The sequence below is a fragment of the Dromiciops gliroides genome, chromosome 1 (assembly GCF_019393635.1).
Source record: "Dromiciops gliroides isolate mDroGli1 chromosome 1, mDroGli1.pri, whole genome shotgun sequence".
NCBI classification, from domain to species: domain Eukaryota; kingdom Metazoa; phylum Chordata; class Mammalia; order Microbiotheria; family Microbiotheriidae; genus Dromiciops; species Dromiciops gliroides.
In genome coordinates this window covers 439,212,571-439,467,242 of record NC_057861.1, presented here as the reverse complement: position 1 = coordinate 439,467,242, position 254,672 = coordinate 439,212,571, and the positions used below count along the sequence as shown (strand labels likewise).

At 38.5% G+C, this 254,672-nt stretch overlaps 3 protein-coding genes across 3 annotated transcripts; 1 reads left to right on the top strand and 2 right to left on the bottom strand.

Annotated features, from left to right (window-relative positions):
- Positions 1-66,294: 66,294 nt before the first annotated feature.
- ANKRD34B (ankyrin repeat domain 34B) lies at positions 66,295-110,909 on the top strand. The gene is given in 12 exon segments (XM_043979770.1): positions 66,295-66,432; positions 69,825-69,906; positions 79,769-79,932; positions 100,652-100,693; positions 106,959-108,070; positions 108,073-108,102; positions 108,105-108,145; positions 108,147-108,281; positions 108,283-108,312; positions 108,314-108,382; positions 108,384-108,477; positions 108,480-110,909. Coding segments are annotated over 8 exon segments (1,551 nt in total). The 5' UTR covers positions 66,295-66,432; positions 69,825-69,906; positions 79,769-79,932; positions 100,652-100,693; positions 106,959-106,998; the 3' UTR covers positions 108,560-110,909.
- A 7,202-nt stretch (positions 110,910-118,111) lies between these two features.
- FAM151B (family with sequence similarity 151 member B) lies at positions 118,112-159,415 on the bottom strand. The gene is given in 9 exon segments (XM_043996860.1): positions 118,112-118,348; positions 125,790-125,925; positions 130,776-130,993; positions 152,892-153,057; positions 156,567-156,614; positions 156,617-156,640; positions 156,643-156,675; positions 157,703-157,713; positions 159,372-159,415. Coding segments are annotated over 9 exon segments (840 nt in total). The 3' UTR covers positions 118,112-118,188.
- Positions 159,416-162,834: 3,419 nt separating this feature from the next.
- ZFYVE16 (zinc finger FYVE-type containing 16) lies at positions 162,835-228,316 on the bottom strand. Its single transcript, XM_043975719.1, is given in 19 exon segments — positions 162,835-164,956; positions 164,958-165,098; positions 166,268-166,435; positions 167,856-167,961; positions 171,283-171,445; positions 172,503-172,583; positions 174,123-174,270; positions 175,252-175,356; positions 176,477-176,559; positions 180,821-181,045; positions 182,171-182,326; positions 183,255-183,377; positions 185,290-185,680; positions 189,582-189,724; positions 190,401-190,571; positions 192,897-192,993; positions 194,375-196,638; positions 196,998-197,106; positions 228,092-228,316. Coding segments are annotated over 18 exon segments (4,656 nt in total). The 5' UTR covers positions 197,068-197,106; positions 228,092-228,316; the 3' UTR covers positions 162,835-164,935.
- Between the last annotated feature and the right edge of the window lie 26,356 nt (positions 228,317-254,672).

Sequence of the window (254,672 nt, the reverse complement as noted above, 5' to 3'; positions counted from 1 at the left end):
GGTGGTCTTTTTTTTTCTTTTTTGCAGGGCAATGAGGGTTAAGTGATTTGCTCAAGGTCACACAGCTAGTAAGTGTGAAGTGTCTGAAGCTGGATTTGAACTCAGGTCCTCCTGAATCCAGGGCCAGTGCTTTATCCACTGCGCCACCTAGCTGCCCTCTTAATGGTAGTCTTTTTGCAAATATTTATCACTAGCATTGCAATATGAGACTAAGTGTCCCCATGAAATATCTCTTTGTAGATTTGGGGTGTACAATAAAACCCATCCTGCCAATTCCTTTATTTGCTTCTTCAAGTTGTACTGTGAGCCATCCTGCAACTTAACTACAACTTCTTTCTTGCAGTTTTGTTTATGGTGAACATGTCAAGAATAATAGAACTTGTCTCTTAGCAATATGTCCACTTGGTCATTGGATAAGTATCTCTTAAGTACCAACAGCTCAATTAAAGATTGTTGGCCATCTAAAAATTACATGATTCTTAGAACCCTCTGTCCCCTGTCCCCTCCTTTTTTAATACCTTGTCCCTATAACTACGGAAACAAAAGCGGGCCACACAAAATTAATGGACTTCCCCTCAGCCCCTTTCATAGGTTGCTATAGTGAAAAAAATTTCATCACCACATGGCTAGCCTACAGCCTACAACCTTCATCTTCTTTCCAGAACTGTATAAGAAGCCTTTACAACATGATAGAACCTCCAAGAGCTTGTGCCCAAGTCATGCTGCCTTTGAGAACCCAAGGTCACCTCCATGCAAGTCAGAGTAGGATTTTTCTGAAAGACCAAATAAGAACCAGGTAGTGAGGCATAGTTACAGGGAACACATGTAGCCAATTACCTTCAACTCAAACTATGGACCTTAAACCCCTTTCTATCTCAGGGACTGCCACTTTGAAGTTTGTTGGACATGGCATCTGTTGGCTGTATTGTGAGGCCAGACTGTTCCTAGGCTGATCTGGGCTAGCTAGTCCTCTTTGCTGCTAAAAGAATACTTCATTCTTTTAGAGAGGGAAGAGACACTCTTATCCTGTGATTTGCATAAGTTTCTCCAATTCTGTTTCAGTTAGGATCTAAAATTAATCCAGAAATGACTTAAGCAGCATGCTACAATGATTCAAATCGTAGCCCTGGATTCAGGAGGACCTGAGTTCAAATCTAGCCTCAGACACTTCACACTAGCTGTGTGACCCTGGGCAAGTCACTTAAACCTCATTGCCCCTCCCCCCCAAAATCAAAAGAACTATACCCTGAAGATAACTAGTAAACTGTTGAATTTGCATAAAATTTCTATTTGGGAGGAAATAGTGACCTCTAAGCTGGTAAATTTTGGCATACTCCCCCCCCCCCAATACTGTATTCTGAAAAACAGTGCTAAAGGAACTACTTGGGACTTTTTGTGTGGCATTTGGGGAAGCCAGTGGTAGCTGTGTCATACTGGACTTTGTTGGGACCCTGGTGAAGTATAATGGGAGAAGCACTGGGAGATAATATGCTTGATCCTCACCAGGATCTATGAAACCTTTTCAGCCTTGAAGATAGACAAATTCCCATAGTTACATGGGGTTCTGCATCAGTTTAAAAAGGTTCAAAATACACCTTCTCCTTCCTCTCTCTCTCTTTCTCTCTCTGTCTTCCTCCCTATCTCCTTCCCTGTCTCCCTTTCTCTCTGCATATGGACAGTGATGTGGGATGGAATTAGGGTCAAATTGATCACGAGTTGTCCCAAAAGAATTACAAGACTCAGTGACTCAGTTTCCCAAGTTTTATTGCAATACTGTGAGTGAACACAGGGAGAGAACCAGAAAAGTGGAAAGGTATCTCTCAAGTAGGGAAAGAAAGGATAGTTATATTTATAGCATGGATAAATTGATTATCAGTCTCATTATAATAATCTTCCCCTTAGGGAGGTACAAGGGAGGGCTTCTCCTAATTTGGAGTTCCTGGGGTCCTAAGCCAACCCCCGAGGTGGATACCTTTTTCTGTGGAGGTGTGTTTTGGGGGTTTCTACATCATAAGGTGAATCTGGGGACAAATTTGGCCTTTTCCGCACATGTCTCTTTTTGATTCCCATACTTAGTTTCAAAATATCTTCATTTATCATTTATTTCCAGTTTGAATTTCTATACTTTGTCAGTGTATCATTGTTACTGTTAAAGTCTCTATGACCTGCCTCTTTATGTTCTTGTTATGGGTGCTGATTATTGTGGGTACACGAAAACCTAGGCCTTAACTTATATTAATGAAGACTCAAGTCTTAAGTTATCCATTAACTGGGGTCTGAATCCCTATTTGAACTCATATCTGTCATGGGGAAAACAGGGTAGGGGGTTTGGGGTCCTTAGGAATTCCTCTTTAAAGAATTACACACTCTTGCACACAAATCCAATAGAATAAGATAGTAGTTTATTTAGGGGCTGGGGAAGGGAAACCAAGAGACTTCTTCCCATGGGGAGAAAGGCATGGCACAGAGCGTGGCTCTGAGATAGCAATCTTTTCGAGCAGGAGACAGGCGGATACTTTTATAGAGGTCCGATGGTGATCCGATGAGGTGATCATCTGACTGTGGAAAGTTCCCCTATTGAGGGAGGACCATCCCCCACTGGTGGTGGCTGGGGGAGTTGGGTGAGGGGTGGCTGCAGATCTCTCAAGCCATCTCTGCTCCTCAGGCCACAAAGGCAGCAGCCACTTGGGTCTTAGGTTTTTCTGTTAACCCCTTTCTTGCCTCCTGCATCAGACAGGAAGAAACATCATTCCTGACCAAGGATTTGCATGTATGTAGATTTTAAATTGCCAGCTTAGAAACCTTTTCTTCAAACTTAACCCAGGAACCTGAATGGAAACAGCTAACTTTCTTAATCATCAATAACCCCAAAAGTGCATGGAATTTTAATAAAGACTTCCCTAGGGAGGTGAGTCCAGTTTTCTCTCAGGGAAGATATGGTTTTTCCCAAAGAAGTTTTGATCCCAGTCAGAAAGGCAACCACCATGTTTTGCTTTTTAATTTATGATTGTGTCCTTGCCATTTCCTTCATAACAGTTTAATGATATTTCAATCCTAGATAAACATGGAAAGTAGACACCAAAGTTTAAGGGTTTCCATGTGCTTTTTCAGGAACCACAATTATGATAGCTACTTAATGTTAGCAAACACTTTCCTGTCCTTTTTCTGCTTTTAGTCAGAACCCACAGATGTTTCTAGCTTGGAAAATGCTACTCTGGAAACTGAAATCTTAAAAAAAAAAAATCAGATGGCTGACTTTCAGCACTGGAACTTTTGACAAGAAATTGGATAATGGTTTGCCAAAAAAAGAAAAAAAAGGTTCATTTCTTTTTATCGCCTATGCTTGTTAGTGATTTCAGGGAATTGTTGATTATATGATAAACTCTTTTCACTCAGTTTCAAAAAAAGTGACCCCCCCCCTCAGCAAGGTAATCATAGAGCAGAAGCATCTTTTCAGAGAAATGTGGGGGTGAATGAGCCTTTCTGTTCCCTGACACTATGTTCCTGGGCCTTTCAAGCACATGTCCATTCATCCTATGAAAAGCTCTAAGTACCTGCTATTAGTATTTATAGAAGTAGCTTTCTCCCACAGCAAGGTAAGGGGGTGGGGTGGGGAGCCTTCAGCAGTCTGGTATTTTAAATTTTCAATGTAAAATCTGAATCAAGGAAGAAGGGCAAAAAGAAGAAAGGAAGACACCAATCAAGTAAACAAGCCCCTAGAACTGTCCTTGAGCAGCACTATGAAGTGTGGCTGGGTACTGATGTTCTCATCAGAAGCCCACGTAAGCAGCTAGGGCAAGAGAACAATTTGTACCTGGAATGTGTTTCAATAGACAAGTGGAGAGAAAGCTCTTTATTCTCCAGGTCAGCCTTCAAATATGACATTTTTAAAAAACTTTGCTTGCCCACATGGCTTGGTCCAAATGCATGCCTGTAGGATGAACAGGGAACTCTGCCTGTGAGCAGAGGCGGCATCACCTCCTGAGCCTGTTGGGTAAAAAAGAAAAGGTGGAATTAACTGGCCTCTAAGGGCTTGCCATGGGAAGTCCTCATATACAAAAGCACGATTTCTTCATTACCATCAAAATACATTTATTAAGAAACTTTGTGCAAGATTCAATGCTAGACATTACAGAGAGTCAAGGTCCCTGACCCAAAGGAGTTTTTGCTAAGACTAACAACCCAGATGTACACAGGGGCATAGAGGACATGCAGGAAAGAGGCTAAAAGGCCACAATAGAATATGTATAAATAATTAAATCCACAAATATTTATGAATCACTGTAAGGAATACAGTAGTGTGCCCAACCTGCTAAATAATGAAGCCCCCAAGGAAGAGCAAAACCCTGAGGCACCCAATCAGAATGAGACCTGCAGTGATGGCCGAAGTCCCCCACTACCCCGGGCATAGTAGGCTCCTAATAAATATTTATTCACTGACTGACACCAACATGAATTGTCAGCTGCAGTTCCCTAGTCCTCCTTTCCCCCCAAACCTAGTCCTGCTGAACCCAGATAAAAATGTTACAAAACCCCACCAGACATTACTGATCAAGGTGCCCCATTCCCTCCAGGTTCCAAGCACAGTGCACCCAGTCTCACCATAGACCTTGACTGCCCTTCACATTGTAAGAGTGTCCCCTCAGTAAAGCAGGTTTGTTTGCTTTGTGTGCACCATGTTTCCTTGTATTAGAGTGCTGGTATCCTGAACCTTTCTACATCTCCATAATGCATTTAGATATGATGTGCCAAGCAAGGTGCTAGGTGCTAGGTAGGCAGGCCTCCAAAAAAGCTTACATTTTATTAATGAAACCAGCATATGAATATATAGGTATACAAAATAGGGCAGCTAGATGGTACAGTGGATAGTGCAACAGGTCTAGAGTCAGGAAGACTCACCTTCCTGAGTTCAAATCTTATTAGCTGTGTGACCCTGGATAAGTCACTTAATCCTGTTTGCTTCAGCTATCAAATGAGCTGGAGAAGGAAATGGCAAACTACCCCAGCACTTCTGCCAAGAAAACCCCAAATGGGGTCACAAAGAGTTGGACATGACTGAAAACAACTGAACAACAAAATAGAGAAGTGATTGGGGTAGGGTGAAATACTAGGAACTGTGGGAGTCAGGAAAGGCCTTACAAAGAAGGTGAGGCTTCGATTGAGTCTGAAGGAGACTAGGGATTCCAAGAGGTGAAGGTGAGGAGAGAGCCCATTCCAGACATGGGGGATGGAAAATGGGAGGACCAAGTATGAGAAGTTATAAGTTCAGGGGCAGCTATGTGGTACAGTGGATAAAGCACCAGTCCTGGATGCAGGAGGACCTGAGTTCAAATCTGGCCTCAGACACTTGTTACTAGCTGTGTGACCTGGGGCAAGTCACTTTAACCCTCATTGCCCCACCAATATATGTGTGTGTGTGTGTGTGTGTGTGTGTGTGTGTGTGTGTGTGTGATAGGAGTGGGGGTAGGGGAGAGGGCAGTGATAGTGAATAATAGGATTCCTAAATGCCAATGCAAAGGTAATGGGCCTAGGAAAGTAATCACTTCTCTTTTGATCCATGATGGAAGTATTCACAGAAGCAGCAGAATTTCAAAAATCACATAATTTGGTTGAGAGTCAATCAAAACTGATTAATCAGGAAGTGTCCCATAGCTTAGGAGGAAGGTTCAAAGGATCATACAAGGGAAAGATTCACTAGCCTGCCTTGCCTTCTAGGAGTGAATCTGGGGTTTTGTTTAAAATAAAATTGCAACCTTCTTAGAAGATGCAGCTCCAATGATGAAGCCTTTCTTTCATAGTTTAGGGTGTGTATGTATAAGATCTAGTAGTTTATGCACTAATTGTTGGAGAAGGAACTCACATTTAGATCCCCAACAGCCAAGCAGAAACTTATAGGTGGTCTATAAACTGATTTGTAGCATCCTCTGCCCCCTTATCTACTACTCCCTGTCACTGCAGATGCAGAAGGAAGCAATTTTGTCCTTTCTTTGTTTTATATATGGTGTCTCTACAAGTGGGGGGGAAAGAATGGCTTAGATCTGGGGCAGCTAGGTGGCACAGTGGATAGAGCACAGGCCCTAGATTCAGGAGGACCTGAGTTCAAATCTGACCCCAGACACTTAACACTTACTAGCTGTGTGACCCTGGGCAAGTCACTTAACCCTAATTGCCTCATCAAAAAAAAAAAAAAAAGATCAAGAAGAATGGCTTAGATCTGAAGATGCTTCTGGGATTTGAAGATTTTGCCCATCTCATGAGGCAAGGAAATATCACATGGTTTGGGACTGGGGCAGGATTAAAAAGAAAGCCTAGGTAAAAGAAGAGAGAGAACAGATGGAGAGGACCCCCAGCCACATGGAGCAGCCAAATGGCTGTGGTAGCAGTAGCAACATTAGCAGTTCTCTCTCTCAAACCCACACTTCCTCCTGGGAAAATGAAGAAGTTAAAGCCAAAAAAAAAAAAGTGGTAAGGTATACAACTTTTATCTCGAGTGCTCACTCGGATTCAGAATTGAGGGGAAAGGGGCAGCTAGGTGGCGCAGTGGATAGAGCACTGGCCCTGGATTCAGGAGGACCTGAGTTCAAATCCAGCCTCAGACACTTTACACTTACTAGCTGTGTGACCCTGGGCAAGTCACTTAACCCCAATTGCCTCACCAAAAATAATAATAATAATAATAATAATTTAAATTTTAAAAAGAGAATTGAGGTGGGGAAACAGAAACAGAGGAACTTGTGGACCTCATTCCCTTCCCCTGCCTAATTTCAGGTGGATGCAATTGGTACCTGATTTGAAGTATGTTCTTATATTCTGTTAAAGACTGCAACTGACTGATTCCTCATGCACCCCTGTGGTTGACCCTGTCTTTTTCATTTCCTTGTATCTCCTTGTTTATGGCATGAGGGCATAGACCAGCTCTAGAACCTACAAAGGGGAAAGAGACCTTTCCTAGCATCGTGCTGGGATCCCAACCCCTACCCCATTGTTACAGAGTTTTCTCTGTCTAAGAGCATAATCATGAATCATCTATATGTTTCATAACTATACTAATAACTCCAGAGTTACTATGAATTTGTGCCTCATATCTGTCTCATCAGACTGCAAACCTAATGTAGCAGTTACACGTGGATTACCACTGCCAAAAAACTCATCACTCAATGTCAAAAAAAAAAATCAATAAACATTTTTTTATGTATAAGGTATTTTATTTTTTCCCTTACATGTAAAGATAGTTCTCAACTTTTGTTTATACAAGCTTTACAATTTCAGATTTTTCTCCCTCCCTCCCCTCCCTCCCCCCTTCCCTAGACAGCAGGTAATCTGATATAGGTTATATCTATATATCTCTATACATATACATATAGATATATATACACACATATATATACACATAATAACATTAATCCTATTTCTGCATTAATCCTGTTACAAGAGAAAAAATCAGAGCAGTGATGCAAAACCTCAAAATAGAAAAAAAAAAAACAACAGCACCCAAAACAAAAGAAATAATATGGTTCAATCAGCATCTATACTCCACAGTTCTTTCTTTCTTTTTTTTTTTCTTGGATTTGGAGATCCTCTTCTATCATGAGTTCCCTGGAACTCTTCTGTACCATTGCATTGGTGAGAAGAATATAGTCCATCACAGTAGGTCAACACTCAATGTTGATGATACTGTATACAATGTTCTTCTGGTTCTGCTCATCTCACTCATCATCAGCTCACTCAAGACCCTCCAAGTTTCTCTGAACTCTTCCTGCTCATCATTTCTTACAGCACAATAGTATTCCATTGTATTCATATACCACAACTTGTCCAGCCATTCCCCAATTGATGGGCACCCCCTCAGCTTCCAATTCCTTGCTACCACGTAAAGAGCAGCTATAAATATTTTTGTACACGTGGGTCCCTTTCCCCCTTCCATGATTTCTTTGGGCAAAAGACCTAAAAGTGGAATTGCTGGGTCAAAGGGTATGCCCAGCTTTATCGCCCTTTGGGCATAATTCCAAATTGCTCTCCAGAATGGTTGGATCAGCTCACAGCTCCACCAACAATGCATTAGTGTTCCAATTTTCCCACAGCCTCTCCAACATTTATTATCTTCCTTTTTTGTCATTTTAGCCAATCTGATAGGTGTCAGGTGGTACCTCAGAGTTGTTTTAATTTGCATCTCTCTAATCATTAGAGATTTAGAGCATTTTTTCATATGAGAATAGATAGCTTTGGTTTCTTCATCAGAAAACTGCCTGTTCATATCCTTTGACCATTTCTCAATTGGGGAATGACTTGGATTCTTATAAATTTGATTTAATTCCCTATATATTTTAGAGATGAGGCCTTTATCAGAAGCACTGGCCTCAAAAATTGTTTCCCAGCTTTCTGCCTCCCTTCCAATTTTGGATGCATTGCTTCTGTTTGTACAATTTTTTTTTTAATTTAATATAATCAAAATCATCCATTTTGCATTTTATAATATACTCTATCTCATGTTTGGTCAAAAACTGTTTTCCTTTCCAAAGATCTGATAGGTACACTATTCTTTTCTCTCCTAATTTACCTATGGTATCACCTCATGTCTAAATCATGTATCCATTTTGACCTTATTTTAGTATAAGGTGTAAGATGTTGGTCTATACCTAATTTCTGCCATACTATCTTCCAGTTTTCCCAGAAGTTTTTGTCAAATACTGAGTTCCTATCCCAGAAGCTGGAGTCTTTGGGTTTATCAAACACTACATTACTAGTGTCATTTACTACTGCATTTCCTGAGCCTAGCCTATTCCATTGATCTACCACTCTATTTTTTAGCCAGTACCAGATAGTTTTGATGACTGCCGCTTTATAGTAAAGCTCCAGGTTTGGTACCGCTAACCCCCCTTCCTGTGAATTTTTTTTCATTATTTCCCTGGATATTCTTGATTTTTTGTTTTTCCAGATGAATTTTGTTATTATTTTTTCTAGCTGTATAAAATAATTTTTAGGTAGTCTGATTGGTATGGCACTGAATAAGTAAATTAATTTAGGCAGTATTGTCATTTTTACTATATTAGCTCTGCCTATCCATGAGCAATTGCTATCTTTCCAATTATTTAGATCTGATTTGATTTGTGTGAAGAGTGTTTGGTAGTTGTGTTCATAGAGTTCCTGGGTTTGTCTTGGCAAGTAGACTCCCAAGTATTTTATATTATCTACCGTTACTTTAAATGGAATTTCTCTTTCTATCTCTTCTGCTGGACTTTGTTGGTCATGTATAGAAATGCTGATGATTTATGTGGATTTATTTTATATCCTGCTACTTTGCTAAAGTTGTTAATTGTTTCAAGTAATTTTTGAGTTGATTCTCTAGGATTCTTTAAGTATACCATCATATCATCTGCAAAGAGTGATAGTTTTGTTTCCTCCTTGCCTATTCTGAATCCTTTAATTCCTTTCTCTTCTCTGATTGCTAAAGCTAACATTTCTAGGACAATATTAAATAATAGGGGTGATAATGGACATCCCTGTTTCACCCCTGATCTTATTGGGAAGGCCTCTAATTTATCTCCATTGCATATAATACTTGCCGATGGCTTTAGGTAGATACTGTTTATTATTCTAAGGAAAGCTCCACCTATTCCTAAACTCTCTAGTGTTTTTATTAGGAATGGGTGTTGTACTTTGTCAAAAGCTTTCTCTGCATCTATTGAGATAATCATATGATTTTGGTTGGTTTTCTTATTGATGTGGTTGATTATGTTAATAGTTTTTCTAATGTTGAACCAGCCCTGCATTCCTGGTATAAATCCCACCTGGTCATAGTGTATTATCCTGGTGATCACTTGCTGTAATCTCCTTGCTAATATCTTATTTAAGATTTTAGCATCAATATTCATTAGGGAAATTGGTCTATAATTTTCTTTCTCTGTTTTTGCTTTGCCTGGTTTTGGTATCACCACCATATTTGTGTCATAAAACGAATTTGGTAGAACTCCTTCTTCACCTATTTTTCCAAATAATTTGTATAATATTGGAATTAATTGTTCTTTAAATATTTGGTAAAATTCACCCGTAAACCCATCTGGCCCTGGGGATTTTTTCTTAGGGAGTTCATTAATGGCTTGTTCAATTTCTTTTTCTAATATGGGTTTATTTAAGGATTTTATTTCTTCTTCCGTTAACCTGGGCAGTTTGTATTTTTGTAAATATTCATCCATTTCATTTAGATTGTCAAATTTATTGGCATACAGTTGGGCAAAATAAATCCTAATTATTGACTTAATTTCCACTTCATTGGTGGTAACATCACCCTTTTCATTTTTGATACTGGTAATTTGGTTTTCTTCTTTCTTTTTTTTTAATCAAATTAACCAATATTTTATCTATTTATTGGTTTTTTCATAAAACCAGCTCTTAGTTTTATTGATTAATTCTATAGTTTTTTTGCTTTCAATCTTATTAATTTCTCCTTTAATTTTCAGGATCTCTAATTTAGTGTCTAATTGGGGATTTCTAATTTGTTCTTTTTCTAGCTTTTTAAGTTGCATGCCCAATTCATTAATCTCCTCTTTCTCTTTCTTATTCATGTAAGCATTTAGAGCTATAAATTTTCCCCTAAGCACTGCTTTAGCTGCATCCCATAGATTTTGGTATGTTGTCTCATTATTGTCATTCTCTTGGATAAAGTTATCGATTGTTTCTATGATTTCTTGTTTGGCCCATTCATTCTTTAGAATGAAATTATTTAGTTTCCAATTGATTTTCATTCTACTTTTCCCTGGCTCTTTCTTACATGTAATTTTTATTGCATCATGATCTGAGAAGGATGCATTTACTATTTCTGCCTTTCTACATTTGACTATGATGTTTTTGTGCCCTAATACATGGTCAATTTTTGAAAATGTGCCATGTACTGCTGAGAAAAAGGTATATTCCTTTCTATCCCCATTCAATTTTCTCCAGACATCTATCATGTCTAACTTTTCTAGTAATCTATTCACCTCATTCACTTCTTTCTTATTTATTTTTTGGCTAGATTTATCTAATTCTGAGAGGGGGAGATTCAGATCCCCCACTAGTATAGTATTACTGTCTAATTCCTCTTGTAACTCATTTAACTTCTCCTCTAAGAACTTGGATGCTATACCACTTGGCGCATACATATTTAATATTGATATTACTTCATTATCTATAGTACCTTTAAGTAAGATGTAATTTCCTTCCTTATCTCTTTTAATGAGATCTATTTTTGCCTGCACTTTGTCTGATATAAGGATTGCTACCCCTGCCTTTTTTACTTTAGCTGAGGCATAATATATTCTGCTCCAGCCTTTTACCTTTACTCTGTGTGTATCTCTCTGCTTCAAATGTGTTTCTTGTAAACAGCATATTGTAGGATTCTGGTTTTTAATCCACTCTGCAATTCATTTCCGTTTTATAGCAGAGTTCATACCATTCACATTCACAGTTATTATTACTGACTGTCTATTCCCCTTCATTCTATTTACCCCCTTCTTTCACCCTATTCCTCCTCACCGACATTTTACTTCTTACCCCTGCCTCCCCTGATCTGCCCTCCCTTTTTATCACCCCCCTCTCTTTTCTTTACCCTTTTCTCCCTTGCTTTTGTCCTCCCTTTTATCAGTCCCCCCCTTTCCCTTCCCCTTTTGCTTCCCTAAAGAATGAGTTAAGTTTCTTTATCCCAATGAACATATATGTTATTCCCTCTTTGAGTCAAATCTAATGAGAATAGGGTTGAAACAATGTTCCCCCCTCCTTTCTTTCCCTCTATTGTAATAGGTTTTTTTTCCACCTCTTCATATGATATAATTCATCCCATTCCACCTCCCCTTTCCTCTCCTCCCCATAGACTCCCTTTTTAACCCCTTAATTCTTTTGTATCATCACATCAAAGACAATTTATATTTATACCCTCTATGTAAAGTCCTTCTCTCTGCCCAAATACATTTACAGTTCTTAAGAGTTATGAGTATTATTTTCCTGTGTAGGGATATAAACACTTTAACCTAATAGGGTAACCTTTTTTTTTTCCCCCCTCTGTTTACCTTTTTAAACTTCTCTTGAGTCTTGTATGTTGAGATCGAATTTTCTATTCAGTTCTGGTCTTTTCACCAGGAAAGATTGAAAGTCCCCAATGTCATTAAATGTCCATCTTTTCCCCTGAAAGAAAATGCACATTTTTGCTGGGTAATAGATTCTTGGCTGCAATCCAAGCTCCTTTGCCTTCCGGAATATCATATTCCAAGCCTTGCGGTCCTTTAGTGTTGAAGCTGCCAGGTCCTGAGCAATCCTGACTGTGGCTCCATGATATTTAAATTGCTTCTTTCTGGCTGCTTGGAGTATTTTCTCCTTCACCTGATAATTCTGGAATTTGGCTACAATATTCCTTGGAGTTTTCCTTTTGGGGTCTCTTTCAGGAGGTGATCGGTGGATTCTTTCAATGATGATTTTATCCTCTGATTCTATGATATCAGGGCAGTTCTCCTTAATAATTTCCTGGAATATGGTGTCTAGATTCTTTTTCTGGTCATGGCTTTCAGGCAGTCCAATGATTCTCAAATTGTCTCTCCTCAATCTGTTTTCCAGATCAGTTGTCTTTGCAATGAGGTATTTCACATTTTCTTCTATTTTTTCATTTTTTTTATTCTGCTTGACTGATTCCTGGTGTCTCATGGATTCCTTATCTTCCAACTGTCCCACTTTAATTTTTAAGGCATTGTTTTCTTCAGTGAGATTATGTACCTTTTTTTTCCATTTGGCCAAGTGAATTTTTTAAGGCAGTGTTTTCTTCAATGAGATTATGCACTTTTTTTTCCATTTGGCCAGATGAATTTTTTAAGGTATTGTTTTCTTCAGTGAGATTATGTACCTTTTTTTTCCATTTGGCCAAATGAATTTTTTAAGGCTTTGTTTTCTTCAGTGAAATTATGTGCTTCCTTTTCCAAGCTGCTGATTCTTTTTTCATAGTTTTCTTGTTTAGCATTCATTTCTCTCCCCATTTTTTCTTCAACCTCTCGCAATTGATTTTTAAAATCCTTTTTGAGCTCTTCCAGGAAGGCTTTTTGTTCTTGAGACCAATTCACCTTCCCTCATGAGGCTTCAGATGTAGGCAATTTGAGGCTATTGTCCTCATCTGAGTTTGTATTGGCTTCTTCCCTGTTGATACAGAAGCTCTCAATGGAGAGGGCTCTTTTTTGCTTCTTACTCATTATTGCAGCTTATTTATTTATTTTTTAAGTTGAGGTCTGCTCTGGGGGCACCAGGGTCCCTGTTTTGGGCTTCTTGTGAAGGGGTATAGGTGCTGTGTGACCGGGTTTTTACTCTGAGGCCTTTATGGTATGTGGAGATCCACTGCCCTGCGCTTCCTGTCTGATTGTGCTCGGCCAGCCTGGCGCCGGACCCTGGCGTCTGCTCCCACCTGACCCATTCGTGGCCTTCTTGGCCGGTGCAGGTAGCTTTTTCCACTGTCCTTCTTGGCCACCAGATTTTTGAACCAGGTTCCAGGGGCCTCAGTTGTTCGGCTGTGGCCCGCAGTTCCTGCTGACTTGCCCCGACCCCCTCGGCACTGGGTTGCTGCCCTGCGCTGGGCCTCCCTTTTGCCCGAATCAGACCGACCTTTTCCTGAAGTCTTCTAAATTATCTCTGGTTGGAGGACTGTGTCTCTCTGTCTCTTTGCAGGTTCTGTAGTTTCAGAATCCGTCCAGAGGCTTGATTTAATGTTTGTTTTGAGGGAACAGAAGGAGAGCTCAGGCAGCTTGCTGCTTCCTCTCCGCCATCAATAAACATTTTTAAGCGTCTACTATGCCAAGCACTATGTCCTCAGTGCTAAGCACTGGGGATACAAAAAGAGGCAAAAGACAATCCCTGCCCTTAAGGAGTTCACAATCTAATGGAGGTGATACACTTAGCTAGGATGGTGCTCAGAAAGAATATTTGGTCTGCTGCAGGACTGTTATCAGAGCCTTTCCAGCATTACAGAACCTGCCAAAGCTTTTACTCCAGTAGCATAGACTTTGAGAACCTGGGATGTCTCCTACGCTTATACTGTGAAATAAGTAAGGTTCCATTGGGCGGACCACTTGTGGCAAACTTAATCAGAGGACATGAGCAAGAGGCCCGATGGGCGGGTGGGCTTGGGCTGTAGTCTGCATCATCTCACTGGACCAAGTCAATGAACCACAGATCCATTTGAGTAAGCATGCACAAAGAAAACAACCTATGCCTTCTGCATGTATGCTTCGACCCTTTTTCTACATTGTACTTTTGGTGTAACATAATGATATAAATCACCTGGCAACAATCTTAACACTGGGTTTTCTGCAAAAGCTTAGACACCTAAAAGCTTTTCACACTCTTCTAATTATCAGCTACAAGAACTGAAGCTACAATTATTAGCCACAAGAATCATTTCCATCGGTCACTGAAATGATTATGAAAAAGTAGCTGTAAGCTCCCACATGCACACGATGCTATTCTGAAGGCTGTAAAGGACCAGTTAACCAGCTAAAGCCCCTATCCCTTAGCAACAGTGTCCTGGTGCTGGCTCACCAGCTCTCAAGAATCGATTGTTAGAACTTCGGTATGTGCATTTACACCTCAGAAATTAGCAAATGCTACCCATCAGGGTTTGATTTATTGTTTTAATTATATTAAACTTAAAAGTGTGTAATAGGGTTGTTGTTTTTCCTGGACAATCAGTTGTTGAACATTTACCAGCACACTCCTGCCTGGGAGTTATCATTAAAGTTGGCAACACTGGACAAAAGCTCCAATATTTTACTTACAAGCGATGGCTTACTCACGCTGTGCCTACCCATCTTGATAACTGATGTAGGGATACTATTTGGTTAAAAAAAAATTTAACCTTTCGCTGAAATCTCAACAGATTATTTTCCTTAGAAATGACTACAAGATAATTCTATGTGGAAAGACCATAGGACTAACCAGGAGAAAAGGACATGGTTCCACTAGAAATTTAGGTTTCTGATACCACTACTAGGTCTGTATCTTAAAAAAAGATTTTAAAAAGAACAGAAAGGAAAAGGACCTATATTGCAAAAATATGGCAGCTCTTTTAATGGTGGCAAAGAATTGGAAATGGAAGGGATGCCCATGAATTGGGGAATGGCTGAACAAGTTGGGGTATGTGGTTCTGATAGAACACTATTGAAAAACCTGGAAAGACTTACATGAACTGATGCAATATGAAATGAGCAGAGGCAGGAGAACACTATACAATGATCAACTGTGAATGACAGCTATTCTCAGCAATACAATGATCCAAGATAATTCTGAAGGACTTATGATGAAAAATGTTATCCATCCCCAGAGAAAGAACTGATAGAGTATGAAGCATACCTTTTTTTTTTTACTTTATTTCCATTGAGATTTTTTTTTATCAGTTTTCTTTTACAACATGAGTGAAAATGGGTACCTTGATTTGCTTGAGCCCTCCAGGCAACCAGAACAACTGTATAAGGACTGGCTTCACTGACTAGCACACCAACAATCCTTTGTGTGACCTAGAGTTCAATCTAGCTGGAAATGCAGGGAATCGGTAATTCTGAAGTCAATCAAAGACTTACCTGGAATCACACATACACACACACACACACACACACACACACACACACACACACACACACACACACTCCACTACCTCTCTTTGGGAGTGGACCTTTCTAAGCCCAATTTTCTTCAAAATTCCTAATATGCCTATGTTTAAACTGTATAAATCCTTGCAATCTATTACATGGTGCCCTATTCAGCAACAGGCTGGATAGCACCCATGATCATATTAGACTTTCTTTCCAGCTTAATAAAACGTTTCTTTTAGTTTTTATAAGCATTGTCTAGCTGGTTTCCTTCCCTTTTAGGAAGAAAGGAATTTAAATCTCAAGAACTGACCTTTGCATTCTCCAGAGACCTGGCCTTTGTGTTCTCTGGTCTTTCCCTTTGAGGAAACATCTAAATTCTATTAAGAGAGTATTAAGGGGGCGCAGCTAGGTGGCGCAGTGGATAGAGCACCGGCCCTGGAGTCAGGAGGACCTGAGTTCAAATCCGGCCTCAGACACTTAACACTTACTAGCTGTGTGACCCTGGGCAAGTCACTTAACCCCAATTGCCTCACTAAAAAAAAAAATAGTATTAACCTTGATTTACAATGACTAATATGGAAATATGTTTCTCATGACCATATGTATAACCTACATCAAATTGCTTGCCTTCTCAATGGAGGGGGGAGGGAGAGAGGGGGAAAAGAATTTGGAATTCAACTTTTTCTCTCTCTCTCTCTCTCTTTTTTTTGGGGGGTGGGACAATGAGGGTTAAGTGGCTTGCCCAGGGTCACACAGCCACTAAGTGTCAAATGTGTGCGGCTGTATTTGAACTAAGGTCCTCCTGAATCCAGGGCTGGTGCTTTATCCACTGTGCCACCTAGCTGCCCCCTGGAATTCAACTTTTAAAAAAAAGTTTAAATTGTTTTTACGTGTACTTGGGAAAAATAAAATACTAAATTATTTTTAAAATAAAATACATACATAATATAACAAAAGAAGACAATTATAATGAAACATAATTAACAAGATATTTTTTAAAATAGATTTGTGACAGAAAAGAAACTTATATTTCTGGAACTACACCTTGATGGGGAAAATACATAATGTGTAAAACTTTAAGGCATCTGAGCAGAAAATAAGGATGACATAATTAGTCTTAATACTAATGAGCAACTCAGCTGTCGATTTTTATACTTCTATCAGAATTCAAGCCTAGTAACAGCCTAACTTGACTCTGAGAAGCATCAAATGATATAATTCTGTGCAACTGTGAAGGTTCATGGGCTTAGAGAAATGTCAGTGTGGATACGTTCTAGGATCCCAATGTTATAGCAAATTGCATAAACCTTTCATGGAAATTATATATTATTCACGTAAATACCTCCTCACTGTTCTCTTTGAACATAGTAATATCTATTTACTTTCTCCACACAAAAGAAATGCCTTAAACACATAAGGCTAATGTCCCCAGGGGAGCAGCATGAGGATACCCCAAAAAGGGAGAAAGAACTTAATCCCTGAAGGACTTGAGGTATAAGTTGCTTTGGCCACATGTCTGCAAAGTGCATATTACTGTATTCTAAATGTTCCCATGGTTACTGTGTATGGTTGTGGGAGATTGTTGTATGGTTGTGGGTATTCACCTCAGATTTACTGGGGGAGAGGAGGGTTGGTTACTATCATTATTTGAATGCTGTCTCAGTAAATGCTTTTACTTTGAGCTAATTGTGTCTACTGGTTACTTATTAAGGATTGGGAGTCAAGAATTAACAAAAGTACAGACTCACAGATTGCCTTGAACCCATGGTATCCAGCCTTCAGGGTACCCAACTTTCCAATAAAAGTTGGGGAAAAGGGTAGCTCAGAAGGAGTGTTACATGTCAGAGAGAACTAAAGTGAAAGATTCAAGTTGTTTGATTCCATAAGCATTTACTAAGTGCTTGCTATGTGCCAGAAGACAAGAGAACAGAACCACATTAGGCACCAACTGAACTATAATAGATAAGTGAATCCTTGTTATCATAGGACGCAGCTGAAACTAAGGAAGGAAGGAAGGATGGACAGTGAAAAGAAAAAACAGGTGTGCATTGCTTTAAAAGTACAGGAAGTTCTAACAATGGTTGTCAAATAGTATTTGAGGAAACGTAAAGAGCTCATACCTATTTATCTCAGAACAGAAAGATTTGTTCCCTTTTGGAATACCCTGTGTGATGAAGGTTGGGTAGAAGTTGATGGCACTGGTTTTCTGACTCCTCCTAGCAAAGTGCCTCCCACATAGCAGGTGCTTAATAAAGGTTTATTGACCAACCAGTTACAGAACTCTCACCTTTGCTATACCCCCAGAGGTTCTGGTTATTCACTATTCCCTCAGTAAGCCATATCATCCACCTGGATATCCACCTGCCACCCTCTCCTCATAGTGAATAGAAGAGGGGCAGCTAGGTGGTGCAGTGGATAAAGCACCGGCCCTGGATTCAGGAGTACCTGAGTTCAAATCCAGCCTCAGACACTTGACACTTACTAGCTGTGTGACCCTGGGCAAGTCACTTAACCCCCATTGCCCCCCACAAACAAACAAACGAACAAACAAAAAAACAGAGGTAGGCTTCTAGCTAAATGGAAGAATGAGTAGTCGTGAATAAGCCCAGTTCACTTAGATCACCTCAGAAATAGTAATGTGCCAAATGAGCCAAAACAAAGAAAAAGAACAAACAAAACAAAATTAAAACTCTCATGAGGAAATGAACTTTAAAAAATTTTCTAACAATGAATACATGAAGTGTTGGAGATGAGGAGGAAATGTACAAAATCTATGTGCTGTGAATTTGGGGAAGACGTATCTCCTGAAATGATAACCTTAGAGGTAAAAAAAAAAAATGGAGCCTGCTGAGTTGTGCTGATTCTATTTCAAAATGGAAGTCTCTACTCTGTTCCCATCAATATATTCTGATGAGATTAACTAGAGTCCTAGTATTCATACCAGAATAGACCTGATCTTGGGCAACACCAAAGTTACTCAAAGGTTAAGACATTATCCCCAGCCCCCAAATCACCAGACAACTTGTCCCTAATGACCACAATAAAAAAAGGTGACTAAGCCCTCTCTCCTGATGAGCTCCTTTTGCTATTTCCTCTAAAGCTGTGTAAAACTCTAAATACACGGGTATCTCCCTCTGTTCTAGGGATTTGCTAGCCACCTAGCAACTGTCCATCAGGTGATGCCAGTTAAATTTTTTATCTTGATTTATTGACCTCCAGTCAAGGACACCTAGGAGAGAAGAATAATTCTCTTAAAGGATCTTAGGGTACTTGGCTGAGGAACTCCCCAAATAAGGCATAGAAAAAGGCCAACCTAGTGAACTGGTAGGTGGGAGGGAGAGGGTGGAGTGGGTAATCCCTAAATCACACTCCTATCTGAAGTTGGAGCTAAATTTGAGACTTTGAAAATCTTAGGACCTGTGTTGGTGGGGGAAGGGGCAAGAATACCACCAAAATAAGGCAAATTGTCCCAGATCTGATAAGATAATTAGCAAAAGGGGGCAGTTGGGTAGCACAGTGGATAAAGCACTGACCCAGGATTCAGGAGTACCTGAATTCAAATCTGGCCTCAGATACTTGACACTTACTAGCTGTGTGACTCTGGGTAAGTCACTTAACCCTCCTTGCCCTGCAAAAAACAAAACAAAGATAATTAGCAAAACAAGATATAATGGAGGGAAAAATAAAAGTAAATTACAACTTTTAATGTAAACAGTGACTTGCTTTAGTTCACATAGCAATAACAGGAAAGGCATAGGGACCAGACCTGTAATTTCTTTTTTTGGGGGGGGGGGCAATGAGGGTTAAGTGACTTGCCCAGAGTCACATAGTAAGTCTCAAGTGTCTGAGGACAGAATTGAACCCAGGTCCTCCTGAATCAAGGGCCAGTGCTTTATCCACTGCGCCACTTAGCTGCCCCCTGTAATTTTATTGATTTAAGAAACTCCCAAATAAGTAATATCTCTGCCAATGCAAGTCATACCTGCTTTGTCTTAGAGAGTTGCCCAAAACACTGAATGGTTAAGGGATTTGCCCAGATTTAATGACTAATATGTGTAGTGCTCTAATAAAGGCCTTCCTGGCTTTGAGGCCAGCTCCCTCACTACTTTAGAGGGTTGCAAAATGAATTTTAAAATTTGCCATCCAATATTATGTTGACTGAAGGAATCCTTCTAGTCATTGTACTATAGCATATACAAGCTATGATAGTCAGCAGGTAACTGAAGAAATTAAATCTAGCAGCAGTTGACATTAAGAAGTATGGGAACCATAAGACCAATGGAACAATGGGTCTAGTGGAGAGCAGAGATGCAGTAGAGATAACATTTACATAGCACTTACTATGTGCCAGGCACCATGTTTTACAGTCATCTGAACCTCTCAACAATCCTGGGAGATAGATGCTATTATTAATCCCATTTTACAAATAAGGAAATAGAAGCAGAGGCTAAGTGACTTTACTAAGATTGTTGTTCAGTTGTTCTTCAGTCATGACTGACTCTTCGTGACCCCATTTGAGATTTTTTTGGCAAAGATACTGGAGTGCCTTGCCATTTCTTTCTCCAGCTCCTTTTATAGATGAGGAAACTGAAGCAAATAGGGTTAAGTGACTTGCCCAGGGTCATACAGCTAGGAAGTGTCTTGAGGCTAGATCTGAACTCAGAAAGATGAGTCATCCTGATTCCCAGTACAGCATTCTATCCTCTGTATTACCTAGCTGCCCCTATGATGGATATAATGATGTGACCAGAAAATATCAACATCCCAGCAACTTCAGAGAAAGGAGTTTACCTGGCCATGTGTGTCCCCTAAATTGTGCCCTTCATAAATCTTCTCAAGTCACATGGGCTCCTGGAATGTGTTTCTTCCTGTATGTTTCCTGGCCACATGTACCCTTTATTCATGCCCTCCATACATGTTCCATGGTCATACATATTCTATGCACATGTGCCCCCTACCCCATTAGTAATGTAATAATATCTTGTGTGTACACAGATGGCAGAGAATCTTTTTTAATTGGGTTTACTATGTTACTTAATTAAATGTCTTTTGTGCTAATATGTCTTCTGGATGTCTGAGAAAAATAAACACACCAGTAGGGGCTCATGAGCCATAGTTTTGAGTGAGTGATTGTCTCAGATCTGAGATAGTGAGGATGTGAAAGTGGACACCATAATGCTAACATAAACAACATGGTATCATAGAGTACAATTGTAGCAGACCACCAACATAGCACAGGCATGCTCCTCAGAGAAGGTACAATAAATCACCTTAAAATTCTTCTCAAAAATTTTTTTCTCTTTAATTTCTTCCTAATGGAATTACATTTTTAGCATATTTCATTTATTTATTTATTCTTGGACACTTTCCTAAGACTGCTTCAAGTGCCCTAAGTATTACATTTAGTTTGAATAAAAAATAAAATGGTAATGTATGTTTAAATGCTATAAAGTTGCATAGAATAGTAAGGTGAGTGACAGCATATAATTACAAATCACCAAGAATATAGTGCAAATGGAATCCAATCCCACCTATTCATGCTTTGCTAGGAACAAAGTGTTCCAAACAGGCATAACATTAATGATGTCAAAAGGAAGAAAGAACCAAAGAAGAACTATTGCTTCCTAGTTAGGATTATCAGAGTTGGAAGAACAATTATTTTTAAAATTTCATACTGGTAAATGAAAACCTTTCATTAAGAAAGATACAATAGAATCTGTACCACTCATTTTGACATTTAATGATATGCTATCTTGTATTGTTACTTAACTTTCACATGTGTGTAGGTTTTCTCTTCCCAATTAGATTGTAAGGTCCTTGAGGGTAAGGACCTTGCCTTGTACTTTTTTGGTGTCTCCCCTTTTATATACTTTTCCCTGACAAGTGCCTAAACAAGACTGGGCACATAATAAGTTGTTCAGTAAATCCTTGTTAACTCACCTGGTATGTCCTTTGACCTTAGGTAGTGTTGCACATAAATTTTTGCTTTCAATAAGATGTCTTTCAATTCTGAAGGACTTATGAGTGAAGTGATTGACTCAGTGTAGACTGAAACATACTTTTTGTTTTGAATATGGGCAATATGGGGATTTGTTTGATGTGACTATAAAGTTTTTAACAAGGGTTTTTTTATTCTTTCTCAATGGAGGCAAGAGAAAGAGAAGGTGGCTTTTCATTGACTGAAAAAAAAATATTATCTAACTTTTTAAAAGAGAAGTATGGAGAAATGAAAGGAGCTTTTCAGCATCCTGAATGCAATCTAGGTCACTCTCTTCTTCCCATTCCTTTAAATCTGGGCTCAACTCTTGGTCAATAGGTATTGTCTGTCCCAGATACATATGCATCAGATCTAGAAAGCTCTATAAACTACATGCCATAATGTGAGCAATAAACAGTCTTCATCCACTTGCTTTTTTCTTTTGTGAATTGTTATAGAACTCTTCCAGGAGGATGATATATAATGCAATTAGCACAATGTAATACACACAGTCACATATTGAAGTCCTCACGACAGGGATTCTTTAATTTGAACTCTTTACTGGATCTCTGCCATCAGAGTGGTAAACACCTTTGGTGAGCATACATCTCCCTGATTTATGCCTTTCCTGATATTTATTTTCATAGTCATCAAACAAGCTCTTTTTCTATTACTATAACTTTCAAGGAATCTTGAATAATTTTGATGTATGGTTGGAGAATTTAAGAAGAAATATCTACCAAGTCAAACACTTTACTATCTGACAAAAAATAAGTGGAATCTTATTTTCTCAGAAGTCCTGGGTGGTTTTAAAATATTATTTCTTGCATTGTGGAGTACAACTTTTTTGACTTGTCATGTTCTTTAATGAGTCCTGTGATCCATAATTTGTCTCTATCCAGGGGCAGCTAGGTGGCACACTGGATGGAGCACCTGTCCTGAAGTCAGGAGGACCTGAGTTCAAATCCAGCCTCAGATGCTTAATACTTACTAGCTGTGTGACTCTGGGCAAGTCACTTAACCCCAATTGCCTCCCCCCCAAAAATTGTCTCTATCCTGTCTTGGAAATCAATGTATTTTGTTTATTTAGATATCGTGTGTTATTGCTGTTGTTTTAACATTAATAATTTTTTCCTTTTCATCTTTCAGATTGTTAATACAAAAATACTGAAGGGGAGGACAATATTATTCTCTCTTTTGCTTCTTTAGAAAGATTAGCCATTACGGATCAAGTTTTTACATTATGCTAATTAGTTCTGCTATACAAACCATCAACCCTGACATTTATTCCCTACTTTATTACATGTATTTATTACATTTATTCCCTATTTATTCTTTTCTTAAAATTCTGATTTCTCTCTTGAACTCTCTTGAGTTGTCATGCCATGTTTTGGGGGGGAATCCACAAGGTTCTGTGTTTCATCAGATATTGGTCAATTTCTTTAATCTTATAATATTTATTTAGAGAGGTTTGTAATCTCCTAGATGTTTTAGTAATCATTTTCCCTTCTGATTTTAGTATCATCTCTGTGGATTTATCTTCTTATGTTCTAGGTATTTAATTGAATTTTCATCCTCTTGAAATCTTGGTAGTTTTAGCCTTTTCCCCCCTATATTCTCCAGTTTCTCCGTCTCTGACTCCTCCCCCTTTGATGATGAATTTACCCTCAAGATTGGTTCTCAAAGCTGTCTCAACCCCTTTCCACATTGAGGAATTTACTTCTCAGCAGCCTCAGTCTCTGCCCCAAATAGCTTTTTGGGGGACAAAACTGACCCCAGCTGCATTACATTCTTCCTTTAGGTCTGGTACTACTGTATACCGTAAACCTCTGCCCTACTTCCCTCCAATCTTTGGTTCTCTGCCTGGGCTGAATCAAAATCTAACATTTTTCACTGATGGGAGAAGGGTGAAGTATATGTTTCAGGCAGAGTTTCTGTAACCTAGGGGTTCCCCAATTGAAGGAGTGCCCCAAGGCAAAAGAAACTCACTTCTCCTCCTTCACCATACCTTCTCCTCCACTCTTCATGTCTGCAAGAGTCACAACTTATTGCAAAAGAATACTAGGGAAAGGACATGGGTAGAATGTGCTGGCAGAGACTGAAGAATCTGGGAAATCCCTGAGTGGGTTCCAAAGCACAAGCCTATAGGTTGATTTGTGAACCTTATTGGGAACATGAAAGCCAAAAATGGAGAGGTGATGAGTGAGAACAGTAAGGTTTAGCATTCCCCATTGTTAATTCATAAAGCTATTAGCTTATTGAAAGTTTGTTCTTGTTAAATAAATCCTGCTCTGTTTTGAGGGAGGCTGCCGGTCTCCTTCCTTGCCCCAATATTGCGGCGAGCTGCTTAGCTAACACTCCCCAATTAAAAATTGGTCCCCACAGTTTGTTGTTTGTCCTCCATTCTCAAAGAAGACCAAGAAAGACAATAATGAATAGTAGAATGTCTAGTTTGTTGTTCATTCTGGAAGAGGACCACGACATCAGTTTGACATCATGACTTGCAGTGAATTGGATTTAAGGGAGGGAGGGCTATGCAAAGTCACCAACCTCACTCTCTCCTCCAGAGCCATCTGGTCCAGTGGCAAGATCAGGACAACTGGAGATAACCCCAAATGTTTTAAGATAATTGGGGTTAAGTGGTTTGTCCAGAGTCACACAGCTAGTAAGTATCTGAGGCAAGATTTGAACTCAGGTCCTCCCAACTTTAAGGATAGTGTTCTATCCATTCTGCCACCTAGCTGCCCTGCATTAAATGCTAAAGAAATTCAGAAGGAAGAGATTATGGACTGAGGTAGTTAAGGAGGGTTTCATGGAGAAGCATGGGCTAAGATGGGCTTTGGGAAAGGAATAACATTTTGAAAAGCAGAACGGAGGGAGGTATCTGTAGAGCCATGTGGGCCTAGAGCTTCATGATGACTTTGGTGGACAATGAATAGATCAACATGGAGACAGTAGCTTATACTTATGCTGATAACCTTACTCATAAAATGCATTTAGTCAAGAAATTAAAACTGTAGTAGGAGGGGCAGCTGAGTGGTGTAGTGGATAGAGTACCAGCCCTGGATTCAGGAGGACCTGAGTTCAAATCTGGCCTCAGACACTTAACAGTCACAAGCTGTGTGACCCTGGGCAAGTCACTTAACCCCAATTGCCTCACCAAAAAAAAAAAAAAGCCTGTATTAGGAAACTGAAAACAAGTCTGTCTTCTTTTAAAACGCAAACATTTAGCTATCACTTAATCTTCGCATATTAATTGGAACACTATCCTCATAGAATATGGTCATCTCATGGCTAAGTTCTGATGGGCTTCTGCAGGAAGGCAGCAAAACAAGATCGAGGGGCAGCCCAACAATCAGTCACCATGGAGTGTTTACGATCACAATGACCTCAAATGCTTGTCAAGGACATATACCTCTTTCTGTATTTTTCTAAAGGACTGGGAGACAAGGATTTGTCTACATTATGCCAAAAATTCTCATGCATTCATTTTAAAATGTCAATATTCACAATGCTTTTCCTTTGAGTTGGAAGCAAATCTAAAAAGTGAGGTTGGATCTGAGAGTTAACACAAATGAATCACCCTGAACTGTCATGAGGTTTGCTAGGGAAAACTGTTTCAGTGCTCCCAGAGAAACGAACATATGATCATTAGAAATTAAGAGGATCGTCAACTGGAGACGAAAGGGACCCAAGAAGCCATCTTTACACGTGAGGAAGTGGAGACCCATAGAGGTGAGGTAACTTGTTCAAGGTCATAGAGGTAGTAAACGTTAAGAGGCAGCATTTGAACCCAGATCTTCTGTTTCCAGAGCCAGTATTCTTACCTCTATACTTGAATAATTTAGCAACAAAGGACTGAATATGGAGAGTTTAATAGGGACATAAATAGAGTCAAATAAGAGACATAGGAACAAACCACCTCTCATCTGGACTACTGCCATGGGCCACTGCCTCAAGTATCCCCTCATACCAATTCATCCATAACACAGCTATCCAGGTGATTTTCCCAAAGTACAAGTCTAACCTTATCACCCCAGAGAGGAAGGGAATAAGAATTTACTAAGCACCTACTATGTGCTGGACACTGTGCTAAACATTGTACAGATATTATCTCAATTGATCCTCCACTCAAACTACAATAGCTCCATCTGGGATCAAATGTAAACTCTTTAGGGTATTCAAAAGTTCTTGACAACCTGGTCCCATCCTACCTTTCTAGCCTTCTTACATATTACTACTCCCTGCTCCTCATACTCTATAATTCAGCCATACTGGCTTCTTTGCTGTTCCTTACATATAAGAGTCCATCTTCCATCTCCATGACTTTGGTTTGTTTGTTTTTGGTTTTGGTTTGGTTTTGCAGGGCAGTGAGGGTTAAGTGACTTACCCAGGGTCACACAGCTAGTAAGTGTCAAGTGTCTGAGGCCAGATTTGAACTCAGGTCCTCCTGAATCCAGGGCCAGTGTTTTATCCACTGCACCACCTAGCTGCCCCCCATCTCCATGACTTTGTACTGACTGTCAACCATGCCTAGAGTGCTCTCCTTCCTCCCTCCCCCCAGTCTCCTAAAATCCCAGCTTCCTTTGAAATCCAGCTCAAACACCATCTCCTACAGGAGGCCTTTTCAAGTCCCTCTAGCTTCTAGTAGTCATCACAATAATTTGATACTGATTAAAAAATAAATAGTGGAACAAATTAGGTACACAACAAATAGAAACAAATGAACCTAATATAATAGGTTAGTGTTTAGTTAACCCAAAGACCCCAGTTACTGGAGTAAGGACTCACTATTTGACAAAAATGCGAGAGTGGCAATCTGTCAGAAACTAGGTCTAAATCGATATTTCACAATGTACATCAAGATAAGCTCCAAATAAGTACATGACTTAGAAATAATGAGTCTAAGTTTGTAAACAAATTAGAAGAACAAAGAAGAAACTGCCTTTCATATCTATGAATATGAGAAGAGTTTTCTTGTTTGTTTTTTTAGAATTTCCTCTTTTAATGTTAACCTAATAATAACCCAGAATGAAATAAATCATAACCTAAAAACCACAAGCATTTCAATATTCCACAAAGCATGAGGTTTATATATAAGACCATGAACTTTTGTTATGTAAATAATTGTTAACATATGCTAAATTTACCAAAGTATTAATACAATTGCCCTGTTTGTATCTTTTTTAACTTCTTTTGATTTCTTTGGTATAATTGTAAATGTTTTACTGGTGCTATTTTTGGTATCTCTATCACAAATAAGTATAGGTAAGCAAAAACAATCAGAATAGTTAGCAATGACAACCTAAAAGAGCTATAACACTCTTGTTGAGAGGAGCTGGAGCTACAAAGCCAAACTGAAAAATATGTCAAAAAAGAACCATGGTAGTAAGCAGTACCAAGGAGGAACTAAAAGTCAGAATTACAGCAATGTTTGTGTGATAGTCATATAAGTAGTGAAGAAATGGAGAAACAAAGTACCAATGGGAAAGTGAAGGCCTGGGAATATAGGAGGTCAGCTACAGTGAAGTGATGGAATATCAGTAAGAGAAGGACCAGGAAGAACAAATCCCAATCTGGCTCCTTCCTAGGGTCTAATTCAGTATAGCACTATAAAATAGACTATGCAGGTCTCTAGGGAATGTGGCTCACTGGATTAAATAAGGTCTCTTGCCTCTATATTGGTTCTTGTTTGCTTGTTTGTTTTGTTTTGGTTTGGTTTTTTGTGAGGCAATTGGGGTTAAGTGACTTGCCCAGAGTCACACAGCTAGTAAGTGTCAAGTGTCTGAGGCCAGATTTGAACACAGATCCTCCTGAATCCAGGATTGGTGCTCTATCCACTGTGCCACCTAGCTGCCCCCCTACCCACAGACTTTAAAAAAATGTTAAATGTATTAGTTATTCTTAACATTCTTTTCTTTTTAAAATTTGAGATCCAAATTCTCTTCCTCCCTCCCAAATTCTCTGCCACCCACTGTTAAGGCAGGCAATATGCTATCAATTATACAGGTAAAATCATGCAAAACATTTCCATGTTAGCATATTTTTTAAAAGCAAGAAAAATAAAGTAAAAAAATTGCTTCAATTTGCACTCAGAATTGCATCTTTCTGTTTCAAGTGTATCTCTTGTAAATAACATATTGTTGGATTCTGGTTTTTAATCCATGCTGCTATCTGCTTCTGTTTTATGGGTGAGCTCATCTCATTTGTATTCACAGTTAGGATCACTATTTCCCTCCTTCCCATTTTCTTCTGTTTCTTCTCTCTCTTTATATCCTGTCCCTCCACCAAAAAATAAATAAATAACTTTGCTCCTAATCACTGCCTCCCTTTTATCATTCTCACACTCCTCCTTTCACTTATCTCCTTCCCCTCCTATTTCCCTATTGGGTAAGTTATATTTCTGCCCACAATTTCTATTTTATCTTCTGGGTCCAAGATATCAGGGCAGTTTTCCTTGATAATTTCTTGAAATATAATGTGTTGGCCCTCTCTTTGGTCATGGCTTTCAGGTAATCCAATAATTTTTAAATTATCTCTCCTTGATCTGTTTTCCAAATCAGTTGTTTTTCTAATGAGATATTTCACACTTTTTATTCTTTTGACTGTTTTATTATTTCTTGATTTCTCTTTGAAACAATTTTGATGAGAGTAAGGCATTACCCACCCCACACACACACACCCTGATGTTCCCTCTCACAATAAATGCTCTTCCTTGTGCACCTCTTTTATGTGAGAAAATACTTCTTCCTTCCCCTTCTCCCAGTGCATCCCTCTTTTCACCCTTTCATTTTTTTTTAAACCATCGCAACACAATTGACTCATATGCACACTTCTTCTAGCTTCTCTAATAATGAAAAAGTTCTTTGGAGTTACATGTATCATCTTCCCATATAGGAATATAAAATATGATTTTATTGGGTCCCTTCTGAATATTCTTTCATTTTTACCTTTTTGTGTTTCTCTTGAGTCTTCTGTTTGAATGTCAACTTTTCTATTCAGCACTGATCTTTTTATCAGGAATATGTGAAAGTCCTCTATTTCATTAAATACCTATTTTCCTCCCGAATGATTATACACAGTTTTGCTGGGTAGGTTATTCTTGGTTGTAATCCTAGCTCCTTTGCCTTCTGGAACATCATATTCCAAACCCTCTGCTGATCTCCCTAAGACTCACTGCTGCTCTGGCCCAGCAGCCTTTCTTTTTTTGTTGGTTTTTGGCCAGGCAATGAGGGTTAAGTGACTTGCCCAGGGTCACACAGCTAGTATGTGTCAAGTGTCTGAGGTTAGATTTGAACTCAGGTCCTCCTGAATCCAGGGCCAGTGTTTTATCCACTGTGCCACCTAGCTGCCCTTCTAACAGCCTTTCTTTAAGCATTTACTTTTCCCAACAAAGATAGGACATCAAGGACAGATAAATGTTTAAGTCATGGAGGCAGATGGTATGAATTAAACCACAGCTTGATTGAAAAAGAACCTTTAATTCACTGGTGGGTGAGGAAGAAGCAGATAGACCCCACTGAGAACAAAAGATTTCCAAGGTACTGCTGAAAGCTGAGACATGTGTGATCAGGCACTATCCCTATATTTTGTCCTGCAGCTGAGAGATGGGATGGAAATGGTCAGATACTAAAGAGGATTTTTCCTCCTTGAAGGATTGGGACCTGGGATTGGATAGAACACATGGTGTATATATGCTACATGCAAGCAATATTTTCGATTCTAATATACTTGCCTTGATTAAACACTTTTTAAAAATAATGACCTTGACAAAGGTGATTCATTGGGACCTAAGAAAGGGAGGAGGTAGAATGAAGATGTTAAGTAGGTTGGGGGCTGAACTAAGTGAATTGATTGGTGGAGATACCCCTATACAAAAACTGGGGCAACCCTTACAGAGGATTCCAAAGAGTGGGAATAGGGATGGCCAAGGAGGGACAACTGACAAATGCCCTATGAGAAAGAGCCAAATTGTGCTGCTACTTGCATGGGTCTCTAATGGTGGGTGATCTTTACTCTTAAACCAATAAACACTGTATATTTTTCTAATATAATGCTTGGTTTTGCTTATCACATTTCTGTCTAAAGTACAGTGAATCAACATTAATAAATCTTTTTGATATATCTTAAACCAAGTAATCCCTCCTCCTTCACTCATTTCTCTTAATCTCCTATTTTACTAAGTATAAAATTGTGTGCCTGCCTTTGTGGGCTCTCTAATGGGCTACTTATACCAGACTTTCCCCCTAATACTTTAATCCACTTCTGTGTTGTTTTAATATTTTCCCTGTAATACTCAGAATCCCATCTCCAGCCACCAGGTTTTCTAGGGAACCATTGCTCACCCAACAATGTACCATTAAGTAAAAATAGTAAGAACATCTATATCAGGCACAGATCAAATGATAAATGGGGAAAAATCAATCCTAAATGGCAACTGCCCAGAGGAAAAATGCGTTATCCTTTAAATGTATCAGTGCTTACAACATTTCCCCATCTGTCAATATTGAAGCATAACAGTGAGCAGCATCATTTTACGGAAGCCCACTAAGCTCTCCCCTTCCCTCTTTTAGAAATGTTTTTCTTGTTCCATCATGTACAACTCTTCATGGCCCTATGTGGGGTTTTCTTGGCAAAGATACTGAAGTGGTTTGTCATTTCTTTCTCCAGCTCATTTTACAGATGAGGAAACTGAGGCAAAGAGTGTTAAGTGACTTGACCAGGGTCACACAGCTAGTAAGTGTCTGACCAGATTTGAACTTGGGAAAATGAGTTCTTCTAACTCTAGGTGTGGCACTCTTAAGCTCTGTGTCACCTAGCAGCCCCAGCTTTTAGAAATAGGAAGAAATAAATATTTTTCCAGCTTGAAGTCCTTTTTGGAGTTACTTGAATGAATACAACATTATCAATACTTAAACTCTGAAGAAAATCATGCTCTGAAAGTAAATTCTTTTCCACTCTTACCAAAAGCTTAATCAATTTCTAAAGGGAAATTAAGTTAAAATTTGGAGAGGAATTCTGAAGCTAGAATTAGTGTGAATGTACAAGGAGAGGTGAGGGAAAGAACAAGTTAATCCACATAAGAGCAGTGTCCTCTTCCCCTACCCCTTATCCAGATTTAAGATAACAATCAAACTAAGGGAAGGACAAGTCTTTGACTAGTTCAATTAATAGAAATATCCCTTGAGTTCATCTTTGACAAGGTAGAAATGCGAATAACTTTTTTTTTTTTTGGTTTTGTTTTTGCCAGGCAATGAGGGTTAGGTGACTTGTCCAGAGTCACACAGCTAGTAAGTGTCTGAGGCCGCATTTGAACTCAGGTCCTCCTGAATCCAGGGCCTGTGCTTTATCCACTGCACCACCTAGCTGCCCCGAAACGTGAATAAATTTACCAGGAAATATCTTGTCCTTAAAACCCTGTGTATAAAATAACCCATGACTCAGATAAGCCTGCCAACTTTGGGAGCCTGGTTTCAGAGCAATCAGATTTGATCAGTAGGTAAGTGGATGGATAGAAGGGCCTGGAGATAGAAAAATCCAAGCTTAAATATGGCCTCAGACACTAACTGTGTGACCTTGGGCAAGTCACTTTACCTCTGTCTGCCTCCGTTTCTTCATCCATAAAATGAGGATAATAGTGGCACCTACTTCTCAGGGTTGCTATGATGAGCAAATGATATAATTGTAAAGCACTTAACAAACAGCATCTAGCATGTAGTAAGCTATATAAATATTAGCTAGCTATCTTGTGGACTAACCCCAGAGGGTCAATTTGCTTTGGCTTATTCTCAGACCCAGAAATTCTGGGCAAATATTGAAGTGAGAACCAAGAAAATGTTATATGCCGTAACACCAACATTATTTTAAGAACAGCTTTGAGTGAATAAGTCATTTTGACTATTATAAATACTCAAATTAACTACAAAGGGCATATGAAGAAAGGTACTATCTGCATCCATTGAAAGAACTGATAAATAGAAGTATATATAGAATGGTTTTGCACATATATACATATTTTGTGTCTAATGGTAGACATCTCTGGTGGGGGTGGGAGGGGAGAGGGAGAAGAAAAAGAGGAAAAAAGACATTTACATGATGATTTTGATATATATTTAAAAGGAAGAAGTTGTACACAATAGATTTGAAGCGTCATCTGCAATCATTTTTTACGATGTAACAAAAATGCTTGTTTTATTCCACAAATTAAAAATAAAATACATTTTTATACTTTTTAAATACACAAAGGATTCAAAATAGCCCATGAAGAAATAGGGAGACAAATAACCTCCTCACAAACAATTAGACTTTGACCTTATCTTGCTAGAACCAGGTCTCTTCCTGGCCATCTCTACATCTTGCCTCAGTACACTTTCTACTTCCCAATACACCTAGCTTTTCAGCTCCTCCTTATTTATAGTGTTTCCCCATTAGAATATAAACTCTTTGAAGGCAGGGACCACCTTGCTTGCATTTGTGTCTCCAGCACTTAGCACAATAACTGACACATAGTAAGCGTTTAATAAATGCCCTATCTATTTATTTATATCTAAAGGGTTCCTCAAAAGTCTTAGACTTAAGACTTTCGTGGTACCCTGTGTCTATATAGCCAGCTCTCTCTCTCTCTCTCTCTCTCTCTCTCTCTCTCTCTCTCTCTCTCTCTCTCTCTCTCTCTTTTGCGGGGCAATGAGGGTTAAGTGACTTGTCCAGGGTCACACAGCTAGTAAGTGTCAAGTGTCTGAGGTCAGATTTGAATTCAGATCCTCCTGAATCCAGGACCAGTGCTTTATCCACTGCACCACCTAGCTGCCCCTATATGGCCAGCTCTCTATCCACTAAGTGAACCTGCCTAAATATTATTAGATTAGCTAGAAGAGAGAGAAGGAGGAGGGGGGAGGAAGGAAGGAAGGAAAGAATGTTTGAATATAAATACAAAATATATACAATGTAATTGAAAGAAGTACTAAGAAACTGGGAGATTAGGAAAGACCTTGAATAGAAGACGCTTGAGCTGAACTTTAAAGGAAGTTGAGAACTTAAAAAGACAAAAGTAAGGGAGAAAGCATTCTCATAATTAGGAGATGGAATATCATGTATAAAGAATGGCACAAGTAGACCAATTTGGTTGGAATGTAGAATGTGTGAGGAGGAGTAATAGGCAATAAGTCTGGAAATACAGGTTGTAGCTCAATTATGAAAAGCTTTAAATGTTAAATTGAGAAGTTTGTGTTTTAGTTGAGCACTGGAGAAGGAAATAGCAAACCACTCCAGTGTCTTTGCCAAGAAAAGCCCAAACGAGGTCACAATCAGACATAACTGAAAATGACTGAACAACAACAAATAGAAAACTAAAGTCAGCTTTCCTTTAACTCCTACTCATTTATCCTTCTTGCACCCTTAGAAAGACGCAGTCTTTATCTCTTCTAGATGAAAGCCCTACAAATATTTAAAGTCAGATATTGGATTCCTCTGCTCCAATCGCAGAATTTTAGAGTTGAAAGAAATCTCAAACCAGTTAGTGCAACCCATGCTCCGAAATGGATAAGCCCTATGATGTGCCTGACTGGCCTCTGCTTGGAATCCTCCAATGTGAGAGAGCCCACCTTCCCCTGATGGACCCCATTCCACTTTTGGATAGCCTTAATTGTTTGAACGTTTTCCCTTATATCATTTCTAAATTTGCTTCTTTACACATCTACCTGTTGCTCATAGTTCTGCCCACTCTGGTCAAGCAGAGCAAATTTAATCTGTCTTCCCCATGAAAGACTTTTGAATACTTGCTGCTATCATGTCCTACCTGGAGACTTTTCTCCTCCAGGCTAAATATTCTCATTTTTTGCTACTTATCTATATAAGGCATGAATTTAAGGCCTTTTACCATCCTGGTTGACCTCTTCTAAATGCTCTCCAGTTTATTAATTTCCTATTTCAACACTGGTGCCTACAACTGAACGTAATACTCCAATGAAGTCTTTCTTTTCTTTTTTTTTAAAGTGAGGCAATTGGGGTTAAGTGACTTTCCCAGGGTCACACAGCTAGTAAGTGTCAAGTGTCTGAGGCCGGATTTGAACTCAGGTCCTCCTGAATCCAGGGCCGGTGCTCTATCTACTGCGCCACCTAGCTGCCCCTCCAATGAAGTCTTAACAAAGACAGAACACGAAGGGACTATCTAACTTCCTTATTCCTAGTAGGTAAGTATGTCTTGCTGTGCTCCAAAATCACATTATCTTTTTTGGTTGCCACATAATATTACTAATTCATACTCAGAGTCCAGTTCACTAAAAACCTCCAGATCTTGTTCTGATAAACTGTTTTCTAACCATATTCTTCCATCTTGTACTTAAAATTTTCCCCCCAAGGTATAAGACTATTTATCCCAATTCAATTTCTTCTTATTATATTCAGTCCAAAACTCTAACCTATCAAGATATTTTGGGATCCTGATTCTGCCATTCAGTATGTTAGCTACTCCTTTTTTGTGTCATCTGCAAATTTGATAAATGTCATCTATACCTCTATTAAAGACACTGATCAACATGCTCCTGGGGTCCATTTTCCACAAGGAGTATATGGTGCAGTAGAAAAGAATATTGGATTGGAGATCAGAAGACCTGTCTTCAGACCTCAGCCTGTCACTTTTTTCTTTTTTTTTTCTTTTTTTCTTTTTTGGCAGGACAATGAGGGTTAAATGACTTGCCCAAGGTTACACAGCTAGTAGGTGTCAATTGTCTGAGGCCAGATTTGAACTCAGGTTCTCCTGAATCCAGGGCTGGTGCTTTATCTGCTGCATCACCTAGCTGCCCCTTCCCACCCCACTGTGACTTATTTCTTGTGTAATATTGGACAAGTCACTTAAGATCTCTGAGTTTCAGTCAAAAAGTCATGGTTTCTCAAATGCAGCTGCAAACCTTCTACACTGATGCATACAGGGCCAGGCTATGCATCCAGAGCAGAATCCGGTTCTCTTCTCACTCGGTAGGCTATGTCTTATTCTGCCATACTGCTCCCTCATCTATTAGAAACCCAGAACCTACATAGGGCCCAAGTGTTCTGCCAGAGAGATGTGTACGTTTAAGCAATTATTTCCACATTACTTCATCTTTCATCTTCCCTCCAACAAGATGAATCAGGAGTCGTTGCCTTCAATAACAATGTATTCATCAGCATACTAATTTATTGAGCAGGCTTTTCATTTTTATTAAGCTCCTCCACATGACATTGAGTACTTGGACTGAATAATGACTCACTTGCAAGGAAAAACACATCTTCAGCCTGAGCACAGGCTGTCAATGGATTTTAAAAAACAAGAATACCTGGTGTTTTTCTTCAGTGCTCCAAGCACCTCACAAACTGGATTTTATTATCACCTGCATTCCCAGGGGGACTACCTCCCATAAGAGCTTCAAACTCTGGACTTGCATGGGCCAGGCTCACTCCTAGGGGTCACCTGACCCCAAAGAGGGAAGATCAGGCTTTCCTCCTACTCTCTGGTTCCTTATGCCCAAATCCCAAAATAGAACTCCACAGACAATCTCTAAAATGGTGTATGTTTAGGGTTGCAAGCAGCTTGGTGGGTAAAGTAGCAGGCCTGGAATCAGGAAAATAAATTTTTCTGAGTTCAAATCTGGCCTCAGACACTTACTGGCTATATAACCCTGGACAAGTCACATAACCCTGTTTTCCTCAGTTTCTTCATCTGTCAAATGAGCTGGAGAAGGAAATGACAAAGCACTACAGTATCTTTACCAAGAAAACCCCAAAAGGGGTCATAAAGAGTCAGATATGACTGAAAAAAAAAAAGACCAAATGATTGTGGTTATGGTCTCCCCAGGGTCTCTTCTAGAAAAAGGTGGTGGTGGTCCTTCATTCTCAAAGAGGACCGTGACATCCAGAGGTGATGTCATGACTTGCAGTGAATTGGATTTAAGTGAGTGAGGGCTGTGCAAAGTCACCACACTCACTCTGTCCTCCAGAACCATCTAGGTCTAATGGCAAGATATACATCAGGACAACTGGAAATGGTGGTGGATGTTTAAGGTAATTGGAATTGAGTGACTTGCCCAGGGTCACACAGCTTGTAAGTGTCACGCATCTGAGACTAGATTTGAACTCAGGACCTCCAGACTCCAGGATCAATGCTCCATCCACCGTGCCACCTAGCTGCCCCTCTAGAAAAGGTATCCCACATACAAAGAAAAGATCAGGTTTAGATCTGCAATTAATTTCTTCTACCATAAAAGGAATGCTTAAACCACAAAAGTCTCATAGGCATGCCTTAGCAATACTTTGTGTTTTGTTTTTTTTAGTGAGGCAATTGGGGTTAAGTGACTTGCCCAGGGTCACACAGCTAGTAAGTGTGTGTTAAGTGTCTGAGGCCGGATTTGAACTCAGGTACTCCTGACTTCAGGGCCGGTGCTCTATCCACTGCGCCACCTAGCTGCCCCCTTAGCAATACTTTGGATGGGGGCAGCTAGGTGGCCCCTGGAGTCAGGAAGACCTGAGTTCAAATCCAGCCTCAGGCACTTGACACTTACTAGCTGTGTGACCCTGGAAAAGTCACTTAACTCTCATTGCCCCACAAAAAAAAAAAAGAAAGAAAAAACCCAATACTTGGATAATGAAAGTATAATGCATTGTTTTCTTCCCAGAGGTAAAAACAACTTTGTAGGACTTCTGAACATATATCTCACATTCCCCTTGTGTTTTTACTTTCTGAGTAACTCACAACACCCAGATCTAACCAACCAGACATGGCCCTTGAGTCCATTTGATTTAAGATTACCCTATGGGGCAGCTAGGTGGCACAGTGGATAGAGCACCTGCCCTGGATTCAGGAGGACCTGAGTTCAAATCCAGCCTCAGACACTTGACACTTACTAGCTGTGTGACCCTGGGCAAGTCACTTAACCCCAATTGCCTCACCAAAAAAAAAAAAAAAAAGATTACCCTATTGATGGTCATCTCTTCCTCCAAGAAGTGGTGTTGTAGCAAGCAGCATCCTGCTCCAACTTGGGACTTTCGATTTCTTGAACTCAAAAAGACACCACCGGGGCAAGAAATGTTCATCTCTCAGAATCACTGCTTGGAGACCAGGGCTCAGAAAAAGGAGAAAAAAAGGTAATCAGGGATTTGTGACTCATTATGTGGCTCACCTAGGCAAGCATATCTTCTTTCTGCCCTGATACAGAATTGTAGCCATCATTACTCTAGGAGTTGAGGAGAAGAGAAATTCCCTCCTCAGTTTTCAGAGAGCCGAAAGTGGGGGTTGGTAATGTATCTTTCCCAAGAGAGTGTAGCCTGAAAGAGAGAAAACTGGAGCCTTTCCCCAATTCTTTGTTGTTGTTGTTGGGACAATGAGGGTTAAAGTGACTTGTCCAGGGTTACACAGCTAGTGTCAAGTGTCTGAGGCTGAATTTGAACTCAGGTCCTCCTGAATCCAGGGTTGGTGCTTTATCCACTGCACCACCTAGCTGTCCCAGCCTTTCCCCAATTCTTACAGCCTATTAATGGGGCAATTCGGTACCAGGGGACCAGCCAGGAGATCAGCTGCTCAGCAACTGAGAATTTTAAAGAGTTTAATGGTTTCATTAAGAATTTAAGAAACTTACAATAATTACACAGCCAGTATGTGCCAGAGGCAGGCTTTCGAGTCCAGGTATTCCTGACTCTGAAGCTGGCCTTTATCCTATACATCTTGCACAGAGTAGGTATTTAACACAAAACACATACAAAGTAAGTATAAAACAATTGTGAAAATAGGAGAGCACCTAATAACTAGCCCTAATAAGTGATATTCAATTAAAGGCCAAAACACCAATGAAATCTTCAAGTTTTCCTGTGCCCATATATAAGATGACAATTTGAAGCAAGAGATACAGAAGCAAATCAAGGGCCATTCGATGTGCTTTTCTGACTGTGAACTATGTGCAAAAGAAAAAGCCTAAGAAAGCAATAAGAAGACAGTAAACAGACAGGAACTCAATAAACAACTTAAGATTGAATAATAAATACTCTGCAAATCCTAAAGTACTCTATAAATGTACATGTATCTCACCCTGCCCCCTGTGCTTCCCCAACTTCCATTCCCAATGGCAGGGTAGATCCTCAGAGGTCAGCTGACTGCTTCTCTCCTCAAGGTTCTATCATAATATAACTCTGAAGGGCTGAAATTTAATAGTCTTGTACATGAGCCCCCCTCTGGTGTGCTCCCCAATATTTAGCAACTAATTGACATCGATTAGTTTTTACAAAGAGATTGTTATTAAGAAAGAATATTAAGGACAGAAGTTACAAAAACATCCCCTAAGGAAGGAGTATACTCTCCCTTTTTTACATATTTGATCCCTGAAGAGAGGAAGTTTCCTCACTATGTCTTTCTGATACTAAGGAACTCACAGGACTGGTCCAATTTTTTATAAAATTTATTTCTCTGTATACATGTTATTTCTTTTAAAAAATCAAATACAATGTAAACTCCTTGAGGGCAGGAATTGTTTCATTTTTATATTCCTTTCCCTAGCACCAAGCATAGTGCCTACCACATAAAGGGCACTAATTAAATTCCCCTGAAATAAAAAAAAAAGACCATTCCTTGCATAGAAGAACTTTAGGGTTAACCATCCTCATTTGTAGCCTAATGGGATGGTTACTCCTCGGCCTCAAACTTAGCTTGTTATATATTCATTATGAGAGAGAAAGAGAGACACCATTTGAACCTTTTGTATGCACACTCCACACTCAGTTCCATCCCAGCCTCTAATGAGTCATCAGTCTTTCTGGTCCCTTAGCCAACCAGAAGACTTTTCATTATAACATAGTTCAATTGCTGAGTTATCACAGCCAAAATCAGCTTCTGATGTTCCATATATTGGACTGGCAAGAGGCAACTGATATTGCACATGTTCTCTATAACCCTCAATGAAGAGTAATCCTGCTCAGGTTCCAAAGACTGAACCTTCATTGGCTAGTTCTTCCACTACATACATATGCATACATATTATATGTAAATATATATGTATATATACACATATATGTTCACACAAATACATACACACCTATATGTGAATTTATTAAGTGCTTGCTTTGTGCCAAGCACTGTGCTAAGCTCTGGGGATACTGAAGGAAGGCCAAATATAGCATCCCTGACCTCAAGAAGAACACATTCTGATGGGGGAGACAACATGAAAATAACTGTACATACAAGATACACATAAATACATGCATATTATAAGAACAAATGTTGGAAGAGATGTGGGGAAATTGAGACACTATTGAATTAGCAGTGGAGTTGTGAACTAATTCAACCATTCCGGAGAGCACACCCAAAGGGCTATAAAACCATGCATATCCTTTGAGTCAGTAATACCACCCCTAGGTCTGTGCCCCAGAAATAAAAAAATAAAAAAGGGAAAAGCATCTATATGTACAAAAAATGTTTATAGCAGCTTTTAGAGGTGGTTAATAATTGGAAATTGAAGGGATGTCCATCAATTAGGAAATGGTTGAACAAGCTTGTGGTATATGATTATGATGGAATATTGTTGTACTATAAGAAATGACAAGCAGGATGCTCTCATAAAAACCTGGAAAGACTCAAATGAACTGATACAAAGTGAAACAAGCAGAACCAGAAGACCATTGTACACAGTAACAACAATATTATAAAATGATCAACTGGGAATGACTTAGTGTTCTCAGCAATACAATGATCCAAGACAATTCTGAAGGACATATGATGAAAAATGCTATCCACCTCCAGAGAAAGAACTGATGGAGTCTGAACGCAGATCAAACCAAACTTTTTTTTAACTTTCTTTGTTTTTCTTGTTCTGTATTAGTTTGGTTTCTTTGGTCTGTTTTTTTCCCCATTACATGACTAATATGGAAATATGTCTTGCATGTCTGCACATGGATAACCTACATCAAAATTGCTTGCCTTCTCATTGAGGGGAAAGTTGAGAGAGGGAAAGAGAATTTGGAATCCCAATTATTTAAAAGAATGTGAAAAAGTGTTTTTACATGTAACTGGGGGAAAATAAAATATTAAATAGAATATAATTATGAACTGGCATCATACCAAAACCCACTAGAGGTATCCCATTGTTATGGAATCGATGTTAATTGAAAGATTACTGGAAATGTAGCTAGAGAAACTGAATATTCATGAATAAACTATATTGCTAGCTAGAAATCATGTTTTAATTTAGGTAGAACACAGTAAATATGAGATGTTCCAGTTTTTCTTGCATTACTCTAAATAGCTTTAAAGATTTCCTTCTAGCTAATGAAGCATTATTGCCAGAATGAAGATACTTGAGTAAAATGCAGTTTTAATTGAAAGGGAACTAATTCCCATTAGATATTTCCTATTAATTTAAGATGAATGGAAATGGCTAGAATACTCAAAATGTCATAATAGAAGCCCTATATCATTGTTGTAAAACTGGACAGGTAACTAAAAATTGTGTATAGAATTTAAGTAGGACACATAGTGAATAGTCTATATAGGATGTCCCAATTTGCTTTGCATTAGTCTAAATAGCCTTAAGGATAAGATAAAGATAAGGGGGTATAATATCATTATTATTAGACATCAAGAACCTTTCAACAGAATGTGGCTATACCTTAACATTACTTGAGGATTCCTATTCATTAGATTAAAACAAATAGCTAGAATATCAGAAACTTCCCAGTAGAAACCCAGTGTAATTATCGGAAAGGTAGCTAACTAGGTAGAGATCATGCAGTTAGCTTAAGTAGAACATTTTTTCCTACTTAAGTTAGCGAAGTGGCATAGTGGAAAGAGTGTGGGCCTGGAGTTAGGAAGACTCATCTTCCTAAATCTGGCCTCAGACACTTATTAACTTGTGACCCTGGGCAAGTCATTTAATCCTCTTTTCCTCAGTTTCCTCATCTGTAAAATGACCTGGAGAAGGAAAGGACAAACCACTCTTATCACAATATCTGTGACAAGAAAACCCCAAATAGGGTCACAAAGAGTTGGACATGACTGAAAAATGACTAATCAACAAGAAGAACATACAGTGTACATATTCTTTTAACTTACATAGTTCCTTTAACATACAGTGTTCATAGTTCTAATTTGCTGTAGTGGTGAGAACAGCTTTAAGATTTTGTTTCTAGCTAATGTCATATAGTATTTCTGCCAGGAATAGAGATGTGTAGGTAGACTATAGTTATGCATTGACATTGGACCAATTCTGTCTGGAAATTTCCTACTGATATCAAATCAATGGAAGTAGCTAGAATTCTGAAGCTTCATTGTAGAAAACAACATATAATCATTAGAAAGCTATATTGTTAGCACAAAATCACACACACACACACACACACACACACACACACACACACACACACACACACACACACACACATATATATATAACTTGTGGCAAACACAAAGTCAGTCGTTCTCTGCAAATGTAACCAGAAGAAATGAGGGAGCTACTAATAAACAGAAATAGGATGCCATCACAAGTTCTCCTCAGAGAAGTAAATAAAGGAATCCAAAAAGTCAATTTTATTAGAGACCAAAGGCAACAACAAGCATGATCATATGGTATACTTGGTCATCTTGCCTCAAAACACTTATGATGGACAATAGCAAAAAAGACCACCATGAAGATACTTATAATTTGTGCTCTATTATTTCTTACAGAGAATGAAAAGGCAAGTGACAATAGGCCAACTGCATCAGAACCTAAAATACATGTACTTAATAAAGACCGACAACCACAGAAGGATTAAACCCAATAATCTACACATGCAAAACCAGATGGATTGAGAGTCTATTGTCCAGACTATAAGATGCATTTAGATAGACAAAATAGTGAGGTGGTCACATATCCTGGACAGACACTGTAGATGGAAAAGATACTGCACCCAGAACTGAAGAGGAAAAAGAGAACAGGCAGGATTGTGTTTAGAAAATTGGGCATGATTTTCTTTTTTTTTTTTCGGGGCAATGGGGGTTAAGTGACTTGCCCAGGGTCACAGAGCTAGTAAGTGTCAAGTGTCTGAGGTTGGATTTGAACTCAGGTACTCCTGAATCCAGGGCCAGTGTTTTATCCACTGTGCCACCTAGCTGCCCTTGGGCATGATTTTCAACCATCCCAAGCTGCTCCCAGATGCAAAAAACCCATGTTTTTAACACAAATATTCTTCCAGTGATGATATATGACTGTCACTCATAGAACACCACAATCTTCAAAGATGTAAAATAGTGCTTTACCCAAGAAGCAATGGAGACATGTATAGTGTCCATAAGTAAGTTTTAGCATAAGAAATAAAAAATAGTATAATTTATATCACCCCCAAAAGGATACTTGTAAAAGGAAGTAGTCCAATCATATGGGGAGAACAAGAACTATTTCCATTTTCAATACTTTCATAATTTAAAAAATTCCTACAGTGAGACGAAGTCAAGATGGCAACATGAGTGGAAGCATTAGTCTAGCTCTCCCCCCACATCTCCTCTACAGAGATCTAGAGAATGCACCAGACTCAATTCTGATTGAAAAAGACAAGAAGTCACAGAGTCATTTTTTCAACCCAAGGCAGCTTAGGGAGTTGGACAGAAAGTTCTGCAGACTCTGAGAGAGGGGTGTGGGCAAGAGCACATCTCTGAAGTAGCAGTGGCAGGTGGTGAGGTGGGGAGAGTATTGTAGTACCAATGAACTATGAGAAGCCCAAGATAGCCCCCCAGAAAGAGATCCCAAGGGATCCCGTGAATAAACACTGGGTGCTGGAGTGAAGGCTATCAGGTGCCAGTTCATGGATGCAGGGGAGAGAAGTAAAGTTGCAAGTATTGACTGAACATGGAACAAGTTCTGGGAAACTTGAAGTAGCTGTGTGGCTCCAATCTCCAGAACAGAGCACAGTGTCCCAGACCAAAGGGGAGCCAGCAGTTCAGTCCCTCTAAACATACAGAGCCTCTCAGCAGGCCAGTAGCGGCTGAGTCAAGCAGTAGTCTACTAAAACTCCCAACTAGGAACTAGTCAATAGACCCAAATTAGGGTCAGGAACTTGCAGAAGTCAGACCAAGAGAGCAGTAAACAAACCTTCCCCCAAGATCATACTACTTTGAGAGTACTGAAAACTTGCAAACCTCCAGTCAAAACTAGCAGAAAAACAAAGAGGGAAAAAGCTTTTGCACAAATAAACTAATGTAACCAAGATTATAAAGGAAGCAGAAAACTGGAAAAGCATTTTTGAAATGAGGATCTCTGATAAAGTCCTCATTTCTCAAATATATGGAGAAATGAGTCAAATTGATAAAAATATAAGTCATTCCCCAAATGATAAATGGTCAAAGGATATGAACAGGTAGTTTTCAGACAAAGAAGTCAAAGCTATCTGTAGTCATATGAAAAAATGCTCTAAATCACTATTTATCAGAGAAATTCAAATTAATACAACTCTGAGGTATCATCTCACACCTATCAGAGTGGCAAATATAACAAAAAAGGAAAATACTAGATGTTGGAAGGGATGTGGGAAAACTGGGATTCTAATCCACTGCTATTGGAGTTGTGAACTGATCCAATCATTCTGGAGAGCAATTTGGAACTATGTCCAAAGAACTATAAAACTGTGCATACCCTTTGATCCAGCAATACCACTGCTAGTTTTATATCCCAAAGACATCCCAAAAAAGAAGAAAAGACCTATTTGTACAAAAATATTTATAGCAACTCTTTTTGAAGCTGCTAAGAACTGGAAATTAAAGGAATGCCAATCAATTGAGGAATGGCTAAACAAGCTGTGGTATGTGATTGTGATGGAATCTTATTGTGCTATAAGAAATGACAAGCAGGATGGTCTCAGAAAGGTCCGGAAAGACTTGTATGAACTGATATATAGTGAAGTGAGCAGAACCAAGAGAATGTTATGCATAGTGACAGCAATATTGTTTGATGAGGAACTATGAATGACAACTATTCTCAGCAATACAATGATCTAAGACAATCCAAAAAGACTAATGATGAAGCATATTATCCACCTCCAGTGAAAGAACTGATATTGATTAAACACAGACTGAAACATGCTATTTTTACTTTCTTTCATTTTTCTTTTATTCAAGTTTTCTTATACAAAATTAATAATATGGTAGTGTTTTACAAAATTGCACATGTATAACATTCCTTACTGCCTCAGGGAGGGGTAGAGAAGGGAGGGAAGGAGGGACAGAATTTGGAACTCAAAACTTTAAATAAAAATGTTTATTATACCTTTTTTATAAAAGAAAAAAGTATATCTATTTCTTAGCTATGCCTGTCACCCTTACAAAAACTGATCATGTATTAGGGTATACAAACCTCACAAACAAGTGCAGAAAAGCAGAACTATTAAATGCATCTTGTGCCAACCATAATATAATAAAATTACATTCAATAAAGGACTTTTGAAGTAAAGCTCAAAAATTAATTGTAAACTAAATAATTTATTCCAAAATGAATGGGTGCATTGGAGAACAAATTATGGAAACATAAAATAAATTCATTAAAGATAACAACAATGAAAAAACATACCAATATTTATGAGATACAGTCAAAGCAGTAATTAGGGGAAATTTTTTTATCTATAAACTCTTTCATAAATGAATGAAAAAACAGATCAAAGAACTGAGTAAGCAACTAAGAAAACTTTTAAAAATCTACAAATTTAAAATCTCCATTTAAACACCAAAATAAAAATCCTGAACATCAAACATAAACAAAATGGAAAGCAAAAACAACAACAATGAATTTATAAATAAAATTAAGATCTGACTTTTAAAAAAAATAGATAAGCAATTGGCTAATTTTTTAAGTAAAAGAAAGATGAAAAATCAGTAGTATAAAAATTGAAAAAAGTTGAATTCAGAACCAATGAAGAAGAAATAAAAGCAAAAGTTAGAAAAAAAGGAATATTGAATTAATAAGTAAAAGTAGGAGCCAGCTTTAAAAAACAATAAATAAACAATTAGCAAATTTAATTTTTTTAAAAAGGAAGATAAAAAATAATATCATAAACGTCAAAAAATGTGAATTCACAACCAATGAAGAAGAAATAAAAGCAATTATTGGGAGCTATTTTGCCCAGTTGTAAATAGGAGTAATCAAGGGGCACAGTGGATAGAGCACTGGGCTTGGAATCAGGAAGACTCCTCTTCCTGAATTTAAATCTAGCCTCAGACATTTACCAGCTGTGTGGCCCTAGGCAAGTCACTTAATTATTTGCCTCAGTTACTCTTTTGTAAAATGAGCTGGAGAAGGAAATGGCAAAACCACTCCAGTATCTTTGCCAAGTCACGAAGAGTTGGGCACAACTGAAAAAATGAGTCAACAACAACAAAATATGCCAATAAAACTGACCATCAGAAAATGAAATGGATGAATATTTACAAAAATATAAATTAACCAGATTAACCAAACAGGAAATAGAATATTCAAGTAACCTTATTTTAGAAAAAAGAAATTGAACAAGCCATAAATTATCTACCAAAGGAAAAAACCCAAGACTTAGATGGATTTGCAAGTAAATTCTACCAAACATTTAAGAAACAATTCCAGTATTACATAAACTATTTGAAAAAATAGGTAAAGAAAGGGTCCTATCAAATTTTTTTCTATGAACTTGATACCTAAACCAGAAAGGGTCAAAACAGAGGAAAAAACTATAAACCAATTTCCCTAATGAATATTGATACAAAAATTTTAATAATATATTAGCAAGAAGACTACAGCAATATATCACAAAAATTATACACTGTGACCAGGTTGGATTTATACTTGGAATGCAAGGCTGGTTCAATATTAGGGAAATAATAAATATAATTAATCATATTAATAACAAAACCAACAAAAATCATATTATTATTTCAATAGATGCGGAAAAAGGTTTTTTCCCAAAATGAAAAACCCACTGTTGTTAAAAATACCAGAAAGTGGGGCAGCTAGGTGGCATAGTGGATAAAGCACCAGCCCTGGATTCAGGAGGACCTGAGTTCAAATCTGGCCTCAGACACTTGACACTAGCTGCGTGACCCTGGGCAAGTCATTTAACCCTCATTGCCCCGCAAAAATCAACAATAACAACAACAAAAATACCAGAAAGCATGGAAATAAAGAGCTTTCCTTAAAATAAGTAGTATCTGTCTAAAGCCAAGAGCAAGCATTCACAGCAAATGGGAATGTAACCTAGGCTTTGAGCAGGTTCAGTTTGCCTATCATGGAGCACACTGAATTCCTGACCACATGGGTGGGGGTAGCTTTTTTGTTGGCTTGCTGGCATCTTTCAAAATAGTATGATCAAACTGTTTACTGTCTCTTTTTACCATCTTTTCAGTTGTGCTCTTTGCTATTCCACCTAGCATGAATGCCATGAACTGAACCACTGAGAATGGGAAGGGACACATTCTTTCCCTGCTCTCCTTCTTTTATCCTGCCTCCAAGAAATAGGCCCAGGGTGGGGGAGGGGGTTGTTTCTGTTCGATGTTATTTGTCCTCCTTATTTTCAGGTGATCCTCATGGACCGGGAATTCAAGCCACAGTGACCCTATAGCCAGTATTGCAGGTAAGGTGGTACAGTAACTATCCATCTAAGCATAAAACTCTGAGAAGCCATTGTAACTGGAACTCAAGCCTCAGCAGCAAGCTCCACATTAAGCGAATTGAGCATACTCAAAAGTCAGATTGCAAGGATAAACTAAAAGTCTTTTCAATAAGATGAGAAGTGAAGGATATTCGTTGTTAACATTACTATTTAATATTGTACTAGAGGAGCAGCTAGGTGGCACAGTGGATAAAACACTGGCCCTGGATTCAGGAGGACCTGAATTCAAATCTGACCTCAGGGGCAGCTAGGTGGCGCAGTGGATAGAGCACCTTGTCCTGGAGTCAGGAGTACCTGAGTTCAAAATCCGGCCTCAGACACTTAACACTTACTAGCTGTGTGACCCTGGGCAAGTCACTTAACCCCAATTGCCTCACTAAAAACAACAACAACAAAAACGAATCTGACCTCAGACACTTGACATTACTAGCTGTGTGACCCTTGTGATGTTTAAAATCTAAATTGTGGTCGCCTTAAATTAGAAGCTTTAGCACCAGTCCTTGGGCATTAAACATTTATTAAAGCATACAGATATTCCCATGGAGTTCAGAAAGTTCAGAAAAAATCCTATTTAGCCCGGTCTGGTTCTTCCTCAAGTCCTCTGCCACAAGCCTGCTTCAATCAGGAGCTCTCTCTCAGCAAACTGATTGTGGAAGCTTTTTATAGGTCTGGAACAGAGGCGGGCCTTACCACACTGCTTCAAGCTGATTGGTTGGCGTCATCCAAATCCATTGGTTCTGAAGGTGTTCTCAAGGTGTGATTACAATCCAGTTAACTTGAAGTAGGCTAATCAGCAGTTAATCACTCTCACTTGATTCATCAGTCTAGATTAATCTCCAGGTGGGTCTTTGATGTATCTGCTAAATCTCATTATTTCATCACACCCTTGGACAAGTCACTTAACCCTCATTGTCCCATATATATATATATATATATAGTATATATATATATATATAGTACTAGAAATACTACCTATAGAAGTAAGACTAGAAAAAATAATTGAAGAAATAGCATAGGCAAAAAGGAAATAAAACTATCACTCTTTTCAGATGATATGATGATTTATTTAGAGAACCCTAAGGGATCAACTAAAAAGCTAACCAAATAATTAAAAACTTCAGCAAATTTGAAGGATATAAAATAAAACCACAAATCATTAGCATTTCTGTATGTTATCAACAAAATGCAGCAGGATGAGATAGAAAGAAAAGTACCAGTTAAAATAACTACCAGGCAGCTAGGTGGCTCAGTGGATAAAGCCCCAGCCTGGATTCAGGGAGGACCTGAGTTCAAATCTGACCTCAGACACTGACACTTATTAGCTGTATGACCCTGGGCAAGTCACTTAACCCCCATTGCCACATCAAAAAAAAAAATTAAAATAACTACCAACAGAATAAAATATTGGGAGCCTACCAGTCAAAACATACAATGGAAAGTATATGAACATGATTACAAAACCCTCCACACAAATAAAGACTGATCTAAACAACTAGAGAAATATTCATTGTCATGGGCAGGCTAAGCAAAAATGACAATACTACCTAAATTAACTTATTTACGCAGTTGCCATTCTAATCAAAACTACCAAATAATTACTTTGTAGAGTTAAAAAAAATTCATCTAGAAGAGCAAAAGGTCAAGAATAACAAGGGAATCAATGAAAAAAAAATGAAAGGAAGGAGACCTAGCAGTACTAGATCTCAGGTATAATACAAAGCAGCAATCATCAAAACAATTTGTTACCAGGTAAGAAATAGAGTTCTTGATCCATAGAACAGATTAGGTACATTATATATAGAAATAAATGAGCACAGCAACCTAGTTGTTGTTGGACTTTGTTTTTGTTTTTTGTTTTTTGGGGGTTTTTTTGGTGAGGCAATTGGGGTTAAGTGACTTGCCCAGGGTCACACAGCTAGTAAGTGTTAAGTGTCTAAGGCCGCATTTGAACTCAGGTCCTCCCGAATCCAGGGCCGGTGCTCCATCCACTGTGCTACTTAGCTGCCCCGAAACCTAGTTTTTAATCCAAGTTTTGGAGGTGAGAATTCACTATTTGACAAAAACTACTGGGAAAACTACAAAGTCATCTGGCAGAAGATAGACATAGATCAACATTTCACCCCATTTACCATGATAAGCTCAAAATGGGTACATAATTTAGACAAAAAAAATGGTGATATCATAAGCAAATTAGTGGCTCATGGAAGAAATTACCTCTGAGATCAGTGGATAAGGGAAAAATTCATGCAAACAAGATATTGAGAGGTTCAGAGGAGGTAAAATAGTTTTGATAAAGTTTTTTACACAAACAAAAGCAAGGTAACTAAAATTAGAAAGCTAAGGAAACTGGGGGAAAATCTTTGTAGCAAGATTCTTTCATAAAGATTTCATTTTTTCAAATATAGGAACCATTCCTCACTTGATAAGTGGTCAAAGATATGAATAGGCAGTTTTCAGAGGAAGAAATCAAAGCTATCAATAGTTGTGTGAAAAAATGCTCTGTCACTAATAATTAGAAAAATGCAAGTTAAAACAACTCTGAGGTGTCATTTCACACAGATCAAATTGACCATTACAAAAAAAGGAAAATGACAAATGCTGGAGGGGCTGTGGGAAAACAGGTATTCTAATACACTGTTGGTGGAACTGTGAACCAGTCCAACAATTTTGGAAAGCAATTTGAACTATGCTCAAAAATCTATTAAACTGTGTATACCCTTTGACCTAGCAAACTGCTACTAAGAAACCATACCCGAAAGAGATTCAAGATAGATGAAAAGGACCTATATGTGGGAAAATATTTATAGAAGGTTTTTTATGGTGAAAAAGAATTGGAAACTGAGGAGATGCTTATCAATTGGAGAATGGCTGGGGAAAATATGGTTTATGAAAGTAATAGAATGCTATTATGCTTGCCACATCCAGAAAAAGAACTGTGGAATCTCAATGCAGATTGAACCATACTGTTTCTTCTACTTTTTTTGAGGTTTTCCCCTTTTGTTCTGATTCTTCTTTCACAACATGAGTAATGCAGAAATGTGTTTAATGTGATTGTACATATATAACCTATATCAAATTGCTTTCTGTCTTGGGGAGGGGGGAGGGAAGGGAAAGAGGGAGAAAAATTTGGAGCTCAAAATCTTATAAAAACAAATGTTGAAAACTATCTTTTTGGGGGGGGGGCAGTGAGGGTTAAGTGACTTGCCCAAGGTCACACACTTAGTGAGTGTCAAGTGTCTGAGGCCAGATTGAATTTAGGTCCCCTTGAAGCCAGGGTCGGTGCTTTAACCACTGCGCCACCTAGCTGCCCCCGAAACTATCTTTACATGTAACTGGAAAATAATAAATTATTTTAAGATTAAAAAAAAGAAATGATGGAGAGGATGGTTTCAGAAAACCTGGGAAGACCTGTATGAACTGATGCAAAGTGATGTAAACAGAATCAAGAGAACAGTCTACACATTAATAGCAATATTACAAGGATAATCAACTTTGAAAGATTTAGAACTCTGATCTATATAATGACCCACCACAATTCAAAGAACTCATGATAAAACATGCTATACATCACCAGATAGAGAACTGATGAACAGATGAGTGCAGACTGAAGCATATTTTTCTCTTTCTTTTCTTGTTTTGGGGAGAGGTGGTGCTGGGGACATTGTTAATGCAGAAATTTGTTTAAAATGACTATATGTTTTTCTTTTTTTTTTTTTTTTTTGCAGGGCAATGGGGTTTAGGTGACTTGCCCAGGGTCACACAGCTAGTAAGTGTATGAGGCTGGTTTGAACACAGGTCCTCCTGAATCCAAGGCTAGTGCCTTATCCATTGTGCACCTAGCTGTCCCCCCTAAAATGACTATATGTTTTTCTATTGGGTCTTTGTTTTTCTTGCCTTCTCAATAGGAGAGAGAGGAGTTTGGGGGGAAATGAGAATTTGGAACTGAAAATAAAAAGTAACCCATTGTATTTGGGCATGCCCAGTTTGCCTAACATGGAGGGGCCCTTGAAAGGTCTTTGGAGTGTGGTCAAAATTGCCTACATGGAAGCCTCTTTGTGTCCTGATGGATAGGTATGGGTAGCCTCCTTGACCAGCTTCATTCATCTTTTCTTTTTTTTTTTTTTTGTGAGGCAATTGGGGTTAAGTGACTTGCCCAGGGTCACACAGCTAATAAGTGTCAATTGTCTGAGGTCGGATTTGAACTCAGGTAATCCTGTGACCAGGGCCAGTGCTCTATCCACTGCGCCACCTAGCTGCCCCTCGCTTCATTCATCTTAAACTAGAAACTGAGCTGTTTGCTTTCTCTCTGCTGCTTTCTTATTGGCTGCATTCAGAGGGTGAAGATCACAGTTCATCCTTAGCACAGATGTCATGATCTGAACTAGTGAGAGGGGAAGGACCTCTTTCCCCTGTTCCCTCTTTTATTCTGGCTCCAGTAGAATGATCCTTGGGGGTATTTGTTTCTGTTTTGTGTAGCTTGTCCTTCTCACTTCAGGTTGCAGAAGATGGAACCTCCATAGAACCAGACATTCAAGCCATGATGAACTTGGAGCCAGTATTTTCCAGCCAGCCCAGCAGGGAAGCTCTGCAAGGTCAAGATGCCTGGGAAGAGTTGGGACATGAAACTTGGATGGAACTCTATAGGAACTGGAGATAAGCTATGAACTGAAAACTCACCCAGAGACTGAGGTGGGAATAAGCAGATTATACCTCCCCAAATTTGGGGGAGTTTTTTCATATTGTGATTATCTATGAAGTAAACATTTCTTTAATAAAAGCTAATAAGTAGTAAGTGGCTAAATGGAACTGGGGAGAGCCCTACAATGGAGATTACCATCAGGAGTGACTGGAGTCATCTGCAGAGAGGAATGTCCCAAATCTCTACAGGTGTCAGAGAACCCTAGGAGTGAGGTGGAAATCTAACCTATTTGGCCTTCCCTGTAGTGAAGATCACAGGAGTCAGTGTTATAAAAATAAAATTGAATTTAAAAAATTACCTAGAGGAAAACTGACTCATAGAGTCCCTATGTAAAAGGAAGGAACCAAGTATTTATTGCCTACTACATGCCAAGCCTTGTGCTGAGCAATTAACAAATATTATCTCATCTAATAATTCTCCAAAACGCTGGTAGGTGATGCTATTATTTTATTATTGTCCCTATTTTTATTATTTATTATTATCCATTATACTATTTATTTATTATTATATTATCTATCCCTATTTTATAATTTGAGGACACTGAGACAGACAGAGCTTATGTAACTTGCCCTGGGGTCCAACAGTTAGTAAACTGTCTAAGTCTGGATTTGAATTCAGGCTCTTTCTCACTCCAGACCTGGTACCCTCTCCACTGTGCCACTAGCTGCCATAGATGGAGGCTTCATGAGAGGGTATAGACAAGAATTATGCAAGATGAAGTAGCATGGATGGGGTATGTAGATGTGGTTTTTGGCAGTAGTGCCTACATCAGGTGAGTATAACAAAAAATTAAAGTATATGTGTAAGGAGGCAGTATTTTTCTGTACTAATCTTTGTTATTAAGAACAGATTGTCTATAGTCCTAGAATTTCTTAAAACCCACTCAACTTAGCACAATGAGGAACTATTGGTCCAAAAGATCTCAAAGCACCATATAGTATAAATATCAGCCATTTGGTGCTGACAGCATATCTGTAAAGCTATAAGGTAGCAAGTGAGAATATATCTCTATTTGAAAGCTTTAAGCATAGAACAAATGGTGGGGCAGAAGAAAGAATCCTGGGGCTAAACATGAGTAGCTAAAGCTTTCTATCTCTTACTTTCTTAAATAATAATATCCATATTGTTTGTTTCAATTTTTTAATTTAATAAGTTTCTAAAGTCATTTGAAAACCACTTGCTTTTACTTCATTTCTCAAAAGATATACTGGAGTATACATAGAGGGCATGGGTGTGAGTTGAATATAATGGAATGAGTACCTGAAAAAATAAAATTGAGGAGTGAAAGAAGAGGAATGCACTGGGAAGGAGAGGAGAGGAGAAGTAGAATGGGGGTAAAAGTATCTGATGCAAAAAGAGGCATGAAAGGGCTTTTAACAATGGAGGAGGAAATGGTGAAGGTGGAGGGAGTGTGTGAATCTTACTCTCACTGGAATTTGGCTCAAAGAAGGAATAAACAAACACATCAGTTGAATATAGAGATCTATCTTTCCTTACAGAAAAGTAGGGGGGAAGGGGGATAGAAGTGGGGAGCTGATAGAAAGGAGGGTGGATTGGGGGGCGGGGGTTAAAGTCAGAAATAAAACACTTGAGAATGGGACAGGGTAAAAGGAGAGTAAGATACATGGAGGAAATAGAATGGAGGGAAATACATAGTAATCATAACTGTGAAAAAATGTTACAGCAAGTTTTTCTGATAAAAACCTAATTTATCAAATATATAGAGAACTGAGTCAAATGTATATAAATAAGAGCCATTTCTTAGTTGATAAAAGGTCAGAGGATATGAATGGGTAGTTTTCAAACAAAATAAATAAAACTATCTATAGTCATATGAAAAAAATGTTCTAAATCACAATTGAGTAGAGAAATGAAAATCAAAACAACTCGGAACTACCACCCCACATCTATCAGATTGGTTAATATGACAGAAAAGGAAAATGATAAATATTGGAGGGGATGTAGTGAAATTGAGACACTAATGGACTGTTTATTGCTGAAGTGATATACTGATTCATCCATTCTGTAGAGCAATTTGGAACTATGCCCAAAGGGCTATAAAACTGTGCATACCCTTTGACCAAGCAATAACACTATTAGGTCTGCATCCCAAAGAGGTAAAAAACAAAAAGGAAAAAGACCAATATGTACAAAAATATTTATAGCAGTTTTTTTAGTGGTGGCAAAAAATTGGAAATTGAGAGGATATCCATCAGTTGGGGAATGGCTGAACAAGTTGATGTATATAATTATGATGGAATACTATTGTGCTGTAAGAAATGGTAAGCAAAATGCTCTCAGAAAAACCTGGAAAGACGTACATGAACTGATACAAAGTGAAATGAGTAGAACCAAGAGAACATAGTACGAAGAAATAGCAATATTTTATGATGATCAACTGTAAATGACTTAGCTATTCTCAGCAATACAGTGATCCAAGATAATTCTGAAGGACTTATTATGAAAAATGCTATCAATCCCCAGAGAAAGAACTGATGGAGTCAGAATGCATATAGAAACATGCCTTTTCTTTGCTTTCTTTATTTTTCTTGGGTCTTTGTGTTTTCTTTCATAATATGACAAATATGGAAATATGTTTTGCATGACTATACATGCATAACCTATATTGATTGGCTTCCCTTCCCAATGGGAGGGAGGGAGAGAGTTTGGAACTCAAACTTTTTAAAAAGAATTTTAAAAATTGTTTTTACATGTGATTGGAGAAAAAAGAAAATACTAAATTTAAAAGAAAAAGTGTACTGGGCAACCATTCCTGTTGCTCAAGAATGAATAAGAAATTCAATCAAATATGCCTAGAAATGCTGATACTAGGGTATAATGACCAAGGAACCAAAAACTGTTTTTCAAGGACCATGCTTCACAGCCAAAGGCTTTACAATGTTGTGAGAATGGTAAAAACACAAGGAGATACTTGTTTTAACATTATTTTTTAAAAATAATAATAAACATTTTTATTTAAAGTTTTTATTTCCAAATTCTATTCCTCTTTCCCTCCCTGAGTGAGGCAGTAGGCAAAGCAGATATACGTTATACATGTATATAAAACATTACCATATTAGTCATTTCGTATAAAAAAACCTTGACTTTAAAAAATGAAAAATGAAAGAAAGTGAAAAATAGCATGCTTCAGTCTGTTCTATTCATATCAATTCTTTCTTTGGAGGTGGATAGTATGCTTCATCATTAGTCCTTTGGGATTGTCTTGGATCACTGTATTGCTGAGAATAGTTAAGTCACTCAGTTCTTCATCAAACAGTATTGCTGTCTCTGTGCACAATGTTCTCCTGGTTCTGCTCACTTCACTATACATCAGTTCATACAAGTCTTTCCAGGCCTTTCTGAAATCATCCTACTAGTCATTTCTTATCACACAATAATATTCCATTACCACCACATACCATAGCTTGTTTAGCTATTTCCCTAATTGATGGGCATTCCTTTGATTTACAATTGTTTCAATATTCTAAAGTCCATGATATCAGTAGTATAAGTACTCCCTCTACCAAATCAGATGGCGTTTCCTCTGTGCCTTGGTAAATGGTCATAGATTTATAGAAACAGCTGAAAAATTCATCACCCTGGGGGGTAGCTAGGTGGCACAGTGGATAAAGCACTGGCCCTGGATTCAGGAGTACCTGAGTTCAAATCCGGCCCCAGACATTTGACACTTACTAGCTGTGTGACCCTGGGCAAGTCACTTAACCCTCATTGCCCTGCAAAAACAAAACAAAACAAAAATTTCGTTAAACTGGTCTTTGGACAAGACACATAAAGTGAACTCCATCAGTGTTATACTCAAAGCTTTTCCACTTCAGTCATTCTTGTTGCTGTGAAGTCATGTATGACTCTTTGTGACCCCATTTGGGGTTTTCTTGGCAAAGATCACTGGAGTGATTTGCCATGTCCTTTTCCAGCTCATTTTATAGATAAGGAAACTGAGGAAAACAGGGTTATGGGACTTGCCCAGGGTCATATAGCTACTAAGTATCTGAGACCAGATTTGAACTCAGGTCCTCCTGACTCCAGGTCTATTGCTCTATCCACTAGACCACCTACTGCCCCTCTTCCACCTCAGTAGACCCTACCAAAATTTGCATTTCTCTGGTAAAGCCTTCAAGAACCCAGTGTCAGCTCCACACCAAGATGGAGCATCACTAGAGAACTTCAGCAGAGACAAAGCAAGGCAGGCTATGAAGCTAAAATAACTGAATGTCACAAAGCCTTGGAGCCAATTCAGAATGAATCTTTCCTCGGGCAGAGTCAAGATAGTCATGAATGTTGCAGAAGGGATTTGTGCATCTGGTAAAAGGTTGGACTAAGTGGACTCAAAGGTCCCTTCCAACTCTGAGATACTATAATTATATGGCCTTCAGACATATAAAAATAATGGCTAATATTTATATGACACTAAGATTTGCAAAATGCTGTACTAATCTATTACCTCATTCTAACTTCCTCTATTGAGGTAGATACTACATTTTATTATTTCCATTTCACAGATGAGGAAAATGAGACTTAGAGAGAATAAGTAATTTGCACGTGGTAAAGCAGTTAAAATGTATCACTCCTGACTCCAGGTCCAATGTTCTTATTTCTATACCATATATAAGAAATATCCATTTCTACCTGTAAGAAAAAGAGATGTGTTACAAGCTACTGACTAGAATGTTAGACCTTTAGGGCTTAAGAATGGAAATATTGTTGGGAATCATGAATAGGAAAAATAATAAAATATCTAATTTTTATTCTAAAATAAAATTGAGTTGGTGTACAAAGGAAACATCTGAGGGTATACTCTATTCAGGAAACTGTTGATGAAATGAATCTTTTTTTTAATGAAATGAATCTTTAGGAAGGAATGACCTTGCCAATGTTGTTGAATTCACTGTATGTGGGGGATCCGCAGCCTAACTGTTGATCGAGTTAAATAGTCTTGGGAGAAGACTTACACTGGGCAATATAGTTCTAGCTTTCATCCAAGAATGAATAGAGTTCTCTCCTTTGTTTTCATGTGCTGATTTTTCCTCCCTACTCCCTCTCCCCCCCCCACTTTAATTCTCATCTCTCCTTCATGACTACAGGATAGTGTGGGGACCAATTTTTAATTGGGGAGTGCTAGCTAAGCGGCTCGCTGCAATATTGAGGCAAGAAAGGAAACCGGCAGCCTCCCTCAAAACAGAACAAAATTTATTTTAAAAAGAACGAACTTAAAAAAAAAACACACAAACAGGATCAGTAGGATCAAGGGAAAGGAAATAAAAATGGGGAAAGGGAAATTATAATACCTGAAAAATACCACCGCCCAGGAATCAGCTGAAAATATGCAACAGAACGCCTGTCGCTCTCCAGCTTCCACCTAGAATGCCCAATTCTCCTCCCCCAAACCTAGAAACACCCCACACAGTCCCAGCCAATGGGATGGCCGCTCTGACAGTCACATGACTGCCCTCACTAGGCTTCCAATCATTATAATTTTGCCAGGCCCATGTAGGCGTTGGCGAGTGGTGATGATGTGAGGTGCCAGAGCCCTGGCAACGGCTACAACCAGTGGATGGAGCACTGTGCGGTTTGTGGAGCCCCAGGCTAGTGCAAACCAAGGCATAAAAACCTCAAATAACGATTAATTCTTTACAATAGACAGGTTAAGAACCTAGAAGCTATGAAGTAAATTCATACATATTTCATGGCAAGGAGTTATAGTTTATTCATTTACTGTGAACAAAACAACACTGTATAATTGTAAAGACCAAATTTGGTCCAGGAAAAGAGATGAAGATAATGCTTGCCCCTTACATTCAACAATTTCAAGTGGGCTTGGAGGGAACTCAGTTAATCATCCCCACACATGTACTACATATTTATTTGTATGAATTTGGGATGAAGATAGAAAGGAGAAATTAATGTTATGAAATTAGGATCTTAATTGACACTAAGATAAGAAAGAAAGCACTGCTTGGTCAATGAAGTCAACTATTGCTAAAAGTTAAATGTTTCCCACCTTTTTTTTCTAGTTTTGTCTATTCTAAAACCAAAAATAAGCATGTACTAAATTCCATGTACTAAATGCTCAGAAAAGAGGGGAAGGAGAGAGGGAGGAAAGAAGGAAGGAAAAGGAAAAGAAGGAAGAAAGAATGGAGGAAAGAAAGAAGAAAAGAAGGAAGAAAAAGAAAAAGGAGGGAGGGAGGAAGGAAGGAAGGAAGGAAGGAAGGAAGGAAGGAAGGAAGGAAGGAAGGAAGGAAGGAAGGAAGGAAGGAAGGAAGGAAGGAAGGAAGGAAGGAAGGAAAAGAAAGCACCCTTGAAAATATGTTTTGTTTTTTGATTTTGTGTGGCAATGAGCGTTAAGTAACTTGCCCAGGGTCACAGAGCTAGTAAGTGTCAAGTGTCTGAGGCTGGATTTGAACTCAGGTCCTCCTGAATCCAGGGCCAGTGCTTAACCCACTGTGCCACCTAGCTGCCCGAAAATATGGTTTATGAAATACTAAATCCAACTCTTTCTCCTCCACTTTGTAAGAGACATAGATCAAGGGCAACAGACAGCTAAGGAAAAGCAGAACAAAATTACCTTGTGACAAAAATCTAGCAGCAGCAGAGGTGAAGGACAGAGAGACAATGCTTTTAGGCAGCTGAAGGAGAAGTAGCCACTGCCCAGATGAGCCACACACGTGTACCTCCACCCCCGTGCCTGGTATCCTTCACAAAGAATAGCTCTGATCAAGCCTGTGACTTTCAAGAGTGGGAAGGTAGTATGTATTGAGAGCACTTCCCAAAGGTTCTGAACACATGGAAACCAATTAAAAAACCAGAAGGCTGCAGGATGTCTCCCATCACATCCAAGAGAGAGCATAATATTCCCCATGACAGAATTCAGAACTCAAGGTTTTCAGAAGGCAGTATTATCATATGCCCATCTGAGAAACACTGGGTTTTACCACCTCCTCAACTCCCACCCAATCCTTCCTCCCCAGTAAACAATATTTCCATAGAACCCTTACTATAAAGAGCCCAAATCCACATGTAGCATGTGATGTACATCTAACAATGTTAAATATTTAGTAAAAACAAAGGGGATATTTTAGCAGAAGAGAAATAGGAGTTAGGAAATGAAGAGGTTAAAAATGCTTCTACTCTCCCTTGCTCTATAAACACATTTATAGAAACTCTAGAAGGCACTTTCCACACAATCCTGTAGGATAGGGCAACTATTGCTATATTATTGTTATCCTATTATATTCCCTCTATAAAATATGAACTCATTGAGGACATTTTGTCTTTGCATCCCTAATACTCAGCTCAGTGCCTGGCATAGGATAGGCACCTAACAAATGCTTAATGATAGATCAGTTGATCAGCCTCCCAACAACTGCTATGAGGTCAGTAGGGTGAGTGTTGTTTCCCTCTATTCTCCAGATGAGAAACTAAGATCGAGAGAGGTTGTGTAACCAGAATGAAGTCCCCAGCTAAGGTCTCAGAGATAGGACTTGGATCCAATCCAGGTTCCTGGGTCAGAACAATTTCCACTACATATCACTGCTTCTCTTAACAATAATAGAGGGGCAGCTAGGTGGCACAGTGGATAGAGCACCGGCCCTGGAGTCAGGAGTACCTGAGTTCAAATTCGGCCTCAGACACTTAACACACACTTACTAGCTATGTGACCCTGGGCAAGTCACTTAACCCCAATTGCCTCACTAAAAAACAAACAAACAAAAACAATAATAGAAGCTCTGGGGGCAGCTAGGTGGCACAGTGGATAAAGCACCAGACCTGGATTCAGGAGGAACTGAGTTCAAATCTGACCTCAGACACTTGACACTTACTAGCTGTGTGGCCCTGGGCAAGTCACTTAACCCTCATTGCCCCACAAAAATAAAATAAAATAACAATAATAGAAGCTCACATTCCATATTCTCTCATTTGATTCTCACAAGGTCCCTACCAGTGACTTCCTCCTATAGTCTTAGTTATTTCTTTTTCTTTCTTTCTTTCTTTCTTTTTTGCAGGGCAATGAGGGTTAAGTGGCCTTAGTTATTTCTTTGTTTTTGTTTTGTTTTTTTGTTTTTTGCAGGGCAATAGGGGTTAAGTGACTTGCCCAGGGTCACACAGCTAGTAAGTGTCAAGTGTCTGAGGCCAGATTTGAACTCAGGTACTCCTGAATCCAGGGCCGGTGCTTTATCCACTGCGCCACCTAGCCACCCCGCCTTAGTTATTTCTTGACAGGAATATTCCTCTTTTTGAGAATAGATTCTTCAAGTTTAAATTTTGTGTCCAGATGAAGAAATGCAACCGTGGCATGCAAATCTTCATACAGAATCCCCAAATCTCAGAATTGGACTTCTGAAATTTTTTTAAGCCAACCCAGACCCTAGCCACAAGAATCCCTTCTATAATAGACCCAACAAGAGAGTGGTCATGCACTTGCTTGAAGGCAACCATCTTGCTTGAAGACCTCCAGAAATAGAGAGCCCACTGCCAACCAAGTTAGTCTATTCCACTTTGGGGTCACTCTATTTGCTAAGGAAGAGTATTTTTTCTTAATTATTGGATACTAATTAATGCAATACAATTACTAATTAATTTGGGTGCTAATTGGATTGTCATGAGAGTTCTTGAAATTTCTAACATTGAGAAATAGGCCCACATCCTCAACAGAGTTGGAGGCCACTGGTGTAGTGGAAAGAACACTGGATTTAGAATCAAGAGGCCAGAGTTTAAATCCTGACGTGTTTTATGATATGAAATAAATCATTTAAACTCTCTAAGCCTGATTTTCCTTGGGATAATAATGTTTATATCAGTATCCTTGCAGGGTTATTGTGATGATAGAATGAGATACTGTATCTAAAACACTTTGTAAACATGAATGTGCTTCTGTAAGAGTCTGCGAAATTTCTTACCTTAAAAAGGGGTTCAAAAAAGAAGGGTGGTTCAAATGCTTCCTTCTTCTGGATTCTGTGTCCTCTAGGGCAGCTTAAGAACAGAAGAGATTTTTTTTACTTCCATATCACACCATTGATTCATATGAAGCTTTCAAGTCATTACATTGCATTACAATCCGTTAAACTATAAACTCCTTGAGCAAGAGACTGTCTTCCTTTTGTATTCCTAGCACAGCATCTGCCACATAGTAGGCACTTAATAAGTATTTATTGACCGACTGACTAAAACTCCCAGATTTCAGATTGTTATTTAACCATCCCCCATTTTGTCTATTATTCCTAACTTGGACCAGGCCTGTGATTTTCTTAATATAAGGAACTCCCTGGATGAGGAAGCTTCAGCACCTTCTCTGTCACATACAGTCTTGGAGTTGCCTGAAACATAGAGAAGTTAAATGACTTGCGCAGTTGTTGTATATATAAGGGGTAGGTCTTGAATGTAATTCTTCAAGGCTATCTACTAGTCTCTGATAATCCCTAGAAGTTTAGTTATTCATAGGAAGGTAAAAGCTCCAATAGTCCTTGTGTAATCCGCAGCATCCAGCACAGGGTTGAACACATAATGGGCACTTTGTAAATATTTGTTGCTCAGCTCTAGTTGTAAGACCATGGAAAAGACATCACCTTGGCTAAAATGACAAAAAAAGGAAAATAATAAATGTTGGAGAAGTTGTGGAAAAATTGGAACACTAATGCATTGTTGGTGGAGCTGTGAACTAATCCAACCATTCTGGAGAGCAATTTGGAATTATGCCCAAAGGGCTATAAAGTTGTGCATATACCCTTTGACCCAGCAACACCTCTTTTGGGTCTTTTCCCCAAAGAGATCATGGAAAAGGTAAAAGGACCCACATGTACAAAAAATATTTATAGCTGCTCTTTTTGTGGTGGCAAGGAATTGGAAGTTGAGGGGATGCCCATCAATTGGGGAATGGCTGGACAAGTTGTGGTATATGAATGTAATGGAATACTATTGTGCTGTAAAAAACGATGAGCAGGAGGAGTTCAGAGAAACCTGGAGAGTCTTGCGTAGGCTGATTATGAGTGAGATGAGCAGAACCAGGAGAACGTTGTGCACAGTATCATCAACATTGTGTGTTGATCAACTGTAATAGACTAGATTCTTCTCACCAATCCAATGATACAAGAAAGTTCCAAAGGACTCATGATGAAAAAGGCTCTCCAAATCCAGAAAAAAAAAAAGAAAAGAAAAGAAACCGTGGAATATGGACACTGATTGGACCATACTATCTCTTTGGTTTTGGTGCTGTTGTTTTTCTTTTTTGAGGTTTTTCCTTCTTGCTCTGATTCTTCTTGTATAACATGACTAATGCAGAAATATGTTTAATGTTATATATCAGATTACCTGCTATCTAGGGGAGGGAGGCAGGGAGGGGAGGGAGGGAGAAAAATTTGAAATTTGAAATCTTATTTAAACAAAGGTTGAAAACTTAAATAAATAAATAAATTTTAAAAAAGAAAAGACATCACCTCTGTGGCCTTCACTTTCTCATCTAAAAAATAAGGGGGTTGAACTAGATGACCTCTAAAGTCTCTTCTGGGTTTAAAAATCTATAATTAGATGAAGCTCTATGACTAATCATCTCTTATGTCAGTTAACATTATTTAGGACCCAGAGGGAAAAGCTAAAAACTATGCAGCTAACTCTTCAGTATTGGGGAAAATGAGTATCTATTGCTTCAAGTCTGTTAATATAATTAACACAAATATTTCCCTCCTATAACAATAATGGGGGCCGCTACATGGTGCAGTGGATAGAGTGACAGGCCTGGAATCAGGAAGACTCATCATCTTGAGTTCAAATCCAGCCTCAGACACTTACTATCTGTGTGACCCTGGGCAAGTCACTTTACCTTGTTGCCTCAGTTTCTTCATTTATAAAATGAGCTGTGAGCCGCTAAGGGGCACAATGGATAAAGCACCCACCCCGGATTCAGGAAGACCCGAGTTCAATCTGGCCTCAGACAATTGACACTTACTAGCTGTGTGACCCTGGGCAAGTCACTTAACCCTCATTGCTCCTCCACCCCCCCCCAAAATTAGCTGGAGAAGGAAATGGCAAGCCACTCAAGTATTTTTGCCAAGAAAACCCCAAATGGAGTCATAAAGAGTCAGACACGACTGAAATGACCAAACAACAACAAAAAATGAGGGGATTAAATTAGATACGTCCCTTTCTATTCCAAATTCTATGATCCTTTAGGCTGGGGTGAGAGGAAGAGATAGGTTTGTTCCGGATAATTCCCTTTCTCTTTGCCATAAAACCAAATATCTGCTTTTCTCTATCCTTCTTGTTCCCTAGCACCTTCCTTTAGAAAATTGATTGTCACAAAAAAAAAAAGAAGAAAAGAAAAGAAAATTGATTGTCTTCTGCTCTCCTCCAAGAACACACATACAGACCCTATGTTCCTTTAGGACACTCCTAGTATTCCAGACTATGTTGACCTTCACCTTATCTACAGGATACACACAACTGCTTTGTGTACTTTCAGTTAGTTCTACCTGTCTCCTGGTCCCTTCCCCAGACACACCATTACTTGTTTGTCCCTAGGCTATGCATTTTATGTGGACTAAGTGTCTAATTCATGTTGGAAAGAACAGAGCTAGGAGGCAGGTTCTAGGTCAAGTTCTGCCGTTAGCTGAATGACCTTGGATAATTCAGTCAACTCTTTTTATGCCAGTAACATCTGTTGTCTCCCTCTATAAATTAAGCCAATAAACTCTGAACAATGAAGACTTAGGTAATGTGGTACTGAGGAAAGAATACTAGACTTGGAGCCTGAAGATCTGCAACAAATCAACCATATAACAAGTCACTTCACCTTTCTACAACTTTGATTTCTCATTATCAGTGGTGGTGGTGGTGGTAACTGATACATAGAGAACTTTCAGGTTTGCAAAGCACTTTACATACATCATCTCATTGGATTGTCACAACAACCTTGTAAGTTAAGTATTAGTTATTATTCTTTTTTTGGTGGAGCAATGAGGGTTAAGTGACTTGCCCAGGGTCACACAGCTAGCAAGTGTCAAGTGTCTGAGGCCAGATTTGAACTCAGGTCCTCCTGAATCCAGGGCCACTGCTTTATCCACTGCACCACCTAGCTGCCCCTAGTATTAGTTGTTATCATTCCCATTTTACAGATGAAAAAATGAAGCTCATGTTAACGGCTAAAATTCTAGCTAAACTGTCTAAAATATCTAATGAGTGGTCGCCAATAAATTATAAGCTTTAGCAAGAGTTAGACTTTTAAGCATTTATTAAGGAGAATAAGAATTTGGTAAAGAGAGAGAAAGGCCTAGATTCCTATCTATTAAAGGGAGAGCACATTTCTAGCTCCGCTCTCCACCAGAGTCCAAAGGAAAGAGAGCGAGACCGAGCACCAGTCTCTTCCTTCCTCTTCCCACTAGCCTGCATCACTTCCTGACGCCAAAGAAAAGACTCCTGGTCTTGCCCTCAAAGACCTTCGCTTCATGGGCAGAACTCTTCTACAGTAAGTCTCCAGCAGGTGGCGTCATTCCAATCGTTACACTCAGAAGTTAAGCAATTTGCCCAGGGACACACAGCTAAGTGTCTAGTGGAAGTGGGGATTCTCCTCCTTCCAGTTCCAGCAAATTATCCACTTTACCAAACTGCTTCTCATCTGTAAAATGGTTGGTAGGGGAGGTAGTGAAAGGAAGGGGGGAGGTGGGGATTGGACCTATTGATTGCTGGACAAAGGTGTGAGAACTTTGAAGAGACAGGTTTAATCTTGATGTAATGGAACAGTTCCCAATAATTAGAGTTGTCCAAAAGCATAATGAGATATCTTGGGAGGACCCTCTCATTGGAGGCCTTCAATCAGAGATTGTATGACAGAGTGCATTGTAAAAGGAACTTTTGGCAAGGTAGGAGATGGACTAGATAACCTCTGAGATTGTGGACACTGAAGATGTTAAGCCTAGAGTAGAGGAGACTTTAAGGCAGCTAGGTGGCTCAGTGGATAGAGCTCCAGGCTTGGAGTCAGGAAGTCTCATCTTCCTAGGTTAAAATCTGGCCTCAAACACTTACTAGCTGTGTGGCCCTAGGAAAGTCACATAACCCTGTTTGCCTCAGTCTCCTCATCTGTAAAAAGAGCTGGAGAAGGAAATGGCAAACTACTCCAGTATCTTTGCCAAGAAAACCCCAAATGAGGTCACAAAGAGTCGGACACTGACTGAACAACAACAAAAAGAGACTTACCAAGTGTTCCTTTTTCCAGACTAAATGTAACAGCTGTCTTCAGTTCTAGGGATTTGACTTGTTCTACGTAGCCCAAGGGCAAACTAGGAGTAAAGGAAAGTGGCAGTGTCAGACTTTAAGGGAAATATTTCTAATTAGAACTGTCCAATGGCAATGTCCAGTGGAAAATGTCTTAATCTAGGAGGTAATGAATTCCCCCATCAATGGAAATCCTCATGCTGAGGCTGAACGAAGTTAGTTATCAAGAATGTTTTAGCAGGATTCTAAGTCAAGCAGGGGTTTGGGCTTGATGACCTCAGGTCCCTATCAGCTCTGAGATCCCAGCACTGTGATATCTTTTTCAGATCATGTTGTCTCAAGGTCCTTCCAACTCTGACATCCTATGGATATTATTGTCCCAGCTAGGAGCGGGGAGGGTCCTGGGGTCCCTAATACTGCCATAAGTGTCATTATCTGGGAATAGAAGAGAGAGGTACTCCTACAGGAGTTAGTATTCTCTAGTGCCCTGGGATGTGGCAGCCCTGAAATCTATGGGAAAAGTCAAGTTTCCAAGGTGTTTAGCACAGGAAGCCTTTGTGAAGGTACAAGACCAAGGTCCTAGGGAAGAGAAGGTGGAACTTCACAACCCTGACACTAAGCAAGGACCTACGAATAGGGGGCTATCTCCCATCCTCCACCAGAGTGGTTCAGAGACACCAACAGCCACATCCCCACAGAAGATTTTGACCACGGTGTCCAGCTAGCACTTCTCTCTGTCTCACTGTCTTTCTGTCTCTCTCTTTCTCTTCCCCTCTCTCCTCTCTCTGCTCTTCTCTCTGTCTCTCTGTGTTTCTGTCTCTCTGTGTCTGTGTTTCTGTCTCTCTGTCTCAATCTCTCCCTCTCCATTTTCCTTTCCTTTCCTTTTCCCGTTTCCCCTCTCTCCTCTCTCCTCTTCTCTCTCTCTCTACCTCTGTCTCTGTCTGTCTCTGTCTCTGTCTGTCTCTGCCTCTCTGTCTCTGTCTGTCTCTGTCTCTGTCTGTCTGTCTCTATCTGTCTCTGTCTCTCTCTCTCCCTCTCTCTCTCCCTCCCTCCCTCCTCCCTCCCTCCTCCTCCCTAACCCCTACTTTCTGCCCTGCCTCTGAGTTCTCTTCTACAAGGAGGTGGAGAGCCGAGGTCCTGGAGAAGAATCGGAAACGGAGGAGGCGAGGCGAGGGAGAACCAAAGAGTAGCACACTGATCCTGGCCAGGGTCCCAGCTCCTGCGGTGGGAAAAAAAGAGCACTGGCTGGTGCGGGAGCCGGTGGCACCAGAGGTAGGCACAACTGCCAAGCTCAGACTTTAGGGCACGGTCAGTGGAGAACGGGTGCATGGGAGAGCTGGAGGGAAGCACCTAGGGGAGAGAGTCTGAGCTCGGGGCGCATGACTACCACACTGACAATTGAGCCGGCGTTGGGGGACAGAGGCGCTGGAAGTGACGGGTCCCAAGTAAATAGATGGGCTCTTTCTCTATGGCTGGCACTTGGGGAAATGGGTTCTTTTTAGAATTGGAGATCCCTCCAATCTGCGCGAATTTCTTGGGGAGACGCTAGAGGGAAAGGATGAGGGGCGGCTTAGGGGGCACCTCTCTGCTCAGCTGCCCTGCGCTTCCCCTCTCTTCGCCAGTTCGAAGAGGGGGCCCCTCCCCGCGCCCTGGCGCCCTCTAACACTGCAGTGCTCCACAAGGAGGTAGCTGAGGCCCCCTTGCAAATCCCGCGCAGCCCTGCTGCGCGAAGGGAAAACTTCAACTGAAAGGGGCTGGCAGGGTGACCGGCTGCTCGCGGAAGGTTTGCTTCTCATTGGGCCAGGGTAGGAGAAATCGCCTTTGGGGGAGTCTACGGGTGCACCCCTAGCTCCTGGGGGCGGGGTGGGAAAGCTCTCTCTCTCTCTCTCTCTCTCTCTCTCTCTCTCTCTCTCTCTCTCTCTCTCTCTCTCTCTCTCTTTTCTGCCCTAGCGGCTCGGGAGAGCGCTCCTGTTGGGGTCCCTCTGCCTCGCCCCCCCTTGACACGCACCACCCCCCTTTCCCTGGCTCTGCGGCGGCGCGCCGGCATCGGGTGCCTAATTTCGCCTGGATTTTGACGGCGCCGCGGCGGGTTGCAGTTGAACGTGCCCGGTGGGGGGTAAGGCGGCGGGGTCCCCAGTGTCGCGCGGGCCGACCCAAATCCCGGACTCTTAAAGGGCGGTCGTGGGGGAGAGAGGGGCAGGGAAGGCAAGTAGGGGGACCTCGAGCAGCGCGTGCTTGCATCTCCTGTTGTTTTTCAGCCGCTACGGGAGGAACAGGGGAACTACGGACGAGTCGGCATTTTGGAGCTAATTGACTCCGAACATTCTCCGCCGGTAAGCGCAGAGCCGAGGTGGGCGCTAGGGTCAGGGGAGGATCGGCTGTGGTGTCCCTGGAGACCTGAGGAGTCCTTGGCAGGCACTGGACTTGCAGATTTGGTCAGTGGAGTACTGAGCAGCCCCGGGAGGTCACCCCGACCCCTTCCGCCTGTCTTGCTCTCACCTCCTCCATTAGTATTCTCGAGGCTGGGCTGGGCTGGGAGGCAGACCATTTAGCCAGAGAAGCCGGACTGACACATTGATTTGCATTCGGGAGAAGGGGAGTGAGGGAGAGACTGTGTCTGAAGGGCTTAAGGGCTAAGAACGCCCTGCTTCCTTGGTTTCTGCCTGTGGGTACGAGAGGGGTCCTAAGGATGCTGTCTCACCTCTGAGAGAAGCCCCGCCTCGGCCAAGCCAGTGAGAAAACCTCCGGGCCCTTCTAGCACCTGGGAGGGATGGCGAGGGGGAGGGGCGCGAAGAGGTGAGGCGTGGAGCTGAACCTCTAGTCCAGTGTTTCTCCCATCTGGGTGTCATCACTCCTAGAAAAAGAAGTCCCGGAGAAACCAGGGACAGACTGAGGGGGTGGGGGGACGAGTGTATGCTGAAGGTCTCAAGGCAGAGCTGTGGTCCTGCGGTGACTGTCTCCAAACCGCGGGTTCTAAGGGGGCCTCTGGGCTTGGCAAAACCTCATTTCCTAGATAGAGATCGCTTCTGTTCTTAGAGCTGCTTTCTGTCTCCTGTTCTGTTCATCTACAAAACGGGTTGTGCTCCTTCTCCTCACTCCTTCCCTAGAGCAGAGCTAGCACCCCCACCCCCAGTCACCTTCCTCTCCTGACCTTTCCTGGAAGCCAGTCTCCCCTCGGGGACAGGAAAAACGTTCCCCTGCTCCCTGGCTTGAAATCCTGCCTCTCCTTTTGTCCCAAAAGCCACGAAGTGGTGTGGCCGTTGGCATGGGAGGGGAGGTGGAAATTGGGGGGGGGGAGAGATAGTTTTTCCTAAACACAGCTTGAGAGAAGTGCAGAGGCGGACGGAGAGGAAGTCTAACCTGGGAGAGAACTCTGAAGATCCAGCTTGCTTTCAAGGATCTGACAGCAGAGAAGCTGGGAGGGGAAGAGGGGAAAGGGTTTAATTTTGCAAAGAGCAGAAGCGCTTCCCTTCCCCTCAAAGATGAATAGTTAAGGGGCAGCTAGGTGGCACAGTGGATAAAGCACCGGCCCCGGATTCAGGAGCACCTGAGTTCAACTCCGGCCTCAGACACACTTACTAGCTGTGTGACCCTGGGCAAGTCACTTAACCCTCATTGCATCACACACACACAAAAAAAAGATGAATAGTTATACCTTCTAATGGGTTAGTTTCTCACAGGAGCTGCAGCAAGTGACAGGTATAGATAAAGCGTTTATTAAGTGCTCCCCCTGTGCCAGGCACTGTGCTAAGTGTTAGGGATACAAATGCAAGCTTTTAAAAAAAAGGCATCCCTACCTTCATGGAGCTTACATTCTAATAGTGGAAGACAGCATATGACATGGAGACGCAAAGGGAAGGAGGATATCAGAGAGTGGGGTGTGTGGAGAAGACTAGTAAGAAGGAGATGAAGGAGAGTGTGGAGCCAGGACGTTTGAAGATTTCTCAGTGTTAAGGAAGAAGACTTGGGAGGTAACTTTGTAATCCTTTTTGTAGGAAATTCTTTGCTGATCTTCCCTTCTTTGGCTGAAGGAAGATATATTTATATATTTGCAAATTATGAAGTTTTCTGTCTTATTCCACATTCATCAGAACTTTTCCAAGTGTCTCCTATCCAGCCTTTGCCCCTTTGAGTCAGGATCAGAAAGGCTATACTCCTTAGCATCAGTTGCCTCATAGGATCAAAGGAGGTCCTGGAGCCTTTACCCCAAAGCCTACTTATTGACCTTGGGCTCTGTGCTGTTCCTGCATAGATCTCCCCTCTCCCATGAAACCTTTGCTGGTCTCCTTAGTCAGAGATTCTGGGGTTTTGTTCCCCCCCCCCTCGCTTCTCTAATGGTTTTGTTGTTGTAGGAATGCTGCTATGCACTTAGCATGCTTTATTTTTCATTATAGTTATGTGTGCCCTTATCTATTAGTACTGCCCTACTAGACTGTAAACTACATGAAAGAAGAGGGACTTATCATTTAATTTTTCTACCTCCCCCAACACTCTAATAAATGTTGGCTGAATCTCAATTTTGACCCCACAATCACCATGGGTGCCATTGACCTGCTGCCTTATTGACTATCAGTTGTGCTGCTGGTAGGTAGTAAGTTACAGAAACCCGTGAAAAGATTTATGGTGCTGGGAGCCCTGATCGGGGTGTACTGATAAAAGAGCATGCTGGGGAGCATCATTGGGACCAGGATGAAGAAAGTGGAGTTGGGCCCTGGGGCAAATATTCTGGGAAAGCATTCAGGTCAGATCTGACCTGGTCAAAGCCATCCCAGCTTATAGGGATCCAAATAGGGAAGGTTCTAAAATATTAGGAGTCAATGGAGACATTAATGGCTTGTTCACCAGACTATATATTTAGAGCTACAAGGGGTTTTAGAAGCTGCCTGGTCCAGCCTCACCCCCCACCCACCTTCATTTTAGAGATAAAGAAACTGAGGTCTAGAGAGGTCACATCAGTGGAAGAGTCAGGAGTCAAACATAGGTCTTCTGACTGTAAATCTAGGGCTCTTTCCAGTGCACTGTGGCTCAGGAGTGTTGCTTCAAGCAAACACTTATCACACTGAGGGGAAAACAGGGGTAGGACAAGATTGGACAAGGTCAGAGCAAGAAACAGAGAAATGAATTTGGAGCCTGAAGCCCATTTTCAGCTTCAGTTTTTAACACCCATAAGATTTGCTGCTCCATGGAGCACCAGCGTCATTTGGAGGTAGTATATAATAAGCATTTTACTTCCCAAATAAAAATAAACTGGGGAAGAATGGGAAGCCATTAGAAAACAATGAAGGGGTTGGACCAAATGACCTCTAAAGTCCCTTTCAGCTCTAAATCTATGATCTTGTTGTACAGTATATCAGACCTTTAGCAAGATATTAAGGACCTATGTGGCACTTTGCTAGGGTCTATAAAAACCAAGCTAGTCAGGTGAGTCCTTAATCCAAGTTACACAACCCTCATAGAGATGCATGCAGAAAAGACAGAGGGATAGCAGAGCCAGCACAGGGCAAACACATGATTGAAGAGCACATGATGTAGCAGTCCTGTATAGGCCCTCACTGGAGACATGGGAGATTGTCAGCAGCAACATTCAGGTCTACTTGTCTTTTCTTCTGATTTCTTAACAAGAAATATAAAAATGAGGCTCCAAGCAGAAAGTAATGGGTAAGGAAATAATAAATGCAAGCTTATGGGCCCTATAACACTAAACAGTCTTGATTTTCCTCTACAGGAGCTGACAATTGGTCAGCAGAGGAAATTCACCAAAAGAAAAAACCATGAGGAAAGCATGGGAATTTGAATAATCCTTTCAGGTAACTTTTAATTTCTATTTCAAATGGATGTTTGAAGGGGTGAATATATTTACAATTTAATTTGCTTCCTTAATGTATAGTTGTTGTTGGTTTTTAAAGAACGTTTATCTCAGCAACCAGCTATTTACCTTCCCTCCTCCCCCTATCTTTCTGTAGGGTAATAGAATAGCTGTCCATGGTTCTAACCAAATCACCTATGTGTCACTTGTCTTGTCTAGGATATTCACCTGAATTTTATATTAACCCTCCATTTCCAGACTTCCTCCCCTTCTCTTTGATATCCAAGTTTGGTTTATCTTTTAACCCATTCCATCCATCTTGCTCTCATACTTGCCACCCTGATTTTTTCCCAACTATTTCTTCCTTTCAAAGGTCTGATGTTCTCTCAAACTTGTTCCCTTTCACATAAACTGACCTCTTCCCAACTCAGCACTGAGTACCTTACTTACAATATTCTCTAGCTTTCCCTACCTTCTTTCTGCCTGACCTACTCAGCCTCCTTAGAACTGGCAACTTGAGTTCTGGAAGGAAATCAATAGAAAAAGAGGAATCATGCTGCTTCAAGAGGCAATAAATGCCCCCTCACTGGGGGCCTTCAGTTGGTGTCTGGATGACCACTGATCAGGGAATTCCCACTCAGGCTGAATGAGGTGCCCTCTAACTCCTGCTGTTAATGGAGGGAGGAGGATGGAAGCAAGCATTTAAGTACTTTCTATGTGCCAGGTGCTGTGCTAAGCACTTTAGAAATATTATCTTATTTGATCCTCACAACAACCCTGTGAAGTGAGTACTATTATTAGCCCCATTTTACAGATAGAGAAAGTGAGGCAGACAGAGGCTAAGTAACTTTCCCAAAGTCACACAGCTAGTAAGCATCCAAGGTTGGATTTTAATCAAGGCTTCCTGATTCCAGGCCCAGGGTTTTACCCACTTCCCTACCTAGCTCCCTTAAGAGCACGACAGTCCTTTCAGTCACTCATGTTCATAACCTCATATTCATGCTTGATGTTTTCCTCTTCCTCAAAGCCCATTTTCAATCAGTTGTTAAGTCTGGTCGATTCTATCCCCATATCATCTCCCAAATCTCCTCTCCTACCCACATTCCCATCACATAGCCACCATCCTTGTTCAGGCCTTATAACTTCTCACCTGGACTACTGTAAAGAACCTTACTGATCTCACTGTTGCCCCTCTGTTCCCTCTACAAATCCATCCTCCACTCAGCAGTCAACATAACCCCCCCAAAGCACAAATACCATCCTGCAACCTCCCTACTCAAAAGCCCTCCCCATTTCCTTCAGGATAAAACACAAACTCTTTAGCTTGACCCCCCACAATCCAACTCCTTTCCAAACTTCATTACATACTACTTCCCTCCATCAACTCAACATTCCAACCATCCTTAACTACTTGTCATTCCTCAGAGTTAGTTCTCCATCTTTTGACTTCATACAAGCCATTTCCTTATACCTGGACTATTCTCCTCATTCTTGTGTCTCAGAAGTCTTGTCTCGTTTCAAGGCTCATCTCAAGGGTCACTTGTTCTGTGAAGGTTTTTTTTCTGTGAAGATTTCCCTGGGGGCAGCTAGGTGGTGCAGTGGATAGAGCACCAGCCCTGGAGTCAGGAGGACCTGAGTTCAAATCTGACCTCAGACACTTAACACTTACTAGCTGTGTGACCCTGGGCAAGTCACTTAACCCTAATTGCCTCACTAAAAAAAAAAATTTCCCTGATCTCTTTACTTCTTGTTTTAAATCTCAATCTCAATCTCAATCTCAATCTCAATCTCAATCTCAATCTCTCTCTCCCTCCTTCCCCCTTATTTTCTTTGTACTCTAGTTTTTTGTAAATATCATGTCCAAGAGAATGTAAACCCCTTGAGGCCAGAGGTCCTTTCATGTTTGTCTTTGTAGATCCAGATTAGTTCCTGGTACATAATGTGCTTAAAAACATTTGCTTATTGAATTGAGATTCTGGGGTTCAATGAAAGAATGACTATAATCAGAGGAAGACTAGATCTCAGGGAAATTTTTCTTTCTACTTTCAGGTCTGAGTATTTATTTATCTGCCAAGTAAATAAGGGCAAGTTATTTAAATTGCATTCTTAAAGGTTTTCCCAGCTGGGTGCCAATTTGGCAACTGCCCCCGCTTGGGATGTTGGACTATGACCAACTGGATAGCAATCAGTCACAAAGACATTCTCTGACATTCTTGTTCCTCTTGTTGTAAGAACCAGATTTTTCTCCTTGTCTCATTCTCTGAATTACTAACCTGAAAGAATGCTTTTTAAAGATATAACTGAATTCTCAGTTTTTAAAATAAAAGGTAGTTTATCTGGATATCTCATAATTACTATCTCATGATGATCAAGAAGGTATAGTATTTTTAAATCATAAGAAAAACGGTAGCTAAGGGATATACTTTTTTCTTACATATGTGGCAGTCACTTAACATGAGAAATATTAATATCGTGCATTATTTGTATATGAATTTTCAAATACCAACAGATTAAATACCATAATTCCACATAGGTTAATTTTATAAGGTAAAAATTTCAAGAGAAGCAGGTTTGGGGTACAAGTAATGGATGTGGAAGGTAGCTGAAATGTTTAATGCTTAGACCTGATAGTGTAGGGCCACAGAGTAGAGTGGAAAGAACCCTTGCTTGAGAGTCAGAAGGTCCAGATTAAACTCTTGCCTCTTATGCTTACCACCTGTGTAACCTTGAGAAAATCCCTTCACATCTCTGGGCCTGAGTTTTTTCATCTGTAAAATGAGGGGGTTAGCCTAGATGGCCTGTGAAGTCCCTTCCAGCTATAGATATGTAGTTCCAAGTCGCTCAATAAGCACTTATTAGACTCCTACTATATGCCAGTTGTTGTTGCTCAGTCATTTTTAAATCATGTCCCACTCTTTGTGACCTCATTGTTCTTGTCAAAGATACTGGGGTGGTTTGCCACTTCCTTCTCCAGCTTATTTTACAGATGAAGAAGCTGAGGCAAACAGGGTTAAATGACTTTCTCAGGGTCACACAGCTAGTAAGTATCTAAAGTTAGCTTTGAACTCAGTCTTCCTAACTCCAGGCCTGGTACTTTATGCACTATGGCACCACCTAGCTGTCCTACAATAAACCAGGCACTGTGCTAAATGCTAAGGGTACACAGAAAAGCAAAAGACAATCCCTGCTCTCAAGGAGCTCACAGTCTAATGGGGGAGAGAGAGATAGCAGAAATATATAATCTTAGACTTTGGGGGGGAAAGGACCTGTAAGATCCTCTAGTTCAGCCCTCATATTTTACTATAAAATTTAAAATTAGTTTTATTGATATCTTCCATTTTTATATTAGTCATTTCAAAATATGTCCCCCATTCCCTACTTAATCAGTACTACACCCTTTCCTCTCCACCACCCTCTCCATAAGGGGAACGTGATGGGCATTTATTGAGCACCTACTATGTGTTCAGCATTGTGCTAAGCACTTGAGGAATATTACCTCACTTGAACTTCACAGCTCTGGGAGGTAGGTGCTTATTATCCCCATTTTATAGTCGAGAAAACTGAGGCAGAGACTTCCGCAGGTCTTTCAACTGATATCTGAACCTAGGACTCATCATGTCATCATGTGGGTACTCCTTGCTCTGATCTATATCACAGTCATAACATGCTATGCCTGGTGGCAGTCCTTCTCATGGTGAGACTCCACGCTGGTCTTTAGACACTTGTGCCATCCATCAGCTCGCCTGTCTTGAAAGCCCTTCCAGCTTGTGCTAAACCAGCAGAGTTTTGAAAGTCCAGCATCACCTCCAGGGCAAGATTACCTATAGGAACAGAACTGTAGGGGGTCTAATGAGTGCATTGGCTGCTAAATAGACTTTGAAGGGCAGGCCTGGGAACCTACCACCAAGTCTAAAATCAGTGTGTGTGTGTGTGTGTGTGTGTGTGTGTGTGTGTGTGTGTGTGAGAGAGAGAGAGAATTTCAGACCACAGACTAAGAAATGAACTTTTGGAAACCAAGCCTGATTCTGCAATTAGTTTGCCTCAAAGCTAGCTATGATACTAGTTGTACATGACACTACAAAATTTTGAGCCAAGTTCCACTTTTTTCTTTTCTTCTTTCTTATGTAAGGCAACCAGGGTTAAGTGACTTACCCTGGAGTCATGCAGGGTCCTCTTGACTTCAGGGGTGGTGCTATATCCACTATGCCACCTAGATGTCCCAAGTCCTACTTTTTTTCCATACTTATGGCACAAGAACATTTACTACCTTATAAAGGTTCCAAGCATATTGGTAGGCAAAATATTTGGTATCACCCCTTTTTTTTTGCAGGGCAATGAGGGTTAAGTGACTTGCCCAGGATCACACAGCTAGTAATTGTTAAGTGCCTGATACTGGATTTGAACGCAGGTCCTCCTGAATCCAGGGCCAGTGCTTTATCTACTGAGCCACCTAGCTGCCCCTGGTATCACCCTTCTTAGTATGGCATTCTATCAGAATAGTGTGTGAGCCCAGAGTCCTAGAAAATTGACTACAAGAAAGTTATAAAATATAAAGATATAGATACAGATCTTTTTTTTCTGTTAAAAGCATCATTTTGCTTTTAATAGATACAAACATCTAGGTCTGGAGCTCTTCATCTTTTTATATCATTAACCCATTTGGTTTTCTGGTTAAACCTACAGTCCCTTTCTCAGGATTCATTTTTCAAATGCATAAAATAAAATACATAGAATATGTATTTATTCTCTAATGTTATAAGATAAAACACAAATTCTTTAGCTTGGCCTTCCACAATCCAGCTCCTTCCCAAGCCTCATTTTATGCTACTCCCATTCAAAGACAAACTGTTTTGAATAGAGTTTGGTTTTTTTGAAGTTTTTTTTGGGGGGGGGGTGAGGCAATTGGGGTTAAGTAACTTGCCCAAGGTCACACAGCTAGTAAGTGTTAAGTGTCTGAGGCAGGCTTTGAACTCAGGTCGTCCTGATTTTAGGGCTGGTACTCTATCCACTGTGCACCTAGCTGCCCTGAATATAGTTTTTGAAGTAGCAGCCAATGTGGATGAATGCCTAGCCTTTAGTAAGGAAGACCTGGGTTCAAATATGGCCCCAAATACTTGGTTAGTTGTGCAATCCTAGGCAAGTTACTTAACCCTGTTTGCCTCAGTTTCTTTATCTGTAAGATGAGCTGAAGAAGAAAATGGCAAGCTCTGATACCCTTGACAAGAAGACTCCAAATGGGATCATGAAGAGTCAGACATGACTGAAAAACAACAACAACAAAGTCATCAAATATATTTTTTTTAAAAGTTCACTGAACCCAGGTTAAGAACTCTTTACCTAAACAAAATGTTGCCACTTTTCAACATAACATATATTATTAATATATTATATTATATAATATATAACATATTTTACGTTATTAGTATATTTTTTGTTTTCCTTTTTTGTGAGGCAATTGGGGTTAAGTGACTTGCCCAGGGTCACACAGCTAGTAAGTGTTAAGTGTCTGAGGCTGGATTTGAACTCAGGTCCTCCTAAATCCAGGGCCAGTGCTCTATCCACTGCACCACCTAGCTGCCCCTTATTTTTTCCATTCTTTCAGGCAAACGATTGATTTATTAATCAATCAATCAACATTTATTAAGTGCTTACTACATGCCAGGCACTATGCTAAGTGCTGGGGGATACAAAAGAGGCAAAAACCAGTCCCTGTCCTCAAGGAGCTTACAATCTAATTGGGGAGACCACACACAAACAAATATATGCAAAGCAAGCTATGTACAGGATAAATGGGAAATAATTAAGAAGGAAAGCACTGGGATTGAGAGTTTGAGGAAGGCTTCATGTAGGAGGTGGAGTTTTAATTAATACTTGGATGAAGCCAAGGAGGTCAGGAGGGTAGAAGTGGATAGAGCACCGGCCCTAGAGTCAGGAGGACCTGAGTTCAAATCTGACCTCCGACACTTTACACTTACTAGCTGTGTGACCCTGGCAAGTCACTTAACCCTCATTGCCTGGGGGGGGGGGAAGAGGTTAAGAAGAGAGTGAGAGGAGAGAGAATGGAGGTACCTATTGTAGATTATCTTTTTGAGGAGTATAGCTACAAAAGGCAGAAAGGACATAGGAGGATAGTTAGCAGGGGATAGAAGGATCAAGTGAGGCTTTTTTTCAGGATAGGGAAGATGGGGCATGTTTGTAGTAGTAGGAAATGAACCAATAGACAGGGAAAGATTGGAAATAAGTGAAAGAGTAGGAATGACAAAGGGGACAATCTGCTGGAGGAGTTGGGATGGAATCATCACTTGAACAGATGAAGGGGTTAGTCTTGGTAAGGCATAAGTCTACTTCATCATGTGAAACGGGTAAGGGAAGAGATAGTGGCAGAAGGCACTTGAGTGATGGAAGATAAGGAAGAAGGGAAAAGAAGGAGTTCATGACAAATATCCTCAATTTTTTCTCTAAAATATGAAACAAAGCTCTTATCTGAGAGGGTAGGGGGACGAGGCACAATGGGAAGTTTGAGGAAGGATGAAAAGATTTGGGAGAGCCTCAATGGAAAGTGGGATAGTGAATTGATAAGAGAGGTATAGTAAGATTGCTTAGCAGCAGTGAGGGAGACTAGTTGAGAATATGTGATATAAATTTATAGTGGACCCTGTCATAATGGTTACGTGATTTTCTCCAGCTTTTACAAAGTTCAATTAATTTCAATATTTATTAAGTACCTACCATGCACCGGGCACTGTGCTAAGTGCTGTGGATACAAATAAGTAAAAAATCAGTTCTCACTCTCAAGGAACTTACAATCTAATGTAGGAAGATAATGCAAGAAAAGGAAGCTGGAAAGGGAAGCAGGGCACCTCCAGGGGATATCAGTGCCAGGGCATCGTGTTGCCTGGAGTACAAACTAAGCCGAGCCACAGATGGAAAATGAATAGTTCGAAATTCTAGATCCCATGCCTCTATAAAGGAAAGCTTTTTTGGTGGGGAGGTGGGGGGGAGGGTTAGTGCTCCACTATCCAGTTCTCCAATCAGAAGGGACAGGAGCCTGAGGAAGATGGGAAGGTGTTTGATTATCCAAACCTCAGTCAACAGTATGATGATAAGATTTCAGGTGATCAGTTTTATCCCAAGTAGGGGCATCATGTTCAAACCAAGCAGAGATGCAAATGGAAAGTGTTTATAAAGGATTATTTAATATGCAAGTAACACTATAGAGTCCTGCAATAATTCCCTCTCTCTTGATTTTAGGATAAGATCCTTCTTAAAAAAATATATAGCAGTTATAAATCCCACTTTAATTCTGCAAAGTAAGCAATAAGTTTCAAGGTATATACAAATAGTAATTGTGCTTTGTCATCCTAAAAAAAACTTTCAGGGAGCATCACACTTTTGCTCCCTGAAAATGGTACTATAGTTTAAAAATATAATATTTTGTTATATAGTATGTATAATATTATATGTATATCTATATGTGTGTGTGTATACACACACACACACACACACACACACACACATATAGGGGAGGGCAGGCAGCTAGGTGTTGATGGGGATAGAGTGCTTGGCCTGGAGTCAGGAAGGTTTCTCTTCCTGAGTTCAAATCTGGCCTTAGACACTTACAAGCTATGTGACCCTGGGCAACTCACTTCACCTCGTTTGCATCAGTTTGTTTCCTCATCTGTAAAATGAGCTAGAGAAAGAAATGGCAAACCACTCCAGTATCTCTGCCAAGAAAACCCCAAAATGGGGTCACAAAAAAGTTGGGCAAGACAGAAATGATTAAACAACAACAAATGTTTTATATGTGTGTGGTGGTTTTTGTTTATGTGTATGTGTGTATGTATTTATATATATAAACAAAATATATATAACAACAAAATATACATATCTTTTGTTGTTTTGTTGTTATATACATGTATTATGTGTATATCTGTACCCATACATGCATACAGTATGTATATTCCCCTCATATTTTCTCATATATTGCAATTTTGTGGCAAGAAGGACAAAGCAATTCTCTCCAGAGTAATTTTCCTTTTGCTTTTTTTTCCTACTCAGGAATAACTACCATAATAAAATTGGAGTTTCTCACTTAATTTCAATTCAACAAATAGTTAAGTACCCAATATGTGTATGGACCACTGTGGTGATAAAAAGATGCTTTGGGTATAAAAAGATAATAAGACATAATCTCTGCCCTCAAGAAAATTACAATCTAATAGGAGAAACATGATGACCACAATATACTATATTACAAATAATACCATTCAGCCCTTTTTCATATCAATAGAGTGATTAATAACCTGAACCCATAGGTGAGGCATATCCCAGAGACAGTGACATAGGCCAGGAGGATGCTGGACCTGAAACATTAAGAGGTTCCAGCCAGCCAGACCCTGACATCATTCCACAAGTATGAGACCTTGTCTGCCCATAACAGTCCACTTAGTCTGTCTGTACTTAATCAGGTGACAAAAAAATGCATTAAATTAACAAAAATGAATTTTAAAAAGGGAAGAGTTAAGAGAATATCATTTGAATTTATAAAACCCAAAGTGCTCATTAACTGTCGCATCCTTAAAGTCCTGAATTAATGTTTTTCTTTGTTCTTAGGCCATGGGATCTAAGCCTAAGGTGTACAGATTTTTAAGATGGATAGATAGATAGATAGATAGATAGATAGATAGATAGATAGATAGATAGATAGATAGATGACTGTATTTCAATATAATTGGTTTCGTTTGTAATTCTACTTAATTGTTTTGCATGTATTTAAAAAGATCATTCTGAGAAGGGGTCCATAGGCTTCACAAGGCTGCCCAAAGGGGTTCACGGTACACTGAGTTTAAGAGTCTCTGTTGCTGACAAACTGATCAACTGTGTGTCAAGCTCTGATTCTGGGTGTTGGGGACAAAAAGACAAAAGTAAGCTATTTCCTGCCCTCACAGAGCTTATTATGTTGTATTAAGGGGAGACATGTTCCCATAGAAATAATATAGACTTTTTCACTTGAATTTCTTTGTGGTTAACAACTCAGGGCAGGTCCCCATCTGCCAAATTACAGGCAACTTGGTGTGGTATTGCAGTAAGGCAGCTGTTTTCACTTGTACTGTAACATATAGAGTTGGCACATTAAACTAAATTGTAAAGACTTGTTATAGGAGATATTCATAAGGTCTGGTATCACAAATGGTTTTGAAAAATGGCACTGTCAGACCAGCCCTAGATGCCCCTATACAATACCACAGGAAAGGATATTTCTGAATTGATTCTAGCAAGAACAAGTAAATTACAGGCTGCTTTTAGAGAAGTCTTTTAAAAGACTGAGTTACCTCTTTGAAAAGTAAATAAGCCTTAAACTGAAAAGCGGCATTTAAATGAGCAGATGGATGGAGCAGAACAAAAGACCCCATCAGGAGGAGAAAGAGGCTGAGGTGTAGAGCCTCAGTCCTGGAGGCTCTGGGAGATTATTTCAGGAGGAAAGTGCAGATTAAAACACATTTTACTTTAGGAGAAAAGAGGCAATGAGACCCCAGAGACCCAAAGCCTTGTTCATGAGTGCAGGTGTTAGACAACCTCAATCAAAGAAAGAAGAGACACAACTGTTCTCATGCATCTTTAATGTGTTGAGAATTTCCTTTTCAAATGGCTTTTCTTTAAGTGGGCAATTTAACAGGTGTTGGAAATCACACCTGGACAATAGAGCAAACTGTCTCAATGCTGGTTGCTTCTGTTGTCTGAGTTTCAGGAGAGCTCCTTGGACAGGTGGTCTTCTTCTATAGGATTGACTTTTATTTGTGCTCAGATTTTAATTCTCTCCTTTGAAAGATCCCAGATTGTACTGATCTGCATTCTCTCTCTAGGAACACAGATCACCTCTGACTTGTGGCCCAAAATATCCACCAGCCTCCAAGTATTGAACCTTCTGGCGTTGTACTAAGCTGCCACTCAGATTACATTCCCACCACAGACCAGAAAGTGGTCAGCAGGCCTGCACTGGTGCTATGTTCTGAGATCTACGGTAAAAGTAAGTCATGTGCTACTAAAAGAATGTGAGTGTGAACTGATAAGCTTAAATGGCAGCAAGTGAGCTGAAAGACATGCATAGGCAAAAAACAAAATACAACCTTATCAGATGGTAGGTGGACTTCTTTGGGGATGCTTCACCTAAAAAAAAATCTCTAAATATTTTGCTATTATCCCTTCAGCAAAGGAAAATAGACACTCCAAGAGAAAAAGAGATCCCATGTGAGATAAGGCAACAAAGACAAAGAAACAGGGAGAGGAATGGGGAGACAGAGAGAGACAGAGACAGAGAAACCGACAAAAGAGAGACAGAGAGAGAGAGAGACACAGAGACAGAAAGAAACACAGAGACAGAGACATAGAGAGAGACAGAGAGAGACAAAGAGACACACAGAAAGAGAAATAGAGAAAGATAGAGACAGAGCGAGAGAGCGAGAGCGAGAAGAGGGAAAAGAGGGTAGACAGAAACAGATGGACAGAACAGAGAGGGAGAGAGTGGAGGGGGCAGTGGGGCAGTGGATCAGTGGTTGTGTGTCTGACAGAGCTGGCCTCAAGCTGCTAAGACAAGTCCACATCCTCCCCTCTGGAGGAGGACAGCCAGCTGGTTCTGGATTCTGGCCATCCACGTAACCTCTGTGCTCTAAGGCAATCCTATGAAACTTTAACTTGCTGAAAGGATATTGACCAATGTAGGTGGAGGCAGTTGCTACATTTGGGACTTCCCTATACAATGAAAATCACAGGTTCAGGGCCCATCCCTCTCCCTTCAACTTAAAAGCAAATATTCTGATAGGCTAAAGTTGACCGGTTGGAGTTTCACAGCCCTACATTTCCGGGAGAAGTGCTGGCAGGAAAGGCACTGAACTGGAGTCCGAGCTTCAGATTCTTTATATTCCTTATATTAAAACAAAGGGGCAGGTGACCTCTCTAAGGCAGCTAAGGCAAGCTTTCAGCTCTAAATCCTATGCTCTTTGCTCTACACAGTTGAACTCTGAATCATAGGACCTAAGTGTGAATCTAGAGCCATTATTTACCATATTTTGTGACCCTGGGCAGATCAAATTTAACCTCTCTCATTTTCCTAATTCGAGGGAAGGAAGAGATTTGGGGAATAACATCTAAGGTCCTGGGGGCAGCTAGGTGGCACAGTGGATAAAGCATCCAGCCCTGGATTCAGGAGGACCTGAATTCAAATCTTGGCCTCAGACACTTGACATTACTAGCTGTGTGACCTGGACAAGTCACTTAACCCTCATTGCCCCACCAAAAAACACAACCAAACAAAAAAATCTAAGGTCCCTTCAGGATCTAAATCTGTGATTCTATCATCACTTTAGCTTTTATGACCATGATATCACACTGCTTTTTTTTTTAAATAATAGAAACTGATTTTTTTTTTTGCTGTCTCTTCCCCCATCCTGCCATTTGAACCTAAGTGCTAGACATTCATATAGTGGTTTAAAGCTTGGTTATAAAGTGTTGACATACATTATCTCATTTGACCCTCTGCATTGCCCACTGTACTCTGTCCTGGTTAGATCCCACTTAGAGTATTGTGTTAGTCTATTTGCAACATTTTTAAAGGATATGAACAGCTCACTCACCTGAATTCAAATCTGGCCTCAGATACTAGCTGCTCTGTGACTCAAGGCAGGTCACTTGTCATCTATCTGTAGAGTGCTTAGCACAGAGCTTCTAGGTGCTCAATAAAAGCTATTATAAATTTAAATTGTAAAAGAAGATAAGCAGGAGGTGATCAGGATGGCAAAGTGACTTAAACCATACTACACAAAACAGGTTAAAAACATATGGATGTTGGAACTAGAGATGAAAAAACATCATGGGCATGCTGTCTTTGTATACTGGAAAAGTTACATCAGAGAAGTTGGTCATGTTCCACTTGGCCCTGAAGGACAGAGCTAGGATCCATGGGTAGACATTACAAAACAGATTTTTAGCTGAACCTTGTGGAAAATTTCTCATCCAGAATTTGAATGAGCTGTCCCAAGATATAAAGAGTTCTCTATAACTGGAGGTATTATTCAAGAGGAGGTTGGATGTCCACTTGTCAGGGATGCTTCATGCAGGATCTGCGATGTGTGTGGAGATGGACTAGGGAAGGGAAAGGTAATAGTTTTCTATAGCACCCACTTTGTGCCAGACACTGAGCTAATCGCTTTAGGCATATTATCTCATTTAATCCGTTGAAACAATCCTATGGGGTCTGTGCTCTTATTATCATCCATTTTTATTGCTGAGGAAACTGAGGCAAACCTATAAATGATTTGTCCAGAGTCACACAGCCAGCAAGTATATGAGGCTGGATTTGAACTCAGGTCTTCCTGACTTCAAGTCCAGCAGTCCATCCATTGTGCCATCATCTGCCTTTAAACTAGATGAGTCCTGAAATTCTTCAACCATTTGGAATCCAATATCTTCAATAGAGGCAACTTTAGAGTGAGCACAACACAAGTGACGCAGAAAACTTTTGCAAATGATGTAACAGCTTTCCCATCAGGTGAAGGGACCATGAACAGCAACTTAGACTCAGACAGAGATAAGATCACCCTGCTTTATACAAATGAGGGGGAAAGGACCAAGAAAAATCTACACTAAAGTCTTATAGATTTTTGAACCCCAATTTAATTCCTTCCCACCACTCCATTGTGCTTCCCACATGTAAATGTAGGATTAGAACATTAGTGAAATTAGTGACTAGAAAGCAGAGGCTGTGCTGGTAAATATTTAAACAACTGGCTCCCTGAAAAACAATATACATATAACCTATATCTGATTTTTGCCCCCTCAGGGAGGGAAGTAGAGAAAAAGAAAGAGCAATAGAATTTGAAACTCAAAACTTTAAATAAAAATGTTTATTAAAATTAAAAACAATATACATGGGAAACAAGTTTAATTTGCATGATTAAAACTTCCCCATCACTTTCTTAAGTCTAGATAACCAGCAAACAATAATACAAATCCTAATTTGTAGTGTTTCCTGATTTTCAAGGACAAAAGTTTCTACTCTAGTTGTTTTTATTTCAACAATTAAATACTGGGGGCAGCTAGGTGGTGCAGTGGATAAAGCACTGGCCTTGGATTCAGGAGGACCTGAGTTCAAAGCCAGCCTCAGACACTTGACACTTAACTAGCTGTGTGACCCTGGGCAAGTTACTTAACCCTCATCGCCCTGCAAAAACAAAACAAAAAAAAAAACAATTAAATACCAACTATGTGCCAAATGATGGATGATGCACTGGTGATAATTTTTTTTAAAGAAGTAAGCTTTTATTAAGAACCTACCATGTGCCAGTCACTCAACTAAGTATTGGGATATAAAAGAGAGGTGGTCCCTGCCCCATTCTCCTAAAGCAGTTCTCATCCTGGGAGGTCCATGAACTTAATTTTTTTGTAATTATATTTCAATATAGTTTCCTTTGTAATTTTATGAATTTCACTTTATTCTTTTAAAAACACGCTCATTATAAGGGATCCATAGGTTTCCCCAGACTGTCAAAGAGGTCCATGGCACAAAGTGAAGACCCCCTACCCTAGAAGTAATACAGCACATATCAGGGAGTGGTGGCCAGAGGAGATTTTATCTGAGCAGTCCCAGGGTGTTTGAATGGAGCTGTAAGGCAATAGATTGTCAGTCCTTTATAATAGCAAAATGAATGTTAATTTGATTATTGTTCCCCCAATAAGAGCAAAAAGTAGATAGGAAAGAGGGGGGAATGCATATCGACATCGGGAAAGACAAAATACTTTAGCTGGACTAAGTTCTAGTAGGCTAGATAGAATGAACCATGGTCTAGAAACCAGTACATTATATTGCTTCGTGATATTATTGCCTTTAGTATATAAATGCTGATTCAGATTCAGATCTGCATGACAGGATTTGAGAGCACTAGTCTTGGCATCAGGAAGACCTAGATTCAAATTCTACCCCCCCAACACACACATACCTCCTGTATGACCCCTGGGAAAGTCACAATGCTGAGCAGTGTGGAACACACTTATGCTCCCTGCTACTGATGGGGTTGAGGCTGATGGATCACTCAAGTTTGGGGGCTCTGAGCTGTAGTAGTGCTAAAGCAGATTGGATGTTCACAAGAATTCCAGCAGGAATATGTGACCTCCTGAGAGTATGGTGTCACCACAATGCCTAAGGAGTAGTAAACCAATCCAGATTAGAAATGAAGCATGTCAAACTTCTGTATCAATCAGTAAGTAGTGGGGTTGGTCGCATGAGTGGTCACTAATTTTACACTGTAGGAGAGATAGGAAAAACCAATCTCCATAGATAGATGATAGAAAGATAGATAGAGGATACATACATACATGGAAGAATGGATGGATGGATGGATGGATGAGATAGGTCACAAATTCTCAGTGATTTGGACAATTCTTAACATGATAAACTGCAAAGCAAGTACCCATTTATATCGGTAAAAGATAGATTGATAAAACTCCTACTCCTCAGTGAGATTTCTCTGTTCCAAATGTGATAACAAAAATATCTATATTTCTATCTATCATCTATCTTTATCAATCATATATATATGCACACACTTAAAACATGGATTGCATATGGTCTCGAAATACCCAACAAACTTTTATCCAGAGATTGCCCATCCTCTTGAATCCAATCCAAACAGGCAATTTGCACATCAAACATTTCTATCACCTCCTCTTTGTATCATAGGCATTCTCCTGTGGCAGGCTTCAGGATACAGTTATAAACGCTCTTAAATTGAATCTCGTTTTGAGTCAGTTACATATCACTATATGTAACCATAATAGCCAAATAAATTAATCAACCAACAAGATTTATTAAGTGGTTACTTTGTGTCAGACCCTGTGCTAGACACTGGGATACAAGATAAGCAATCCATGCCCTAAAGGTAGCTCCCAATCTAGCCCAGGGGAGGACAACATGTGCTTGTACAAAATCTACAGGTGGTTGGATGAGCAGAGGAGGAAGATCAAGAAAGGTCTTCAAGTAGAAGATTGCCATTTGAGCTGAACCTTGAAGACAACTAGGATTCTGAAAGAGGTTAGGTTGAAGTCCAGTGCAAAGACAGGAAGGTGAGAAATATAGTACTGGATATTATGGAGGATGGTTTTGTTTTGGTTTCCAGAGTGCTTTTATTTTCATTTGCTCTACATTTGATACTCACAAGAATAGTGTAAAGCAGGCAGATGGTAGATTGACATGCTAGGTATAGCAGTGGATAGCAGGAGTGTCTGGCTGGAATCAGGAAGAATCCTCTTCCTTAAATTCAAATCTGCTCTCAAATACTTACCAGCTGTGTGACCCTGGGAATCACTTCACCCCATTTGCCCAGTTTCTTCTCTGGTAAAATTAGCCATCATCTACCTTCCTACATACGTATACATCTTGTTGTTGTTTGTCCTTGGTTCTTGAAGAGGACTGTGAGGTTGAGGTGAAGTCATGACTTGCAGTGAATAGGATTTAAGGAGGAAAGGCTGTGCAGGAGGTCATCAACCTCACTCTCTCCTCAGAGCCATCTGCTGTCCAGTGGCAAGATAGCCATCCTGGGCATCAAAACATTACTCTAGATAGAAGGAAATGACAACCCCTCCAGTATCTCTGCCAAGAAACCTCCAATGGGGCCACAAGAATCAGACACACTCAAATGACTGAACAACACAACAGGCAGGGTAGATACCATTATCCCATTTTACAGCTGAAGGATAGGAGAATCTAAGCAGTTAAATGACTTAACCAAGGACCCATGACTAGTAAAAAATAGAGCAAAACATTTTAACTCTGATCTTTAGACTCAAGCCACTATCTCTTGTAATCATTTTAATATGTATCATAATACAATAGATAGATATATAGATATCAATAATACAATACATACAAATCTGGCCTCAGACACTTACTAGCTGTGTGACCTTTGGGCAAGTCACTTAACCCTCATTGCCCCATAATAATAATAATAATAATAATACATAAACAATTTGTTCCAGAATTATCTCTATTTCTGGTGGATCCTATTGGAAGAGTTAGAGCTCCTCCAGGGTGAAGACATTGAGAAAGGCTTGTTAACTTTCAAGAATAATGCTGAAAACATTTGAAAAAATATTACCATGCTGGCCTGAAAGAGTTAGTAAGCCTCCCTAGGAAGGAAAACTTATTACGAGAGACTGACTCAGGTATGAGCTACACCATTTGAAATAGGACAGCATAAAGTGAGTGCCAAGTATGCCAGCAGATTGCCAACACACCCTGGCATGAACATGGCACTCAATTCTTGGGGGAAAGGGAGGCAGGGTAGTTCTCCAAAGGTTACTGGCCGTGCTACTCACTGGGCATGTTGCTGCACACCCAGTCCATGCTCTATGCTCCCCTGAGATAATAACAAGATAAATAACTTTCCTTCTTTACCCAACTAAAGCTATTTAAAGTTTTAAGATCTCAAGTTGCTGTAGCAGTGCTAGAAATGAATATACAATCATTTCTCATTTTCTTGGTCACTATTTTGTGAATTTCCATAAAGGTTAAATTTCCATAACGAGGGAAAATTTCTATTTGTCATGTTTGATTGTTTTAGAGAGGTTATGAATAGTGAACTGATATAATGGGGTGCAGGCTGCCTAGGGAAGCTGTGTGCAAAGTTCAGAGATTGACTAGGGCTCAGGTGGGTAAACGAATCACAGAAATGTCTCCAAGTGGCATTTACTTTAGTCATTTGTCATTTGCCTTTTGAATTTGGTGTCTGGTGTAGAGTGTGTTATTGTTTCTATTCCATCTAATCAGGACCATAACCCCACTGTGGCTCTTCAGGAATCACCCCACCATCCCCAAAGACCTCCCCACCCCAATACATCTAATTATTTCTATTTTTTATGTTTCCCACAACTATTTTTATTGTTGTTGTTCAGTCTTGTCCCATTCCTCATGCCCTATTTGGGGTTTTCTTGGCAAAGATACTAGAGTGGTTTGCCATTTCCTTCTCCAGCTCACTTTACAGATGAGGAACTGGGGCAAACAGGGTGAAGTGACTTGACCAGAGTCACAGAGCTAGTGTCTGAGTCCAGATCTAAACTCAGATCTTCTTTACTCCAGGTTCTGCACTGTATCCACTGCTGCTATTCAGTTGCCCTATTAACTATTCCTGGGGCCCTTTAATATAAAATTCTTGCATATGACCCTGAATGTAAACTGTCTTTTTTTTGGAAGTCAAAGGGCTTTCTGAGTTTGTAAATAATTGCCTCAAAATTGTCCTGCAAATATATTATATATACACACACACATATATATGTATATATATGTATGTATGTATGTGTGTATATATATATATATATATATATATATATTTCATCTGTTTCTTCCAGTCTAAATTGTTTGTTCATTTTCTTATTATCACATTAGGCCATACCAGACACTTTGGTTTTTTGGGGGGGTGGGGGGGTGGGTTTGGTTTTTTTTAGTGAGGCAATTGGGGTTAAGTGACTTGCCCAGGGTCACACAGCTAGTAAGTGTTAAGTGTCTGAGGGCCGAATTTGAACTCAGGTCCTCCTGACTCCAGGGCCCGGTGCTTTATCCACTGCGCCACCTAGCCGCCCCCAATGCTTCTCTTTTTAAAACCCAAAGTGGGGGCAGCTAGATGGGCAAGTCACTTAACCCCCATTGCCTCACCAAAAAACAAACAAAAAAAATCCCAAAAAACTGGTCCCACCATGGTTGACCATTATGGAGCAGGTTGAGTTTGGATGCAGTTCAGTTCTTAAGTCCCAGAAAGAGCACGGCTTTTCCACCTGCAAGCAAAACTGGGAAAGGCGGGTCATTGGCAAGCTGTCAAGAGTCCACATTTCATAACAACATGTTTGTCAGAGAAAATTTAAGTTAAGGTCACTCAGTGCCACAATGTGCTTCTGTCCAAAGCATGTGGAGGATGAGCTGTTAAAGGAGCAATGTTCCAAAGCAATTCATTTAAAAAAATAATAGACAAGAGGGGCAACTAGGTGGCACAGTGGATAGAGCACCGGCCCTGGAATCAGGAGTACCTGAGTTCAAATCTGGCCTCAGAACATTGACACTTACTAGCTGTGTGACCCTGGGCAAGTCACTTAACCCCAATTGCCTCACCAAAAAAAAAAAAAATCGACAAGGATGGAGATATCAACAAAAGCAATGTAAGAAATAGGATAGATGAGACACAGCTGGCCATCCAATTTCCATGTATTTTCTAATCTTATTTTCATTTGAACAATTTCATTCTCGATTTGATAGCTTGGTCACTGTCACTGAAGATGAATTGTTTTCTACTCAAAAAAGGGGGGGAAATGTGTTTGCTCTGTTTTCAGAAAACCCAGAAGAATAAAGGAAAACCCATGATTACAGAATAGTTGTTAGAAGGTGACATTTCATATTACTGAATGGCTTTAGGAAAAATAGTGAGTCTTCCACAGGGTTAATGTAAGGATCAAAGGAGATCATATTTGTAAAGTGCTTAGTAGTGTGTGACATGTAGTAAGTGGTATATAAGTGCTTATTCCTTCCTCCGACTCTCCTTGCATTTTAATTTATTTATAGGTCATTAAAATTCTCCAGTTTAGGGGGCATCTAGTGGCGCAGTGGAAAGAGCACCGGCCCTGGATTTCAGAGGACCTGAGTTCAAATTCAGTCTCAGACACTTGACACTTACTAGCTGTGTGACCCTGGGCAGTCACTTAACCCAATTTCCTCACCCCCCCCCAAAAACAATTTCCAGTTCTAACACAATAAAATAATAATAAATTATTATTATTATTATTATTATTATATTATAAAATAAATTAAGTATATACTGTGTGCAAGGCACTGTACTGAGGATTTAAAACAAAACCAAAACCAAAACCACAGTCCTCTGCCTTTAAGGAACTTTCATGCTACTACTAATACATTACTTGAATCAACAACCAACCAGTTTAGCAATTATTCACTTCCTGTGGGGCCGGAAGTAGACTAGGCCCTGGGGATAAAAATACTAAGAATGAAACAATCTCTTTTCAAAAAGGATCTAACAATATAAAAAATATAACAGATAAACAAGTAGATATTTAAGTATAACAGGATAAATATAAAGTGTATAACACATGTTAGTTAAATCTAAGGTATTTAGGAAAAAGAGGGCAATGGGTAGCCGATGGGCAGAGAAACTTAAAGCTTCAAGAGGAACCATTGTCATGAATTGGAGATTGCTCAGAAATGAGGCTAAAGATGTTCATGGGAAAGTGAGTTGATTCACAAACATCCTATTTACATTGAATCTTTAGGAAAGCAGTTCTGTGAAACAAAAGACTAGTAAATATTTAGAAGTCGATTCAAAATGAGAACTACAGATTTTTTTTCCCCATGAAACCAAGGGGATCTACCAAACTAGATGCTTGTTCCAAACAATTTTCAAAAGAGATTTGGCTTTGCAAGTGGTGCTGTTGGTTTGAAAAGTCATTATATTCTGTTGAAATGTTATGACGTAGATAAGAAAAAGGGACTAGCGCTTCTGGAATAAATTTTCCAAAATCTTAAATGCAGTATGAATTCAGCATCAACCCTGGATTCAGGAGGACCTGAGTTCAATTCTGAACTCAGATACTTGACATTTACTAACTGTGTGTGACCTGAGCAAGCCACTTAACCCTCATTGCCCTGAGAAAATAACCTTCTTGTCTGTGTACGGGACATTTAATGTGAATTACCAGCTTGGAAGGCCCTCTGGAATGGGTATAAATTCCAAGATATGAAAGCATCCAAAGGAGACACACTGAGATCTGGAGATCAGCCCTCAGGTAGTTAGATCTAATTAGATAATGAGGTTTCTGCTTATGGCTTGGCTTCTGTTTGCTTCTATGTACATTAAGGTATGAGAAGCAATTATTTAGTCATTTTTCAGTCACATTAGACTCTTCTTGGCCCTTTTTGTGGTTTTCTTGGCAAGGATAATGGTTTGCCATTTCTTTCTCCAGCTCATTTTACAGATGAGGAAACAGAAGCAAAAAGGGTTAAGTGACTTGCCCAGGGTCACACAGCTAGGAAGTATGAGAGGCTAGATTTGAACTCAAGAAGATGAGTCTTCCTGACTCCAGGCCCGATGTACCACCTAGCTTCCCTGACAGGCAATTACTAACTGCTATTGAAAACAGCTGGACAGATCATGGCTTCCCATCACTAGAAAAAAGGAAGCACACCCTAAATATATTAATACTCAGTCAGAGGCTCCCCATTAACTGCAACTTTTGACCAACAAACAGAACACCACATTAGGTTGCTGCAGCAATTAGTCTTAAGCATTAGTTAAGAGAGCTATGAGAAAAGAAGACAAAGGCTGAGGACCTTGATTTGAGCAGGCATAGAAGGCAAGGGAAGATTTCACAGTGACTCGAAAGGAGTATGACATGCTTGTATTTTTGTTAGTAGCAATGTTTGCCCAAAATACAAATCAGTGTCCTCTCTAGAGGAATCAGAGAAAGGGCTGGAGAAGCAATCTTTCCAAGTGAGCAGGTGTATTGTTCCTTGGAGAAACATGTTGGATGAAATGCTCCAAAGAAGAAAGAGGATGTGAAGAGGGAAATCCCAACCAGTGACAAGAGGTTGAAGGGTAGGAGAATATGGCTCAGAGAAAGTGAGAGGGCAACCAGAAATGTGGAATGATCTAATGAGTATGAGATACTTCCTATCAAGAGGAGATTGGCGGGGCAGCTAGGTGGTGCAGTGGATAAAGCACTGGCCCTGCATTCAGGAGGACCTGAGTTCAAGTCCAGCCTCAGACACTTGACACTTACTAGCTGTGTGACCCAGGGCAAGTCACTTAACTCCAATTGCCTGACCCAATAAATAAATAAACAAATAATTTTTTAAGTAAAAAATTAAAAAATGAAATGAAAAGGGAGAGGAAAGGGCCCAGCCTGACACCAAAGAGAATAACCAGTATAAGACAGGAAACACAATTGCCCCAAAGACCAGTAATTCATAGGAGACAACATATAGAAAAAAGACAACAATAAAACCCAAGTCCTCAGTTGTCCATATATCAGTGAACAAAGTAGGGGTAGTAGACATGGCAAACTAGCAATCCAATGCAAGTTGGCAAATTTGAGCATTTAAGTATCACTGGAACCTGATGTATGGAACTTTTGTCTCTGGAATATGGCTCTGGAAGCATATTTTGTATCTAGAAAGGATACAATAGAAAGAAGAAGGTGTGAAATAACTTTGTATTGTAAGAAGATATGCTAGGGGCAGCTAGGTGGCACAGTGTATAAAGCATCAGCCCTGTATTCAGGAGGACCTGAGTTCAAATCTGAACTCAGATACTTGACATTTACTATCTGTGTGACCCTGGACAAGTCACTTAACCCTCATTGCCCCGGAAAAAAAAAAAAAGATATGCTCTTGTGGGTTGTTTCATCTAGTGAAGTACACTTATGTGAGGAAATCTAGGAATCAGTAGGGGGAAACAAGGTGAATAGCATTTATGTGATGATAGAAAACAGTAAGTCCCTGTTGAATGGATGAATTGTATAACCCCTAGATTTTGGATTCCTACTTATGGGAGATAAAAGATGGATTATGCAGGAATAAATTCCAGGAAAATCAGCCTGTGAGATAAAAAATGGAGTATATGCCTTGGACAGGAATGTCTCTGAGAATGAAACTTGGAAATAGAAATCAGTCAGGAAAGGGATTATGAAAGACTGAAAAAGATTGAGACCCTGTCCCCTATATTTGCATGTGTGGCCAAGATTAACTTTTTTTAAAGGTTAATTTTTTTAAATCTGATAATAATTAACATATATTCAATAGACATTTATTAAGTGCCTACTATATGCAAGGAAATGATATATATGATTTCATTTTTTCCACAATTCCACAAAGTAGGTGATACCAATACTATTACCCTATTTCCCCCTTTTTTTATTTTATGTTTTTAGTTACATTTGAGTTCCAAGCTGTTTCCCTCCCTCTCAACCCCACAACTAGAGAAAGCCAACATTTGACACGGATATATTTGTGAAGCAATACAATACATAGTTATATATATATATATCAGTTCTTTCTCTGTAGGTGGAGAGCATCTTTCTCCATAGATGCTTTGAAGTTGATTTGACTATTGATATAACTTAGAATAGCTTAGTCATTCATATTTACTCTTCAAACAATATATTGCTATTACTGTATACAACATTCTCTTGGTTCTGCACATTTCACTCTTCATTATTTCATGAAAGTCTTTGAATGTTTTCTTAAAATCAACCTGCCGGGAGCAGCTAGGTGGCGCAGTGGATAAAGCCAGTGCCCTGGATTCAGGAGGACATGAGTTCAAATTTGGCATCAGGACACTTGACACACTTACTAGCTGTGTGACCCTGGGCAAGTCACTTAACCCTCATTGCCCTACAAAAAACCACCAACCAAACAAAAAATCAACCTGCCCATCATTTCTTTACAGGACAGTAGTATTTCATCACAATTCATTTAGCCTTTCCCCAACTGATGGCCATCCCCTCAATTTTCAGTTTCTTGCCACCACAAAGAGACTTGCTAAAAAATATTTCAGAACATATAGGTTCTTTTCCTTTTTTCCCTGGTCACCTTGAGAAACAGATCTAATAATGGTATTGCTGGTGTGATGTTTAAAATCTATATTGTGTGATCGCCTTAAATTAAAAAGCTTCAGTACCAGTCTTTGGGCATTAAACATTTATTAAAGCATACAGATATTTACAAGGAGTTCAGAAAGTTAAGAAAAAGAAGTCCTACCTAGTCTAGAGTTCCAGCCTGGTTGGGTTCTTCCTCAAGTCCTCCTCCAGGAACCTGCTTAATCAGGAACTCTCTCCAGCAAACTGTGGAAGCCTTTTTATAGGTCTGGAACAGAGGAGGTCCTTACACACTGCGTCAAGCTGATTGGTTGGCATCATCCAAATCCATTGGTTCTGAAAGTGTTCTCAAGGTGTGATTACAATCCAGTTAACTTGAAGTAGGCTAATCAGCAGTTAATCACTCTCACTTGATTCAATCAGTCTAGATTAATCTCCAGGTGGGTCTTTGAGTATCTGCTAAATCTCATTATTTCATGGCATTGGGTATACACAGTTTTATAACATGTTAAGTATCATTCCAGATTGCTCTCCAAAATGGTTGGAGCAGTTCACAGTTTCCACCAACAGTATATTAAATATCTCAATTTTTCTATATCCATCCAACAGTTGTCATTTTCCCCCTCCTATCATTTTAGCCAATCTAATAGGTATGAGATAGTAAGTATCTCAGGATTGTTTTAATTTGCATTTCTATAATCAATAATGATTTAGAGCATTTTTATATAACTATATATAGCCTGGATTTCTTCCTCCAAAAACTGTCTGTTCATATGCTTTGACCATTTGTCAATTGGTGAATAACTCATGTTCTTATAAATTTGACAAAGTTCTCTATATATTTGAGATGTGCATCCTTTATTTGAGAAATTGCCCATAAAATTTTTTTCCCCTTAATTTTCTGCCTTGGCTACATTGGTTTTATTTGTACAAAAATGTTCGTTGAATGTAAGCAAAATTATTCATCTTATATTTCACAATGCTTTCTCTTATTTATTCATAAATTCTACTCCTATCCATAAGTATAATAGGCAATATGTTTCATGTTCTTCTAATTTATTATATCTTCCTTTATGTCTAGGTCATGTATCCCTTTTGACCTTATCTTGGTAAATGGTGTAAGATATTAGTTTATATCTAGTTTCTGCCAGACCGCTTTCCAGTTTTCCCAACAATTTTAACCAAACAATGAATTCTTATCCCCAAAGCTTAAATCTATATATTTACCAAACACAAGATTGCTATAATAATTTACTACTGTGTATTGTCTATTTACTCTATTCAACTGATCTACCATTCTGTTCCTTAGCCAGTATCAGATAGTTTTGATAATTACCACCTTATAATACAGTTTAAGATCTGACACAGCTAAGCCTCCTTCCTTTACATTTTTTTCATTAATTCCTTTAATATTCTTGACCTTTCGTTCTCCCAAATGAATTTTGTTGTTTTTTTTTCCAGCTCAATAAATTTTTTTTTATTTAATTGAGATGTCACTAAATAAGTAGATTAATTTAGGTAGAATTGCCATTTTTATTATATTGCCTTGGTCTACCCATAAATAATTAATATTTCTCCATTTATTTGTCCTGACTTTATTTGTATAAAAAGTGTTTATAATTATATTCATATAGTTCCTTGGTTTGTCTTGGCAGGTATGTTCCCAGGTATCTTATATTAGTCTAATTTAAATTAATTATCTCTTACTATTCTCTTCTTGCAGGGTTTTGTTGGTGATATATAGAAATGCTAATGATTTGTGTGGGTTTGTTTCATATCCTGCTATTTGCTAAAATTATTGTTTCACACTAGCTTTTTAGTGTAATCTCTAAGATTTTTCAAGTATATCATCATACCCATCTGTAAAAAGAGATAGTTTTTATTATCTTCTCACCCATTCTGATCCCTTCTATTTCTTTTCTTCTCATTTATATTGCTAGCATTTTAGTACAATATTGAATAATATTGGCGATGATGGACATTCTTGTTTCACTTTTGATCTTATTGGGAAGGCTTCTAACTTATCCCCATTACAGATACTGCTTGCTGCTGGTGGTTTTAGGTAGATATTCTTGTCATTTTAAGGGAAAAATCCATTAATACCTATGCTTTTAACAGTTTTTAATAGGAATGAATGCTGTATTTTGTCAAGTTTTTTTCTGCATCTATTGATATAATCACATGATTTTTGTTACTTTTTTATTGATGTAATTAATTATGGTAATAGTTTTCCTTATATTGAACCAGTACTGCATTCTTGGTATAAATCCCACTTAGTCATAATGTATAATCTTTGTGATATATTTTTGTAGTCTCCTGGCTAGTGTCTTATTTAGGATTTTTGCATCAATATTCATTAGTGAAATTGGTCTATTTTCTTTTTCTGTTTTTGCCCTTGTAAGGGGCTAAAATTCTAGCTATAGTGTCTAAAATATCTAATGAGTGGTCGCCAATAAATTATAAGCTTTAGCAAGAGTTTAGACTTTTAAGCATTTATTAAGGAGAATAAGAATTTGGTGAAGAGAGAGAAAGAGGCCTAGTTGTCTACATCTATCTCAGAGAGCCTGCTTTTTTGCTTCACTCTCCACGAGAATCCTGACGAAAAAGACTGAGAGAGCCAGCCTCACCCCTTCTTCATTCCACAGGCTTCCTGTGGAACCAGGAACATCCCATCCACATGCACACATAGCTATAAGCTAATTGGCTGGTAGCTTTGATTGACAGTACCCATGAGTAAACGTCACTTGCTGATGCCAAGGAAGTGACCTTGCAAACCACATGGCTTGCCCTCAGACACCTTCTCCTCATAGTGGAGCTTTCCTATGGTAACTCTCCAGCAGGTGGTGTCACTCCAATTGTTACACCCCTTCCTGGTTTAGGTATTAGCATCATATTAGTTATCATAAAAGGAGTGTGATAGGACTCCTTTGCCAATTATTCCAAATAATTTATTTAATATTGAAATGAGTTGATCTGTAAATGCTTATTTTTCCTTAGGAAACTCATTTATGGGGCAGCTAGGTGGCGAAGTGGATAGAGCACTGGCCCTGGAGTCAGGAGTACCTGAGTTCAAATGCGGCTTCAGACACTTAACACTTACTAGCTGTATGACCCTGGGCAAGTCACTTAACCCCAATTGCCTCACTAAAAAAAAAAAAAGGAAGCTCATTTATGGCCTGTTAAATTTCCTTTTTCTAAAATAGATTTATTTAGATATTCTATTTCTTCTTCTGTTAATCTGGACAATTTCTGAAAACATTCTTCATTTCACTTAAATTGTTAAATTTTTTTGGAGAAAATACTTCCCAAAATTGCTTTAATTTCATCTTCATTAGTGGTGTAATTTGCCCTTTTCATTTTTAATACTAGTGATTTGGTTTTCTTTTCTTTCTTTTTCTAATCAGTTCACAACTCCACCAACAATGCATTAGTGTCCCAGTTTTCCCATATCTCCTCCAATATCCAACATTTTTCTTTTTTTATCATATTAGCCAAATGAATATTTTCTCCTTGACCTGGGAGCTTTGAAACTTGCTTGTAATGTTCCTGTGAGTTTTCATTTTAGGATCTCTTTCAGGCAGTTTCTACATTAAAAGACTAAAGGATGTGGAATAAAATATTTAATCAAGTTCTGATAAGAATAAGATTCCCACACTACCCACCTTCCACCACTCTTTTATTTGAGATAGTTTGCTCCATCTTACCTCTACCTATACAATTTAATTTTGTAGAATCATCTCATTATATTCAACTCAACCTCAAGCCTTCTATTTATATATACTCTTTCTAACTACTCTAGTAATAACATTCTTTTTTTTTTTTTTAGTGAGGCAATTGGGGTTAAGTGACTTGCCCAGGGTCACACAGCTAGAAATGTTAAGTGTCTGAGGCCGGATTTGAATTCAGGTACTCCTGACTCCAGGGCCAGTGCTCTATCCACTGCGCCACCTAGCTGCCCCAATGATAACATTCTTAAGAGTTAAAAATATCTTTTTCCCATATAAGAAATAAAGAGTTTAATTTTATTAAAGTCCTTATAAATAATCTTTCATGTTTACCTTCTTATGTTTCTCTTGATTCTTGTAAGTCATTTTTCCATTCAGTTCTGGTCTTTTCCTCAAGAATACCTGAAAGTTCTTTAGTTCATCAAATATCTATTTTTTTCTTGCAGGATTACACTCAATTTTGCTGGGTAGGTTTCTGTTGGTTGCAAACTCAGTTCTTTTGCTCTTTGAAATACTTTATTCTACATCCTTTAGTCTTTTAATGTAGAAGCTGCCAAATCTTGTGTTATCCTGAAAGTAATTGTTTCTCCCTAATTGCTTATAATATTTTCTCCTTGACCTGGGAGCTTTGAAACTTACCTATAATGTTCCTGTGAGTTTTCATTTTAGGATCTCTTTTAGGCAGTGATCACTCGATTTTTTTTTCAATTTCTATTTTACCTTCTACTTCTAGAACTTTAGGACAATTTTTTAAAATAATTTCATGAAGTATAGCATGTAGACTCTTTTTTATCATAACTTTCTGGTAGTCCAACAATTCTTGTATTATTTCTACTCAATCTATTTTCCATGTCACTTGTTTTTCTAATGAGATGTTTCATATTCTCTTCCATTTGTTCCATCCTTTTGATTTTTAAAAAATTTCTTGGGGCAGTTAGATGGTGCAGTGGATAGAGCACTGGCCCTGGATTCAGTAGTACCTGAGTTCAAATCCAGCCTCAGACACTTAACACTAGCTGTGTGACCCTGAGCAAGTCACTTAACCCCAATTGCCTCACTAAAAAAATTTTTAAAAAATAAAAAATTTCTTGATGTTTTATGAAGTCATTAGCTTCCCCTTGCTCCAAGTTTCAAGGAGTAATTTTCTTTGTTAAGTTTTTGGATTTTTTTCCCCTCAATTGGTTGATTTTCTTTTCATAATTTTTTTGTATTACTAATTTTTTCTCAATTTTTCTTCACCTCTTTTATTTTATTTTTAAAGTCCTTCTTAAGTTCTTCCAAGAACTCTTTTTGGTCTTGTGGTCATTTTACATTTTCTTTGAAGTTTTATAGGAAGATGTTTTGTCTTCTTCTGGGTTTGGACCCTGATCTTCTCTATCACCATAGTAACTATCCACAGCCATATTCTTTCTCTGTTTTTCACTCATCTTTAATGATCTTTTTCTTGTCTGTTAATTTTATGTTAGAATTGAGCTCTGATCCTGGGGTTAGGGAGATAATGTCTCAGGCTTCAGGTTTGTTTTGGTTTTGGTTTTTTTGCTGTTGTTTTCAGAGTCCTATCTGCAGCCCTTTGACCTCTAGGTTCTTCCAATGTTCTATAATTCAAGGTCAGATGTGATTACTGCTCCTTTGGCTCATGACCTTGTCTATAAGTGACTTCAGGTACTCCTCTCCCAGTACCACTGCCACCACAAATGCTCCCATTCCCTGCAGTCCCTCAGGTGGCTGCAAGCATCAGCTAGTCCCTGTCCCCAGAACTGAAACAAGGGACTCTGCTCTCCTGTGAGTGTCCACAGCCAACAAGGCCCCACCCCTCTGCACCACACTCACCAGCTTGTACTTGCCCCTTCTCACCCACAGCACACCCTGGGATGCTGTGTGGTCAGCATGCTTGGGCCTCACATCTAGCACCAGCAGAGGGCCCCTACAAGCTTCCTCTGATCAGTCATCCAGCCCCCACATAGAACCTGAGCTTCAGAACCTGAGGCTGCCACCAATACAGCTGACCCAAGGTTTACTGTTTATTGACTGTACTTCAATAAGGCCAGACCACCACCCTGAGAAGTCAGATCTTTCCTAAACTCATCCCAACTTGTCTTTAACTTTACTCCAACTTAACTTTTTCTACCTCTCTAAAATATACTTTTAAGTTATTTGGGGGGGAATTGGGAAGAGCCAGGTAGTTTCCTTCCTTATTCCATCTCCTTCCCACAATTACCTGTCTGGTTCCTTTTGCACTTTGGCTATACCCAGGTGTGATCAGTCACCTCTTATTACTGAAATTATAGCAAGACTTCTTTTAAAATGTTTATTCCTTTTAGTACATTACAAGGTGTTTGTGGCTCATTAATTTTTTTGTGTGTGTGAGGCAATTGGGGTTAAGTGACTTGCCCAGGGTCACACAGCTCGTAAGTGTCAAGTGTCTGAGGACGGATTTGAACTCAGGTCCTACTGAATCCAGGGCCGGTGCTCTATCCACTATGCCATGTAGCCGCCCTGGCTCATTAAATTTTAATGGTACTACCACTTCATCCTGCCAAAGAATCTCTGCTACAGTGACAAAGAGCACACACAGCCTATTCTGAAGCCACTGGGGAAAACATTGAGATGGTATATTCCCAACCTATTGCACCTTTCCAAGGGCCTTTTGGGCCAGGGTCTGTGGTTGAAGATAGGCAGTTGTGTTTTGACATGAGTACTGACTGCCTAGGTGTTTAGATCAACTGGGAGGATGAATAATATCTTGCAATGTAAGGATTGAGATTAGCTGCCCTTCCGTGGATTTTAAAAGCTTCACAGAGGGCAGCTAGATGGTGCAGTGGATAGAGCACTGGCCTTGGATTCAGGAGGACCTGAGTTCAAATCCGGACTCAGACACTTGATACTTGCTAGCTGTGTGACCCTGGGCAAGTCACTTAACCCTCATTGCCCTGCAAAACAACAAAAACCAAAAACAAACAAACAAAAAAAGCTTCACAGAACTGAAATTAGAAAACAATGGAGAGTTGATAATTTGATGGAGACATGATCATTTTCCTTTTTTTTTCTTTTTGGTACCTGTTATTCTATAATGCTACATTCCCTAAAGCTTTTATTTGCTGACACTTCACCTCCCTTTAAATGGATGTATGTGTATATATGTACATGCAGATGTATATGTGCATATGTATATATGTATATGTGTATATGTTTGTAGATATATTTGTAATAGTGTCCTCATTAAGGCAATGGGAGGGATGTAGCAGGGGGTACGTTGGAGGGAGCTCTTACCTCCTCATGAGAGGTAAATGTTAAATTTTCAGTTTGAGCATTTATACCTCAGAAATAAGCAAATGCTACAAGTCAAGACTTGAGCTCTTGTTTTGTTGATTGTCTGGTCTTAAGAAGGTCATTGGCAAAATGTGAATAATGCATATTAAACATAACAGTGTGTCAAGCATATAGCGCCTCTCACCCCCAAAGAGCCTATTGCTTGTTGTTTTTTTGCGGAGCAATGAGGGTTAAGTGACTTGCCCAGGGTCACACAGCTAGTAAGTGTCAAGTGTCTGAGGCTGGATTTTAACTCAGATCCTCCTGAATCCAAGGCCACAGCTTTGTCCACCATGCCACCTAGCTGCCCCTCTCAAGAGCCAATGTTAAACATTCATGTTTCCCCATTCTCTAGAAAATGTAACAATTTAGCATTAGCAGTCATAAAAACCGCAGCTCATCTCAATCCTTACACTGCAAGGTAAAGCAGCACTCACTGTTTCCTCCCTTGTAGTTGTTGAGCTATAGAATAAATAAAAGTTTTGACCTCCTAGGTGGCATAATGGATACTATGCTAGACTTGGGCTTAGGAAGACCTGGGTTTGAATTCTGCCTCAGAGACTTTCTAACTTGTATTCTACTGGAAATGTACTGCTGAGAAGTTACTAACAAGGGAAGACTTCAGAGAGGAGGTGTTTCTTGAGTTGGGCTTTAAAGAATCCCAGGCAAATCATTTAACCCCACCCCACCCCACCCCCAGCCTTGATTTTTCTCATGTGTACAAAGGGGATGCACTTCACATGGTTGTTGTGAATATCAAATGAAGTAATATATGTAAAATACCACATAAATATTAGCTATTATAATTATTACCAAAATACATGTCCCATCTCTCACTATGGAACTTGTATTCTACTGAAAAAGTACTATCAGAAAGTTACTAACTGCTGAGGACAAGGAAAGGTCTTATGGATGAAGTAGCTTTTGAGTTGGGTTTTAAAGGACAGGTTCAATAAATACTTAATTCACAAGATTATTGAGAGACCCAAATGAGTCGATATATGTATAATAATTCACAAATTTAAAAGACTAATTCCAGTTGTTACCATTTTTGCTATTTTTTATTACAATCAGGCAAAGAAGACAAGGGAGGGAGGACTTTCCAGGCATCTGTAGGTAAGATCACATAATTCATTTACCTTGATAGTAAATTGATTTATATAGAAAACTCTCCTGCTCACAAGATGGTAGTCTTGCTTTGTCTTCCTATAGTTTCAGCTACACAGCACTTTTCAGATGCAGTGCATTCAGAGCCTACATCTGCCATAATTTAATCAACACAGTTCAACAAACATCCTAGTAGAGGCCATTTTGTATATCACTTTGTGGCAACTGAGAATGGCTCTTCAGAACATTGTGCACATGTGCACACACACACACACACACACAGAACAGATTAGGTTATTTCATTGAGAATTAAATAAGTGGGTATTTTACTGAATGCTTGTTTTGTGCATAGATAGGGTAGTGTTGGTGTTGTGAAGGATGCAGAAGAAATAGATGATACCAATTACTGCCTTCAAGTAGTTTATGATCTAGAAACAATAGGAATAAGCACTTTGGAAAATATTGTGAAAATAAATAACATATGTATTGCTTTCTATTAAAGTTGTGAATTAATTTTGTTATATTATCACATTCTCAGGCTAATTTGGTAGTAAATTGATTTATTTTTCTGGCTCATTTAATGCTTTTCTAAAGCAAAATGTGTATGTGTATCTGTGTGTGTGTATGTTGCTGTACTAGAAAATATTTTCATATTCCATGAAATCCTATTGTGCTACTGGAATGAACACTGGCCTGAGAATCAGGAAACTTGGATTCTAGTCCTAGCCTAGGCAATGAATAGGTATGGTCAAGTATAGGCCCTCAATTCTCTCTGCTACAAAATAAGATTGAACTAGATGGGCCTTAAGGTTCCTTCTAGCACTAAAATTTTGTTTTCATTGTTTAGTTTATCATTTGCTTTAAACCTGCTGAATACAGAAGATAATTTTGGTCTGAAAAAGAAAATAAAAAAGGGGGGCAGCTAGCTGGCACAGTGGATAAAGCACCAATCCTGGATTCAGGAGGACCTGTGTTCAAATCCAGCCTCAGACATTTGACACTTACTAGCTGTGTGACCCTGGGCAAGTCATTTAACCCTCACTGCCCCACAAAAAAAAAGAAAAGAAAAAGATAAATTTGGCCTCAACATTCCTTGCTTACTATACAGGTCAAACTACTTTCTGATATCTCAAGAAAAAAAAATACTCTTTCACTGTTACTATTTCTAAAACTTTTGGGCTTACCCAATCATTACAAAAATGAAACGAAAGCACTACTCTCTTAGCTAATTAGAAACCCATTGATACAGCATTAACTTAAGATACTAAAGGATTGAAAGCTTTTATGAATGTATTATTCAGTGCCTTAGAATGTTGGTGTTGAAAGGGACTTGGGAGGCCAGCTAGTCCAGCTTGAGCATGAGTCCCCCTGAAAACATCCCTAATAAGTAGTCATCCATACTTTTCTTGGAGAGACCTTCAAAGAGGACAAACCTACTACCACCTAAGGCAGCCCATTCCAGTTTTGGATGGTTCTAGTTGTTAGAAAGTTATCTGCTGGGGGCAGCTAGGTGGTGTAGTGAATAATGCACCAGCCCTGGATTCAGGAGAATCTGAGTTCAAATCCCGCCTCAGAAACTTGACACTAGCCGTGTGACCCTGGGCCAGTCAGTTAACCCTCATTGCCCCACCCCAAAAAAAGTTATCTGCTTTTCTTCATCTTCCAGCAATTGCTTCTTCTCTCTTGGGCCAAGTAAAAAAAGCACAATTTTTCTTATAAAAATCTTTCTAAATAAAAATAAAAATAAATAAATAAATATATATATATAAATATAAATCCTTATAAAAATACTTGAAGACAACTATCAAGCACTACCAAGTGTTCTTTTCTCCCAACTGAACATCCTCAATTCCTTCCATTGATCTTCCTTTGGTATTGTTCTGAATTCTTTCATAGTCTTAGTTGCCTTCCTTTGTACATCTGCCCCCTTGTCAATGTCTTTTCTGAAATCTGGGGCTTTCCCCAGATACAGTCTGACCAGGGCATGAAAATAAGTAAACTAAAAGTATTTATTGACCACTTGCTATGTGTCAGGCACTGTGCCAAGCCTTAGGAATACAAAGATAAGAATTAAACGGCCCTTGTCCTCAAGGGGCTTACATTAGACTGGAAGAAAATAACATGTATATACAGAATTCACACAAAACATAAACCAAAGAAAAATTGGGTGGGGGTTATCTAGCTTACTTAAAGACTTAGATCAAACACCAATTCCAATAGGAAGTCTTTCTTAGATATCCCTACTGTTGGTGCTTTCCCTTCTAAAGCTACTTTCTATCTACTATATGTATCTCAAACATGTGTGTATATGTATGAATATATAGTATACATATATATGTGTATATATACATGCATATGTGTGTATGTGTGTGTGTGTGTTGTCTCCCTGATTAGAATATAAGGTCCTTGAAGGCAGGAACTGTTTTTGCCTTTTCTTTATATCAGTAGGGTTTAGCACAGTGCCTGGAACATAGCAAAAGCTTAATGCTTGTTGATCAATTGCTTCATGAATAGGTAGAATGTATAAAATGAGTCGCATCTGATAGGTTTCTAACATACTTCTAAAATTTCCACAGTAGTTATATTTGCATCAGACAAAGTTTAAATTCATTGGAGGCCATAGGAATGAGAATCCAACCTTATTCTGCTTGAACATGTAGATATTTTCTACAAGAGTGTAGGAACCAAGCCAGCAAGAGTGAATTATTTGACAAACATTGACTTGTTGAGAAGTCAGCATTCATTGCTTTGAAAACTCCACGGGATTATTCAATTTTTCATGGTCTGCTGATTATTTTTCCACTGGAAACATTAGCCTTTCAAATTCCAAAATAACCCTTCAGAAATTACCCATGCTTCAGACCTTCACCTTCTTGATCATGAGCCCAGAGACAGCTCTTGTGACTGTTTCACTGACAAGCAATCAGAGAAAGCCTGGGTCGAATGCTATCACTTAGCACTCTGGACCGTTCTCAAGGACAAGCTCAGGGACTCCTTCCAGGATGCCTCCAGCCATAAGTGATGGGGTTTTAAAACTACATTTTATTGATACTTTGGGGTTTTACATGTTGATCCTTTCCCAAAAAACAACCCCTATCAGTATTGCCCTGTAAAAAGCTAAGCAGGGGCAGCTAGGTGGCGCAGTGGATAAAGTGCCAGCCCTGGATTCAGGAGGACCTGCATTCAAATCGGCCTCAGACCCTTGGCACTTACTAGCTGTGTGACCCTGGGCAAGTCATTTAACCCCCATTGCCCCGCAAAAAAAAAAATGCTAAGCAAAACTAACCACTTGGGGTTTGTTTTTGTTTTGTGGGGCAATGAAGGTTAAGTGACTTGCCCAGAGTCACACAACTAGTAAGTGTCAAGTGTCTGAGACCGGATTTGAACTCAAGTCCTCCTAAATCCAGGGCCAGTGCTTTATCCACTGTGCCACCTAGCTTCCCCAAAATTAACTACTTGTAACTAAAACAAATTGTGATTTTTATTGACAATTCAATTTTCTATTTTTTATATTTAACCATTTGTTAACACAGTACCTGGCACACAATAAATATTAATGCTAGTTGATTGAATGATTGATTGAACAAAGAAACAAAGTGTGTCTTAATCTCATTTTTCTGGTATCAGCATTGGCCATTGCGTTTCACCTCAGTTTTGTGTAGTATACATTTTATTTTATTTTAGTGAAGCCTTTTTAGGTATCACATTCATTTGTAAATATGCTGCTCTTCTTCTGTCCCTCACCCCAACTCCCAGAGGCCTTTCTTGTAAGGAAGATTACAAAAAAAGAAAAAGAAAGTTAAAAAGAGAAAAGAATTCAGCAAAACTGACCAACATACTGACTGCTTCCAACAGGTTATATATTTCATAACCACAATTTCCTACACACACACACACACACACACACACACACACACACTTGCCACAGCCTCTTGAATGAAAGAATAGACATTCATTTTTTCCCTCTGTGAAGCCAAGTTTTGTCGTTATAAATTACATAGGATTTGGCTTTATTTGTTCTTTCTGTTTATAATATTGCAGTCATTGTGTACATTATTTCCCTGGTTTTGCTTACTTCATTCTGCAGTTCATAAAAGTTTTTACCAGATTTTCCTGAATTCTTCATTTTCATCATTTCTTATAGTTCAGTAATACTCAAACTAAAACAACATTTATCCAATAAAAACAAAACCAGTTACATTTGCTCTGTGTCCCCTTTTGGAAACCATCTGTACTTAAAGCCATTGCTTTGTTTCTTTATTTTAAAAAAACAATATGTAGTTATAATCAATGTATATTCTATACTTATTTGTTCAGTCTTATGTTACATCACTTCAAATATGTTTTTCCAAATTTCCTTGTATTATTCAGGTTTGCCTCTTATATCATAATTACTTCATTATTTACTCATCCATTCTCCAATGGTTGGACATTTGTTGTTTTAGGTTTCTCACTATTACAAATACAGCAGCTCTTCATATTTTTGAAAAGACATCTTTTTTTCCTTTACAGTAACAACTTTGGGGGGGGGGGCAATGAGGGTTAAGTGACTCGCCCAGGGTCGAACAGCTAATAAGTGTCAAGTGTCTGAGGCAGAATTTGAACTCAGATCCTCCTGAATCTAGGGCCAGTACTTTATCCCCTGTACCACCTAGTTGCCCTCTACAGTAACATCTTTAAGTCCTAGCCCCAACTATAGAATTGCTGGGTCAAAGGGTATGACCAGTTTGGTAGTTTATGCTCCAAAAAATTTATTCTAATTCAAAGTTCCAGCAGCAATATGATAGTGTTCTTATCCATCCTGCCAACATTGATATTTTTTTTTGCTATTTTATGTCAATTTGATTACTGTAATATGGCTTCCAGTTGTCTTGATATGTTTCTCTCTGGTGGTTAGAAAATCTGAATAGCTGTTCAGGTGGCTATAGTATTATCCTAATAGTGATATTGTTGTTTAGTGGTTAGAGGATCAACTTTAGAATCTGGAAGACATGGGCTCACATCCTCCTTTTGATACATACTTACTAAGGTGTCTAGGTGGTATGCTAGATAAAGGACTGGGCTTCGAGCAACAATTCAAATCCTGCCTCAAACATTTATTAGTTATATAACCCTGGACAAGTCACTTAGCCTCTCTTTCCTTCAGTTTCCTGTTCTGTAAAATGGTGGGTTTGCAAAAAACATCCCCCCAAAGGGAAAAAGACCTATTTGTACAAAAATATTTCTAGCAGCTTTTTGTGTGTGTGGTGGCTAAGAATTGGAAATCAAGGGAATATGCCCATCAATTGGGGAATGGCTGAATAAACTGTGATATATGGTGAAGGTGGGATATTATTGTGCTATGAGAAATGACAAGCAGGATGATCTCAGAAAGGCCTGGAAAGGCATGTATGAACTGATGTATAGTGAAGTGGACAGAACCAAGAGAGAACATTGTGCACAGAGACAGCAATACTGTTTGATGAAGAACTGTGAGTGACTTAACTATTCTCAGCAATACAATGATCCAAGACAATCCCAAAGGACCAATGATAAAGCTACTAACCACCTCCAAAGAAAGAACTGATGTTGATGGAACACAGAATGAAGCAGGCTATGTTTCACTTTCATTTTTTTCCTTTTATTCAAGTTTTCTTACACAAAAATGACTAATGTGGTAATGTTTTACATAATTGCACATGTATAACCCACGTTGAATAGGTTACCACCCCAGGGAGAGCTAGGGGAGGGAGGGAAGGAGGGATAAAATTTGGAACTCAAAACTATAAATAAAAATGTTTATTATTTAAATTAAAAAAAAAAAAGACAAAATGGTGGATTTGGACATTATGGCCTTTGAAGGACCCTTCCAGGTATAGTGATTCTATGAACCTTTGAACTATTTTGTCAGTGGAGACACAACTCTAAGAGTCAGGTAATTTATTACAACTCGAAGTTATAGGCAAGGGGCTGATCTGAATCCATAGTGATAGTTTCCCCACTAGGAGTTGCCCATATTAATTATCTCAAGTCCGAATTTCCCCCAGAATTTCTCCTTCAAAAATTGTTCAGGGGGCAGCTAGATGGCACAGTGGATAAAGCACCGGCCCTAGATTCAGGAGGACCTGAGTTCAAACCCGACCTCAAACACTTGACATTTACTAGCTGTGTGACCCTGGGCAAGTCACTTAACCCTCATTGCCCCGCAATAAACACACACACACACACACACACACACACACACACACACACACCTTGAATCTGACTAATATTTTTCATGTTCTTCTCGAACTAGGTCGTTGTCACCTCTGCAGTCTGGTTTGGGGAGTTTCAGGATGGATGAAGCTATAGAGCTTTCGAATGATGGGAACTCTCTAATAAAAGCAGTTTATCAAAGCCGGCTGCGTCTGACCAGGCTCTTGTTGGAAGGTGGCGCTTACATCAACGAGAGTAACGATCGTGGGGAAACCCCTTTAATGATAGCTTGTAAAACTAAGCATATCGACCACCAGAGCGTCAGCAAAGTCAAAATGGTCAAGTATCTGTTGGAAAATAATGCTGATCCTAACATACAAGACAAAACTGGCAAAACAGCCTTGATGCACGCCTGCTTAGAAAAGGCTGGCCCTGAAATAGTTTCTTTGCTGATCAAAAGTGGTGCCGACTTGAGTCTGCAAGACCACTCTAGTTACTCAGCCCTCGTTTATGCCATCAATTCAGAGGACAGAGATACCTTGAAGGTTCTCCTCAATGCTTGCAAGGCAAAAGGAAAAGAAGTCATTATTATCACCACAGCTAAATCTCCCTCCGGGAGGCACACTACCAAGCAGTACTTGAATATGCCCCCTGGGGATATGGAGGAATTTCATTCTCCAGCCACGTGTACCACCCCTTCGGAAATAGAGATTAAAACCGCTTCTTCTCCCCGGTCAAACTCCTCTGAATTGGATAAAGGTCTTTTTGGCTTTAAAGATCTGGATCTTTCAGGTAGCAGTGACGAGGCTTCAGAACCAGGTTCCCCTACTAGAAGACCTGCTGCAGTTCATAGTGGGCCTAAGTTGGGCCAAGCGCAACACCTGCATTTAGATCCTTGGATAAAAAGCTCTCCTTCACTCTTGCACCAGGGTAAAGTGGCCTCTTTACAAGAAGAACTTCAGGATATTACACCGGAAGAAGAATTCTCTCTGAAAATAAACGGGCTAGCCTTATCCAAGCGGTTTTTCACACGACACCAAAGTATTGACGTGAAAGATGCCACACATTTGTTAAAGGCCATTGAACAGGCTGGTTCCAGGAAGCTGTCTTACGATGAGATCCTTCCACCTCCTTTCTTTTCAGAAGGAAGCAATCCCTGCAGTGACATCCCTGTGGATCAGGACCCGGACTCAGCAGCCCAGGCAATGTTTGTTTCACCCTGAGAAATATCGTCCAAAAGAGAAGTTCGGGGCGAATCACTATAGTTCGGATTCTCAGCTTACTACCCTGTCTGGCTCCGCCAACTTCGGAAGAGGGAAAAACATTTGTAGGAAAGAAAAAAATCTTCTCCCCATCTCCACCGGGGCTGGCGGGGTCCAAGGAATTGCCAGAGAATGTGCCTCCCGGACCCCTGAGCAGGAGAAAATCACGCGATGCTGGAAAGACGGGGTTCGGGGGGCCTTCTCACTAGATCACACTGCACAAACCCGCCCAGGGTTTCTTCCCCCCTTACATGTGAATTCCCCATCCTCCTATCCAGGATGTTGGTGTTAGCAACAAGATTTCCAGTCTCTTTTCTTGTGGACAAAAAATATTCATGCCAACGGTCCCTACTTTTCCAAAGAGTTCAAAAGCAAGAAAATGTTGTTAAGGAGACAATCATTACAAACGGAACAAATTAAGCAATTAGTAAATTTTTAAGAGAGAGTCAATAAACACATTTACATAACGTGTCAGTGTCTGAAAGACAGAAGGAGCCTTGAATGGTCAAAGCCCATGCTCTTTCCTCCACGGAAACAGTCAGTAACTCAGTGGGTATCCATTAGGAGCTGAGCATTATTTTAGGCACTGTGGTGATACATCCTTAGATAAAAGAGATAGATAGTCACTGCCATTGAGCAGTTCGAAACACCTAAACTATCGTGTGTGTGAGTTTATGTGTGTGTGTGTGTCTGTGTGTGTGTGAATCTACTGGTGAGGAAACTTTCCACCAATACAGATGTACAACTTACCTGTAACTTGCTTAGCATAGTGCCTGGTACATAGTAGGTGCTAAATAAATGCTTGTTGACTGACTGACTTTATAGAACACTAAGAAATGAAGTGATTTTCCCAGGGTCACACAGCTAGAATGTTTCCGAGGTAGGATTTGAACCACCCCTTTCCTGACTCAGGCCAGTTCTCCATCCACTACACCACATGGCCTCTCACTATAAGTACAGATATGAAGGTCCTATTTCTAATAGAACCTTTCATCTTCCTCATAATAACACATAATAACCATGTTTAATAACCTTCATGTGGTCCAAGTTTTTAAATACAAATCAGTAAAGAAAAAAAGATCACATGGTTTTGTTGCAGTTCCGTAGACTTTCCATATTTACCCAAATATTTTATAAAATAACTCTATTCAAGTCAATGAATATTAAAGAAGCCCATGCTGACCAAAGGTAGAAAAGTAAAACACTATGACCGCTATAAAATTTTCCAGCTACCCTCCTCCCGCAGAAAAAAAAAAAGTAAAATCAATTATCTTAGGGGTAAGTATGAATTTAATTAAAATTTTTAAAGAAAACACATTGTGCAGTGATACTAATAAATTTATTTGGGATCTAACATTCCTATATTAAGCTGCTGCATCACTATGAGAACACTAATCAATGTGGCAAGTATTGATAAAAAGATTATAGGCTATTTCAGTACATACCTTTGTGTGTGTGTGTGTGTGTGTGGTTATGCTCTGACCCGCTTTCTTCTCCATACTTATTAACTTCTATGATCATCAATGGAAATTACCCATAGATTGTCAGTAGCAAGCTATGCATATAGTTATAGGTCAAAAGTAAAGGAACACTCATTTTGAATTATATAAAATAACTTAAGGGGTTATTTCCAAAGAAGCACCCATTTAATTGAGAACAAATTATCTTTAGTTTCTGGTAAGCACTGACTACAATGTTCATGTAGTTTAAATACTGAATATAAGGTTACATTTAATTAAGAAACCCAATAGAAACATAATTAAAAAGTATACTAACGGGCTAGAGATTTCATTCTAAATATTTTATTTCTTATTTTCAATGATTAGGCTTATTTGTATAGAATTGTATCTGTATAGCCCCAAATTTTATTCTAGCATAGTATTTCCATTCATCTAGTTTTTAGTACCTGGGAATGATTTCCAAACAATATAAAATGAAAACCATTGTCCTCTTATGATTTGGAAATATGATGTTATAAAAACATAATTCCTTATCTTGGACATCATAGTTATATAACAACTGTGAACAAAATTACATAGCACCTGAAAATATGAATTTAATATCTGTGGTTCACAGCTTTAGATCTTTCTCCACATCATTCTAGCATTAACCTAATAAGTAATTGTGTAGGAAAACAATTCTGTATTTCCTGACTTCCAGTTTATGCTGCTTTTCTTGGTAATTTGATAGAAGCAAGTGGCAATGTACATGGTAGTGGTTTAGTTGTGTGTAGTTGAATATTTTATTTTATTATTTATTTGTTTGTTTGTTTTGGGTGAGGCAATTGGGGTTGACTTGCCCAGGGTCATACAGCTAGTAAGTGTTATGTGTCTGAGGCCAGATTTGACCTCAGGACCTCCTGACTCCAGGGCCAGTGCTCTATCCACTGTGCCACCTAGCTGCCCCATAGTTGAATATTTAAAGAAAATCAATATTTAATTGCAGGGTTTTGTTACTTGATGTTTCTGTGGATGAATCATATGATCAAAAATATCTTTTATTATTTTTTTATCTATAGCATTGTTCTAAGGAAATATACCTGGTGTTTCTAGATGTTGCTGTTGTTGTTCAGTCATTTCAGGCGTTTGACTCTCCATGACCCCATTTTTGGGGTTTTCTTGACAAAGATACTGGAGAGGTTTACCATTTCCTTCTCCAGGTGTTTATGGATAGCTAAGTCCATTGTTACATTTTTTAATACTTGCAGAATTGTTTGCTTTTAGTTTAAAGATGTACATTGGAAAGAACATGTATATGGTTCTATTCATAAAACAATATACTCTATGAATAAAGACTATAAAATGTAATTTTGAAAGTTGTCTGCTTCTGACTTCTTGCTTATTAAATGAAAAAAATTTCCTTTGATTTCACAAGAATTATTTCATTTGGTTACATCTGAGGTTATCTTGAGATAAAGAGAACCTTTACTGCTCTTTATTGCTCTTGCTCCCCACCCCCCTTTTTTTTTGTGTGGCAATGAGTGCTAAGTGACTTGCCCAGGGTCACACAGCTAGCAAGTGTCAAGTGCGTGAGGCCAGATTTGAACTCAGGTCCTCCTGAATTCAGGACGGGTGCTTTATCCATTGCACCACCTAGCTGCCCTTGCTCTTACTCTTTCCTATAAGAAATGAAGTGTTGTGAGCTTTGTTTAAAACATTTTTGGATATGCTAGCAATCATCACTTAAAATAGTTTATGGATCAAGTTGGGTTTTTTAAAATTTTATTTGTAAGGGCTTCAAAGGGATTCTTTCTCCATATCTAATTCCCTGGGGTCAATAATGCAAAAGCTACAAATAAATTTTTGTGAGACATAGCTTTGGCAATAAAAAACCAAATATTTGTGCACATTTCCTATATTCTTAGCTAATGCTTAATGAATGTGATGAACATTCATCCCCTGTTCTCCATCCCATTCTTTTTTTTTTTTTTTTGGTAGGGCAATGGGGGTTAAGTGACTTGCCCAGGGTCACACAGCTAGTAAGTGTCAAGTATCTGAGGCCAGATTTGAACTCAGGTACTCCTGAATCCAGGGCTGGTGTTTTATCCACTGCACCACCTAGCCGCCCCATCCCATTCTTACTACATGAAAAAAGGCTCACCTCCTTTTTTCTGGTTTTCTGTGCCTTTAACAATGTCCTTAAACAAAAAGGTTCAAAATAGGAAAACAAAGTAAAACACTCAGTGTGAAACTATTGAAAAATAGCAGCAATTTCTATGGTCTGTCACTGTGTCAAGGTGTGATGGCAGCGGCTTTTGATACTTTTTTTTGTGGGGGGGGGCAATGAGGGTTAAGGGACTTGCCCAGGGTCACACAGATAGTAAGTGTTAAGTGTCTGAGGTCGAATTTGAACTCAGGTCCTCCTGAATCCAGGGCTAGTGCTTTATCCACTGTGCTACCTAGCTGCCCCCATTTTTGATACTTTTGCAATGCAACTTCCTCATACCACGTTTAATATAGTGTATTTATTTTTTACTTCCTTAAAACCACCTTAGAAACCCAATGTCACAGTTTTTTTAAAAAAAATGTCAATGGACTCTTTATAAAACATCTTCAACCTAAATGTAATGAAATTCACATGGAATTATTCATGTTTATAGGCTTTTGTTTAAAAGTAAAAAGAAATCAATTAAAAGAAATGCAAAAGTATAAGAAAGGTGCTTTCTGAGTCACAAAGTACCAGATCACCAGGATGAAAAATAAGGTCTGTACAAGATGTTTAGACAGAAATGAAAACCATAATGCATTTCATGAACACCGGTTGAGGACTCTCAACTCCCACTATTCAGAAGCCCTGAAGCTTCACTTTAACTTGTGGTTGGTGATTGAGTTCTGATGGTCCTTCAATTTTGTACAGTGATAAGTGCTTTCTTTTGCCAATATCTGAATGCATGGGGTGGTAGATGGGGGGTGGGGTGGTGGGTGAGTGTGGGGTAGAAAAGTAGCCCTGTTCTATTTCTGGGGGGACTTGACCATTTAGGCTGTAGGGCTAGTGTGCCAGTGGAGAAAGAACCAAAATCTAAGGCAGAAATCAAATTGAGAGTAGCCAATGCCTTTATTTGAGAGGAAGAAAAGGGGGGGAGAGGGGGAAAAGCAGTCCTGTTATCACCACTCAAGTCCTCAAGGACTAGAAAATGAAATAAAACCTTGGTGAGTTCATCATGTGTGTTGTTTTTATTAACCAACAATGCTCTGGCCTCCAGGGAACTCCCTGGTATAAGGTTTCTACCCCCTTTCAGCATTTCCCCTCTATACAGTGAAGGAAGCACTTATCTCCCAGATAATTGGTAGGTTATTCCAAACAGTAAATCAATACTTAAACACAGGAGTTTATGCACAGTTAGGGGAGACTTCCGGGGCAGAGCCAAGATGTCAGAGAAAAAGCAGGGAGCTCTCAAACTCATGACACAATCGCTCAAAAAAACCTCCAAATAATGCCATAGGACAATTCCTAGAGTAGCAAAACCCACAGAAAAATGTGCTGAAATCATCTTCTAACCAAGGACAGCTTGGAAGGTCAGAAGGAGGGAGCTGCTGTGCTGAGACAGGAGTGGAGCTCAAACCCCACAGTCACCCTGACAGATCCAGTCCCAGGAAGGCCTCTCCGAAGAAAGGAGACCACCCAGAGCCTCTGAATCAGCTGTAGCACCAGTGTCATCTGGAAATAAGCTCACAGTATGTTGAGAGGGCTGAGCCCTGGGAAGGGGGGAGATTACAGGGGTCTATGTTGGTGCTGAGGCAGAACTTAAGTTTTTCACCTCTGCTGGGAACTCCTGGTAGGCTTGAGTTAGCAGTGGCACAGGTAGGGGAGGGGCACAGGCTCGTCGGAGCTAACAACCACAACACACAAAGCTGGTTGATTAGCAAGTTGGTCTGGGGTCATCTATGGACCAGGGAACAGGCCAGGCAAGTGAAGAACCTGATCCTCCTTAAATCATACCACCTGGGACTTCTGAAGCTTGTGATACTGCAGCCTGGAAACAGAGCACAGATAGGATTTGTTCCTCAGTTGTCGCAAGAAATACAGTAAACATCTAACCAAATATAAGTACCAGTGTCTGTGTGGACCTATGGTTTGCAAAACTGTTTTTTGTAAGGGAGGTACTATATGTATTTAAAATGTATAGATCATAGGATCAGAGAGCTAGAAATGACCCAAGAGCCATCTAGTCTCACCCCCTTATTTTACACATGTGGAAACTGAGGCCCAGAAAAATGAAGTGCCTTGTTCAAGTGACATAGGTAGTAATCATTAGAGGTAGGATTTAAACCCAGATCCTGACTCTAGAGTCAGTGCCACAAACCTTAAATGACTTCCCAGGGTCAAATGACACATACCAGAGAAAGGATTCAAATCTTGGTCTCATTTTTACTCCAAGTCTAGTGCTCCATCATACCCCGACCCCCCTCTCATGTACTTAGAAGCAATAGCATTCACTACCACACTTGTGTGGGCATTGCTTTGCCCATAGCCAGACATCTCCATGGGTTTTCCCTGCCTCAATTGGCTATGCTCTCCTTTCCCCACTACTCTTGCTGCCTCTTAAAGCCCTTGGAAGATATCACAAAACCTCAGTTCACTGGGTTTCCAGAGGTTCTATACACAGTTCCATGTATAGCTTGCCCTTTAGAAAGAGTTCTGTAATAGGAAAGAGTAAATCTGAGGGGAAAAAAACAACAGAAAGAAAACAATGTTACTTTTGTGCTACTTCCCCTAATAGTTCCAAGAATTTGACCGCTGTATTTAGGAAAATGTGACCTGCACCTGCATTTCCTTAACAACTGTCTACTGGAAAATTGAAATCAGATAACAGTTCATCACTTTTCAATGCCCTCAAGTACCCCCTCCTAAAACCTACCCATCCCACCCATCCCACCCATCCAATGGTTCCTATCACTTGGCTGATATGAAGAGAAGTTGACCAGGCTGCAGCTACATCCACCTCTCATCAAAACACCAGCTGCAGCCCTTTCCCTGCAGCTTGACTTGGCTACACTGGCTTTCTGAACCTCCCTGTAAGGGGAAGTTTCCCTGAAGCATGTCCTGCCTGAATTTCCTGGTACTCACAGAATTTTGAAGAGACTTGATTCTTTTTAACAGGACACCTCGCATTAACCTCACTGGCTATGTAACTGGTAATTGTTGATGTCAGTGGGATGTGGTTTAATGAAAAAAGAAGCATTATTGTATAATAGAGAGAACATTCAACTTGAATCTGAATTTCATCACCACAGACAGCCCACAGGGACATCAGCAGCTGGCCATCTCTGCAAATGAGATGCCAGGAGAAAACACCCAACAAGTCACAAAATACCATCCTGATTCCACTGTGTCATTCATTTGGCCTCTGCTCCCAGAAGTCCATCCTAACCTAGCTCTAGGTCTGCAATCTATCCCAAATTGGCCAGTTTAAAGAATACACCAGCGTTGTCTAAAGTAGAGCGGCCCCGCTTAAATTCTCTCTCTTGGTGTGGTCTGAAGCTGCAAGAGTCATTTCTTGCATATTAGTATTATCCCATGATGAAAACCGTTTGGTCCAGACATAGAGGAAACTGTTCAGTCCAACAGAGAAAATTCTTACCAATTGTATTCTGTATCCCAGCCAGGTAAAACACTAAGCAATATAACGGAAGTCATTTTAAATTCCTCACTCTCCCGCATCCCAGATATCCAATCAGTTGCCAAATCACATTGTTTCTACCTCAGCTTTCCCCTTTTCTCTTCTCCCACAACCACTGACATGGTTCACGATCTTATCACTTCTTCCCTGGACTATGATAATACTCTCTTAATTAACACCCTCCCTGCCTTGAATGTCTCCTTCTCCACTCCACTCCCCACACAGATGCCACAGTACCTGTCCTCAAAGACAGAAAGAAAAAACACTTATCAAGCTCCTACAATATGTCAGGCACCGTGCTATAAGCACTTAACAGACATGATCTCATTTAATCCTCACAACAACCCTGCAAGTTAGGGGCTATTATAATCCCCATTTTATAGTTGAGGAAACTGAGGCAGATAGTTAAGTAACTAGCCCAGGTCACACAGCAAGTGTCTGAAGTCACATTTGAACTTGGGTCTTCTTGACTTCAGGCCCAGAGCTCTATCCACTGAGCAACCTAGTTGCCAAATCATGGGCCTGTCACTCCCCTACCCTAAAACTCCAGTGTTTTCCTATTGCCTCCAGGATCATAGTAAGAGATGAGATCTGAACTCAGGTCTTCAGACTCCAAGCCATTGTAAGTCCTTCACAGCCCTGCTTTGATCTCTCTCCAGCCATTATTGTACATAACTCTCCATAGTCTGTCCAGTCTAGCTCAGCTAGGTTTCTTACTGATCCCTATGTAGTAGAGAGGAGATAAGGCCCTATTTGTATGTAGAGGGAGGGCTGGAAAGAAGGCAGAATAGACACCTCTAGCCTCTTCTCCCCTGACTCTTCTCCAACAGAGCATTTCACTCCTGCCAGGAGGAGAAGCAAGAAGTTGGGGCCAAGGCCACACTGCTCTCCCTCAGAGAGAGGCTAGAAGTACATCTATTTGCTCCCTAAAAATTGCTTGTCTAGGGGAAGTGATAGGGCTCAATCTAATTTCTGACTGCTTTGACATTTGGAGGGAAAAAGAATTCTAAGCTTGATAGTCAAGGCTTGACCCCTTTCCCACCTAATACCAACTCCATAATGAACATACATAGCAAATAGCAAAGAAATCCATTTATCCAAATCACAGCAAAACAAAAATAAAAGTAGACAGAGGAGAATATATACCAGACAAGAGAACGTATTCCAGACAATACAGAACTGAAGGCACTTTCCTACTGGGAATGAGAACTCAATTCAACCAAGAGAAAGGATCCTGGGTCTCAGCCAAGAGGAAACTCCCTATAGTCTCTAATGTAGTAAGCTGGGAATAGGCTTGGCCTCTTCTATCTCCTCTCTTGAAGTTGGAAGCCAAGAGTGGCAGAAGTGACTGAATGCTCAAAGAAGACTTGAAATTTGACCAGTCACAAAGGGAACTGGACCTCTTAAAGAATCCTGAAGGAGTACTCTCTCTTGAAGAGTTCCCAAAGGGGACTGGCCCTTAAGACCCTCAAAGGGGGATTCAGAGCTATATGAGTTCCCCAAAGCTTAAAGGGGATCAGTACAGGCTGGAACTCTCACCTCTCACCAACCCTGCCCTGCCCTTCAAGCGGAACAAGGCCTTCACCTCCACCAGTAGAGTCTCATACCAATGGGCTTTGGCACAGAGGTCACACTTATGTATGACACTCCATTTTCTCCCTCCATGCCTTGGTACTGATGGTCCTGCATTCATGGAATGCCTTCCCTCCTGACCTTGGCTTCAGAGAATCCTCAGGTTCCTTCGAAGCTCACATCAAGTTCTACAGTCTACACAAAGCTTTTCCTGTTCCTCCCAGCTGCTAGTGCCTCCCCCACCCAATCATGACCTAGTATTTATTTATTTATTTATTCATTTTTGTGGGGGCAATGGGGGTTAAGTGACTTGCCCAGGGTCACACAGCTAGTAAGTGTCAAGTGTCTGAGACTGGATTTGAATTCGGGTCCTCCTGAATCCAGGGCCAGTGCTCTATCCACTGTGCCACCTAGCTTGCCCCCCTAGTACTTATTTGGTATATGCTTTTGTATGCACATGCCTCTTCCAGCAAAATGTAAGCTCTTTGAGGGAAGAAATGATTTAACTTTTGCTTATGTATCCCCAGAGCTTGGTGCCTGGCACATTGATAGTACTTAATAAGTGCTTGCTGATTAACTGCAGTCCTAAGGGAGTATATTTTGGCAATGGATAAAGGGTGAACTAGGAGAGAGGAAACAAGAGTTGAAAAAGATCTATTATAAAACGATTAAAATAATACCAGTAGATGTAAATGAAGGGCTAAACAGGGATAGTGATAGTGAAATGGACAGAAGTAGATATATTTAAGAGATATTTCTTTTTTTTTTCTTTTTGGAGGCAACTGGGATTAATTAACTTGCCCAGAGTCACACAGCTAGTAAGTGTTTGAGGCCGCATTTGAACTCTGGTCTTCCTGACACCAGGGCTCTCTTGAGAGACATTTCAGAGGTAGAACCTGAAAGTTTATTAGATGGGAGAGGGGAAAGAGAAAGAATCTATAGCACTAAAGGTTTTGAATTTGGGTGATTAGGCAGATAGTGGAGCTATCAATGGGAAGCCAGGTGGTACAGTGGATAGATCACCAGGCCTGGAGTCAGGAAGACTCATCTTCCTGAGTTCAAATCCAGCCTCAGACACTTAATAGCTATATGACTCTGGGCAAGTCACTTCACCCTATTTGTAAAATCATCTGTAAAATGAGCTAGAGAAAGAAATGGCAAACCACTCATACATCTTTTCCAAGAAAACCCAAAATGGGGTCATGAAGAGTCAGACATGACCGAAAGAACTCAATAACAACAATGGAGCCATCAACAGACAAATCTGTAAAGCATAACAATCTATAATTGTAGCATACAAAGTAATTCTGGGGTTTTTTAAGTTCAAAGCAAATCAAGCATGTGAAATAAGAATGTATGAAAGTTTGTAAAATCTTTTATTTTTCAGTTTCTATTCCAATAGCTTGTTTGAATTCTTGGTTCTGTGGTTCTAAGATATCATAGAAAACTTGCTTTTTCCCAAAGTGTTCTCTGATATAGAGCAAATCTTCAGTGGAATATTTATCATCTTTTCCTGTCCAAATAGTCAGACTGTACCTGCATTTTAAAAAATGACATGGTTAAACATTAAATCAGAGATGGTGACAAAAAATTCCAAGAAGAGTTAAAATAATGACTTAAATTTTTTTCAATTAAAAATATATATGTGTATGTATGTATGTATGTGTATATATATATATATATCTCTCAGATGGAAGAATTTATATGGGTGAACCACTTAGAAAGTGAAAATAAATCTTATTTAGGTGAATTAATGAGTTTTCTGCTTCCTATTTCCATGATCACATTTCTTTTTCATAAATAAAGGTAAATCAAATTGTATCTAAATTAGATATTTGTTGTATATTAGGTACCTTATATGTTATTATATTAGATGTATTACATATTACTATATTAGATATATATGTTGTACCTACAGAAGCATCATACAAATGTTCAGTAGTCATAAGAAGCCTGGCATAATACACTAATTTTTAGGTTGTGCTACTACTAATTAAGAAGCCTGGTCCTCACACTCACACAACACGTGAGAGTGGGATTTCTTGATAACAAGAAAGATATCATAGCACCTTAAGTTTGTGTTGTGCTGTATAGTTGAAGGAACACTTTACGGATATTTCATTTGATCTTCACAACAACTCTGGGAGGCAGGATCAGAATTAATGGTGGAAAGAGTAACAACATCTAGTTGAAATAATATACTTCTGCTCTTAAGGAATAGAGAAGGGTTATACTAGCTTGCTAGTGATAAAAGAGATAAAAGTATGGCAGATGCTGTTATCTAGTAACCTTTCAGTAGAATAGCAAATGAATGAGAATTTGTGAACTACCACAGTAATTCCGCATGAGAATGCAGAACACAAATATGAAATTCTGTCTATAGCCTTTTTTGCGGTGCTTTTGTCAAAATGGCATTTCCATTCAATTGCCTCGCTACTTTGTTGACAAACTCTAAAAAAAAGAAGTTGGGGGGCAGCTAGGTGGCACAGTATATAAAACACCAGCCCTGGATTCAGGAAGACCTGAGTTCAAATCTGATCTCTAACACTTACTAGCTGTGTGACCCTGGACAAGTCACTTAACCCCCATTGCCCGAAAAAAAAAAAAACAGTTGTTATAAACATTTAGGGGATCATGTTCTGGTATTATTTTACCTTATTTTTAATATGACATTGTTATTTAAATTAGAGGGGAAAAAATCAAACTACTCAGGAGTATTCAATATATGAATTTAAATCAAATCAATTAAGAGACTCAATTATAAACTTACAATGATATTTACATCAATAAATCATGAAAACAACCTAACTTAATTTTTATCATCAGTACAAAAGTAATTGGAAATTATTATTTTGGAACAAGAGGTAGCATTGATTAATGGAAAGGTTTCTTGTGAGGAAAGCACTTTATTATACACATGTGATATAGTATATTTATGTATACTTATAGCATGAATCCCAAAATAATACCTCCTTTTTGCTGTCTTCAGGTACATTAAAAAACCCAATTCTTAAGGGTACAATGATACCATATCAAAATAGCCATCAGAGGATACTGGAATACACACTGAAAGTAGGCCAACAGAAAGGCACAGAACTGAATGAACAGAGGCTGAAATATCTTCTGTCCCATGATGCCAGGTCAGAGTTCAAGATGGAGTAGGTTAAGAAACGTTACTATAAAAACAATACTATATGCTACTAAAGATAATACCAAATAAAGATAACTACCTTTTAAATTATCCATTTAAAATTTTAATTGATTTTTAAATTAGTAATTGATTAAATTGATGAAATTTTAAATATCAATTTTAAATAAATAAAACTATTATAATTATATAGCCTTTTATTTTTGAAGATGACTATGAAGTTAATGATCATCTGTGGGTTCAGGTGTGACTGAAAAGCCTAACCTAAAATTAATAATCCTTTCCATATTGCTCAGACATGAACTGCCATGCATTTAGGAAGGCATCAAAAATAATGACTAGTGAGCAGTTGTAGAAGGTACCTGAAAAACCCATGGTTGATTGTAACTTTGATTCTTAAACTAGAGGCTGACTCAAAACATTGACTCAGTCAATAATCAAACAATCCACAAGTATTTATTAAGCACCTCCTAAGTGTTAGGTGGGGGGGAGGGAGGGAGGGAGGAAGGAAGGAAGGAAGAAAGGAAGGAAGGAAGGAAGGAAGGAAGGAAGGAAGGAAGGAAGGAAGGAAGGAAGGAAGGAAGGAAGGAAGGAAGGAAGGAAGGAAGGAAGGAAGGAAGGAAGGAAGGAAGGAAGAGAGGGAGGGAGGGAAGGAAGGAGAGGGGGGGAGGAAATGAAGGAATCCTTAATCTCAAGGAGCTTTCATTACTCAAGAAGAATAATCAGTCTTTCTACCTACATGACAGGCTCATTTATGTCACTGCTCTTTCCCCGAGAGTTCTCAGTTTATTACACTGATTAAAGACATACTTCAGTGCACATTTAAAATCGTTTCTTCTTCATCCCCTGGCTTGTAAATATCCCACATTATCTTGTTATATAATAACCACTTGGATATTTTTACATATATTCAGTCCACCAGAATTATATTGCAATGAACATTCTTCAATGTTGGGATGTCCTGGGTTCTAGGAACATCTTCTTTCCTCTCCATGATGCACTCCTGACCCTCTTAGACTTTCTCTACAATGCCCTGATAACCTCAGCTACCCTGGAAGCTCACACTATTCAGAACTTCACACTGGAAGTATTCTCCACCCTTTCACTTCTTCCTTTGATTGCCTGGTTTCTCCGTTTTAAGGAGGAGGCTCAAGCCAAGAATGTCTTCATTCCTCCCCAGGCTGAATTCCTGATGCCTGCCCCTTTTAGCTCTTTCTAATGGGTTGCCTTCCTCCATTAAAATGTAAACTCCTGGGGGGGCAGCTAGGTGGCACAGTGGATAAAGCACAAGCCCTGGATTCAGGAGTACCTGAATTCAAATCCGCCCTCAGACACTTGACACTTATAGCTGTGTGATCTTGGGCAAGTCACTTAACCCTCATTGCCCCACCCCAACCCCCCCAAAAAATGTAAGCTCCTGGAGGGTAAGGGCTTTCTTATTGCTAGTATTTATATTCACAGTGCTGGCACACAGTAATTGTTCAATAAATACTGCTTGCTGTTGTTGTTAGTTATTGAAATGTTTAGCAGGGCTTCTAAGTGGCATCAATACAAATGCAGCTTGTATTCATACAAATGTAAAGCCTCATGTAATAGGTGACACGAGCTAACCCTGGAAGGAAATTTTGGATTCTGAGAACAGGAGATATAGAGGGTGAGTGCATTTCAGACATGAGGGACAGTCAATGCAGAGGTAAAGGGACAGGAGACAGAGAGCCATGTAAGAGGTACAGCAAGAAAGGTAACTGCGTTGAACTGCACATGGAGTGGAGTAATGGGTAACAAGGCTGGAAAGGTAAGTGAGGGCCAGATTTAAGTTATACAGAGGAGTTTAGATTTGATCTTTAAGGTAACTAGGAGCCACTGAAGCTTATTCTTTAGGAATAAAGGTGGTATCAAGTATCAAGGTTCTCAAGTTATCTGAGAGGAGGTGAAGGAGCTAAAGGAAGATAAAACTCCCAAAGCCTTTTGAGACCATCTGTGCCAGTACAGAGGCTCTGACACATGGGTTACAATAACATGAGAAGTTTTACCAAATGCTTTTTTTGGGGGGTGGGGCAATGAAGGTTAAGTGACTTGCCCAGGGTCACACAGCTAGTGTCAAGTGTTTGAGGCTGGATTTGAACTCAGGTCCTCCTAAATCCAGAGCCGGTGCTTAATCCACTATGCCACCTAGCTGCACCCCCAAATACTTTAATGAAATCTAGTTATGTTATATGTCCACGGCATTCCTCTGTTCAGGCCAATAAACCCATCAAAAAAGGAAAATGAGGTTAATCTGACAAAACTTATTCTTTTGTTTTGTTTGGCAGGGCAATGAGGATTGTGACTTTCCCAGGGTCACACAGCTAGGAAGTGTCAAGTGTCAGAGGCTGGATTTGAACTCAGGTCCTCCTGAATCCAGGGCTGGTGCTTTATAACAAAATTTATTCTTGAAGCAATATTAATGTGTTTTCTTACCCCATTATCACTTCCCTTTCTAAACACTTCAAAATATCCTTTTAATAAAACACTGTAGAATTTTCCTAATAATTTAAGTAAAGCTCACTGTCACATAATTTGCTAATTATACCTTTTTGCCATTTAAAAAAAAAAGTCAAGATATTTGCTCCTCTCCAGTCCTTTGGCACCTCTCTCATTCTCCACAATCTTTCAAAGATCACTGACAGTGGCTCACCAATTATACAGACCAGTCCTTTCAGTGTTTGGGGATGTAGTTAATCCAGGTAGAATGGTTTAAACTAACTGAAGTCAGTTGAGTGCTCTTTTTCTATCTCTTTACTTATCCTGCTTTTCAACTCTTTGTGAGCCATTTTTGTTCTATCCTTCCCTGTCCAAAGATCATTCTCTCTGACGAAAAAAAAAAAAAGAGAGAGAGAGAGAGAGAAGCAAAATTATTTGAGCCAGTAAAACTCCATATCAAATTGGCTTCTTTGAGCAGTAAAAGACATGTTAATACTGTGCTTAGTTTTCATGTTGGCTACAACAGTCAAACCATCAATTTTACAAAATATCCTTAATTACTAAAACCAACCTGTATGAAATTATGAAGTTAAACAAAATGCAATAATTTATGCTAACTAAACTATATTTTCTTATCTAGTATCGCATGTATTTGACAGTTAGAAATTTAGCTTGTTGCAGTGTAACAGTATTGTTTTCAACCAAAAAAGCTATTTGATTTTTGCCAATATCTACATTCACTATGCAATTAAATTTATTTACAAAGACTAGACAAAGCTTTATTTGTTGATCAGCATTATGTAGCATTTTAACAATAAAGGAAAGAAATTGTCACATTGGCCTCAATACAGAGGTTGTGCTTCCCCCTCCCCCAAATATGACTTTTATAAAACCAGAGTGTGGCCTATAATCGCATTCTTAAGAAAAGAACAACAAAGTGATCAAGATGAAGAGAATGATAAAAAACTAATAAAATACCTTTCTTTTAAATTAAGTATAAAAACATTCACTAAATATGTGTTTGCATAATTATTTTTCAGTGTATATATATATCTTTTTCTTTCAAAGAGGTTTTAAGAATGAAGCCTATGTTCAAGGGTGGTGGCCTTTAGTCAGTATATTATAATGTGTTTAAAGAGTTCGTGATAGAATAGCAATAGGAAATTGTGGCTCAAAAAAGATATTTAAAAGTATTAAAATACATTAAATTCTAAGCTACAAACCAGTACTCTGCAGGCAGAGAGTATAAAAATAACTGCTGTTCAAAATGATTGACCTCAAATAGCTGGGAGATCATTAAAAAGGCTTCCTGGGGCAGCTAGGTGGCACAGTGAATAGAGCACCAGCCCTGGAGTCAGGAGGACCTGAGTTCAAATCCGGCCTCAGACACTTAACACATACTAGCTGTGTGACCCTGGGCAAGTCACTTAACCCCAATTGCCTCACCCAAAAAAAAAAGAAATACAAAAGGGCTTCCTGAATCATCAAAGAGACTAATATGGAAGAATGGTGGTGTTCAAGAGGAGGTCATTTGCAGCAGGATCAGCCTGGGACCACTGAAAGAGCAGTGGTATTTCTCAAATGCTGTCCAGCCTGATATTCTATTCAATTCTGAGTTCATAGGCAGTGCCTGTGTAAGACAGATGTAGTGACAGGCTAACTTAAGGCACTACTTCATCTAACTGCATGTCATAATCTGAATAATATGACATTTTTATCCCCTTGGTTGTTCCAGAAAGTACTATTTGGCTATTCTTTTCTGAATAACTATGGAGATCAGTGAGGAGGCCCATTAGAATTCTAGGACTCTATGCAATCAGTGCAAGTCATCTACAAACTGCAGCACCTGAAGACTTGGATTTTGTACAAGTGAGTCTATATACAAGGGAAAAGCACTTTAGTGAGTAAGTCTCCCTGTTTTATGCCTTAGAGAAACGTTGAATAAAATTATTTTTGTGATTGCAGCTATCATGAAATTCTCTGTGCTCTTTATATGCACAGGAGACACCTTGTTACAGGACAGTCTTTAAAGCTGCTTTGTATTCAACCAAGTGAATGGTTTTTTAAATCTACAAATAAACACACTAGGATATTGGATTCTCTAGACTCCTCAGTCAGTTGCATGGCCATGGTAGATCATTTGGAAGAGAGAAGCCTTTTCCTATTATTTTATTTTATTTTTTACAGGGCAATGAGGGTTAAGTGACTTGCCCAAGATCACACAGCTAGTAAATGTCAAGTGTCTGAGGCTGGATTTGAACTCAGGTCCTACTGAATCTAGGGCCAGTGCTTTATCCACTGCACCACCTAGCTGCCCCCCTTATTCCCATTATTAAATGAGACAAATTTTATAAAACACCTTGCACAGTTCTTGGCACATAGTGGGCACAGAATAAATGCTTATTCCCTTCCCTTCCCACCTTGTGCTTTGTAAGAAAATAATGGGTTTTGGGGGGGGGCACTCGAGGGAACCTTGCTTGACCTCTTTTTTTTTTTTTTTAGTGAGGCAATTGGGGTTAAGTGACTTGCCCAGGGTCACACAGCTAGTAAGTGTTAAGTGTCTGAGGCCGGATTTTAACTCAGGTACTCCTGAATCCAGGGCCAGTGCTGTAGCCACTGCACCACCTAGCTGCCCCTCCCCATAATTTTTTTTTTTTTTGGTGAGGCAATTGGGGTTAAGTGACTTGCCCAGGGTCACAAAGCTAGCAAGTGGTAAGTGTCTGGGGCTGGATTTGAACTCAGGTACTCCTGAATCCAGGGCCGGTGCTTTATCCACTGCGCCATCTAGCTGCCCCCCCCATATATTTTTAAATGACACAGCTTTTATAGACAACACTTTTGAAAATTTTATAGAGATCAGAAAGTAGGAATATAGTTTGAATGTCCTTTCAGTCACCTGCTTTGGAGTCCTAGTATTATCTGCACTTTCTTCCATTCTTTTGGGGGCTCTCTCTCCTTGAACTGAATGCCTTCAAATCTGTGTTAACTTCACCAGAGATTTTTCCTGCATGCATTTGGTTGTGTCTGGCTAACTTTATTTTCTTGAATGACATTTCTACCCTACCATATTGTACACTGGAAATGGAGATGCTAGAGAACATGCAGAAATCATGTAGGAAAATTCAACTTGTATAAAGCGCTCATTGACAAAGATAGGATAGTGACCATAGTAAGAGTTAGTCATTTCAAATGGATTTTTAATACATATCGGAAACGATATTTTTCTTAAAAAAGCAAATGTCTGAAAGTGTAATAGAAATAGAAGGGGGAGATGATTTTCTATTCAAATGCTCATATTATTTTTGAGGGCTATATATGGCATTTATCTCAGTGCATTAAAAAAATAAACACTATGTATCTACTTACCTATTTGATTGTTGTACCAGCCAAAGCAACTGATGATAAGATTGCCTAACTAATGCTGCTCTGACAGGAAATGTTACAGGCTGACTTAGTTTATTACATATATATTCCATATCTTTCACCATTGTCCAACTGTAGCCTGAAGGCAAAAGAAAGATAAAACTGTAAATGTTTTTTTTACTAGAATTCTAATCATTATTTTACATCACCGATGGAGAGACATATATATATATATATATATAAATATAAATAAGCTTTTGGTATCTTCTGCTGTTTGTTGGGAAAGGGAGATAGACATGTAATGGCAACAAAGGAAATGGCAACATTGTGCCTTTAACTAACAGGATAATTAACCACTGAAAAATTAGGTATTGACCAGCATCTCAAACCATATGCTAAAATAAACTCTACACTGGATTACATGACTTAGATATAAAAAGTGACATCATAAATTATAAGACCAAGGAAGTTGCCTTTCAGATCCATGGATAGGGAAAGAATTCATGACCAAAGGATAGAGAGGATCACAGAAGATAAAATAGACAATATTGATTATATTTTTTTTAAGTTTGCACAAACAAAACTGATAAAATTAAAATTAAGAGGGAAAACAGTAACTGGGGAAAATTTTGCAGCAAGTTCCACTGATAAAGGTTTAATATCTAAGAGATATAAAGAACTGATTCAAATATATAAGAACAAGAGCCATTTCCTAATAAACGGTCAAAGGATAGGAGCAGGCAGTTTTCTTTTTTTTTTTCTTTTTTGGCAGGACAATAGGGGTTAAGTGACTTGCCCAGGGTCACACAGCTAGTGTCAAGTGTCTGAGGCCAAATTTGAACTCAGGTACTCCTGACTCCAGGGCTGGTGCTTTATCCACTGCGCCACCTAGCTGCCCCAGAGCAGGCAGTTTTCAAAGGAAGAAATCATGTTATCCACAAACATATAAAAAACCCTCTAAATCACTAGTAATTAAAGAAAGTAAATTAAAGTAACTCTGAGGTTCTACCTTATCCCCATCAGATTAGCAAAGATGACAAAAGAGGAAAATGACAAATGTTAGAGGAGCTATGGAAAACAGACACATTAATGAACTTTCAGTAGAACTTTAAATTGGTCCTACCATTATGGAGTGCAATTTAGAACTCTTGGCCCAGAAGTCACTAAACTATGCATAACCTTTCACGATGACTAGGCCTATACTCCAAAGAGATCAAAGAGAAAGGAAAAGAAGCCATGTGTACAACATTTCTCTATTGGGGAATACTGGGAAATGACTAAATATGGTTTGTGAATATAATAGAATTATTATTCTTATGATGTCATATGACACAACAAGAAACACAATTTCAGAGAATCCTGGGATTTTGGGACCCCACATACTCAAACAGTTGCCCAATCTAGCTGTTTCAATGTACATACCATCTGTCTAACCCCTCCTCTCCCTTCACAGAGAAACCATTCTAGTTCAGCCCCTAATCATCTCTCCCATGGACTATTGCAATGCTCAAGCCTCTCCCTGCTTCAATCCACCCTCCACTGAGCTGCTAAAGTGATTTTTCTAAAGCACAAGTCTGACTATGTCAACTTCAGTGGTTCCCTATCACTTCTAGGACCAAATATAAACACCTCTGTTTGATCCCTTCATAATTGGGCCCCAAATCTAACTTTCTAGCCTTCCTACTCTTCCTTCTCCTTCCTCTACTTTATGGTTCAGCTGACTCATCTTTATTACTGTTTCTCACACTCATACAAAAATACAATTAAAATATATAAACATGAATAGGAAAGTAAAATATGATCCCATTCAGTAAGCAGAACCACCTAAATAAAAAAGTAATGGATTTTTATGGAAAGCTTAGTGCTGAGTGGAAATCAAAGACAATTTACTTTTGCTTGTTTTTGCATTGCATATACTAAATGTTTACACAGAGAAATGATTCCTGCTGAAATCAATTATGTTCACTATTATGATCTATTATTTTGTTATTTGTGTATTGTGTATCTTTCAATGAAAAAGCCTCTAAAAAAGAAATTCTCATGTGAATTCTGTATATTCAATCACATTGCTCTCAAGAGCAAAAAGTATTTTGTACTGTTAATAAAATTTTAAAATATTGCTTTTCATCTTTAATCCTTTTAAAATGTCTATTTTGTCTGTTTTATAATACACATATGTTAGCACAGCAGTATATTTATTTTTTTGATCATTTGAAATTTTTATTCAGTTTATCAGAAAGCTAAAATACAAGACAATGTGGAGTGAAAAAAAAATCACAACACTAGCATCTTAAGACCTAGTTTCTAGTTCTGGCTCTAGGTCATCTTGGGGGAGTGAGTATCCATAGAGCCTTTTCCTTCATATTAAAAAGGAAAGTTGGACTAGATAAATTCTAAAGTTCTTTTAAGCTCTAGAATGTTTATTTAAACCCTGTGAACTCTAAGAGTAAAACTAAAACAGAAAAGGTAAAGTTTTTAACTACTCAGAGGGTATCAAATGTTCTTATTCAGATATTGAGAACACATAGAGAAAAAAGAATATCCACATATATGAAGTTTAACTTAGGAAAAGTACATTAATAAAAATATAGGTGGTGCAGTGGATAGGTCCTGGAGTCAGGAGGACCTGAGTTCAAATACGGCCTCAGACACTGTGACCCTGGTCAAGTCACTTAACACAGATTGCCTCCCCTCCCCCAAAAAATATATGGATATAAGAGCCTCGGTAAAGAAGTATGGAGCTCATTGGTAGTATGTCAGTGATACATTCTTTTTTTTGAGAACAATTTTTTTTAATTTTATTTTCCAAATAAATACACATATATCAGAAAGGAGTATACTCACAAATTTCTTACTGATAGGTTGGACAAATCAAAAAAAGTCTAAAAATCAATGGTCTCCAGACCAACCTCATCAAGTTCAGAGAGGCTCATCACTAGCTTTGTCATGGTATGATAAATTTTTTGATCACTACCCACTGAATACAAGTGGCCCTATTACATATTCTGTTTTACACAGCTATACTTAAGGATATACTCTAAAACATACATATGCTTAAACTAAACTTAAATTTTGGTCATTCAAATTCAAAGTCAGGACTAAAATTTCATTCTGGACTATGTTATACTATTTTTAGCTATTTAAATAGTTTATTAATAAGAACAAGGACAACTTCGAAACCTGTTTTGTTTGTCCTTTGTTCTCAATGTCATAACTTACAATGAATTGGATGTGAGGGAGGACTATGAAAAGTTACCAACCGGGGCGGCTAGGTGGCGCAGTGGATAGAGCACCAGCCCTGGATTCAGGAGTTCCTGAGTTCAAATCCGGCCTCAGACACTTGACACTTAACTGGCTGTGTGACCCTGGGCAAGTCACTTAACCCCATTGCCCCATAAAAAAAAAAAAGAAAAAAAAAAAGTTACCAACCTCACTCTTTCTTCCAGAGCCACCTGGGTCCAGTGACAAATATAACAGGATAACTGGAGATGCCCCTGGATGTTTAAGGCAATTGGTGTTAAGTAACTTGCCCGGGGTCACACAGCTAGTAAGTGTCTGAGGTGAGATTTGTACTCTGATCCTCCCAACTTCAGGGACAGTGGTCTGTCCACTTTGCCACCTAGCTGCCCCCTCAAAACCCATGAAATAGAACACATTTTTCATAAAGTACAAAAGTCAATATTCATATCTTTCAATGTAAAATGAATCAGGACTGAGAATTACAAAATAGATCTCAGGTCTACTCATAATAGATTTATGACCATGGGTAATTAAATGTGGCCTTCTGTTCCTCAGTTTCACTATCTCTGAAATAAGGAAAAGAGAAAGCTATCCAATTTAAAGCAGTTTAAAATAACTTTAAGCAAATTAAGAAGAACTGACTTCTAGACTCCATTCCCCTACACTATAGTCCCAGGCAGAAATGTGATGGTAAGTGTTTAACAGCTGGCTTAGGGGATGAAGGCAAGGGAGGGCAACTATTACCAGGACACTTTTTTTTTTTTGCTGGGCAATGGGGGTTAAGTGACTTGCCCAGGGTCACACAGCTAGTAAGTGTCAAGTGTCTGAGGCTGGATTTGAACTCAGGTACTCCTGAATCCTGGGCCAGTGCTTTATCCACTGCTCCACCTAGCTGCCCCGACACTTTTAAATTTAATGTGTTTTATTAACATTTTCCCCATCTCTTTCTTAAGTCTAGATCAAGCTCTGATTTGTAGCATTTGCCATTTTCCAAATGCTACATATATAAATGCTCAAGCTGAAAATTTAACAATCACAGCTGTTGAGACAGAAGGAGCCAGTTCCAGCACCACTGGACTCCAGGTGAGCAGGTAGCCCTCACTACTCAAACCTGGGCTCTCTCCTCTTCATCCCTCTACATGAGGTCTCTTGAGTGACCCATCCCCAGCCCGGGACTCTCAGAATAGTGGTCAGCGGGTTGGGCAGTGGATGCAGGAGCAGGCACATCTGGACTTCTCGTTAAAAATCCTAATAAGCTAAGAGTTGAGATAAGTAAGACATTGAAATAGGAAGATACCGAGGTTCTTACATATGAGCTAAAGAAAATAAGTGGGAATAAAAGTGCCAGACTACAGAACCCCTCCTTCTGTGGACCCAGCGCAGCTGTAGTTTCACAGGACCAGAACCAAAGCCCCAGAACTGTGACCTTCTGTCTAGCCCTCCCTCAAGCTGTGGTAGAGAGAGGAACCCAACCTTCATGCTCTTGGTGAGCTCAACTCCTTTATGGCTTAGAAACCTAGATACTCTTTAGCTGTACCTCAAATCAAAAACAACAAAACCTGACTCTTTAATTCAGTAAGTAGCCAACCCTCAGCCGAGGGTTCTTTTAACTAGTTTTTTCCCTATTTTTTAATTGTAATGCCTTATTATACATGTTTCAACTTTGTTGATGCAAATCCTTTAAGGGGAACAGATAGGTATAAATCAGAAATAAGTAAATATAACTAAATGTTTATTCAGTTTTATTACCTTCATTAAGTTGATTAGGGTACCACCCAGTTGTCCAGCCCAAGGACAAAGTCACATCTGGGAAAAAGGATGTCACAGTATCTAGAAATTTCTTTGCATCCAACTCATTGTTTTTTCCATTGGGACCAGGAAGAATATCAGCATTAATCCACACAGGACGATTCAATTGCATCTTAACATTTTCCAGAAGTATCATGGATGGCTTCACTGCTGCCAGACTAAAGGTATAATACATCATGTTATTACTGAAAGAAATTCCTGTTGCTAAAAGTGGAATATAAAAATAAAATATATGACTTAATGTTTGAGTACATTTCATCAAATAAATTAGGGTGTTGTAAAAAAATTTTTTAAAAAAGAGACTTTAAAAGTACCAGACATTTCAACATATACTGCATTCTGATATTCCAACAAGTGAAAAAAGAAAAATTTATCCTGACAGTTAAAAATGATTATTCTATATTTTTATTATGAATCTTTCCCCTTATTCTCTAGAAATAGAGAGAAGTGATATGGAAATATCTTAGGGACCATCACTTTCCCATCTGGATTATATGTAGGTACTGCACATGGATACTTGGGATTCCATAATGGTGAATGGTTAAGCAAGTCCCCTGGGCAAACTGAAAATCCATGTTCTCCCATACCTATGTAAACCCATGAAGAATTTTCATAAGCCTAATCTCTTCAACCTGGGGTATATTATATCAGGATCAATATTTTTTAATTCCCTCTAAAAATTCATTGATTAATACTGAATTTTACAACCTTATATTTTATTCCCTCCACTAAAGACCTACTTTGATGTTTCATCCTTTTAATATCCTAACCTCTGCCGCTGGGCAGATTAGGCTAGTTTTTTCTTAAAAGTTTTGGAGATACTCCTTGAGACATGGTTGGCTCACGAGACTAAGGGCTCAGCTGAATCAAATGAAGGGATTTTCAGTGCCTATCCTTGTTAAATGTCACCATTGGGTCTAGTGATCAGACATATTAAAAACAATATTAATTATAGCAAGCAGTTGCTTGGACAATGGTTGTCTGATACAGAGCTCTCTCGGTTAAACAAGTATGCCACTGTAGCACAACTCTAAGGCTTAAATATCCTTTGAAGGGCTTTGAGACAGTTCTAAGCAATTCTCTCTCACAACAAAGCTTCAAGTTATAAATCAAAAACAGAGTGTATTGGGTCAGCTAGATGGATAGAGCACAGGCCCTGGAGTCAGGAGGACCTGAGTTCAAATCCAACCTCAGACACTTGACACTTACTATCTGTAACCCTAGGCAAGTCACTTAACCCCCCACTGCCCCACCAAAAAAAAAAAAGGCATGGTGCTTTTGTAACTTTCTAAAAAATAAAAACCCAGAAAAATCATATATAACTTTTAAAAGAAAAATACATTCATTTCCTAAACTTTTTAGCAACCAAAATTTATAACTGTTTCTCCTATACTGAAAAGAAAGGGAAATACAGTAAAACCTACACAATTCATAGAAAACAAAATTATAGCAAAGAAGACAAGGAGGTTTTTATGGTGGATACTTCCTGTTGGTACCTCAAACCCAAGATGTCCAAAACTGAACTCTTCTTCCCCATAATCCTGCCTCCCCTCCAAACTTTACAATTTCTGTTGATGGCACCACCATATATATCCCAGTTACCAAGCCTCTAGTTTGAAGTCATCGTTGACTCTTCCTTCATCAGCTGCCAAATTTTGTTGATTATACTTCTACAAAATCTCTCACATTTATCACCTTCTTTCTATTCATATGGTCACCACTTTAGTCAGGGTCTACATTGCTTCTCACCTGGACTTGGACAAACTAAGACCTGGGAAAAACCTTAGCTTAAAAGGGATAAGGTCTTCCACTGCATCTGGGGCCATCTCCAGCTGTCCTGACCTATGTCTTACCACTGGACTCAGATGACTCTGGAGGACAGAGTGAGGCTGGTGACTTTGCACAGCCCTGCCTCACTTAAATCCAATCCACCTGCAGGTTAAGACATCAGCCCACTGATGTCATTGGTCTACTTTGAGAATGAAGGATGAATAACAATAACAGCTTCCTGTCCCCCAGTTCCCTGTTCTCCAATCCATCTTTCACAGCTGCTTAAAAAAAAAAAAAATCTCCCTGAGGAACTGATCTGTGTGTGTCTTCTCCCTTTTTAAAAACTCACGGGTTGGGCAGCTAGGTGGCGCAGTGGATAAAGTACTGGCCCTGGATTCAGGAGGACCTGAGTTCAAATGTGACCTCAGACACATAACACTTACTAGCTGTGTGACCCTGGGCAAATCACTTAACCCTCACTACCCCACAAAAAACAAACAACAACAACAACAAAACCCAAAACACCTCACTGGTTCTCTATTTCCTTAAAATAAAATAGAAAAAAATTTTACTCTAGAAATTAAGACTCTCCACAATCTGACCAGTATTTTCCAGCCTCAATTTATACTATTTCCTTCATGCAAACTACAGTACTAGTGATTTCGGGAGTTTAAAGTGCTATCTTCCGACTCCAGACATTTGCAAATATATATCACAAATATATTCCTTTTTTATTTCTATCTTTTTTATTATTTTCTTCCTTTAAATCTTTTTTTTTTTTGAGGGGGCAGGGGGGGGAGGGCAATGAGGATTTTAGGGACTTGCCCAGGGTCACACAGTTAGTAAGTGTCAAGTGTCTGAGGCTGGATTTGAACTCAGGTTCTCCTGAATCCAGGGCCAGTGCTTTTTCCACTGTGCCACCTAGCTGCCCCCTTTAAGTCTTAATTCAGGTGCCATCTCCTTGAAAAGATCTTCTCTATCTACACTGGCTAAAATGTTCTCTTTTTCCTCAAAATTTCCTAGAGCACTTTGAATATTTCCTTTATTTCCCTACCTTGTAAAATTCAATTCACCAAACGTTAAGTGCCTAAATATGCAAGGTTCTATGCTAGATACTAGGAATAAAAACAAAACCAATACAGTGCCTGCCCTATACTTATCTGTCTACAAGGATTGTGTCCTATTTCCAATCTTTTTTTGCCTTGTGTCTAACACAGTGCCTTTACAAGTAATGTGACTAGTATTTGCTGGATGAATGTCCTATTCATTCACACAACCTAAAATTAACCACATTACTCAAGGCCTAAGCTGAGTGGAATTTAAAAGTACTATATGGAGATCCTTCGATATAAATGAAAACAGTTTACAGAAATTCACCATTAGATAATTTATATATAAGGGACAAAATCAAGGATATGCAACCTCACATTTATGAAATATCATTCACATTTATGAAACATGCCACCAAACTCCATGTCATTTTGGCCAAGGATTAGGCTTTGATAAATAACATAAAAAAGATCAGAGGAAAGAGCTTCTCCTTCACATTTTCTTTGCCATCCCACATATATGATAAAACTTCCAAAATGCATTTCAAAGCTTTTATAAAGCTCTATTTTCTTTTGGCAAGCTCCTTTTCATAAAAATAGAGGAAACTGTAATTTTAATAATAATTCAAAAAACAGCTTTGGTTTTTTTGCCCTTCCTTCTATTCTAGCTCACACCTACATATTTTTGTTATAAAAGTTTTAGTCAGCCCACATAACTCTGATTTTTTTCCAAATAAACATCTATATGAAAAATTCACAAAGTATTATATTAATATTCTTCTAGGATTAAAAGTACAAATTGACAATTATTTTTAAAGTTCTGAGTCCCTTCTGAATCTTTATGGCTTATATGTATATATTAGAAAATGAGTTCATTGAGTGATTCTGAAATTCTGGAATACAAATTCTGCATAAATCACAACTTACTACTTGCTCTTCACTCATACTCTTTTGAACCCCAATAACTAGGCCTTTGTCCCCACCATTCTACTGACATTGCTCTCTCAAGGTTACCAATAACCTCTTAGTTGGCAGATCTAATGGTCTTAATACTCATTCTCCTTGACCTCTCTGCAAGAAGAAAAAAAATCTACTCATTTAAAAAATTTCTCTCCTTTCTTGATTTCTGTAATGCTATATTATCCCAGTTTTCCTCATCTCTCAGATCAGCCATCTTCTGTCTTCTTTTTTGGCTCCCTTTCCTCCTGTAATTTCTTAAATTAGGTGGTGGTACTCCAAGGTCCAGTCCTTGATCTGCTCTTCTCTAAATTCTCTCCCTCCTAGATGCTATGTACTAAAACATTGCAACTTCCAAGTTAGAGATCTGCATTGCTAAATGTCTCTTAGACACTTTCACTTCAATATCTATCAATCCCTAAACCTCAACCCAAAACCATTCTCATCATCTTAACAAAATTTGTTCCTGACTGTTCTCCTTTCTGTGAATGGTAATGTCATTCTTCCAGTAACATCAGCTAAAAATCTTACATATATGAAAATTAAATATTGATACTGTTTTCTGTAATGTTTTATCATTGTATTGTTGAGTATAGTCAAGTCTTTCACAGTTCTTGATCAAACAATATTGCTGTCTCTGTGCACAAGTAAAATATATCATCTGCAAAGAGTAATAGTTTTGTTTCCTCATTCCCCATTCTAATTTCTTTAATTTCTTTTTCTTCTCTTATTGCTATAGCTAACATTTCTAGTACAATATTAAATAATAAAGGTGATAATGGGCATCCTCGCTTCACCCCTGATTGTATTGGGAAGGCTTCTAGTTTATTCCCAATACAGATAATGCTCGCTGATGGTGAACACTTTTAATTAAAGAAAAACTCTGAGCTAAGTTTAGAGGTTCAATACTCTTACCAAACACTTTAATTCTAAGGGAATTGCAGCACCATCTGCAAATCACTTTGTACCAAGAAAGCTTGTTATCCCTCATAACTTCAGCTCTTGAGAAGCTCCATGTTTGCTAGAAAACAGTTTGCTATCCTTGAGAGCAGACAAGGTGACCTTGTCCCATCTTTGCCTCATCCTTGACAATTAAAAGAGGGTCTTATCTCATTCCCAGTGAGTCTACTACCCTTTGTCCACTATCAATAGCCTTGGGATGTAGCTGGGTCCCAAAAATCCATAAAGCATTCCTCTAAGACAGAGAGGGATGGTCTTGGTCCCACAAGTGCATGTAAACCTGCTTTCCTTAATGTAACCAATCATGATCCCTCATCCCCATGATCCTGTCAACCCTATAACCAACTGTATTATTTCCTCACCTATCCTGATCTAGTCTTTGTTCTATGCTTATAAAAAGAAGTTGCATCTTCATTTTGGGGTCTTTGGCTCAAAAATGAGGCAGCCATTGATTGGCCCATATTATTTTCATATCCGTGCCCTATTGATATTAATATTGATTAAATATTAATATTGCTTGAAAAGAATGTGCCTCAGTATATGTTGCATTTTACTTGTGCCTCATAAATTTTTGACTCTTCCCTCTCCCATATCCAATTAGTCAATAAATTTTTTAATCTTTTCAGTAATATTTCATTTTCTCCCAGTTACAAGTAAAGATAATTTTTAACATTTGTTTTTTTTTTAATTTTGAGTTCCAAATTTTTTCTCTCCCTTCCTTACCTCTCCCCTCTCTAAGACAATAAGGAATTTGATATAAATTATACATGTTCAATCATGCAAAACATATTATAATATTGGTCATGTTGTGAAAGAAGACACAGACCCAAAGGGGAAAAAAACATGAAAAAATACAGTAAGTAAAAATATTAAGCTTCAATCTGTATTCAAGACTCTATCAGTTCTTTCCCTGGAGTTAGATAACATTTTTCATCACGAGTCCTTTGGAATTTTCTTGAATCACAGTATTGCCGAAAATAAGTCATTCACCTTGTGAGAAAATAATGGGTTTTCAGGCTCCCAGAGGCCCCCCATTCGAGGGCCTAACTCTAGAGCCTTGCCTTTTTTAAGGCTAGCCCAGAGTCAGTCTAGTTGGACCTAAGACTCTGAATACAGACAAGAGAGATTAAAACCATACCTACCTGAAAGCCTTTCCCTCCAAAGGGTCTGTCCTCTGGACTCTGACCTCAGCACGTACTGCTCATGGACCACCCTCAAGTCCAATAAACCAAAAGATTTGAATGATGCAAAAAAAATTAAATTAAATTAAAAATAAATAAATAAAATTTTTAAATTAAAAAAAATATTTGAATGATGCTAGCCAATTAACTTTGAGCAGTGTGGATGGGCTGCCTCTCCTACAACCTGCAGGGAGCTTACATGCACTCTCTCTCTTTCTTGGCCTGGGACTCTGAAGGGAGCAGATGCGCTTCGACTCTCCCTCCCCTTCTGAACTTTCTGAGCCACATGCTCCCTCTTTAATAATATTTAATATGCTTTAATAAATGCTTAATGCCCCAAACTGGTGCTATAGCCTCTAATTTCTAAGTAACAATATATTAGAAACCCCAGCTAAATTCCCCAAAACTTGGGAAAGAAATAGGCACCCCCATTAATTTTCAAACAACACAGCAACAATGTTTCTGTTACTATGTACAATGGTCTGGTTCTGCTCACTTCACTCTGCATCACTTCATGTAAGTCTTTCCTGGTTCTTCTCAAATAAGCCTGCTCATCATTTCTTATAGCACAGTAATATTCCGTTACAATCATATACCAGAACTTGTTCAGCCACTCCCCAATTGATGGGCATCCCCTTCATTTCCAATTCTTTGCCACTACAAAAAGGCCTGCTATGAATATTTTTGTACAAATAGGTCCTTTACCCCCTTTTTTTCATCTCTTTTGGAGATAGACCTAATAGTGGTACTGTTGGATCAAAGGGATCAGTTTTATAGCCCTTTGGGCATAGAGTCAACAAATCTTTTTGATCCTTCTCATGTCTTTCTCTTCTTTTCCATGTCTACACCAGACCCACCTGTTCTAATCCCTATTATAGAAACTCTTTAATGCTAGAGTTATAAGGGGAAGCTAGGTGGTGCAGTGGATAAAGCACTGGCCCTGGATTCAGGAGGACCTGAGTTCAAATGTGACCTCAGACACTTGACACTTACTAGCTGTGTGACCTTGGGAAAGTCACTTAACCCTCATTGCCCAGCAAAAACAAACAAACAAAAAAAATGAGTTATCATCCTACAGCACTGTTTGGACTTTGCTACTCCCTTGTTTAAAAATCTTTAGTGTTTTTCACAATGCCTACCGAATGCAATACAAAATCCTTAGGCTGGTATTCAAGGCTTTCCATGGCTTTATCTCAATCCTCCTTTCCATATTCTTCTGCCACTTCCTACAGAAACCCTAAACAAACTGGATTACTCAGTCTCTAACAAACTTCTTATGATTTCCTTATTCTTGACTTTATTTATGCTATTTCTTCTATAAATGGGGGAGGGATTGGCCAATAGGGGTCCATTCCTTAGAGCATGCAAAATATGCTGTCCCTGGTATCAAGTCATGTGGAGGTTTGAATAAACCTGCTACCAAAGATATATGATATAAGGGCTTTTTCTCTCTCAGCTTCATAGAATGCACAGATATGTTCTGTTTCCTATCAACTTAAGAAAAAGCCTTTTAATTGATTGTTAAGCTGGAATTGAGTGTACCTACAAAAAGCTCAAATTAATGAGCAGCTTTCAAATGAGAGGCGGCCAGCACTGTCATGAGCTGCCAGAGGGGATGCCCTCTCCCAATTCATCACCACTGGGCATTGTTACTTTTCTGTCTCTATTGTGTTTCTTCCTCCCACATCTTAGGTAAATGAGTATTGGGGATAGAAATGACTAGTTTAGCCCTTCTCAGCTCCAAAAAGTTGAAAGAGTCATCAGAGGCTCAGTAACTACTTAGCAGAGCCAGCACTTAACACCAGCAGCCCCAACAGGTAAAGAGCCAGTCTTGAGGAGTGACCTGCCTGACAGACCAACAGTGGATCAACCAGGCAGCCAACACATGAAACCCTGTGGCAAAAGTGTGACTTGCCTAATAGTTGTAGCAAAGTTAAACCAGGGAGGGGGATGGAAAATGGGGGAGAGGGGAAAGTTGGTTCTGATAATCAGTATCTTAAGTCTGAAACCAGTGTTCCCAGGGACTAAGGTAATAGAGCTGAGTGGGACCCCATTTTTAGAGATTTTGCATATTAGTTCTTTCCGCATCTCCTTAGAGTATATATTTTTGTAAAAACTAACTGATGTTAACTGATCAATTGATAGCAAAGATAATAGAGATTGTTACCCCTCCCCCAGAACTCTGAAGGAAGAAGTAGTACCTATCCTCTGGGGATCCACTTTCTAGTTCAAGTGGGATTAGGAGAGTGAGCTGAGAATCTATACCCCTCTATATCCCTGGAAATCCTCTTTTCCTCACTCTACATTTAATTCTCAGCTCTCAGAACCACCACAACACAAATGGAACCAACTATTGTGAAATTATAAAGAATAAGCTTGGTCCCAAAGAAGAGAATGAAGATACCTCCTCTAGCTCCTTTGCAGTTGTCAGGATTCACCCTGTACATAATGACATATTCTTTTTAATATGTTGATTGGTTTTGCTAATTTTTTGTTTTTCCTTTTTTAAAAAAATTCTTTGCTACCTTTATGTACAAAAAATATTTATAGTAGCCCTTTCTGTGGTGGCTAAGAACTGGAAATCAAAGGAATGCCCATCAATTGGAGAATGGAAACAAGCTGTGGTATATGATGGTAATGGAATAATGTTATTGTGCTATAAGAAATGACAAGCAGGATGATTTCAGAAAGGCCTGGAAAGACTCGTATGAACTGATGTATAGTGAAGTGAGCAGAACCAAGAAACATTATGCACAGAGATAGCAATATTGTTTGATGAAGAGCTGTAAAAGACTTGACTATTTTCAGCAATACAATGATCCAAGAAATCCCAAAGGTCTATTGATGAAACATACTATCCACCTCCAAAGAAAAAATTGATATTGATGGAACACAGACTGAAGCATGTTATTTTTTACTTTCTTTCATTTTTCTTTTATTCAAGTTTTCTTTTCTTTTTTTTTTTTAATGGGGCAATGGGGTTAAGTGACTTGCCCAGGGTCACACAGCTAGTAAGTGTTAAGTATCTGAGGCCGGATTTGAACTCAGGAACTCCTGAATCCAGGGCCGGTGCTCTATCCACTGTGCCACCTAGCCGCCCTATTCAAGTTTTCTTACACAAAATACTAACATGATAATGTTTTATATAACTGTACATGTAAAACCTATATCTTATTGCTTACCAGCTCAGGGAATGGGGAGGAGAGGGAGGTAATGAGGGATAAAAATTGGAACCCAAAACCATAAAAATGCTTATTACTTTAAAAAAATTCTTTGCTGTAAGGGATGGCTTATAAGGGAGGGAAGGAAAGAAGGCAGGAAGGAAGAAAGGAGGGAGGGAAGGAGGGAGGGAGGGAAAGAAAAAGGAAGGATACTGTGCTCAGAACTTTACAATTATCCCATTTGTACCTCACAGCAATCCTGGGAGGGAGGTGCTATTATTATCCCTATTTTACAGTTGAAAAAACTGAGGCAGACAAAGCTAAAGTGACTTGCCCAGAGTTGCATAGCTACAAAGTGTTTGAGGCTGGATTTGAACTCAGGTCTTCCTCACTCCAGGCCCAGTGCTCTAACTATTGTGCCACCTAGCTATCTCTGGAAAAATGAAAGCTAGGCAATGTAAAAACAAAAGACATCAATAAATATATTATATATCTGTGTATATATGCATATATATGTATGTATGTATGTATGTGTGCATGTGTGTGTATAAACAAACAACTTCTCATACCTTCATGAAGAATTCTTGAGTTACTGGAGTACAAAGTGACCTATACTTTCTTTGAAGTCACAACAATGAAATACCCAAACCCACACGCCTTGAGCTATATCAGCCTGACTGCAGTTTCTTAAGATTTGTTACACAGCCCCTTTTCCTTTGTTCAGCTTATTAAATAATCTGACCTACAAAGCTTTGTGGAAAAGAACTAAAATTTAAATAGTAGTTAGTGGGGCAGCTAGATGGCGCAGTGGATAGAGCACTGGCCCTGGATTCAGGAGTACCCGAGTTCAAATCCACCCTCAGACACTTAACACTTACTAGCTGTGTGACCCTGGGCAAGTCACTTAACCCCAATTGCCCCTCAAAAAAACAAAAACAAAAACTAGTAGTTAGTTAACCCTATAAACAACAACAAAAAACAACAGGCTATTTGAATTTGAGACCATTGCTTATTAGTTTGACCACCACCATCCTCCCATCCCTACCCCCACTTCCAGAGTTTTCAGTTCTTCAACCTAAATGTTCCAATTATTTTATTTTATGGTTTTCCCTCTCTAGATGGGTAAACCTTACAGAAGAAGAGGAATGCATATGAAAACATGAAGCTCCACTACATATGCTTAGGGTTTTGGCATATATTGCAAATTTAACAAGGGAGTTCCCACACTTCCCTACTTGTTGGTGTCCCCTTCTGAACATCTTTCTGCTCTCTGAATGTCTTTAAAAGATCACTGATGTGATTTTCTTTCTTCTCTTTTTTTTTTTAGTATCACAAAGTACCTCTCACTACTCCACCAAAAAAAAGAAAAACCACACACACAAAAAACTGAACTAAAAAAAAAATCCTCCCTTTTAACACAATATTTAAGAATGTGACTAATCTTTATTGTAAGTCTTAGACTAGAACACTCCTGAACCAGTGAAGAGTGGCAGACACACTAGAGAGATCAAAGGGCATACTCAGTTATTGAAAGGCATCATTTCAAGATCAATCTGAATTTACAATTCAGAAAGCACAAGAATATTCAACCCTAAAGCCTCCCTAAAAGATAACTGGAACCCCAGAATGAACCTCTCAAAGGGATTCTTCTTTGGTCAAAAATGATAACATTGCCCCTGTGAATACCTATCTAGATGGAAAATCACAAATCTGACCTTTCCAGTCTGGTGATAAAATCAAAAATCTTGGCAAGTTGGCTAGAAAATGTATTTGACAGGCTCATTAAATTGGCAGAGAGCTCTGAAGAGGGGTTCTAGCTACTGTTATCGTTTGGTATTGATGTAGGGATGGATTTAACTGATCAAATTGATCATGAAGCATCCCAAAGAATTACAAGACTCAGTGACTCAGTTCCTAAGTTTTATTAAAAGACTGTGATGGCCACAGGGAAAACACCCAGAGGAGAAAGGTGTCTCAAATAGGGAGATGAAAATGGTTATATTTCTAGTGAAAAATGTAGGTTATTTCCTCATTATTTTAATCTCTTTGTGGAAGGTTCATGTCCTGTTTTGGAATTCTTAGAATGCTAAGTCCTCCAAGGTGGGTATCTTTCTCACTAGGGGTATGTTTTTGGGGTTTAAACATCATAAGGTGAACTTAAGGACACATATGGTCCTTCTGCACGTACTCCTAAAAGATGTTTAAACTTGTCAGACCCCAAGGGTCTCTCTGTTTAGGCTATCTCTTTACTTTAAGATCTGGTTTCTAGGTACAGTTTCTGTTTCCTGTCATCTCTGGCAACTGTTTCCTCAGGCTTCTGCTGACAGTGTTTGTTGATAAAGAGACTCAGGTCTTAGTTTCTCTATTAACTCTTCTGGCCTCCTCCTTCAGTATTTTGGGCATTTTCTACTTGGAACTGCTCCAACAATGTCCAGAGGGCAGTACCTTGTGCCCTTAAAGCTGCTATTTCAGTCTATTAACACCATGAGGGGAGGCATAGAGTTAACCACAATAAGGTAGTTTAGGGCATGGAGTTGTAGGTAAAGAAATGAACAAGATATTATGTAACGACTAGTTAGGATGGCAAAATAGCCACAAACAACAGTCTTGAATGTAGCTGACAGTAAACACTGGGGCTGGGGCAAATGCAAAGGTGGGTTGCTACACAAAGGAGATCAGATGGTAGGATTGTAGACAGGAAAAATCTAGTAATCATCAGCATAATTAAAGACAGGGATTAAGGCATGGGAGGAGTCAAATACTTAATGAATAGCCAGAGGAATCTATGGCCCCACTCTCCAAGGCCTGGCTCCTCTTACATACCATGCTAGTATGCTTAAAGCTCAACTACCTTATGTTCTTGTTAGAACTGGTAGCTAAAATTCTCCCACAAACTTCCTGATGCAGCAAGACTGATTTTGCCTTTATCATCTTGAAGACTTCCATGCCAAGTCATATGGCAACAGTTATAACAGACCTCCATGTTTAATCTCTAGAAAACTCCATTTTGCTGGTTCCATGTTCCTCAACCTCAATGCCCCATGGCAACATGGTGACAGGCACTTTGTATGAAAACCCAATGTCAATAAACCCCAAACCCCAGAAGCATCAAGCCTTCAATCATAGTACAATTTCCACATTCCACTGTTTATCAAGGCTACCGCCCTGCATGCGACTCTGTGGGACAAGGGAGCAGGGGCAAGGGAGACCTCCTTAGAAGCTTCTCCCTAAATGAACCACTATCCACCTGAACCCACCCTCCTGGGCTATGGTGACACTCAACTCTGCTAAAAGAGTATACAAATAGCACAATGAAGTGGGAAGAGTATTAGCTCTGGAGTCCAGGGACCTGGGTTCAAATCCTGCCTCTTCCATTTACTATCTGTGTGACATTTAGCTTCCTTGGATCTCAGTTTCCTTATCTGTAAAATGAAAGGGTTGGACTAGCTGGCCTCTGAAATCCCTTCTGGTCCTAAATCTATGACCCCATAAATAAATGTAAATGACTAACAATCTTTTGCTTAAAAAAACCAAACAAATGGAACTTCATAGACTGAAGTCAAAACAACAGCCCACCAAATTACTGCCAGAACTTCAGCCTTTACTAATTTATCCAACAACAAATGTTTATAGATTTATGCCACCAACCAAATGGCATTTATTCAATAATCATTTATTAAATGCCAACTTTGTGCAAGGCATTATACTAGTGAAAGGAACCCATAAAGAAAATAGGAAACACTACCTTCCCTCAAAAAATTTATATTTTACTGATGAAGGAAAGGGAGAGTTGTTTTCCTCTTTGTATTACTATTTTCTCTTTTTATATTTTTTCTTTTCTCATTTGTATTCTAGAAAGGAGACAAGAAAAAGCAATGAAGAAAAAAGGATTCAGAAAAAATATATGGGATTTCTAGAAAGAAATGGACCAGTCAAGAGTGAAATAGGTATAGTGTTATTTAAAAAGTATGTTGCGGTGCATAGGGCTGGTAAACTTATTTTGGCTATTGGTGCCATGACAACAAAGTCAACCCCTTGAGTTTTTATAGCAACACTTTAGGCCCAGTGAGCTCTTCAAAATTATACAAGACACTGGAAACCAAGGGGGTGCCAAACAACTGAGGAACAGCTGAACAAATTATGGCATATGTATGAATGCAATGGAAGAGAGGCAGCTGTTGTAGGGTGGATAGAGAGAGCACAACTCAAATACTGGCGATGTAATCCTGGGTAAATTCCTTACCCTTTCAACATTTAAGTAAATCTCTAAGAATTTAAGTTGCCAAGAAGGTGCCTGCACTGGTAGAGTGAGTTTCCTCATCAAGAAGTTTCCTAATATCAAGTAAATCACAGGCCCAGTCTCTATCACAAACACATCCCAGAGGTAACATAAAACTATTACACCATAAGAAATAATTTAGTGAAAAAAAATATTTAAGTGGTTCATTTCAGCCCAACCTGGAAAGACTGACTAGTAGAGACTGATAAAGAGTGAAATAAGCAGATCTCAGGGAACAATTTGTGCAATATCAAAAACAATGTAAATAAAAACAACGAAGAAAGACTTAAGAACTCTAATCAATGCAATGACCAACCATGATCCCAGAGGATTAATAATGAAACATGCTACTCACCTCCTGAGAGAGAGCTGATGAGCTTAAGGTACAGAATATCATATATATATTTGACATGGACAATGTGTGGATTTGATTTTGCTTGACTGTGATATTTGATATAAAGGTTTTATTTTTTTTTCAATATGTAAAGAATAATTAGGACTGGGTTAGAAATGGGTAACAATGAAAAAAAGTTACAAAAAGAGAGTCATTGAAGCATTTTTTAATGCACAAAAGAGAACAGAAGGCATGTCAGTAGGAAACAGATAAGAAAGATACATGTCTTAAATATGTAACATCTTAAAAAATGACATGTTGAATTTATTATATATACTTTTTGTTTGTTTTAGTTTTTTTGGCGGGGCAATAAGGGTTAAGTGACTTGCCCAGGGTCACACAGCTAGTAAGTGTCAAGTGTCTGAGACCGGATTTGAACTCAGGTCCTCCTGAATCCAAAGCCAGTGCTTTATCCAGTGTGCCACCTAGCTGCCCCCTATATATACTCTTTCTAGGCACACAGACACACGTGCACACCCACACGTGCATATACACACACTTAGTTATATATACTTAAAAGGAAAAGCAAGTTGAATGTAATACAAACACCTTCAGCTACAAAACTAATTTTCTATTCTGTATGTGGAGATGCTTCTCTTTTTGGGTATTTGTTAAGTTCAGAATTTTTTAAATACACAAAAAATTTAGTTTATTACTGTACCCAAATTCAAGTATGCATTTTGGGTGCTCTTTGTTTCTTTTCTTTTCTAAAGCAATTTCATTTTTTTTTATTCTAAATTTAAACACCCCCAAAATGAGCATTTCCATAGACACAAAAGAACACAAGATTATATATGAAACCAGAAATAGTTTTCATACCACTTGCCTTTTTTTAAAGTTTGCAATAAATTCTACACATTACTTTCAAAACTGTCCTGTTCATCTTTGCTTCCTTCTGAATTTCTGTTCTCTCCCGTGCCTTTTTAAAAATGTTTCAACGGTCCTCTTTTTATTGCTATCATTATTACTAACTTCCCCTCTCCTTCCAATTCCTTCTCCTCAATTAAAAACCAAGTAGGTCGGGGGCAGCTAGATGGTGCAGTGGTTAAAGCACCAGCCCTGGACTCAGGAGTACCTGAGTTCAAATCTGGTCTCAGACACTTGACACTTACTAGCTGTGTGACCCTGGGCAAGTCACTTAACCCCAATTGCCTCACTAAAAAAAAAAAAAAAAAAAAAAACCAAGCAGGTCAGGTGGGGAATCTTGTAACAAATAAGCATAGTCAGGGAAAACAAATGCATGAAATAGTCATGTCCATACATGTCTCTCTATCTTGAGTCCATCTCTTCTTTGTCAGGAAGTTGATAATGTATTTTGTCATAGGGCCTAATTAGACATGATTGGGTTGATCATTGCATTAACCAGAATTCTTAAGTCCTTCCAAGTGTTACTGTCTATATATAAACTGTTCTGGTTCTACTCAATTAATTCTACACTGGCTTTGTTGGTTGGCAGCCGCCTTTCCTTTGCCTGCAGGCTTCTCACTGACTTTTTGTGCAGTTCTGGCACAAATGAAGTTACTTACCAAAGATTCTCATTGAATTTCTTGATCATCATTTGATCTGGTACAGATTTCAGTTTTTTTCATTAGTAGATAAGTGGGAGCTGATCAGGCAGCTATCTTGTCCAAAAGTATAAAGCATACAACTTTGCTTTTTGTTTCTTGACCATTTCATTCTAGCCTTGTGAAGTTGATCACTTTTATTGGATCATAAATCTAGAGCTGCAAGGCATCTCTGAAGCCATTTAGTCCAGAACCTCGATGAGGCCCAGGAAGGTTAGGTAATTTGCACAAGGTCAGATGGGTAGTAATCACCAGAAGTAGAATTTGAACTCCACAGTCAAGTGTTCTTTCACTGCACAGCACTCTCTGGCAGGGAAAACCCTTAGGTCCTCAGCAAAAGAGGGAAAATAACAATTCAGAGTTGAAACAACAAACACCTAGCAATTATACTTAGAAGTATTTTCTGATAAAATACAGAACTCATTTTACCAAATTGCTGAAAGTGCAACTTTACAAATTTCAGTATCAGACTGCAATCTGTACAAAAGTTTGAATGTATTTTAATCTAGTCTTAGAAAACATTAAGTGATGCAATTAATTCAAAATAGCTACTTTTCATGCCTCAGATATTTATGAGCTGTGTGATCCTGGGCAAGTCACTTAAACCTCTGTTTGCCTCCTAAGTTTCCTCAACTGTAAAATGGGGATTATAATAACATCTACCTCCCAGGGTTGTTGTGAAAAACAAATGAGATAATAATTGTAAAGCACTTGGCACAGTGCCCAGAGCAGAGTAAGTGATTAGATAGATAGATAGATGGATAGATAGACATATGGATGGATGGATGGATAGATGGATGGATGGATAGATGATAGATGGATAGATAGATAGGTGATAGATGGATAGGTGGTAGATAGATGGATAGATGGATAGACAGACACACACACATATATATGTTAACTATTATTATATTACTAGTAGCTGTACTTAGATGACAGAGGAACAACTTAGAATACACAAGTACTTCTGGATGACAGGCAGGTGATGCTCAGCATTATATTTTGATTAACAATATGATACAACTAATTCTCCCTAGAGAAAAAATCCTATAGATAAATGAAATGTAGCCAGTTTTCAAAAGTGAAAGTATTCTTCATATGTTCTGAAAGATAACTGGATTTGGAGTCAGAGGACCTGGATTCAAATCACAGGTCTGTTAAACTCCCTTGTATGACTTTAGACAAAACACTTATTTTTTCTGGGCCTCAATTTCCTCATTTGTAAAACAAAGGTGTTAGATTAGATGGCCTTTATAGTCCTTTTCAGCTCTAAATCCTTGGTATTATAAATAATCTCCCTCCTCTTCTATAATTACTTTTTACAATAAAAATTTTCTAATCAGAACAATGTATATATCTACCCATTCTTTTGACCTATCCAACTGTATTGTTATGTAATGTTAGGTAGGCTGTCAGAACTAATTTGTCATCAAAACTAGTAAATAATAGTAATAATAAATAGCAAATGATAAGCAGCATTAAAAGCCGCCTTTCTAAAAAGCAAATCTCAACTAAAATGATTCTTTAAAAAATAATTTTGATTTTGTAAAAGAAAAAAATTCATTCTGATAGTATTTATTCTGTCTTGTTGCTTGATAAAAAATCTGTTCTCACAAGTTGCTGGCTGGTTGGACTAGCCTACACATTGATTTTTTTTAAATAAAAAATTCATTTCCTTTTTAAACTCCTTTGCTTTGATACTCATTACCAGCAGGTGGTGGCAGAGTATCACTTTTGTGTTTCTAAGCTTTAATCAGCTAAAATCAAAAGTATTCAAATATGATATCAAGAAGGGGATAAATCTGCTGAATTGATAATCCAATATAAAACAGGATTCCTTTACACACACAGTTCTTCATTTTAAAAAATATCATTTTGTTTAACAACTTGCTGGGAAGCAAATAAGTAAAACAATTGTTAACCAACTAGATTTGGCTCTTCAAATATATATATTATATATATATGTGTGTGTACACATACACACACAGACATTCCCTACTTTCTCTATTTTGCTCATTCAAAACAACTTTATTAATACCTACATTTCATTTTTCTATTTCTTTCACACTCACTTGATTGTTTAGACAGCAACAGACTTGTTTTGGGAAGCCACTGAGACAAAAAAGAAGCTAGGAATATAGAATTTAGAGTTGAAAGGGAACTTAAATATCATCTAGTCCCTCCTCGAAATTTTACAAATGAGGAAATTGTAACCCAAAGTTTTAAAGTGACATGCCCCAAGTCACAAAGGTTCTAAGTAACAAAGTATGAATTTGAACCTACCATTTACCTACAAATCCCACTTCTGTTATAACAAGATTTGGCATAGTGGAGAAAGGACTAAATTTGGAGTCAGAAAGAGCTGTTAAATTATTTTGACACTTACTAGATGTGTGACCCTACAGAAGTCATTTCACCTGTCTGTACCTTAGTCTATTTAAAACTATAAAATGGGAATAAGGGTAACGTAGGATGTAATCTTATGGATTGTTGTGAGCCTCAAATGATATAATTTAAGTTCCTTGAGAGCATGCCAGGACCTAAAATAGCTCTTGGCACAGAAGGTATCTGATAAATGCTTGTTGGACGACTTTTGTACATCTATCATTCATACGACATGGTTTTATTATATCTTGAAAGACCATTTCACTGAACTCAAACACCTACTTTTGAAACATTAAGCTGCCAAGTTAAATATCTCAAATGCTTGATCAGTAATGTATGTCAAATGTTTTATAAACTTTGTGCCTTTCTAAAATGTCAGTTATTATTTCATGACACCATCCTTGAGTAGACAGTGTTTTTTAAAAAGTCCTGAGGCTCATCTATATACACCAAATTCATAAAGGACATTCCATTATCAATAGGCAAAGAAGTTTCTGTCTGTTGTCTATCTGTATCTCTCTTTCTCTTTCTCTTTGCCTCCTCCTCACCCCCAGACCAGGAAGCAGAAGACTAAAGCCAGAATTCTATCTCAAACACTTAATAGTTGTGTGATCTAAGGAAAATTTCCCTTACTTCTCAGAGTCTCAAATTATTATCTATAAAATGGAGATAACAAATATACCCCCTACTTCACAGAGTTGTTGTCAGAAAAATGCCTCAGGGAGGGAGGGGAGGGCGGAAAAGAGGGATAAAAATTAGAACCCACAACTATAAATAAAAATGTTTATTATTTTTTAAATGCCTTGCAAACCTTAAAGGACTATATAAATGTGAGTTATTAATTATTATCATTAGGTTTAGTCCTTGATCATAGATACAACACACAATTATTACATTGTTTCTGTGGGAAGATATTATCAAGCAACAAGGATTTATTAAGTGCTAACAGAGTTTTCAAGAATGTATTATAACATAACATGAGAACTGGCCACACATCTCTAATAAAAGATCATAGGATTGTAAATCTGGAGCTGAAAAGGACCTTAGTGGCCAACTAGCACAAAACTGGATATGTTTTTAATCTGCCTTTTTTTCTACTGTTTATCTGTTTATATTAGAATAAGTTCTTTGGCATTTTTTTCTCCTTGTATTTCTATCTTAGCTATACTCATCTATGAACTAGTCATGAGGTTTAACTCATACAAACATTATTTTCAGTTTTGTTTTCTTTAGACTTCTTTTCCCCTTATGCTAGTTAAAAGGCTTTGCCGGGGCAGCTAGATGGAGCAGTGGTTAAAGCATTGGCCCTGGATTCAGGAGTACCTGAGTTCAAAGCCGGCCTCAGACACTTGACACTTACTAGCTGTGTGACCCTGGGCAAGTCACTTAACTCCCATTGCCCCGCAAAAAAAAAAAAAAAGGCTTTGCCATTTTAATATTCTTACACTATGTGATTCTGTCTTTTTAGGCATACTTGTTTTCAGAAATACATCTAAGTTATTGCTTAATAGAAACTTATTTGTAAGGGCCCTCAGAGGTCATTTAGCTCAATGTATACCTGAACAAGTATTTCCTCTGCAATTTTTCCAACAAGTCTGACTAGTCAACCTCCATCTGAGGACCTTCAGTGATTGTGAAATCACTGCTTCCTGAAGCACATGGTTCTCCTTTTAAGCAGCTCTATTTTTTCTAGGAAGCCAAAAGTTTCTCACTTCCTCCCTCCTCCTTCTGTCTGATGAGGTCAAGCAAATCTCTGCATGTATCCCAAGGCTTCATCCTGGACTCTCCTTTCTTCTCTGGCTTTAATTATCATCTGTATGAAGATGACTTCCTAAATTTGGCGGGGGGGGGGGGGGGGGGGGGGGGGGCCTCGGGAATGAGGATGAAGTGACTTGCCCAGGGTCACTCAGCTAGTAAGTGTCAAGTGTCTGAGGCCAGATTTGAATTCAGGTCCTCCTGAATCCAGGGCTGGTGCTTTATCCAATGCACCACCTAGCTCCTAAATCTATACTAGTCTCTCTCCCAAGCTTCAGTCTTGCTTTACCAATTGTCAATTAGACTGAAAAGATAGTGATAGTTTCAACAGAAAGAGGGAAGTTAGAAAAGAGTGGATTTTGAGGGAAATATAGAGTTCTGTATCAGAGAGATTGAGTTTGAGATGCCTGCATTTTCCCACTCATAATCTGTGATTGAGCCAAACTGGCCTTCTCTGTTCTTTACACAAAGCACTGGTCATCCCCAACATGAAGAATGCACTCTCTCCTCATCTCCTCACTGAACCCTGTCTTCCTTCAAGATGCTGTTCAAGCACCACTTTCTGCACGGTCTTTCCTGATTCTGCAAACTACAAGTACTTTTCCCTCTCGAATTACTTTGTATTCTTTCTCTTTATGCTTATTCTGCAAATATGTATATCTATATTTATTTCCCTTGTTAGAATGTAAGCTTCTTGAAAGCAGGGAATATATAATCTTTTTGTACTTGTATCCACAGTGTCCAGCACAGTGCCTGGCACATAGTAGGCATTTAATAATGCTTATTGACTGCTTACGAATCATATTTCTGTACATCAAATCCTATTTTCCAAATTTAAAATTGTGAATTCCTTTCACTAAAAAAAGATGCCTCGAGGCAGCTAGATGGCGCAGTGGATAGAGCACTGGTCCTGGAGTCAGGAGGATCCAAGTTCAAATCCAGCCTCAGACACTTAACTCTTACTAGCTGTGTGACCCTGGCAAGTCACTTAACCCCAATTACCTCACCAAAAAACAAAAAACAAACAAAAATAGTGAAAAAAGATGCCTCCATATGTAAGAAGAAACTTTAAAATCAATACAAAGTACTTGTAAATGCCAGCAGTTAAACTGAGTAGATTATAGTTTTCTAACATTCCTTCAGTGTCTACAAATCCCCTACATATGTATAACAAAGTAAAATAGAAATCTTTTTGGTTATGAAGAACCTACTTCAGCATTTGTTTAAATTTTTTTTGCTTTTATAACTAAATGTTTTGTATCTGATTTGTCAGAAAATTGTAAGATAGCCAACCCATATTGTAGGACTAAAAAAAGAGTCTTACAACTAATAATGGAAAAAAGTATCATCCAAATATCAAAAGATACTTTTCTGTTTCATTAACCTGAAAATAAAAGACATTCTGAAGTCAGAATAGATGCTGATGACAAAGTGATTCATGAATGGGGATAGGACCTTGATGAAATTCCATTTAGCAACTCAGACCAATTGTTTATGGGTCTTTGAGACACAAATGAAATTCTTTACTTCAAAAAAAAAATTCTTTACTTCTAGAATGAAATTTATCCTGGTGGCAAATGGAGCAATAAAGGAATGTATGCTGCTTGTTGTAAAGAGAATTAATGTATTTAATGACAGTGCAACCAATTACCACTACTTAAAAAGTAAATGTTCTACTGACTTAATAGTATAATATTCATATGAAGACGGCAACTGTTAGCTCCTCAATGGGGGTATATTCCTTTGACCTTTTTTTGTGGTGCTCTGTTAGAGTCATAACAATGAAGATATTTTTAATGGATAATGATAATGCTGTGTATCTTTGAGCAAGTGACAGATAGTTCCCTCCTATGATAGTAGGAAGCAAGAGCAGAAGCATTTCCATTCCTATTGATATGTTCCTTGTAGTTTTTGTGACACTCTGGCAGCTGAAAAAATTAATTTTGGTCACTGGAAGAATTAATGTAGTCTTTGCTTAGAGAGCTTTAATTGCGGCCTAGGGACGGGATGCTGAAGTTGAACAAAGGATTTTCTGATCTGGTGGAATGGTTAGAGAATGACATGACTTTCCAATACAAAAAAATGTTATACTAATATTATTACTTCTGGAGTAACTATCATGACCCTGACATACTATAATAGAAAGAGCACCTAATTTGGAGTCAGAAGATCCGAGTTAAGTTCAAGTGCTATCACTTACCAGACCTCAGTTTTCTCATCTGTACAATCGGGCTAAGTTTTTTCTTCCTCACAGTATTGTTGTGAGGACTTTTGTAAATGTGAATGGTTGCATGATTTCTTATTCCTTCCACATTTTCCAGTAGATTTTTTGTGATTCCATCCCATTTCTAACTTTTTATAACTTTATAAAATAATTTTTCAGTTATGATATATCAAATCAGTATTGCTTGATTTGGAATATTTTCACAAGTTTTATAGAACTTCTTTCATCCTTTACATTAGATATTGATAATACACTTTGATTATCTTCATCTTAGGTGGTTTGTATCATTCTAATGAGTGTAATAAACAGGTTTCCTATTTAATATTTCTTGTTGCCTCTGGGCACATTGCTTCTCCAAAGAGAACCCATCACATACCTTTTAAAATCAAGTTTGATGCCTTTATTGGTTTTTAAAACTTCACTTAGCCACTCCTGGAGAGTGTTATCACTGTTTACTTCAGGAGGATGAGCCATTATTGGCTGTCCGTGTTCTGATTCATCACAGGAAAGAAGAACATCTGCCTCTATCATGTGAGCACTACCTATTTAAAGAAATATACACACAAAAATTTTTAAATGAATGCTAAATAAATCTTGGGATCTCAAAGAATTCTATATTCAAAACTCTTTTTCTGGTATATAAAACATGCTTATTTTGTACTTCCCATCAGTGTCTTTAACAAACCCACAACTGCTAACTACCTAGGTGGCTAGGTAGAGCACTGAGCCTTGAGTTGGGAAGGCCTGAATTCAAATCCAGATTCAGAAACTTCCTTAATTGACCCTGGACAAGTCGATTAACCTCTGTTTGTCTCAGTTTCTTCAACTGTAAAATGGGAAAAATAAAAGCACCTATTTCCCAGAGTTGCAAGGATGAAATGAGGTAATATTCCTAAAGCACATAACAGATGCTAATATGTAAATGCTTATTCCCTTCCCTATTTTTTCCTCTTCCATGATTCCTAAAATAAGAACAAGGTATCTCTGAAGAACCTTGGAATCAACTGTGTGACACACAAACACTGGCAAAGAATCACCCAGCTTGGAGTGCCCACATCCACAGAATTGCAGTAGTTCAAAAGCAACACAAGATGTGTAAATTTAGAGCTATCTCCATTCCTAACGTTCACATGGATCATCTGTGCCCAACCTGTGGGGGAGCCTTCTGAGCTCAGATTGGTCTGATCAGCCACAGTTGGACAACTTGTGACTTGACTCTAACACAATGATGCCATTTTGGTCCTCTTCAAGAACAAAGGACAACAAACAACCAACTAGTAGTGAAGGAGACAAGGAAAACCTTCCTGCAGAAGATGGAACTTGAGTTCAGTTCTGAAGGAAACTAGGGTAGCTAGGAAGGGGAAGTGAGGAAGGAGGAAGGGCATTCTAGGGCATGGGGAATTGCCGGTGAAAAGGCAGAATCATGAGATGGATAAACCTGCGTGATGAACAAGTAGGATAAGCTAGATCAGAGAGTGCACAGAAGGGAGTAAGGTATAAAGGACTCAAGAAGGGGGGGGAGAGTGGGTGGGCAGAGATATAGGATGATAGTAGGGACTGTAGAATCAAGTAAGGGTGTTAAAAGATGGGACACACATGAGTATATTAGTGGGCACTGGACAAGATGCCAGTATTCAGATGTGAGAATTGGAATGACACCCCCAGCTGGGAGGGACATTGTGAGCTCTGGTCTGAAAAGAAACCATGTGACTTTATCATTAGGAAGTGACCTTTCTGGGGTTTCAATCAGAGCTACCAACCAATTAGCTTGGAGGTGTGTGTGTGTGTGTGTGTGTGTGTGTGTGTGTGTGTGTGTGTGTATGGCCCTTTTCCCATTTCACAGGAGGCTTCTGGGAGGAGTGAGGCTTTTTGTGGCCGGACCGGGCTTGTCAGCAGAGACAGGCAGGATAGGGAGAGCAGGCAAATCTCATACTTTATCCACGTGTTTCTCTTTACTAATCCCTAATATACTTTAATAAATACTTAATGCCCAAAGATTGGTGCTATACGTTTTGTAATTTAAGGTGACCACTCATTAGATTTTAGACATCATAGCTAGAATTTTAGGCCCTTACACAGAGAGAGATGAAAGATTAGAGAAAGAATAGAGATGACAGAAGACATAATCTCCTGAAAAAGACAGAATGGGATAGGATCAATGTTGCACATCAAGGGATTTGCCTTAGTAAAGCAAAGGGCCACCTCTTCATGAGAGCTAGAGGTGACATGACATGGGAGGAGTTAGAGGAAGAAGATGTCTGAGTGATGCAAAATGAGTAAGATCCAAAACTGATACTGCTACTGATCTGAGAGTAATACTATTTCCAAAGTTTCTGATTAAGGAGTCGATCTCCACAATGATAGACATTATGATTTAGAAAAAAATAAAAGATATCATCCAGGTGTTTCTGAAAGTTGACAAAATGGAAGTTCAAAGACAAAGTGACCTGGCATAGTTACCTTCTAATTCTTGGGAAAGATTATATAACACTAAAGGACATTACAAAGGGAAGCTGTGGAATTGTTCTGAATATCTTCAAGGAATTTAAATTATCATGGCAGATGAAAGAATGCACAAGACCTTCTAATGACTTTATAGCCCTACAATCTATTATTTCAGTGCAACAGAAAATTTAATTTTATATTTTTCACATAGTTAAAGTTAATCTCCCACATTTTAAAAGCTACGTTATCTGAGGAATTAAAATAATATGGAGGGGAAAAGAAACAGTAATAAGAAGAGCTGAATTATTGAATGAATTTATATTAATTTTAAAATAATTTCGACATGATGGAAGACTAAAGTCTAACACATTTGATTTCAAACTGCTTTGTACTATTAAAAAAGGTGCTACAGGGGCAGTTAGGTGGTGCACTGGATAGAGCACCGGCCCTGGAGTCAGGAGTACCTGAGTTCAAATCCGACCTCGGACACTTAACACTTACTAGCTGTGTGACCCTGGGCAAGTCACTTAACCCCAATTGCCTCACTAAAAAAAAAAAAAAGGTGCTACTACCCAACCAATGGAGATCATTAAGAGTAACTGGGGGCAGCTAGATAGCACAGTGATAAAGCACCATCGCCTGGATTCAGGAGTACCTGAGTTCAAATCCGGCCTTCCCTCTTACTAGCTGTATGACTTTGGGCAAGTCACTTAACCCCCATTGCCCCACAAAAAAAAAAAAAGGAACTGAATAATTCTTTGAAGTACTATTATCTTGTAACTGAATCAGAGATAGAAGTATTTCTAATTTATACACCAATAAATTAGCATAATGAATGAAAAAGTATGAAATATTAAATGTATATTGTATATAATGTAGGGTAGAGAATAAAGAAGAAAGGAATAGGGACCACTAGTTACCCTATAGACTTAAGGTGAGAGTGCAGTCACAGTTGCAGGGCACTTTAAATTATTGCAAAGGAATAAATATTGCCAAGCAATCTCTGTTTTTAGAGTTGGTGCTGATCAAAGGATTCCTTCATTTATTCAACAATTTTTTAAAGTACCTATCATATGCAAAGGCATGGGGACAGGTACTATAAGGAGTATAAAAAGGCTGTGCCTGAACTCAAAAATTTACAATCTAATAGGGGATTAGAAGAAATGAAATAACAACAAGGTAATACAAGGTAAATGTCATAAATACTACAAAGTGCTATTGGGGATTTTTTTTTTTTGGTGAGGCATTGGGGTTAAGTGACTTGCCCAGGTCACACAGCTAGTAAATGTTAAGTGTCTGGAGACCAGATTTGAATGCAGGTCCTCCTGACTCCAGGGCTGTTGCTCTATCCACTGCGCCACCTATCTGCTCTGCTACTGGGAATAAAGAGGGATATTACTTTCCACTGGGGCCATCAGAAATGGAGAAAACCCTTCTGTGATAGATGTTTATTTTACAAACAAAAATGAATTCAGAGAGTCCTTTCTGAAATTTCTGTTTGTTACCTAGAATGTATGTAATCTTATGCCATTGTTCCTTGGATCATACAATACCTAAAAACATAAATTCACTTAGTAGCTAGACTCTAGCTCAAATACATACTTACTTTTTAATGCCTCTTTCATTTGTGACTTATGGTTAGCTGCATGATACAGATGATTTCAGCTCCATCTTCTGATTAATCTGTTTATTTTTAAGGAAATATTCAAACACATCTCACGCCAAAATCCTGGAATAAAAATATTCAAATTAAAGATAATTGAAGATAAATGGTGTACGACTAAGCACAGCATTCAGAATCAGAGGAACTGGGTTTGGGTCCAGTTCTGGCACTTAATTACTAGCTGGATGACTCTGAGTGATGATCATTTACCTTCTCTGACCTCAAATAGCTCACATGTAAAATGGGAATACCATCACTTACACCATTCATCTTTACAGGCTGGATCTGAGGGGATGGCCTCTGTAAAACATAATGGGCTAAAAAAAATGCAAGCTATTTTTTCCTCACCATAATTACCCTTGCTTTTTGGTCATAAAGAAAAGGATAGGTTGAGGAAAATAATTGGCAATTATGTGAAGGAAAGATCAAACAAGTAAAAGAAGAAAAATAAGGTGGAGAACAGAAAGTTACAATGAGGTTAGAAAGTACATTCAAAATAAAAATGATATCCAAAAATTATCAATAGAAACAGAAGAATTTTAAAGGAAATATACCTAATACCATAGGAAAAAATAAAGCTGAAAAGAGAATATATTGAAGGGATATAATAGTAAGACTCTGGTGGGAAGAACTAGTAATTACTCTGTACAAAGTACAACATATAAATCTGAATTCTAAGAAGACTACTCTGGAGTGGCTAAGATATCTGAGGATGTCATTTTTGAACAGAGGAAAGTGAGAAAATCTTATAAACTTGGAGATATCTTAAAGATTTCAATAAAGAAAGCATTGTACAGAAGAAACTGAGCCTAGAGTGGTTAAGTAACTTCCCCAAGTTCACAACCGGAAAACAGGTTGCAAAGTATAATTTGCACTGTGGTCCTCTTACTACAAATCCAGGGCTTTTTGTAAAGCTTTGCATCTTGGATTTGCAAATCATGACATCACCTTCCCACAAAATGAAGAACAAATAACAATCTGTGAGTAGCAGTAGCTACCCTACTGGAGAACCAACTGGCCAGTGTCACTCAAGCAATGCTCCCTCCCTCCTCTGTCCACATAGAAAATCATACCCTTACCTGCAGGTGCTCTACCCAAAGGAATATAAATTTTGATGGCTGAAACCTCATAGCTTGGATGCACGGCTAGATTTCTTTTTTTAAGACCACATCTAAAGCCAAATCGCTCTGGCTCTCACAGGACTGGCCAATAATAGGTCTCAGCTCAACTTGGTCATTGTTTGGTTTGATGCTTCTGTTTTGGCCAGAAAACTCCAAGGGTCCTCCCCTCCCAGATTGATTTATATTTAATACTAGGTAAAAGAGGCCATTCTTTGCCTCATTTCTTACCTAGCCTTAATCACTAAATGGGCACTGCCTCAGACAAACTGAGAACCTGGAAAAGCCCTTAGCTTTAAAAGGCCAAGGTTTCCCACTGCATCCATGTTGTCTTGTCTGATCTGTATCTTGCCCCTGGACCCAGATGGCTCAGAGGAGAGAGTGAGGATGGCACTTTGCACATCCCTGCCTCACTAAAATCCAATTCACTTGCAAGTCATGACAGTCACCTTTCTGATGTCACTGGTTCTCTTCCAAAAATGAAAGACAAACAAGACCCACCCCACCATTTGGAATATTTATTTTGATAGCTGCGCAAAAGACAAATAGAATGGTGAAGTTTGGAGGTAGAAGAACCAATTGGAAGTTATTATAGGTATCATCCACGTAAAAAGGGCCTAAAATAGTCACTTATCTAAGACCTCCTGGTCTCGTCTGTAAAATTGCCCTAGATGACCTCTTAACATCTCTAAAAACTCTATATCTAAGATACTATTTGTTGTTGAGTCTTTTCCAATTATGTTCGACTCTCACATGTCCCCATTTGGGGGTTTTCTTGGCAAAGATACTGACGGGGCGCTTTGCCGTTTCCTTCTGCAACTCATTTTATTATCGCTGAGGAAACTGAGTAAGCAGGTGAAGTGACTCGACCCGGGTCACGCGCTGGTTCACACAACTAGTTAAGTGTCTGAGGCTGAATTTGAACTCAAGTCATACTGACTCCTGGCGGGTGCTCTATCCACCAATCCACCTAGCTTCCCCAAAATAGATATACTTAACCATATATATAGTACTTAGCTACATACTTATACAGATAACTAAACATATATACCTAACTATAAATATGCTGTATTTGTGTACATACATGTATGTGTACTTAACTCCTCCCTTACAATATAAATTCCTAGAGAGTAGAAATTGTTTCATTCATTCAGTTGTGTGTTTGTTTGTTTGTTTTTTTAGTGAGGCAATTGGGGTTAAGTGACTTGCCCAGGGTCACACAGCTAGTAAGTGTTAAGTGTCTGAGGCCGGATTTGAACCCAGGTACTCCTGACTCCAGGGCCGGTGCTCTATCCACTACGCCACCTAGCTGTCCCTCATTCATTAAGTTTTAGCAGGAGCCAAAGATTGATCTGAGGGGAAGAGGCTTTGGGGATAATGCAGTCCCACCTCCTCAGTTTACAGATGCAAAAACCGAGGCTCAGTGAAAGGCATCATGAAACTTTCTGACCACACCAGTTCTGACTCCGTCTAGGATTTTGCCCCCAGTACCCTGCACTACCCAGGGTAGGTTTCTTCCTGACATTCTTCAGCCCTTCCCCCACCTTCCCTCCCGCCAACATCTACTCAGCTTCTTAAAGTCCCCCCTTCCCCTCCCCCCTTCCCAGCAGGGAAGAATGCAACGCCGTACTCAAGGTTGGAGGCAAAGAATCTCGCGAGACTTCCTCGGGCCATTCAACCAAGGCTTCAAAGCAGTGGGGAGGGGCTGATGGCTCCTTTCGAAGCACGTCCTCAACTTAGGGAAACGTGAGAGGACCTGGCTGAGATCAGAAGGCCTCAACCCGTGCACCAATCTCGCCAGCTCCTAAGAAGCTCCAGTTCCGGAGTGCTGATACCTATGGCCCGAGCAAGGACCACGGAAAGCCTAGATCAAGCAACGCTTACCCGAACAGCCGACTGTCGTTGCCATGGGGACTTAGTACGGCTCGGTAGCGCAGGCGCAGAATGATACTGTCCCCTTCCGCGGTTGGCCAGGGAGGCGGAAGCGCAATTCTCAACGCACGAAAAGTAGGCCTGGCGGGATTATTTTGTTACTAGTCCTGCCTGCTTTGGCTCCGAGAACCCTTCCGTAACCGAACCGTGAAGCGGCCTGGCCGTTTGTGTTTGCTTTTGAGGGGTGGGGATGTTGTCGAAGGAAAAGACTGCAAGGTAGGAAAATTAGGACAGGATAAGATAAAAACAAGGCTGTTCCAGACAGCCCCGGCAGGGAGGTAATGCGAACATTACTGGTCTGTAGCGAGAAAGTTGAAGCTCGGGAGCGGGGGTTAAATTGAGCCGCCCTTGCCCACGCGCCAAGCACCCTTACCAAGGCCTGACCACAATCGCATAAACCTTATTTCTCGTAGCCCTTAAAAGTTGTCACCAAGCATTTATTAAGCACTTGCCGTATGCTAAGCGCTGAGGTTGGAAAGAGACAAAAACTTCGCGCCTGCCTCGAGGAGCTTTCGTCTGATAGAGATGGCTACGGGTTAAATAAGCTGTACGCGGGACAAACTGAAGATAACCAAGGGAGAGTGTGGGGAGTGCTGGGAAAGGGTTCTCGCTGAAGATGGGACTTTAGCTGGGACTTGAAGGAAGCAGGAGGTGGAGGTGAGGAAGAACCCCAGACAGTGAAAATGGGCAACAGTCTGCACATGGGAGTGGCCAAGAACATGTTTCAGGAATCGTCTGGAGGCCAGTGTCATGGATTGGAGAATACGTGGAGGGGGAATAACGGGAAGACGACTGGAACGATAGGAAGGGGCCAAGTCATGAGTGACTGTAAAAGCCAAACAGGATTTTATTTTTGATCCTTGAGGTATTTAGAACCACTGGAGTGTTTATTCAGTAGGGTGTTGATATGGTCAGACTTAGGCTTTAAGACATTAGTTTTGGCAGCTGGGGAGAGATGAGATAGAGAAACCAACCAGCTGATTGTTAGAATAATTAAGAGGTGGGTAGCCAGGGTTGCATAGAGTGTTGGTACCTGGATCAGGATTGAGTTCAAATCTCATCTCAGATACTTACCCCAGCCTACCACCAGAGGACTTCCAACCCACCGCCCAATAAAGGCATTTACCCACTCCTTCTTGGCCCTATAAAAGAGTACTCCCCAAGCTAGTCCGGGAGGAAAGCTTTTTCGTCCTAAAACCTTCCTCCCAGCCAGTTTTCTCTTGTACCCCCAATAAACCTGTTCTTTTATTCCTAAATAGGACTTGCTCGAGAGTGTTACTTCCTTACAGAGGAATCCTAAGGACCCCACTCTCCCATATCACTATCATCTGTCTCTTGAGACACAGCATACATTCACTGAGACTCATGGACAAGTTAGCCACCAGCTGATACTTTTTTTTAACCATCACAACTCATGAAGATGGAAGGTATAGAGATAAAAAGACCACATTGAAGTATTCACTTTTTATAGTATTAAAATACAACCTAAATACGGTTTTATACTTTTAAAAATTCTTTGCCAGACTTTCAAATTTGATCTTTACACTGAGATCTCCATTTTAGCCAGGAAAAACAAAAATACTCTCAACCTTAAAGGTATATACTGAGTGTTTTCATTAGCTCTCATAGATCAGCTGTCATCTCTAAAGCAGATGATTCTGCAGATCTACTTCTCCAGTCCTAACCTCTCTGCTGACCTCAACTATTGCATCTCCAGTTGCCTACTGAACAGCTTTAACTGATTGTCATGTAGACAACAAACTCAACATGTTCAAAACTAAACTCCCCTCTTCCAACTTCTCTATTACTTTTGAGAAAACCACTTTCTGCCAAGTGACCCAGGCTCACAAGTACTTTAAAAAAAGTACACTTAACGTTGCTTTCCAGTTTTTTGTTCAAGGCTTAATTCTACTTTCACCTATTCCCTGAAGTCATACAAAAAGGCTTAGGCCCTCAATAGTCACATCTAAACTTCTGTAAGAAAATTATAATACCTTTTGTTTGTAAGGGTATTTAATAGTTTTCAAATCACCTCCATAAGTGTTATACCTCAGTTGACTCCCTATAACCCAGTTGAGCCCATAGGGCTTTCCCTATCTAGCCTAATGAAAGCCTGAATCTCAGAGAAGTAACTTGCCCAAGGTCACATGTAATACAAGGGCCAAAATGAAATTAAAATCTTAAGACATTGTTCATGGTTTACTGTTATGGGCCTGAGGTACCTCAGAAGTTTTCTGGGAATTACAGTAATACCTTTACTTTTGACTGAACCAGCAAATTTTTAAATAATACCCTACTTTATCAAAAGCAAAGATTCTTTCCTCATCTGTGACATATGTATGAAAATACTATATAACCATAAAGAGGTGAGTGCAAAGCACATTATAAAAAATAAGTATTAGATAGTAGAAGTCAAAGCCCAGAGCAAAGGATAAAAGGGGGAAAAACTAAACACTGGTATCAAGCGAATTACAAACTACAAATCTGGCAACTTTTTTTCCCATTAATAGTGACTAGTATAATACAAGAAAGTTGTAGATATGGCTTTTAAAAAAAATAACCTTGGAACTAACAACATATTTTATTCTAATTACCTTAGGAGTGGGAAAAACATTTCTTCCACTTAAATTTTAACTGCTGGAAATGAATTTATTTACCTACTCTGCAACACAATTCTGTGGTACTATTCAGGCAGTTAAAATTATAGTTTCCATAAGTTGCTACCCACAATTATTAAATTTAGTTTAGTAATTTAGTATTACTTAAATTCAGTTACAAAATTTTAATTAAAAAAAAGATTTTTATATAATTAAAAATACATATTTTGTTCAAACTATATTGATTAACTTAAATTAAATTAAATATAACAACCTTTATTAGTTCAGCTTTCAAATTTGATTCATGGTATAGAATTTCCAGCCTGTTCACCTATAGAAACTGCTTTCTTTAAAAAAACAAAGCAAAGGGGCAGCTAGGTGGTGCAGTGTATAGAGCACTGGCCCTGGATTCAGAAGGCTCTGAATTCAAATCTGGCCTTAGACACTTGACACTAGCTGTGTGACCCTGTACAAGTCACTTAACCCCAACTGCCTCAGCCCCCCACCCCCCCCCCAAAAAAAGCAGAAACTGTTCAGTTTCTTGCTTTTCCACATACACACAGTTCTAGTCTTCTGGCCTTTTCCTTTATCAGCTGCTTTTATTTTATTCAGCCAGTGCATGTTCAGGAAATGTAAACCGTGTGAGAAGTAGCTCTCACCTCAAAATTCAGAGACCCCAAACTACTTTTGTAATAGTAGGGAGGTAAGAAACAATTATAAAGATGTTTTGACAAAATAGGTCTTTTTCTTCACTTGAAAATATAAACTCAATCTTGAAGAATTACAAGTAACATGCCGAAGAACATTACCAGAAAATTATTCAGAAAAATAAATGTATGAAGATGTACAAGATACTTCAAATATGGTCTGAAATGCAAATGAGGAATATGAATGCATCAACTTGATGGGAAAGGCACCTACAAACCGTTTCTTTGGTTACTTAACCATAAAGTATATTCTAATTATACTTTAGAATGTGCAATCATTTTGATGTCTATAAATACGAACTAAAGAAAAGAAACAAATCCAATTTGATAATACACTGCTTTATCTAATAACAATTACAGTATACTTCACAAGTTATTACATTGCCATTTCACTAAATATTGCAAATTTAACAATGTTTACACCTGCTAATTAGCTACTTCAGAAGAGTGGTTATTCCCCTACCACTGCTATCTTAGGCTAATTATTATAGGTGTGATTCAACAGAAACTGGATACTTTGTTCAAGATATCCCCAATCTCTTCAATCCTGAGACTTCAGATCCTGAGTATAACTCTGACCTGTGTATATTCAAGTTGTTAGGTTATATATTTCTTTTTCTTAAAACAGGGTTAATTAGTGTGGTGTTTCTTGGGCTATATATAAGGAGTGTTTTTGATACAAAAACATATAAATATTCCACATGAGAATCAAAAAAGGCTAGATGATTAGGTTCCTATATAACCAGTTGATAGCACAATTGAAATGCACCCTTTTGCTTCTTTACTACTATTTTTTTGTTCTATTTGTAGCAAAGAGGGAAGCTAAGTAACAGTTAATTATTAAACCTGATGGAGGGTTCACTGAACCTTTGTATTCAGGCACAAATTTTGTTTGTAATGCAAATACATAAATAGAGTTTAACTTCTGTTAATACCCCATTATCAAAAATAAGTACTATACAAAGAATTTCAAATATGTTAAAGTAGTTCATGAAAATTGATATTAACAGTTTTCCCCTGAAAGTAAACAGGGCTCCTGCCAAATGGGATTTCAAGGATTAATGAGAAAGGAAAAGAAACTTGCTTTATGCTTCATATATTGCTACATAATGACTACTTCAAGGGTCATCTGTCTGGCCTATCGTCAATCACTCGAGGAAATTGTAAATACACTGGCATATTATAAAGGAATATAGAGGGAGGAGTAATCATCATAATATAAAAATATCACCCATTTATAATTATTAAAGATACAGTTATAAAACACATACTTGAGTAATTTTCTCTCTATAAAAACAATACACTTAAATATAGAAGCACAAGTTCCTAAAGCACCTACAATCATTTGATTTATGTATATTAATCAGGAAAAATCCAAATACTAAATCTGGAGAAGAAAAAAGGCCAAATCCATATCTTCAGCCAATACTCAAGAGTTTAAGTACAGAGACAACTGATGCTCATAATACAAATCAGCATCATGTGGTACTTATACACTCTGGGTGTGAAAACAGTTCTATGCCACTGAAATAGAGATTTGTAAATGGAGACATCTTATTTGCATATATGCAAAAGAGATTGTTCCTGATTTACATGACCTTTATTAAGAATCTTCATTAAAACCGTTGTGGACTTAAAGAGGTATAACTAACTGTAGATACTTTGGCTTAGCATTAAAACCAGCACAGTAAATGTTGCAGATTTTCCCAAAGACAAAAGAAGACTTTGCCTTTTTTGAGTACCTATAATAAGTGTAAAGTTTTAGAAATGGTGGAAACCTGAAACTTTTAGGTTATCTATACTGTGCTAGGATTTTTAAAAATTTAATCTCATCATAAAAGCTAAGCTCAAACGTGTTCATATCCAACATCCTTTTAGCGTCAATATCATTACAGCTTTGGTGCTGAAGTCAATTCTAACAAATCAGTTCCTAATGCATAGTAGCACACTTATTTTTGCTAAAATAGATTTTCTATAAGGGAAAAACATTAACTCTATCTCCAGTGGTAAAACAGTAGAGTTGGAGGTTCCACCATGAATCACTGGGATGAGAGCACTATCAAGATCATTTAAGTAATGTTGAGGAAGAAGCTGGCCTCCAGATCCTGCTTGAAATTCAACCTGAAAGAAAAAATATAAAAATTCCAACTGAGTCATGGGCTTATGAGATTATGAAAATTAATAGCAAGCATTCCTAAATGTTATTGAGTTTAAATATGCTGACATGATAGCAGTAGCTATTTTATTCACATTGGATGCCTACCACTTTTTCTTATATTTAAGTATTTTAAGGTTTATTGAACCACTAGAGATCGTTAACAAAGTTAAGGGCCAGTTGGTTGTTTTGCCCCTGTTCCTCAGGATTAAATATACTGTACTTAATATTCTGAAATACAAACAAGAAGAGAAGGCCTGTCTCAAGCCATAAAAATGAAGTATCTGCCACCTATCTCATACCATAGTAGATACCATGTGACACAGATAAATGCCAATAACTTCCCAGCAGAACAATGGAGAGATATACTCTGAAGGCTCAAGCAAACTGAGTCTTATTATTTCAATGCTCTAAAATTTTTATTGTTTCATTTTCAATTGAGGTTCTTAGCAAAAAAACATTTTATATGGTTTTCCAAGGAAATAAATATAACTTTAAAACAGCTACTATTTTTTTTATCAAGTAGGTTCTTTAAGCAAAAGCATCATGATGGTGAAAATATAAATTCAAGCATTCCTGCTATATCTTGCTTGGAGAAAAGGCAACTTATAATATTTAAAGCTCTCTCTCATTTTAAACCTCTATGTAATGAGTAATATTTTTAAAGCATTTACTATATTGAAGTGACATAGGAAAAATACAAAAAAAAAAAGAAAAATATTTCTTGACCTTAAGAAACTATAATCAAATTGAAGAGACAGAATATTACATACATGATATCAGTATGCTAAGTACAGGGAGTTGGCAAAAGCCATACAAAATAAGTATGAGATAAGAGACTCTAACCTCAAATAGGAAATTAAAGAAAATAGGTAAAGCAGGGCAGCTAGGTGGCTCAGTGGATAAAGCACAGGACCTGGATTCAGGAGGACCTGAGTTCAAATCCAGCCTCAGACACTTGACACTAGCTGTGTGACCTTGAGCAAGTCACTTAACCCTCACTGCCCCACAAAAAAAAAAGGTAAAGGAAAATTATATGCTGAATTGACTTCCTTTTAAGTGAGATAGTCAAGTAAACTTTTAGATCCTGCCATAATACATTTATTTTAAGAAGAAAAAATGAAATCTACATTACCATGTCTGTACCAACAGAAACTCGGAGTCCTATCTTATTCATCCCATTACTTTTTAGAGTTTTCAGATGTGAACAAAGTGCAGCACTGCAAGCTATTGCTATCTCTTTAGCAAACTGGTAACGACTTCCTGACATTGTAAAGTCCTGGTCCTTTAGAAAATAGAAAACCTGAATACAGTAATTAGAAAATAAGTCATGATTTGTATTTCTGACTATATGGCCAAGATCAACAACCTTAAAAGTGACCAATGCAACTTGAAATATACCTCTAACACTTCACTTTTATTAACAAGGTTTTAACATTAACATTTTACACCTCACTTAGCAGAAAATTAAAACTAACAGTGACCTAATATTGGAATGACTTAGGTTAAATCTTGATTCACTTAGCTTTAAAAATGATGCTAATCAGGGCAAACAGGTAGAGTAAGACACTTACTAGCTTTCTGACCCTGGGCAAGTCACTTAACCCCAATTGCCCCCAAAAAAGAGAAAAGAAAAATGATGCTAATCTTTTTTACAGTAGCAAATGAGTGATACCAAAGTTGAGACCCATCAGCTAGAGAATGGCTAAATAAATTATGTACATGAAAGTAATGGAGTATTAACACATTATAAGAAGTGGTAATAGTGATATAGACAAATATGGAAAAATACGTGAAAATAAGCAAAACCAAGAAAAAATGAGATACACAATGACTTCAACAAAGTAAATGGAAAAGAAAACCACAAGCTATGCTGCTGCAAATTATAATTAACCTTATCATTATGTAGGTGAAGTAAAAAGGAAAAATAATTTTTAAAAATTATGTTAATATGCCCAAAGTCTCTCTGTAAGAACTTCTGTATAAAAATAGAAATAACACAGAAATTCAAGATGTTCTCTACCCATACAATACACTTTAATTTCAATTATCAAGATTCTGGTCTTAGGTGATGTGTTTATTGGTTTCAGGGGAAACAGATCAGAGTATGGATGGATCAGCACAGTCCATCATTACTGATAAAAAATAATTCAAGTGTATGTTGCACTAAATGAAAGACATGTTATGAAAAATAAGCTAGAACTCAAAGGAAAATGATCATTTACATATTTGAAAGTGAAATAAATACCATTCACTATACACATAATTTTCAATGAAATTTAAAATAGCAATAATTGAGATAGCAATAATTCAACTAATATCCCCAAAACTATCAAAACTTGTTGAATATGAAGGAAAATTTTCTCTAAATGATACTCAATCCCCAGTCCTCTAGGCACTGACTTGAGTCTAAGGAATTTGGTATAATACCAGATTTGAGAGATTAAAAACAGCAGAAAAATCCTAAAATGTAAAGGAAAATATATGTATGTATCCATGTACTGTGAGAAAATAATAGGGTTTGGGGCATTCCCCAAACCCTTTTGTTTTCTAACATTCCTCTCTCTGCTTCGTTAAGAAACAGGGTTTCCTTAAAACAATAATATTATACAAAGGGCTCTCAACCACAGGACTCATGATGATTAACAATATAAAGGAGAATGAAGAGACAGTACATATATATAATCAACAAAATACAGAAAAAAGAAAACTCAGTGTATTACCTCAGTACATTTTACAAGTTTCTCATCAGTTTCAAAATCTGCTTCCTGTTTTATTTTTTCACTTGGAATTCCTTCCAATGATTTTCCATCTATTGCACTAATAACACTATAGAATAAAACAAAGTAAATGTTACTTCAAGAATTTCTCTGCTTATATAACTTTTAAAAAATACAGAACAAGAACTAGAATACAAGTTATTGATTTTTAAGCAGCATAAGGTTATCTCCAAAACAAAGTGACAGCCAAAATATAGTGCCATCTCTCTACTAAGTCCCTCAATCATGAGACTAATTAATCTTTTAAACCATCAATACTTAAGAGTCCCAGCAAACTGATGTAGTAAGTAGTCAGGAATAAAGCAAATTCCCTTACATTAATCTCAAAATAAAGTTTAAAAAAATAAAATGAAGAAATAAGAAAACCAGCAAAAATTATAATAAAAGAAACATAAACGAAACAAGCAAAAAGGTAAATATTATTATCCCCATTTTACAGATGAAGAAACAGAGGCTGTGATTTTTCCCAGGGACACACAGTAAGTGGGAGTGACTGGATTTGAACTTAGGTTTTCCTAACTTCAGGTCGAGTACTTTCCACTTCAGTATATTCTGAGGAGGAGAAAGGTTTAAACACCATGAAAAAACATAGTAATGGAAGAACAAAAACAGCAAAAGAAAAAACTAGAAGATGACTTCAGATCTTTACAAAGCAAAGCAGCAAAACCAGAGGAAAGAACTCAGCAAAACGGAAAAGGTAGTTGAAGACAATATAAGAATTATTCATCTCCCTCCAAAAATATTTTTTAGAATATGAATACCATCTTCCAGGAAACAATGGAACAAAGTTGTCCAGAAGTACTGGAAAGAGATGACATAGTAAAAACAAGCAAAATTCAGGCAAAAAGAAACCCTAAATTCAATTCATCCAGATATGCAGTCACCAAGTGACAAAGTTTCACTGTTAGAAAGAATATTGCCAATATTGCATCAGAAGAAAGCAATTTATAAAAGCTATTGATTACAGCCACTATTCCAGAAAAAAGGTAAAAAGAAAGGAAAACCTGTTTTCAAAGCCTGATTTAAAGACTTGGAAAATAGTAATTAGCAATAATATAACCAAGACAAGCCATAAAGATTTTAATAGAAAAGAACACTAGGTTTAGAATTCAAATTTTAGCTCTGCCACTTATAACTTTCATGACCTTATTTAAACCTCTCTAGATATAGTTTCCTCTACTGTAGAATAAGGAGGTTGAATTATGTGACATGGGAAGTCCTTCTAGGCTCTAAATCTATAAAGCAAGGAAATCTATTCAAATTGTTCAGGACCACTAAACAGGATTAAAAAACAAAGATGAGGATGAAACTCAGTATCTCAGCAATCAAAACTGGCCTGCATCCCTAAATTGCCTGTCCTGAACATTCTCCATCATTAAAAAGTTGATTCTTTAATAAGGTGAGAAAATATAATAACTTTTCATGGTGAGAAATGACAAACTTAGGACCTTTGACAGGCAAATTTTACAAAGCAGCCAAAACTAAAAAGCAATAAAGATTTGAAATTCAAGTATAGTCAGTTTTGCTGTAATGCCTGTTTTGAAAACACAAATTTGTTCCAATTTAGCTGATATTTTAGGTAACAAATTGAGCAAAGCTTGGATTACAAGTTTGCTCAGTGCTCCATTTTCTCTGAAAGAGTGAACAAGAAACAATGTGAGTGCAGCATCACTTCTGAATAACTCACAAGCAGCAACTCTTCTGATGACCTCTTCCACAAGCAAACAAGGTCTTTTTCAAGGTAAAGTGCCATATAATAAGATATCGTCTGATGTAGCAGAAGCTATGGGTGGAAAAGAGCTCACAAACCACCCCTTCCAACCATGGTCCCAGGCCTGAAGTTGCAGCCTACCAAATTTCTTAAAATTCTGCCAGCCCTGGTGGTTGGATCCAAGGCCCAGGCGTAGCAGCTGCCAAAGGTCTAGACTTTACCACTGCTGGGCAGCTAGGTGGTGCAGTGGATAGAACACCAGCCCTGGATTCAGGAGTACATGAGTTCAAATCTGGCCTCAGACACTTAATATGACTAAAAAGGAAAATAATAAATGTTGGAGAAGCTATGGAAAAATTGGAACACTAATGCATTGTTGGTGGAGCTGTGAACTGATCCAACCATTCTGGAGAGCAATTTGGAATTATGCCCAAAGGGCTATAAAGCTGGGCATACCCTTTGACCCAGCAATACCGCTTTTGGGTCTTTTTTCCAAAGAGATCATAAAAAAGGGAAAAGGACCCACATGTACAAAAATATTTATAGCTGCTCTTTTTGTGGTGGCAAGGAATTGGAAATTGAGGGGCTGCCCATCAATTGGGGAATGGCTGAACAAATTGTGGTATATGAATGTAATGGAATTCTATTGTGCTATAAGAAATGATGAGTAGAAGGAGTTCAGAGAAACCTGGAAGGACTTGCATGAACTGATGATGAGTGAGATGAGCAGAACCAGAAGAACACTGTATACAGTATCATCAACATTGTGTGTTGATCAACTGTGATGGACTAGATTCTTCTCACCACTGCAATGGTACAGGAGAGTTCTAGGGGACTCATGATGGAAGGGGATCTCCAAATCCAGAAAAACAAAAAACAAAAAACTGTGGAGTATGGATGCTGATTGAACTATACTATTTCTTTTGTTTTTGGTGCTGTTGTTTTTATTTTTTGAGGTTTTTCCTTTTTGCTCTGATTCTTCTCTTATAACATGACTAATGCAGAAGTATGTTTGATGTTATTTTAAATATATAACCTATATGAGATTACCTGCTGTCTAGGGGAGGGGGGAGGGAGGGAGAAATATTTGAAATTGGAAATCTTATAAAAACAAATGTTGAAAAACTATCTCTACATGTAACTGGAAAATAATAAAATAGTTTTATTTTAAAAAATTAAAAATAAAATCTTTCGCAGAAATAATACAGCTAATAAGACAAGATGGAATATAAAAACAAAAAAATTTATTTTTAATTAATTTTTAAAAAACTATTAAAAACCTACATCTCCTAACTTCATCTCTAATACTCTTTGCACTATCCTATACACTGCTTCACACAACTACAGTTTGTCTTCTTACCAGACATGCATCAGAATATCACTAAGTAATTTTAGCTCTTCTTAGTCAAACCTGAAATCCTTTTTTTGTCATTCTCCACATTATCAGATTCACCTTTGGCCAACTTAACAGCAGTCTAGTGAAGGGGGGTATACCTGGGACTTAGTGGTATACAAACTTTTAAAATAAGATGACATAAGCATTCATCTAAATGCTTAATTATATTACTTCAATATAAAATTTTGGCCAAAAGTTAAATGTTTCCTTTTGTATTTTATTTTAATTTCAACTATTAACTATTACATTAAAAAAAATCCTACCCTTTGTTTCCTTTTTCTTCAGTATCTACCCAGCAGATATCCACATATTCTCTTGAGTCTACCGCATCTACTTTCCCACATGTAATTTTAAAGTCTTTTTGATCTCTTAGAGCTAGCCGTAAGCCTTCCATTGTCTCTGGAGTTATTTGTACCATCAAACCATCTAGAAATAAAAGAATTTAAGTTAGAGATTTCTTAAACTAAGTAATAAGATTATTGTAAAACACTTTTCTATGTGCAATAAAGTCATCTTGTGATTGAAGAAATGTCCACAGGTCACTTAATTCTAATTCTTTGATATACAAAGGACATATGAAAAATATTTTATAAAGTAAAAGTTTAATATCAGTGAGGACTCTGCTACATCAAGCTATAAAAATGTTTTTATTTGAAAAAAAGTCCTCTATCATAAGTTCTTTTTAGTTTAATAACAAAAATAAGCATTATTTTTTTGCCAGCTAATTGCATCTAAGTAACAGAGGCATTTATTTGTTAAAAGCTTTCTAAAACAGAGTACATATAACAACTATATACCAAAATGCTTATAATTATAAAATTATAGTTTATGAAGTCATGGTGTACAATTTTTAAAATACTAAACTTATTCTCAATGCTAATAATGCTATCTTTTCCCTAACACTTTAAAATAATTTCACTGTAAATATCATCTCAGGATAAAACACTTAGACTATTTTCTAAAGAAACCTTTAGCTTTTTTTCCATCAACAAATGTTCTCTTCCTAATTGTCCATTATGCAGTAAACAAGCTCAACTTACACTTGCAAATCATATTTCACTTTCCATATGGAAGGTATTCACTTTTCTAGTCTGATAAAACTCCTACTTTAATGAAAATCATCATTTGTTAAATATTAAACAAAGAAGCAGTACTGTTTTCCTTTGCAAAAGGAGAATTATATTAACTGCAAATGATCTAACACTGCAAAGTGTTAAGCTGGTAGAGATGAATTATTTCATGTTATCATTTCCTCAAAAATTCTAGAAATTCTGGAATCAATTTTTACATCAAAACAATCTTTAAGAAATTCATACCTTTGGGGTAGCTAGGTGGCACAGTGGATAGAGCACCAGCTCTGGAGTCAGGAGGACCTGAGTTCAAATCCAGCCTCAGACACTTAACACTTACTAGCTGTGTGACCCTGGGCATGTCACTTAACCCCAATTGCCTCACCCCCCAAAAAAGAAATAAAAATTCATACCTTCAACTATGCTGGATTTTGCAAGAAATCCTGAAGATGTTTTTAGGGCTCCATTGAATACCACAAAACTTGCACCAGTCACTGATAAAGAAAAACGAAGTCAGTAAACTCATGGATTTGTTTTGTATGGTACATTAATTCAAATTTACTAAGTTATCAAAAAGTAACACCTACAAGTTGTATTTTCTTAAGTTACAAGACCAATATGTCATTTTATTATTGCTGAACTATGCATATGTGTTATGAGAGAGGGCTTGTATTCAGAATGGAGGATGCTAAGTTAGTGCATAGGTGACAGATAACACAATAAAAAGAGAATAATACATTATATTTTTATAGCACAGAAGAAAAAAATGTAAAGGGAATACAGAAATTTTCTTGCTATTTTGTTAATTATATGTACATACATATGCATCAATGTGTGTATGCACACATGTTCTAGGCAATGAAAAGAAAGATGGCCTCAAAGCTAGGGAAGATCTTGGTTCAAGCCCTGCCTGACACATATGTCAGCAGTCACTTGATTTCCAAGTGCTATAAGCTCTAGCTTAAACTGTGGGTTGCGAATGTAATATGGAGTTGCATAACTGAATGTGGGGGTTGAGAAAAATTTGGCAACAGTAAAAGGGCATGTGTACCTATTTTATGTTCCTATATACCTGGGGTCACATAAAAATTTATCAGACAAAAAGGCGTCACAAATGGAAAACGTTTAAGAAGCCCTGTTCTAATCAACTTTCTTAAAACTATAAACAAAAAAAACAAAAACAAAAAACCCCTATAAACTCCAGAAAAGGTGCCAACCTGCACTGTTAGAAGTTTCCACACCCAACAGTTTACTATAACAAAGGAATCATATACCTAGTCCCTATTCCTTAGTGTAAAAGCACTGTACTTGTTGACTTCAAGACTAAGTTCAAATCCTGCTATGTGACCTGGATAAGTCACTAACTCTCAGCCTTAGTTTCCTCATCAGTAGGATGGAGAAAATGATAGCACCTACCTCACAGGGTTACTGTTTGGATCAACACTGCTTTTTGTCCCGAAAAGGGAACCACATTATAAGATAATGAAATAATGAGCAATTTACCTAAGTCAGTTAATTCACCTCTACTAGGCAAAAATATACCAAAACTATCTTGGACCAAATAGATTTCTGTTCTATTATGTTTGTTAGAAGAAGAATTCACCACTGTCTTCAAGATATCATGAGAAGATGGGGGCAGCTAGGTGGCATAGTGGATAGAGCACCGGCCCTGGATTCAGGAGTACCTGAGTTCAAATTCGGCCTCAGACACTTAACACTTACTAGCTGTGTGACCCTAGGCAACTCACTTAACCCCCATTGCCCCGCAAAAAAAAAAAAAATGTTATGAGAAGAGTAGGAGACAACTGGGGGCATTGGAAGGTGGGAGGGGGCAAAAGAGAGCAGCAAAGAGGAGAACTTGTTTTTGATGAACAATGATCTAGTTAATATTTATCATTTAAAAGTCACAGATCTTATTTGGAATCCTATGCAACAGTGCTTCTGTTAAGACTTAGTGAAAAAAAGGTATGTTATCATTTAAAATAATAATTAAACAAAAATTAAGTTTTTTTAAATGTTATTTAAAATCTTACCTTTTCTGGGATGGCCAGTTGCACTGTTGGCTTGTGTTTGATAAATTCCATCATTCTGAACACAGACTAGATGAGAATCAGCTTCTACACTAAAACTAGCTCCAATGCTTATGACATGCTCATTAGAAGAATTTATGACTTTCATTACCTATTAATATAAACATAAAGAGTATTCTGTATTTATTATAATAATTCGAGAAATCACATCCCTGGTGGGGTTCATCCCTGGCAAGCTTTGGTCTAAATAACTCCCTTTAATGTGGCAGAAAAATATGTTCTAAAACAAAAGATACAAATTAATTTGTAGGAAAAGAGGAAAAACAAAATCCTACATTAAAACAGTAATGCGCACCTTACTCATTTCCCAAAATTATGAGATGTTGAATACACATGTCACTCAGATGTTACATTGTTGTTCAAAAGATATAGGTGTTTTTTTAATTAAAGTATTTTATTTTTTTCCCGTTACATGTAAAGATAGTTCTTGACTTTTGTTTATACAAGCTTTCCAATTTCAGATTTTTCTCCCTCCCTCCCCCCTCCCCTAGACAGCAGGTAAGCTGACATAGGTTATATATATGTATATATACACATAATAACATTAAACATATTTCTGCATTAGTCATGTTGTAAGATAAAAATCAGAGCAATGACGAAAAACCTCAAAATAGAAAAACATCAGCACCAAAAACAAAAGAAATAGTATGGTTCATTCAGCATCTATACTCCACAGTTCTTTTTTTTTTTCCCCCCTGGATTTGGAGATCCTCTTCTATCATGAGTTCCCTGGAACTCTTCTGTACCATTGCATTGGTGAGAAGAATATAGTAGATATGGGTTTTTTTAAACCTAGAAGACCTCTTGCTTATTGTGTTAAATCCTCCATGTAGGATTTATGGAAGAATGTGAACAAGAATTTCTGAGAATAAGGAAGCCTGGATGGGGTGTGATCAGCACTAGCAAGAAGGAGTTACAAGTACTGAGCAGATCATAGATCCAATGAAGTATAAATATGTAGGTATAGTCCGAATGAAAATAAAATCTGACATGCAATATTCTCCTAAGTAAATATAAAATGTATATAACTAATAACCGACCCCACAATTTAAAAAAATTCAATTGTACTTACATCACTGTATCTTTTTCGAGGTATTTTTATGCAGCTTTTACCCATTTCCATGTGAATCAACAGATGTTCTATATTATGCAAAGTATATTGATAATTTCGGAGGTCCTATAATAAAAATAAGCTGATAGTTTCATACTTTCCTATATTTTAAACTGCCAATCACCATTATCTTGCCCTTACAAATATATTCCTAATTTAAAGCACACAAACACAGGGAAAGCACAAAGCAATGTGAAATAATCCATCTAAAAATACAATTACAAATTTTTTATTGGCTACATTAATGTAGTAAATAACCTGTTTACTTCAAATGTTATATGCTGGTGCTTAAGGCAAGTTGGGAAAAGACAAAAGAGCTGTCATCCCTGCCTGCTTCTACCTGTCACCAGCATGAAGGAGATAGCCAAGTGAAGAAAGGTATATCTGGAATGGATACAGGGGGCATGGGACATATATAAATACATGATAATTGGAAGAAGCATGCACAGTATTAACCTGTCACTAGATCAAGGTAAAAAGAAAATAAGTGAGTTGCTAAATATTTTCATAAGCAAATTTTTAAAAAATCTTATAAGCTCACTAGTCACTGTACTTTAAAGGAAAGCTAGGGGGCACAGTAGATGGAGCTTGAATTCAGGAAGACCTGAATTTGAATTTTGCTGCAGAAACTAGTATTAGCTGTGTAACACTGGGCAAATCATTTAACCTTTCTGAGCTTCAGTTTCCTCATTTATGAACTGAAGGTACTAACAGTACCTACCTCAGGGTAATTGTGAAGACCAAATGATATCATATCAATGAAGCATTCTACAGACCTTAAAAAGCTACATAAATAATACCTGCTGTTGTGTAAATAGGAACTGTGTTCTCAAGTAGCATTCTCAGTTTTCTCCTCTAGTAGGAGGAACTTCAAAGCACACACAAAATGAACAATGAGTCTGCTAGACAATTGTTAAATTTTTTGACAAGAGACCCCTCTATTGAATTCTTTTCAAAAAGGTGGTTCATTTTAAAAACTGACATCATTGAAACTGAACAAACTATCCATTAAATGAATTTTTAATCAATGAAGCCAATTCGCATATTTGAAAAAAAATTAGTATATTCCATTTTCAGAATCTCAAAAGATCCAAGCTATACTAATCACAAATTAAATGCATGATACTTCCTAAGTAAAAAATTTCAAATTAGAAGTAAAATTAAGCAAAATATTAATTTTACTCACAACAAGTAAGTTCATGATAGTGTGTCCTATTTCTCCAAAAAGAGGTTTTCGACATCTGATACTTGTTAAAGGTGTGGGATATACTGTACATGAGTGAGGAAAAGTGATTATAATAATGATTACAATAAACCTTTTTTTAAAACTATATATCATTTCCATTTTACAAATAGAACTATTGAGTTACCAATCTAAACTCCAATCCTATAAACCAGGTACTCTTAACCTGGGTTCCACAAATGATCAGATTTCAGGGGTCCATAAACTGGAATGGGAAAAAGAAAACATATCTTTATTTTCACTATCCTTCAAGTGAAATTTAGAGGTTAGTGAAAATAAAATTTTTAATTTTTTTCAATTATTTTAAAACATTATTCCTATAAATTATCTATATTATTCCTATAAATTGTCAAACTGGCATAGGGATGTACAAAAAACCCTCTGCTACAAAGGCTGGGTCAGATCTTGGGACTGTCACCAAATTAGTTGTATCTGAAGGCTTAGAAGGTTGAAAAATTACAATCTGGATGGAAGAGTCATCTCACATTAAATTTCTATTAAATTAAGGATATTTGCATCAAGTTATCAGAAATCTTTAAGGCATTCAACATCTAAGTAACCTCTTATGGATGGCACTGAACCTTTGGAGACTTGTTTTTTCAGCATGAGCAGGAGAAAAAAGTGAGCAAAGTCAGAACACACAATAGGGAAAGGCCCGCAATTGCTGCCAACTTCTTCAAATACAAGGACAACTATTTCTATAGCATAAACATTACCCAATGAAAAGAGAGTCCTACTCCCCTGATTTTATGTTACTAATCCTGTAGGAGAACCACTAAACAAGGAGAAATTAAGAAAAAGGAAAGAAGTATTTCCATAGTAGTAAATTTTTAAAATGTCTTTTTTTCCTTTGGTTCTCAGAATATACCCTCTAGGCTACAAAGGAGAACGAAGATAACCCTTAAAAATAGAAGTAAATCTACATGTAACCAAAGAAGAAAAGGTATCTGAAGAAGAAAAGGATAATCTTTACCTGTATCAAAAAAATTGGAGGGTAAAAGAATGTGAAACACAAGAGAAATGAAAGAAGGCCCCCTGAACACCAGGAGTAAAGAACCCAATATGGGGCTCCTCATGAAGACACTTGAAAAGGATGCACACTGTGAAGAGAAGGTGGCCACCTCCTCCCAAGTAATGATAATGTGGAGCCATAGGTGCCATCAGCTAAGAGACCACCTAGCAAAGGTCAAAGGAAGAAGAGTTAAGTTGTAGGGGTAACTTCCTGCTGACAGTGAATAAGGCCACTATAACAATGGAGAGAGAGGATGGCAGTCATCGTCAAGGACTTGTCAAACTATACAGCCAATAATACCAAGTTCTGGGAATTGACTTGAACACAATGATAAGTAACTTCAAAAGATTATGAAAAGGGGCAGCTAGGTGGCGCAGTGGATAGAGCACCGGCCCTGGAGTCAGGAGGATCTGAGTTCAAATCTGGCCTCAGACACTTGACACTTACTAGCTGTGTGACCCTGGGCAAGTCACTTAACCCCAACTGCCTCACTAAAAAACAAACAAACAAACAAAAAACAAAAACAAAAACAAACAAACAAAAAAAAGATTATGAAAAGTTTTAGACAAGATCAGAAGACCACAGAACCACAGGTAATGCTTTTAGAATTGCAGCCCACTAAAGGCAAAGGAGCATAAAATCATAGAGGTCAAACAAGAAGGGTTTCAGAGAGATTTAGTCCAACCCAGTCATTTTAGAAATGAGCAAATCTGGACCCAGAGAGGATGAATGACTTGACCAAGGCCATATAGAAAGTAATCCTCTGGTTCCAAATCTGCCATATATTCCACTGCAACACACTGCCTCCAGTGTGAAGAGCTTCAGAAAAGCAAATCTGGAAATTGTTAAGAAGATGGATTCTGAGAATGGGATTTGGATTTGTAAACCAGGATTTAAAATACAGAAGTGATCATCCCATAAAACAACACAATGAGAAATTAGGGAATTAAAATACTAATGTTGAGTGACATTTTTCTTATATTAACCACAATGATTTTATTTCTTTGAAGGAGAAATAGGTGAAAATTAACCTAATATATCACCTAAACTCTAAGGTAGGAAAGAATCGTGTGTGTGTGTGTGTGTGTGTGTATTATTATGTATTGAAGAATGGCTCTCAGTCATATATTTATATTAACTCCCTATATATCTCAGATATCAGGATTTATTAGAGATATTTAGTGTAAAGAGATTTTTTCAACACCAATTTTCAAAGATATACATGCAGAAATTGGAAATGAATAACACAAGATAAATACAAAAGCATAACATGGTCCTGTAATAATAATGTCAGGAGTTGAGACTAGGAAGGAAAGCTAAAGATAATATTAACACTTAAAAATACATCCGTATTTTATTTATAAAATATTTACATATAAAGGTAACTAAATACATATATTAGCATTAATCCTGAAACTGCCAGAGGTCATTTTATGACACAGTCCTACTTTACATAATGGTTTGTAAACATATTATTAGCCCCAAAGATGGCAGAGACTAAAAATATAAATTGGTTAAGAAAGAAAGACAGCATGGTACAATGGATAAAGAGCTGTCAAGAAAACCTGAGCTTGAGTCTCTCCTCTGATACAGACTGGGTAACCCTAGGCAAGTAAGTCAGTTGATGGCTCAGGCAACACTTTTGGACTCTTAAGTTGTGGAACATTTGCAGATTTGCATTAGTATAGGGAGTTTCCCCACAAGAACTTCTGTAAATAGATGAAGTCACAGATCCAGACACCCATCTACTCTCTTCCTCTCTTTTTCCAACCCCCACCCAAATCTCAAAAATGATTAAGATACATCCCAAGATGACAGAGCTACAAGTTAAAGGGAACCAATGTAAATTTGTAATCTTTTGTGGTTACTGAAGAAATATGCCTTAACCAAAAATATCTCTTGGTGGCAATGTTTAAGATAACACTGAAAGGACCACAATTAATGTGGCATTTCTTATATGCCCTCGTTCACAGAGGAAAGAACTTGAGCTGAAAGTTTAATGGTTTTTGTGTGTGCACTTTAATTGGTAAACCCTTTTCTAAAGCTTCTACAATAAATTATATTTTCATGGACATGAGTTTAAATAAACATCTCATTCACTGTATTGATCTATCTTTAAATAATGGTTAATTATTTGACATATTAGAACTAAATTTCAAATATTTCATAATTAGTCATACATTTCACATACATTAAACAATTACTGTGAGAAAGTAGTTGAGGCTAAGGCAATGGTAAATCGAATAAATACTAGAATAGATTCTATGATTGAAAATGACTACAGCAAACATAGTTTCATGACACCAAGTATCTCAAGAGAATCTACAAAATTCTCAGAAAATTTAAAAAAACTTAATGTTAATTCCTTATATTTTAAAAATTAAGTATATGAAATATATCACTTTGGGATGAGCATTGGGAAGCAGACATATTCAAAGGAAAAGGAATTTCCACTGGAATGAAAATGATTCCATTCTAAGGCTATAAATTAGTATTCACCATTCTAAATGAAGTTTTTTCTTCCTATATAGAGTCAACTATATTGATTCAACATACCTCAGTAAATAAGGTCTCAATCCAATAGATTGCCCCCCCCAAAAGTGAGTACACACACACACACACACAAATACAAATTTGATGGAGAAAAATACAGTTATCCCTTCTACATCATGACTTTCCCCATCGCAGTTTTGATATATCGCAGGTTGGCATAAGAAATTAAGTGAGAATTTTGGGGGAGTTTTGCAGAAGCCACAGACAACACACAAAGGCCAGGAAACAACAAACACGGAAAAAGTTTAGAAATTCAGAAATGCATAAAATATATGCATAGTATTGTATAATATCAACCCAAATTTAGTGATAAGGTACTAAACACCCCATAAAAGAAAAAGAAAAAATTCAGATTTCTTCTCTGGTATGAAAAGAGAGCCAAAAAAAATGTATGCAGATTTTCCAGAACACAGGGTCACTATGCTCCTAATCCCTGTGATGTGAAGGGGATTTCTGTATCTTATAATTTTGTTAAATAATATTAAAATACTTTACATTCTTTGAGCATCTATCACCTTCATAGCATGGCAAAGACTGAGTAAACCAGCAAAAAGTGGCCTAAGGTTTACGGTTTGCACTGACAATTGGAAAGCGGTTAATTTACACAGAACTATTAACTGCTGGTTATATCCCTTTTTTCAGTTCATTAAACTTTTCATACTTCACTTTTAATCCTCTGCACTCAGATAGTTTTTCGTCATTATAGTATTAACAAAATTTACCTCCATATTCTGCTCCTAATCGCAACATTAAGCGAATTGGAAAAACTTTCGCCCAAGGAATCTCCAGCTTCTGGATGAGAATTCCACAAAGGAAAGGACTAGCTGGTAATGGGAGATCATCAAGTTTCTGAAAAGTAGGTGTAATAAATAGGAATCCTCCATGATCCTTGCTATTAAGAAAACTTTCAGCAAAGGTAATGCTATCCAAGTTTTCTATGTATTTTCCTGGTCAAAAAAAAAAAAGATATACAAGTTAATAAAAGAATTTTTAAATTCCTATTTGGGTATAAGGAAACACAACTCTCTTAAATGTACACTGTAGGGGCAGCTAGGTGGCGCAGTGGATAAAGCACCGGCCCTGGATTCAGGAGTACCTGAGTTCAAATCCGGCCTCAGACACTTGGCACTTACTAGCTGTGTGACCCTGGGCAAGTCACTTAACCCCCATTACCCCACCCCATCCCCCAAATTGTACACTGCATCAGGGCAGCTAGGTGGCGTAGCGGATAAAGCACCAGCCCTAGATTCAGGAGGACCTGAGTTCAAATGCTGTGTGACCTTCGTCAAGTCACTTAATTCTCATTGCCCCACCCAAAAACAAAAACAAAAACAAAAAAATGTACACTGCATGTAATGAACAATAATTTTCAACTCCTATAACATCTTCTTGTAATCAAAACTCTTTTATAAGCATTTAAATTAATGAGATATAGATCTATATATACTAAAATGCAATGCATCACATTTTATAGATGAAAAAGAGGAATATACAGGTGATATGACTTGCTTAAAGACACAAAAGAATGAAATAAGATATGCTAGTCAAACCCAGGTTCTCTGAATCCAAAGTCTGTTTTCTTTACAGTGCAATAAGCTCCTTTTATGTTGAGCAACTAATGCATGCATAATTCAGTTATTCCTCTTCATTTGGTCAATTTATGGATAAACTACTAGAAATGCAAGGTTTAAGATAACTGAAATGAAAACAATAATATGCAAGTGAAAGACTTCACATAAAATAAAGGCAGGGGGCAGCTAGATGGCGCAGTGGATAGAGAACCAGCCCTGGAGTCAGGAGTACCTGAGTTCAAATCCAGCCTCAGACACTTAACACTTACTAGCTGTGTGACCCTGGGCAAGTCACTTAACCCCAACTGCCTCACTGAAAAATAAATAAATGAATGAATGAATGAATGAATGAATAAATAAAGGCAGGGGCCTTTGAAGAACAAGTTCCTTTGTCTTCAAGATAGCTCTGAGGACACACATCTATAAGGAACCTCTTTATTAATGAATACATCAACACATTTTAACACTCTTGACCCAAAAGCTCAAGATAAAATTCTATACCTTTTACTGCATCTTTATAAATGTTGATAAATAGAGTGAAGATATCCTTGGGAATTGTATTGTCATTTGGCAAATAGAACAAAAGAACAAAAATTTCTGCCTGACCCAAACCATGTAGTCCATTGGTTGAGAAGTACCAATATTTTTCTGAAGAATCTTAAATGACAAAAGCAGGATTATAAACATTAACATTTTTGCTAATCATAAAACCAAGGTTATGTCATCAATTTCAATAATTTTCAAAATTAATTTTTCATCCAAAGCTTTGAATATACTTTTTTTTCTATTAGACAAAAATTCAAGCCAAACTATATGCAAGTTAACATCAAAAAGAATAAATTTTGTAAGACAAAAAAGATGGTCATAAGGTGTCAACTGAAGGGGATGAGATAAGGATTTTTCCAATAGCACTTGGAGTACCACTGCTGATACTCTGAAATGGCAGGGAGGTTTTAATGGGAAGATAAAGATGAGGGAAGAGGGAGGTGTTTGTGGAGGGCAGCAGCAGGGAGGGAAGGGCAGTACTGAAGGCAAGCCCCACGACTGGCTGTCAAGAAGCAAAGCAACACATCTTCCCATCCTCTGACAGGTTTATTACATACCCCTTGAGGTCATGTCACAACACCCTTGGGATCTGGCACTGGCCCTCACAATGGGGACTAATGAACTAAGAAATAACAGTGAGGCTAAAAGTACAACAAAAAGGAGGTAAGATTCATGCTGAAAACCCAAATGGGTTACTAAAATTAACTATTTACTTCCTCTTACTGATGCCAACTCCTTAGAACCAGGATGGAAGCCATCAGCCATAAATAATGTTGCAATACAACTAAGGGCCAGTTAGACTCGATACTCATTCCAGTCAATCAACCAATAAACATTCATTGTGCCAGGCACTGTGCTAAGCATAGTCACCATATTTAACTGATGGCTCAAGTGCCATCTTGCATAAATTTACAAATGGTACTTATGTTGATAACTAATCAAAATGTCAAAATTTAACCGAGATTTTATTAAATAAGATATAAATTCTCAGAAAATGTGTCCATCATAGATGGGTAAAGAAACATCTATCATTACTTACAAATTACTAACTTGACATTCACAAGAAGATTGGCATTTAGGATAAATGTAACTGGACTAGATCCTCCATGTTCAAGGCGTGAAATGACTTCCTCCTGAGATGGACATTCATCTACTACAGGATCTAGAAAGCAAATATACATTCACTTCAGCCAGTATAATTTCTTGTTCATCTATTTAAAATACTTCCATATTATGATAAAATATGACCTTGGTCAAGTCACTCAACCTCTCCAAACCTCAGTTTCCTCATCTGTAAAATGAGCATGTTGAGATGTCCTCTAAGTTCCAGCTTTATTTCCAGCTCTATTTCCATGATCAAAGACCAAAAGGACAACCAAATTTTAAAACAAAAGGCAAAAGTGTATAGCATATGCAATATCCTAGAACAATCTATGGATCACAGATATAGAATTAGAAGGAACCCCAGAGGTCCATTTAGTTAGTCCACCCCATTATTTCAGATAAGGCCAACTGAGGCCCAGAATGGTTAAGAGTCTTGAACAAGATCACACAAAAAATATTAGAAACAGGATTCAAACCCAAGTCATCCTCTTCAATTACCAATAGTCGTACAATATTAAGCCTTGATCTAGCCATACAGAAAATACTGGATTAGCTTCACACTCAGGTCTTGACTCCAAATCTGTTGGCCCACATTGTAACAAAGCCCAATGCTTTTTCCACCATACCACAATGACTCTCAAAAATAAATTGGTAGTGATTCAGTTAAAGTGTATTATAAGACCTTGCACATAATGTGTATAACAGATATTGGTACTCTACTGCTAAAGTATACCTATTAATCAAAGAAAGGTAGTTCTGAAAAGTGTGTAAAACATCGCCTTTTGTAATTAGCTCATAATTTAAACTTAGGAAAGATGATAGAATGTCCTATTATACAACTGAAAGGGACATCTAAAATCACCTAATCCAAACCCCTCATTTCACAAGTAAGGAAACTAAGAATAGGAGAGAGAATGACTTTCCCAACAAAGATTATTTGCTTCAAAAGTATTGGATGGGGGCAGCTAGGTGGCGCAGTGGATAGAGCACCAGCCCTGGAGTCAGGAGTACCTGAATTCAAATCCGACCTCAGACACTTAACACTTACTAGCTGTGTGACCCTGGGCAAGTCACTTAACCCCAATTGCCTCACTAAAAAAAAAAAAGTATTGGATGAACAGAAAATTCTGTGCTACAGTAGTCACTGGGGCAAAGCTTGACATCTTAGACACCATCAGCTGGGTCTCCTGAAAATAAACTGATCCTGAGGTACATTAAATCTCTTTCCCTGGTTGTTTTTTTGTTTGTTTTGTGGTGGGACAATGAGGGTTAAGTGACTTGCCCAGGGTCACACAGCTAATAAGTGTCAAGTGTCTGAGGCTAGATTTGAACTCAGGTCCTCCTGAATCCAGGGCCGGTGCTTTATCCTCTGTGCCACCTAGCTGCCCCCCATTAGATCTCTTAAGTCTCATTATCTTCATCAAGCTACAGACACAAAAGGAAAGGAAAGGACAGATCTAATGCTATAAAGAAGAACGTCTGGGGATTCATAAAAAGTATGTCATGGATTTGCTCTGAGATATGCATGTATCTTCCAAATGCCTGCTACCACACCTAACAAAAAGCTGAGCCATCAAAAAAAAAACCCTGATGTGCACCTTAAACCTAAGAGCACCCCCAAAAGTAATGTGCTGTTTTTTATAGAGAATGTATTCTCAAATGCCAGATGGAAATATTACATAGGGCTAAGAAATCCCCTAGTCCAAAATTCCAGAATTTTCAGGGTTTGGTTTTGTTGACATAATCAAAATACTCAAACACACTAACTGAATCACAGACTCATTTGATCCAATTCATCAGTTCAGAGATTTTTAAACTGAGTCATTATGTCACCAGGCTTATACAAATTGGACTTAACCACAAATAGAATAGACTATAAGAAAAGATTTTTTTTAAATGTTTCAAACAATGTAATCAAAAGATAAAATGCAAAGCAATTTTGTATTGGTGTAATATTAATAAAGCTTTACCTTCTCCTTTTTTTCCAGCAGCAACTAGGAGAGGGGGCAAACCATCCTCATCATTAGGTATAAGGTTGATATCTTTCCTAACACATTTATCAATACCACACAGCAACCTATAATCTGAGGAACTACCAGCAGATAAATCATTGTGTGCTGGAGCGACTGAAATAGAATTCGATTTCTCAACTGTTGTAGAAATGGGTGTTTCACTGTCAGGTACAAAAGAAGAAAGAGAACTCTGTAACATCTCAGTTACAGCATTAATGGGCAATTCTTCCACAGATGGGACTACAGAACCCTGAGGACTTTGTAATTTCTCTTGTCTTGCAGTATCTGCTATCTCATCTTTGGACTTTTCTGCTTCTAAAGAAGGCCTAAGATCCGATGCATTTACAATCTGTGAAAAACAAAAAACTGTTTTAGATGATTAGTTCATATTTTCTGAGCAACAGAAAAGCACTCCGTTAAGTGTTGATTAAATTTAGTAACAGTAAAAGGTAAAGTCTAGCCTACATACTCACAGATGCAACATACTAGGTTTCTACTTAGCTTCCTTAAATCCCAGTTAAGAGGGACAAAACAGGGAAATAGATAATATAATTAAGAAAATTCAAAGAATAGCAGTGTTGGGGGATTCTCCCAAACAAGGTATGAATTACATGTTCAATAAATAGTAGCACTTTGATTATATCCCATTTTTTCTTTAAAAAAATTCATGTAAAGTATCCCCTATTGCTTTTTACACTTGTGGTAATTACCACCCCATTTCTGAGCTTGGGAAAATGATATGGGAAAAATGTAAATATTTCCAAGTCTGGTTCAATGGGAGACACCCTCCCCCAAACAGCCCTAGAATCAACCTGTCCCTCCAAAAATCTTACAAAGAAGGATCTGAAACTAAGGTAGATATTCCAGATGGGTTTCCATCTGTACCTCTATTTTGAAGCTTGTGAGATTTGAACCAGCTTATTTTAAAGGCTAACATTTACAAGCTTAAATAGCAGTTTTCTGTCTTTCCCCAGAACTCATTTTTTTTTAATTTTGACACAGTGATATTCAGTTACAAAACATAAGCCTATAATTCATGCACACTTGAAAAATTTGAGCATACTGACAAGTAGCATAAACATCAAGCTCACTGATTCAATTAAACTTTTATTAGGCACTTCCTATGTGCTACTATACTAAGTGCCAGGGATACAAAAATATGACAATCTCTTATACTCAAGTAATTTACAATCAAATACAGGAGATATGACATATATACAAAGATGTAGGACTCAAGGAAGAAAAAAGGAAAAAGTGGCATAAGAAATATGAGAGAGAAATTACTTTGAGCTGGGAAAAGCAGGGAAAGTTTCAGTGAGGAAAGAAAAGATTTTAGCCAGCAGAGATGTGGAATGGGTACAAAGTGTAACCAAAAAAAAAAAAAAAAAAGGTAGCAGTGGGGAGTTCATTTGGCTGGAGCACTGGGAAAGCAGTAAGAAAGGTGAACCAGATTGTAAATGGCCTTAAAAGCCATGAAGTATTCATCCTTCAGGTATTCCATCAAAGCATTTACTGTTAACATACAACAAGCGCAAGTGCTAATATTTGAGAACTTCATCAAGAATTTTCATTTCTGAAATCTATGTACAGAGAAATATATCAAATTTCCTTATTAACATTTTTCTGTTTATATGATTTAATTTGACCCTTTTATTTCCACTATGAAAATATTGTGGGGCGGGGGCAGCTAGGTGGCACAGTAGATAGAGTCAGGAGGACCTGAGTTCAAATCTGACCTCAGACACTTTACACTTACTAGCTGTGTGACCCTGGGCAAGTCACTTAACCCCAATTGCCTCACCAAAAAAAAAGAAAGAAAGAAAGAAAGAAAGAAAATATTGTAACTTGATTTATTGGATTTATTTAACCTGGTTTATTTTTCCTTCTAGTCATAATATCAGACCATTTTAAATCCAAAAAGCTCCATTTTCTAGAAATTTCACAATTAGAAGAATAAAATTTTAGAGATAGCAAGGGGTGTGTGTGTGTGTGTTTTAGAATAGGGGAAACGAACATGTTTAGAGAGAAAGAGTAAGGAACCACTGAAAATGGAAGGAATGAAAATGAGAGAGAAGGAATTAACAGATGGAACATGGTCTAGGACAGTGGTATCAAACTCAAATAGAAACAAGGACCACTAAACCATAAGAATCCCTGCAGGCCTTCTATTGTATTTTTTTTTTTTTTTTTTTTTACGGGGCAATGGGGTTAAGTGACTTGCCCAGGGTCACACAGCTAGTAAGTGTCAAGTGTCTGAGGCCGGATTTGAACTCAGGAACTCCTGAATCCAGGGCCGGTGCTCTATCCACTGCGCCACCCAGCCGCCCCTTCTATTGTATTTTTAAAAAATATTTCCCAATTACATTTTTTTTTAAGTGAGGCAATTGGGGTTAAGTGACTTGCCCAGGGTCACACAGCTAGTAAGTGTTAAGTGTCCGAGGCCGGATTTGAACTCAGGTACTCCTGACTCCAGGGCCGGTGCTCTATCCACTGTGCCACCTAGCTGCCCCCCAATTACATTTTAATCCAGTTCAGCCTGCAACTGAAAGTGTTTGATAATTCTGGTCTAAGAGATGTAAAGAGATTGAGTCATAGGCATAAGAATGAGGTTAGCCATGCAATGAGGACAACTATTTCATCCTCTCACACTAAGGAAAAAGAGTAAAGGAAAGATGAAGACAAAATAAGGTTTTAAAGTATGGAGGAGGGGAGATAAGTTCAAAATGGATAGTTTGGGACTTCTCAGTAAAATAGGATGTTAGGCCATTTGCTTTGTGTGGCAAGGCTCAAGAAAGGGCTTAAGCAGAGAAGAGGTTTTTAACATTTGCTGTAGGGAATCTGACTGGAAGTCAGAGAAAAAAGATACCTATGCAGTGAGGATGGCTCAGTTCAGATTATAAAGCATGAATTTGTACTGAACCTGGTCAGCATGATTGGGTCTGCAGTATTCAGAAGCTCTGAGAAAATGGATGATAGGGGTTAAGTACCGTCAGCTATTTGCAAGGTAGGAACAACATAAGAACAAGGGTACAAAAGATTTCAGGGGAGAAAAGAGTACCTTGTTGAACGGGCTAAATAATGATAGCTGACATTTATATAGTGCTTAATATGTACCTGACACTGTGAACTTTATGATTATTATTCTGATCCTCACAATCACCCTAGAATATAGGTGTTATCATCATACCCTTTTATACATGAGGAAACACAGAGGTGAAGTGACTTGCTTAGAGTCACACCACTAGGAAGTGTCTGAGGCTAGATTTGAACTCAGGTGGTCTTGACCCCAGGTCCAGCTCTATGTACTGCATCACCTATCTGCCATATAGTCATATTATGAAAGGAAGGGACTAAAGATCAAAATACAAGTTCACAAACACAAAATAAGCTAGAAGTAGAATGACAAGAGATTGTGAACAGAGAAGACTTTTCAGAATTCAGTTACTGAGGGGTTCAAAAGGTTAACTCTAAGGTCTAAAGCACCTTGCACAGTGACTGAACTGTAATAGGTACTTAATAAATGTATGCTGGTTGACCATACCAATGCGTAGCTAAGGTGAAGTGGGAGTTGTTGATGAATTGAGAGGCTACAATGCTAGGAAGAGGATCAAAATGAACAGTGAAGTCACCAAGAACCTTAGCAGCAGAGGAGTTGGAAAGGAAGACTCATAAGGAAAGCACTGAGTACCCTAAGGAAGGTGAGAAATTTCCCTGAAATTCGTGGGTGGCAATGACAAGGATCCCTTGGTAATCAGATCATATGGCATGAATTTCAAAGGAGGAAATAAATGGTGACTAATAATTATCAAGAAAGGATCTGAAAGCAGTAGTGAGGGTTGAGCAAGGAACATGACAACTCCTCCTGGACCTGAGTCTGGCTGCATGAGAAAAGGAGCTAGATCTTGTTGCATTTATAAGTGACATGTCAGTTTTGGCTCCTTTTGGAAGAATTTTCTGAGCTATAGTCTAACAAAGCACACTCAAAACACAGTATTAGGGAAAGAACAGAACAAAATAAAATCATCAAACATTCTCTTTAACTTGTTTTAAGACATCTAAATTCAATTCTAATTCCCATTCCTTAAATTTACCTAATCACACAAAATCTGAAATATCCACACACACAACTAATTTCTCAATTTTAAGGAAAGCCCTACAAAATCAAGAGTATTCTTTATTAAATAACACGAATTTATTTACAACATGAAAATATTTTCTCAACAAGCAGTTGCATACTTTTATTTTCGTACCATGTGCACATCAGGTAAGACAGGACTCGTGTCCTGAGAACACTTTTTGCCTCCAGAAGATAATTTTGTTGTATCTGCAACTTCACCATTAGGCAAAATACCATCTGCAAACCATACTCTCCTCTGTTCTCTGGAACACAGACCTAGTGCCAAATAAAAAGGGGGGGAAGAGCTTAAATTAGATAAAGTGATCATTATTAGCAAAGCAAAGTCATGGTAATATTTTTAGAAGCTTTTCGACTATTCCCAAAGGAGTGCCTACAGTCTTCCATAAATTGCAGTGATCTATTATATATATTCTTTTTTTTTTTCAGGCAATAGGGGGTTAAGTGACTTGCCCAGGGTCACACAGCTAGTAAGTGTCAAGTGTCTGAGGCCGGATTTGAACTCAGGTACTCCTGAATCCAGGGCCGGTGCTTTAACCATTGCACCATCTAGCTGCCCCTATTATATACATTCTTAAAGACCGGCACAATAAACACGGAACCTGGAACTCAGAGGAACTATATAAAAGATTCTCTGTAAGGAACTTGGGGGAGAGAGCTGGGGAGTCAAATTTATAGGCTAGAACAGAGAGTGTCTGAGGAAGAAGAGACTAGGAAATTGGAAAAAAAGAGGGATAAGAGGGCACATGGCAAAGGGTGTAAATCAAAGTACACATAAACAAACCCAAACCTATAAACTTCAAAAATAGATGATATATGCCTATTTATAAAACAAAAGCACGAAAATCACAAGTCGCATGTACTCCAGAACTTTTTTAATGATTCTCAAGACTTTAAAATCCAGTATAAAGCAGTGACAGTCTCATAAAATTACCTTCAATACTTGGTTGTTTAAGTGCTGAGGTAGGTAAAGCTGAAGGTGAAGGGGTGTTAGGTGCACTGGACATCAGGTTATCCTGAGAAGTCTGGGCTGTGCCACATTCAGAGGAAATACTGGATTTAGTATTGGAACCAGTTGGACTCATCATTCTTTCAAATGCCTGTGCTAAATAAGTGAGAAAAAGTATTAAAATCTCAAACTTCTTAAAATGTCAAGACCCAAGTTATTTTTCAAGTTTTGTGGGGAAGGAGAGAAACCAGGCTCTAAAAACAGTAGTTCTTGATAAAGGTTGATCATTCCAAGTATTGGTATTTGTAGATATTTAGTTTTTTCCCATGACTGGAGTAAAACTAATCAATAACTTCTAATCTTATTCTTTATGAGTTTAACATGTTAAGAGGTAATTTTCATTTATTATTTTCCCCTGTACTAGTGCTGATTGCCTTACCCCAGAGCCTCTCAAAACTCATCTGCCTTATTTTTCTCAAATGTCAATCACAGAATACTGTCATCACTGATGACATGTAAATGCCAAACTCTTTGTAAGCTGCCTCCACTTTACTTAAAAAGTACTTACTGCCTGCTTCTTCCAATTCTATATTCCTTGCCCCCCAGCCTCCACCAAGCTCAACATGTCTCCTCCAACCTTCTAGTCCCTTGTAAAAGCTACTGCATGGTCCTGAAACAGTCATTACCAATCTCCAGAAAGCTTTTTCAAGTACCATTATCTGAGTCTGCCACTCAAGGATCTGAGAATCATAGATCCAGAAGCAAAAGATACCTCAGAGGTTGTGTGTCCAATCCAGTCATTTTATAGATAAGGAAAATGAGGTTAAGTGAATTGTCCAAGGTGAGCTGAACTGAACATTCATGGGGGGATTTGAATATCGGTCCTCTTGACTATCAAGCCAGACTTCTTTCCATTGTACAACATCTTCCCTGACTTCTGGGAATCACATCATTTCTTTATAACTATAATCACTGATGCATGCACACAACATGTGAACATAATTTCCTCTTCTCCATAAATATTTTATCAGTAAACATGGAGAAGGGAATTTTGTGGTGAAAATACTGCAAAATACTAGGCCAACAGCAGTTGTTTCCTTTCTCCTCTACTAAAACAGCATGACTGAATTATTTTAAACTGCTTAAGAAGTAAGGGTTGGGGGGGGGGCAGCTAGGTGGCGCAGTGGATGGAGCACTGGCCCTGGATTCAGGAGAACCTGAGTTCAGATCCAGCCTTAGACACTTGACACTTGCTGGCTGTGTGACCCTGGGCAAATCACTTAACCCTCATTGCCCTGCAAAAAAAATAAGAAGTAAGAGTTGGGGCAGCTAGGTGGCATAGTGGATAAAGCACCAGCCCTGGATTCAGGAGGACCTGAGTTCAAATCCAGCTTCAGACACTTGACACTTAATAGCTGTGTGATCCTGGGAAAGTCAGTTAACCCTCACTGCCCCACAAAAAAAATTTTTAAAAAGGGAAAAAAAAAGAAGTAAGGGTAACACTTCCAGATCCTTCATCAGGTTTGGAGGGGACTGAACAGGGTCATGGTAGAACTAACTTTAAAATTTTCCATTTTTAATCAAAAGAGAACAATTACATTCATCACTTTAGCAAGGCAATAATCTATTCAAACTCGGCACTGAATGACAACAATTGTTGAAAATGCCAATGAGAGCCAAGAAGAAACAGCTTGGTTTTTTAAGTCATGCTATTTTCTTTTTCTTTTTTCTTTTTTTGGGGCAGGGTAATGAGGGTTAAGTGACTTGCCCAGGGTCACACAGCTAGTAAGTATCAAATGTCTGAGGCCAGATTCGAACTCAGGTCCTCCTGAATCCAGGGCTCATGCTCTATCCACTGAGCCACCTAGCTGCCCCCATGTCATGCTATTTCTGTAAAAGTTTTAAAATAAGACAACATTCAGTAAGTACTGCTGAAGACAATGGTAAATATCTAAGTACATTAACAGAGGGCAAAAAATGTTAAATTTGGGAGAAATGGGTAGAAATGTATAGATGCAATGGGAAATGTAAAACTCAATATGTCTTCACGTCTAAGCTAATGTGATTTTATAAGATCTTATACCTCCATATGGATTTAAGAGTTCTTATATGACATAGTCTTTTCCTTACTCTGGAACTTAAAACTATGATATATATACATATGTGTTGAGTAAATGTTTTTAGAAGATGATAATAAAAGCAATGTGGTAAATTAAATATTTATTAACTTTGATGTCTGGTTAATGAACTTTGATACCTAATATTAATGAACTATCATACCAGAAAGTGAATGCTTCCTTTCCAGAGCAAAAATATTAATTGTGAAAGTGGAATAAAAAGGATGTAAATCAAGCCTTGGAAAGTCCCAAATACAACAACACTAGGCAACTGCCTTAAGGAGATATAGTAGTAATGCAACTTGTTTTTAAGTTAGACAGTTATTTGAGAAAAAGAAAATGTGTTAGTTCTGTTTACACTTACCCCTACTAATAGACTCATAGCAGACAATACAGACTCTTGCTTCTTTTTCCATATATTGGAGTTTGCACTTCCTGCTACAACAGACACCACAAAATACCTAAATAGGAATAAAATACTGATTTTAAATATTTGTTCCACAACATACTCTCAGCTTTTTTTTTTGCGGGGCAATTGGGGCTAAGTGACTTGCCCAGGGTCACACAGCTAGTAAGTGTTAAGTGTCTGAGGCCAAATTTGAACTCAGGTAGTCCTGAATCCAGGGCCGGTACTCTACCCACTGCACTACCAACTGCCCCTCTCAGCTTTTTTAAAAGCCAGAAATTACGCCTAGACATACAAACTGTTTTTCTGATTGTTACAACAAAAAGTTCCTTTGCAATTTTAATTTCTTAGATTAAAAAAAGTTTCTACAATCTAAAAGTATTTCTCTAATACAAAAAAATTCCTTAGTGACCATCGTGATTCTTTGTCAAATAAAAAGAACTTTCCTTTAAATGTATGAAACTTTAATACTTAAAATATTTTCCCTGGTTCTTTTCGACTTTCAAGTATAGCATTTTACCATTTTCTTCTACAAAAAATACCAACCAGTCTAAAACGTTACAGAAAAATAATTAACAAAAAAGCAACATTACTTTCTGCTACCAGCAGGCCTTCTACAATTTGTAACTGATTAACTCAGTTAGAACACTGTGTCAATCCTCCAATCATTATAATTCCATCCCTGTGGGAAGCAGTTAATTTTTTCTTTTTTCTAAGACCACATACTGCCAGCCAGTCCTCCTTAAAAAGGTGCCTAATAATCACGTGATTAGATTCTGTGGGTGATACGCCTAACAAAATACAAGGCCTAATTCTGGAATTGAATTTATCACTGACAATGCTTAAGTAACCTTGACCAAGTCACTTGACCTCCCTCTGGGTCTCATTTTTCTCAGTCTATAAAATGAGATGGAGGAAGTATGGACAAAATTGTGAAATAGACAAAATGCCCTTATGTTCCTTCCAATTCTAAATCTATGCCTCTAGAAAAATGGACTTAGCTTTCATGAATTTCATACATACTATTTCTATTCCTCAGTCAAGAGTGCCCTGGTACTTCCTTACCATAATACACATGTAAAGACATTATCAATCAGACCATAAAAAGACTACAAGGTTTTTGATATTTCCATAATCACTAGAGAGAAATGGTGCAAAGTAATGGCATATAAGTCCACCATAGTTATATTTTAGTGAGCAACAAGTCACCCATTTCCCTTACATGAGAATGCTCAAAAACATGCTTCTAAAAAGAAAAAAAAATTAACTTTTTTTTTTTGCAGGGCAATGAGGGTTGAGTGACTTGCCCACGGTCACACAGCTAGTAAGTGTCAAGTGTCCGAGGCCAGATCTGAACTCAGGTACTCCTGAATCCAAGGCCAGTGCTTTATCCACTGTGCCACCTAGCTGCCCCAAAATTAACTTTTATAACTTACTTTTCCACATGCTCGGCAGTGATGGCGCCTCTTTGTAAAAGTAAATTTGCCTTGGCAGTTCATACAGTTTGGAGCTTCTGAATCAGGAATCCAGGAAGGCTGTTTTTGCCCTAAAACCATACCTTCTCTACAAGCCTTTTCAGGCAAAGGAACGCGGTCTTTGTTTGTTGGTGTGAAATTGTCTCCAGCTTCTGAGCTATTTTCAACATCAACATTGTGGCTAATGTTAAGTTCAGCTGCAGTGTCCAGAGAACAAGTTTTGGAGGCGACAGAGTTTGCTACACTGGGTTCCATTTCTGCTACATTTTGTGTTTTAGGCTTGCTCAGATCCTTTGGACTCAATGTTCTTGATTGAAAATTAGGTAATTGCTTAGGTCTGGCTCCTCCAACATGTGCCATCTGACTATTAATATCAGAGTCAGACAATTCATTAACCACTTCAGGCTTCTTGTTAGCCATCCCTTGCTGAACAGGAAATATACCTTTTTCTCCTAAAGACTGACCACCATCCTCTGATGTATACTGCTTATCAACAGTTCCACAAATACTAGTAATATGAGAAACCCCACTCTTTACTACCTCTTTATTATTTAAATATATATTGATGGTCTTTTCACTATCTAGATCTTTCACATTCATTTCATTCAAGCGAGAACCCACATTATCTGCATCTTCTTCCAAAGACTTTACAATAATGGTTTGAAGATACTGTTCAGTTAGAAAGGCATCAAGTTCAGCATCACTAATCAGAGTGTCGCTTGTTAAGTCTTCATCAATATTAAAGTAATCTAATTCCTGCCTAACTCCACCACTATTTGGAAAAGTATTACCTTCAGGATGGTCATTACATGACAGAATATCATCATCAGAATGCTCTTTTTTGGAGTCTGCTGCGATAGAAAAATCAGTGTAATGGTGTTCAGAAGGCTCAGTTCTGCTAATTATCTGGCCAGGATCCACCTTTCCACCTGGCAGGTTTTCAACAAACATTTGGTCAATTATATTTGTACATTCATCTTGTTTAGAGGGTTCAGTGTCTTTAAATGGTTCCTCATCTAAAACAATACTCTTGGGTATGTCTTCATGTACAGTTACGACATCTTGTCCTATGCTATCAACTTGTTCCTTCTTAGGCAAAATATCACTCTGATCTTCATTTTCAATTAGGGAGCCACACATAGACACAGATATTGGAAGGCAAGACAATGAGGATTCTACTTCTTTACTAGAAACATATAAAGTAGAAGAGGCATCTTGGAGCATATTGCTGTTGCTTTTAAGGTCTAAATTACATGAATTTTCTTCTGTAAGTTGTTTTCTAAATAAAGGAATCCTATCCTCCTGAGAGGAAGAGTCAGGTAAGCTACACTTTTCATCTCTTGAATTTGAGTCATTTATGCATAAGCCTTCACTTTTTGGAAGATCACAAGCTATAACACTCATGCTGTCTATTTCCTTGGACTCTGATGTTTGATTTCTGCTTGCCACATTTACCTCCTGTCTTACCAAAGATTTATCATCTTGAAACAACTCACAAGGCAAGTTGTGTTTTTTGTCTTTGGAATCAAATGTTTTGGGATTCTGTTGTGTCAAGGCATATGCAGAGTTAAGGCCATGAGTTTGTTCTAGTTGATCATTTATCTTTCTATCTTCTAAGGTGGCTGTTCTATTGTGATCACATGACTCTAAAAATGCTGTATCTATTTTTAAACTCAATTCTTTGGTTGCAACATTTTCTGGTTTTTGTAATATAGAGTTGCTTTCATCATTTTGTTCATCTGAAACATCATCATATCCACCAACTTCAGATGAAGCACAAACAGTAGCTGGTAAAACAGACAAGTCCAACCCAATCAATGAATCTGTATTGGCTTGGAAATTATCAGGCAGTAATGTTTGAATATCTTCATGACTACTTGTTACATGAACCAAATTACCCATGTCACTGATAAGGTCACAGACTGGTATACCACATCGTCCCAGGCTTGAAGGCTGGATTTCATCTGAAGAACCGCCATCCACCGTTGAAAGAAGATCAAGACCTGTTACGTTTTTTTCATTTTGAATTGAAGATGTTAATTCTCCAAGTTTTTTTCCATTTTTTGCAGCCTGATTTGTTCCATAGAATATTTCTGAGGTGGTGCCACTACTAAAACATTGTTGATCTTTGGGTGCTGGAAGGACTAGTTGTGAAGAAGGCAATTCTGAAGAAATTGAACAGTAGTTGGAATTGTATTCTGCTGAGTGGTAATGATCATGTTCATCTATTTAAAAGGAAGACACAAAATTAAGTACATAATTTTTCTTTCACTAAGTAACTTTACCCACAGCCCACAAACCAAATGAAAAATGAATGTCCTTTCAAAGATTAACATGTTACATTTGCTAAGCTATTTAAATGAAGTAAATTTCTGTTTAGTTTTCACAACTTTTTCTTTAAGTTTTACTGTGTGACGAGGTGTATTTAGAATAAGATTAAACTAAGATTGATATGACAACAAAGTAAAATAGCACAGGAGATGTCACAAAAGTTGAAAACGTAATTTCCTGTAAATAATGTGGTTAAGATAATGAAGAGTTAAATACTGTTCAATTTCCCTGGGAAAAAAAATGAAAAACAAACCTGTGCTCTGTTCAAAATCATCAAGAAGTTTGTCCAAGTCATTGACAGCAGCTTTAAAATAACTGTCCATCCTAGTTGTAGTTTTAATAAGATTTTAGCACTCTTGCACCTACCAAAAAAAAAAGTACAATATTTCATTTTATTCACAAGTATTCTCTGAGCATATATTGTACAAAATGTATTACATTTGGTGCTACAGAATAATTTTTAAAACCTACCCAACTTTCAGCTTACAACCTAGTTGGATAAAGAAAATGTGTGCACATATATGTATATATATGTATACACACATGCTTTATATATAATATGTTTATATATAAATAATAATATGAAAAACTATAGCAGCATAGCAAATATAAAATTATGTAATACAAATTGAATACCTAAGAATAACAGACAGAACTCGAAATCATGGGCGTGATTAAAATGGGTTGGAATTAATCAAAGAAATACTTGGAAGAAATAAGTTTCAAGTTAGATCTTAAAAAGAAGCAAAGAACATAAACTGTCAGAGATGAGAGAATAGTCCTATGTACTAAACGACATATTTGCTTTGCTTGGGGTGCAGAGGAAGACAGGCAGTAATACTATAAATAAGAATTTTTATAGATACAAAGGGATAATTAATGCAGGAACTTCAAACAAGGGGAACACTGCAGATTCTTGAGCAAAGTGACATGATACAAACTGTAAGAAAGATTATCCTGGCAACCGTACTTAGGGAACTGGAGAGAAGGAAAGCTGCTAGAAAAATGATGCCATGATCCAAGTGCAAGGCAAGAGTAGGTTAGATTAGTTGTTACAAAAATAAAAAAGGAAGAGGATACATTTAAAAGGACACTACAGAGGAAAAAAAAGTTTCAGGGTTGGATAAATTAATTAGCTAGGGATTGGGAGATTTAAAAAGAAATATATTCAGAAGTCTGAAGGACCAGGCAAAAAATGTTGATGCTGGGAAAATATTGCCACATGCTAAATTTCATGTATCAGAATGCTATAAAAGTACATATAAATGCCAGGGAAGGGGAGCAGCTAGTTGGCCCAGTGGATAAAACACTGGCCCTGGATTCAGGGGGACCTGAATTCAAATCTGACCTCACACACTTGACATTTACTAGCTGTGTGACCCTGGGCAAGTCACTTAACCTTCACTGCCCCCCCCAAAAAAAAGGCTGGAAAGCAACTCAAAAGGGTTAAAGGCATAAAACCCCAAAAGAATTGTTTTACTGATACGAGACAAGACTCATTGCTAGAAGCAGCTAGGTGGTGCAGAGGATTGACTGCTGGGTCTGGAGTCAGGAAGACCCAAGTTCAAATGCAGACACAGTCACTAGCTGTGTGACTCTGAACAAATCACTTAATCTCTGTCTACCTCAATTTGTTCAGTGATAAAATGGGAATACTAATAAACACCTACCCTGCAGGGTTGTTGTTAAGAATCAAATAAATGGGGAGGTCGGGCAGCTAGATGGTGCAGTGGATAAAGCACTGGCCCTGAATTCAGGAAGACCTGAGTTCAAATCTGACCTCAGACACTTGACACTTATTAGCTGTGTGACCCTGGAAAAGTCACTTAACCCTCATTACCCTGCCCTCCCCCCCAAAAAAAAATTGGTATAGAAACTTTACTGGACACAGTATTACAAGACCATACTTTTACTTTCCTCTTACAACAAGAGGACTTAACCTTTCTTGTGTCATGAACTCATTTAGTGAAGCCTATGCACCCTTCCTCACAATATTATGTTTAAATGCTTGAAATAAAATACATGGAATTATAAAGAAAACCATTTATGCTAAAATACAGTCATCAAAATAGTTTACAGACCTCAGGTTAAGAGAGTTGCTGATGGCCCTTAAAACTTTAAAATTCTGTGTTTTATTTATTAAAGACAGGCATATTTTGCCCAAGCTTTCAACAAAGAGGCAAGAGGAATCTGCAAACTACAGGCAAATGAACATGACTCAATTTCCTGGAAAATTTTTATTAGCATGATTTAAAAGGAATAACTAGAAAGCATCCAAAAAAAGTAAGTACTAATTACAAAAGGCCACCACAAATGGGTTTTATCAAGCACACATCATACCAGACTAAATTCTCTCCATCTTTTTTGCACAATACTTGACTAATCAATCTCCAGAAAACAGAACTATCCCTCAAACCAAATAAGTAGAATAAGAAAAACAAACTGAGAGTGTATGCCTCATTCTGTACCTAATCTACAACCTCCCTACTGAAGTGACATATGTTTCACCATCAGTTCCCTTGGAATAAAGATTAGTTATTGCATTGACCGGAATTCTGATGTCTTTTTGTGTGTTTTTTCCTTTACATTACCCAATTCATTAATTAAATAAACTGTTCCCTTGATCCTGGTTATTTCATACTGCAAAAGCTCCATGCAAGGCTTCCCATATAATTCTTAATTCAACTTTCTCACTTCATAGAAAGTAATAATATTCCATTATACTGTTTCCAATTTGACTTCCTTGGGGTATATGCCCATTAGTTGGCTTACTGACTCAAAGGGTCTGAACAGCTTACTGACTTTTCTAGCACAGTTCCAAATTGTTTTCCAACAAGGTTAGATAAATTAACAACTCTTTCAACCCTGTTTTAGTAAGCCTTTTCTCTTATAGTCCTTCTAACATTGACTATTTTTGTCTTTTATCATCTTTGCTAATTTACTGGAAATGAGGTTAACTAACCTCAATTATTTTAATTTGCATTCATGTTATTATTAGTGTGTTGGAGTATTTTTATGTGACTGTTGATAGTTTTCACATCTTCATTTGAAAATTGTTCCTATCCTTTGAAAGGTGGAAGACAGTACAGTTATGGGGATCCAAACTTAACAATGACAGAACCAACAGAATCCCACTATCAACTGGGAGAGTTCTTTAACATCTGTGTTATCTAACATTTTATCAATTGTTTGGATGAAGGTTTCAAAGGCATACTAATCAAGTATACAGATGACAAAAAGGTGGAATGATAACACAAAAGATGACAGAATAAGAATCCAAAAAGTAGATGAGAGATATAAAGATAAGTCAGATAAAATATGATGAAATTTAATAGGGATCAATGTAATATTCTACACATGGACTCAAAATATAAATTTTCAAATACAAAATGAAAGATATACCTAAACAGTGGTTTGTCTGGAAAAAAAAAATTTGGAGATTCTGGATTATAAATTCAATATGATTTCAGCAGCCAAAAAAGGAGAAGTGAACTTAAACTTCAGATAGGAGAAGCATAGCATTGAGAATGAGGGATTTAAAATTGGAAGATGCCTTGGAGTTTACTTATTGCAATCCACTCATTTTACAGATAAGGAAACTGAGGTCCAGAAAGGTTAAGTGGCTTTCCTAAGGTCACACAGTAATAAATAATGATAAATAGGTTAGGGATTCATTCCAGGTCCTCTGTGTAGTGATGATCTTTCTAAGCTTTGATGAGGGTATGGGTAACATAATATATGGATGTATGCCAGATTTTAGGAAGGACACTAAGTTTGGCAGCATCCAGAAGAAGGTAATTAATATGGTGAAGGGACTGGAGATTTATGAAGATCAACTGAAGGAACTGAGTATGTTGAATCCAGAGCAGAGGGACCAAACACACAGGCCAGCAACATTCCAGAGTGCAACTGAACCAGATTAAAATGTAATTGGGAAATATTTAACAAAATAAAAATATAATATAACATAAATAATGTTAATATGTGGTTTTCTCAGTTGATATATGACTACAAGGCTCCTTAGGCATGGTTTAGAGGAAGCCTGTTTCTATTTGAGTTAGACAGCACTGCTATGGAGCATTTAAGACTTGAAGAGAGGAACATGATGACTGATTTATAGTATTTGAAAGACAATCATTCTGGCTAGTCCCGAAAGGCTGCTAACTACAGGTCAAGGGAAAGCTAGATGAGTATCCATTGGAGACAGTATGAAAAGGATTTCTGATCAGGTAATCAGAGTAAACAGAACAGCCCTTAGATGTCACTAACTAAAACAAGGAACTCCTAGGATACTTTCTACTCTAAAATTCTATAATTCTATACCTGGATATTTTTATGCCTCTGTAAACTAATCATTATGGGTAATCCCTCCACTAGTACAGCTTGTAACCTATCTACATATTATGATCCATGTCCTTACACAAATTCTCCAGAGGAGATCCTTCTAACGTGCTAGTGACCTTCCTTTGGGTCTTTTAATATTTCATAGATAACCAGTGCAACATTCTGGTTGTTTATCATGTTCTTTTCCAGCTATACATATTTTAAATAAAATTTTATTACCTCTTGTTAATATGTGGTTTATATTTTCCCCTTATCTCCACCTGTTTCATCCCAGAGATCTATCTTATATAACAACAACCAAAAAAAAGTTTAAAGGAAAAACTAGGAAGAGAAAAAAAGCCAATAAAATTGATCAATATATCTTTAAAAATCTGAAAAATGTATGCAATGTTCCACACCCCTGGTCTTCCCACTTTTGCAAAGGAGTGGGGGGAGTATCTTTTCATATCTCTTCTATGAGGCCATATTTATTCTTGTAATTTTGTAATATTCACTTTCAATTGGTCTGGAGTTGGTATTCTTTCCATAGATATCATTATGTGTAGGCCTCCATCAGTCAAGGATGACCATAGATCAGCGCCTTGAAGAGCCACAGGCCACAGTGTGGCTGTGCAGTCCAACAATACCAGAGCCACAGCTCCTGAGTGACTTATAACCAGTAACTGCCGCATCCCATATTGTATCTACCTCATGAGGAGTAGCTGGAGTGTCCTCTCCAGGGCACTGGCCTGGGCGGATCAATTGGAAAACAAGCTGTTGCCCATGCAGCAGGTCTTCCCTCTCCAAGACACAGGTGGACCCAAAGGAGAGGCAGAGTCAATACAGTTTGGCACCAGTGCCCCTGCAGGAGTTGCCAGAGGGATGTGATGTCCAACATCCAACTGCGTAAGGGACTCCAACTCCTGATTTTTCCTCGGGGTTAACACCCAAAGCCTTTCCCATATATGGGTATAGCTGCAAGGCATCGGAGGTTTAAAATCAGGGTTTCCTTCCCCTAGGCGGGTTGCCTGCCAAGGCTAATGAGCCCCACATGCCCGAAGCGACTGGTTTTAAGGCACCAGTGACTCACTTTCGCCCCTTCTCCTGTTAGTGGAAACAGTTCCGTCATGAGAAGGCCAGGAGTTGGGCTTTGGTTGTCAGAAGCTATTTGAGAAGCACAGTATTATAGTGATTATATTGTTTTCTTAATTCTGCTTATTTTACTCTGTCAATTCATATAAATCTTTCCATGTTTCTCTATATATTATTTTCTTGGCTTTGTTTACTTCTCTCTGTATCAGTTGATCAGTTGATGCTTCTCTGAATTCATGTTTGACATTTCTTAAAATATAATATTTCATTACATTAATGTACCATACATATTATTAGTGATACCTTACACACAACTCATTATTGGTAATAATGAGGCTATTTATGTCTACCTTTTGGATTACCTGCAATTTTTATTCTTCTACAATGGTGATTTCATACTTTGCAACTTTGAAACATTGTGTGGAAGATAAGAGTATGTTGGCAGCATGGGACAATTTGGGATCATTGAAAGTCCAGAGGGGGGTGGAGCCAAGAGCTCCTGACACAATCACTTCCCCAGGCTCCTAAACAGGACACAGTATTGGATGGTGGTCCCAGGTTGGGGAAGGACACAAGCACACCCACACTTGCAACCAAAGTGAACCAAATTTGTTTACAGGTTAAAGAGCAAGCAGCCTGTGGTTACTTACAGACTAGAACAAAGGCCAGGTGAGATAAAAGTGTGCCTCTCCTTAAATCTTACCACCTGTGACTCCCTGAAGCTTGGGATAGTGCATTCTGGAAGCAGTGCCCCACCTTAAGAAGGAGTCAAAAGTCAAGAAATAGGCTGGCAAGATGAGCAGGCAGAAAAAGATTCGGACCATAGAAAGTTTCTTTGGTGACAAGGAAGATCAAGGTACACCTTCAGAAAAGGATAGCAACATCAGGGCTCCTATATACAAAGCTTCCAAGAAAAATATGAATTGGTCTCAAGCCATAGAAGCACTCAAAGAAGACTTTGAAGATAAAGTAAGAGAGGTAGAGGAAAAAATGAGAATGATGCAATAAAGTCATGAAAAAAAAGTCAACAGCTTGAAAAGCCAAGTGGAAAAGCTCTCTGAAGAAAATAATTGCCTAAGAATTAGGATTAAACAAATGGAAGCTAGTAACTTTATGAGAAACCAAGACACAATAAAGCAAATCCAAATGAATAAAAAAAATAGGGAGCAATGTGAAATATCTTCTTGGAAAAACAGCTGACCTAGAAGATACATCCAGGAGAGATAATTTTTAAATTATTGGACTACCTGAAAACCATGATCAAAAAAAGAGCTTAGACCTCATCTTTCAAGAGATTGTCAGAGAAAATTGCCCTGATATTCTAGAAGCAGAAGGTAAAATAGAAATTGAAAGAATCTACCAATCACCTCCTGAAAGAGATCCCAAAAGGAAAACTTTCAGGAATATTATAGCTAAATTCCAGAGCTCCCAAGTCAAGGAGAAAATATTGCAAGCAGCCAGAAAGAAACAATTCAAGTACTGTGGAGTCACAGTCAGGATAACACAAGATCTAGCAGCTTCTACATTAAAGGATCATAGGGCATGGAATATGATATTGCAGAGGGCCAAGAAATTGGGATTACAACCAAGAATCACCTACCCAGAAAAACTGAATATAATCTTTCAGGGGGAAAAATGGGACTTTAATGAAAAAGAGGACTTTCAGGTATTCATGATGAAAAGACCTGAACTGAATAGAAAATCTGACTTTCAAATACAAGACCCTAGAGAAGCATAAAAAGGTAAACAGGAAAAAGAAATCATGAGGATGTTAAAAGGTTAAATTGTTCACATTCCTACATGGGAAGATGATACCTTTAACTAATAAGAACTTTCTCAGTATTTGGGCAGATGATAAGAATAAATTTAGACAGAGGGCACAGATGAGAACTGATTATAAAGGAATGATATCTGTAAAGCTTTTATTTTTTGTTTTTGTTGTTGTTGTTTGTTTTTTTGTGGGGTGGTCAGGGTTGGGTGGAATGCCTGGGGTCAGTGAGTTGATGAGTGTCTTGTGTCTGAGACCAAATTTGGGCTCCTGTCTTCCTGGGTCTAGGGTGGGTGTTTTGTCCTGTAAATTTTTATAGCTGTCTTGTAAATCCTGCCGGATTACCATCTGAAACTTTTTATAACTAGCTCAAATTAGCTGGCTTGGCATCTGAAAGCTATTAGCTACCTAAGCCAGTCTGTGAGCACCTATCTGCCTGGGGGTTTAAAAAATCCCCCAGGTTCGTTAGGCCCCATACAGGGACCCAATCTATAAGGGCCTGCCACCTTAACAAATTAACAAGAAACAAGATTAAGAAGCCTCCTTTCAATTTAACAGAAAAAACAGGGTTTATTTATAAGAATAAATTTCGAGATAAGGATAACGAAAAATAGGACATATGACCTGTCTGTGTTTAACTTTCTTGTCTGCTGCTGGGAACTCTTCTCCCTCTCTCGATCTGTGGGTATGGCTGGCAGCTGCTGCCACCGCCTACACTCACACTTCCAAGCCACCTCTCCTTCTCCAATCGCTTCCCTGCTCCCCTCTGCTCTACGTCTCATCATCTCTCCCTTCTACCGACCCCCTCTCTTCTTCACTATGTCCCCCTTACTCACTATTCCCGCTGCTTTTTAAAAAACTCTTCTCTCTCAGAAACCACAGGCCAGAGGGAGCCAGTGGACAGGTTTTTTGCGCATATCCCAGCTAGGCAGAAGGGGAAGAGGGGGCAGGGAGCCTTAGCATACCTGAGGTTTTCTAATTTTAGCCAAAGGTGGGGTCCCAAATCACAATAAATTCTTATAGTCCCGTGTGTCACCTAGCTGCCCCATGATGACATCTTTAAGGTAAAATTGAGGGGGGCAGGGAGGATTGTACTGGGGGAGGGGGAAGGAAGGGAGGTAGAATGGGACAAAATCTCATAACAAAGAAGCAGGAAAGGGCTTATGGAGTTGGGGGAGAGATGGGGGAGGAGTGGGGCAGTGAATAAGCTTTACACTCATCACAATTGGCTCAAAGACCTTACTCTCATCAGAGCTGGCTTAAGGAGGGAACAACATACACACCCAATTGGGTAGAGTAATCTATCTAACCCTGCAGGAAAGTAGGAGGGGAAGGGAATAAGGAGGGAGGGGTCAAAGAAGGGAGGGCAGAGTTGGGGAGAGGGCAATCAGAAGCAAAACACTTTTGAGGAAGGATAGGGTAAAAGAAGATAGAAAATAAAGTAAATATCATGGGGAGGGAATAGAATGGAGGGAAACAGTTAACAATAGTAACTGTGAAAGAAATTTTGAAGCAGAGGCAAGAGTAATGTAAGATGATGGTGATGAGGGGGAGGATGAGGACTGATTGAGGATGATGATGAGGACTGATAGATGATGAATATTATAGTTTGCTGGGCTATTCTGAAGAAAATTCTTTGTCAGGTATAAGGTACTACATAAATATTATCTATTATTGTTGTTGCAATAATCAACCTCATGGGTTTAAATTTAGATTTTAAAAAATTATCCAGGAAGAACAACAACAACAACAACAACAAAAATAATTAAGTTTGATTGGATTGGATATTTACAGTTTTGAAAACTAAAATACTAGTCAATTTTAAAGTAAAAAAAAAAAAGTGCAGAACAATTTCCCAAATGGAATCCAATCCGCTCTCTTCTTATTCCGAGCTCACTTTTGTTATCCAGCTGAAGTGAAGATACAAGTATGATGAACTAAGGCAAGTGGCAACTCATTCAAATTCATGTCTTATCTGACCAATAAACATTCATCATCCATTTAGTTTTTGTTTAGAGTAGCTAAGCAACTCAATGAAAAGATCCTGTACTATTCCACCAGGAATGTTTGAAAATCCCCTATTTCATTGAATTATCCCCCTTCCCCTCACCTGACCCTCCACCCTGAAAGATAATGCTCAGTTTTGCTGGGTACCTGATTCTTGGTTGCAATCCAAGCACCTTTGTCTTTCAGAATATCATATTCCAAGCCCTCCAATCCTTTAATGAAGCTGCCAGTCCTGTGTAATCCTTGACTATGGCCCCATGATATTTAAATTGTTTCTTTCTGGCTGCTTGCAGTATTTTCTCCTTCACCTGAAAATTCTGAAATTTGGCTACAATATTCCTCATAATTTTCATTTTGGGATCTCTTTCAGGAGGTAATCACTGGATTCTTTCAATGACTATTTTATCCTCTTGTTTTAGGATATCAGACAGCTCTCCTTGATAATTTCCTGGAATATGCTGTCTAGGCTCTTTTTTTGACCATGGCTTTCAGGTAGTCCAGTAATTCTTAAATTATCTCTCCTGGATCTATTTTCACAGTCAGTTGTCTTTCTGATAAGGTATTTCACATTTTCTTCTGTTTTTTCTTTCTTTTTATTCTGTTTGACTGATTCATGGTGTCTCATAGAGTCATTAGCTTCTACCTGCCCAATTCTAATTTTTAAAGCATTATTTTCTTTAGTCAGTTTTTGCCCCTCCTTTTCCATTTGGCCAGTTCTACCATTTAAAGAGTTGTTTTCTTCAGTGCATTCTCTCCCTCCCCCCCCCCCACCAATTTGGCCCATTTGTATTTTTTTGTTCTTTCTGTGTGTGTGTGTGTGTGTGTGTGTGTGTGTGTGTGTGTGTGTGTGTGTGAAGCAATTGGGGTTAAGTGATTTGCCCAGAGTCACACAGCTAGTAAGTTGGCAAGTGTCTGAGCCTAGATTTGAACTCAGGTCCTCCTGACTCCAGGGCCGGTGCTCTATCCACTGCGTCACCTAGCTGCCCCCCCATTTGTATTTTTTAAGGAATTGTTTTCTTCCATCAATTTTTGTGCTTCCTTTTCCAAGGCACTGATTCTTTTTTTTTTTAATAGAATTTTATTTTCCAAAATATATGTAAAAACAAATTTTAACATCAATTTAAAAAAAAAATTGTTCCAACTTCTCTTCCTCCTCTATTCCCACCCCCCACCCACTAGAACTCAAGCATTTCAAAATAAATTATGCATGAGTAGTCATGGAAAACATTCCCACATTAGCTAGGTTGTGAGAAAAAACAGTCAAAAAACTCCCAAAACTTCAGACTGAGGAATTGTCAAAGAGAAAAAAAATTTTTTTTAAAAATGTGTTTCCAGGGGCAGCTAGGTGGCGCAGCGGACAGAGCACCGGCCCTGGAACCAGGAGGACCCGAGCCCAAATCCGGCCCCAGACACCCAACAGCCACCAGCCGCATGACCCCAGGCAAGCCACCCAACCCCAATTGCCTCACCAAAAAAGAAAGAAAAAAGAAAAGAAAAGAAAAAAAATGTGTTTCCATCTATTTTCAGATACTATCACTTCTTTCTCTGTAGATGGGTTGCCATTTTCATAAGTCCTTCAGGGTTATATTGGACCATTGCCTTGCTGAAAATAACCACATGCTTCCCAGCAGATCATTTTACACTATTGCTGTTATTTTGTATACAGTGCATTTCACTCTGCTGCAGTTCATGTAGGTCTTTCCAGGTTTTTCTAATAGTATCCTGTTCATCATAACCTAAATAAAGTACCTTAAACTTGACAAAGAATTTTCTTCATATTAGCCCAGCAAAGTCATCATAACTATTTCCCTCCATCCTATTCCCTTCCCATGATATTTACTCTATTTTCTATCTTCTTTTAAACTATTCCTCCTCAAAAGTATTTTACTTCTAACTGTCCCCTCCCCTACTCTGCACTCCCTTTTTTTTCACCCTTCCTTCCTTATCCTCTTCCCCTCATACTTTCCTATAAGGTTAAATAGATTACTCCTCCCAACTGGGTGTGAATGTTATTCCCTCCATGAGCCAACTCTGATGAGTTTAAGGTCTTTGAGCTAATTCTATGTTCCAAATTTTCTTCCTCCCTCTCTCCTCAACCCTCCCTATGAAATCAAGCAATTCAATATTTCATACTTGTGCCATTATGCAGAACATCTTCACCTTCCTTGGAAGTATTTTGCTTTTTACTACTCTCTCCCAGAATCTGTCCTTCCCTCCTTCCCCTCTTCCCCCCCCCCTTATCTCCCTCCCCTCCCTCGGGGCAAAATATATTACTATACCCACTTGAGTATGTATGTTAGTCCTTCTTTGAGTCAATTCTGATGATATTAAGGTTCACTCACTCCCCAATTCCTTCCCCCTCTTCCCCTCCCCTCCATAAGCTTTTTTCTTGTTTCCTTCATGTGAACAACCTCTCCCCAGACCATCTCTCCCCTTCCCCCTCCCCCAGTCTATTTCTCCTACACCTCAACCCTATTTTAAGGATGTCATTATGGGTTAGTTAGGTGGCACAGTGGACAATGCACCAGCCTTGGACCCAGGAGGCCCCAAGCCCAAATCCAACCCCATACATAAGACACCCCACAAAGAACAAAACATAACATCCCTTCATATTCAGTTCAGACCTGTGTCCTCTGTATTATCTTCCCCTATAGGAATGTTAACAGTTTGATCTTTTAATATCCCTCATGAAGTCTTTTTCCTGTTTATCTTTTTATGCTTCTCCAGGGTCTTGTATTTGAAAGTCTAATTTTCTATTCAGTTCAGGTCTTTTCATAACAAATGCCTGAAAGTCTTCTTTCTCCTTGAAGTTCCATGTTTGCCTCTGAAAGATGATGCTTAGTTTTGCTGGGTACGTGATTTTTGGCTGTAGTCCCAGTTCCTTTGCCCTCTGGAATATCATATTCCATGCCCTCCGGTCCTTTAATGTAGAAGCTGCTAGATCTTGCTTTATCCTTATAGGAGCTCCACAGTATTTAAATTCCTTTTTTCTAGCTGCTTGAAATATTTTCTCCTTGACCTGGGAGTTCTGGAATTTGGCTATAATATTCCTGGAGGTTTTCCTTTTGGGATCTCTTTCAGGAGGTGATCGGTGGATTCTTTCAATTTCTATTTTAGCTTCTGCTTCTAGAATATCAGGGCAATTTTCCCTCACAATCTCTTGGAGGATGGTGTCTAAGCTCTTGTTTTGGTCATGGTTTTCAGGTAGTCCAATGATTTTCAAATTATCTCTCCTAGATTTCTTTTCTAGGTCAGCTGTTTTTCCAAGGAGATATTTCACATTGCCCTCTATTTTTTCATTCAATTGGATTTGCTTTACTGTGTCTTGGTTCCTCATAAGGTCACTAGCTTCCATTTGTTCAATCCTAATTCTTAGGCAATTATTTTCAACAGACAGTTTTTTAATCTCCTTTTCCATTTGGCTTTTCAAACTGTTGACTTTTTTCTCATGACTCTCCTGCATTGCTCTCATTTCTCTTTCCATTCCTTCCTCTCTTTCTCTACATCTTCGTTCTATCTCTCCTACTTTCTCTTCAAAGTCCATTTTGAGAGCTTCCACGGCCTGAGACCAGTTCATATTTTTCTTGGAAGCTTTGGATGTTGGAGCTTTGACCCTATTATTATCTTCTTCTTCTGAGGATGTATTGTGGTCTACCTTTCCCCCAAAGAAGTTTTCGATGGTCTTCTGCTTTCTCTGCCTACTCATCCTGGCTTACTGTTTCTTGGCTTTTTACTCCTTAAAGTGTAGCGCTGCTTCCAGGACACACTGTTTGTGCTACAGCGTGGCCCAGGGGGTGATTGGGCTTCTTCTCAGCCTGCCTGGCTTGTGAGTAATCACAGCCGCTTTCTCTTTGACCCGGAAACAGAAGTCTGATTGAACTCTGATGCTCTATGGTCGGAAGCTTGGCGTACTTTTACCCCTCCCCCATCGGGCCACCACCACTCGACTCAGCCCACTGGTTCAGACCCAGGGCGCTTTGCCCCAACTCCAGTAGACACTGCCTCCACTTCACCCTGGCCCACCGCCGAACCCCCTCACCAGTCCGTGATTGGAGCCTCAGAAGCTGCTGGTGCTGAAGACTCTGACATGTGCTGGAAGCACTGTCCCTGGCTGGGTCTGGACCACGTGCTGAGTTGTTCAGCCTGATCAGTAGGTGATCAGAATTGCCCTCTTTTGCAGAGAAACAGTCTCACTCTGTTCTTATGTGCATTAGGCTGTTCTGGGTTTTGATTTTTACCGCATTATTTGGGCGTGAATGGACGAGTTTATCTGGAGCTTGTGGGAGTCACAGCCTCTCCTCCACCATCTTGGCTCCACCCCACTGATTCTTTTTTCATAATTTTCTTGCATAATTCTTATTTCTTTCTTTCTTTTCCCATTTTTTATTCTACCTCTCTTATTTGATTTTTAAAATCCTTTTTGAACTTTTTGGTCTTGAGACCAATTCATCTTCCCCTTTGAGGCTTCACATTGCAGGCATTTTGACAGTGTTGTCCTCTTCTGAGTTTGTGTTTTGGTCTTCCCTATCACCATAGTAGCTCTTTATGGTAAGGGTTCTTTTCTGTTTCTTATTCATATTTTAGACTATTTTGTGACTTTTAAAGTTTAGCTCTGCTTCTGGGGCACAGGGGGCATTGTCCCAAGCTTCTTGTGCTGGAGGCCAGAGGCCTAATCACTGGCTTTCTTCTCTGAGGCCTCTGGGGCTCAAGGATTCCTCACCGCTCTGGGCTTGTTCTCTGTGCTAGGGTGACCTAGCCTAGTCACACCTGTCTTGTGGGTGGTTCTCCAGCTGGCAGTTTTCCCTCTCCACCAAGGTGGGGGGGGGGGGGCTCACAACTGGCCTGCTGCACCACCAGCCTGCTGAGCGAGGACCAAGGGGCCTCCCACTGACTTAACCAGACACCCTTCATACTGCACTCCCCTTTCACCCAAGTGAGACAGACCTTTCCTAAAGCCCTTCTAAATTATCTTAAGCTGGAATATTGTTTCTCTCCATCTTTTTGTAGGTTTTGTAGCTCCAGAATCTGTTTAGAGGCTTAATTTAATGTTGTTTCTGAGGAAAACTCAGGAGAGCTCAGGCAACTTCATGGTTTCTCTCCGCCATCCAATACTGTACTATTCCAGAGTTCACCTCATGCACAAACAAGAGAATCTGGAAAATCTCACCAACAATAAGCAATCTTTACGATTTGGACTTTTACACATGGCATGTGGTACCACAGTAATGAATAACTTCAGCACACAAAGGTCTCTCCATTTCACGCCTAGCTGGATACTGACAAAAGTCAAAATAAAAAAAGTCAAGACAACAATCAATGGCCCGGAATGCAGTGTATGACCTTGGTGTCCTCAATGTCTGACCAAGTTCTAAGCAATTCCTCAGAACCTGCTTCAGCTACCTTCAAGGACACTGGAACAAATTGTTCTCATCTGCCCATTCTGCCAGAGGGAGGGGTGAGGGGAAAGATGTGTGTTGGGAAAGACATGACCTGTTATTAAAGAGAGGTTTGAGATCTGTTGGATATGGACTCTGGAAGAGAGTAAGGCTGGACACAATTTTGTGGACTTCATCCTCACTTAAAGCCAATTCACACACAAGTCAAGATAACACCCTGTGATGTCACTGGTCCTCTTCAAAAACAAAGGAGAAAGAACAGTTGAACACCAAGATTCATAGGATCATTAAATCTTTTTTATCTTTATTTTTAATATAAATTTATTATTTCATTTCTTTTTAACATTCTTTTCTTTTTAAATTTTGAGTTCCAAATTCTCTCCTTCCCTCTTACCCCTCCCCCACCGACTGAGAAGACAAGCAAAATGACATAAATTATACATGTGAAATCATGCAAAACATATTTCCATATTAGCCATATTGCTCCCCACCCCCCAAAAAGTGAGAAAATTATACCATGAGTTCATCTTTTCTCTCTCTGGAGGTGGATAGCATTTTTTCATCACTAGTCCTTTGGAATTATCTTGGATCATTGTATTGATCAGAATAGCTGAGTCATTCATAGTTGATCATCATACAATATTGCTGTTACTATGCACAATGATCCAGTTTTTCTCACTTTACTTTTCATCAGTTCATATAGGTCTTGCCATGTTTTTTTTTTCTGAAACAACACCCCCCCACACACACACACTCACATCATTTCATATATTACAATACAACTCTATCACAATCATATGCCATAACTTATTCAGCCATTCCCCAATGGATGATCATCTCCTGAATTTACAATTCTTTCCTACCACAAAGAGTTTAAATATTTGTGTACATATGAGTCCTTTTCCTCTTTCTTTGATCTCTATGGGTATAGACTTAGTAATGGCATTACTGGATCAAAGAGTTTGCAGTTTTGTAGCCTTCTGGACAGAGTTCCAAATTGTCCTCCAGAATGGTTGGACCAATTCACACCTCTACCAACAGTTTATTAGTATACCTTTTTTCCCTCATGCCCTCTAGCATTTGTCATTTCTGATAGGTATGAAATGGTATATCAGAGTTACTTTAATTTGCATTTCTTTAATCAATAGTGATTTAGAGCATTTTTCATATGACTATAGATAGCTTTGATTTTTCTTCTGAAAATTGCCTGTTCATATCCTTTGAGGAATGTCTCTTATCTTATAAATTTGACTCAGTTCCTTATATATTTGAGAAATGAGGCCTTTATCAGAGAAACTTGCTGTAAAAAAATTTACATTACTTCACTGTCTACAGTACCCTTGAAAAAAGTGAAGTTTTTTCTGATTCTCTCTCTCTCTCTTTTTTTTTTGGTGAGGCAATTGGGGTTAAGTGACTTGCCTAGGATCACACAGCTAGTAAGTGTTAAGTGTCTGAGGCCGGATTTGAACTCAGGTCCTCCTGAATCCAGGGCCGGTGCTTTATCCACTGTGCCACCTAACTGCCCCCTGATTATCTCTTAGAGAATTAGGTCTAGCTAATCCACTATTGGTAAAGTTGCGAACAAATCCAACCATTCTGGAAAGCAATTTGAAACATGCTGTGAGAAAATTATTAATAATAGCAGTGTGGGGACTTCCAGGGCCCCCCCTGCTGAGAGAGCCTGGCTGACCTTTTTTTGGGGTCAGCCCAGCCACAGAGCCTCGTTCCAGCCAGAGGATCTGAACTCTGACCTCAGCACATTCTATTCACAGACTGCCTTCAAGTCATGTCAATCAATGGACTTGAATGCCACCAGCCAGTTAGCTTGGAGCAGTGTGTAGGGACTGCCTGTCTTCCAGACCCAGAGGGAGCTTCCGCTCTCATAGGCACAGGGACTTCCTTTTTTTTTTTTTTTTTTTAACCTGAGACTCATAGGTGAAGGCAACTGTTTTTCTCTTCTCTCTCCCTTAGATCCTAGCTAGGCTTTCCTATCTTTCAGAGGCACGTGTTCTCTCTTTACTAATATCTAATATACTTTGATAAATGCTTCATGCCCCAAACTGGTGCAGTAGCCTCTAATTTCTAAGTAACAAATATATGATAAATACCAGCTAATTTTCCCTACACTTGGGACAGAAACAGGCAACCATACATTTCTTTTTTTTTTTTTTGGTTTGTTTTTTTGGTGAGGCAATTGGGGTTAAGTGACTTGCCTAGGGTCACACAGCTAGTAAGTGTAAAGCGTCTGAGGCCACATTTGAACTCAGGTCCTCCTGAATCCAGGGCCAGTGTTCTATCCACTGCGCCACCTAGCTTCCCCCATACATTTCATTTTAAACATCACATTGCCCAAAGGACTATAACACTGTCCATATCCTTTGATCTAGTAATACCACTATTGGGTTTATATCCCAAAGAAATCCCCCAGAAGAGAAAAAGATCTATTTGTACAAATATATTTATAGCAGCTCTTTTTGTAGTGGCTAAGAACTGGAAATCAAAGAAATGCCCATCAGTTAAGAAATGACTAAACAAGCTGTGATGCATGATTGTGATGGAACATTATTGTGCTATTGCAAGCAGCCAGAAAGTAACAAGAAATGACAAACAGGATGATTTCAGAAAGGCCTGGATAGACTTATATGAACTGATGTATAGTGAAGTGAGCAGAACCAGGATAACACTGTGCACAGTGACAGCAATACTGTTTGATGAAGAATTGTGAATGACAAATATTGTAACAGTTGCTGTCTAGGGTTTAGATGGCTTTTCTTCACAGAATTCATTTCTGAATCAGTAATCGACAATTTTTATGCATCTCTATCGTTATACTTTATCTTTCATTTAGTGAGAAAACGCTACACCACTAAATGAAAGATAAAGTATAACGAAACTAAAGCTAAGAAAAACAATATCACTAGTATTGACAGAGATGCATAAAAATTGTCAATTACTGATTCAGGAATGAATTCTGTGAAGAAAAGCCATCTAAACCCAAGACAGCAACTGTTACAATATTTGTTTCATCTTGGGTAAACAACTATTCAGGACCAGCCCAGCTTCCTCACTATTAGTCTAGCAAGAGCACCAGATCAAGAAACAATCAAGGACTCCAAAAAGAAACCAGAGAAAGTACATTCTGCAAGCCTAAAGCCAAGCAAAAGGACAACCAAAAGCCCCTTGTGCTTGGAGCACAGCTCAACAGAAAAACCTTCCAGCTCAAGAAGTAGAGACGAGTCAGGGAAGCCTAGAGACTAAAACTGTAAAGAAAGAGACAGAAGTCTGGACCAAAATCAGAAATAAGGCCAAAATTGGGCAGCTAGGTGGCGCAGTGGATAGAGCACCAGCCCTGGAGTCAAGAGTTCCTGAGTTCAAATCCGGCCTCAGACCCTTGACACTTACTAGCTGTGTGACCCTGGGCAAGTCACTTAACCCCCATTGCCCCGCATTAAAAAAAAAAAAAGGCCAAAATTATGAGTTAAGAAATAATAAAGGGACACCTAGGTGGTGCAGTGGATAGAACACTGGCCCTGGATTCAGGAGGACCTGAGTTCAAATCTGACCTCAGACACTTGACACTTACTAGCTGTGTAACCCTGGGCAAGCCACTTAACCCCAACTGCCTCACCAAAATAAAGAAAAAAAGAAAAGAAAGAATAAATAACTTTATTAAAGAATATTGCATATAGTGCTACACCAAGAAAACTGAGAATATGAAAAGAATGAATATCTACAAAAATGCAAAATACTAGAGCTAACAAAAGAATCATATAACCTAAGAAAACCTATATCAATCAGAAGTTCATTAAGTGCCATACTAAAATCACTATCAAAATAACACACCAATAAATTTTATCAAGCATTTAAATAACTAATAATCCCAATGCTACATAAATTGCTTTCAAAAATAGAGGACAACACTATATGATATTCCTCTTGAGACAAATAAGCCTCTAATTTCCAAACCATCTATGTCTGAGAGGAAAGAAAAATAAAATATAACAAAAAATTTTAAGCTATTCACTACAAAAAGTAATGTACTGAAAACAAGAGAAACTCGGCATTAGACATCTCTTATTAAAGTCTGACATCCAAAATTTATAAACAATTGATACACAAATGTATAAGTCAAAGAGCCATTCTCCAATAAATAAGTGGTTCAAGCATATGAATAAACAATTCTTGAAAAAAAGAAAAGCAAATTATCAATATCCACATGATAAACGTTCCAAATATCTAATAACTGGAAAAATGCAAAAGACTGCCTCCTAACACCAAAATGGCATGGATAATAAAAGACAATAAAATGCAATACTGGCACAGGGTAGTAAAAGAAGCTAGCAAATATGCTGCTGGTAGAACAGCAAATACACTGCTAGTAAACTAATCCAACCTTTTTTAAAAAGGAATTCTATGCTAAGTGCTAAGAAAATTAATGTACCCTTTTACCAAATAGTCTGACTAATGGGATTATAGACCATATGCACCCACTTACTCAGTAGGTTACAGACAGGGGAAGAAATATTCCTAAAAGCATTATTTGTGATAAATAATAACAACAACAAAAAACAGAAATGAAGTGTCCAGTTTAAGATAGAGAAGCTCTTGGGAAGATCTGCCTTAGCTGGATCTCATGCTAACTTTTTTAGCAGGGTTGTTTCCCAGCCCTTCCTTTACAAGCTACACTGTGCTGTTTTATATAGTAATGCTGCTCATAATCTGCCATCACCATCCACCGTAAATGTCTGCAAATGCACTTGTTAAAACTAGGGTTGTTCTTCACTACTGTGTCTTTCCATTTGGCAAGGAAATGGCAAATGTCTATTCACTAAAGAAGTTTCTGAGCTGTTTCATTATAGCAACTGTTTTACAACAGTTTAACTTCTCTAAAAGTAATAATAAATGTCAATAACTTTACTTCTATGCATTTCTTATTTCTCACAGGCCAAGTTTGAATCAGTTAAGCCAGAACTGTAATTGTATATAGTGTGTATTAGCTTTGACCTTTGCCCTAACTAGTTAATGATCTGATAGTATAAAAAAAGATAATTCTGAAATTATTCTTATATTGGTAACCAATTAGTCTTTTTAAAGATATAGATAATATAGATAATATTTTTGATGTTATCGAGAACTCACCAAGTTCAGTGTCTTCCTCCCTTCTTTAAGAAAGTATTCGTGATAATGAAACATACTTCCTCCTTTCCAAAAAGGGGTAAGGAAGTACTAAGGCAAAATTCTGTAAACCTTGTCAGACATAGATAGATTGATTTAGATCTAGATTAGTTGATTTTACTGTTTTTCTTTATTTGAAGGAAAAATTAATATTCAGAAATGACAGATAAAAAAATACCAATAAAACTTTTTAAATGTATTAATGTCATACAGGAATTTGGCCCCTCATTTGTCTCCCACTCCAATCTATCAAAATGATCTTCTTAAAACCTAGGTTGGGGGGGGGGGCAGCTAGGTGACACAGTGAATACAGCACTGGCCCTGGAGTCAGGAGTACCTGAGTTCAAATCTGGCCTCATACACTTGACACTTAACTAGCTGTGTGACCCTGGGCAAGTCACTTAACCCCAATTGCCTAAAAAAACAACAACAACCCTAGGTTGGAAAAAAGCCAAAAACCTAGGTTGGATCAAATCAATAAATTATTCAATAAATTCCAGTGGCTCCCCATTTCCTCCAAGATCAAATATATAGTCCTGTGTTTGGATTTTAAAGTCCTTCATAACCTGGTCCCTTCCTATTTTTCCAGTCTTCTTACACCTTACTCTCCCCCACATATTTTTCAAACTAGTGACTGGCTTCTTTATTTTTCCCAAACATCACATTTCAGCTCCCAACTTTCAATGTTTCCACTGTCCCTCATGCCTAAATTACTCTCCCTCCTCATCTCTGCCTCCAAAATGCCCTGGCTTCCTTTAAATTTTCACTTAAAGTGCCACCTTCTTCAAGAAGCTTTTCCAAATCCTACTTAACCTTAACATCTTCTCTCTGAGAGATATCTTGTAGATATCTTTTTTGCACGTGACTGTTTGCAAGTTGTCTCACCCATCAGATCTGAGTTCCTTAACAGCAAGGGCTGTTTTTGCCTTTCTTTGGATCTCAGCACTTAGCACAGTGCCTGGCACATAATAGGCACTTAATAAACGCTAGTTGATTGTCTTCCCTTTTGCCAACTTTTACATTGAAGTCATCAAGTATAAAGGTTTAAAATCCTCAGATCCAGGGGTGAAGAGCCATGACAGGGTGCTGGTCTCTCCTGCTCTCTTGAGGTGAGGACACTGAGTTTAGCCAGGTTGTGATTTGCCCAGGGCTACCACATAATTGATTCTGAATGATCATCATTAGCTGTGAAGCAAGGTGAAAGGAAATGACAGTTACAAAACAAAAAATGAGCAAGAACAAAGAAGATGCTCCCCAATGAGCTGGAAAGTCAATTCATATTGCGTCTACCTCCAGAACATGCTTCCACTGTAAGAAGGGCAATACAGTCTGAAAGCGTCAACCTGAAAGATAAATTGACCATTGAATTGCATGCAGATGGACGTTATGGAATTGTTCAGTGGACCGGGCCCCATTAGCTGCTAAGGTAGTTGACCTGCCCTGCGTTACTGAATCCTTGAAAGTATAAAGGTTTCTAACCTAACTTGTTTTGAAGGATCATCTGAAATTCTTCATAGAATCATGGATTTAAAGACCTAATTTCTACTTTTTCACATTCTGCAACAGCTGCTGACTCATAAGTCAGTTAAGTTAGATACAAGAATCTTCATTATGGCTTCCTTTTCTTTGTTTACCATGATACAGTAAAATAAGATGACTGAGAGTCCCATGAAATTAGAGATTTTTCCTTTGGGCCCACAATGAAGCCAATTCTACTAATGCCTTTAAATGCTTCTTCAAGGACAGCTAAAGTCATCCTTTCATTTATTTGCAACTTCTTTAAGAACATTTTCTAGTTTCATTTAGAGGAAGGAACGAAAAGAAGGAAATAAGCATTTATTAAGTGCCTACTTATAAATTATCTCATTTATTCGTCACTACAACTTTGGGAGGGTAGGTACTATTATAATCCTCATTTTATAAATGAGGAAACTAAAGGAAACAGAGGTTAAATGACTTGCCCATGGTCACAGCTAATTAAGTGTCTGAAGCAATATTTCAACTCAGATCTTCCTTATGCCAGGACCTGCACTCTGTCCACTGTGCCACCTCCCTCCAGAAGAAGAATGTCAATATGGAAGTAGTTCAGTTCATCCAATAATGAATCAACTTAATGATCACTAAACAAGGATCTCATACCTAGAGTACAAACAATAGACTTTAACGTTTGTAAGAAGTTTAAAAACTGAGTAATTCGGAGCACCCTCCATCTCACTTTTAATTAGATTCACAAATATTTACTAAGTACCTAAAATGTATTAAGTGTGTATGTACAAAATAGAGTGTCAGGGAGAGATAAAAAAAAAAAAACGAGAAAACAGTCCCTTGGCTCACTGAAGTTACTGTTGACAAGTGCACAACCACATATAACACAAGATATGAACTTAAGGGGACAGAAAAGAAATAAAGATACTTCAAGACTATCTGAGAGTGGAAAAAATATATAGCTAAAGGGATCAAAAGAGGCAATTGAGCTGAGACTTGAAGGAAGATAAGGAATCTGAGAAGTATAGGTAAGGAGAGAGTGTATTTCAAGAATGGAAGACAACCTGAACATAACAATGCTGAAGATACTGGCATTGCAAAGGAGACTAAATTAGACTTGAGGGCCATCTTTTAATTTTCCCAGCTTTTAGGACCAAATAATTCATCACCTCAGGCCCAACCTACTCTTTTTTTTAATTAATAAAGTATTTTCTTTTTTTCCATTACATGTAAAGATAGTTCTCAACTTTTGTTTATACAAGCTTTACAATTTCAGATTTTTCTCCCTCCCTCCCCTCCCTCCCCCCTCCCCTAGACAGCAGGCAATCTGATATAGGATATATACACACATAATAACATTAATCCTATTTCTGCATTAGTCATGTTACAAGAGAAAAAATCAGAGCACTGATGAAAAACCTCAAAATAGAAAAAAACAACAGCATCAAAAACAAAAGAAATAGTATGGTTCATTCAGCATCTATACTCTGCAGTTCTTTTTTTTTTTTTCTTGGATTTGGAGATCCTCTTCTATCACGAGTTCCCTGGAACTCTTCTGTGCCATTGCATTAGTGAGAAGAATATAGTCCATCACAGTAGATCAACACTCAATGTTGATGATACTGTGTACAATGTTCTTCTGGTTCTGCTCATCTCACTCATCATCAGCTCACGCAAGACCCTCCAGGTTTCTCTGAACTCCTCCTGCTCATCATTTCTTACAGCACAATAGTATTCCATTGTATTCATATACCACAACTTGTCCAGCCATTCCCCAATTGATGGGCACCCCCTCAACTTCCAATTCCTTGCCACCACAAAAAGAGCAGCTATAAATATTTTTGTACATGTGGGTCCCTTTCCCCTTTCCATGATTTCTTTGGGGAAAAGACCCAAAAGAGGTATTGCTGGGTCAAAGGGTATGCACAGCTTTATTGCCCTTTGGGCATAATTCCAAATTGTTCTCCAGAATGGTTGGATCAGTTCACAGCTCCACCAACAATGGATTAGTGTTCCAATTTTCCCACAGCTTCTCCAACATTTATTATTTTCCTTTTTTGTCATTTTAGCCAATCTGATAGGTGTCAGGTGGTACCTCAGAGTTGTTTTTATTTGCATCTCTCTAATCATTAGAGATTTAGAGCATTTTTTTATTTTATTTTATTTTATTTTTTTGCAGGGCAATGAGGGTTAAGTGACTTGCCCAGAGTCACACAGCTAGTAAGTGTCAAGTGTCTAAGACTGGATTTGAAGTCAGGTCCTCCTGAATGCAGGGATGGTGCTTTTATCTACTGAGCCATCCAGCTGCCCCTAGAGCATTTTTTCATATGGGAATAGATAGCTTTGGTTTCTTCATCAGAAAACTGCCTGTTCATATCCTTTGACCATTTCTCAATTGGGGAATGACTTGGGTTCTTATAAATTTGATTTAGTTCCCTATATATTTTAGAGATGAGGCCTTTATCAGAAGTACTGGCCTCAAAAATTGTTTCCCAGCTTTCTGCCTCCCTTCTAATTTTGGATGCATTGCTTCTGTTTGTACAAAAATTTTTTAATTTAATGTAATCAAAATCATCCATTTTGCATTTTATAATATACTCTATCTCTTGTTTGGTCATAAACTGTTTTCCTTTCCAAAGATCTGATAGGTATCCTATTCCTTTCTCTCCTAATTTACCTATGCCAACCTACTCTTGATGAAACTCTCCATATTGGCTAAACCATTCCTCAGACAGGAAACATTCTGTCTCCAGAACTGTACTTGCTGCCAGAACTTATATATCACAAAGGCAGAGACTTCCCATTTCCTAGCTAAGGGAAAAAGAACAGAAAGGTTAAATAACAACTAAAATCACACAGCTAACTGGTAACAAACCTGTAATAAGTCAAATGATGCATCACAGTCAAGACACATTTACCAGGTAAAACTAAAATTATCACAACAATATTCTTTTGGGAAGTATTCTCCATATGGTAAAACAACTACAAATTTTGTATTGCCATCAAAATTGAAAATTTGGAGAATGGGAAGGTAGGGGGTAGTAGTATTTGCCTATCAAAATTAGCAGTTTTAGGGGCAGCTAGGTGGCGCAGTGGATAGATCACGAGCCCTGGAGTCAGGAGGACCTGGGTTCAAATCCGACCTCAGACACTTAACACTTACTAGCTGTGTGACCCTGGGCAAGTCACTTAACCCCAATTGCCTCACCAAAAAAAAAAAAAAATATATATATATATATATATATATATATAGCAGTTTTAAAGGACTAAAAATTTGCTTATGTCCAAAATAATTTGTCAAGTGAGCAATCAGATATAAACCTTACTAGTTGAGAATAAATCATGTAAAATCAAATTTTCAGGTATTTTCAAGAACTCTTAAGTTTTTCTGGTTAGAAATTTGGATGATGGGGCAGCTAGGTGGCGCAGTGGATAAAGCACCGGCCCTGGATTCAAGAGGACCTGAGTTCAAATCCGGCCTCAGACATTTGACACTTACTAGCTCTGTGACTCTGGGTAAGTCACTTAACCCCCAGTGCCCCACAAAAAAAAAAAAAAGAAGAAGTTTGGATGACAAATGTAAACAAGAACCAGACCTGGAATTTTACTGTCATAAAAGACTCCCAAATGAAGAAATTAACTTTACCAATACAACTTCTGATCTTAGAACTGCCTAGAGAAACTACCTAAGAAGTTGTGAACTGTCCAAGGTCACATAGCTAATAGACATCAGAGGTAGGACTTAAATCCAGGTCTTCCTAGCTATAAGACCAACTATTTGTTATACCACTTTTGTGTCACTAGTAAATAAGAACCATTTATAATTAGCACATTTAAACTGTGCATGTTCATGTTAAATGGTTTAAAGCTTTTACTTTTTTTTTTTTTTTTGGTGAGGCAATTGGGGTTAGGTGACTTGCCCAGGGTCACACAACTAGTAAGTGTCAAGTGTCTGAGGCCGGATTTGAACTCAGGTCCTCCTGACTCCATGGCCGGTGCTCTATCCACCAAGCCACCTAGCTGCCCCCAAAGCTTTTACTTTTAAAAATTTAATGCAACTAGAATCAGAATAAAAACTCTTGAGAAAAAACTTTTTGAAATCTCTTCATCAAATCTCTCTTATTAGAGTGTGTATGTACAAAATAGAGTGTTAGGGAGACTTATTAGTCTGATATACAAGATCTATAGTGTACTGATACAAATATATCCCAATGGATAATTGGTTAAAAATAAAAAGAAATGCAAAACTAATAATAATCAAATTAAAATACCCCAAATGAGTAAGAATGAAATATAAATAAAAACAATTCCGAGGTTCTACTCCTCATCCAGCAAATTAGTAAAGATAATAAAAGAAATAATGTTGAAAGAACTACAGGAAGGCACACTAATTCACTTGGGATGGAGATGTGAATTTATCTAACTATTTTGGAAAATAATTTGGAGTTATGCTAAAAAGTTTACAAATTGTTCATACCTTTTGATCCAGTAATACCACTACTGAGTATATTTACCAAGGGTCAAAGGATCACTGTCCTGAAAGGGACCTCCAAAGCTATCTAATTCAACCTCCTAATCTTTTTTTTTTTAGCCTCAAGGAGGCTGTTATTTGCACAGGGCAACACCTGTCCTCAACTATGTCTCTGTTAATGCCTAGAATGGACTCCACCAAACCCTATCTCCAGATGCTGAAACCCTTCCTTCTATCTAGACATTACTTCCTCTATGAAACCTTCCCCTACCTAGAAGCTTAAAGTTCCACTTCCTTCAAATTTCTCACAACATACTGACTGTACCTCTTCTTTATTACACTATCCCTTAAAGCCTACTGGTAAATGCCTTTTCACCAATTATATATTAATTGTAGCAGTAATAACCCTATTCTATAGTTCTTTAAGGTTTACTGAGTACCTTCCCTACAACAACCCCAGGCAGTACAAGAATCAATATCCTTTTTTTTTACAAAAGTATCTTAAAAGTATCTTCCTTTGTATCCCTTGTACCTAGAAGAGTGCCTTGTCCAGAATAAGCATTTAATAAATATTGAATTGAATTGTTTATCCCTCCACAAAGCAACACTTACCAGAATGCTCTAGTTTTTCAATTCTGGTGTCTAGCTTTTTCCTTCTCTTCTCTCACTGCAAGTTAATAATTCTATTCTTTCTAACAATACCATGGGCTAAAAAAAAACACACCAGATAACCAAACTTAAAAGAATTATGTGCAAAATGAGAAGAAACAAGCTAATTGAGAACCTCTCCTAGGAATTTATTTTGGCTGATCACTATAGTTTTCTGTTTACTCCCTGGTACTGTTATGTGTTCCTGAATGGTGAAGTTGCTTAATAGCTACCTTTTAAAATAGTGAGGTCTCATTACTTACTTAATTTACTTGAAAATTAATACTTTAATCTCCTGAATTCCTTCTGATCTCCTTTTGTCTGTCTGATACTACAATGAATTCTGAATATGTAGTTCAGTTTTTTAATGTACTATTACAGAGCTATAGAATGGACTATGTAAAGGACTTAACATTTTTTAAAAAATCAACCAAGAAGTACATATTAAAAATCTACTATCGGGCAGCTAGGTGGCACAGTGAATAAAGCACCAGCCCTGGATTCAGAAGAACCTGAGTTCAAATCTGGCCTCAGACACTTGACACTTACTAGCTGTGTGACTCTGGACAAGTCACTTAACCCTCATTGTCCTGCAAAAAAAAAAAAAATCTACTACATACCTAACCCACATTCATTTTTGTAAGATTTTGAGTTCCAAATTTTTCTCCCCCCTTCCCTTCCGTTCCGTTCCCCATCCCAAAGCCGGCAAGCAATCTGATATGTTATACATTACAATTGTGTTAAACATATTTCCTTCCACATTAGTCACCATTGTAAGAGAACAATCAGAACAAAAGGGGGGAAAAAACAAGAAGAAACAACAAAAAAAGAAGAAAAGCGAAAATAGTATGTTTAAATCTGCATTCAGATGAAAGTCAGATTGTAAAGAGTTAAGAGGGAGGTAAGAAGAAAGAAGAGGCATTTTAAGGAGTTTAGCTACAAAGAACAGAAGAAATATAGGATGATAGGGAGGATGGAAGAATCAAGTGAGGTTTTTTTTTCAGGATGGGAGAGATCCAGGCATGTTTGAAAGCATTAGGAAATGAGCCAGTTGACAGGGAGGGATTGAAAATACAGACATGGGGCAGCTAGGTGGCACAGTGGATAGAGCACTGGCCCTGGATTCAGGAGGACATGAGTTCAAATCCGGTCTCAGACCCTTGATACTTACTAGCTGTGTGACCATGGGCAAGTCACTTAACCCCAACTGCCTCACTAAAAAAAAAGAAAAGAAAAGAAAAGAAAAAGAAAATACAGACATGCCTTGTTTTACTGCACATTTTTTTTTCAAAGTGAAGGTATCTATCGGCACTATTTTTTCAAAAGCATGTGCTCACATTGTGTCTCTGTGTCACATTTTGGTAATTCCACAATATTTCAAGCTTTTTTATTATTATTATATCTATTATGGTGATCTGTTATCTCTGAAATTACTATTTTAATTGTTTTGGGTCACCATGAACAGGGCCATATAAGATGGCAAATTTAATCTATAAATGTTGTGTGTTTTCTAGCTGTTCCAACAACTTGGCTGTTCCTGTCTCTCTCCCTCTCCTCCAGCCTCCCTCTTCCCAGAGACATAATATTGAAATTAGGCCAATTAATAACCATACAATGGCCTCTAAGTATTCAAGTGAAAGGTAGAGTCAGTTGAGGTGGCAAACTTCATTGTCATCTTATTTTAAGAAACTGCCACAGCCACCCCAACCTTCAGTAACCACCACCCTCAAGAGTCAGCAGCAATCAAGATCTGAGGAAAGACCCTCCACCAGCAAAAGGAGTTGTAACTCACTGAAGGCTCAGATGATGGTTAGCATTTTTTAGAAATAAAGTGTTTTTAATTAAGGTATGTATTTTTTTTAGACATAATACTATTGTATGCTTAATGGACTATAGTATAAACAACTTTTATATGCACAAATTTGTGTGACCCACTTTACTGCAATATTCACTTTACTGTGGTAGTCTAGAACCAAACCCACAATATCTCCAAGGTATGCCTGTAACAGAAAGAGAGGGAATGACAGAGAAGGCAATCTCTTGGAGAAGGCGGGAATGAAATGGGATCTTTCAAACAAGTAGTTTTAAAAGTACATACGTGATTAATTAGGAAAGTATTAAGTGCTATAATATAAAAGTACAGTGTAGTAGAAGAACAAGACTTTCCCAAAAAATCAGTGTGGGCCAGACAGAAAACAGATAACCCAATAATTCAGATACACTAAGAGAAGGTTATTTCATGCAGAGAAAAAAGTAGTCATGGAGGTAGGACTGAACATGATGTTGGAAAGATCAGTTTGATTCAATTCAACAAATATTTATTAAATGCCTACCATTAATTAACCCAACTTGTAATGTCATCCATGCAAGAAGCTCTGAGTGAGGAACCCCTTGCATGTTCTACACTTGCTCTTCAACTTAAAGACTTCAGAGAGGTATATTAACACAACCAGTATAGGTTAGGACTTCCTAAAACAGTCCATCCAACTATACTACATTGTCTCTAGGTGCTGGAGATATAAAGACAAAATGGCATCATCCTGCCTTGGAAGTAAATAAATGCACAATACATGCCAGGTAGTAAGTACAATGTAATTTTAAGAGAGAGTGCTAATGACAGGTAGAGGGTAACTGAGCTGCCCTTGGAAGGAAGCTGAGATTTCTACAAGGCAAAGGAGAGAAGGGTGTATGTTCCAAATGCGGGACACCACCGTGCAGGGGCATGGAAGTATTCAAAGAGGTAGAGAATGAACTAAAACCACTGGGTTTTTAATCATATGGACTATTATCCACCACATTATGCATCCTTTATTTGTGGGGATGATCTTTGGCCTAAATATTGGATTTTACATCCCTATTATAATGCATTTTATCTAATTAGATCTGGTCCATCATTAACTTCTTCAGATCTTTTTATGTGCTGACATAATGGCACAAATTAGCTATTCTTAGGTTTGTGTCAACAATTTTATAAGCTTGCCATCTATATCTTCATCAAAGTCAGGAAGCAGAAAGGCTCAGCACAGCACCAGATGAATCCATACAAAAAGGAGAAAAGACAAGAAGATTCACCAAGAAAGGATGAGGAAAAGAAAAATAAATATTAGAAGATTTGCAAAGATTGGTGGAAACACCCTGAGCTTAAAATGCAGGCTCTTCTGAGAAATACTTGGAATAACAGGATACAACCTCAAACTCTTGCTTCAAGTTTCTCCCCATTTTCAATCAGTTATGTTAACCTTCCTATATCCGGGATGTCACCAAATCCAACCATAGCCCAATGCCTCCCTACCTTGCCTACAGAATAAAGTTGAAAAGTCTTAGGTAGACATTGGAAAGGTCTTTAAAATCTGACTAGAGCACACTTTAAATACTCCCTGTACCCACCAAATAACATTTTGCTCCACTTACATAAGCATTTTTTTAATGTCACCATCTACATAATCACCCTTATTCTATACTCCATGCCCTTTCTCATATTGCTTCCACTACCTTTGGAAAAGCCAGAAGTCATAAGACTAGATGAGAAGGATGTAACCATTCAGCAGGGAGCCTTAAATACCAAATAAAGTTTAAACTTTCAGAATCATAGGATTTCAATCATCTAGTCCAACGCTCTCATTTTACAGATAAGCATGCTAAAGCCCAGAGAGGTGAACTGACTTATTATGCAAAGTCACAATTAAGCAGCAGAGCAGGGATTTTTAACCCAGACTCCAAATCTGTGCTCGACCACACAATCACACACTAAACTCAGTTGTGGATGATGCCATGTATATATCTCCCAAACTTAAAAAAAAAAAAGTTTGAAAGTTGTAGAATGTTTTAAACTACTTACTGAACTTTTATTTAGACTCCCCCATTTCAACGTCACTTTTGCACATTAGTCTCCAAATGCATCATGTAAAAAGATGTAGCTATAAAATGAGGCATTCCCAAAGCAACGAATGAAAATCCTGCCTCAAGACTTGAAGGACTGTCTCCCACTTCACACCAGTAATACTTATAAAACTTTCTTTAAAAAAAAAAATGTACAAGAGTGTTTTCTATAAACCTTGCAATTAAACTTTGCCCAGCTAGGAGAACGGGGAAAAAAGGGAATGGCTGAATCAACAAGCATATACTATATATCCCAGGCAAACCGGGCGCTGTGCTAAAGAGCTGGGAATATACAGATCTCTCCTCAAAAATATATTTTATGCTCTGGGAATGATTGCAGTTTTTGTCACAGATAATGATTTGGGGGGGGGGGATGGTTTAAATAACCAGCAGGAACATTTCAGACGATTTCTAAAGCAAATTATTTTGACCTTTTTTGAGTTATGGACTCGTCTGGTAGTCTAGTGAAGCCTACGGAACCTTATCGGAATAATGGGTTGGGTTATTTTTTTTTCCATGCATAAAATATAATACATTGGAATATACTGAAAAGATAGTTTTTTTCCCCAACCGAGGCCACAGACCCTAAAATCCTTCTATGGATCCCAGGTTAAGAATTCCTGATTTAAACAAAGTGAAGGAGGATGGGAGGAGGTGGAGGGGTGGGGAGGTCAAGGAAATAAGGACAGACTGGACAGTGGCTCCTCCAGCGCTTCTCCAAGAGGGGGTGGTCAGGAGAGGACGAGCCGGGGGGGCGGGGGGAGGACGGGGAGCCGGGGAGCGGGGGGAGGACGGTGAGCCGGGGCAGGGGGCTTGACCCCCTCATCAGGTGATTCCTACCTGGCCGCGTTTGGGTCACAGTTTTCCTCCCACAGAGGAACTTCCCGCGGAGGGCGGGGAGTGCGGGGGAGGAGGGGGGCTGCAGGGGTTAGCGAAGATCCTCCGGGAAGCAGCAGCCAGCTCGGGCCTGAGGCCGCCGCGCTCCGCCCCCGGCCCGGCCCAGCCCGGCCTATGGCCCCTCGGCCCCGCGCCGCCCGCGGCCGCCTGAGGCCCAGCACCGGCTCGGCCTGGGGAAGACCCCCGAGGAGTCAGGAGCGCCTTACCTCCTCCTCTGGTCCCCGCCGACGTCCCGCCCGGCTCCGGCCCGATTCCTGCTGCCGAGAGAAGCGCAGAGACTAGCGAGCGCGGGAGGAGGGAAGGAGCCAGGGAGGAGGGAGCGAGGGAGGAGGGAGTGAGGGAGGAGGGGGGGAATGAGCGAGGGAGGAAGCGAGGAAGGGAGCGAGGGCAGAGCCGAAGGCGGTGTCCGACCCGGGATTGTTTTCACTGGATCCGGGCAGGAATGGGGCACCCCGCCTCCCGCGCAGGCGCATAGGCGTGCAGGCGCTTCTGCACAGGGCTTGCCTTTACTCAGGCCCTACCTCCTGCCCCCGGCTCCTCCTGCCCGCAGTGGCGGGGCTCTTCGGCCTGGAGCGGGTCCTGGGGTCGCTTCCGGAAAAGTCAGGTCAAGCCGACTAGTCTCCGTTAAACGCCTGCTGTGTGCCAGGCTCTGTGCTAAGCGCTAGACAAGCGTTAAAGTGTCAACTCCTTGAGGGCAGAGGCTGGTTTTTTGCGGTTCTTAGTAACCCCTAGGGTTTAGCTAAGTGCCTGGCGCTTAATAAATGCTTGTTGACTTGACAAAAAAAAAAGGTAAATAGACTCTGTGCCCTCAAGGAGCTCACATTCTAATGGGGGTAACAGCATACAAACAACTCTGCGCATACAAGCTATCAACAGGGGGCAGCTAGGTGGGCAGTGGATAAAGCACTGGCCCTGGATTCAGGAGTACCTGAGTTCAAATCCGGCCTCAAGCACTTGACACTTATTAGCTGTGTGACCCTGGACAAGTCACTTAACCCTCATTGCCCCGCAAAAAAAGAAAAGAAAAGATATCAACAGGATACAATGGAGGCAATCCCAGAGGAAAGGGACTGGAAAATGCTCCAAGAGGGGAAAGGAGAGAGAAGACCCAGGCTGAGGCCCAGCACCTGGTGGGGGGGGATGATGATAATGGACATTTATCTAGTTTTTAAAGTTTTCAGAGCCTGTCACCTGCCTGACCGCATTTGTTTTTCACTCATTTTGCTTTCTCATAGCATCATAGATTTAGGAAGAGACCTTGGAGGTCATCTAATCCAATCCCTTCATTTTACAGATAAGGAAACTAAAGCCAAGTGACCTACTTGGTCATGGTCACAGTGACAATGGTGGAATTACATTGTTCTCCCTATACTGACCTGTGTAACCCTTACCCTTCTGTCTGTATCCTACAACCATCCTCCTCCTTATCCCTCCCCACCTCTCTTCCAAACATCTCCCCTTTGGACTTTCAAGCATTCATGATGAAAAGACTTGAACTGAATAGAAAATTTGACTTTCAAATACAAGACCCTAGAGAAGCATAAAAAGGTAAACAGGAAAAAGAAATCATGAAGGACGTTAAAAGGTTAAACTTTATATTCCTGCGTGGGAAGCTAATACTTCCAGCTCATAAGAACTTTCTCAGTATTAGGGCAGCTGAAAGGAATATACTTAGAGGGAACAGGTATAAATTGAATATGAAGGGATGATATCTGTAAAGCATTTATTTTTTGTTTATCTTTGGTTTTTTGTGGGGCAGGCAGGGTGGGGTGGCTTATGTCTGGGGCTGGATTTGGGCTCAGGGCCTCCTGAGTCCAGGGCTGGTGCTTTGTCCATTGTGTCACCTAGCTGACCCATGATAACATCTTTAAAATAAAATTAAAGGGTAAGAGGGATGCACTGGAAGAAAGGGAAAGGGAGAGGTGGAAGGTGGTAGAGTAGCTCACATAAAAGAAATAAGAAAAAGTTTATGGAGTGGAGGGGAAGATGGGAAAGGAATAGGGGAGTGAGCAAGCCTTACTCTCATCAGAATTGGCTCTAAGAGAGTACAACATACAAACTCAATTGGGTATAGTAATATATTTTGCCCTGAGGGAAAGTGAGAGAGTAAGGAGATGGGTGGGGAGGAGATGAAGGAAGGGAGGGCAGATTGGGTCAGGGGGCAGTAAAAAGCAAAACACTTTCAAGGAGGGATGTGAAAGAAGATAGAATATAGAGTAAATATCAAGGGGAGGGAATAGGATGGAGGGTGATACTGTTAGCAATAGTAACTGTGAAAGAAATGATGAGCAGGATGCTATCAGAAGGATATATGAAAAATGTAAACCATCAACAGAGAAAGAACTGATGGTATCTGAATACAGATTGAAGTATATTTTTTTTTGTTAGTTCCTCTTTCTAAAGTTATTTTGTCTATTTTCTTTCACAACCTGACTAATGTGAAGATGTTTTGCATGACTGCACATGTATGACATATTGAATTGCTTGATTTCTTAGGGAGGGTTGAGGAGGGAGGGAGGAAGAAAATTTGGAACACAAAGTTTAAAAAAAATCAATGTGGGGGGCAGCTAGATGGCGCAGTGGATAAAGCACCGGCCCTGGATTCAGGAGGACCTGAGTTCAAATCCGGCCTCAGACACTTGACACTTACTAGCTGTGTGACCCTGGGCAAGTCACTTAGCCCCCACTGCCCCGAAAAAAAAAATCAATGTGAAAAAATTGGGGTTTTTTCACATGTAACTTGGGGAAAATTCTAAATAAAAAATAAATAAATCCCCCCCTGCCCAGATTCCAGCTGACCAGTAAGTGACCTGTTTAGATACATTCGCCTCACCCTTAACTTCCTGAATGGCACTTTCTCATGCTAAAACTAACTTCTCTATCTCAAAGTAGTTTCACATTCTCCATCTCAAATCCATACCAACAGCTCTCCCTCCTCCCATCCCTAAGCTGCAGACTCCCAGCAGTCTGGCAGTCAATAGCCATCTTATCCCAACATCCTCTATTCTTCTCAAGTTCACACTTCTTTAGTTCTCCTTACAAATGGTCACAAGAACAGCTGTTTCAGCTGTTGAAAACATGAGCTTGGTGTTCTGATGGGATAATAAAATGTCTCTCTCATGTGATGGTATTCTCATGCTGGTTGAGCAATGCTATTTTTTACCACAGTAAGTTTCATATACACTTAAAATGAGGAAAAGAATAACAAAAGCTCTATGTGGGATCAAGGCATCATTGCAGACTCAGTCAAAGTAACCTAACAGCTGCCCAAAAATTTATGGACCACAAAAAGTCTTTCCACCAGAGCTTATTTCATAGTACTGATGCATTAGTAACTGAATAAATTAAATATTCCAATAAGTCCTTACTGGTAATTACATCATATTTCCTTCCCTCAAAAATGTTATTTCTTTAGCTTGAGATCCTAAGTGGCTTTTAGTTTTCAAAAAATGTCCAGATCACCCCATTTCCCCCCCAAAATGTAAAGAACAACAAACACCGATTAAATGTATAAGCTTTGACCTTAAACAGTAATGCTAAAGTACTTAACAATACAAGTTGTGCCATTGTAAAAGAATGAAAGAATAAAAGAAAAAGTACTTATTTTTGGTTTTTTGTTTTGTTTTTTTTTTTGCTGGGCAATGGGGGTTAAGTGACTTGCCCAGGGTCACACAGCTAATAAGTCAAGTGTCTGAGGCCGGATCTGAACTCAGGCACTCCTGAATCCAGGGTCGGTGCTCTATCCACTGCGCCACCTAGCCACCCCCAAGAAAAAGTGCTTATGAAACACTATGTGCCAAATCACTATACTGAGAACTAAGGGAACAAAAGCAAAACTGAAGACAGTTTCTGCTCTCAATTAGAATTACTCTCAAATGGAGAGAGTAGGTATATAGGAGAATAATGATCAGGGATGGGTATTTTAGGGGCAGCTAGGTGGTACAGTGGATAGAATGCTGGGCCTGGAGTTCAAATCCAACCTCAGACATTTCCTAGCTGTGTGACTCTGGGCAAGTCATTTAACCTTGTTTGCCTCAGTTTCCTCATCTATCAAATGAGCTGAAGAAGGGAATGACAAATCCTTCCTGTATCTGCCAAGAAAATCCCAAATTGGGTTACAAAGAGTCAGCAACAGCAATAACAACAAGTATTTTGGTCTGAAAAGTTATAAGGATGGTGAATGAACAGAGGAGTAGAATGAGACACACATTCCAGTAGCAATGGTAATGTTAAATTGCTTATGGTTACAGAATTAAAGAAGGGATGAGGAGCAGAAAGTGGAGAGGAGGGTGCAAGGTAGAGGGTAACAGACAGTAAATGACAAAGTGACCATGTAGAGGCATGGCTAGATTATTGGTCTTAATACATTGAACCACACATGAAAACCTTAGAGAAATAACAGCTTTAACAAAATTTTAATACAATAAACTTGCCCACTGATAGCAAAGATGTGTCTACTGTGGAATATCTCTTGGGAAAACCTGCCTGTTCCCTACTGTACCCTCGATAATGATGTCCTTGATGTCTGTGGAAATGAGTCTTAAAATTTTTATAAGGCAGTATTTGAGTATTTTGAGTCTACTGATATTTGAGATAGGTGTTAACAATAAAAATTTCCATTAACTTGTAACCCTGATTTTTGCTTTTTTAAGCCTACAAAATCAATAACAAATATAGCCAATAATAATTGTTACTGATCTGTTATTAATATTAGAGGTGTTTCTCCCTATGAATACAGTAGAACCAAATAAGTAAGTTCAGGGCTCAGGATTGAGGTGCTGGCTTTGTCAAAGAAAAAAATACTAATACTTTGCTCTTTGTTTTAGACACAAGTCTTCCAGAAATATATATTTTTTAAATTTAGCATTAGACTAAATCCAAGCATTTCTAAATTAGAGACAGAAATATCCAAACAAACATAGTTCTCCTCTCACCTGTAACTTTGGACATTTCTCTACCCCAAGACAATTTTTTTTAAGTAAGGCAATTGGGGTTAAGTGACTTGCCCAGGGTCCCACAGCTAGTAAGTGTTAAGTGTCTAAGGCCGGATTTGAACTCAGGTCCTCCTGACTCCAGGGCTGGTGCTCTATCCACTGTACCACCTAGCTGCCCCCCCCAAGACAGTTCGAGACAACACTTATAAGAGTATTGAACAAGGAAAATGTCATAAAACAATAAATCATAATTTGAGGTAACATTCATAAACTTAGTGTTGTCCTCAACAACTCACTCTCACCAAATATTATCACTTCTCTCTCTTAAAAAAAGGAATATTTTAAATTTTTATACTGTATCAAAAATTGTTTTCCATATGCAGTTAAAATTAGAAGGGAATCTTTGCTGCAAGTTTCTCAAATAAGATATATAAGGAACTGTTTCAAATAGATAAGAGCAAGAGCCATTTTTCTCCAATAAATGATCAGAGGATATGAAGTTAGTTTTCAAAGGTAATTGGAGCCACAAGGTTAATGATAGACATGTCCTTTATAGGAAAGGCATTGTTTTGTTTTGTTTTTTACATATAAGGTATTTTATTTTTTCCGTTACATGTAAAGATAGTTCTCAACTTTTGTTTATACAAGCTTTACAATTTCAGATTTTTCTCCCTCCCCTCCCTCCCCCCTCCCCTAGACAGCAGGTAATCTGATATAGGTTATATCTATATATCTATATACATATACATATAGATATCTATACACACATATATATACACATAATAACATTAATCCTATTTCTGCATTAATCCTGTTATAAGAGAAAAAATCAGAGCAGTAATGCCAAACCTAGGAAAGGCATTGTTGATTTGATCACTGCTCTTGAAGCCAGAGTTGGAAACAGGGACAAGAATTGGAGCCCATCAGCAGAAGTAGGAGGCAGAGGCTACAGAAGAGGGGACATGAGTAGAAGATATATGCTGTTCTTCATAGATGCTATCATAGATTCATTCATTCAGCAAAAATATATACATATGGAGCACTGTGTATAAAATACAGTGAGAAGCACTGACAGAAATACAAAGACAATTAGAACATTGTCCCTGGCATTACAGAACCAACAAAAAGGAGTTGTATGACATTTTCATAAATGGCATTTGTAGGGAGTGATAAGACATATACTTTGGGTTGTTTTTCAAAAAACAATCATCCATGAAAACAAATGCCTGTTAATTGAAAAAAAGTAAAATCAAATGAAAATTACACAATAAAAAAGAAGAGACAGAAGTAGAGCGAGGAACAGAGAGAGGGAAAGAGAGAGGGAGAGGAAAAGGGAAAGGGAGGGGGAGAGAGAGAGAGAGAGAGAGAGAGAGAGAGAGAGAGAGAGAGAGAGAGAGAGAAATAACAGGTCTTGGAATAGAAGTCACTGTAAAGAAGAAGAATGAGGAGGAGGAGGAGGAAAGGGAAGGGGAAGAGGTAAGGGGGGGGGGCGGTGGGAGGTGAGTAAATAGAGACAATGAACATGACTGACCATTTCTAGGAATTCATCTGTGAGAGGAAGATGGGGTAAAGAATGATAGTTTGAGAAGGTAGTTGGGTTAATAGTGAAGTGAGCAGAACCAGTAGAATGTTGTACACAGTGACAGCAATATTGTTTGATGAAGAACTGTGAATGACTTGACTATTCTCAGCAATACAATGATCCAAGACAATCCCAAAGGATTAATGATGAAACATACTCTCCACCTCCAAAAAAAAAGAACTGATATTGCTTGAACACAGACTAAAACATGTTATTTTCACTTTCATTTTTCTTTTATTCAAGTTTTCTTATACAAAATGAATAATATGGTAATGTTTTACCTAATTGCACATATATAAACTATATCTACTTTCCACCTGAGAGAGGGGGGAGGGGAGGGAGGAAAGGAGGGACAAAATTTGGAACTCAAAACTTTAAATAAAAATGATTATTTAAAATTAATTGATTGATTTTTTTTTAAAAAAGGAAAGAGCACTGTCTTTGGAATGAGAGAATCTGGGTTCAAATCCTGCCCCTGATGCTTACAACTTGAGTGACCTTAGACAAACATAACCTCCCTAGATATCATCAGTAAAATGAGGAGAATGATCTAAAAGCTCTTTGAATTCCTTTCCAGCTGTAGCACTATGATATTAGATGTTGTTAGCACAATGAATTGACTGGTCATAAACCAGAAATTACTTTGCAACTGAAATAAATGACCTCAAGAATAGTTCCTTGTGGTGTGCAGGTGTTTTCACAGAAATTTAAACTTTTCTTTTACAGGACACACAGAAACAAGCTACATCTGATGATTACAATTATAAGACTTGCATACCCCACCTTATTTTTCAAAACAATTCTTTAAACTTTCTAATTTCATTCATGTATATGGCAGCAGAACTAATTAGGAACCAGCTGTAAATAACCTCTTCCCCCTCTGAGTTTTTATAGTGCTTTGTACTTCTTCAATGAATCACATTCTAATGTACAAATGGTCAATAAACAATTCATAAACACCTACATCCAAGGCATTGTGTTAGATGCTGGGGAAAGGAGGTTTTGTTTTTTTTGTTTGTTTGTTTATTTTTTAGTCTCAGAAATCAAGGAAATGATCAGGGGCACCTGACTAACCTCTGTCAGAGCTCAGGAAGGAACAAAGATCCAAATCTAGCACAAAATGCCAAACAAGGATGTGAGAGTAGAGATGTGAGTAAAATTTTCCAAGATGAATAAATAAAAATAGGAGTTGGTTGTTTGAAAAAAAATAATAAACACAACAAACTAGATAAGCAATTTAGATAATTTGATTTTAAGAAGACAGGAAAACTAAAATGTAGCAAAAAATGAGCAAAGGGAATTCACAACAAATGAAAAAATAAAGGACGTTATTAGAAAATATTTTGCCCAACTAATGAGTAAATATTCATAAAATTATATAACAACCAGATTGACAGAACAAGAAATAAAGAATTTAACCAACCCAATTTCAGAAAAAGAAATTGAACAAGTCATAAATTCCCAAAGAAAAAGCCTTAGAATCAGATGGATTTACAAATAAATGCTATCATTCAAAAAATAATTATTTCCAATATTAAACAAATTGTTTGCCCAAATAGCAAAAGAAAGGATCCCACCAAATTCCGTCTTTGATATAGTTTCAAATAATATAAATGGTCTCAAACCAGTGGATTATTAAGAAGATATAAAAATGGGAATGAAGTTCATTGGTGATGAAAGTTATGATGACAACAAAGATGACTTAGCTCCACATGTAGATGATTCAGTAATTTCCAGGAAGGAGTGGTATGTTTAGCAAGCACTAAATGAAAATGACTCTGCAATGTTTTATTCACTTTAGTTGATCATTTTCAGATTGCTCATACTTTTTTCTTGAAGAAAGAATAAGCTTTTTGAAGTTGATTTTCAAGCTTACTTTTTATATTCTAGAACTTGACAAATGGAAATATAAAATCTAGATTAAATATATCTGAGATGATATATATGTATCTATATATACCTTAAATATATACATGTACTTAATATACATATATGTACTTAATGCTATACTGCTGCTCCAAGATTTGAATTTTAATGCAGAGTACTTTATTGGTATGTGACAGAGGTAAGAAGAAAAGTGTTAACTTAAAGTTAAATGTATAATTCATTTTGGTACAAAAATGTTTTTTTAAAAAAAACTACAGGGCAGCTAGGTGACACAGTGGATGAAGCACCAGCACTAGATTCAGGAGGACCTGAGTTCAAATCCATTCTCAGACACTTGACACTTATTAGCTGTGTGACCCTGGGCATGTCACTTAACCCTCACTGTCCCACAAAACCAAAAACAACAACAACAAAAACAACAAGTATGGTCTTGATAGCTGATCCACAGATAGTAAAAATAGGGAAAACCATAGACTAATGACTCTAATGAATTTTTATGCAAAAAATTTAAATAAAATATGAGCAAAGAGGCTAAACTATAAAAGGTTTTACACAAACAAAACCAATGCAACTAAGATGAAAAGGGAAACAATTACCTGGGGGAAAATATCTACAATCATTTTCTGCAATAAGATCTCATTTCCAAAATATATAAGGAACTGATTCAAATTAAGAAGAATTCAAGAAATTCCCCAATTGACAAATTATATGCAGTTTTCAAAGGAAGGAATCCTAGCAATAAAGACATGTCACTAATTAAATAATTGATAAATGAGGGACAGCTAGGTGGTGAACTGGATAAAGCACTGGCCCTGGATTCAGGAGGACCTGAGTTCAAATACAGCCTCAGACACTTGACACTTACTAGCTGTGTGACCCTGGGCAAGTCACTTAACCCTCATTGCCCCACCCCCCCAAAAAAAATTGATAAATGAGAGAAAAGCAAAATAAATTAACTCTGAGATTCCATCTCAGATGAGTGTGATTGACAAAGTTGGCCATAAAAAGAAAATAACAAATATAGCAGACTGTAGGAAAACAGGCAAACTAATGCATTGTTGATAGAGTTGTGAACTGGTCTAACCATTCTAGGAAGCAATTTGAAACTGTGCCCCAAAAGTCACCAAACTCTGTGTGTGTGTACACACACACACACACACACACACACACACACACACACACACACACACACTCTATTTATAAAGTTCTTTATAGTAGTGAGAAAATAAGAGAGTGCTCATCAGTTGGGGAATGAATGAACAAACTCTGGTATATGAAAGAAATATGATGTACCATAAACATCTTAAACTAAATATGTTCAAAACTGAACTCATCTTATCCCCAAAACTCTTCCCTCTTCCCAATTTCCCTGTTGCTGTTGAGAGCACCACCATCCTGCCAGTCATCCAGGCTTACCATCCTCAACTCCTTCCTCTCTCTTACCCTCCATAGCCAATCTGTGGCTAAATCCTGTCAATTGCACTTTTGCAACATATGCCCCTTCTGTCATCTGACACAGTCACCCCTCTGGGGCAGTGTCTCCTATCAAGCTCGGATCATTGCAATAATCTTCTGGTTGGTCTCCCTGCCTCAAATTTCTCCCCTCTCCAGTCCATCCTCCAATCAGCTATCAATTTTTTTGTTTGTTTGTTTTACACAGGTAGTAAGTGTCAAGTGCCTAAGGTCAGATTTGAACTCAGGTCCTCCTGACTCCAGGGCTGGTGCTCTATCCACTGTGCCACCTAGCTACCCCCAAAATTTTTTACCTAAAGCCAACATTTTAATATATCACTCCACAAGACACAACTCCAGTGGCTCTCTATGACCTATAAAATAAAATATAAAATCCTCTGTTTGTATTTTAAAGCCCTTTGTAACTGGCCCCTTCCTACCTTTCTAATTTTCATATATCTTCCCTCCCTCCATGTACTCTATAACCCAGTGACACAGGCCACCTTGCTGTTCCTTACACAAAATACTGCATCCCTTGATTCCATGAATTTTCAGTGACTGTCCCTCATGCTGGAATGCTTTCCCTTGTCTCCATGTCCTGGCTTTCCAAACTTCCTTTAAGAACCAACTAAAATTCTATTTTCTACAAGAAGCCTTTCTCAGTTCCCCTTAATGCTAGTGCCTTCCCTCTGTGATTATCTCCAATTTAGCATGCATTTATCTTGTTTGTATACATTTTGCATATTGTCTCCCCCATTAGATTTGTAGCTCTTTCAGGGAGGGCACCGACTGTCTTTGCCTTTCTTTGTATTTCCAGTGTTTGGCATAATGCCTCGCACAGAGAGTACTTGTTGACTAGTTGACTTGAAAATCCTCTTTTCTGGTCTCCTTTATCTATTGAAATATTTATAATTGATGTTTGTTAAATTTATAATTAAAAAGAAAAAAATTTAAAGAGAGAATTAGGGGCAGCTAGGTGGCTCAGTGGATAAAGCTCTGGCCCTAGATTCAGGAGGACCTGAATTCAAATACGACCTCAGACACTTGACACTTACTAGCTGTGTGACCTTGGGCAAGTCACTTAACCCTTGTTGCCTTGTGAAAAACAAACAAACGAGAGAATTAAAAGTCAGAGATGATGCCAAGGTTTCTACCCTAGGAGGCAGATGAAAAGAATATGATTTTAATTTTGGACATACTTTGATTTATCAAATAGAACAATAATAATGTTAATGCTAGTAGAGGGCAGCTAGGTGTGCCAGGCCTGGAGTCAGGAAGATCTGTGTTCAAATCCTGCCTCAGACAAGGAGCGACAGGCATTGTTTGGGTTCTGATCTCAAGATCCAAGCAATGTCAGCCTCCTGATGAGGGGGCAAATAGCAGGGACCAAGTAAAAGAAAAAGAACCAAGGGCAGTTAATGGCACAGTGGATAATCTGCTGGGTTTAGAATCAAGAAGATTTAAATCTGACCTCAAATATTTACTAACTGTGTGACTCTGGGCAAGTTCACTTAACCCTGTTTTTCTCAGTTTCCTCATCTGTAAAATGAGCTGGAGAAGGAAATGACAAACTACTCCATTATCTTTGACAAGAAAACCCCAAATGGGATCTTGAAGAGTCAGACATGAGTGAACAACCACCACCACAACAAAAATGCTAGTAGGCCATTGGAGAAAAGATCTTCCTGAAGTCATCTACTCCTTCTTCAATTACTCTTTCTAGCAATACTCCTTTTAATATATTCCATGGCAAATAACAGAATAACCCTTTTAATTATATTAAACAAAAAGACATCCCCATTCTTAGTTTGGTTACCATAAAACAGATAAATTCTAATAATCTAGTATCACAAAATTAAGATCAGTTTCTGAAATGGATTAAATCTTTTATTCTAGGAAGGCTGACAAGGCTTTGGAGTCAAGAGAAACCAAGAATTTTGGACCAGGTCACTATTATAATATTTCTTCTTAATTTTTTTTAACACAACTAAGGATTTAGCACTATGTGCTTCCATAGGAGGCTTCCAAAGAACAATTAGGTAGGAAGAGAATTAGAAAAGTCCAGTGTCAGGATAGCCAAAAAAGGGAGTCAACGATACTAAATACTATAGACTGAGCATAATAGCTAAGAAAAGACCATTCAATTTGGGAAGGAAACGGTCATTGATAGCCATTACAAGAGCAATGTCAGTGACATGGTAAGGAGTGAAACCAGATTTCAAAGAGTTAGGAAGGGAATTGTAGAACTCTAGTGAAAGAAACAAAGGAAAACTATAAAAAGAAAGACATATGGGGCAGCTAGGTGGGGCAGTGGATAGAGCACTGGCCCTGGAGTCAGGAGTACCTGAGTTCAAATCCGACCTCAGACACTTAACACTTACTAGCTGTGTGACCCTGGGCAAGTCACTTAACCCCAATTGCCTCACTAAAAACAAACAAACAAACAAAACAAAAAGAAAGACATATTAGAAAGGTTATACCTATGGGATTGAAGTCCTAGAGGAAGGAGGTTGGTATATGTTGAAGAATTAATTTTAAGAGGAGAAAAAAAACCTCTTCCTCTGAGAATAAAGAAGATGAGAGGAAAGATGTAAGTAAAGTAATATGTTAATATAAAGATGAGGCTCCATGGAATACTTTACCTGAAATGGTCTTAATCTTCTGTGAAAAATATGAGATAAAGTCATGTTGAGAGTCAGAATTAGAGTAGAAGGGGGCAGCTAGTTGGCGCAGTGGATAAAGCACCGGCCCTGGATTCAGAAGGAACTGAGCTCAAATCTGGCCTGAGATACTTGACACTTACTAGCTGTATGACCCTGGGCAAGTCACTTAACCCTCATTGTCATGCAAAAATAAAAGAAAAATTTTTTTAAAAAGAAAAAACCCTCAGAGAATTAGAGTAGATGAACTTGAATTCAAAGGAGACAAGAAATCTAGAAGAGGGTATTAATTTTTAAATGGTATAGGATAGCAGAAACAACAGCAGAAGAACTAAGAGGGGTGCAGTGGTAGCAGAGGGGTAGTGACTGACCTGGACAGTCTTAAATAAACACATCCACATTTTCACTAAGATTAACATTTCTAAGCAACAGAACTTGGCTACAAAACCAGAAGACTAGACCAAAAAGAGTCTATATCCTCCATATCTAACAGTTAGTCAACAAGCATTTATTAAGCACCTACTATGTGCCAGGTACTGTGCCAAGTGTTGTTAATGCAAACAGAAATCTAACAGAAGAATTAAGGCAAGAGAATGTGTATCCATGGCCAACAGAAGAATGCAACCATTGCAGAATGTGAGTTGAAAGATCCATTTAATCTGGTGGATCCCTAATCAGGAATATACTTAAAAATTAAATGGAATGGGCTGCCTTTGGTTGTAACATATTCTCCCTCAATCCTTCCATGCTGGTCCTATTCTACTCAGGATATGAATTCTGTAACTTCAGGATCATAGTGTGAGGAATCCTTGGGAGCAGCAATATCGTTCTGGGGAGCTGAATGCCTCTCAGACAACAGCAGGGTCTCTTCTACAATTTATATGACAAGGGGCAGCTAGATGGTGCAGTGGTTGGGGCACGGGCCCTGGATTCAGGAGTACCTGAGTTCAAATCCGGTCTCAGACACTTGACACTTGCTAGCTGTGTGACCCTGGGCAAGTCACTTAACCCCCATTGCCTAAAAAACAAAACAAAACAATTTATATGAGGGTAAGTATGTGGATGGTTGAAAAAAAAAAAACATGGAGCATACTCCCTCTGATAAAAAACCACTGTCTAATAGAACTGAAAAAAACCAACCCTATTCTTTGTATCAAAATCAAATCACAATGCTATTGTTTTTTTAATTTTAAATAACATTTTATTTTTTTCCAAAATTATAGGTAAAGGCAATTTTTAACACTCTTTTTAAAAATTTTGAGTTCCAAATTTTTTCCCTCCCTCTCATACTTCCCCATTCCCTGAGATGGTAAGCAGTTTGATACAGGTTATACATGTGCAATAATGCAAAACATATTTCCATATTAGTCAATCACAATGCTGTTGTTAAAAGGAAATGTTTTCTGATTCTAGAATAGGAAAATACACACTTGTCCGGGACATTCAAATGCTTTTGCTTATTACCAAAATAGTACAGAAAACATAAGGATGTTTAAAAACACTCTGTATACTTCAATTAATAGGGAAAACAGAGGAAAGTAAGAAGGTTGGAAGGATCTTAGTAAAGGAACTTTTCTTTTTATCTAAAATGTATTCATTATTATTGTGCTATAAGAAATGACAAGCAGGATGATTTCAGAAAGGCCTGGAAAGACTTGTATGAACTGTTGTATAGTGAAGTGACCAGAACCAGGATAATGTTCTACATAGTGACAGCAATATTGTTTTATGAAGAGCTGTGAATGACAACTATTTTCAACAATTAAAAGGATCCAAGACAATCCCAAAGGACTAATGATGAAACATACTATCCACCTCCAAAGAAAGAACTGATATTGACTGAACACAGACTGAAGCATGCCATTTTTCACTTTCACTTTTTTTCTTTTATTCAAGTTTTCTTAGACAAAATTACTATTATGGTCATGTTTTACATAATTGTACATGTATAATCTATATCTGATTGCTTACCACCTCAGGGAGTGGGGGAGGAGAAGGAGGGAAGGAGGGATAAAATTTGGAATTCAAAACTTTAAATTAAAATGTTTATTATTTTTTTTTAAAAATCGAATAAAATGTATTCACAAGAATAGACTCAAAACCTTTTCAGGCTTTGTCATCTGTTTCTATGTATAAAATAGCAGGAATAAGACTAGACTACTAGAAGAACCAAAGTCCCCCCTCCTGCTCACCCAGGATTAGTTCTTCTTTGTGGTTTTCTCCCACTCAGTCTTCCACATGGGAGAGCTAGAATTGAGAAATTAGGAGACCCTGAACTTCATAGCTGTTTGGCAGTTATTAGGCAAGTAATTTTTTTGTGAATAATGATTTGGTGTAATCCCACCTTCAGAGATTAAAATCAAGAAGCATAAAGAATGCTCACTATAGGGGGCAGCTAGGTGGTGCAGTGGATAAAACACTGGCCCTGGATTCAGGAGGACCTGGGTTCAAAATCTGGCCTCAGACACTTGACACTTACTAGCTGTGTGACTCTGGGCAAGTCATTGCCCTGCCAAAAAAAAAAAGAAAAAAAAAAGAATGCTCACTATAACCAAGAGTGAGGTTGTCCATGAAAGCCCCCAATCAAATATTTGAGTTCATAAAAAAGATAGAAAACCTGAAGGCATTAACTACTTAGCTAGGCATGTCCCTGCTTTCTGTTCTAAAGAGCTTGGAACCCAGGGCTAAGCCTTTCTTTCTTTCTTTTTTATTTTTTTTTGTTTTGTTTTTTTGTAGGGCAATGAGAGTTAAGTGACTTGCCCAGGGTCACACAGCTAGTAAGTTTCAAGTGTCTGAGGCTGGATGTGAACTCAGGTCCTTCTGAATCCAAGGCCAATGCTTTATCCACTTTACCACCTAGCTGCCCCACTGAGCCTTTCTTGCTGGAAATGAGAAGCCTCTATACTTAAGATTGAATTGAATAAGATAGGTCATTCCATAAGGGGAAAAAAGTCAAGCTTTCCCTCACTAAAGAATGTTTTTGTACGGGGTAGTTGCTTTTCTAAAGGAGATATTTTAAAAGTTCCTGGCTTTTGGGGGCAGCTAGGTGGCGCAGTGGATAGAGCACCGGCCCTGGATTCAGGAGTACCTGAGTTCAAATCCAGCCTCAGACACTTAACACTTACTAGCTGTGTGACCCTAGGCAAGTCACTTAACCCCAATTGCCTCACTTAAAAAAAACCAAAAAAACAAAACAAAACAAAACATTGGGGCGGCTAGGTGGCGCAGTGGATAGAGCACTGGCCCTGGAGTCAGGAGTACCTGAGTTCAAATCCGGCCTCAGACACTTAACATTTACTAGCTGTGTGACCCTGGGCAAGTCACTTAACCCCAATTGCCTCACTAAAAAAAAAAAAAAGTTCCTGGCTTTTGAATTGAGAGAGTACTGCAAAACTCACTCTTAGGAGAAAGAGATACTACTATAGCCAAAAAATAGCTCAAACCAGAAGCTGAAATTAAGGCTGCACACTCAGTTTCTTCACCTATAAAATGAAAGGGTTGAACTATATGATCTTAAAGTCCCCTTCAGCTCCAAATCTGGGGTAAAAGAAGAAGAATATAATTCACCCAGGTATTTCATATGCATTTAGCATATAAACTTTAGCAAGTCATTTACATAATAAAGGAAATTTTCTTTCTGTTCTGAAGTTGACAAGGAAAAAATTATTATAACTGATAATTCCTAAGGAACTGATAATTCCAGAGGTGCTGTGTTTTACAGCAGTATTTAGCAGTCACATGAAGAAAAAATATATACATAAATATATATATATATATACATATATGGCTAGATTGTTGTTGTTGATCCTTCATCTCAAAGAGGACTAGATAGATTAGATAAACACAGACGTACAGAAAGAAAGACAGACAGATAGATAGACAGACAGACAGACAGACAGACAGATAGATAGATAGATAGACAGACAGACAGACAGATAGATAGATGGACAGACAGATAGACGGACAGACAGATAGATAGACAGACAGATAGATAGATAGACAGACAGATAGATAGATAGACAGACAGACAGACAGATAGATAGACAGACAGACAGATAGATGGATAGATAGACAGACAGACAGATAGATAGACAGACAGACAGACAGACAGACAGACAGACAGACAGACAGACAGACAGATAGATAGATAGATAGATAGATAGATAGATAGATAGATAGATAGATAGATAACCTGGAGAAGACAAGCAGGGACCAACTTGATGATATTACACATGGAGTATCAGAGGCATGAGTTGCCTCTCCACACATTTCCCCTCCTATGGCTTCTGTGTACAGTCTTCCCACTGCTGGTGTATGTATTTGTGGAAACTTGGCTTAGATTTCCTAGGGAAAATTTTTTTATTGCTACTTTTATTACCATTCCATTTGAAGTTAAATGTTTTTGTCTTAAGCTATTTGAGCTTACCTGATACTTAAAGGTAAACACATTGAAGGGTGCTTGTGAAGTACAGGTTTAGTGGATACTCACCCATACATCTTAGATCAGGAGGCAGCCTTCTCTGGAGTATTTTCCTTGACCTCTGGGATGAAGGGAGGAGACTCACCTAAGTATTTCACATATATTTGCCAAGCTTTAGCAAGTCATTTATATAATAGAAAAAACTGTCTCTCTGCTTTCAGTGTAACAAGGGAAAAATTATGGTAATTGATAATTCCTAAGTAAAATATTATGAATAGAAAAAATGCATAAGTAGGGTCATTGTTATAGATGAGCCAATACATCTCCTGGAAAGAGCTATCAGTGCCTCAGGAGCTTTCAAAGAATCTGAGAAGAAAAGATAGATAATCTATAAAGACATGTTAAAGTCTTTGCAGAGCATACAGACTACTGTAATGATTGGAATGACACCACCTGCTGGAGATTTACTGTAGAAAAGCTGCGCCATGAGGTGAACGTCTCTGAGGGCAAGACCATGTGTCTTTTCTTTGGCGTCAGGAAGTGACGTTTGCTGGTGGGAGGAAGAAAGGGGGAGCCTGGCGCTCTGACTGGGGCTTTTTCCTAGGGACTCTGGCGGAGAGCGGAGCTAGAAATGAGCTCTCCCTTTAATAGATAGATGAATGTAGGCCTTTCTCTCTCTCTTTACCACATTCTTATTCTCCTTAATAAATGCTAAAAGCCTAACTCTTGCTAAAGCTTATAATTTATTGGTGACCACTCATTAGATATTTTAGACAACATAGCTAGAATTTTAGCTTTTTTTTTTAATTTTAATTTTAATTTTAACAGTACACAACAGAGGATTGGTGATCACGGAAGTGCTAAAGGAAATATGACATGTAGACTGCAGCTGGTTTCTTGACCAAAATAGAAGTTGGTAGCTCTACTATTCTACAATTCATTCTTTTCTTTTTTGATAAGAAAAAATTAACCATCTAGAAAACTTATGGTTTCAGGTTCTGGGAGGAAGTGATGATATCCTTGCGGAACCAAACAGTGGCTTTTTCTAATGCCTTCAGAAGGGGCAGCTAGGTGGCACAGTGGATAGAGGACTGGCCCTGGATTCAGGAGGACCTGAGTTCAAATCTGGCTTCAGACTCTTGACACTTACTAGCTGTGTGACCCTGGGCAAGTCACTTAACCCCAATTGCCTCACCAAAAAACAAAGGTAGAGAACTTAAGCCTTCAGAATTTTACTTCCTATTTGTGTAGCATAATATAATATGATATTGTGTTTTATAAATGATGGGGTCATGAACTTGTGTTATTTAAATTATTGGGGGACTAGTGTGGGTTTTCTAAAATATTACTAAATTATATATTAATGGCTATTGTACCAGTTTGGGCAGTAGGCATTTATTATTAATTAATATCACATATTATTAAAATATGGACCATGTGTCTCTCTAATTTCCCCCCTAGTCACAGGCTTGCAGGACTAAACAATTACATACCCAGCATATTGAGCCAAGAGGGAGAAGAGAGGGCATGAAGAGAGTAAAAGAGAGTCCAGGGAAAAAGAGACCAAGCCCCTTCTGGTCCAGCCTTTTTCTTCTTTTCGATAGAGGCAACTCCTTACACACTAATCAAAGTTAATTGGCTAGCATCATTTAATTCCATTGGTTCACATGACTTGAGGGTGGTCCATATTAAAATAAGCTCTATCATGATGACATCAGGGTCTAATGGGAGACCCCCAGGGGCACAGACACATTCAGATAGGTATGGTTTAATCCCCTCAATTCACTAAACTAGACACAAAGAGTCTATTCTCCACCTCTATTGTACCCTTAGGCTAGTCCCAAAAAGAGATTAGCTAAAGTTCGGGAACTGAAGTAGAGGAAGGGAAGAAGGGGTCCCCCCCCAAAATGCATTATCAATAATTATTTTCTCACAATATGATATGATTTGATGTGATTTTATACAATGTAATGTAATATAATATCACATTGCATTATTAATTAACAATATATTATTGTACATTATGTTACATTACATTATATTTAGACATTGACTTTTTCATTCTGGCCAATTCCTTAATCCTTCTGAAACCCAGGAATACACTAAAGGAATCTCAGCAGTTAACTGATAGTAGACTATGAAAGAGGGTTTGTAGAAAGAAAGGATTTGGTAGGAATCAAATTAGGCTGGAAGGCTGATGGATATTTCATGGACCTTTAAGAACTATTTCACCATTTAACTCTCCGAGGATTACAAAGAACAGAGAACAAATTGCTTACCAATTGAGAAAATCCTGGAGGCTTCTAAAGCAGATATTTTTTTGGATTCCTGCAGTATTTTCCCCCATATTATAAAGATACCACAATCACAGTGCTGTACATAGTGGACACATTTCCAGTTGAGCAAATGGCAAACAAAACAGTCAAAGGAATAACATACATACAAACACAAACACAGAAATCCATTTCAGTCAACATTGTTCTCATTGGAACCAAGCCCCGAGTCAAAACAGCTACAGTTACTTGCTGGACTGATACACGCTGCTTTGAGAAGTCCAGGAGGAAGTAGGACTAAACCATCAGTTTCCAGACCCTTACTTCCTGGTTCTCCCTACCCTGCTTTGCTCTAGACAGAAAAATCAATGATTAGATCAACATTCCAGGCAAATGGAAAAGTACGTTTCATCTCTAAGTAGACCTTGCATGGCACTGTGCAGGCATATATGCCACTCCAAGGCTTCAAGCATACTTTTCTATCTTTGGAAAAGTACAGGCATCAATAATCTTGTTCGCAAAGAGGAAACAGAGCAGACTTTTGGTCAAGTGCCAGCTGTGACTTTCCTACAGTGGAGTGGAAATGTGTGGAGAAAAAAGAAATCTAAGACTTTTTGATTTGGCTTAAAGATCAGACTGAAGACAAGTTTGTTTATGTGGAATAAGGCTGAGATCAAAAAGACAAAATATTCAAGTAGTCTAGGACGGCAGCAATACCAATACAGCAGAAGAGACACAAGAGGTGGTACACATAAGTTATAGGACAACCATGGTCTTCATTATTTCCCTTTGTTGTGACTTTCCCTGATTCTCAGGCTTTGGTCTACTTGCAACAATCTCCTTTTCCCACTTCCTTCCTGGCTCCTTAAATGTGGTAATCCTGTGATCTCTGGCTTTACTGAGTAGTTTCTTATTATTCTTCTTGGAGATTTCTTTCCCTTGTTGTTCAGTCATGCCTGACATTTCATGACCCACTTTGGGATTTTCTTAGCAAAGACAATGGAGTGGTTTGCCATTTCCTTCTCCAGCTCATTTTACAGAGGAAGAAACTGAAGCAAACAGGGTTAAGTGACTTACCCAGTGTCATACAGCTAGTATGTGTCTGAGGGCAGATTTGAACTCAAGAAAATGAGTTTTCCTGACTCCAGGCCTGGTACTCTATCCACTGTACCACCTAGCTGCCCTTGTCCATAATTCTTCTTTCCCTTAGTCTCTGCTAATTGCCCCCTAATCATGAGGCTGCCATTGCTTGGGTCTTGAGATCAGAACTCAAAAACAACACCTCTCTCCCCTTGTCCTCAGGAGACAGCAGCTGGAAGGTTTTGCTAGCCTCTCCATATGAGGGATCCTCCTGATTCTGTGGCAAAAGTTGGGCCAGACCTCTGAAGAATTGGCTATATTTTCAGGATCTTTTAAATCCTTATAGGAAGCTAACAAATGACTCTAGATATGGGTGGATATTCTCTCAGGGTTTTCCTCTAGGTGGGTAAGGGATCTCCTAGAGTTTCTATCCTAATTCACACTGTTGTTTTTTTTCATTTTCATTTATATTTTCTGTTCCTTACATTATAATAATATTCCTTGTATTACCCAGCCCTCCAAGAGAGGCATCCCCTATTTTTTGGAAAGGGGAAAAAAAGGCAGAATGTCTGATCAATACATTGATAAAGTCCAAAAATATATGCAATGTGAAACACCTGTGGACCTCCCCTTCCCCCCCCCCACACACGAAGGAGTTGATTTGGACTGTCTTCTTATATCCTTATTTGAGTCCTGCTTGAACTTCATCATTTTATTATCATTTTCTTTTGTTTTATGGTGTGTCAATCTTCTTTGCATTTACATTGTTGTAGTTACTGTATATATCTTTTTCTTGGCTCTGCTTACCTTATTCTGCATCAGTTCATATAGATCTTTCCATACTTCTCTGTATCCATCACACCCATCATTTTTTACAGAACAGTAATATTCCATTGCACTCTTCTACCACAATTTGCTTAACTATTCCCTAATTGATGGGGAAACTTTTCAGTTTCAAGTTCCTTCTGTTGTAAACACAGTATTATATCCCTTCAGTTACTTTAATCTTTCTTTAAAGGTGGTCCTATTTCCACTGGCTCTTTTCTACTCACCCTAATTCCCTCTTCTTGTCTGATATTCCCCTTTCCTCTCCTCTCCTTCAGTGAGACCTGTTCCTTAGTTTTTTTATTTCATTTTTCTCACTCCTTTCCAAAAAGGATTTTTCTCACTCTCTTCATTATACATATTCTCCTTCTGTTTACTCTAGACCCTCATTCACTGATTCATGACCCTATAATTATCTGGTCTCTCTCCTTTATCTGTATTCTTCATGCTGTCAGAACTTCCAAGATACCCATCCATTCTAGCATCTACTCTCTGAGTGCTTTCTGCCATTGCCTTGTAGGGCTTGATGTGGGATGGAATTAGGGTGATCAGATTGATTGTAAATCATCCCAAAAGAATTACAAGACTCAGTGACTCAGTTTCCCAAGTTTTATTGCAAAACTGTGGGTGACCATAGGGAGGGCACCATGGAGATGTCTCTTGAATAGTGAAAGGAAAGATAGTTATATTTATAGTATGGATAAATTAATTATCAGTCTCATTATAATAATCTCCACTTTAGGGAGGTACAGGGGAGGGCTTATCCTAATTTGGAGTGCCTGTGGTCCTAGGCCAACCCCCAAGGCAGGTACCTTTTTCTGCAGAGGTATGTTTTGGGGGCTTACACTTCATAAGGTGAATCTGGGGACAAACTTGGCCTTTTCTGCAGGTTACCTCAACTTGCCAAGGTCAGATTGTCCCTGCATTTTCCACTCTCAGGTCTAGTTTAACATTTATCAGTTAAGATTTCTATAGCCTGTCTCTATGTCTTTGTTACAGTTAAGGTCTCTATGACCTACCTCTTTAAGTTCTTGTTACGAGTGGTGATTAATGTGGGTAACAAGAACCTAGGCTCTAACTTGTAATGAAGGCCCAAGTTATCCATTAATCCCTTTCATAGCTGGGGTCTGAATCCCTCGTAGAGCTCAGATCTAAATCAGAGCCTGGGTCTTAAGTTTGTCTGTTAACCCTTTCTTTGCCTCCTACATCAGGCTTGGAGTCCCTCTTTCCACTGTCTCACTTCCAGAACAATGCCAATTATTGCAAGTATCAGACAGGACACTGCCCCATGGTAGGGTCTCTCCCTCACCACCTCTCCGATTATGTAGCCCACCACTGATCTATACCCTCTCTTGTTGATCTTTTATTGATCTCTCTTTAATGTACCCTATCCACTTCTTTGCTATTATCTCTGCAAGACTTCCACCTTCCCCCCATGAAATAAGTCTGTTACTGATATCTATTGCCATTCTGTTGCTGTTGCTGTCCTTGCCTGATGCATTAATTCATTCTTCCTGTATTTCTGTTGTTGGGGGTATTTGAGAAGCAAATAATTTTTTCATTTTTGGTTTTCTTTCTAAAAATGTTTCAAATTTTCCTTTATTATTGAACTTCTACTTTTTTTCCTTTGTGGTTAAGCTTAGATTTTCAGGATAGGTCACCCTGAATTGCATCCTGAGCTCCAGTGCTCTTTGGAACACAGTATTCCAATCCCTCCTTATTTTTCTCATGTGTAAGGAATAGTCTTGCGTTATTTAAATTTCCTTTCTTTTGTATTTGAAGGTCTTTCTCTTGATGATTTGCAGAACTTGTTTCTGAATTGAATTATTAAATTTAATTCCTATGTGTCTTGGGGTTTGCAGCCTCTAGTCTTGATTTTAATTTTTCTTCTGGTAGTGATCTATCAATTCTTTCAAGTGCAAATGTCATTTTCTATGTTTAGAAGTTCTAGGCAGTTCTCTTCTAAAATTTCCTTAAATATGATGTTAATGTTTTTTGTCCAGATGTGTTCTTCTGAGAGACCTATGATTTTTAGGTTGTCTCTGCACATCCTGAGTTCGCTATGTTGTGCCTACACAGTGAACATATTTTCTTCTAATGCTATTGTTTTTTGCTTCTCTTCACTTCTGTGTATTTAGTTGCATTCCCAATCTATTGTATTTTCTTTTGTTTCTTCGGTGAGGCTTGCTATTGAAGATTCCAAGTTTTGCTGTTCTGCTCATTATTTTTGCTGTGCAGAACATAAATTCTGCTCCCATAATTTTTATTTCTCTTTTAAACCACTCAGGAATAGTGTGCTACAATTCCATGTTCTCTCGAAAATCCACAGGATCCTGTGTCTCATCAGTGTTGGTTAAATTTCCTTTATTTTGCAATACTTATTCATAGATGCCTGAACTTGTTTACTAGATGTGAAGGCCACATTTCCTTCTCTTGTTACTATTTTTCCTGTCAATTTGTCTGTTTATATTAAAAGTTTTAGAGTTTTCTTCTTCATGAAATCTTTGGTAATTTCAGTCTTCATCCCCTTTATTTTCCTTATCACTCACTTCCTGAATCCCTCCCCTATGATTGTGGCTTCCTTGGGGGTTGAACCTCAAAGCATCTCAGCTTTCTCTCACACTGGATAATTCATGCTTCACCAGCCTAGAGCTTTGCCCCAAATAACTTCTAGGTGGTCAGAATTGACGCAGCTGGATGCTGTGCTCTTTCACTCATGCTTGATGGAGTACCCCACCATCTTCCCCAAGCAGTGTCCTGTCCTGGTGACCTGTCCCATTCCTTCTGTTCCTCAGTTCTCTGACCTAGCACCTATAGTTAAGAGCAGCATTTAACTCCATCAAAAGTATAGTGCAGGGGGCAGCTAGGTGGCGCAGAGGATAGAGCACCGGCCCTGGAGTCAGGAGTACCTGAGTTCAAATCCGGCCTCAGACACTTGACACTAGCTGTGTGACCCTGGGCAAGTCACTTAACCCCACTTGCCCCGCAAAAAAAAAAAAGTATAGTGCAAGGGGGCAGCTAGGTGGCACAGTGGATAAAGCACTGGCCCTGGATTCAGGAGGACCTGAGTTCAAATGAGACCTCAGACACTTGACACTTACTAGCTGTGTGATCCTGGGCAAGTCACTTAACCCTCATTGTCCCACAAAAATTAAAGGGAAAAAAAAAAGTATAGTGCAGTGTATAATCTGATTGTTTACTGACTCGGGGAGGTGGGAGGATAGGAAGGGAAGGAAGGATAGAATTTGGAACTCAAAAGTTTAAATAAAAATGTTTGTTATTTTTTTTAAAAGTATAGTGTAAGCAAAGCTTAGAGAGATGCAGGATTCTTAGCTCAGTAAGAAGGCAGATGAAATGCAGTTTTACCCTGATAGTAACAATCCAAAGTACTTTTATGATGCCCTGAAGGCTATTTACTGTCCAAAGACCTATGGTGCATCTCAACTACTCAGTCCTAATGGAGCCACATAGATTAGTGATAAGGACATGATCCTGGAGAGATGGGCTGAACACTTAGTGTTCTCCACAGACTGTCATGATTAATGCTGAAGCCACTGATCACATACCCCAGGTTGAAGTCAATTCCTACCTAGCCAAATTTACAGTTGAAGGGGGGTTTTGAATGCCATTAGGCCCCTCTCATGTGGCAAAGCACCTGATGTTGATCCTATTCCAGCTGAGATTTACAAAGTTTGGAGTCCATTGCTCATACAAAAGTTGACTGAAATCTTTTGGCTTATATGGCAAGAGGAGCTTATCCCCCAGGAGATCAAGGACACCTCCATTGTCCATCTCCATCCATAAAGGTAAAGGAAATAGATTGTCCTGTGACAATCACAGTCAAGGAGAGGTGTCTCTCTCGTAGTCATTGCTGGCAAGATTCTTGCCAGAGTCCTCCTTAATAGGCTGATCCTTCACCTAGAAGTTGGTGATCTACCTGAGAGCCAGTGAGGCTTCAGAAAGGGCTAAGGAAGCATTGATAAGGTGTTTGCTGCCAGAGAGCACCAGGAAAAATACCAGGAGCAGAACAGAGGTATGTTCCCAACATTTGTAGACCTGAGCAAGGCCTTGGATACCACCATTGGAGAGGGCTTCTGAAAAATTATTTCAGAATTTGGTTGCCCAGAGAAGTTCGTCAGTGTCATATGTCAGTTTCACGATGGCATGTTTGTCTGGGCTCTGGATAATGAACAATGTTCTTGGGCTTTCCCAGTCACCAATGAAGTGAAGCAAGGCTGTGTGCTTGTTCCCAGGCTTTTTAGCATGATGTTTTTAGTAATGTTGTCAGATGCCTTCAATTGAAAAGAGTATCAAGGTAAGCTACTGCAATGATGGTAATTTATTTAACTTGAAAAGGCTACCAACTAAGAGTAAAGTGGAGGGAGAGTTGGTGCTTGATTTTTTGTTCACACTCAATGCAGCCTCTGAAGCTGAGATGCAACAAAGTATGGATCAATTCTTTGCTGCTTGTGCCAATTTTGGCCTAACAAGAGGCACCAAAGGAAAGTGTAGGAGAGAAGTATTGGCTGCCTACCAAACTGAAGATCTACAGAGCCATTGTGCTGACCTCATTGCTGTATGCCTGTGAAACCTGGACCGTATATCAGTGCCATGCCGGGAAACTGAATCGCTTCCATTTGAATTGTCTTAGGAAGATTCTGAAGATCACCTGGCAAGATAAGGTATCAAACACTGAGGTCTTTTCTCCAGCTGAAATGCCAAGCATCCAAACTCTTACTTCAGAGAGAACAACTCCAGTGGGCTAGCCATGTTTTTTGTTTTTGTTTTTGTTTTTTTGCCAGGCAATGAGGGTTAGGTGACTTGCCCAGGGTCACACAGCTAGCAAGTGTCAAGTGTCTCAGGCCAAATTTGAACTCAGGTCCTCCTGAATCCAGGGCCAGTGCTTTATCCACTGCACCACCTAGCTGCCCCCCCAGCCATGTTTTTTGAATGCCAAATGTACATTTGTCTAAAAGACCATTTACAGAGAACTCACTTGAGGCAGATACTCACGTGGTGGTCAGAAAAAGTAATACAAAGATATTCTCAAGGTCTCTCTGAAGAACTTTGCAATTGATTGTTTGACATGGAAGACACTGGCAAAGGACCACTCAGCATGCCATGCCTGCATCAAAGGAGGAGCTGTATGGAGGCAGCTAGGTGGTGCAGTAGATAAAGCACCAGCCCTGGATTCAGGAGGACCTGAGTTCAAATCCAATCACTTACTAGCTGTGTGACCCTGGGCAAGTGACTTAACCCTCATTGCCCCACCAAAAAAAAAAAAAAAGAGGGAGCTGTGCTCTATAAGCAAAGCAGAATTGCAGTATCTCAAAAGAAACATGAGATATGCAAATTTAGAGACATCTCCACTCCAAATGTTCACATGGACTATTTTTGTGCCAGACCTGTAGTAGAGCCTTCTGAGTTTGTATTGGTTTAATCAGCCACAATCAGACATACTGTACCTTGACTCCAACATAGTGATATCATTTTGGTCCTCTTCAAGAATAAAGTGCCATACAATTAAATAAGATCTGGGATAGCCAATTCTAGCCTACCACGTCCACTCAGGCAACCAATGAATTAGTCAGTAACCATTTGGTGAAAAGTGTAGTTGGTTTGATAAGATCCCCTTGCTAATTCTTGCCCAGATTCTCCTCTAATGATGCCTTTC